At 47.9% G+C, this 288358-nt stretch overlaps 4 protein-coding genes across 7 annotated transcripts; 2 read left to right on the top strand and 2 right to left on the bottom strand.

Moving 5' to 3' along the window:
• Window positions 1-32821: 32821 nt before the first annotated feature.
• LOC144790936 (uncharacterized) lies at window positions 32822-33526 on the bottom strand. Its single transcript, XM_078665565.1, has one exon. The coding sequence runs from the start codon at window positions 33524-33526 to the stop codon at window positions 32822-32824; it is 705 nt and encodes a 234-aa protein (XP_078521691.1).
• Window positions 33527-53890: 20364 nt separating this feature from the next.
• LOC144791488 (uncharacterized) lies at window positions 53891-116044 on the top strand. The gene is made up of 3 exons (XM_078666183.1): window positions 53891-54039; window positions 110116-110409; window positions 115871-116044. The coding sequence occupies exons 1-3, from the start codon at window positions 53902-53904 to the stop codon at window positions 115973-115975; spliced, it is 537 nt and encodes a 178-aa protein (XP_078522309.1). The 5' UTR covers window positions 53891-53901; the 3' UTR covers window positions 115976-116044.
• A 19745-nt stretch (window positions 116045-135789) lies between these two features.
• Window positions 135790-235456, bottom strand: GTF2H3 (general transcription factor IIH subunit 3). 4 transcript variants are annotated; one of them, XM_078667617.1, is made up of 13 exons: window positions 235435-235456; window positions 210306-210385; window positions 187763-187869; window positions 175414-175580; window positions 172489-172554; window positions 169262-169291; window positions 156655-156683; window positions 156244-156318; window positions 150575-150628; window positions 146305-146373; window positions 141563-141698; window positions 141437-141473; window positions 135790-138561 (listed from the first exon to the last, which is right to left on the bottom strand). In XM_078667617.1, the coding sequence occupies exons 3-13, from the start codon at window positions 187837-187839 to the stop codon at window positions 138492-138494; spliced, it is 810 nt and encodes a 269-aa protein (XP_078523743.1). In that variant the 5' UTR covers window positions 187840-187869; window positions 210306-210385; window positions 235435-235456; the 3' UTR covers window positions 135790-138491. The 4 variants fall into 4 exon arrangements, with proteins under 4 accessions (XP_078523743.1, XP_078523744.1, XP_078523745.1 ...); XM_078667618.1 differs by having other exon boundaries at window positions 172489-172551; XM_078667619.1 differs by lacking the exon at window positions 235435-235456 and adding an exon at window positions 235226-235339.
• Window positions 235457-235916: 460 nt separating this feature from the next.
• EIF2B1 (eukaryotic translation initiation factor 2B subunit alpha) lies at window positions 235917-282979 on the top strand. The gene is made up of 9 exons (XM_078667616.1): window positions 235917-236410; window positions 254792-254893; window positions 257721-257857; window positions 257945-258061; window positions 274623-274735; window positions 280725-280793; window positions 281183-281258; window positions 282252-282377; window positions 282642-282979. Exons 1-9 carry the CDS (start codon window positions 236398-236400, stop codon window positions 282795-282797), a joined length of 909 nt encoding a protein of 302 aa, XP_078523742.1. The 5' UTR covers window positions 235917-236397; the 3' UTR covers window positions 282798-282979.
• The last annotated feature ends 5379 nt before the right edge of the window (window positions 282980-288358 follow it).

Below are 288358 nucleotides of genomic sequence, written 5' to 3'. Positions count from 1 at the left end.
CTGCACTACGCCTCTGCACTACGCACTACGCCTCTGCACTCTGCACTACGCACTACGCCTCTGCACTACGCACTATGCACTACGCCTCTGCACTACGCACTACGCCTCTGCACTACGCACTACGCCTCTGCACTACGCACTACGCCTCTGCACTCTGCACTACGCCTCTGCACTACGCCTCTGCACTCTGCACTACACCTCTGCACTCTGCACTACGCCTCTGCACTACGCACTACGCCTCTGCACTACGCCTCTGCACTCTGCACTACGCCTCTGCACTCTGCACTACGCCTCTGCACTACACCTCTGCACTCTGCACTACGCCTCTGTACTACGCACTACGCCTCTGCACTACGCACTACACACTACGCCTCTGCACTACGCACTACGCCTCTGCACTACGCACTAAGCCTCTGCACTATGCACTACGCCTCTGCACTACGCCTCTGCACTCTGCACTACGCCTCTGCACTCTGCACTACGCACTATGCCTCTGCACTACACCTCTGCACTACGCCTCTGCACTACGCACTATGCCTCTGCACTACGCACTACACACTACGCCTCTGCACTACGTCTCTGCACTACGCACTACGCCTCTGCACTACGCACTACACCTCTGCACTACGCACTACACCTCTGCACTATGCACTACGCCTCTGCACTCTGCACTACGCCTCTGCACTAAGAACTACGCCTCTGCACAACGCCTCTGCACTACGCACTACGCCTCTGCACTACGCACTCTGCACTACGCCTCTGCACTACGCCTCTGCACTACGCCTCTGCACTACGCCTCTGCACTACGCCTCTGCACTACGCACTATGCCTCTGCACTAAGCACTACGCCTCTGCACTCTGCACTACGCCTCTGCACTACGCACTACGCACTACGCCTCTGCACTACGCACTACACCTCTGCACTACGCACTACGCCTCTGCACTACGCACTACCCCTCTGCACTACGCCTCTGCACTCTGCACTACGCACTACGCCTCTGCACTACGCACTACGCCTCTGCACTCTGCACTACGCCTCTGCACTCTGCACTACGCCTCTGCACTACGCCTCTGCACTCTGCCTCTGCACTACGCACTACGCCTCTGCACTACGCACTACGCCTCTGCACTACGCCTCTGCACTACGCACTACGCCTCTGCACTACGCACTACGCCTCTGCACTACGCACTACGCCTCTGCACTACGCACTACGCCTCTGCACTACGCACTACCCCTCTGCACTACGCACTATGCCTCTGCACTCTGCACTACGCACTACGCCTCTGCACTACGCACTACGCCTCTGCACTCTGCACTACACCTCTGCACTCTGCGCACTACACCTCTGCACTCTGCACTACGCCTCTGCACTACGCACTACGCCTCTGCACTACGCCTCTGCACTCTGCACTACACACTACGCCTCTTCACTACGCACTACGCCTCTGCACTATGCCTCTGCACTACGCCTCTGCACTACGCCTCTGCACTACGCACTACGCCTCTGCACTACGCACTACGCACTACGCCTCTGCACTCTGCACTATGCCTCTGCACTCTGCACTACGCCTCTGCACTACGCTCTACACCTCTGCACTACGCACTACGCCTCTGCACTACGCACTACGCCTCTGCACTATGCACTACGCCTCTGCACTCTGCACTACGCCTCTGCACTACGCACTACGCCTCTGCACTATGCACTACGCCTCTGCACTCTGCACTATGCCTCTGCACTACGCCTCTGCACTACGCCTCTGCACTATGCACTACGCCTCTGCACTACGCACTACGCCTCTGCACTACACACTCTGCACTACGCCTCTGCACTACGCCTCTGCACTACGCCTCTGCACTACGCCTCTGCACTATGCCTCTGCACTCTGCACTACGCCTCTGCACTCTGCACTACGCACTACGCCTCTGCACTACGCACTACGCACTACGCCTCTGCACTACGCACTACGCCTCTGCACTACGCACTACGCACTACGCCTCTGCACTCTGCACTCTGCACTACGCCTCTGCACTACGCCTCTGCACTACGCACTACGCCTCTGCACTACGCACTACGCCTCTGCACTATGCATTACGCCTCTGCACTACGCACTACGCCTCTGCACTACGCCTCTGCACTCTGCACTACACCTCTGCACTCTGCACTACGCCTCTGCACTACGCACTACGCCTCTGCACTACGCCTCTGCACTCTGCACTACGCCTCTGCACTCTGCACTATGCACTACGCCTCTGCACTACACCTCTGCACTCTGCACTACACCTCTGCACTACGCCTCTGCACTACGCACTACACACTACGCCTCTGCACTACGCACTACGCCTCTGCACTACGCACTACGCCTCTGCACTACGCACTACGCCTCTGCACTACGCCTCTGCACTCTGCACTACGCCTCTGCACTACGCCTCTGCACTCTGCACTACGCACTACGCCTTTGCACTACACCTCTGCACTCTGCACTACGCCTCTGCACTACGCACTATGCCTCTGCACTACGCACTACGCCTCTGCACTACGCCTCTGCACTACGCACTACGCCTCTGCACTACGCACTACACCTCTGCACTACGCACTACACCTCTGCACTATGCACTATGCCTCTGCACTCTGCACTACGCCTCTGCACTACGCACTACGCCTCTGCACAACGCCTCTGCACTACGCACTACGCCTCTGCACTACGCACTCTGCACTACGCACTCTGCACTACGCCTCTGCACTACGCACTACGCCTCTGCACTATGCACTACGCCTCTGCACTCTGCACTACGCACTAAGCCTCTGCACTACGCACTACGCCTCTGCACTACGCACTACGCCTCTGCACTATGCACTACGCCTCTGCACTATGCACTATGCCTCTGCACTACGCCTCAGCACTACGCCTCTGCACTATGCACTACGCCTCTGCACTACGCACTACGCCTCTGCACTACGCACTCTGCACTACGCCTCTGCACTACGCCTCTGCACTACGCCTCTGCACTACGCCTCTGCACTACGCCTCTGCACTATGCCTCTGCACTCTGCACTACGCCTCTGCACTACGCACTACGCCTCTGCACTCTGCACTACGCACTACGCCTCTGCACTCTGCACTACGCACTACGCCTCTGCACTACGCACTACGCACTACGCCTCTGCACTACGCACTACGCCTCTGCACTACGCACTACGCCTCTGCACTACGCACTACGCCTCTGCACTCTGCACTACGCACTACGCCTCTGCACTACGCCTCTGCACTACGCCTCTGCACTACGCACTACGCCTCTGCACTACGCACTACGCCTCTGCACTACGCACTACGCCTCTGCACTACGCACTACGCCTCTGCACTACGCCTCTGCACTCTGCACTACACCTCTGCACTCTGCACTACGCCTCTGCACTACGCACTACGCCTCTGCACTACGCCTCTGCACTCTGCACTACGCCTCTGCACTCTGCACTACGCCTCTGCACTACACCTCTGCACTCTGCACTACGCCTCTGCACTACGCACTACGACTCTGCACTACGCACTACACACTACGCCTCTGCACTACGCACTACGCCTCTGCACTACGCACTAAGCCTCTGCACTATGCACTACGCCTCTGCACTACGCCTCTGCACTCTGCACTACGCCTCTGCACTCTGCACTACGCACTATGCCTCTGCACTACACCTCTGCACTCTGCACTACGCCTCTGCACTACGCACTATGCCTCTGCACTACGCACTACACACTACGCCTCTGCACTACGTCTCTGCACTACGCACTACGCCTCTGCACTACGCACTACACCTCTGCACTACGCACTACACCTCTGCACTATGCACTACGCCTCTGCACTCTGCACTACGCCTCTGCACTAAGCACTACGCCTCTGCACAACGCCTCTGCACTACGCACTACGCCTCTGCACTACGCACTCTGCACTACGCCTCTGCACTACGCCTCTGCACTACGCCTCTGCACTATGCCTCTGCACTACGCCTCTGCACTACGCCTCTGCACTACGCACTATGCCTCTGCACTAAGCACTACGCCTCTGCACTCTGCACTACGCCTCTGCACTATGCACTACGCACTACGCCTCTGCACTATGCACTACACCTCTGCACTACGCACTACGCCTCTGCACTACGCACTACCCCTCTGCACTACGCCTCTGCACTCTGCACTACGCACTACGCCTCTGCACTACGCACTACGCCTCTGCACTCTGCACTACGCCTCTGCACTCTGCACTACGCCTCTGCACTACGCCTCTGCACTCTGCCTCTGCACTACGCCTCTGCACTATGCACTACGCCTCTGCACTACGCACTACGCCTCTGCACTACGCACTACGCCTCTGCACTACGCACTACGCACTACGCCTCTGCACTACGCACTACGCCTCTGCACTACGCCTCTGCACTACGCACTACCCCTCTGCACTACGCACTACGCCTCTGCACTCTGCACTACGCACTACGCCTCTGCACTACGCACTACGCCTCTGCACTCTGCACTACGCCTCTGCACTCTGCACTACGCCTCTGCACTACGCCTCTGCACTACGCCTCTGCACTACGCACTACGCCTCTGCACTACGCACTACGCCTCTGCACTACGCACTACGCCCTACGCCTCTGCACTACGCACTACGCCTCTGCACTACGCACTACGCCTCTGCACTCTGCACTACGCCTCTGCACAACGCACTACGCCTCTGCACTACGCCTCTGCACTACGCACTACGCCTCTGCACTACGCACTACGCCTCTGCACTACGCCTCTGCACTACGCACTACGCCTCTGCACTATGCACTCTGCACTACGCACTACGCCTATGCACTACGCACTACGCCTCTGCACTACGCACTACGCCTCTGCACTACGCCTCTGCACTACGCACTACGCCTCTGCACTACACACTACGCCTCTGCACTACGCACTACGCCTCTGCACTACGCCTCTGCACTACGCACTACGCCTCTGCACTACGCCTCTGCACTACGCACTACGCCTCTGCACTACGCACTACGCACTACGCCTCTGCACTACGCACTACGCCTCTGCACTACGCACTACGCCTCTGCACTCTGCACTACGCACTACGCCTCTGCACTACGCCTCTGCACTACGCCTCTGCACTACGCACTACGCCTCTGCACTACGCACTACGCCTCTGCACTACGCACTACGCCTCTGCACTACGCACTACGCCCCTGCACTATGCCTCTGCACTCTGCACTACGCCTCTGCACTAAGCACTACGCCTCTGCACAACGCCTCTGCACTACGCACTACGCCTCTGCACTACGCACTCTGCACTATGCCTCTGCACTACGCCTCTGCACTATGCCTCTGCACTACGCCTCTGCACTACGCCTCTGCACTACGCCTCTGCACTACGCCTCTGCACTACGCCTCTGCACTAAGCACTACGCCTCTGCACTCTGCACCACGCCTCTGCACTACGCACTACACCTCTGCACTACGCACTACGCCTCTGCACTACCCCTCTGCACTACGCCTCTGCACTCTGCACTACGCACTACGCCTCTGCACTATGTACTACGCCTCTGCACTCTGCACTACGCCTCTGCACTCTGCACTACGCCTCTGCACTACGCCTCTGCACTCTGCCTCTGCACTACGCACTACGCCTCTGCACTACGCACTACGCCTCTGCACTACGCACTACGCCTCTGCACTACGCACTACGCCTCTGCACTACGCACTACGCACTACGCCTCTGCACTACGCACTACGCCTCTGCACTACGCCTCTGCACTACGCACTACCCCTCTGCACTACGCACTACGCCTCTGCACTACGCACTACGCCTCTGCACTACACACTACGCCTCTGCACTACGCACTACGCCTCTGCACTACGCCTCTGCACTACGCACTACGCCTCTGCACTACGCCTCTGCACTACGCACTACGCCTCTGCACTACGCACTACGCCTCTGCACTACGCACTACGCCTCTGCACTACGCCTCTGCACTACGCACTACGCCTCTGCACTACGCACTCTGCACTACGCACTACGCCTATGCACTACGCACTACGCCTCTGCACTACGCACTACGCCTCTGCACTACGCCTCTGCACTACGCACTACGCCTCTGCACTACGCCTCTGCACTACGCACTACGCCTCTGCACTACGCACTATGCCTCTGCACTACGCCTCTGCACTATGCACTACGCCTCTGCACTACGCACTACGCCTCTGCACTACGCACTACGCCTCTGCACTACGCCTCTGCACTACGCACTACGCCTCTGCACTACGCACTACGCCTCTGCACTACGCACTACGCCTCTGCACTACGCCTCTGCACTACGCACTTTGCACTACGCACTAGGCCTCTGCACTACGCACTACGCCTCTGCACTACGCACTCTGCACTACGCCTCTGCACTACGCCTCTGCACTACGCCTCTGCACTACGCCTCTGCACTATGCCTCTGCATTCTGCACTACGCCTCTGCACTACGCACTACGCCTCTGCACTCTGCACTACGCACTACGCCTCTGCACTACGCACTACGCACTACGCCTCTGCACTACGCACTACGCCTCTGCACTACGCACTACGCCTCTGCACTACGCACTACGCCTCTGCACTCTGCACTACGCACTACGCCTCTGCACTACGCCTCTGCACTATGCCTCTGCACTACGCACTACGCCTCTGCACTACGCACTACGCCTCTGCACTACGCACTACGCCTCTGCACTACGCACTACGCCTCTGCACTACGCCTCTGCACTCTGCACTACGCCTCTGCACTAAGCACTACGCCTCTGCACAACGCCTCTGCACTACGCACTACGCCTCTGCACTACGCACTCTGCACTATGCCTCTGCACTACGCCTCTGCACTACGCCTCTGCACTACGCCTCTGCACTACGCCTCTGCACTACGCCTCTGCACTACGCCTCTGCACTACGCCTCTGCACTACGCCTCTGCACTAAGCACTACGCCTCTGCACTCTGCACTACGCCTCTGCACTACACCTCTGCACTACGCACTACGCCTCTGCACTACCCCTCTGCACTACGCCTCTGCACTCTGCACTACGCACTACGCCTCTGCACTACGTACTACGCCTCTGCACTCTGCACTACGCCTCTGCACTCTGCACTACGCCTCTGCACTACGCCTCTGCACTCTGCCTCTGCACTACGCACTACGCCTCTGCACTACGCACTACGCCTCTGCACTACGCACTACGCCTCTGCACTACGCACTACGCCTCTGCACTACGCACTACGCACTACGCCTCTGCACTACGCACTTCGCCTCTGCACTACGCCTCTGCACTACGCACTACCCCTCTGCACTACGCACTACGCCTCTGCACTCTGCACTACGCACTACGCCTCTGCACTACGCACTACGCCTCTGCACTCTGCACTACGCACTACACCTCTGCACTCTGCACTACGCCTCTGCACTATGCACTACGCCTCTGCACTACGCCTCTGCACTCTGCACTACACAATATGCCTCTGCACTACGCCTCTGCACTATGCCTCTGCACTACGCCTCTGCACTACGCACTACGCCTCTGCACTACGCACTACGCACTACGCCTCTGCACTCTGCACTACACCTCTGCACTCTGCACTACGCCTCTGCACTACGCACTACGCCTCTGCACTACGCACTACGCCTCTGCACTACGCACTACACCTCTGCACTATGCACTATGCCTCTGCACTCTGCACTACGCCTCTGCACTACGCACTACGCCTCTGCACTACGCACTACACCTCTGCACTATGCACTACGCCTCTGCACTCTGCACTACGCCTCTGCACTACGCACTACGCCTCTGCACTACGCACTACGCCTCTGCACTATGCACTACGCCTCTGCACTCTGCACTACGCCTCTGCACTACGCCTCTGCACTACGCACTACGCCTCTGCACTACGCACTACGCCTCTGCACTACACACTCTGCACTACGCCTCTGCACTACGCCTCTGCACTACGCCTCTGCACTATGCCTCTGCACTATGCCTCTGCACTCTGCACTACGCCTCTGCACTCTGCACTACGCACTACGCCTCTGCACTACGCACTACGCACTACGCCTCTGCACTACGCCTCTGCACTACGCACTACGCACTACGCCTCTGCACTCTGCACTCTGCACTACGCCTCTGCACTACGCACTACGCCTCTGCACTACGCACTACGCCTCTGCACTACGCACTACGCCTCTGCACTACGCCTCTGCACTACGCACTACCCCTCTGCACTACGCACTACGCCTCTGCACTCTGCACTACGCACTACGCCTCTGCACTACGCACTATGCCTCTGCACTCTGCACTACGCCTCTGCACTCTGCACTACGCACTACACCTCTGCACTCTGCACTACGCCTCTGCACTATGCACTACGCCTCTGCACTACGCCTCTGCACTCTGCACTACACACTATGCCTCTGCACTACGCCTCTGCACTATGCCTCTGCACTACGCCTCTGCACTACGCCTCTGCACTACGCACTACGCCTCTGCACTACGCACTACGCACTATGCCTCTGCACTCTGCACTACACCTCTGCACTCTGCACTACGCCTCTGCACTACGCACTACGCCTCTGCACTACGCACTACGCCTCTGCACTACGCACTACGCCTCTGCACTATGCACTACGCCTCTGCACTCTGCACTACACCTCTGCACTACGCACTACGCCTCTGCACTACGCACTACGCCTCTGCACTATGCACTACGCCTCTGCACTCTGCACTACGCCTCTGCACTACGCCTCTGCACTACGCACTACGCCTCTGCACTACGCACTACGCCTCTGCACTACACACTCTGCACTACGCCTCTGCACTACGCCTCTGCACTACGCCTCTGCACTACGCCTCTGCACTATGCCTCTGCACTCTGCACTACGCCTCTGCACTCTGCACTACGCACTACGCCTCTGCACTACGCACTACGCACTACGCCTCTGCACTACGCCTCTGCACTACGCACTACGCACTACGCCTCTGCACTCTGCACTCTGCACTACGCCTCTGCACTACGCCTCTGCACTACGCCTCTGCACTACGCACTACGCCTCTGCACTACGCACTACGCCTCTGCACTACGCATTACGCCTCTGCACTACGCACTACGCCTCTGCACTACGCCTCTGCACTCTGCACTACACCTCTGCACTCTGCACTACGCCTCTGCACTACGCACTACGCCTCTGCACTACGCCTCTGCACTCTGCACTACGCCTCTGCACTCTGCACTATGCACTACGCCTCTGCACTACACCTCTGCACTCTGCACTACGCCTCTGCACTACGCCTCTGCACTACGCACTACACACTACGCCTCTGCACTACGCACTACGCCTCTGCACTACGCACTACGCCTCTGCACTACGCACTACGCCTCTGCACTACGCCTCTGCACTCTGCACTACGCCTCTGCACTACGCCTCTGCACTCTGCACTACGCACTACGCCTTTGCACTACACCTCTGCACTCTGCACTACGCCTCTGCACTACGCACTATGCCTCTGCACTACGCACTACACCTCTGCACTACGCCTCTGCACTACGCACTACGCCTCTGCACTACGCACTACACCTCTGCACTACGCACTACACCTCTGCACTATGCACTACGCCTCTGCACTCTGCACTACGCCTCTGCACTACGCACTACGCCTCTGCACAACGCCTCTGCACTACGTACTACGCCTCTGCACTACGCACTCTGCACTACGCACTCTGCACTATGCCTCTGCACTACGCACTACGCCTCAGCACTACGCACTACGCCTCTGCACTACGCACTATGCCTCTGCACTACGCACTACGCCTCTGCACTACGCACTACGCCTCTGCACTATGCACTACGCCTCTGCACTCTGCACTACGCCTCTGCACTACGCCTCAGCACTACGCCTCTGCACTATGCACTACGCCTCTGCACTACGCACTACGCCTCTGCACTACGCACTCTGCACTACGCCTCTGCACTACGCCTCTGCACTACGCCTCTGCACTACGCCTCTGTACTATGCCTCTGCACTCTGCACTACGCCTCTGCACTACGCACTACGCCTCTGCACTCTGCACTACGCACTACGCCTCTGCACTCTGCACTACGCACTACGCCTCTGCACTACGCACTACGCACTACGCCTCTGCACTACGCACTACGCCTCTGCACTACGCACTACGCCTCTGCACTACGCACTACGCCTCTGCACTCTGCACTACGCACTACGCCTCTGCACTACGCCTCTGCACTACGCCTCTGCACTACGCACTACGCCTCTGCACTACGCACTACGCCTCTGCACTACGCACTACGCCTCTGCACTACGCACTACGCCTCTGCACTACGCCTCTGCACTCTGCACTACACCTCTGCACTCTGCACTACGCCTCTGCACTACGCACTACGCCTCTGCACTACGCCTCTGCACTCTGCACTACGCCTCTGCACTCTGCACTACGCCTCTGCACTACACCTCTGCACTACGCACTACGCCTCTGCACTACGCACTACACACTACGCCTCTGCACTACGCACTATGCCTCTGCACTACGCACTAAGCCTCTGCACTATGCACTACGCCTCTGCACTACGCCTCTGCACTCTGCACTACGCCTCTGCACTCTGCACTACGCACTATGCCTCTGCACTACACCTCTGCACTCTGCACTACGCCTCTGCACTACGCACTATGCCTCTGCACTACGCACTACACACTACGCCTCTGCACTACGTCTCTGCACTACGCACTACGCCTCTGCACTACGCACTACACCTCTGCACTACGCACTACACCTCTGCACTATGCACTACGCCTCTGCACTCTGCACTACGCCTCTGCACTCTGCACTACGCCTCTGCACAACGCCTCTGCACTACGCACTACGCCTCTGCACTACGCACTCTGCACTACGCCTCTGCACTACGCCTCTGCACTACGCCTCTGCACTACGCCTCTGCACTACGCCTCTGCACTACGCACTATGCCTCTGCACTAAGCACTACGCCTCTGCACTCTGCACTACGCCTCTGCACTACGCACTACGCACTACGCCTCTGCACTATGCACTACACCTCTGCACTAAGCACTACGCCTCTGCACTACGCACTACCCCTCTGCACTACGCCTCTGCACTCTGCACTACGCACTACGCCTCTGCACTACGCACTACGCCTCTGCACTCTGCACTACGCCTCTGCACTCTGCACTACGCCTCTGCACTACGCCTCTGCACTCTGCCTCTGCACTACGCACTACGCCTCTGCACTACGCACTACGCCTCTGCACTACGCACTACGCCTCTGCACTACGCACTACGCCTCTGCACTACGCACTACGCACTATGCCTCTGCACTACGCACTACGCCTCTGCACTACGCCTCTGCACTATGCACTACCCCTCTGCACTACGCACTACGCCTCTGCACTACGCACTACGCACTACGCCTCTGCACTACGCACTACGCCTCTGCACTCTGCACTACGCCTCTGCACTCTGCACTACGCCTCTGCACTACGCCTCTGCACTACGCCTCTGCACTACGCACTACGCCTCTGCACTACGCACTACGCCTCTGCACTACGCACTACGCCTCTGCACTACGCACTACGCCTCTGCACTATGCACTACGCCTCTGCACTACGCACTACGCCGCTGCACTCTGCACTCTGCACTACGCCTCTGCACAACACACTACGCCTCTGCACTACGCCTCTGCACTACGCACTACGCCTCTGCACTACGCACTACGCCTCTGCACTACGCACTACGCCTCTGCACTACGCCTCTGCACTACGCACTACGCCTCTGCACTATGCACTCTGCACTACGCACTACGCCTATGCACTATGCACTACGCCTCTGCACTACGCACTACGCCTCTGCACTACGCCTCTGCACTACGCCTCTGCACTACACACTACGCCTCTGCACTATGCACTACGCCTCTGCACTACGCCTCTGCACTACGCACTACGCCTCTGCACTACGCCTCTGCACTACGCACTACGCCTCTGAACTACGCACTACGCCTCTGCACTACGCCTCTGCACTATGCCTCTGCACTACGCACTACGCCTCTGCACTACGCACTCTGCACTACGCACTACGCCTATGCACTACGCACTACGCCTCTGCACTACGCACTACACCTCTGCACTACGCCTCTGCACTACGCACTACGCCTCTGCACTACGCCTCTGCACTACGCACTACGCCTCTGCACTACGCCTCTGCACTCTGCACTAGGCCTCTGCACTACGCCTCTGCACTACGCACTACGCCTCTGCACTACGCACTACGCCTCTGCACTACACACTCTGCACTACGCCTCTGCACTACGCCTCTGCACTACGCCTCTGCACTATGCCTCTGCACTATGCCTCTGCACTCTGCACTACGCCTCTGCACTCTGCACTACGCACTACGCCTCTGCACTACGCACTACGCACTACGCCTCTGCACTACGCCTCTGCACTACGCACTACGCACTACGCCTCTGCACTCTGCACTCTGCACTACGCCTCTGCACTACGCACTACGCCTCTGCACTACGCACTACGCACTACGCCTCTGCACTACGCACTACGCCTCTGCACTACGCCTCTGCACTACGCACTACCCCTCTGCACTATGCACTACGCCTCTGCACTCTGCACTACGCACTACGCCTCTGCACTACGCACTATGCCTCTGCACTCTGCACTACGCCTCTGCACTCTGCACTACGCACTACACCTCTGCACTCTGCACTACGCCTCTGCACTATGCACTACGCCTCTGCACTACGCCTCTGCACTCTGCACTACACACTATGCCTCTGCACTACGCCTCTGCACTATGCCTCTGCACTACGCCTCTGCACTACGCCTCTGCACTACGCACTACGCCTCTGCACTACGCACTACGCACTATGCCTCTGCACTCTGCACTACACCTCTGCACTCTGCACTACGCCTCTGCACTACGCACTACGCCTCTGCACTACGCACTACGCCTCTGCACTACGCACTACGCCTCTGCACTATGCACTACGCCTCTGCACTCTGCACTACACCTCTGCACTACGCACTACGCCTCTGCACTACGCACTACGCCTCTGCACTATGCACTACGCCTCTGCACTCTGCACTACGCCTCTGCACTACGCCTCTGCACTACGCACTACGCCTCTGCACTACGCACTACGCCTCTGCACTACACACTCTGCACTACGCCTCTGCACTACGCCTCTGCACTACGCCTCTGCACTACGCCTCTGCACTATGCCTCTGCACTCTGCACTACGCCTCTGCACTCTGCACTACGCACTACGCCTCTGCACTACGCACTACGCACTACGCCTCTGCACTACGCCTCTGCACTACGCACTACGCACTACGCCTCTGCACTCTGCACTCTGCACTACGCCTCTGCACTACGCCTCTGCACTACGCCTCTGCACTACGCACTACGCCTCTGCACTACGCACTACGCCTCTGCACTACGCATTACGCCTCTGCACTACGCACTACGCCTCTGCACTACGCCTCTGCACTCTGCACTACACCTCTGCACTCTGCACTACGCCTCTGCACTACGCACTACGCCTCTGCACTACGCCTCTGCACTCTGCACTACGCCTCTGCACTCTGCACTATGCACTACGCCTCTGCACTACACCTCTGCACTCTGCACTACGCCTCTGCACTACGCCTCTGCACTACGCACTACACACTACGCCTCTGCACTACGCACTACGCCTCTGCACTACGCACTACGCCTCTGCACTACGCACTACGCCTCTGCACTACGCCTCTGCACTCTGCACTACGCCTCTGCACTACGCCTCTGCACTCTGCACTACGCACTACGCCTTTGCACTACACCTCTGCACTCTGCACTACGCCTCTGCACTACGCACTATGCCTCTGCACTACGCACTACACCTCTGCACTACGCCTCTGCACTACGCACTACGCCTCTGCACTACGCACTACACCTCTGCACTACGCACTACACCTCTGCACTATGCACTACGCCTCTGCACTCTGCACTACGCCTCTGCACTATGCACTACGCCTCTGCACAACGCCTCTGCACTACGTACTACGCCTCTGCACTACGCACTCTGCACTACGCACTCTGCACTATGCCTCTGCACTACGCACTACGCCTCAGCACTACGCACTACGCCTCTGCACTACGCACTATGCCTCTGCACTACGCACTACGCCTCTGCACTACGCACTACGCCTCTGCACTATGCACTACGCCTCTGCACTCTGCACTACGCCTCTGCACTACGCCTCAGCACTACGCCTCTGCACTATGCACTACGCCTCTGCACTACGCACTACGCCTCTGCACTACGCACTCTGCACTACGCCTCTGCACTACGCCTCTGCACTACGCCTCTGCACTACGCCTCTGTACTATGCCTCTGCACTCTGCACTACGCCTCTGCACTACGCACTACGCCTCTGCACTCTAGACTACGCACTACGCCTCTGCACTCTGCACTACGCACTACGCCTCTGCACTACGCACTACGCACTACGCCTCTGCACTACGCACTACGCCTCTGCACTACGCACTACGCCTCTGCACTACGCACTACGCCTCTGCACTCTGCACTACGCACTACGCCTCTGCACTACGCCTCTGCACTACGCCTCTGCACTACGCACTACGCCTCTGCACTACGCACTACGCCTCTGCACTACGCACTACGCCTCTGCACTACGCACTACGCCTCTGCACTACGCCTCTGCACTCTGCACTACACCTCTGCACTCTGCACTACGCCTCTGCACTACGCACTACGCCTCTGCACTACGCCTCTGCACTCTGCACTACGCCTCTGCACTCTGCACTACGCCTCTGCACTACACCTCTGCACTACGCACTACGCCTCTGCACTACGCACTACACACTACGCCTCTGCACTACGCACTATGCCTCTGCACTACGCACTAAGCCTCTGCACTATGCACTACGCCTCTGCACTACGCCTCTGCACTCTGCACTACGCCTCTGCACTCTGCACTACGCACTATGCCTCTGCACTACACCTCTGCACTCTGCACTACGCCTCTGCACTACGCACTATGCCTCTGCACTACGCACTACACACTACGCCTCTGCACTACGTCTCTGCACTACGCACTACGCCTCTGCACTACGCACTACACCTCTGCACTACGCACTACACCTCTGCACTATGCACTACGCCTCTGCACTCTGCACTACGCCTCTGCACTCTGCACTACGCCTCTGCACAACGCCTCTGCACTACGCACTACGCCTCTGCACTACGCACTCTGCACTACGCCTCTGCACTACGCCTCTGCACTACGCCTCTGCACTACGCCTCTGCACTACGCCTCTGCACTACGCACTATGCCTCTGCACTAAGCACTACGCCTCTGCACTCTGCACTACGCCTCTGCACTACGCACTACGCACTACGCCTCTGCACTATGCACTACACCTCTGCACTAAGCACTACGCCTCTGCACTACGCACTACCCCTCTGCACTACGCCTCTGCACTCTGCACTACGCACTACGCCTCTGCACTACGCACTACGCCTCTGCACTCTGCACTACGCCTCTGCACTCTGCACTACGCCTCTGCACTACGCCTCTGCACTCTGCCTCTGCACTACGCACTACGCCTCTGCACTACGCACTACGCCTCTGCACTACGCACTACGCCTCTGCACTACGCACTACGCCTCTGCACTACGCACTACGCACTATGCCTCTGCACTACGCACTACGCCTCTGCACTACGCCTCTGCACTATGCACTACCCCTCTGCACTACGCACTACGCCTCTGCACTACGCACTACGCACTACGCCTCTGCACTACGCACTACGCCTCTGCACTCTGCACTACGCCTCTGCACTACGCCTCTGCACTACGCCTCTGCACTACGCACTACGCCTCTGCACTACGCACTACGCCTCTGCACTACGCACTACGCCTCTGCACTACGCACTACGCCTCTGCACTATGCACTACGCCTCTGCACTACGCACTACGCCGCTGCACTCTGCACTCTGCACTACGCCTCTGCACAACACACTACGCCTCTGCACTACGCCTCTGCACTACGCACTACGCCTCTGCACTACGCACTACGCCTCTGCACTACGCACTACGCCTCTGCACTACGCCTCTGCACTACGCACTACGCCTCTGCACTATGCACTCTGCACTACGCACTACGCCTATGCACTATGCCTCTGCACTACGCACTACGCCTCTGCACTACGCCTCTGCACTACGCCTCTGCACTACACACTACGCCTCTGCACTATGCACTACGCCTCTGCACTACGCCTCTGCACTACGCACTACGCCTCTGCACTACGCCTCTGCACTACGCACTACGCCTCTGAACTACGCACTACGCCTCTGCACTACGCCTCTGCACTATGCCTCTGCACTACGCACTACGCCTCTGCACTACGCACTCTGCACTACGCACTACGCCTATGCACTACGCACTACGCCTCTGCACTACGCACTACACCTCTGCACTACGCCTCTGCACTACGCACTACGCCTCTGCACTACGCCTCTGCACTACGCACTACGCCTCTGCACTACGCCTCTGCACTACGCACTATGCCTCTGCACTACGCCTCTGCACTACGCACTACGCCTCTGCACTACGCACTACGCCTCTGCACTACGCACTACGCCTCTGCACTACGCCTCTGCACTACGCACTACGCCTCTGCACTACGCACTACGCCTCTGCACTACGCACTACGCCTCTGCACTACGCCTCTGCACTACACACTACGCACTCTGCACTACGCACTAGGCCTCTGCACTACGCACTACGCCTCTGCACTACGCACTCTGCACTACGCCTCTGCACTACGCCTCTGCACTACGCCTCTGCACTACGCCTCTGCACTATGCCTCTGCACTCTGCACTACGCCTCTGCACTACGCACTACGCCTCTGCACTCTGCACTACGCACTACGCCTCTGCACTACGCACTACGCACTACGCCTCTGCACTACGCACTACGCCTCTGCACTACGCACTACGCCTCTGCACTACGCACTACGCCTCTGCACTCTGCACTCTGCACTACGCCTCTGCACTACGCCTCTGCACTACGCCTCTGCACTACGCACTACGCCTCTGCACTACGCACTACGCCTCTGCACTACGCCTCTGCACTACCCACTACGCCTCTGCACTACGCCTCTGCACTCTGCACTACACCTCTGCACTCTGCACTACGCCTCTGCACTACGCACTACGCCTCTGCACTACGCCTCTGCACTCTGCACTACGCCTCTGCACTCTGCACTACGTCTCTGCACTACACCTCTGCACTCTGCACTACGCCTCTGCACTATGCACTACGCCTCTGCACTACGCACTACACACTACGCCTCTGCACTACGCACTACGCCTCTGCACTACGCACTAAGCCTCTGCACTATGCACTACGCCTCTGCACTACGCCTCTGCACTCTGCACTACGCCTCTGCACTCTGCACTACGCACTATGCCTCTGCACTACACCTCTGCACTCTGCACTACGCCTCTGCACTACGCACTATGCCTCTGCACTACGCACTACACACTACGCCTCTGCACTACGTCTCTGCACTACGCACTACGCCTCTGCACTACGCACTACACCTCTGCACTACGCACCACACCTCTGCACTATGCACTACGCCTCTGCACTCTGCACTACGCCTCTGCACTCTGCACTACGCCTCTGCACTAAGCACTACGCCTCTGCACAATGCCTCTGCACTACGCACTACGCCTCTGCACTACGCACTCTGCACTACGCCTCTGCACTACGCCTCTGCACTACGCCTCTGCACTACGCCTCTGCACTATGCCTCTGCACTACGCCTCTGCACTACGCCTCTGCACTACGCACTATGCCTCTGCACTAAGCACTACGCCTCTGCACTCTGCACTACGCCTCTGCACTACGCACTACGCCTCTGCACTACGCACTACGCCTCTGCACTACGCACTACGCCTCTGCACTACGCACTACTCCTCTGCACTACGCCTCTGCACTCTGCACTCCGCACTACGCCACTGCACTATGCACTACGCCTCTGCACTATGCACTACGCCTCTGCACTCTGCACTACGCCTCTGCACTACGCCTCTGCACTACGCACTACGCCTCTGCACTACGCACTACGCCTCTGCACTACACACTCTGCACTACGCCTCTGCACTACGCCTCTGCACTACGCCTCTGCACTACGCCTCTGCACTATGCCTCTGCACTCTGCACTACGCCTCTGCACTCTGCACTACGCACTACGCCTCTGCACTACGCACTACGCACTACGCCTCTGCACTACGCCTCTGCACTACGCACTACGCACTACGCCTCTGCACTCTGCACTCTGCACTACGCCTCTGCACTACGCCTCTGCACTATGCCTCTGCACTACGCACTACGCCTCTGCACTACGCACTACGCCTCTGCACTACGCATTACGCCTCTGCACTACGCACTACGCCTCTGCACTACGCCTCTGCACTCTGCACTACACCTCTGCACTCTGCACTACGCCTCTGCACTACGCACTACGCCTCTGCACTATGCCTCTGCACTCTGCACTACGCCTCTGCACTCTGCACTATGCACTACGCCTCTGCACTACACCTCTGCACTCTGCACTACGCCTCTGCACTACGCCTCTGCACTACGCACTACACACTACGCCTCTGCACTACGCACTACGCCTCTGCACTACGCACTACGCCTCTGCACTACGCACTACGCCTCTGCACTACGCCTCTGCACTCTGCACTACGCCTCTGCACTACGCCTCTGCACTCTGCACTACGCACTACGCCTTTGCACTACACCTCTGCACTCTGCACTACGCCTCTGCACTACGCACTATGCCTCTGCACTACGCACTACACCTCTGCACTACGCCTCTGCACTACGCACTACGCCTCTGCACTACGCACTACACCTCTGCACTACGCACTACACCTCTGCACTATGCACTACGCCTATGCACTCTGCACTACGCCTCTGCACTACGCACTACGCCTCTGCACAACGCCTCTGCACTACGCACTACGCCTCTGCACTACGCACTCTGCACTACGCACTCTGCACTATGCCTCTGCACTACGCACTACGCACTACGCCTCTGCACTACGCACTATGCCTCTGCACTACGCACTACGCCTCTGCACTACGCACTACGCCTCTGCACTATGCACTACGCCTCTGCACTCTGCACTACGCCTCTGCACTACGCCTCAGCACTACGCCTCTGCACTATGCACTACGCCTCTGCACTACGCACTACGCCTCTGCACTACGCACTCTGCACTACGCCTCTGCACTACGCCTCTGCACTACGCCTCTGCACTACGCCTCTGTACTATGCCTCTGCACTCTGCACTACGCCTCTGCACTACGCACTACGCCTCTGCACTCTGCACTACGCACTACGCCTCTGCACTCTGCACTACGCACTACGCCTCTGCACTACGCACTACGCACTACGCCTCTGCACTACGCACTACGCCTCTGCACTACGCACTACGCCTCTGCACTACGCACTACGCCTCTGCACTCTGCACTACGCACTACGCCTCTGCACTACGCCTCTGCACTACGCCTCTGCACTACGCACTACGCCTCTGCACTACGCACTACGCCTCTGCACTACGCACTACGCCTCTGCACTACGCACTACGCCTCTGCACTACGCCTCTGCACTCTGCACTACACCTCTGCACTCTGCACTACGCCTCTGCACTACGCACTACGCCTCTGCACTACGCCTCTGCACTCTGCACTACGCCTCTGCACTCTGCACTACGCCTCTGCACTACACCTCTGCACTCTGCACTACGCCTCTGCACTACGCACTACGCCTCTGCACTACGCACTACACACTACGCCTCTGCACTACGCACTTTGCCTCTGCACTACGCACTAAGCCTCTGCACTATGCACTACGCCTCTGCACTACGCCTCTGCACTCTGCACTACGCCTCTGCACTCTGCACTACGCACTATGCCTCTGCACTACACCTCTGCACTCTGCACTACGCCTCTGCACTACGCACTATGCCTCTGCACTACGCACTACACACTACGCCTCTGCACTACGTCTCTGCACTACGCACTACGCCTCTGCACTACGCACTACACCTCTGCACTACGCACTACACCTCTGCACTATGCACTACGCCTCTGCACTCTGCACTACGCCTCTGCACTCTGCACTACGCCTCTGCACAACGCCTCTGCACTACGCACTACGCCTCTGCACTACGCACTCTGCACTACGCCTCTGCACTACGCCTCTGCACTACGCCTCTGCACTACGCCTCTGCACTACGCCTCTGCACTACGCCTCTGCACTACGCACTATGCCTCTGCACTAAGCACTACGCCTCTGCACTCTGCACTACGCCTCTGCACTACGCACTACGCACTACGCCTCTGCACTATGCACTACACCTCTGCACTACGCACTACGCCTCTGCACTACGCACTACCCCTCTGCACTACGCCTCTGCACTCTGCACTACGCACTACGCCTCTGCACTACGCACTACGCCTCTGCACTCTGCACTACGCCTCTGCACTCTGCACTACGCCTCTGCACTACGCCTCTGCACTCTGCCTCTGCACTACGCACTACGCCTCTGCACTACGCACTACGCCTCTGCACTACGCACTACGCCTCTGCACTACGCACTACGCCTCTGCACTACGCACTACGCACTATGCCTCTGCACTACGCACTACGCCTCTGCACTACGCCTCTGCACTATGCACTACCCCTCTGCACTACGCACTACGCCTCTGCACTGCGCACTACGCACTACGCCTCTGCACTACGCACTACGCCTCTGCACTCTGCACTACGCCTCTGCACTCTGCACTACGCCTCTGCACTACGCCTCTGCACTACTTCTCTGCACTACGCACTACGCCTCTGCACTACGCACTACGCCTCTGCACTACGCACTACGCCTCTGCACTACGCACTACGCCTCTGCACTATGCACTACGCCTCTGCACTACGCACTACGCCGCTGCACTCTGCACTCTGCACTACGCCTCTGCACAACACACTACGCCTCTGCACTACGCCTCTGCACTACGCACTACGCCTCTGCACTACGCACTACGCCTCTGCACTACGCCTCTGCACTATGCACTCTGCACTACGCACTACGCCTATGCACTACGCACTACGCCTCTGCACTACGCACTACGCCTCTGCACTACGCCTCTGCACTACGCACTACGCCTCTGCACTACACACTACGCCTCTGCACTATGCACTACGCCTCTGCACTACGCCTCTGCACTACGCACTACGCCTCTGCACTACGCCTCTGCACTACGCACTACGCCTCTGCACTACGCACTACGCCTCTGCACTACGCCTCTGCACTACGCCTCTGCACTACGCACTACGCCTCTGCACTACGCACTCTGCACTACGCACTACGCCTATGCACTACGCACTACGCCTCTGCACTACGCACTACACCTCTGCACTATGCCTCTGCACTACGCACTACGCCTCTGCACTACGCCTCTGCACTACGCACTACGCCTCTGCACTACGCACTATGCCTCTGCACTACGCCTCTGCACTACGCACTACGCCTCTGCACTACGCACTACGCCTCTGCACTACGCACTACGCCTCTGCACTACGCCTCTGCACTACGCACTACGCCTCTGCACTACGCACTACGCCTCTGCACTACGCACTACGCCTCTGCACTACGCCTCTGCACTACACACTACGCACTCTGCACTACGCACTAGGCCTCTGCACTACGCACTACGCCTCTGCACTACGCACTCTGCACTACGCCTCTGCACTACGCCTCTGCACTACGCCTCTGCACTACGCCTCTGCACTATGCCTCTGCACTCTGCACTACGCCTCTGCTCTACGCACTACGCCTCTGCACTCTGCACTACGCACTACGCCTCTGCACTACGCACTACGCACTACGCCTCTGCACTACGCACTACGCCTCTGCACTACGCACTACGCCTCTGCACTCTGCACTCTGCACTACGCCTCTGCACTACGCCTCTGCACTACGCACTACGCCTCTGCACTACGCACTACGCCTCTGCACTACGCCTCTGCACTACGCACTACGCCTCTGCACTACGCCTCTGCACTCTGCACTACACCTCTGCACTCTGCACTACGCCTCTGCACTACGCACTACGCCTCTGCACTACGCCTCTGCACTCTGCACTACGCCTCTGCACTCTGCACTACGTCTCTGCACTACACCTCTGCACTCTGCACTACGCCTCTGCACTATGCACTACGCCTCTGCACTACGCACTACACACTACGCCTCTGCACTACGCACTACGCCTCTGCACTACGCACTAAGCCTCTGCACTATGCACTACGCCTCTGCACTACGCCTCTGCACTCTGCACTACGCCTCTGCACTCTGCACTACGCACTATGCCTCTGCACTACACCTCTGCACTCTGCACTACGCCTCTGCACTACGCACTATGCCTCTGCACTACGCACTACACACTACGCCTCTGCACTACGTCTCTGCACTACGCACTACGCCTCTGCACTACGCACTACACCTCTGCACTACGCACTACACCTCTGCACTATGCACTACGCCTCTGCACTCTGCACTACGCCTCTGCACTCTGCACTACGCCTCTGCACTAAGCACTACGCCTCTGCACAATGCCTCTGCACTACGCACTACGCCTCTGCACTACGCACTCTGCACTACGCCTCTGCACTACGCCTCTGCACTACGCCTCTGCACTACGCCTCTGCACTACGCCTCTGCACTACGCCTCTGCACTACGCCTCTGCACTACGCACTATGCCTCTGCACTAAGCACTACGCCTCTGCACTCTGCACTACGCCTCTGCACTACGCACTACGCCTCTGCACTACGCACTACGCCTCTGCACTATGCACTACGCCTCTGCACTACGCACTACCCCTCTGCACTACGCCTCTGCACTCTGCACTACGCACTACGCCTCTGCACTATGCACTACGCCTCTGCACTCTGCACTACGCCTCTGCACTCTGCACTACGCCTCTGCACTACGCCTCTGCCTCTGCACTACGCACTACGCCTCTGCACTACGCACTACGCCTCTGCACTACGCACTACGCCTCTGCACTACGCACTACGCACTACGCCTCTGCACTACGCACTACGCCTCTGCACTACGCACTACCCCTCTGCACTACGCACTACCCCTCTGCACTCTGCACTACGCACTACGCCTCTGCACTACGCACTACGCCTCTGCACTCTGCACTACGCCTCTGCACTCTGCACTACGCCTCTGCACTACGCCTCTGCACTACGCACTACGCCTCTGCACTATGCACTACGCCTCTGCACTATGCACTACGCCTCTGCACTACGCACTACGCCTCTGCACTACGCACTATGCCTCTGCACTACGCACTACGCCTCTGCACTCTGCACTCTGCACTACGCCTCTGCACAACGCACTACGCCTCTGCACTACGCCTCTGCACTACGCACTACGCCTCTGCACTACGCACTACGCCTCTGCACTACGCACTACGCCTCTGCACTACGCCTCTGCACTACGCACTACGCCTCTGCACTATGCACTCTGCACTACGCACTACGCCTATGCACTACGCACTACGCCTCTGCACTACGCCTCTGCACTATGCCTCTGCACTACACACTACGCCTCTGCACTCCACACTACGCCTCTGCACTACGCACTACGCCTCTGCACTACGCCTCTGCACTACGCACTACGCCTCTGCACTACGCCTCTGCACTACGCACTACGCCTCTGCACTACGCACTACGCCTCTGCACTATGCACTACGCCTCTGCACTACGCCTCTGCACTACGCACTACGCCTCTGCACTACGCACTCTGCACTACGCACTACGCCTATGCACTACGCACTACGCCTCTGCACTACGCACTACGCCTCTGCACTACGCACTACGCCTCTGCACTACGCCTCTGCACTACGCCTCTGCACTACGCACTACGCCTCTGCACTACGCCTCTGCACTACGCACTATGCCTCTGCACTACGCCTCTGCACTACGCACTACGCCTCTGCACTACGCACTACGCCTCTGCACTATGCACTACGCCTCTGCACTACGCCTCTGCACTACGCACTCTGCACTACGCACTAGGCCTATGCACTACGCACTACGCCTCTGCACTACGCCTCTGCACTACGCCTCTGCACTACGCACTACACCTCTGCACTACACACTACGCCTCTGCACTACGCACTACGCCTCTGCACTACGCACTACGCCTCTGCACTACGCACTCTGCACTACGCACTACGCCTATGCACTACGCCTCTGCTCTACGCACTACGCCTCTGCACTACGCACTACGCCTCTGCACTATGCACTACGCACTACACCTCTGCACTACGCACTACGCCTCTGCACTACGCCTCTGCACTACGCACCAGATCTGATGCATGTGATTCTCTACAAAAAACACAGCAGTGCACACGCTCCCACCACCATCTGCCTTCAATTACCGGCACCTCGGACAGCTGGTAATTGAGGATTTATGTATTCTTCTGCCGAACACTTTATGCAGCGCTCGCACCATCTGCATTGCATTACACGGCCACTCTGACAGCTCCTAATTAAGATTAATCACTCTGCCGTGCTCGTTCTCGCACAGAATATGCCACATCGGGCACGAGTAAATTACTTACAGCCTATCAGGTCAACACTACTAAATACACATCACAGCGAAGACGAATCACTAGGCAGATTCCATAAAAAAACTAAGGAATGTGGCAGCCTGGACCCCTTTCTGCATTGAACACATTAGGGATCGCAAGCTCCGCCTCCACGAAGTGGAGGCTTAGGCCCGAGCCCTAAAAAAGGACAAAATGCTGTGGTTTTTATTTTCAAAAAAAGTTATTTTTTCATTATATATTGTTAGAGTGAGTAAAATATAAACCAACCATACACACATCCAGCCAGGCAAACCTGAAGGCAGCTATTCTTTAAAAAAAATGGTTTTATTAAGCATTTTCATGATTAGCATCAGCACAAGTATTATCATCCGCTATCTTTCCAACAATGTTGACATTTCAATATATAGACGAATACTGTACAAAAGCAAATCTTTATGAAAAAAGCAGAAAATATTTGATCAACTTTTACAACTGGTCAAAGAGAGTGCATGGGTGGGGCAGGTTTACCTAGTACCATACTCTAGTATAGCATTTATGGGGGTGGATACATACATCCCTGTAAGAGGTTGCAAGGGGCTAGTGTCAGTGGTCAGCCGCCGCAGATCTGTGCCCTGGTGTGTCCCCATGCATGCTCCCTGAAGGCAACTATTCTTATTTTTTATTGCTGAGTCATGGATCAAATCTTTTAAAATACATTTTGTTGCCACCATCTGACCCAAATCCTTTAAAATACATGTTGTTCCCACCACCCGACCAGTTTGACGAGAAGAGTAAGACAACAATCCTCAGGGAAATAATACTGTCCTTTTAATGGAAAATGCAAACACTGGGCTTACTTCTAACAAGTGTCTGCCTACAGATTCAGTTGCTCCTGCTGTCTTCCATAGGACCCGGATCCCCCCAGGTACCAGGAAACCCACAGTTAAATCATCCACAGAGATTTGCGTGGGTGTAAAACGGCCATGTTTAATATCAACATTTCATAAACATGACAAGGAAATTCACATGCATAATTAAAATTCACAACACACTTGAGTAGTGGGCCCCCCCTCAGTGCTGGCCTAGAGAGTACGCAAGGCGGACTCCCGTCCATTCTGTAAGTCAATGTCACTGTTCGCAGGTCTCTTTACCGCAACTCGCCCCCTTAAACCACTGATCTAAGGGACGGGTGGGTGGGAGTTTAAAGTTAACTAGGGGAGGGGGGGATTCGCCTCCAGCGAGCTCAGCTGGTCCGGTGTAGAAGAGGACAAAGAGACCGGGGCCACTGCTCCTTAGTCTGTGGGCTAGCCGACTGCCCACAGACTAAGGAGCTGGGGTGGGGGCCGGGGGCGCGGGCCCTATGGGCGCACTCATTGAGAATCGTGCTTGGCATAGGACCCGAATCCCCCAGCATAGTCCCCGCCTCCCCCCAAGGTACCAGGAAACCCACAGTTAAATCATCCACAGAGATTTGCGTGGGTGTAAAACGGCCATGTTTAATATCAACATTTCATAAACATGACAAGGAAATTCACATGCATAATTAAAATTCACAACACACTTTTAATATTGACCTTCAAGATCTTATCCTGCTAGATTCTTATCCCCCAGCACTAAGGGGCCTTCTGGCTCGCATCTCCCATGCTTAGCTTCCCACGTAAGGTGCAACCCACCTGCGCCCTTGAGTGGTGGGCCCCAACCTCTGATCCTTGTCTGCCATCTCCGGGCCCCCCCGCCCCACCACCAGGCTGCCCAGGAACCCAGGAGGCTCGTAACCTGTCGCCCTAGCCTCCCCAGCCGGTGGCCACCTTTTCCCAGCGGAGAGCTTACCTTCTCCCCCCTCAGTGCTGGCCCAGGGAGTACGGAAGGCGGACTCCCGTCCATTCTGTAAGTCAATGTCACTGTTCGCAGGTCTCTTTACCGCCACAAGAGTGACCCGGGCCCTCAGGTTTGTCACCCTCCCCACCTGCGTTCTGCACAAAAGACCATAGTCCCTTGATCCATGTATCCGTGCCCAAGTCCGACAAATGCACTCCATCGTGATGATACATCGCATCCCCTGAGATCATTTTATGCGGAATGTGACACAAACGGCCCTTCACTGAGCACAACTTGGCCAATTCCCCGTTGAGCCACCTCACTGACAAGTTCAAGGATCTAGCCCGCACTCCGGGGCCCCACATCCTGCGTGGTATCATGCATGACCAGGCAATTCTGGCCAAAGGAAAGACTCGCCCTAAGCAAGCAAACTCCGTCAGCAGTGCTTCCTTGACCGCCAGGCGTTCCCGGTCCACCATGTCATTCCCTCCCAAGTGGATGATGATCCAATCCGGGGACCTCTGCCCCTCCTGATCTCTCGTCTCCTCCACGAGCCGTCGTAGGTGCCGAATTCGCATGCCCCCGCCACAGGAATTCCGTCCCACTTAAGCCTGCCGGCTTCTCCACTCGCCGCTGCCATAACCGCACCGTAGCACGACGCACGAACAAGTGCCCCAGTACCCACACTACCTTTGCGGGCATACTATTGAACAGGAGAGAAATGGAAAAGTCAAATACAATCATTAACAGATTATCAGCATTCAGTCACAACAGTTCGGGCCGTATGTATCTCTTGAAACAGTCGGACGACCAGCGCCCAACCCCTTTCACGGCGTTGATTGGCAAGCCCGCCCCTGCTGCTAAGGTCGCGGCCCCAATCCTAAATCAGTGTGATGAGTACCCAGAAGCCCCTAATCCCAGCCCCGCCAGAGCCAACCCAAACACAGCCTTAAATTGGTATTCAGAAAGACAGTCCCCCTGCTCATGTATGAACAAGGCCTGACGCAGGGCCAAGTATGCTCGCATTCGGGCTACTGGGCAGGCCGTAACGCCAGACGCTGGACTTAGCCTTATGGTGGCCCCTTTGCCCCCCTGGTCAGTTTTGGATCTCCTCAGAGTCACTTCCAAGCCCCCCGGGAATAATCTGGTATCCCTTAATTGTATGCCACCCCCCTGATCGGACCTGGATGCCCCTACAATTTCACACAGTCGGAAGGCTCCATAGAAGGCCAATGTAAACACTGCCTCAAACAGTGTGCAATCCAAGGGTGAACTGCAAATCGTGGGAAGGGATTCCAGGATGTTAGACAGGGTTGTAATATCTAGGGGCCTCCGGTAATCACGGCTGGGCCCCTCCAATTTGGCCCACCCCGCCAAAGCCTTCCTCACCACAAAGGAGGCCCCTGGGTCGCGGTCCCCTGCCAGTTTTGCAAAGAAACCTATTGCTGTCACGTGGGCCCTAGCATAAGACACACCCCTGCCCTGATCCCTTAGTTCTTGCAGAAACCCATAAATCGCTTCAGGTGAAAACCTAGGTATACCAGCCTCCTGCACGAATAACCTGTAAGAATTGAACTGCTGTTGGTACGATCTCCTAGTGCGATTGCTCAGAGAGGCACCTACCAGCCCCGCTAGTGCGGGGCACCATTCGTCCACAGTGATGTAGGGAACCTTGTCATCTGCTCCTCCGCCTGTGGGTGGTATCTCCGGAAGTCCTGCAACTTGGAACGAGACAGAGCATCAGCAGCGTGATTGTCAACCCCTGGTATATGCGCAGCCTTGAACGTTAGATTCAGCCTCAAGCACCCCAGCAACAAGGGCTTCAACAATCTCAGAACATGTCTGCAAGTAGCCCCCTGCCTGTTGATGGCCTCCACCACTGCCGTGTTGTCAGACTAAAACACCACTGACCTATTCCTGAAGCGGTCCGCCCACACTGATACTGCCACTACAATTGGGAAGAGTTCCAAGAAGGCTATGTTCCTAGTCAAGCCGACCTCATTCCACTCAGTTGGCCATTCTGCCCCGCACCAGGCTGGACCCAAAATGGCGCCAAAGCCGATGCTGCCGGCCGAGTCTGAGCTAGAAACTTGGGGAGCAGGCCACACCACTTTCCCATTGAAATCACTCAGGAAATTGCGCCAAACCTTGAGGTCCTCCCTAACCTCAGCCCTAAGGCGCACGCGATGGTGCTTCTGTGTCAGCCCGACCATTGCCCTGGCTATTGACCTTGAAAATGGGCGCCCCCATGGGGATGATCCTAAGACAAAGTTGAGCTGTCCCACCAATACCTGTAACTGGTGCAGAGTAACCTTAGGTCCTGCCAGAGCTGCGTCAATAGCCTGGGAGAAAGCCTGAACCTTGTCGCGTGGCAGTCTACACTCCCCTGCCACTGTGTCGATCTCAATTCCTAACAAGCATTTACAATGCAATGGTTTTGCCTTTGTTAAAGTTAGAGCTATTGGCATAGCTCGACATTATTTTTATTTATGTTTTTTTTAACATAAATAAATGGCATTGTCAGGCCCTTGTCAATACATTGAGTTGCTCCCCCATCATTTAAAGCTGCCCTAGTAAGGGTGCTTGTTCTGGCGGAGCCCCAAACTCTGAATCCAAAGTGTAATGCGAGGGGGCACGCAGTTCGTTGCTTGTTAATCACTACTAACATGAAGACGGATCTGTCTGCATGTTACCTGTTCTTTGCAGCAGGCATCTTAACCCTCAGTGCTGCATACCACGAATAGAAACTTCCAGAGTCAAAGTCTTTATTAGACAAGCCTCTGCTCTAGACAGGCGTAATGTTAATCACTGTTCCCTGAACATTGTTCCCCACAAATTTCTGGATATGGAAGTGGCAGCAGGGCCTTTTGTTCCCATATATAGTGGCAGAACAGGCACCCCCATGACAGATCAGTACCCGGTGCGGTCGGTCCCCCCCAGAGCCGGCCCTGAGCTGAGCAGCAGCATGCGTGAAGCCAGGGCGTGTTCGGTCTCAACTGATAGGAATGTCACTTTCATTATTTACTAGGCCTCAAGATTCCGTAGCGCTTTACATGAGCCCCGGTTGTGTTACATGCTGGGGGCCTTCTACGTTAGGCACTGGGGATAGTGATTTGACCATATTTTTTCTTTAGGGTGTCGGTGGCATCTGTGCATTTTTTCCCTTTGTCTGCGCTCTATAGTGGGAAACGGGTACTAACAACTGCCTCCTCATCTGCTTCCGAATCGCACATCTTTCACGCTATAGCGGTTTTTAAAATTCTGCCTTCTGTCCTCGTGCCCCTCCTATTCCCGCTTAAGCTATAGGCACTCCCAAACTGTCATTCAAGGCACAAACATTCACAAAGTATCATCATAGAAGTAATACAATAGAAACCAACGAACGGAAATGCGTTAATTTCCGTCTCTGAGCATGCTCTATTTAGGTCAGATGAAAGGCTTATTTATATCAGGCAGCGCACTAAAACCACCTTTTTTCCACAGGGCACTTTAATCTTTTGTAGGCAGGGAGAGATTGCGATGCACTCAGAATCACCGGATGTTGCGCCGACTCTGCCCCTGGAGCCGAGAGTCAAGCATTGGCCTTGCGTTTCTAAAGCTCGGAGCGCTGCACGCAAGGCTATAACTTCTACCCCTTGGTCACCTTTCATCACGTGTAGAAACAATCTATTTCTACCTTTCATCACGTGCACTCCCTGACGACCAAAACCAAGCTAGTTGATTCTTTGCATGCTCTGTTGTCGTTTATGGCTTTGCAAGGTGCCGTTTCAGTGAATGCCTAAGCACAAATTCTTCCGCCTTAGCCACCTGCACTGCAGTGGGGTTCTTAGGCATGCGAGGCTGTGAATAGTTTATTCAGAGGGAACAACTGTGGTGCAGTGCAACACTTGCTGCTTGCACAACTACGGGAAAGAGGCCAAGAGAGAAACCAACCTCATCTGGCCTTTGCGAGGGACGAAAGGGACAATGAAGGATATTTGCATGCAATGACATGAGTGGGGCAGTTGGAATCTGCGCACAAGACCGCTGTGTGACACAGTTACCATTAACTTCGCTTTTCTTGTTCCCGACAGGAATTTAATGGCCTCAATGAGAAGGGGAAAAATTAAAGAATTTTCTTTGTTAAATGTTTAACTGCCTGGCTTGGTCCCTCTTTTGATGTTTACTTGAATGCCAGGTCAGCTGCCTAGAGGAAGATGTTGTCACACAGATTTGATAACGCCGAGGCACTCGTTTACAATTCAAACACTTCTTGAAAATTTGCCTCACATAACCACCTTATGCGCTCACTAAAGTAAGTCTGTGAGATATCTCGCAACTAGAACAGGAAATCTGAGTCACCGTAAGAGAAATAAGCGACACTTAAATGAAAGAGCACGAGCTTCCGAGAAATTAAATCTCCGTGTTTTATACACCAGTGTCGCGAATTAACAGAACATATTTACAAGCATTATTCTATTTCATGCTTTCCTAGTCCGTTATCTGTTGCATTCAGTAGCGTCAGAGTGACACGATCCCGGAAAATAAGACATTCTTAAAACACCAGGGATATTCTGTCCTGCACCAGGGAAGCAATTAAATTAAAACTTCAAGCTGGCTATCAATATTTGCAAACGCTGGAGCCCTGCCAAGAACATAAAGGCAGATCATTGGAGGCTGGGGGGAGGAGTGCCGTGGCGGGCCCGGTGAACTCGGCTGCTTACAGACACGCTTAGGATCAAATCTCATCACAGATCTTCCTGGCCACAATAATTCCGAATTGCCTCGAACCTACTTGTGTACAGAGGCCTTTCAGGGGTCCTCTTAGAATACCAATGGCGGCAGCGACATTTAAGTAGCCTCTAGCTATTAGGAATAGCTGTAACTATTTCCGCACCATAACCTCACTCTCCCACACAGTTCTAGGAGAAAGTGGCATGCCACGCCGCCCCATCTCGCTCTTGGAGACCGTACCTTATCGCTGCGTTCGGCGCCGGCTGCCGGTGGCCTTCTCCTTCACATGCTGGCTGGGGAGCTGGGGGTCATGCCTGCCTCTCTCAACCTCGGCCTCCGTCCGACATGTTCCGACTTTCCCTGCCCCGGCAGGGGCCGGCTTTCCTCTGCTGGGCACTCTTCGATGGCGGCAAGACGGTAGATGGGGTAATTAAAACGGCATTCTTACACGGTTTTAGGGCAAAACCTCTTCCTCGGCCGGCGGTCGGCCGCCAAATGGCATAAACAAACCTCGACGAGCCCAAAAAAAAGCCCCGCCCACCGCCGCATGACGTGGCCAAAAGGGAAAAATTCTCGGGAACGCCCCCGAATCTGGTCCGGCCTTGACGGACAGATCCGGCTCCCAATGGCTAGCCTCCATTTATGGAGCTAGCCAATGGGAGCAGGGGGCGAGTAGGGGGCGAGTCCCTGTTCCCCACTGTAAGACATAAGATTTTGCTAGCGCATGCGTACTTCGTACGCATTGCCAAGCAAAACCTAAAAAGGACATGCATTTATCTGGGCCTACCGTCTTGCCTGGTGCCAGGGGCACGTTAAACTCCTGAAACATTGCCACTAGATCTCCTAAAGCCTGTGCGCAAGCCTCTGAAGCGGCCGGACCCATTACCATGAAATCATCTAAATAGTGCACCACCTCTTTGTAACCAGTCCATTGCAGCATGGAACTGAAAGTCTCAAAGTACTTGCAAGAAACCACACACCCCATCGGCATACACATGTCGTAGTAGAATTGGTGATTCAGCTGAAAGCCCAACAGATGGTAATCCTCAGGGTGTACTGGTAAAAGGCGAAAGGCTGATTCAATATCTGTCTTAGCCATAATAGCCCTGGGTCCTAAGTCCCTTAACTTCTGTAGAGCGGCATCAAAGGAGGAGTAAGTTACTGAACACAAAGAAGGATCAATGGCATCGTTCACTGACTTCCCCTGGGTGCCGAGAGGTTATGGATCATCCTGAACTGTCCTGGTTCTTTCTTAGGTACAACCCCCAGAGGAGAACATACATATCCTTCCAATGGGGGGGCCGGGAAAGGGCCAGCAACATGGCCCAGGACCCGCTCCTTCTCTACTTTGTGTGCCAGAACTGTGGGGGTGCATGCGTGCTGTGAGGAGATTATTAAATTGATTGACTGGAGAGACGCCCTGAGCTGGGATGCGAAACCCCGCAGAAAAACCTTGATAGAGTACCTTGGCCGCTGCCCTGTCCGGATACTGATTGAGCCAAAAAATCAGTTTCCCAATGTCCACTGGCGTGGGCAGCTTATGGCTGCGGGGGCTTGTTCTCTCTGCCTCCTGCCCCCCCGCTCTTTGGATTTCTTATTGCATTTGAACTCGGGATGAGAGGAGTGGCCACAGAATGAACAGGCATGCCTAAATCTGCACTGCCCCGTGGGCCAGGTGCACACCTTCTTATTAAATGCCCAGCACGTTCCTTTCTTCTCCCCTGGCCCCCCTTGTGATGTCTGAAAGGACTGCTTAGTGTGATGCTCCCTGCTGTTAACATTCTCCAACCACACATTAATTTCAACTTGGTCCCACCCTATATTTGGGTTCTCAACTTTAGCCCAACGGAAGTCCCTATCATAATCCAACCATGCGGTTCCCCCATGTGTAGCATGTGCCTTCAAAATCTTATTTGTGTAAACCACTAATGATATCGCCAACTCAGGCTTCTTTTCCAACATCACCGTTGTAAATACATGAAAACCAAATAGCCAATTTGTTATGGATTCCTCTACCCCTGACGTTCTATCCCTGAAGGAACCCTCTTTCCCTTCCTTCTCTTTGTATTCCACATCCCTCCTCTTGGGTCTGATTAGCGCAAAGATGTCCACATATTCTACCTTCCAGATTTTTTCTTTCATCTCTATGGGGACATGTGTAGCTAACATTCCTGGCTGAGATAACACGTTACCATGGACTCCCACTACCATAGCCACTACTTCTGCGCCCTTGGTTGCTGCCTCACATGTCTTACCTCCCGTAGGTGCTGCCGTTACTGCTGGCGCGGGGGGATTCAGTCCTGCCGCCAGACTGGAGGCGCCTCGGGTTTCCACTAAGAGGGCTATCTGTCTTTGAATCTCGCTTAGCGCGCCCTGCTCTGCTGACCTCGGGGGAGCCCAAGGGGCCGCTGCTACGCTACTGGGCTTAGGGCTTACTGTTGGAGCCGCCAGCTGTCCCACAAGGGTGGCCACTGACGCCAAAATGATAGCTGTAGGATCCTGTGTACCCCCTGCCTGAACCTCGGGTTGTTGCTGGGGCGGGGGGGGGCCCATTATTGGTACCACCCCCGTAAGTGCAGTCACGGGCACCCCCCCTGTATTCATACTGCCCAACGGAATAACTGGCACCCCTTGTTCCATCGGGTTATGGGCTGGCGCTAACGCCCTCAGGGCTTCCCTGATCTCCGCTAGGACTGACCCTACTGGATCGACCGGTGCATGTCCACCCCTATTCGCCGGTGTGAGGTGGGTGTCCCTCACCTGCTCTGCCATTGGGAGGGCCCCTGTCCCTTGTGTCCCCGACTGTTGTGTTGTGAAGGGGGCGGAGGGGCAGCTAAGTCCTGGGCCGGAGGGAGAACGGGACCTACTGATCTCGCGTCCCTTTCTCCTGACCCCTGCGTAGCCTGGCCTCTGGCTTTCTTCAGGTTGCCCCCCCCCCCTCTCGCCTTGCTCTGCACCCTAGGCTTCTTCACTAACGGGGGAAGGCTGCTTTGGGTGGCAATCCATTCCTGCGTGGAAGGTCCCCCATGCCCCCCCGGCGCTGGTTCATCCTGGACTGGTGTCTCCTCATCGCTACTCTCTCCATGGTCATTGCCCAGCTTAGCTAGCACCAATTTAAGAAGCTTGGCAATTTCAGGATCCTTATCCTTCCGTTTGTGGCTAACCTTCCTAGCTGGCATGCTCGGACTGCCTTCACCACTCCCCAAGCAATGTACGTAGTGCCCCACCTATCGCGCTAAACAGCTGCCTGCTCGTGCTTCACTTTCCGTGATCCCGCACTGTAATGCCCCCCACGTGATGCCTCCGACGCGCCAAAAGGAGGAAATAAATGCCCTATCTGAGGAACGGACTCAGGCCCTCCCGATTATGAGACTGGCGCGCTGCCTACTGCTCTACGAAGGCTGCCCAGACTCCTAAACTCTCATGCTGGTATGTGCTCCCCCCACCCGGTCCTCCCTCAGCCTGCCCACGTCAACCGGGAAGGAGATCTGTAAGCCCAGGGGCCCCGCCAGCAGCCACAGACCACCAGAGCAGCTCAGGCACATTCGCCCGTACCAAAACACCCCTCCCGCTATTCGCGGCGGCCCACAGGCCCCCCAAGCACACCCGACCCCTTACCTGGCGAGATGGACGGCCTTTGACCCGACGCCGCGCTTCTCCTCGTCGCCCCCTCCACGGACTCAGATGCGCTGGCTCGACACGCGAAGAACCGCCGACCTCCGCCTCCAACTCCAGGCGATGGTACTGGGGATTTAACGTTAAGTTTAAAGTTAACTAGGGGGGGGATGCGCCTCCAGCGATCTCAGCCAGTCCGGTGTAGAAGAGGACAAAGAAACCGGGGCCACTGCAACCGTTACCTAAATAGGCCCCGGTCTCCGCCCTCTCCCACACCGGAAGTGCGTCACTCCTACCCCGGAAGTACTTGGGCGGCCGGTCGCCTATTGGGCTAGCCGACTGCCCACAGACTAAGGAGCGGGGGCGGGGGCCGGGGGGCGGGGCCCTATGGGCGCACTCATTGAGAATCGTGCTTGCCATTTGCTGAAAACGTCTCCTATATAACAGCGACAGATCCTTACTGCAGTTAGTAGGTGATGGGACAATGAATGGGTACGAGGAGCAGAGGCGCAACTACAGCCAAATTTGGGGGGCTAATAAAAACTTGGGGGATGGGGGCTGATTCTTCCAGAAATAGGCAGAGTGGAGATGCAGGGGCTCTAAGAAGGGGTGAAAAAAACAAAGCCTTGTTAACAAGTAAATGGTCTTTTTAAGACCTGTGAAGTACTTGGGTGTGAGCTCGAAAAGCTGTCTTATTCCGGGCTGACACACACGACGGGGGAGCTGAAGCCCTTTGAGCCCTATGGGCGTTGTGCGTCTCACGAGGAGGTCATGGACTACTTTTTAAAAAAATGTAAAAAAACTGTAGTTAAAAAAATGTTTCTTTTTTATACAACTCTGCTTGTTCCCAAAGGCTGGTAATCCTAGTGCAGCAAACCTTTTGCTGGTGCCATTTCTTTTAAAATACTCATACGTACAGCACTTTTTCCCCTCATTTTCCCCTCTTCCACCCCTCAAACAAATAGCTATATTGTGACAGTTTTCTCTGATCTATCTAGTGGAATCCACAAAGCCTATGTACTTTTAGAATCTCAGGATGTTGGGAAAAAAGACAAATTTGGCGTGAATACCTTTTGTAGCAAAAGAAAGTTTTGAAGGATTAACTCTCCCAAGCAAAGCGAAACAAGGTAAAGAGCTGATTCTGTTTTTTCATTACATTAGATGCTGTTTTAAAATTAAATGTTATCTCAGTAACTTGTCATTTTGAACAAGTTAAAGTACATCTGTTTTGTAGAAACATTTTGTGATGAGTTAATACAACCACCAGGCCTGTAGTTCTTTCCTCAAGTACTCAGTTAAGTCAAAAATACAGGAAGCATTCTTAATATGTTGTGGTCAGTGCTGTTCAACCTCTTCGAAGGCTGTCGAAAGACTGGACAGTTGGGGCCTGATTGAGAAAGGGCCTTCGCAGTGCTTAATTTGTAATATAATAAGTGCCATGGCCATGACCAGGAGTCCACTGCAGCTTGCACCACCCATCGCCCCTCTCAACGCTGCCAAAACAACTACTAACCATCTCTCTCTCCTGCAAGTGCAGCAAATCAGATTATTCCAGGACCCCAAAGCTAAAGGAATGTCTGGGGAGGCAGGTAGCAATAATTTTAAATGTATATTGTATTCATAAACAACTCTCGTTGTGCTCATCTCTAAATTAGATGAGCAGCTCCACCATGTGGCAGACTGTCCTGAGTGGCCTGTTGACAATTAAATGCAGGTGCTGAGTACCAGAAACCAATTAAGCACAGGAAACCACCGGCTCAAATTAAGCACTAGGGCACTCGTGGGGGAGGCCCTGCAATCCCTGGAGTCTCTGCACTCTGGGCAGAATCTCCACAATGAATAAACTGCGGAGATTGCACTCCCAGTGCAGAGACTGCCCCAGGCCTCCATGGGAGTGCATACGCCCTTTGTGAATAAGGCCCTTTGTCTTTGAAATAGACAACAAACTGGCATTTCCTCTCAGTTTCCATCAACGCCCTGCCACACCTCAGGTCAAACAAAGGGTTGGTACTGGCATGTAACACCAGTGACCTGTTTTTTTAATTTTTTTACAGTTTTATATATATAGGGCAAACTCGACCTGCAGGTTTGGCGCGCTTTACATGAGCACCAGTTGCATTACAGATGGACACATACATTTTTTGTTAGGCACAGGAAGATTAAGTGAGTTGCCCAGAATCACAGGATGTTGAGCAGACGCCGAGACTCTAATCTGCTTCCCCAGCTCCAGAGTCGGCAGCTCTGGCCGATGGGAAAACATCAACAATGCACGGATTGTTGCTCACGTGTCCGCCCAGTACAGAAAATCCCTCCAGACTAAAGTGTCAGCCATGGGCGTCTGCAGGGGGGTGGGGTGGGGGTGGGGGGGTGGGGAAGGGAGGCACTCCCCTCCCCCCCCCCCCCCCCCTTGGATCACCAGTGCGTCCAGTGACAAGGCAATATGACACCGCATCCCTTTGAGGTGCTGCAGACTGGGCAGGGCTTGTGGCAGTGATTAGCTTTCCCTGCATCTCTTTCTATTAGCTTAATCACTGAATCTGCATGATACCAGCGTTAGGCAGACACTTGAACTGGTGTGAGGTGTTAAGTGAGCCCTGCATGAATGAAACACAGAGCATTCTGCAGGGCTCACAACAAAAAACAAGCATTGGCATAGCCAATAGGTCTCACTTTTGGGACCTTACAAGTGTTTAGTTTTGCAGCACAATATCTTAGGTGCAACAACATCAACTGTTGCATGGCTAAACACTTATAAGGTCCCAAAGGTGAGACCTATTGGCTATGACAATGCTAGGATGCAAGGCAGAGGGGAGAAGGGTGCAAGGCAGAGGGGAAAAGGGTGCAAGGCAGAGGGGAAAAGGGTGCAAGGCAGAGGGGAGAATGGTGCAAGGTAGGAAAGGGTGCAAGGCGGAGGTGCAGAAGAGCACAAGGCGGAGGGGGAGAAGGGTGCAAGGGGGAGGGGGAGGGGGAGAAGGAGAATGGTGCAAGGGGGAGGCAGAGAAGAGTGCAAGTCAGAGGGTGAGAATGGTGCAAGGCAGAGGGGAGAAGGATGCACGGCGGAGGGGAGAAGGGGGCAATGTAGAGAAGGGTGCAAGTCGGAGGGCGAGAAGGGTGCAAGGCAGAGAGGAGAAGGGTTCAAGGCAGAGAGGGGAAGGGTGCAAGGCAGAGGGGAAAATGGTGCAAGGCAGAGGGTAGAAGGGTGCAAGGGAGAAAAGGGTGCAAGGCCGAGGGAGAAGGGTACAAGGGGGAGGGGGCGAAGGGTACAAGGGGAAGGGGTAGAAGGGTGCAAGGGGGAGGGCGAGAAGGGTGCAAGGCACAGGGGAGAAGGGTGCAAGGCAGAGGGGAGAAGGGTGCAAGGGGGAGGGCGAGAAGGGTGCAAGGCGGAGGGGGAGAAGGTGCAAGGGGGAGGGTGAGAAGGGTGCAAGGTAGAGAGGAGAACGGTGCAAGGCAGAGAAGGGTACAATGCAAAGGGGGATATGGGTTCAAGGTGGAAAAGGATGCAAGGTGGAAGGGGAGAAGGGTGCAAGGAGGAGGGAGAGAAGGGTGCAAGGCGGAGGGGGAGAAGGTGCAAGGGGGAGGGCGAGAAGGGTGCAAGGCGGAGGGGGAGAAGGTGCAAGGGGAAGGGTGAGAAGGGTGCAAGGTAGAGAGGAGAACGGTGCAAGGAAGAGAAGGGTGCAATGCAAAAGGGGATATGGGTTCAAGGTGGAAAAGGATGCAAGGTGGAAGGGGAGAAGGGTGCAAGGAGGAGGGGGAGAAGGGTGCAAGGCGGAGGGGGAGAAGAGTGCAAGGCGGAGGTTGAGAAGGGTGCAAGGTGGTGGGGGAGAAGGGTGCAAGGTGGAAGAGGAGAAGGGTGCAAGGTGGAAGAGGAGAAGGGTGCAAGGCGGAGGGGGAGAAGGTGCAAGGGGGAGGGTGAGAAGGGTGCAAGGTAGAGAGGAGAACGGTGCAAGGCAGAGAAGGGTACAATGCAAAGGGGGATATGGGTTCAAGGTGGAAAAGGATGCAAGGTGGAAGGGGAGAAGGGTGCAAGGAGGAGGGAGAGAAGGGTGCAAGGCGGAGGGGGAGAAGGTGCAAGGGGGAGGGCGAGAAGGGTGCAAGGCGGAGGGGGAGAAGGTGCAAGGGGAAGGGTGAGAAGGGTGCAAGGTAGAGAGGAGAACGGTGCAAGGAAGAGAAGGGTGCAATGCAAAAGGGGATATGGGTTCAAGGTGGAAAAGGATGCAAGGTGGAAGGGGAGAAGGGTGCAAGGAGGAGGGGGAGAAGGGTGCAAGGCGGAGGGGGAGAAGAGTGCAAGGCGGAGGTTGAGAAGGGTGCAAGGTGGTGGGGGAGAAGGGTGCAAGGTGGAAGAGGAGAAGGGTGCAAGGTGGAAGAGGAGAAGGGTGCAAGGCGGAGGGGGAGAAGGTGCAAGGGGGAGGGTGAGAAGGGTGCAAGGTAGAGAGGAGAACGGTGCAAGGCAGAGAAGGGTACAATGCAAAGGGGGATATGGGTTCAAGGTGGAAAAGGATGCAAGGTGGAAGGGGAGAAGGGTGCAAGGAGGAGGGAGAGAAGGGTGCAAGGCGGAGGGGGAGAAGGTGCAAGGGGGAGGGCGAGAAGGGTGCAAGGCGGAGGGGGAGAAGGTGCAAGGGGAAGGGTGAGAAGGGTGCAAGGTAGAGAGGAGAACGGTGCAAGGAAGAGAAGGGTGCAATGCAAAAGGGGATATGGGTTCAAGGTGGAAAAGGATGCAAGGTGGAAGGGGAGAAGGGTGCAAGGAGGAGGGGGAGAAGGGTGCAAGGCGGAGGGGGAGAAGAGTGCAAGGCGGAGGTTGAGAAGGGTGCAAGGTGGTGGGGGAGAAGGGTGCAAGGTGGAAGAGGAGAAGGGTGCAAGGTGGAAGAGGAGAAGGGTGCAAGGCAGAGCATGAGGATCATCTGGCAGCACCAGGCCTGTCAGCAGTTTTTACCGACCCCTATACAAACAACTATTGCTTAGGCCGGATGTGTATTAAAAGAAAATCACTTTTTAACAAATAAGTATGGCGCATTCCTACAGAGCTGAATCTGTCCATGTTACCAAGGAGAAGGAGAAATTGTGGCGTATTCGCGCTCCTTTTCAGTCTGAAAATACAAATCGCGAACGACTCCTGTGTGTGGCATACGTCATCTTTTCACCTTCAGGTCGAACCGTCGCCTCCGATTAATTCTTTGAGAGGCGGACAGTTTGAGGTGACAGGATTACTACGGCTCCCACCTGTTTCGTTCAACAATCAAGGCGCCTCTGGTGCTGTTAGTGACACAGAGCAAGTCGCCCATAACCGACCTCGGTTTCACGTTAGTTCAGTAAATAAACCCACTCCTCCCCCCACCCAATCTCTGGTAAGTTTTTAAATTAATCTCCACCAAAGATTCACACTCGCTTGTCATCACAGACTGGTGCACGCGCCTTGCTCATGCCTTGAATTTCCCTTCATGCAGAAAAGGGGGAAAAAAAGCACGACGAGCTGAAGGGGGAGGAGGCTGGAGGGAGGGAGTGGCCCAGGCTGACACAGAGAGAAAGCGAGCCCAGGGAGGACGTGAACCACTGGCTGGAGGTGGAGTGAGTGACCCCCAGCAGGCTCCTCAGTTGCTAGAGCATTCTCTACTGGAAATTAAAGCTAGGCAGGCCGGCGAAAGGGGTGGAATGAAAGGTATGTGGGAGGTTTGGAAGTGAAGGTGAGCTTCCGAGGCCAATGGTGAGGGAGAGGAGAAAACCAGATATAGGAAGTGGTGAAGGAAAGGGCAGGTATGGAAGAAAATTGACAAGAGGGAATCCGATGCAGAGTCCCAGCTCCAGAAACTTAAATGGAGTTAACTTTTGGGAAAGGAATGGATCGTTGTTCCACTTTACGTCTGAGATTATTCAGACATGTGGCTTGATAGAGGAACAACGAGGCAAGTACATCAGTGCTGTAAAGAGCTATAAGCGAGGAACACTTCCTTCCATATAGCTGGGAAGTTTTGAGCACAAAAAAGTCAGCAGTTTCATGGGGACCGAGTATGAGAGAACAGTAGGCAAGACCTAAAAAGCTGACGAGAAGGACGGGGGAGAAAGGAGTGGGTGGTGAGGGGTAGTGCAAGCAGAGGTAACGAGAAGGGCGGGGGAGAAGGGCGGGAGTAGTGCAAGCAGAGGAGCCTGAATAAAGCTGACGAGGAGGGAGGGGGAGAAGGGAGGGGGGTGAGAGCAGGGGAGCCATTAGAACAAGGCTTAATGAGATAAGAAAGGCAGATGGCGGCTGCGTGCGTTCACGCGCACATGCATGCAAGCTTTAGGCCAGGAAAAGCTTGTGGGTAGCACTTTGAAAAGCCCCTTACTAAAAGTCGAGCAGCAGCGCATGCGCTGCTCTAGGATCGACCTAAACAGAGTGACCTCACATACCAATGGGCTCTGCTCACTTGCAAAGAAGGGAAAGGGGTTGAAGAGCAGAAAACGGAGAGAGGTGGTAATTATTATTATTTTTTTACAATTCTGTTTTGTTTTTTTATTGTACAAACAAGCATGTGCATACAAAAGTAACATGAACAGAGTCAAACATAAATAGTAACTGCAGTCGACTATAATCGCTTACTGTGTTTTATTTTCATGTAATTTACATGAAACAAAGGAATATTGAACAATTGGGTCTGTAAAAGAATAGTAGAGATGACAACATTGAGTTGGTAGGAGGGAATTAGGGGTGACCCCACATCCATCCTTACCACCCTCAGGTGAGTGCAAAGAACCGTCTAAGATACACTCTAGCTATTTAACCCATCAAACCACACACCATTCCTTGTTTTGCACATCTGAAAAGGTAGCACTACTCTCCGGCATCATGTTTGATTACACCTGAAATCTTAATTCCTGTGTTCCTGGGTACATCTAAGGGGGTCTGGTGTTCTTTTTAGGTTTTAATAGAAGTATTGAGGGAGAGGCACATCTAAAAGGGGTTAGACAAAAAAAGAAATTAAGAGCTGGGGGAGATGACAGAGTACAGCAGAGAGCTAAACATAAGGGGCAAAACAGCTATATAGAACAAGACGCTTAAGGAAAGGGAGAGGGGGAAGGAGTGATGTGTATATAATGGCATTATCAATGAAAAAAGGGAAGAATGTTGGTTAGGCAAAAGTAATAATAGCATGCAAAAAAAAGAAATGTAACCAGCTTGGGGAGAGTGAGAGGGTGGAAGAGGAGAAAATGTTGTAACTCAAAATGATGGGGTCCCTCTTAGCAGAATGTGATAATGGGCCCCAGAGTCTCCCACATCTCACAGATATTCATTGGCCCTGGGCTCAATGGGAGCCCCATGATGGGTTGGGGGCCCTCTGAAGTGTTGTGGGCCCATCTGTGCTGAAGCGGCCGGTATTGCGTCCTGGCACAAGAGGTGAAGCAAGGTAAGAGGCCAGGGAATAGAGTGGTGAATAGCAGCGCATATAGGAGGAAGCAGAAGCTACAGGGGCAGAAACAGCAAATGAATATAAGAGGTGAGAGAGAGATAAAACATGAAGAGTTGAGCATGGAGGGGAGAGGTGGACATGACGGGGCAGAATCAGCTAATAGAGTTAATGCTGGAGAGAAAGATGAAAGGTGAAAGGCAGTGCTTGGATAGGAGAGGTAGAACCATTAGGATAACTTGAGTGTCATGGAGAGCGAATGCTGAGAGTTAAATGTAACAGGCAACACAACCAAGATCGGGTAGGAGGCTGGGAGAGAGAGGCAGGGTAGAGGTAGATTTCAGACAATCATCCACTGTACCATCATTGAAAGGTTTGCTGATGTCCATCTCTCTAGAACTACATCAACCTGATTTAGAATGTTTGTGTTTTTTTTCCAGCCATTTTTAGTTTTTCCCTCTGTTTCATTGTAGTTGCCAGGTTGTCTGCTGTGGCACCTCACAAGGTTTTTCTCTTCCCCAAATGGGTTTCTTGGTTTATTTCAGCTCTTTGTCTCATTAGATTTTTTTTAAATGTATTTAATACTTGTGCTCAATCATGTCGAAGGATGGTGATGAAGTTAAAAATATGCCCCTCCCCCACCCACCGACACCCCCACCCCCTGGAAAACATTTCTCCGGAGGAACATGGTGTCAGCACCGTCTACATATGAGACAGGGGCAAGAACGTAGTGTGGCTCAAAACGGAAACATTTGTGTAATGTTACCGTTTCCAATGAAACCGCTGACCCAGATTTATTAATTAACAGATATTTATTCAATTTGAATGCTTTCCTAAAGAGCGCCGAGCCGGCGCTGCTCTCCGTCAGCTGCCGCGACTCCTAATGAGATGCGCGCGCATTCACCCCCAAAATGGCCGCCGCACGTCACGTGGCTACGTGACGTGCATAGACTAGTGCGCGCCACTACATATCTCCCTTTTTTCCAAACAGTTCAAGAGTCACTTACAGTTCACTGTTCATTTCAAAATCACGAAACCTTGATGGTCTCACCACAGCCCTTCCGCTCCTGGTCACCTTGGTCAAGGTCTCCCGGGTCCCTTGATTCTGCACCTCGTCACTTCTTTCCTCTCTCTGCGCAGCCGCGTTCTCCTCCGTACTTCTCCTTTCCTCTATTATTTCATCTCTGGCACTTCCTTCTCCTTGTTGCTCGCCAGTGCTTTGTTCCCGCTCTACATTCGGTTCTTCTCTGTCGTCCCATTCAGCTCCGGTTTGTTCCCATTGTAGGACTTTGTTACACCTGGCCATGCGATCTTGGGACCACACGTTGCCGTCACTCAGCAAGGCCGCCCGGTCGTACACCTCCTTGACTTGCATGGGCCTGCTGTATTTACTGTCTCCTTTTTTCTGTAACGTTGCCAACTTTACTCTTACCCACTCGTTCTTTTCCAAGCTTGTCCCTTTTACATTCTTCCGTTTGTTGTAGTGGTTTGTATATATGGACTGGGCTTTTTCTAGGTTGGCACGCACCACCGCAGGGGACCATTCGCTGGTGATAACCTTCTCCTTCCAAATCCGATTGTCATGTGTGAAAGGTTCTCGTCCTCTTAGAATCTGGAAAGGGCTGTATCCCGTCCCAGTTGGAGTGATCCTGTAGGCCCATACCATGTTCTCTATGGCCTTCTCCCAATCTTTGTTGCAGGAAATCGCCGCTTGTACGGCACCCATCACGACTCGGTTAAACCGTTCCACCAAGCCGTTCCCAGCAGGATGGTAGATCGCTGTGTGTTTGATGGCTATGCCGTTTCTCTGCATGAATTTGTTCCATTTTTCTGACGTGAATTGGGGGCCATTATCGCTCAAGATAGACTTAGGGATGCCCTCTCGCACAAAAGTGTCCGACAGAAATTTTAGAATGTTCTCAGTGTCCATGGTCTCATCCACCTTCAACTCCGGCCATTTGGAGTATCGATCCATGAGGACACATACATACTTCTGAGTGCCCTGGTCATCGAGGATGGGTCCCAATATGTCTATCGACAATTCTTCCCACGGGTTCTGCGGGGCTTCGAACTTTCCTAGTGCAGGACGCAGGGGCTTGAGCGTTTTGTCCGCTCCTTGGCACTGCGGACATTCTCTGACGTGTCTCTCCGCCCTTATGTCCATTCCTGGCCACCAGTAGTTTTGTTTGGCCCTTAACTTCAATTTCCCAATGCCTAGATGGCCTTCATGCAACAAGTCCAGTAACTTAGTTATGAGATTTCTCGGAGGGATCACTTTGTCCCCTCTGTATGTGAATACTCCTTTGTCACCTACCGACAATTCTTCCCTTACTTCATAGTAGGGCTTGATATTTTCACTCACATGTCTTTTGTCAGGCCACCCCTTTACAATGTACTTCTTTACTTCCGCCATGACGCTGTCCTCCTCGTATTCCTCGGTCCACTCCTGGTAGCTGATGATTTTCTCCTGATCCTCCACCAGGGCCACCAATTCCTTTTGGTCTGTGGGGTCTTCTTCTCCAGGCTCCATTGCCGCTGCCCTGCTCAGATAGTCTGCCACTCGATTGCGATTCCCTGGAATGTACTCCACATCATATCTGAATTCGAGTAGTTTCAGAGACATCTTAGATATTCTGGGAGTGGCGTTAGCATGTCCACTCGATGTTAGCACCTTTACCAACGGCTTATGATCCGTTCTGAGCAGGAATCGGGTCCCCCATAAAAACTGCCGAAATCTCGCTGTGGCCCACACCACAGCCAGCATCTCCTTCTTGATCACGCTGTACTTGCTTTCGGTGGCTGTCAGTGCCCTGGACGCAAAACTGATCGTCTCCATCTGTCCTTGTCCGCTCTCTTGCATGAGCACTGCTCCCAGGCCCTTGTCGCTGGCATCGGTTGTGAGCACGGTAGAGCCCTGTGGGTCGTATCCTTTTAATGGCACTGCTGCCGTGACATCCTTTTTGATTGTTTCGAACTCACTTTGTGCCTCTGGTGTCCATTCAAAACAGGTGCTTTCCCTGGTCAACATCCTCATATAGTGTGTTTTGGAAGCAAAGTGTACCACAAACTTACTGTAATACTCCGCCATACCCAAAAATGACCTCACTTCTTCCTTATTGGTGGGTGGCGGAGCTTCAGCGATAGCCTTTATGTTTTCTGCTTTTGGTGTGATGCCCTGCACTCCGATTTCATGACCTAGGTAGGTCACCGACTCCAGGCCCAAACGGCATTTTGTCCATTCTGCTGTGAGGCCTTTACTTTCCAGAGTTTTCAGCACTTTTCCGAGCTTCAGATCGTGGTCCATTCTATCTCGCCCCATTACCAGAATGTCATCCTGGAAATACTGAATGCCTGTTATGTTCCTGAACAGCTGGTGCATTAACCTCTGGAACACTGCGGCTGCCGAGGCCAGTCCGAACGGCATGCGGCAGAACTGGTAGCATCCGAATGGGGTGATGAAAGACGTAAGTTTCCTGCTGTCCGTGTGTAATACTATTTGGTGGTACGCGGAGGTCAAATCGATGGTGGAGTACCATTTGACCCCCCTGGTCTTCGCCAACATTTTGTCGATCCTTGGGAGGGGAAATTTCTCTACGACAATGTTCTTATTTAACTCTCTCAGGTCAACGCAGAGCCTGACCTTCCCATTCGGCTTCATGACTACCACCAATGGTGCGAGCCATTCTGCGCAGGTGATGGGTTCAATTATCCCCTTACTCTCCAATTCTTGAAGCTCCTTTTGGACTGCCTCTCTTACCGCTATGGGTACATTTCTCACTTTGTGGGCCACTGGAATGGCGTCCTCCTTGAGCACGATCTTGTGTTGGAATCTTTCAAGTTTTCCCACCGTGCCTCCAAATACTTTTGGGTAGTCTTCTCTCCATTTGGTAAGATTGGGCCATGTTTCTGATTCCGTGAGCAAAATCTGTTCTTTACCTCCCGGGTCTAGCTTGATTCCCAGGTCACCCTGGTCCAGCCACCCCAAGACGGACGGTCCTCTCTCCGAGATGTACAGCTTGCATAACGCTGACCTGCCTCTGAACTCAAACTTCAAGAGTCTATATCCCACCATTGGGATGCGATCGCCGTTATATGTGACTGGACGGATGCCCAATTTCTCCAGCTCTGGTCCTATCTTTGGTCTGAATGTTTCCTCCCACACTGCTCTTTGTATTATCGTGTAGGGGGAGCCTGTATCCGCCACTACACTGATGGTTACTCCACCCATCTTCATTTCCAACACGGGCTTGTTTGTTCTTTTCGCGTCTATACACATTATCTGGTCGTATATGCATAAGACGGTGATAACTTCTTCCTCCGCTGTCTCTTCCTGGTTATCTTCTTCCTGGTCAACGTATTTCACCACGCTCTTGGACATTTTCTTCCTGCACACTTTCTCGTAATGGCCGATGATGCCGCAGTGCAAACACTTGGCCCTGAACGCGGGACACCTTCTGTCGTGTGCCTCATGGGACCAGCTTCCGCACCTGTAGCACGTTTTCCTGTTGCCATTTCCTTCCTGTTTCCTTTGCAATCCCGTGTTGCCCTGCCATTTGTTGGATCCTTTTGGCGGCAAGCCTCTGTACCTCTGATCCTTGCGAGGTTCTTCTTCCTATATCCTGTTCACCATGGCTGCGGTTGGCGGTTCTTTCTTGGTTGCGTCAGCGCACCTCCGTGCGAGTTCTGCCCTCTTGACGATGACCATTACATCTTTGAGTGTGGTGTCTCCACTTGCCCATAACTTGTCCTGGACGTTCGTGCTGGAGGTGTGCATCACTATTTGGTCTTTGATAAACTCTTCCTCCCACAGACCATACCTGCACGTGGCCGCTAGCTTCTTCAGGGCCGCTACGTATTCCTCAATCGACTCTCCGACCCGTTGTTTCCTCTGCTGGAAGTTGAATCTGTCGACTGACACACATACCGTGGGCCGATAATGCTCGTTCAGGTCGTCGATCGCATGGGCGTATACATCATCGTCTGAATCTCCTCTCTGTTTGGGCACCAGGCTTTTGTATATTCTGAGTCCTTCTGGCCCCAGATTGAGTAATAGTATGCGTTTTTTCCTGTTGGGTTTGAAGGTCTCTTCATTTTCGTCCTCTAGGACCTCTATGAAATTGTTTATGTATTCACGCCAGTCCTCCCACTTCATCAGTGGTTCCCCTGGCTTCGGTAGGAACTGGACTGGTGCTATGGCGTATCCCGCCGGTGCACTCATTTTCTCTTCCTTGACCGTCGTCGCTCTGTCCCCTTTTCCTGTGGGGCTCCCTGGGGTGCTATCCGTTTCTTCTTTCTTGGGTTGTGCTTGGGGACTCTCCGTGTCAGTCCCCTCTCCCTCCTTTAAGGTAGCCAGTGCGGATCTCCTTGTGGATAGCGTGGACTGGGTGCGACGCGCTGTCTGGTAGTCCTAGGAACACTATGCCCTCTTCCTGTCGTGTGTGTGGTAATGGCTCTGCCGCGCTCTTTAGGTTACAGTACCTCATGTGGTGCACGCAGTCTGGATGTTCCGGTGTGCACTGCTCTGGGTCACTCAGCTGTGCTGGGCCACTTCTGCCTGGCCGTGGATTGGTGGCTTGGGGTTCTGTTGGCTCCCTGTGCCTGCGTGGATGGGGTTCTGCTGTGTCCCCCTCTGCCACGTGGTGGGTGTGCTGCCAGCCGATTTTCTTTTTTTTTTCGATGTGTTGGTCGAATCCCACCCTCGTCGCCACTGTAATGTTACCGTTTCCAATGAAACCGCTGACCCAGATTTATTAATTAACAGATATTTATTCAATTTGAATGCTTTCCTAAAGAGCGCCGAGCCGGCGCTGCTCTCCGTCAGCTGCCGCGACTCCTAATGAGATGCGCGCGCATTCACCCCCAAAATGGCCGCCGCACGTCACGTGGCTACGTGACGTGCATAGACTAGTGCGCGCCACTACAATTTGCAATATGTATACTGATTTAAAATCTATCCATCTAGCTAGTGAACACCAGTAGCATTCGAAACGAAAGAGGCGGGTCTCTTGAACTCCCTCTAATGTATTAGGTTTTCATACTGGCTGGTTGGAGTCAGGCAGGCGGGGTCTTATGACTTGCACATTTTTCCGCGAGAACAGCAAGTGGCCCCGCTGTAAAGTCTAATTATATTACCCTGTCTGATAAGTCCGTGGTCCATGGAAAGCGAGGTACGCTCCTTCGAGGCTAGGCCACACTGTGTTTTGGGGGGAGATGTCTAATGTTTTACCGGGACGGTGAACGTGAACCCCAACTTGTGTATTAACTTGTTTTCTTCACTTATGTTTCAAATTGTATTTGCATGACCGACTGTGTGAAAGCACATTCCGACCTTGACTGCTATAGTTTAATTGCATCATATTAGGTACATGTGCCTGACGTAGTTTGTGAAAAATGTTAATAAAAAAGTTTAAAACTATATATAATTCTGTTGCTGGGCTTTCCTTTTGTAAATCATTGTCACCAAATGCGTTGGTCTAATTAGTTGATGTAAAACTACCAAAGACGGAAACTCCCAGAATGCACTGTTTTAATTAATGGACGTCCAGGCCTGTAGACATTGCTGCCATGGAGTGCCAGTACATTCTATTTAATGCCCTGGGCTTTTCTGTTACATACCAATGTCGTCTAGTGTGTTTGTTCGATTGGCTCAATGAAGGCAAACTAAGACTACATCTCCCAGAATACACCAGTTTGTCATGAAAAAGTGGTTAAGGAAAAATTGCATCCTGATGACATCGAGCCAGGGTGAATCCTATGCAGCACTGTTGTAGAGTTGCACTTCCGGCTAAAAGAATGGCCACTTGCATAAAAAGTTGTCTTCCTCCATGGCTGCTTGTGTTTTTACACATTATTCTAAGTGATATTGAACATTTAAAAATCCAAACATCATTATAGCTATTTAAGAACATAATAAACGATGGCACAGACCAGTGGCCTCAGAGAGAATATACACAGAGAGGGGTCTGTGCTATTCATATTTTCAAGGATGATCAGCCAGTGGCCCTTTTAGCAGGGCGCCTGGAATTAAAATAGCAGGTTTGGCTACACAAGTGTTAATAGAGACACGCTCAGGCATATCCTTATCAAGGGGTTTCACGATGAAATGAAGGTGCAAGCACGTTCCAATCGAAGAGTAAATAGGTGTGTTAGAAACTTTTGTGGGGCCTGGGTCAAAAACTTCATGCAGGTCCCCCACTAGTTGTACGTAGAAAAAAAATGTGTCCATAAGAAATAGGTTTCTTTTAACAGGCTGGTCCAGCATCTGGCGCCACCTAGTGGTGCGGTCCGGTTAGTTGCCTCATTGTAAAGTATCCAGTCTTTAGTGACATGAGTTCAAGCATTTAAGGACTGGTCCAAAGCAAAGAAAATCTCTGCATTTTCCTTGTAAGGGCCCTGCAGATAGTAGTATTTATTTTCAGACCGTTTACTTAGAATAAAGGCACGGTTAAAGTTTCAGTGGATATGCACATTGTCAAAGAGTGACTGCCATTTGGGGCCAAAGGACTGTACAAGAGGTGTGTGCACTTTGTACAGAGGCGTGGCGAGCAGCTCTGTAAATACATATTTTCTGCTCCACAGGACAGTGTGGCTGCCGCTTGCCACATTTAGCCAATCTTGTGATTTTTAGCTAACAAGCTCTGTGAGCCAAGACGTGTAAACCTCTTCCATGAACATCTATTCACCCCGCCAACATTTGCAGGAATTCACAATACAGCCTGATTCATCAAAGACCCGTTTTGCGAGTCTTTAATAGCGATTCATAAGGAATCGCTGTTAAGGACTTACAAAACGGGATTCATGTAGGAATTGCAAAAAATATTCAGCCTGATTCATCAAAGACCCGTTTTGCGAGTCTTTAATAGCGATTCATAAGGAATCGCTATTAAGGACTTGCAAAACGGGATTCATGTAGGAATTGCAAAAAATATTGCGATTCCTACATGTTCTTTATTTGCGATTAGCAAATTGCTAATCGCAAATAAGGAATAACTCCCCATGCATTCCTATGGTATGGGCCCATAGGAATGAATAGGGAGTTATTCCTTATTTGCGATTAGCAATTAGCTAATCGCAAATAAGGATGCGATTTCAAGGGCGCAGGGGTGTCCAAAGTACACCCTGTAGCACCCCTGAAATGTAATCTACATTGGTGTTGCGCACACACATGTCCTTGTGTGTGTAACATGCAACTTAGAAAAATGCATTTAAATGCATTTTTCTAAGTTTTTGCTATTTACCACGAGGTCTGACCTCTCGGTAAATAGCGGCCCAAAATTGCAATTTCGCAATTTTAAAATGGTTCATGAATTGCATTTAAGGAATCTCAAATAGAGATTCCTTAAATGCAAATCTTCGCAAATGTGCGAATTCTTTAATAACGAATTTTGCATTTGGGATGATGAATCCCAAATGCAAAAATTGCACTTGCAAAAGGCAAGATTCTGAGAATCTTGCCCTTTGCAAGTGCAATTTAGCTTGATGAATCAGGCTGTTAGCCCCTCTGATGATAACACCTCAATCCCATTAATGGAATATCCCACAAAGTACGTGGAGTAAATGCATGTAAGGGTTTCCTTTAGAGTGAAGAATAATGCCAAATAAACAACGTTAACCAATAATCACTATATTAACCACTAACCTTGGGTTTCTCGAGTACCAAGCTACATAGGATTTTACTACAGCCATTGGGCAAAAAGAAACTATTTGTGTCTGCACTGTGAAAAAAATGCAAAAAAATAGTACTCCTTCTGGATGTACTGTAACAAATGAAGAAAATGACACTCCTTCTGGACGTAGTGCAATAATACACTGAATAACATGGCGGCAGCCAATGCACAAAAGGACTGGTGTGTGTCTGAATCGCAACTAATGCTCTAAAGAGCACTACTTATAATACTGCAACTCATACACAATTGTGATTCTTGTGCCTGTGTTGCAAACAAATGCAGGGAATTACACTGTGAACTGCAGCCAATGCACCAAACAGTATACCTTGTATCTATAATGAAACCAATTAACACAATGTGACTAAATATGTTTGTACTGCAACAAATGCATCAAAAAGACATAGGGCGTATTTATGAGAGGCTTGCATCACGTTAGCCACACGCAAGCCTCTAAGTAAGATTCATGAAGCCACGTTGTGTGGCTTTATATGGTTAAAAAAATATGGAGCAAGGCAACGCAGCACAAATCACAGTGTTGCCTTACTATGCACAAGGGAGGCATTCCACGGGCGTTGCAGTGGGTGTTCCCACACAGCTCCTATGTTTTTTGACGCATTCCCAGATTTACAAGGACTTGTAAACCTGGGAAAGTACCAAAATCTCACTCCTTCCCAGGTGAGGCGTAAGGATGAGAAATAGCTTTATTGCTCTTCATTTTTCTCTCTTTCTATGTGTGCTGCATTCTGCATACATAGACATAGAAAGAGGAAAATGGCTCTCAGAATTATTTTTATGCCAGAAGGTGCCCCTTGCTGCACAAAAACAATCCTGCATGCAACCGAGGCATCCTTGCACCGTGCAAGGGAGCCTGTGTTGGTGCTAGGCTGCCAAAAGGGCTCCAGCACAAGGGGAAAGGACAGGAATGCCTCGTATTGGATAAATATGGCGCGTTGCAGACATTTCCCAGTGACGCAGGGCACCTTGACTCGCTGCGCTGCCGTGCACCACTAATTTCATAAATATGCCCCATAGTGCGGGTCTATAGTGCATCTAATGCATTGCATCACTCTTTGTGCGGATTTCTGCAATGAATGCACAAATGGACAATACTTAGGCCTCTACCTTTATTAATGCACAAAATGTACACTACTTCATACTCTACTGCAACTAATTCACAAAACGATTCTAATTATGTATGTACTGCAAATAAGGGCAGGGCGATAAAAGAAATTGAAGCGAATGCACAGTATGACATGAGTTGTTTTGGTCATGCAGGTAGTGCAGAAAACGACACTACTTTTAGAAGTACTGCAGCCAATGCACAAAAGGACCCTACTCGTGCCTACACAGCAACTAATCCACACAATGACTCATCTTGTAACCCATTACACTAAATGCACAAAAACACACAAATGCACATGAGGGCACTTTTTATAAAAGTACCACAAGCAACTGATGCACAAAATGGTACTGCTTGTGTTTCTGCTGCAACATGTGTTCAGAATGACACTACTCGTGAAACTATAGTTTTTTCCAAAGTATGAGGGCAACAATATAATATTTTTCTTTTCAGCTGGCCAATTGATTTAGTGGCTATAATCACTCTTGTTCCTCGCATACCAAGCATGTTAATAAATCTTCAGGCGTCATATCTTATCTTAAGATCTTTTATTCAATCCAAAACATCCCTTTACTTTGGCAGACCAAGCCAACACGTTTCATCCCTTAAAGGGACTTCATCAGGGCAAATGTCTGAGGTTTCTTTCCGCCATGGCCAATGTTTAAATTCTGATAGCTTTAATTCATTGATATCACGTCTTACTTGACAGGCCGCGGGTTCCCGTATTGAGGATTGCGTTCTGGGAGCAAAGGGAACTCTAGGAGTTGGCACACACTTTGAAATAGAGTGGGACGTTGGCCTGTGCACTCCAATGACCACTACTACTGCATTTGTGAAAACCTTCTTGGGGAACTACTGCAACGAATGCACTAAACGATTCGCTGTGCAGCTAGTGCACGAAATGACATGTTTAAACTGCAGCTAATGCACGAAACAGCATTCGGTATGTGTACTTCAACAAACGCACAAAAGAGCACTTCTTCTGACTGTACTGCAACTAATGCAAAACATAACACAATCTGTTCAGTACTGCTGTTTGTGCACACAAAGAAAATTCTTGTGGATGTCCAGTGACAAATACACAAAGCAGCAATGCGTGTGTCTGTGCGGCCAGCAATGCACTCTGAATTGGCTGGTGCAGGGATATTGCTGCTCTAGCAACTCTAAGTGTCAACCTACAAAAACATTATTCTCACGCCTTCTAATCATTCTTGGAGCACCCTTCCAGACAGCATCATATCGTGTCCATAGAAACCAGGTGACGTTGTTATCTGTAGCCGTTTGGCGTTGGGGATGAAGCCGTGTGTAAGGCCTGATTAATGTTTACTCGGGCTAATGGAAAGACACTTGCCAAGTTTGCGAAGTTCGCTCACTTCCGGGCGAACATCCCACTCTGCACGTGCGACTACACACCATGTCACGAGCGCAGCCCCTTCTCAATCTCCCGCTTTCCAGAGCACTTAGGAACTATTGTGGAAGTTGTGTGCAATCAGACCATTGTCCTAGACAATTGCTCCTTTGATAGCGTGACCCCCCAAGGACTGGGTAAATGTTTAGCTCGACTGTGAAAGCCCAGCAGACTTCCCAGGGAGGTGCTGGGCCCTCCAGCTGGCTCAAACCAACCGCGGGGGAGTCTCGCGCACATCTCGCCGTGAGAAGATACCTCATCTGTTCAAAAGTCACAGCCTGGTCAACCAAGCAGAAGGGGCAGGCCCTGTGGTGTTTGTTCGTGGGTGGGATGATCTGGAGGCACTGGTCTCCGCTCCACTTGGGGTGCTGGTGGTAGTGGGAAACAATCTCTCCTCCAAGATGGACGCCAATACTGGAGTCGCGCTGTCCTTCCTCTACAAGAGTGACCCCTTCTACACCCTCTGCATGTCGGATCTGATGACCGCATCCCAGTCGGTCACCAACCAATTTCTGAAAGAGCAAAGGCATCTAACAGCGGTGAGCCCTTTAATTCCTTGTCGAATATAAATGTATGGGCTATTTAATGTCTCCGTGGGGGTGCTTTAAAGATAATATATTTCCAGTTCTAAAAAAATGAAGTAAAAAAATATAATAATTGCAAATGATATTTATATAGCGCCTCCTACCCCGTCGAGGCATTAAAACGCTTTGCTGCCAGTATCACTTTACTCCAGAACCCTTGATTAGAATTTAACTGTTAATAGGTTAGTAATACTTTTTTTTTCCTTTTTGGACATTAGTTGTGTTAGGTTTGAGCTCTTGATTTCCTGTGTCTTTAGTAGAGTTCAGACTAATATATACATGTTGTCCCGGGAACCTGATTTTTTAAAATATTCATGACGTTAAAAACAAACAATTGTTACACACAATAACGTGGAATGCCATCATAACAATTTTGGATTTTAGCATGCTGAAAAGCTGGGCACTGGGGAACCCTCAAGAGCTTGTACTGGAGTCATGCTTGCCATAGTCAAATGTGTATTAACATAAAATGCGTAAAATTGTCTTAATCTTTTTGTATTCCCCAAGGCTCTCTTGTATTTTGAGTGGAATTTGAAAGAGAATTTTACACATATGGAATATCCTTTTCCAAAACGACGTTAAATTGGAAAAACGGCACATTCACATTGATTTCGGCTCAGAGCACGTGCTAATCCTGTATTCTTTAGGCCCAGATCAGGTACCTGTACGCACTACATGCACAGATAGTCCATACGCCTCAGAACAGGCACTGTGCCCATAATGCTCTTTACAGATCAGGCATATTGCCTGTATGAATTTGCTCTAGGTACTATGACTGTGGCCACTACAGGCAGAGTGGGTTGTGGACCTGTTGCTATTACACCCAAGTCAGGCATTCATCAGCCCCAGAACAAGTAAGTCGCCCATGAACAGGCACTGTGTGTAGTCAGTAATCCTAGAGCAGGCATTGGGTGCCTAGTCAGAAAACCTAGAGTAGGTACTGTGTGTGTAGTCAGTAATCCTAGAGCAGGTACTGTGTGTGTAGTCAATAATCCTAGAGCAGGTACTATGTGTGTAATCAGTAATCCTAGAGCAGGCACTGAGTATAGTCAGTAGTATTAGAGCAGGCACTGTGTGTGTAGTCAGCAATCCTAGAGAGGGCACTGTGTGCCTAATCAGTAATCTTAGAGCAGGTACTGTGTGTGTAGACAGCAACCCTCGAGCAGGCACTGTGTGTGTAGACAGCAACCCTAGAGCAGGCACTGTGTGTGTAGACAGCAAACCTAGAGCAGGCACTGTGTGTGTAGTCAGCAATCCTAAAGCAGGACGTGTGCCTAGTCAGTACTCCATGAGCAGACTCCATGTGTGTAGTCAGTAATCCTAAAGCAGGAACTGTGTGTGTAGTCAGGAATTCTAGAGCAGGCACTATGTGTGTAGTCAGTCATCCTAGAGCAGGCACTGTGTGTGTATAATCAGAATTCCAAGAGCACATTCCATGTGTGTAATCAGTAATCCTAGAGCAGGTTCTGTGCGTGTAGTTAGTACTCCAAGAGCACACTCCATGTGTGTAGTCAGTAATCCTAGAGCACGTTCTGTGCGAGTAGTTAGTACTCCAAGAGCACACTCGATGTGTGTAGTCATTAGCCACAGACTAGTCAGCATGTCTGCAGTCATTAGCCACACAGCAGTTACTTTGTCTACAGTGACTGGACCCATATGAGGCACTGTGCCTGTTGTTATTCGATTTCAACAGGTTTTGTGCCTGTCATAATTGACCTTGGAGTGTGTAGCACATCTGCAGCCATTAACTGCAAAGTAGGCATGTTTCTGTAGTCATTAAACCGAGAGCAGCTGCTGTGCCTGCAGCCTCTAACCAAAGAGCTCACACAATTCCTACAGCCATTAGGCCCAGCACAGGTCTGGTGTCTGCGGTCGTAAGTCTTAGAGCTGCCGTACCGCCGCTGGCCATTATTTTAATATATGAGATACGGTGTCCATGGTGGTTAGCTCCAGAGCAGGCATCATGCTTAGAGTTAGTCTGAGAGCAGGTTCTGGGTCGACATTCAGCCCACCAGTAGGCTGTGCCAGGGCCGGATAGGCATTGTATGCCACTGGGAATTTCCCCGGTGGCCTTGGGTCCTTTTTGCCGTCCCTGGTACATCAGCCATTTCTCCCAGCTCACCAATGTTAATTGCTGCGGATACGGGGGAGACTTCAAGAGAGAGAGAAAGAGGGAGAGCAGAGGTGGACAGGAAGCGATCAGAGATAGAGGAGGGAAGAAGGCGAGAGTGAGAATGGATGGACGTCTGAAGGGTTGGATCTGGTTTGAGTATTTTTGTCAGGGTTGCTTTTGGTTCCCCAACTTGGGGACACACTGTTGCCTCTTGCCCTCCATCTGAGGCAGTTTCTTGCACCCCTCGCCCTTTCTCTTACTTCTTGTCATCTGTAGCAGTTTATTGTGCCCCCTCAACAACTATGTTCCCTCTTTCCCCCATCTGAAGTAATTTGTTGTGCGTTCTATCTCTTTGTTTTTCTCTCTTTCTCTCTGTGAACAAGCCCGGTGGCAGAGGGCTAGCGCGAGGCTGCGAGCGCATTCTTTTAATTGCTCACCTCATTTCCTGATCTACTGCTGAAGGCAAGCAGTCCCCTGTCCCTCATCCCGCTGATTACGAGCGGCTGCCTTTGCATTTTAACCCACCTCCCAACCCGTCCTGTTGACCCCGCCCACCCCCTCGCATCCGCCTACTTAGGCGTTCTTTCTCTTTCGCCTCAGCGTTGTGAACAAGCCCGGTGGCAGAGGGCTAGCGCGAGGCTGCGAGCGCATTCTTTTAATTGCTCACCTCATTTCCTGATCTACTGCTGAAGGCAAGCAGTCCCCTGTCCCTCATCCCGCTGATTACGAGCGGCTGCCTTTGCATTTTAACCCACCTCCCAACCCGTCCTGTTGACCCCGCCCACCCCCTCGCATCCGCCTACTTAGGCGTTCTTTCTCTTTCGCCTCAGCGTTGTGAACAAGCCCGGTGGCAGAGGGCTAGCGCGAGGCTGCGAGCGCATTCTTTTAATTGCTCACCTCATTTCCTGATCTACTGCTGAAGACAAGCAGTCCCCTGTCCCTCATCCCGCTGATTACGAGCGGCTGCCTTTGCATTTTAACCCACCTCCCAACCCGTCCTGTTGACCCCGCCCACCCCCTCGCATCCGCCTACTTAGGCGTTCTTTCTCTTTCGCCTCAGCGTTGTGAACAAGCCCGGTGGCAGAGGGCTAGCGCGAGGCTGCGAGCGCATTCTTTTAATTGCTCACCTCATTTCCTGATCTACTGCTGAAGGCAAGCAGTCCCCTGTCCCTCATCCCGCTGATTACGAGCGGCTGCCTTTGCATTTTAACCCACCTCCCAACCCGTCCTGTTGACCCCGCCCACCCCCTCGCATCCGCCTACTTAGGCGTTCTTTCTCTTTCGCCTCAGCGTTGTGAACAAGCCCGGTGGCAGAGGGCTAGCGCGAGGCTGCGAGCGCATTCTTTTAATTGCTCACCTCATTTCCTGATCTACTGCTGAAGGCAAGCAGTCCCCTGTCCCTCATCCCGCTGATTACGAGCGGCTGCCTTTGCATTTTAACCCACCTCCCAACCCGTCCTGTTGACCCCGCCCACCCCCTCGCATCCGCCTACTTAGGCGTTCTTTCTCTTTCGCCTCAGCGTTGTGAACAAGCCCGGTGGCAGAGGGCTAGCGCGAGGCTGCGAGCGCATTCTTTTAATTGCTCACCTCATTTCCTGATCTACTGCTGAAGGCAAGCAGTCCCCTGTCCCTCATCCCGCTGATTACGAGCGGCTGCCTTTGCATTTTAACCCACCTCCCAACCCGTCCTGTTGACCCCGCCCACCCCCTCGCATCCGCCTACTTAGGCGTTCTTTCTCTTTCGCCTCAGCGTTGTGAACAAGCCCGGTGGCAGAGGGCTAGCGCGAGGCTGCGAGCGCATTCTTTTAATTGCTCACCTCATTTCCTGATCTACTGCTGAAGGCAAGCAGTCCCCTGTCCCTCATCCCGCTGATTACGAGCGGCTGCCTTTGCATTTTAACCCACCTCCCAACCCGTCCTGTTGACCCCGCCCACCCCCTCGCATCCGCCTACTTAGGCGTTCTTTCTCTTTCGCCTCAGCGTTGTGAACAAGCCCGGTGGCAGAGGGCTAGCGCGAGGCTGCGAGCGCATTCTTTTAATTGCTCACCTCATTTCCTGATCTACTGCTGAAGGCAAGCAGTCCCCTGTCCCTCATCCCGCTGATTACGAGCGGCTGCCTTTGCATTTTAACCCACCTCCCAACCCGTCCTGTTGACCCCGCCCACCCCCTCGCATCCGCCTACTTAGGCGTTCTTTCTCTTTCGCCTCAGCGTTGTGAACAAGCCCGGTGGCAGAGGGCTAGCGCGAGGCTGCGAGCGCATTCTTTTAATTGCTCACCTCATTTCCTGATCTACTGCTGAAGGCAAGCAGTCCCCTGTCCCTCATCCCGCTGATTACGAGCGGCTGCCTTTGCATTTTAACCCACCTCCCAACCCGTCCTGTTGACCCCGCCCACCCCCTCGCATCCGCCTACTTAACGCCCACATGCATCAGCGCAGCGGACGAGCACAGCGGACGAGCGCAGCGGGCGCGCCGGCTTCGTGCCGGAGTCGCGCCAGAGTTAAGCCCGTCTGCGCCCGTCCGCGACGGGCCGGGACCAGGGGCCACACCCCTTGCCCCTCTGTTGTCATATACGCCTGCACAACTCCTTGCCTGTCACACTGAGGTGCCTCTTCCTCATACTCTCATGCAGCATCTTGTTGCATTAGATATTTATGCCCCTTATTCAGACCGTGTTATGCTGCCACATTCAATCACTCCCTTGCCTACGTCGGACATCGACTCCTTCCCTATTGGTCCCTCATCTCCCCCTCACACTGCCTCTGCCTATCTCCTCAATACTCGTTCGGCAGGCAAACACCAACTTGACCTGTTTAACCTTCTTACCACAGACTCTCCAGATTTCCTGTTCCTTACGGAAACATGGTTTTCGGAGGCTTCCCTTCCCGACATCCTTGCCATCCTTCCCCATTCTTATTATGTCCTCCGGGCCGATCGCCCTGCAGACAAAATCGGGGGGGGGGGTGTTGCCATGATTGTCCGTTCCACTATGCAATTTCAGCTTCTTCCCCAAGCAACCATCGCTGGAGTGGACTTTCTAGTCGCCCGCTCCTCCAATCTGCCTGCACCTCTCACTGTTGTCCTTGTCTATCGTCCTCCTTTGAACATGCCCGTATTTGTGGCCTCCCTGCAGGAACTCCTCGCCACGCTGGTGGTGAATAACTCCTCTGTTCTCCTACTGGGGGATTTTAACTACTGGCCTGGCGACCCCAGGGAGGACCCAGCATCTAAGGACTTCACGGCTACTCTCCTCTGCCTCAACCTGAAGTCCCATGTCTTGGTCCCCACCCACAACCTTGGACACATCTTGGACCAAGTTTGGTCATCCCAGGACATAGTTTCCTCTCCCAGCGTCCTCCCATGCACATGGTCTGATCACTCTCTTATCTCCTTTTCTATTAACACCGGTCCCCCTCACAAGTCCTTTCGTCCCAAGAATGTCTACACCCGTAGTTGGAATCATGTTGACCTGGCCTCTCTCTCTCACTCCCTTGCTTCTTCTTCCCCAGACCTCACCGACACCTCCCTTGACTCTCAGGCTGCTGCAGTTGGTAATTGGCTTTCCTCCGCATGCGATCTAGTAGCCCCCCTTAAGTTAGTTAAGTCTATTCGCCCTCATGAGGCTCACCGTTGGTTTAGCCCGGAGCTCAAGACTCTCAAATTGGAGCTTAGACGCTCAGAGCGCCTTTGGCGTCGTGACTACTGCCCTGACCACAAGGCCAAATACAAACTACTTCTCAGGGAGTACAAGAAGGCCATTCTGATCACCAAGACCAAATTCTTTTCCGAACAAGTGGCGCTCTCGGCTAACAAATCCAAAGAAATCTTCTCTTTGGTCAAGAACTTGGCCACCTCCGATCGTGTTTGCCCTCACTTTACTCCCTCTCAGGCCCTTTGCTCTTCCCTTAACAACTTCTTTATTGAGAAGATTGTTAATATTAAATCTAATATCCTGGTCACTCCTTTTACTCCTCTTTGCTCTGCCCCCTCTGCGCTTAAATCTTCCTTTTCTTCTTTTCCGCCCCTCACTTTGGACGCTTTTCTAGCCCTGCTCACTAAAATCAAGTCTGGCTCCCCCACTGACTGTGCCCCTGCCCGCATTCTCAAAACCCTTTTCTCCTTTTGCCCTGATACCCCTCTCTCTCTTCTTAATGCTTCTCTTTCCACCGGATTGGTCCCTTCTTCATTTAAATCTGCTATTGTTTCTCCTATTCTTAAAAAACCTGGCCTTGATTTTTCTCTTCCCTCTAATTTCCGACCTATTTCTCTTCTTCCCTATCTTGCTAAAATTCTTGAATCTTATGTTACTTCTTGTCTTTCTGCTTATGTTGAACGGAACCAGCTTTTGGCATCCCACCAAGCTGGCTTCCGCTCAGGTCATTCGACCGAAACCGTGGTGTTAGCCGTCCTTGACGAGCTCAAAGCCAAGGCCGACGTCAATTCTCCCCAAGCGTTGATCCTCCTCGATTTGTCCGCTGCGTTTGACACGGTCGACCATAATATCCTTTTGGACCGTGTCAGCGCAGCGGGCATACGAGGCACTGTCCTTTCCTGGATCACCTCTTATCTGACAGGTCGTTCTCAAGCTGTTCACCTTCCCGGCTTTTCTGCTCCCCCCCTCCCGGTGTCCTGTGGGGTCCCCCAAGGTTCCTCCCTTTCTCCTCTTCTCTTCAATCTTTACATTCACCCTCTTATCTCTTCCCTCCTTGAGCTGGGGGTCTCTGTGTATAACTACGCTGACGACCTCCAGCTCGTCTTTGACCTCTCCTCCTCTCCTCACGCTTTATCCTTTTTTCACTCCACTATGACTTTTATCTCTGGGTGGATGAGCGCCAACCACCTCAAGCTCAATCCAGATAAGACTGAGCTTGTTCTGATTGGCGGCTCATCCAGCCCCTGGTCTTCTGCTTTCTGGCCTCCCATTCTTGGCCCTTCCCCCACCCCCGTTCCCTCCGTTAAAACTCTGGGCATCAAGGTCAGACAGGACCTGTCCATGCATGGCCAGGTCAGTGCCGTGGTGTCCTCCTGTTTTCTTTCCCTCCGGATGATCCGGAAAATCTCTCGTTTCCTTTCTTTTGACTCCCTTAAAATTATTATTTCTGCTCTCATTACCTCCCGCCTTGATTATGGCAATAGCTTGTTCGCCGGCATTCCTGCTTATGAAACCCGCCGCCTACAAGCTATCCAGAACCAGGCTGCCCGTCTTATCTTTCACTTGCCTAAATCCCATCATATCACTCCCGTCCTTAAATCCCTTCACTGGTTGCCCATCTTGCAGAGATCCCTGTTCAAACTGGGGTGCCTTGTTTTTCGGGCCCTTGATCACTCTGGACCGGCTTTCATCAATTCTCTGATTTCCTTTCACACCCCTGCCCGCACTCTCCGTTCATCATCTTCTGCCCTTCTCACTGTTCCCCGTTTCCGCAAATCCCGCACTGGTGGAACCCGCTTCTCTGTTCTTGCCCCCCGGTTCTGGAACTCCCTCCCTCTTTCTATGCGTTCGATTCCTATTTTTTCTCATTTTCGTAAAGCGCTCAAAACTTTCCTTTTTGTCCAGGCCTACCCCCGCTAAACCTCCTGGCCCGTTCTGCCCGGTTCTTTAGAGCTCCCAGCGCCAGGAAGCCGTTTGGCCATCGCGCGCTTTACAAATACTTTCATTCATTCATTCCTCTTTCCCTCCATCTGTGGGAGTCGGTTGTGTCCCCTCACACTCTGTTCCCTCTTTCCCTCCATCTTCAGCAATTTCTCGTCCCCATACCTTTCTGTTCCCTATTATACTCCGTCTTCAGCAGTTTCTTGTCCCCCTCATCTTCTCTGTTCCTTCTTTCCCTTCATCTGCAGTAGTCTGTTGTGTCCTCTCACACACTCTGCTCCTCTTTGACCTCCATCTTCAGCAGTTTCTTGTCCCCAGAGTGCTATGTTCAACTCAGGGCGAACTCACCACAGACTCAGGTTGAGTTGAAAGTGGGTTTAATAGTATAATGGAACAACACCAAACCGGTCCTCTCCACTCCTCAGCCACCACCAGTTGCTCACTACCTAACATTTCACCCCAGAACTAAGCGACCACATAACACTCCACTCGCAAGGAGTGGGCAGCTGAAGTAGGGAACACAACACATCCCTTTCTTTATCAACAATAGAGAATAAAACATAAGAACAATACATATACAAGACTATCCAACATGATCAGTATTAATGCAAATTCACAAGCTTGACTCCTAAACTTCCTGGTGGTACAAATCTCTCCCCTCTATATAACAACCCTTCACTACCAACAATTCATCACACACTATCCAGAAATATTCTACTTGGGTTCCAAAAGCTTTTTCTCTGGCATCCCTTCACAATATATTTGTTTAAAGAATCCATGGCACCATACGCTCCAAGTACCCATTGAATGCATGAGTACAATAAAGTTTACAGCGAGAGCCTGAGTCACACAAAGGGATGCATTTAGATGTGTACACTATGGAATGCATAATTGTGTTTTACTTATGAACATCCTTTGTCTATATATGGGCATGCCAGTGCATTTGGTTCTCATATAATGTACAAGTCACAACAGTGGCAACTGGCAGGGAGCGGGGGGGGAAACAAAATATTTAAAACAAGCATTTGCAATGCAATAGGTCTCGTATTTGCGAGATTTTGAGAGCTACTGGCATTCTAAATGACAATGCCTTCAATTTATGTGCTTTGACAACCTGCAAGCGGTGCATAAAACACGCCCTTTCTACCTGTAGTCCTTGTTGACTTAACCCCTTCCCCTTCTTTCTGTGCTGTACCTGCTCTGTGTGTGAGGGAAGCTTGCACTGCTGCCGCCTGTGCTGTACCTACTCTGTGTGTGAGGGAAGCTTGCACTGCTGCTGTCCCTGCTCTGTGTGTGAGGAAGCTTGCACTGCTGCCGCCTGTTCTGTACCTGTTCCGTGTGTGAGGGAAGCTTGCACTGCTGCCGCCTGTGCTGTACCTGCTCTGTGTGTGAGGGAAGCTTGCACTGCTGCTGCTGGTGCTGTACCTGTTCTGTGTGTGAGGGAAGTTTGCACTGCTACTGCCTGTGCTGTACCTTTTCTGTGTGTGAGGGAAGCTTGCACTGCTGCTGCCTGTGCTGTACCTGCTCCGTGTGTGAGGGAAGCTTGCACTGCTGCTGCCTGTGCTGTACCTGCTCCATGTGTAAGGGAAGCTTGCACTGCTGCTGTCTGTGCTGTACCTGCTCCGTGTGTGAGGGAAGCTTGCACTGCTGCTGTCGGTGCTGTACCTGTTCCATGTGTGAGGGAAGCTTGCACTGCTGCTGCCTGTGCTGTACCTGCCCTCTGTGTGAGGGAAGCTTGCACTGCTGCTGCCTGTGCTGTACCTGCTCCGTGTGTGAGGAAAGCTTGCTCTGCTTCTCCCTGTGCTCTACCTGCTCCGTGTGTGAGGGAAGCTTGCACTGCTGCTGCCTGTGCTCTACCTGTTCCGTGTGTGAGGGAAGCTTGCACTGCTCCTCCCTGTGCTGTACCTGCTCCGTGTGTGAGGGAAGCTTGCACTGCTGCTGCCTGTGCTGTACCTGCTCTGTGTGTGAGGGAAGCTTGCACTGCTGCTGCCTGTGCTGTACCTGCTCTGTGTGTGAGGGAAGCTTGCACTGCTGCTGCCTGTGCTGTACCTGCTCCGTGTGTGAGGGAAGCTTGCACTGCTGCTGCCTGTGCTGTACCTGCTCCGTGTGTGAGGGAAGCTTGCACTGCTGCTGTCGGTGCTGTACCTGCTCTGTGTGTGAGGGAAGCTTGCACTGCTGCTGCCTGTGCTGTACCTGCTCCGTGTGTGAGGGAAGCTTGCACTGCTGCTGTCGGTGCTGTACCTGTTCCATGTGTAAGGGAAGCTTGCACTGCTGTTGTCTGTGCTGTACCTGCTCCGTGTTTGAGGGAAGCTTGCATTGCTGTTGCCTGTGCTGTACCTGCTCCGTGTGTGATGGAAGCTTGCACTGTTGCTGCCTGTGCTGTACCTGCTCTGTGTGTAAGGGAAGCTTGCACTGTTGCTGCCTGTGCTGTACCTGCTCCGTGTGTGAGGGAAGCTTGCACTGCTGCTGCCTGTGCTGTACCTGCTCCGTGTGTGAGGGAAGCTTGCACTGCTGCTGTCGGTGCTGTACCTGTTCCATGTGTAAGGGAAGCTTGCACTGCTGCCGCCTGTGCTGTACCTGATCTGTGTGTGAGGGAAGCTTGCACTGTTGCTGCCTGTGCTGTACCTGCTCCGTGTGTGAGGGAAGCTTGCACTGTTGCTGCCTGTGCTGTACCTGCTCCGTGTGTGAGGGAAGCTTGCACTGCTGCTGTCGGTGCTGTACCTGCTCTGTGTGTAAGGGAAGCTTGCACTGCTGCCGCCTGTGCTGTACCTGCTCTGTGTGTGAGGGAAGCTTGCACTGTTGCTGCCTGTGCTGTACCTGCTCTGTGTGTGAGGGAAGCTTGCACTGTTGCTGCCTGTGCTGTACCTGCTCCGTGTGTGAGGGAAGCTTGCACTGTTGCTGCCTGTGCTGTACCTGCTCTGTGTGTGAGGGAAGCTTGCACTGTTGCTGCCTGTGCTGTACCTGCTCTGTGTGTGAGGGAAGCTTGCACTGTTGCTGCCTGTGCTGTACCTGCTCCGTGTGTGAGGGAAGATTGCACTGTAGCTGCCTGTGCTGTACCTGCTCTGTGTGTGAGGGAAGCTTGCACTGCTCCTCCCTGTGGGGACACAAGAGGTGCGGGGAGGGAGTGCTTGTGTGGGGGGGGGGGTCCGGTGAGTTGATTGAAGGAATGATGAATTTGCGACACCATGCAAATGACGTTAGCTATTCCGGCTCCTCTGACTGTCATTGTGTGTCCTGCTGATGTAGTGATTGTGCTGACGGCAGAATGTTTGCGTTGGTTAAGGCTGGGTATAGCTGAACGCTATGTTCTGGGTCAGTTTTGAATGAATTTATCGATGTTCCTTCTTTTATGAATTACGTGGTAGCACGAGCTGTTTAAAAATTCGAGGGTGACAGTGACTGCTTAGGAACGTGCATATCAACAGATTAATAAAGTTTATTTAAATAAAGAAGCACATTGAACATTTTAAGACGAATGCAAACGTCTGGGATGCAGTCTCACAGTCAGAGGCGAAGGTAGGAGGCAGCGGGAAAAAGAAGTCCAGGTCTGTCTGAGAACAGGATATATTACACGGGCCTGACCACGGGCAATGAATTAGAACAAAAGTCAGTTTTCTACCAGGGGTGCCCAGGAAGAGAGGGATAGAAAAGGAGATGAGGGATTCAGGGAAGAGGGGAAAAGCGAACGAGGAAGTAAAATGGAGCAAGGAAGAGGAGAGCAAAAAAAGAGAAGAGAGATCAAGGGACGCATAATGTTGACTAACAGAGCGACAGCGAAAATGAGAATCATAAAGGGGGCGTCAATTTAAAGCAATTAAGCCAAGAAGACTAACTTTGAGCAAGAAAGACGAACAGAAAAAGGCGCGAGAGACAGAAAGGTAACTGTTTAGTGAGAAAAGCATTAAAAGAGAACTCCTGTGGCCACGTTTGATTAGAGGATAACTCGTAATTTAATTAAAAGTGCCGTGCAATTAATAAATAGGGTATGTTCTCAGCCCTAATGTCCAATCATAGTATTCTGTAAATCTTTACAGGTTTTACATGTTGCTACCGATTGCCAATTAAAGATCAGAGTGCTCTGGGGATGGATGAAAGCATGTGTGATTCACTGTGCTTCCGTTGTATCGCAGCTGGTAGCCCATGTAGGCAAATCATTTAGCTGCATTCACAAATGCTTTTATGCTGGACCTGTTGGCTTTACCAAGACTGGTAAAAAATAGCAAATACGTTTGTTTTATGTATAGACAGCATAAAGGAGGTAACGAACTGAATGAAACAAACAGTGTGATGACAATGTACTTTTCTGGCCTGGGGGAAGCTGGCTGGGGAGGGGGAGGAGAAATGCAAGGAAGTTAGGGGAGGAGAAGCCGAGAAGCCGCAGAGCACACGCTGGGCGAAGCCCTTTGATGTGCTGTGCGGCCGCGATGCGCGCTCTGTGCTGGGGGAGGGCCATTAGGAACAGGAACAGATGGCCATGAAAGTGTATGGGCCAAATGCGCGTGCCTGTACGTGCACTCGAAGAAAACGCCACGGAAAAAAGTGGTGGTTTGACTATCCGATGGAGCACATGAATTCTCCCCCATTTCCCATTGCTTCGCAATGGAAAAGGACGAGACCTAAAAAACACTTACCTCCTTGTGCCGCGGCCCCCTCAGACTCACTGCTCACCTCCTTTGTTTTGCTGAAGAGTCGGAAGCACACAGGCTCCCCTGAGCTAATCACAACATTGCAATGCAGCGTTGTGATTGGTCTGAGCACCATGGTTCGGCGCTCAGACTGGGACAAGGAGCCTGTGCATGTTCCCCACCCAGGCTGCATTACAGCCTGGGTGGGTAACATGTAAAGTGTGCATGATTGTTTGGCCGGCCCGAGACAGTCGGCCAAGCAGTTGTGCGCACTTAGTGTGCACAGTCCACTGCTCCTCCTTGAGCCATTAGCCCCGCAGCAATGAAAAGTAAAATGATAATAACCTTGTAATTATCATTTTATTCTTCACTTTTACACTGCTCTGAGAGCAGTGGGGCCACGCTCCTCTGCCTTAGTTCAGGAACCGTCCCTGCTTCACTATGCTGTCTATCCTAAATGATATTCACATACATTGTTGACATTGGCCTATTTTCTTTTTTTTTTTTTTTACTTCTTTTGATTGGCATTTAAGGGTTATTACATACACATAGTACATTTGTAGGATTATGGCAAACAATGTATACTATCGTTACCAGCATAAATCAATAAACAGGAGTGAAAGACATGTGAGCTAGATAGGTTATTCAAATCGAATTTTAAGTCAGCAGGTCTACACAGCTGTGGGAGGATGTACATGAGATATTCATAACCTATCGTTAAATGCGCAAAGCATGGTGCAGAATGAAATTGTAAGTGCATTGACAGATTGTATGTGAACAGGGACGACCTGGTTATGTGTGTGGAATCAGACATTGGTCCGCGTGTGATATGTGCACGGGCCTATTGATGTCATGGTGATGTGGGTGGAGTTGAGCGGTCCGAGTTGCCAGTGCGCATTCAAATATCTTTGGGTTTAGTTGCAACTGGCATCAGGTCCCATTACATGGACAGTTGTTCGTGGCATTAGGTAATGTCATGTATCCAAGTGTCAAATGTGGGAGCGTTCTGTTTCCCCCAGTGTATGGCAACTCTGTGTTTACTTAGTAGGAGCAACTTGGCTAGGAGACAGCCAGTTGCAATCGGGCCATCTTTAGTATATCCCAACAGGCCTAACAAGGATGTAGGTTCCAGCGTTATTTCCAGCATTTCTTGGATTGCATTGAAAATGTCCCCCAAATCTGTGCTACAGGAGGGCAGTTCCATGCCAAATGTAGGAATGAGGCTTGTGGGGAGTGGCATCTCCAGCAGTTGGTACCTGGTCTAAGACCCATCCGGCAGAGCTGCGGGGAGTTTCTGTAGAATCAATGAAGGAATTTAAAGTGAATAAGCCTTAGTTTGTAATTAGGAGATAGAAGTTCCAGTTGGCTGCAGCAAAATCACCATTGCTCATCTGTTATAGGCGGGTGTAGCTCTGAGTGCCATCCCTCGAGTGCCTTCGACTAAGCCACCTGGGTGGTGCGTTGCATAGTGTTTTAGAGGCGTGTGATAAGTCTGCGTGGGGGTGGGTCGGTCAGCATATGTTCAAGGGCCGGAAGGGTGGGAGGAGGGTTCAGAAATGTGCTGTGCATCTGGCGGAATGCTGCACAGATCAGATAGTAAAGTACCAGGTTGGGAAAGCTGGCGAAGCTTCCCCTACAGGCAGTGGCGAGGCTAGGAATGTGTACCCAGGGTATAAGTCTGCAAAAGTGTTGAGGTCCAGTTGCCGTGCTTTAGTTGTGTTGGCATTGTCTAGTAATGGAGGTAATTATGGATTATTGGCCAGGGGAATTGATGGGGCATATGGTATCCTGGTACCAGCTCTTTTATGCAACCCTTCCATGCCCACCGCAATGTTTCAACTGTGTTAGTGTCATTCCTGGGGGGCTTGTGTGCATGGTATACTACCACCTCAAGGGGGTAGGATCGGCTCTATCTTTTTCAACTGCAATGTGAGTTTAGAAAGGGGTCGGATATAGCCAGTGATGGAGGAACTGAGCCTGTGTACAGTAGGCGTATAAAGGAATATCTGGCACGCCCATCCCGCCTTGCTGGAGTGGGAGCGTGAGAAGCTCCCAGGAGATGCAGGCTTGTTTGCCAGCCCAGACGAGAGACACCATTAGTGAGCGCAGTTTTCTGAACAGAGCCTGGCTGAGCGAAAGGGGGAGATTACGAAAAGGTATAGTAATTTAGGGAGAGAGATCCCTTTTGCCACTGCTATCCCGCCCGCATGTGATAGTGGGAGTTTAGACTAGGTAGCCACCTTCCTTTCGAGCCAAGCTACAGTGCGTCCGTAGTTCATATTCCAAAGTTCTTGTATGTCGCCACTTACCCAAATCCCCAGGTATTTGACTGGGCCCACGTTAAGGGATATTCCAGCACAAAGGGGTGTGTGTGGTTGGTTAGGGAAAATAGCGTTGATTTGAACTAGTTGATCTGGATGCTAGATAAACCCCTAAATTTGGTTATTTCGCGTATTACGGGGTTTAAGTTCTCTCTTGGGTCATGTATATAGAGTGTGATGTCATCGGCATATAATGAAATAATCAGCCCTCTAGAAGTGAATCTCAGTCCTCTGGCCACGTGATGTTGTCTAAGACATGCCGTCAGCGGCTCCATCGCAATAGTGAAGAGGAGGGGTAATAGGGGGCACCCCTGTCGTATGCCACGGGTAATGTGGAAGGGAGTCTAAGGCAAGCTATTTACACGTAGCTGGGCTGTGGGTTCGGAGTACAAGAGTGAGATTTGTTGTATATATAGTGGGCTAAACCCCAGTCTAGACAGAATGGTGAAGAGGTATGACCATTTTAAAGAGTCAAATGCCTTTGTTGCATCTAAGAGGGCTGCTAGAGCAGGCACATGGGGGGTCAAGAGGTGTAAAACAGTAAATCATTTGCACAGGTTGTGTGCTGTTGATCGACCAGTTAAGGTATGAAGCCTAATTGGTCAGGTCTAGCGATGAGGGTTAGGAGTGGCTGCAGTCAGTTCACGAGTTGTTTTGCGTACATTTTGTTGTCTATATTTAAGAGCAATAGTGGGCAGTATGAATGCCGGAGGTTCTGGGTCTTTCCGGGTTAGTGCTAGTATTACTGCTTCACTCATAGTTGGGGAGAGGACCCCGGTCTTCGTTGAATCCTGATCGACTGCAAAAGGTATGGCGCTAAATTTGGTGCATAGCATTTATAGAAGGAGGCTGTGAGTCCATCCAGCCCTGGGGCCTTGTTGCTCAGTAGGCTGTTTATGACCTGAAGAATATCTTCCATGGTGAAGGGTTCATTGAGGTATGCCAATGCACCCTGCCTAGCCACAGGTAACTCGATAATTTAAATAAGTGGTTAGTTTCTCGGGTATGTTTGGGAAGGTGGAGGTATATAGTGTGGAATAGAAATTTGTTAGGTGTTTAATATCTCCTGTGGGCCCCTCACCAGATTAGAGTCCTTATCTAATAGATCTGTAATATAGGATGCATTACGCGGTGGCCTGAGGATGGCAGCTACAGTTTTGGCAGGGCAACGCCTCCCACGTATCTTCTAGTGATGGCATATTTCCATAGGAAGTGTGATTCTCGCCGAGCTATGTCCTCGAATTCACAGATTTTCTCCCTGAGGGGTGCCAAGTGTGCCTGTTCATTGGTGCTGTAATATTGTAATTCAGTGTCTCAGATAGAGGTTTCCTGCTCCCTCAGAGAGTGTCTAATGGCCTTCAGTACACCGGCCTGTCTAGCAATACATGACTCACTTATTACCACCTTGAAGGCTTCCCAGAGAGTAGAGGGGGAGGGTACTGATCCTTCATTTAATGGGAAGTACTCTACTATGTCCCTGCGGATTTCCTCCTTGAAGGCTGCATTTAAAGGGGCATGAGGTGGGAGTCGCCGGATAAATTCCAGAAGAGGAGACGTTGGGATCATCAGACGGATTGAACTGGGGGCATAGTTGGACAACGTATGCGGTAAATGTCTAATGTCATGTCGCTATGTCTTTAGATACCAGCCAGAAGTCAAGCCTGGACCAAGCGTTATGTTGAGCCGAAAAACAGTTGCTCTCCCTCTCATCCAAATGCCACTGTTGCCAAATGTCTACATATGTGTTTTCTTGTACAATTGAACTCAGGGTCGACCCCGCCTTGTGAGCCCCGAGTGTCCAGGATTTCGTCAAGTATAGCATTAAAATCTCCGCTTTAAATGATGGTGTCATAACCAAGTGGTGCGATCTTAACCCAAAGGGTGCTAGAAAACTCTGGCTCGTCCGTGTATGGGCCATATATCGCTATCATCGTTATCTTGGTAGTCCTCAGTGGGCCTCCCAGCACAACAAATCTCCCATTGGGATCTATCTGTGAGTGGGATGTGGGATGTGGTCCAGCCTAGCCCTCGGCGGATTAATATGGCAACGCACCTGGTGTAGTTAGAGTATGCCGAGAGATAGACGTCGCATCAGCGTTTATGGTGTAGTTTAGTGGATGAAGTACTGTTAAGGTGCATCTCTTGGAGGAAGCAAACGTCAATGTTGTGTCAAAGTAAATATGCCTGAATGAGACGTGCTTTCTTGTGGTTGTTTAGGCCACGTATGTTCCAAGTAAGGAAAGTGTACGTCGTCATTTAATTCAGTGGTGTGTAATATGTGTGAATGTGGCCTGGCTTGGCCGCTTGGTCGTCTGTTGCACACTAATGTCGTGGTTGGAGTATAATTGGGTTATGAATTGTATGTGCAGTGAGCCCAATGAAGTTTCTATGTACATGTATATCCCAGCAGGTGTCATAGCTCAGTGTTCCCTATCTGCCCTCCACAAAAGAACTGACCCAACAATCCCAGCTCATCCCCCCTCCCACACCAACCTCTAATTAGGTTGTGTACTTGAACCCACCCTCCCTCTCGCAATCATAACAAACCCCAAAAATAGAAGGAGTGGAATGGGAGCTCTCCCAGGTGGCTTGAGAGCGCCAGTGAACTTCCCAGCCTAGTGGCGGTGTGGCCGAGATGTCAGAGATATCAAAGGAGTAAAGGCTACCATCAGTCAAACAATTAAACCAGAAGGAGGCAGCCTGATGTTCATATACAGAGTCTGTTCTCGGCTGTGCCGTTGCGGATCCATATCACCGCAGCAGGTGTTCCATTAATCTCAGATCCTAGTTCCGCGGATTGTTCATATTGAAAAGCCAGTCATTGTCACTGAGTCCAGCTCCTGCAGGGCCATGCTTAGAGGATTCAGGAATGTGTTTCTTACCGCCGATGTGCTTGGCAAACTTTAGAGTCAATTTGACATCAGTGAAGAAGTGTGTGGGTGGCTGTTGTATGTAACTTTTAGCTTAGCTGGGTACAGAAGGGTTTATGGTGCTCCATCTCACTGCAACTAGCCATAAAGTAGGATGCATACGGTAACTATGCCTTGTTTCTATTTAGTTTCAGACTGCTCACTATATGTCCTGAAGATGATCTTAAATCCCTAAAAGATCGAAACGCCGTTGACACTTTCACTATATATACTCATGTGGAGTTCCAATTGTGTTGTCAATGTGATGTTATGTTTTTAGTTCACTATCAGTTTGTCACATCACGCACTCTTCACTTTATGTGAGCACCTGACTATTATCCTAAGTACACAAAATCAAACGTGTGTGTAAAATAAAGTTTACTTTACACTACATATGCTTCCCTAGTTCTGTGTCCCCATTATGATTAATTGTCTAGCCTAAATCAAGCCCCATTGTCCCCATACGGGCTCTCTACTTTCAGTACCCGACTCTTGAGGCCAACCCTGAACCACTGTCCTCTTAAAACATATGCTAACCCCAGGTTCACGTTTTGGTGTACCCTTGTTTTTCTATACTAATGTCCTATTCACAACACAGAGGTAACTTGTGATAGTCTCACGATAATGCGCCAAATGACTGCGTGAAAACCAACGTGTGCCCAGAAAAAATGTGAAACACTAACGTGAAATAAGTTGCGATGCCCCAAATCACGATACAAAAATCAGCGATAACCAGCGACAGGCCTGCAATTTCCATGCGTCATGCGGAAAATGCACTATAAACGCAACAAAAAAACACACCCAAACCAAAAGAAACTGCATAGCACCATGGATGCACCCAGACCGAGTGCAGAGGACAACTCGAACCCCACAAGCCCCACTGAGGATCAGCCAGGAACCCCGTGGCCGTGGAAGGGCAAGGAGAAGAGGAAGACAGGGTTCAGTCCGCAGGAAAAACGGATCATAGTTATGAAGGTGATAGAACACTACCAACAACTGTTCGTCACCTCCACGGTGTCATTGGCAACCCAAACGGAAATATGGCAGTCCATCGTGAACAACGTGAATGCAGTCGGAGTGTCGAGGAGGTCAATGGAGGAGGTCAATAGGAGCTCGCATGAAGTGAATAGCCAAACAAAGCAGATACTCGCCCGAACCGGAAGGCAGCAACTGCGACTGGAGGTCGGAGTCCTGCGCCACAGGAAGAGCTGGATGAGCTGAAGGAAACGGTGGCCACATTCATCAGTGTGGAGATGATGGCAGGAGTTGGGGGTCCGGACACAGCTCGATATGACCTGACCCAACAGCACCAGGAACTGGGGGGACGGGGGGAGATGGGCACAATGGCACACATGCACAATTATGTGTAGCAGACTGCACACCCACAATGATTGTGGAAAATGTCCCTGATACCCTTGGCACATTGCAGCACACATAGGAACACCAAGTAGGCCCCCGTCCACTATGTGCACAAAGGGGGCCCCCTCCCTACCACCAATCTCATAACCTACCCATGTACATGTGCTGAATCTAGCAAAGCAGGGGCTCTGTGAGCCACACTGACAATGCAAGTGACACTGCAGGACCAATAGCAAGGCTGCAGTCAAAATACATGACATGGTGCACGACACAACACCGAGGTGGCCCAGTGTGGATCACATCCTAAAAGGAGCAGGTCACACACAGACCCATCCACGTGCACATACAACCTCTGACATCAACAACACATCTGCAGACAAACATTGCACAAGAGTACAAAAACCGTCAAAGAGCACAAATGACCCAAGTCGCCAACATCTCAGCACAGTAAAAGCACACAGGTCAAAGGCACACTGCCTCAAAGGGATACGGGGCTGCTAAATCAGAGCTGCAGGGGCGACTCTCCCACAATACAGCACACACACATAGCAATCACAGCACATCAACATTGACGACGATGTGGTACAAAGTCCAACACTTTCACTACAGAACAGAGGGCAGAACTGGTGCCCCTTTTGCATAGAAACTGGCCAATCACATCTGGGATAGCAGGAATATGTGATATGATAATGTTCGAGTACAACCTCACATCTATCATGTATTTATTTTATTTTATTTATAAAGTTTTTTGTAGGCCGAACAAGATCCCGAGGGATAACAGAGCACTTTACAATATGATGGGAGGAAGGACAAAAGCAATATCTATAACAATATCATAAGAGGAAGGGAGGGAAAGAAAATACAGTGCAAAACTAGGATGGTAATACAATAAAACAAGTGTAGGCGGGTAGCAAGGGTGAAACACAGTGTATAACAAGGAGCCAGCTCTTCTAAAACAGGCACAATGTACATTGACATGCAGTCTGTATGTAAACATGTACAATGGGTCAACATACATGGAACGCACTGTTAACCTGCACCTCCCCTATACATTGCAGAGGGACAATCAACACCTCCTGAAGAGCAGATTAGACATCTCCTATGTGATGATGAAGAGGACCCCTGACCATCAGCTCCGACACCCTCCAACGGCTCGTGGACAGCCACCGCACCCCACCTCCAGGAGCAGGGCAGCCAAGCTGCATCAAGGTGACCCCACCCCCTGCATAGCCCACACACCAGGAGGCATCCACCACCAAGGCAGGCTCCCAGGACCCACACGAACAACACATGGCATTCCAACACCGTGTGTCAGACTGCCAGAGGGGGCTGGCTGAACAGGTGAGGGTGGGTTTCAACCTCATGGCAGCCAAACGTGATGCCATACATGGGTGTATGAGCCCCATCAGGGACCACTCTACAGTTCCTAATGGACCCCCACTGTCCTCTCCATGCTCTACAACCAGCCGCGGCCAGCCGTGGGAGTACCTGCAGGACGGTGACGTGGAGAAGGAGAGGGGCAGGGTGGGGGGTAGTAATGTATGGATTACGGAGCTTCCCAGGTAAGTAAACATTTAAATAAATAAAACAAATTTCATTGAGTGCACTGCATCCCTAAATGCGATGCAGTGTGCGCAACGAAATTCGTTTTATTTATTTAAATATTTACTTACCTGTAAAACTCCGTAATCCATACATCACTACCCCCCAACCTGCCCATCCCCCTCCCCCGCCCTGCAGGTACTCCCACTGCCGGCCGTGGCTGTCTACAACACTCCTTGGCTGACCTCACTGGAGCCATTACTTTGATACAAGAACTGTCTAGTCAGACAGGCTCCAGAACATTCTTCCCGTACTTAGTCAGATCTTATAAAAACTGCATGGCTTGCTACACTTTCCTGCACAACCTATGCAAAGGGTGAGCTGCCAGAATATGGAAACCGCAATATCAGTGGGACCAAATGTCGAGGATAAAGAATCGAAAAAACAATATTGACAGGTAAGTAAGTCTAGATTTTTTATATGAATCTACGCAGCACATATATCTTCAAGGTACGTAAGCGTGGAGTTAGGAATAGTAAATCAACACTTCCCTTGGAGCACCCACTTTTCTATAATGTGTCCCTAAATATCCTGTTATCCAGGGTGATGTTGGTGACGTCAATATTAAGTAGTACAACAATGCAAAGACCATTTGGAAGTTTCGAAGGTGGAGAACCGGGTTGGAGTCTTGGCAGGGACGCTCATCATTCTGTAACGCAACTGGTGCTCATGTAAAGCGCTCTGATGCCTTCGAGTCGAGTTTGCGCTATATAAATAAAAAAAAACAAAAAACTTTGGTGTAGGTGCCCAAATAAGTGCCAGTGCCAAACCGTTTGAACACTGACTATTGAGTAGTTGGTAACCAAATTTGCATTGCATGTCCCCAGTGCTCTTCTGACACTGCCATGGGGCAATGACACGAGCAATCCTTGCACAGCTTGCAAAAAATGGATTCAGTGCATCTTTGTGTTTTTCTTGCCCTGAATAGTTATTTTCAATACAGCGTATGTACAATTTATGTAGTGACAAAAAAAACGTTGTCAATCATAAGAGTTTTCTAAACACATTGATTTGCGGCCTGCCCAGCGCCAGCAATCAACCTGCAATCCTACAGAGCATGAGTACACTTTTATTTTGTTTGGCTTTACTCTTATTGTAATCTATCATCTCATACATGCAGCTTCCTGCTGAGAGGTGCTAGTTTTTAGTGACCTGACACTGTTGCCATAACCCGAATCCCAATTTCAAACCTCATCCCATGTAATCAAGGTTTCAACCTTTTTAAACATACGATAATAAAAAATAAATTAAAAAAATTGAATTCGTTTCAATGTTGTGAGCATTAGCTGTCTGCCAGAGTTATTTGTCGTTACTTTTGCAAAAGGCGGGTGGGGGTTCTCTCTTACCACATGCAGTTGGTGCATCATTCCACCTAGAGTAGTTATCTTGCAATGCATGAGGCATATGGGCAGGGGGTTGCTATATTTCAAAACTACACAAGTTTGTCATATTCAATTCACGATGCGATCACTTCAATCAGCATTACCACCCTAGCACTGCCAATGCTACCGATACTGCCACACTACCAGCCCGTCAGGACCATGCTACCACCTAAGTACTACAGCACTGTTCTCCCTTACCCTGCCCCCACTGTAATATACAACCATTCCACTGCACTGCCATCTTTCATCACTATGAAAATACCTGATTGCAGCACACTACCACTCAGCACCCTGACACTGATACACATCAATACGTACTACCCTCCCCAGGCTTACACAGCTAACTGAAATACCTCACCACCACCCACCACCTACCACCATTACACCACTACATCCCAGTAAGTACACCTCACAACTTCGAGTATCTTCAAAGCACCACGCTCCCACCATAGTTGTGCACCACAACTGCGCACAACCACTTTAACAAACGTGATGTTAGTTCCTCCCTCACCTCTGTACATCAGGACAAAACCCCGCTCGACACTGCCAACACTCCACACAAGCATACAATCTACTTCATCATGCAGCCTCCACCCTTCACCTGAAAACCACATCACTGCAGCATGTGTGCATCCATCATTACTACAATAGATCACTGCACTGTGACCTCGCCACTATACCACTACCAACAGAACCACAGTACAACCCATCATCACCATACTGCCAAACCCCGTCACTACCCTCTCACCACTACACTACCACTCTCACCAAAGGCACAATCATCTAACATCACCAAATTATCAACTCCTTCCAACCCACCACATTCACCACCACCACACTACTACTCTTTACCACTGGATAAACCAAAAGTATCTCTACCACTGCTCTACCTCACCCAGAACCACATTGCAAGCCCCATATTACACTACAACCTCAAACTATAGACGAATTAAGCTAAGGTACAAATATGATGAAAACAAACTACCCCATAAATATTACAATACCAAAACAAAACAGAAACAACATAACATCCATCACAACACAACCGTCAAAACTGCACACAAATTAGACAACACAGTAAAATAACAAAAGTAATACACTGACATAGACACAAAAACCAAACATCACACAAGAAAATTAGCAATACAAAAAAGCAACCAAAACGCAACCCCATTATGACAACAAAACACACAGTAATAATAGACAACAACACAAAACAATGCTAATACAACAACAATGGTTCCAACCTATGGGAGGTATTGAAGTGAGGTTGAGGATTTTATAAACGGCAAGTTCTCCATCCGAGTGATGGTTCCAGTGGAGGCATTCAAACACGGTTCAGGAGCTTATAAACATAGGGCCGGTGTATGCCCCATGTAAGGCATTCAAATATGGCTCAGGATTTTATAAACAGGCCTGCCTGTCTTTCCGAGTGGGGACTCCAATGGGAGGTAGTGACGTAATGTTCAGGAGATTAACTGGATTCAAATGTTGAAAGTGAGGAGCCTCGGGTGTTTCTCTGAGGTCTAGGACCCAACCGCTTGGGAAGTGTTGGACATTAATTACATTATAGGTAGGCAGACGAGTGAGGTAAGGAGGGCGCTGTCAAGAGCCAGGATCCATACTTTCAAGATCCTGCAGCATGGGTCTCCTGTATCTTGGCGCTAGCCTGTATTACTTATCACAAAGCACTTCAACGCCTCTTCAGGGGTAGTAGGCACTATATACAAGCAATTACAATACAATGCAATAACTGTCAAACGGCAAGACTAGCCTGCGGGTTAGCTGGGTGTAGGCCAGCAAGAATTCTTGCATCAACCTACTTTACAAATATCGAGATTAATCAACACAAGCATTGGCAGAGCCAATAGGTCTTGCCAATGTTGTTTTAGCCATGTTACACACCAGCATGGACACTGTTCAGCATGGCTAAGAATTAGTGGCATAAAGGAGAGTGGCATGGAGTGGCGTGGAGTGGCATAGAGTGTAGTGGAGTGGCGTAGAGTAGAGTAGGGTGGATTCTTGTGGAGTGGCATGGAAAGAATTGTCATGGAGTGGTATTGAGTGGAGTGGCGTAAAGTGTTGTGGAGTGTCATGGAGGGAGTAGAGCAGAGGTCTTCAAACCTTTTGATGCCGAGACCCCCTTGTCAAACCTTTTTAGGAGTAAGGACCCCCTTCTGACGAAAGTTTCTAGAACCTGGTCCTCCTCATTATCGACAACCATAAACGACCCCAATTCCCACACAAAATCATTTTTACAGTGGGGAAATAATATTAGGTCAGAGGTGTAGCTAAAAACAAAGGGCCTCATTTATGAGGAATTGGCATTGGGCAGCACCGCCAGTCTTCTTACTGCGCCAATGTGAAAATGCAGGAATGCGCCACATTTATGAAATACGGTTCATTCCGGACCTTTCCTCTTGCGTTGGCGCACAAATTGCTGCCTAGCACCAATATAGGCAGGATTGTTTTTGTGCAGGAAGGGCACTTTCCTGCACAAATACAATCCTGAGAAATGTTTTCCTCTTTCTCTTTCTATGTGAGCTGCAGAATGCAGCACACGTGGAAAGAGGAATAAATGAGGAGACATGTTTTCACTGGGAATATATACATTTTTGGTGCTGCCCCAGGTTTAACTGATTTTGTAAATATGGAGCAGCATCAAAATCCATGGGTGCTGCGTGGGAACACCCATGCAGCGCACATGGAATACCTCCTTGATGCAGAATTAGGCAAGCCAGCAACTTGCCCTGCTTTGTCTTACTGAATATCAATGAGGCCATGCAAAGTGACTTTGCTCCGCCTCATAGATATATTTTAGACACTTGCGCCGCCAGAGCGTCAATAAAACTGGTGCTCTGGCAGCGCAAGACTCTCAAAATATTCTCTATGTTTTTTAGGTCTTTCACCATCAGGTACCTACATATACAATAAAGGGCATCGTAAATAAAAAATAAACTTAAAAAGTCGTTACTCAGTGGGAAATGCACTGTAGTACATTATGAAACCTCTATTAGTTAATGCACTGTAGAGGTCTGTGTGCAACCAGAGAGACACAGAAATAAATCTTGGGTGGTGCAGTGGAGAATAGTTAATCTTTAGTGCTATGAGGTCACAACCTGTGACAGAAAGCACTGAGTAGGTAAATCATTATTTTATACTTGCATTGCACACAGTGAAATATAGACTGATACAAAATGCGTAAATACTTATACAATAAAATGGTTCTTCCAAAATGTAGATTTGAGGAATACCAGGGCTTTTGTAATGCAATTTCTTTTTTAAATAACTGTCACTTCAACACCTCCTTAGTGGTACTAAAGGCGGTGTAAGTACAGGTATGATTAAAAGCAAACACTTCACAGCCCAGTTGTTAACTCTTTGCACTACCTCACAAAAAAACAATTTGTCATCCCAAAGCTTGGAGTGATTCATGGGGTCCCAAGCACACTTCACGCTTGCAGATAAACTAATGGGGCACATTTGTATTTCGTTTAGGCTACCAGGCACCCTGGCACTAAACCTTTACACAGCACAGGCGACTCAGATAAAGCATTTAACAAGCAACATTTGCTGTCCCAGCAGGGCTGTCTTTTTTACAAAACGAAATAAAATGTTTTAGAATCCAGGCAAAGTGAGGCTGGGGAATGAGCAACCCCCTTCCCAGGACTCCACCCCCCCCACCCCCTCCCCCCTCCCCGTCCCCCCGGGGGTTGCACCCAGTGCTTTAAATGGGCCGGTACTGTACCGGCACTTTTATATTTTGAGAGTGGGAGAGTACTGGTACTTCTCAAGAGAAATGCTGTACCTGCACTTCAATTTTTCAATTTCAAGCACTGGTCGCGTCCCACAGATTGAAGACGTCTGCCCTAAGGCGACAAGACAAGACGTCCCAGATTTCCCTGGACAGTCCAGGTTTCCCAACACTTCTGCTAATTTTTAATATATGCCCCGGTTTTTGGGTCCAAGGACAAGTCTTACTTCACAGCCACATTTTTAGGTATTCTCTCCTTTCAGGAGCCTCTGAAGTATGACATATTGTATTTGTTTCTACCAGTTATCACAGGAGGAGGTCGCTGCCTGCTCTCAGCAAAGACACAGAGTGGGGATTAGGGGTTGGGGGTGTAGTAGGGGTTTGCGCAAGGTGGAGGTCCAGCCTTTAATAACCCTACATAAGATTAGCCCTGTAAGTTTGTGTGTGTATATACGAGCAGGGCCGTACTGGGAACCGTAACTAACTGCTCGCTCGCTGGCCCCTTGGGGATGCGGGCGAGCTGTTTACTTGGACCGATTTCGGCCGATTTTGTTACAGGGAGCCAATATTGCCAGCTCCCCGTAACAAAAATGGCCCTGCAGGGGCCCAAAACCAGCCCCCACCCTCGCGGCCCACCAGGGAAACGCCCGGTGGCCAGTCCGGCCAGTCCGGCCCTGTATACGACATTGACAGGTCTAATGCACCCACACAACATACACACACGTACTTTTTTTTAATGATAGAATTTTTTGTTTTTGTTTTAAAGGACATGCAAAAGGCGGTACAGGCCAGATATAGAAATAAGACTGATGGCTTTAGTCCTACTTTTTTGTCCCACCTGTCTCGGTTTTCCCTTCTCAAATTCAGGTCACCTCCCCCTCCTCGAATATGCAGGTTTGAGTCCAACAAGGTATCAGACTATGAGGGGCGGGGGCAGTAGCCCCCATGCACCACAAACCTTCAACTAACTCCTCTAGACACTACCCATGCCACTCCTAGCCCCTCCCCCTTCGTCCATGCTAACAAATAAATTGTGTAATATGTGACTTGCTAGTTGTACAAGTCATTGCACCTCCTTTTAGTTACTTGTGAATTGGAGCTGACAGATTTGCAACCCACATGTTTTTCGAGAGAGAAAGTCTGTAGTTTTATCTGCCCTGACGGCAGCACCTGCACATGTCCCACCACAAGCCCACTGGGGGAGGTACAAGAATGTAATGCCTCACACCTGGATTTTTTAAGTGCCTGAGGTTTTACAGGTATTCCTCGTGATTTCGGTTTAGTTGTAGGTGAAGTTACCACAAACACTTTGTCGTCCGCTTGTAAACTGACTTTAAAACACACAAATTTGCAGCACGTCCGCTGACCCTTCACGCTCCTAGCCCCGCAACCAGCAAGGTGCCATCAAGCCCCCAGTATCTTAGTTTAATTTACTCTTTTAAGGGATCATCAATGCTTACGTTACCAATTAAATGTCTTCCATTTTGTCTGTCCCCATTTATCCTTTACTCTTGGTCTGTCCTGGATCCGTTTTGCCTTCTGTTACGAGGGAAAGGCATGTCTGTTTTATTTTTCTCATGTTATGTTAAAAATCAATTTGTAGAGCGCTCGTACGCCCGTAGGCTTCATGGCGCTATAGGAAAAGTGAAGAATCCGTCCAACATAACACTGAGCTAACAATGGCTAATGGTAGGCTTGAGAGAACAGCCAAGTTTTTAATCCCTTACGAAAGGTGAGTAAATCCTTACTCTGCCTAGTCGATAAGGGGATGGAGTTCCAAAATGAGGCTGCTAGATGGCGAAAGCAGCAGCCTCCCTGTCGCTTCCTTTTAAAGCGAGACACCTCCAGTAGGGATTTTTGCGCAGAGCGCAGGCTTCTGGTGGGTATATATTTAGAAATCAGACGACGAATAAAGGCAGGGCCTTTATCTTGTGTGGCCTTGAAGGTGATACAACCTGCTTTAAAGGCTATGCGCTGGGAAATCGGAAGCCAATGTAGCTTTTCTAGTCCTGGTTTAATAGAAGACCATTTTGGCTGTTGTAGGATGAGTCTCGCCGCCTGATTCTGGACGAGTTGAAGTCTTTTCAACAGGCCCACTGGAAGTCCCAAATAGACGCTATTGGAATAGTCCAGACGGGACATGACCAAAGCTATAATAACCTGGATTAAGGCAGACTGGGTGAGGAGGTGAGAATTTTTTTTTATTTTCCTCATTTGGAAAAAGCTTGCTGAGACCACGGCGCCCACCTGGGTTTTTAAAGACAAGTCCGAGTGGAGCGTGATACCTAGGCTCTTTACTGCAGTGAACCTTACAGGGGGGATGCCCAGGTCTGCTGGCCAGAAGTTAACGCTCCAGCTGGATAAACTGTTCCCAGGCAAGAGTAGTTCTGTTTTGCCCGGGTTAAGTTTTAGATGGTTTTCGTTCATCCAGCATTGGATGTGTTTCATGGTGTTCTGAAATTCGGACACAGCATCAGGGATGTTTAGATGAAATATTAGCTGTAAGTCGTCCGCGTAATTGAACACCGTGACTTTAAACTTCTTAAGGGAGTAAAGAAGAGGGCGGAGATAAAGATTAAATAATAAGGGGGATAATGACGACCCCTGCGGAACTCCACAGGTGGGCGTATGCCTAGTGCCTGTAAAGCTGCCCAGTTGAATTGCCTGAGTCCGGCCCTCGATAAAGGATGTAATCCAGCCCAACGCTGGTCCTCTCAGGCCGGCCTGTTCGACACGGTTGAGCAAGATGTCATAGTCAACCGTGTCGAACGCAGCCGAGAGGTCAAGCAACACCAGGGCTTGGTGTGTATCGACATCCGCGTTGGCTCTAAGGTTGTCCTGAACCGCCAGGATCACCGCCTCTGTTGAGTGACCCGGGCAGAACCCCGCTTGATTAGGCTCCAAGTAGTTGGTGGTCTCGATGAAATTAGAGACACTCTTAGAGACATGAGCCTCCAGCACCTTTGAGAGGTAGGGCAGCAGGGAGATAGGTCTGTAGTTTGTAAGATCCAAAGGATCCTTCCCTTGTTTTTTTACCAAAGGTATAAGAAGAGCTTTTTAAAAATCTGTGGGGACTCTGCCTTGTCTAAGGGATTCATTGAGAATAGGCAGGAATGCCTGTGGAAGGGATAGGCCTACTTCTCTAAAGATAGAAGGAGGACAGATATCCTTGGGTGACCCTGATTTGATCCTTTGAAGAAGTTCCGACAATTGTTTGGGATCAATCGGGGGGATGTGGTCTAAGATCTCTGGATTCATATATGTGTCCTCAGTGATGTTACTGGCAGGGTATGGTGGTATACTTTGTTTGATTGTAATGATTTTGTTAATAAAATAATTATTTAAATCATCACATAAAGCTTGAGATTGTGTGATAGGTAGTGACGTACGCTCATCGTTACAGAGGTCGTTCACTATTCTAAAGATGTCTTTAGTTTGATTCTGAGATTTCAGAATTATGCCTGAAAAATAATCAGTCTTCCTCTTAAGGATGGTTTTTTGGTAGAGACGACGGCTCAGGCAGTAGACCTCTTTATCTTGTGGAAGATAATTTCTGCGCCAGATTCTCTCTTTTTGCCTGACCTCTAGTTTGAGTTGTTTGAGGTCCGCAGAGAACCATTTGTGAGCCTCTTTGTCGCGTGAGCGGGAGAAGTTTACAACAGGGGAATGAATATTGGCAGCACTTTGGATCCACAAGAATAGCGCCTCATAGATATCATCTACGTCTCCCATGTCGTCAGATGGTGGCAAAGTAGAAACCAAAGTGTCAAGAAAAGCAGAAAGATCTATCGCCCCCCATTTGCGAGTTTCCCCTCCAAGCTGAGAAGGAGTCTGATATGGTCTCCTTACTTGAAGGGAAAAATAAACAAAGTGGTGATCAGACCATATACAGGGCTGAATCAGGATAGAAGATAAAGGGAGATTATGCGACCATAATTGGTCAAGATGGTGGCCTTTCTCATGAGTGGAAGACTGTATGAATTGGGTCATATTGATGTCGGTGAGTAAATCAAACAATTCTCTAGCTTGGATATCAGTATCCAGGCTGTCAAACCACAGATTAAAGTCTCCAATAAGAATGGTATGAGGGTATTTCATAGTAATTGACGCTATTTGTTCGGCGAGTCCTGAGGGAAAGGCAGGCATAGATTGTGGGGGACGGTAGAGTAAAACCAGGGCTATGGCGCCTTTCTCAGTATCAGTTTTTATGACTAGATTTTCAGTGCCAGGTAGCAGCAAGGACGGGCGGCTGATAAAGTTATGTTTTTTATTAATGATGGCCGCCACTCCCCCTCCAGCTTTACCTGGGGCGCGATTTACTGCCAATATATAGTAGTCTGATGGGAGTGAGGCCAGTATGTCAGGCTGCGAGTTTTCAGTGAGCCAGGTCTCAGTGAGTAGCAATAGGTCAGGTTTCCGCGTAGTAAGTAGCAGAAATATGTCCAATTGATGCTTCACCAAAGATCTAGTGTTAAGGTAAATACAATCCAATTTGAGCAGAGGTAGATTGGAGCTAATAGGGGGTTTAGTGGATATCATACTGCGTTTATAATTCGGTCCAGGTGGTAAGATGACCTGAGAAATACCTAGATCGCACAGGCGTTTGAGCGTGCAGCAGGGAAGTGAGGGGCAGAGGGACGCTGGAGGTCTAAGGCATAGGAATTCCTGGGTAGTGTATGTGTGGGTAGGAGTGCGGGCAGAGTGACATGGCCCTGGTCCCGTGCGGTCACGGACGGGCACAGACGGGCTTACCTTAGGCGCACCTTCGGCGCGCCACCGTCGCGCCCACTGCGCCCGTCCGCTGCGCTCCCGGAGGCACATTGCCTCTTATGTTCTCCCTCGGGAAGCACTAGAACGCTGACTGCGTCCAGGCTCCCGGGAGACTCCCACCCAAGATGGCGCCTCGCACTCCCCTCTCCAGACCCTGATGGCCGGGGAGAGTGGGCCACGAGAGGCAACAAGAAGCGAACCTGCACAACCAAAACGTTAGTCACACATGCAGATTCAATGTTTAAAGATCTGTCTCTGAGGTCATTTTTTCAAGCATGCATGGTGTCCCTATTAGTGCATTTGGGTGTTTTAGGAAATTGTCACTAACACGTTGTCTTGGCAGTGTCTTGCGTATTATCCAAAGGATAGTAGGAGGGGGAGGGCAATAGAAGTTTATAAAAAAGCAGGGTGTTCACCGATGACCGGGTCAGGGACAAATAGTGCTTCATTAATGCATTCTTGTGGCACTGATGACTGAAGCTAGGTATGCTCGAGGTGACACCAAGAGAACAACATAGGCTTCTCCAGCCTCATGCTCACGGAAGTGCTAGAATAATGACAATTTATGTTGACATGTATGCAAGGAATGCTTGCCCACAGAGTAAGTATGCAGCTTGAGGGACTCATTTTGCCACCTTTGCAAAGGTGTATGGAAAAATGAATGTTGCAATGTTTTACTCTCCACCACTTCCATGTGAACGGCTGGACTTTTTATGACACTTTTAAGACACCCACATCGTGATGTAATACTAACACAATTGTTCTTCATAGGGGACACTGCACAAAGAATAGTATTTTTACTGCACAGTTCCATTTTGCACAGCAAAATTTCACAAAGGGTAAACTTGCAGGAAAATTCTGTATATCTTTTCCAGCTTAGAAATTATCCATCGACATGAACATTTTATTTGTTATCCAGTGAAAAATATATTGTTGTTATGAAATAAACTTTACCTGGGGCGAAGGGCCAGGCACCCTTCACACTTGCAGATAAACTAATGGGGCACATTTGCATTTCTTTTAGGTGCCCTGGCACGAAACATTTACACAGCTCAGGAGACTCGACTAAAAAAAAAAAAAAACTTTAACGAGCGTCATTTGCTGTCCCAGGAGGGTTGTATTTTTGACAAAACACAAGCAAATGTTTTCGAATCCAGGCAAAGTGAGGCTGGGGAATGCGCGACCCCCTTCCCAGGACTCCAGGACCCCCCTGGGGGTCGCGCCCCACAGATTGAAGATGTCTGGAGTAGAGTGTTGTAGAGCGGAAGGACCCAGAATACAGCAGAGTGATAGAATTGAGTGACGCAAAGTGGAGTAGAGTGTCATAGAGCAGAGTGGCATAGTGTCGTAGAGGAATGTGTAACGGAATTCCACATTCGTTTTACACGCATGCCTTCATCACGCTGATATTACAGCGAACGTGTTGCTATGAAGTGTTCCTTTAGCATTCAAGTCGTAACAACGACTTGAGTTGGAGGGTGCTGGACTTTAGAATAGTATAATTTGCTATTCCAACTCCAGTCTGCGCAACAGTAGGGAAGATGTAGGACTTAAAATCCAACATCACTCCACCAATGTGCGTCCCTAAAGCAAGTCATTGTAACAACTTGTGTGCTAAACATATGCATGGTAAGGATGCGTTCATTCTGTTGCCGGCGATGTAAAGAAACAGCGTGATTCTGCCTTCATTTGAAGGGACGTTTCCCATCGTACAGTGGATTAAAGTAACATGGAGTGGTGTAGAGGTAGTTCGTTAGATTAGAGTAGAGTGTCGTTGAGTGGAGTAGAATGTCGTAGAGTGGAGTGGCATATAGTTGTGTTGAGTGGAATGGGAGAGTGGAGTAGAGTATTGCAGAGTAGAGTGCAGTAGTGTAGAGTGGAGTAGTGTAATAGAGTGGCATACAGTGTTGTAGAGTGGAGTGGCATAGAGTGGTCAAGTAGTGGAGTGGAGTTTAGTGGCATGGAGGAAGTTGCATAGAGAGCCATAGAGCGTTGTAAATTGTCATAAAGTGGTATATAGCGGAGTAGAGCGTGGTAGAGCTGCGTAGAGTGGCGTAAAGTGACATAAAGTGTCACAGAATGGCAGAGTGGAGTAAAGTGTCAGAGTAGAGTGGCATAGAGTACAGTGGAGTGGTGTAGCGTAGAGTACAGTGGCCTAGAGTAAAGTGTCATAGAGTGGAGTGTAGTTTAATGGAATAGAGTGTCAGAGTGGAGTATTGTGTAGTGTAGTGTCACAGAATGGAGTAGAGTGGCTCAGAGTGTAGTCACATGCAGTGTTGCAGAGTAGAGTATAAAGGAATAGAGTAAAGTGGTGTAGAATGCATTGGCATAGAGTCCAATGACGTAGAGTTCAATGATGTAGAGTAGAGTGGCGTAGACTGCAGTGGCGTAGAGTAGTGTGGTGTAGACTGGAGTGGCGCATGGTAGATTGCAGTGGCATAGAGTGCAGTGGCACAGTATGGAGTGGAGTGGTGCAGAGTGGAGTAGAGTGAAGTGGCGTGGAGTGGACAGGTTAGAGTGGAGGGGTGCAGTGTGCAGTGGCATAGAGTAGAGTTGTATAGAGTGCTGTGCTGCAGAGTAGATTAGAGTTGCGTAGAGTGGATTGGCGCAAAGTGCAGTGGTGTAGAATGTAGTGGCGAAGAGTGCATTGGTGTGGAGTGCAGTAGAGTGGCGTACAGTAGAGTGATGCAGAGTAGAGTGCAGTGGCATAGAGTGCAGTGGTGCAAAGTAGAATGGTGCAGAGTTTAGTGACAGAGAATGCAGTGTTGTAGAGTAGAGTGTTGTTAAGTGCAGCGGTGTAGAGAAAAGTGGCATAGAGTGTATTGGGTGAGGGTGAATTAAAATAGACTGCAGTGGTGTAGAGTGCCGGGGCGTAGTGTGGAGTGGGATGGTGCAGAGTGGAGTAGAGTGCAGTGGCGTACTGAAGATTGTTTCAGGGTAGAGTGAAGTGGTGTTGAGTGGAGTGGTGCAGGGTATAGTGGAGTGGTGCAGAGTACATTGATATAGAGTGCAGTGGATTAGAGTGCAGTGGCTTAGAGTGCAGATCTGCAGAGTAGAGTAGAGTGGTGAAGAGTGGCTTAACATAAAGTGGAGTGGTGTAGTGGCGAAGAGTGCATTGGTGTAGAGTGCAGTGGCTTAGAGAGCAATAGCATAGAGTACAGTAGTGCAGATAGAGTGATGTAAAGTGCAATGACACAGAGTGCAATGGTGTATAGTGGCATACAGTGCAGTGGGTCAGAGTGCAGTGGCGTAGAGTATTGCAGAGTTGAGTATAGTGGCATCGAGTGCAGCGGTGCAGAGTATATTGGCGTAGAGTGCATTGGTTTTGAGTAAAGTGTTATAGAGTCCAGTGGTTTAGAGTGGAGTGGTGCAGCATAAATTGCAGTGGCGCATTGTGCAATGGCTCACAGTGTAGTAGGATGGAGTGCAGTGGCATAGAGTAGATTTATTCGTAGTAGAATGAAGTGGAGTAGCCTAGAGTAGAGTGCAGTGGCATAGAGTACTGTGGTTAAGGGTAGAGCGCAATGGTGTAGAGTAGAGTGTGGTGGTGCAGAGTGCAGGGGCATAGAGTGCAGTGGTGCAGTGTGGATTGAAGTGGTGTAGAGTGCAGTGGCATATAGTGCAGTTGCACACCGTGCAGTGGTATAGAGTGCAGTCACATAGAGAAGATTGTTTCAGAATAGAATGAAGTGGATTAGAGTGGAGTGGTGCAGGGTAGAGTGCATTGGTTTAGAGTAGAGTGGTGCAGGGTAGAGTGCAATGATGTAGAGTAGAGTGGCATAGGGTACAGTGCCATAGAGTGCAGTGGTGTAGAGTGCAGTGATGTAGAGTGGAATGATGAAGAGTAGAGTGTAATAACGAAGAGAGCATTGACAGAGTGCAGTAGAGTGGTGCAGAGTAGAGTGCAATGGCATCGAGTGCAGTAGTGCAAAGTAGAGAGGCATAGATTTAAGTGACAGATTGCTGTATTGCAGAGTAGAGTGTCAGAGAGTGGTGCAAAGTGGAGTGACATAGAGTGCAGTGGTATAAAGTAGAGTGGTGCAGAGTAGAGAGGCATAGAGAGCAGTGGTGCACAGTAGAATAGAGTGGCGTAGATTGCAGTGAGGTAGAGTGCAGTGGTGTAGAGTAAACAGGCATAGAGTGCAGTGGAGTAGAGTGTTGTGGAGTATAGCAGTCTAGAGTGCAGTGATGTAGAGTGCATTGTTTTTTAGTAAAGAAAAGCGATGTAGAGTGCATTGGCGTAGAGAGCAGTAATTTAGAGTAGAGAGGAGTAGAGTAGAGTGGCGCCGTGTAGATTGCAATGGCATAGAGTGGAGTGGTGCAGGGTGGAATAGGGTGGCTTGGAGTGCAGTTTCATTGAGTAGATTATTTCAGAGTGAAGTGGTGTAGAATGGAGTGGTGCAGGGGACGCCCGTGAAGCCCTTGCCTCACCAGGACTCTCTTGCCTTTTGCCAACAGTCCCGGGGGGGACTGCAACAACCAGTTATACTGTTCCAATAGCCCCGGGGGGGGGAGGGCTGCTTCTAAATACCGCGTCCTGTCTGCTTTGCTGCTGTTTGCATAGAGGGGACTACAACACCCATAGTCCCTCGTGCCACGCCCATCACCGCGTCACTGCAGCAGAGCCAGGAGGCGCATAAAACCACTCATGGGCCCCCCAGCGCGGGACGCCCGTGAAGCACTTGCCTCACCAGGACTATCTTGCCTTTTGCCAACAGTCCCGGGGGGACTACAACAACCGTTTATACTGTTCCAATATCCCCGGGGGGGCTGCTTCTAAATACCACGTCCTGTCTGCTTTGCTGCTGTTTGCGTAGAGGGGATTACAACACCCATAGTCCCTCTTGCCACGCCCACCACCGTGTCACTGCAGCAGCGCCAGGAGGCGCCATAAAACCACTCGTGGACCCCCGCGGCGCGGGACGCCCGTGAAGCCCTTGCCTCCCAGGACTCTCTTGCCTTTTGCCAACAGTCCCGGGGGGACTACAACAACCGTTTATACTGTTCCAATAGCCCCAGTGGGGCTGCTTCTAAATTCCGCATCCGGTCTGCTTTGTTGCTGTTTGCTTAGAGGGGACTACAACACCCATAGTCCCTCGTGCCACGCCCATAACCGCGTCACTGCAGCAGCGCCAGGAGGCGCCATAAAACCGTCGTGGGCCCGCGCGGGGCGGGACGACCCGTAGCCAGGAGGAGGCAGGGCTGGGCCACCATCTTTTCATTGACATTCCTGTGTCTCCTAAGACTTGGTTAGTGACTTTAAATTCAATACCTTAAGGCGCATTTTGTTACATGACCATTACTTGTATATTTTAACAACTGTAGTAACCATTTGTCATGAGCAAGTGCAGTGGTAAGGGGGCAGGGGGCCCTGGGGTGGTGGGAACCCTTGATGCTTTTCTCTTAAGAGCAGAATCGGTACTCAACCACGAGATAGAACTGACTCAAAGGCGACTTTCGCTAGACCTCTGTCGTTCCTCCACCGGAGTCTCTTTAACTGGCCCGTTGTAGGTATCAGAAACAGAAGCCACAGTAGACAAATTAGATGGCCATGCAGAATTGATGCAGCATCCGGGATCTTTATTATCGGCTGCCTCAACAGATGATGCATCTTATAAAGTAGGGGCTCCAAACCCTACTTGTTCTTCCCCCTCCAAAATCCTGACTCGCCAGCAACGTTTAACCTATGACAGAGAAGGGGAGTGTACGGCCACCGTTATAGCTAAAAAAAGGAAAGAGGGTGGTTTGTCAGCTACTTCACACCAGGCCAGCAATGTGCCGAAAACAAGAGGAAGTACCAGGGGCAAGAAAGGCTGTGTGCTGGAGGCTGTTACCATAAGTACACCTAGTTTAATGGGCACTAGCTCACAGGCATCTTGCGACCTGGAAAACCGAATTGTAGCTAAACTTGAGGAGAAATTATTGGTATTGTTGAAACCCATTTCCTCTATACTCTCTGCTATTGATTCCAGATTGTGCATAATTGAGAATCAGCTTCTTTCTCTTGTACATAATCCAACAAGCGGAGGTACCAGTGTGCCCACTGCCTTGATTGGGGAATCAGCGGTGGTGTCAAACCAGACATCAAATACGGCTGATGTAGGCTGCACTGCTATTTCCCAAGCTCCCCCAGTTAATACAGGTAGTAAGCATGTTCCACAAGTTAAGAAAAGGTTAAGGAATAATTTAAGTGGGGATATAAATAATGGGTCGGGCCAGATTGCCCATCCTTGTCAAAGTAGACCAGAGAGGCTAAATCTACCCCCTGAGGCTACGCCATATACTGTTATTCTGTCAAATGTACCTCCCTAAGGAATAAGGCTCTTCATCACTTACACAACAAGACAGGGCTAGGCAGCCGTTTATTTAAAGAATTTAAAATGACTCGTAGGATTTCCTGGATAGGGAACTCTGTTAAAACTAGTAGAGGTGACTGTGTGATATTGAATTTTGGGTCTCCGCAGATTGTCAAACTGATCTTGGAGAGGGCTGGAACTAGGCACCTAAGTGAGGATGGTATCAGCATTCTTCCCTTAGATTTTATTTTACCGAAACATGCCACCAATGTCAAGAGGAAGGCCTGAACGCATGGACAAAATACAAGCCCAGGGACCTTACGAGTTTATTTTACCCACCCATAATGGATTTGAGGCATTTACAATCCTGAAAGAAATAGATTGACTGGGCCTTCCAGCACCACCCAAGACTATCACACATAGGAAGCTGGTTTATACTAAGGAAACCCTAGCTCTAGGTACTTCTACTGGAGACAGGGTAGCACTTTGTCATACCTTTCCCGGGGGCGAGAAGAACAGCGTCGGGAAAACACAACATCGCGAAAGCCGGGGACTACACTTCCGGGTTCGCGACACCGGAAGGAACTACAATTCCCAGGAGGCACGGCGCGGCTCATGCGCACTACAGCAAACAGTATTTAAACGATGGCGGCGCCCGCGGACACCGTCGCTTATTGCTGCTGTTCCACGGAAGTATCTCCACAAGGTAAGAGACTACGATCTCCTGCGCTTGTCTCTCAGTTCTAACCAGGGGCAGCGCCAAGCCGTTGTTTGACAGCCGCCTAGTTTGGAGTTCGGCGCACTCTCATGCGCACGGCGAACTCGTGAAGTATAGACCTCCCTGGGCTGAGGAAAACTAACTCGGCGTCTAGTTGGTGCTCGGACACCATACATTCAGGGGAAGCGGTCCGGACTATACCTGCTCCACTGCCTAACTATCCCTTGGGGAGACAGTGACGTAACTGCTCGCCCAGGTGTTGTGGACATAGGGTTACACGAGCATCAGAATTGTGTCCTGTACACTTTGGTGGGGTTAACCAAAGTACTGTACCCCACGTTGGGGAGTGCCGGGACCGGCATTCTTGCGGGGGACGGTTTGGGGCAAGGTGCAAGAAGGTCGAGTGGCATTGTCGGCCATTACATAGCACGGTGCCCTCCGTTGGCGAGTGTCTGGACTGACATTCATGCGGAGGACGGTCTAAAGGAGAATCGAGCACCTAGGGTGAAGTTAACCCTAACAAGACTTCTGGCGTGTACCTTTCACTACGTAGGAGTTTGTTTTGTATGCTCATAAAAAACCGTCATACTAAACCAGTTGAGTCAGTCTGCTTTCTTCTGGCGCAGGCACGCCTCAGGTTAAGGACAGGTTCGAACCCAATCCCGAGGGCAATCAGGGATTACACAATAAGCGACCCTGCAAATCATAATCAGCCTCCCGGTTGGGATATCGAACATGACGGACATGGACGATGTGTTAGCTGCCCTTCAGGCAGTCCAGAATGAATTAACGGCCTCAAGGTTGGAGACTGCGGACATAAGGGCCAGAATGGAACACCTGCAAAGGAACCCGTTTAACGCGGGTACACCAGTGGTTGCTCAGCCAGCGGCAGTGGTCGTGGAGCTACCGGTGTCTATACCGCTTGCGACACCGGAACGTTACAGCGGTGATCCAAGCACAGTGCAAGTGTTCCTTACACAAATAGCCCTGCACTTCTCCTGTAAGCCAAGGTCTTTCCCCACGAACCAGGCGAGAGTCGCCTTTCTGATTTCTTATCTGGCCGGAAACGCAGCCCAGTGGGCGGTACCTCTAGTGAGCAGAGATGACCCTCTTATACACGATTGGGACACATTCCAAGAAGAATTCATAAAAGTGTTCGACAGAAGAGCCGACTCGTATACAGCTGATAGAGAGCTGCTTGAATTACGCCAAGGCAATAGCGGGCTGGTACAGTACATGAACTCCTTTCGAAGACTGGTGTCGGAAACTAAGTGGCCAGACGAGAAGCGGGCTGCTCTGTTCCATCAAGGTTTAAGCGAGGAGCTGAAGGATGTGATAGCACAAATTGACCCCCAACCAGCCACGTGTGAAGCTCTCATAAGTCTGGTTCTTCTACTCGATCACAGATTAGGTGAACGCCGTGGGGACCATAAGAAAAAGGATAAAACCCTGCCTGTCCAAGGGCCTTCAGGGGCCACAGAAACACCCCCTCCAGTACGATCCGAGCCCATGGATGTAGGGGCCATAAGGGCCAGCTTAACAGCCACAGAAAGGGAATCACGACGCAAGCAGGGCCTGTGCTTGTACTGCGGCAAGAAAGGCCACTTTGTGAGAGAGTGTCCGGTCAAACCAAAGACCAGTCGCTTCAAGGGCCCAAGAATAACAGCCGCACCTATCGACAACCCTGCGGAAAACTGAAGAGCTCCGGGAATAGAGAAGGGGATTCCGGGAGTCGTTGTTTAATCCCTTCCATACAGGTGAAAACATTGCCCAGACCGAGACACTTGTTCGTTACCATTCACCTGCACGTTAGAGGAGAGTGGTCACCGGTGGAAGCCATGGTAGACTCGGGTGCCACGGGTCTCTTTATGGACGCAGATAAGGCAAGAGACCTATCTCTCGTACTTGCAATAAAGACTGTGGCAGAGGACGTCTTTGCGGTGGATGGAAGGAGGCTGGCCTCAGGGCCCATTAGGCAACACACAGGGGGCATCCAAACACGATATGGGAAGGAACATCAGGAGATCATCGACTTCAACATCATAAAAGCCCCTCAATACGGAGTGATATTAGGGTTGCCATGGCTCCAGAAACACAACCCTTTGATCAACTGGAACGCCCATACTGTAAGCATGACGTCTGGTTACTGTGCCCGCAAGTGCGGGGTGTCCGTTTCAACTAAGGAGGTAGAGCATGCGATACCACATACCGTGGCCACAGCAGCGGAAAAAAGTGTGGAGTTACCCGAGGTCTACCAGGCGTTCGCCGACGTGTTTAACAGCACACAAGCCGAAGAGCTCCCACCGCATCGGATATATGATTGCCAGATAGACTTGGTCCCGGGGGCAAGCGTTCCAAGTGGGAGACTCTACGCGCTATCCGAACCAGAGAACGTACACTTACGTGCATACATTACCGACATGTTACGCCTGGGTTTCATCCGCCCATCGAAATCACCGTCCGCTTCTCCCCTGTTCTTCTTCCCCAAAGCCAACGGGGAACTCCGCGCTTGTGTGGACTTCAGGGCCCTCAATGCCATCACTGTAAAGAACCGTTATCCCTTGCCTCTTATCAACGTTCTATTGGAACAAGTGAAGACGGCCAAGATCTACACCAAGCTCGACTTGAAAGGAGCATACCACTTAGTGCGCATGAGAACAGGGGACGAGTGGAAAACGGCATTTAAAACACGGTTTGGTCTGTACGAATACATGGTAATGCCGTATGGCCTGTGTAACGCCCCTGCGGCCTTTCAGTTTTTGCTGAATGATGTCCTCCGGGACATGCTGGATGTTTCCGTCGTAGTATATATCGACGATATATTGGTGTACTCCGACAACGAAATGGATCACGTACAGCATGTGTCCAAGGTTCTGCAAGTCCTGCGAGAACACCTGTTGTTCTGTAAACTCAGCAAGTGCGACTTCCATGTCACAACGGTGGAGTTCCTGGGCGTGATGCTGAGTCCCGAGGGCCAGACAATGGCAGATCGGAAAGTAAAGGCCGTTAACGAGTGGCCTAGGCCAAGGAACATCAAGGAAGTACAGAGCTTCATAGGCTTTGCCAATTTCTATAGGCGTTTTATCGATGGCTTTTCCGGACTAGTGGCCCCTATCACCCAGTTGTTAAGGAAAGCGCAAGTCTTTCTGTGGACCCCTGACGCGGAGACAGCCTTTTTGGCCTTGAAGACAGCCTTTGGAACAGCACCGGTGTTGGCTCACCCAAACACGGACGTGCCGTTCATCGTGGAGGCAGATGCGTCAGACGTGGCCCTGGGAGCCATATTGTCACAAAGGCAACAGAATACAGGTGTGCTACACCCTGTAGCTTTCATGTCTAGGAAATTGAACGAGGCCGAGCGCAACTACCACATAGCCGAGAAGGAACTGTTGGCTATCAAGGATGCCTTCTCAGAATGGAGACATCTGCTGATGGGGGCTAAACATGTCGTGACCGTCTTTACGGATCATAGAAACCTACAATTCATGACAGCGGCCAGGCAACTATCTCCCAGGCAGATGAGGTGGATGCTCTTCTTCTCGGGGTTCAATTTCACCATCACCTACAGACCAGGAGTCGAGAATCGTAAAGCTGATGCTCTCTCCCGCCAGGACTCAGCGTCTTCACCCCTCCCTGCACCAGAGGCCTCCATTATCCAACCCAACAAAGTAATCGGGGCGATCCAACCCGTTAACTTCCTGAAAGGGGTGCTGAGGGGAGCCCGCACACACGAGTGGAAGACGTGGCTACATCACCACCCGGAGTGGCAGATACAAGATGGGATACCTATGAAAGGGAGTCGCATACTGCTACCGAACCTACAACTGAGGATACAAGCCTTCAAATGGTGCCACGACTCCCCCAGCGCTGGGCATCTAGGGTCTGAGAAAACGGGAGAATACCTCCTGAGGAATTTCTGGTGGCCCAGTCTTCGTCGAGACGTGGATGCATGGGTGGCATCCTGTGAGGTATGCGCGTCCATGAAAGCCGATCACCGAAAGCCCCAGGGGCTGCTGCAACCACTACCAACGCCCTCGAGGCCGTGGGAATGCATTTCCCTGGATTTCGTGGTAGGACTCCCAGTGGATCAAGGGATGACTGCGGTACTGGTGGTGGTGGATTACCTCACCAAAATGGGACACTTCATAGCATGTAAAAGGGTACCAACGGCCGGGAAACTGGCGTATGTGCTGCTGAAGGAGGTGGTGCGTATTCATGGGTTGCCCAGAGTGATTGTGTCGGACAGGGGGTCACAGTTCACGGCACGGTTCTGGAAAACCTGGTGCTCCTCCTTGCATGTCAAGTCGGCTCTGTCCACCAGCTACCATCCACAGACGGACGGCCAAACAGAGAGGCTCAACCAAACTCTCAAGCAATACCTCAGGTGTTACATAGAGCAGGGGAAAGAGGAATGGGTGGAACATCTGTGGCTTGCCGAAATAGCGTACAACAACGCCACGCACAGCTCCACGAAAGTATCGCCGTTCTACGGCAACTATGGTCATCATCCCAGGTTTCTCCCGTTGGCACACCCAACAGGGGACAGGAGTTTGCCTGAGGCAACACGGAGAGCAGCCCACATGAAAGAAGTGGTGGGGCGTACGCAGGAGTGTTTGGCCAAGGCCAAGGACAGGTACAAGACCCAGGCGGACAAACATCGGAGGACTGGTCCCTTGTATAAGGTGGGAGATTATGTGTGGGTATCTTCCCGCAACATGCACTTCAGGAAACATAGCCTGTTTCACCCTAAGTACATTGGTCCGTTCCGAATCGAGAAGTGCATCAGTCCGTTAAACATGAGGCTGTCCTTGCCATCCACAATGAGGATACATCCGGTCTTCCACATATCCCTTCTGAAGCCCTCGGCGTCCACGCGGCCACCTGCTCCCATGGTGGTTCGGTTAGAGGCCGACCAGGACTACGAAGTGGAGGGGATCCGTGATTCAAAGTGGAAAAGAGGCAAACTGTGGTACCTGGTGGCATGGAAGGGGTACGGTCCAGAGGAACAGACGTGGGAGCCCGTGGCAGGCATCTCGGCCACCAGGTTGATAGCGGAGTTTCACAAAAAGTACCCTAAGAAGCCGGGCCCTGCGGTGGGAGCCGTGTGAGGAGGGATGTGCTGTCATACCTTTCCCGGGGGCGAGAAGAACAGCGTCGGGAAAACACAACATCGCGAAAGCCGGGGACTACACTTCCGGGTTCGCGACACCAGAAGGAACTACAATTCCCAGGAGGCACGGCGCGGCTCATGCGCACTACAGCAAACAGTATTTAAACGATGGCGGCGCCCGCGGACACCGTCGCTTATTGCTGCTGTTCCACGGAAGTATCTCCACAAGGTAAGAGACTACGATCTCCTGCGCTTGTCTCTCAGTTCTAACCAGGGGCAGCGCCAAGCCATTGTTTGACAGCCGCCTAGTTTGGAGTTCGGCGCACTCTCATGCGCACGGCGAACTCGTGAAGTATAGACCTCCCTGGGCTGAGGAAAACTAACTCGGCGTCTAGTTGGTGCTCGGACACCATACATTCAGGGGAAGCGGTCCGGACTATACCTGCTCCACTGCCTAACTATTCCTTGGGGAGACAGTGACGTAACTGCTCGCCCAGGTGTTGTGGACATAGGGTTACACGAGCATCAGAATTGAGTCCTGTACACTTTGGTGGGGTTAACCAAAGTACTGTACCCCACGTTGGGGAGTGCCGGGACCGGCATTCTTGCGGGGGACGGTTTGGGGCAAGGTGCAAGAAGGTCGAGTGGCATTGTCGGCCATTACATAGCACGGTGCCCTCCGTTGGCGAGTGTCTGGACTGACATTCATGCGGAGGACGGTCTAAAGGAGAATCGAGCACCTAGGGTGAAGTTAACCCTAACAAGACTTCTGGCGTGTACCTTTCACTACGTAGGAGTTTGTTTTGTATGCTAATAAAAAACCGTCATACTAAACCAGTTGAGTCAGTCTGCTTTCTTCTGGCGCAGGCACGCCTCAGGTTAAGGACAGGTTCGAACCCAATCCCGAGGGCAATCAGGGATTACACACTTACTGAAATCTATGAGGGCACAAAGATACATAGCTGGAATATTGCGTGCTTAAAAAATAAGGTAGATGATGTCAGCTGGAGAAACTTTTTAAGTGAATCGGATAGATTTGTCTGCAGGAAACATGGGATACTGGTATGTTAACAGCCATTTTTAAAGCGCACGTACACCCGAGGGCTTCATTGTGCTGACTAAGAGCATGACCCAGATGGAAAAGGGAAGCCTAGGCCGATGGAAAGAGCCAGGTCTTAAGCTGTTTCCTAAACACATATAGGCTATACTAATAACTTGTTCTGTTTGGATAGTTATACAACTTATTTTACACCAGCGATAGCCTCAGCTATGGGGAGGGCAAAGGGTGGGTTATTGACCCTGATTTCCCCGAATATCGCAGGTATTCATACCAAATTGGACACAGGCTCACCCTATTGTCTAGCAGTGCAAATCGCTTCCACATATGCTGGTACTATCCTTATTGTAAACTTTTATAACTCTTTTGATAGAGTATTTCCTAATGAACATTTGGTCAGTCTGTATCATTTTCTTGATTTGTATAAAGAGAAAAATACAAATTCTTACTCGGTTATTGTTTTAGGCGGTTTTAATGTACACAGTTGTTATGAGGATTGTCATGTCTGGGATAGTCTAGGCCAAGCAGATCAAGGGTAAACCCATTTTGAACATTCAGCGCAGGGAGTATATTTGGAGGAGTTGATGGCAGAAAATGGCCTAATATATCCTAATACATCTAAAGGGGTTACTGCTGTACCCACCTTCAAAGGTAATGGTACACGTTCAATCATTGATTATATTTTCATCAGTGCAATGTTGAGCACCAGGGTCAGTGGCTATACTGCAATTTGGTCTAGGTTTAGTGACCATAATCCAGTGGTTTTGACCTTGGTGGAGGATCTCAAGGAACCTGAGAAATGCAATAGGAAGGTGGGTAAATTGGATATACGGCCTACAGATCAAGCCCGCAGAATTAAATGGTACCGGGTGGTGCCACAGGATTTTCAAGCCAATCTACTAACCAAGGCTGGTTGTGATATGCGTATGTGCATGAAAGAAAATGCAGGGGATAAGGATGTCCTTGTGGCTTATACTAAAATATGTGCCCAGATTGCCTCAAATCTTAAACAGCCGTGTAGGGTGCAGGATAAATCTGGGGAGGGATGGTTTGATCATAATTGTTCGTTAGCCCATCGGAAGCTGCTGGTGGCTCTGAAGCAAAATCCGTTGGACAAGTCCATCGTAGCAGCTTTAAGGAAAACCTACAAAGTGGTCTTAGCAAATAGGAAAAAGGAGATCAGAAGTGAGGCTTGGAATGAGCTATTATCTATTAACGTTATCACAAATAGCTCTAAATATTGGGAAGTGGTTAATAAACCTTTTTTCCAAGACTCCTTTAATAACCGCCTTGACTGTGGTATCCAGGAGCAGGCCTGGTGTACTCACTTTAAGTCAGTGTATGAAGGTGAGGACCCACGATGTGATGTCAACACTACCTTTAAGAGTGAGGCATATATCTTATCTTTTACAGAGTTAGAAGTAGCAGAGGCTATTAACCAGATGACGTGCAACAAGGCTCCAGGACAGGACGGCGTTCCAGCTGATCTTTTTACATCTGATGTTAAGACGTGGTCCAAAATTCTGTACAATGTTTTTTATAAGGCCTATAAATCGGGATTGCCTAGCACTTGGTCTGAATTAGTAATAGTACCTATCTTCAAAAAGGGAAATAGTGGGGACCCTAGTTGTTACCGACCCATCTCCCTTATTGATTCTGCTGTCAAGGTGCCTGGAAGGGTGGTACTAAGTAAGCTCACGGGTTGGTTGGCTGAAACAAAAACCCTTTCAGGTCTGCAATTTGGATTTAGGAAAGGCAGGGGCACAACCGATCAATGCCTCAACTTACACCTTTTAATTGGGAAGTACACAGTTGCCAAAAAGGGCACACTCTATTTAGCTTTTATGGACCTTTCCTCAGCCTTTGACCGAGTGAATAGGTCCAAATTATGGGTGATGCTTCTCCAACTAGGCGTGGATAAAAATATTGTGTACCTCCTTGCTGATCTGCATAGGGATCTATCTGCCACCGTGAGAAATGACTATATGGGCAATTGCACAGGGAAGATACGCCTTGCCAACGGTGTTAGGCAGGGGTGCATTTTGGCCCCTCTGATTTTTACCCTTTATATCAACAACTTGGCCCCTGTTTTATCTGAAGTGTGCAAAGACATTCCACGGGCAGGGAAACGCCTAATTGCGGCACTGCTGTACGCGGATGATGCCGCCCTCCTAGCACGAACCGCGTCGGGTTGCAACTCCTTTTAAATTCATTTGCTGCTTTTATGAAATCTTTAGATCTTAGTGTTAATTTTTCTAAATCACATGTCATGATAATTGGCTGCAAAGCAAAAGGGGTAAAAACCCTGCATTGTCCTGGGAATGTGTTGTCTAGGGTTTCCACCTTTCAATATCTAGGAATTATATTTGACGATCAAGGCACTTGGTCACCTCAAATACAAGCAAAAAGAAATGTTCGACTTCAGCTGTCCTGGGATTTGCCAGACCAATGCAAGCCCTTTTAAAAATATACGGAGCAAAATGCATTTCCCTCGCAATGTATGGGGCGGATCTTGGGGGTGTTAGGAATGTGAAGGCAATCCAAGTGGTTGAGGATACGTTTTTAAGAAATATTTTATCTGTCCCACAGTCCACATCCGGTTATATCGTCCATCAGGAGTGTGGAGTTGGGTTTGTGGAGGATTTAATAGCCATTGCACCGCTCTTAAAATGGATCTTAACTAGGGCTCCCCAGTTTTATGGTATTTAATTTTTTGCCATTTCCGTCTGTATTTATCGATATTTATTTTTTGGGCATTATTTCTGTATTTATCCACATTTATTTTAGCTACAAGTGAAAGACGACGCTACAGCTAGTATTTTTCCACATTTATTTTTCCTTCACCTATACATTTCTTTCTTTGTTTCTATCTTTCTCTCTTTGTTTATTTCAATCTGTCTTACTTCCTTCCTAAATTTGTGTTCCTCCCACCAATTTATCCCTCTCTCTTCTTCCCTCCCTCCCTCTCTTCTTTACTAAATTCCTTCTTTCCCTCCTCTCTTCCTGACTTCTTTTCCTGCTCCCATTGTTCCTGCTTTTGCAACAACTGCCTGAGAGGCATGGGATAACTATCACTCCTCACCTACCTGTGGCTGGAATTGTTTATTTATAATAAAGACAAATGTCATCCCGTGTAGCACAGTACTTATTGATTTTTAGTGGGAAATTCCTTCCAAGATTGCCGGACGAGCCTGCACATTCTTCTTGAAGCATGTGTTCACGTCAGTCAGTTGTAACTCAGCCAACGTTGAGAGATATTGGCTTTGCCAATGCTTGTCAATAGTCCTGTACTGTTAAGCTACCAAGTAGAAGAAGCACAATAGCCGCTTGATTACTTTCCCTTGCGTTGTTCATTACTTTCCCAGAGACCACCTTTACATTGAGTAATTCTCTGAGGCATTGTGTCAGCTGTTTTTGTCCTCGTTTTTTCTTAGTCAGTCTTTATGGGGGATATTTATTGTGGGCCTTTCTAAATTTGGACCATAAATATGGGAGTGCATGGCATGGTATAATCTCATGCCAAACTAAAAACTTAATTTAAACATTCAGATAGTGCAGTTCTTTAAAGAATATATTCCAGCAGCGCCGTGGTCCTTGGGTTATTTTTATTTATTTATTTATAAAGTTTCATATAGTGCGAACTTGATCCCGAAGGATATCAGAGCGCTTTACAATTTGAGGAAAAGGTAACAAATCAGAACAATGTGTAGAATGTCCATTCCCTATGCAGACTGTCCATTATGTTTTTATTTTATTTTATTTTATTTATTTATTTATTTATAAAGTTAGAAGGATATCAGAGAGCTTTACAATTTGAGGCAAAGGTAACAAATCAGAACATTAGTCTAACATGGACTGTCCATTCCCAGTGCAGACTATCCATTCCCAGTGCAGACTAGCCATTCCCAGTGCAGACTGTCCATTCCCAGTGCAGCCTGTCCATTTCCTGTGCAGCCTGGCCATTATGTCGTAGAGAAGCATGGACTTTCCATTTCTAGGGCAGCTTGTCCTTTCCCTGTGTAGAATGTCCATTCCCAGTGCAGCCTTAATTTCCACGACGGCCCCCAGCGCCTTGAGACCCGTAAGGGTGAGTAATTCACGCTTTACAAATACGGATTTACATGCGAGCAATACCTGCATGAATGTGGTCCTGAAGTTCGAGATGCAGAAGAGGCGGGAAATATAAACAGCCTAAAAATAATGCCAGTCTCCTACTGACCCAGTAGGGGAGGGACAAGGTGTCTTATGTGAAGGTGAGTTGACAATGGCGGGGTGGGCTTCATTAGCCCCTTGATGCAAGGGGCACAATCTGTCCTACTTCCAGTAATCCAGGAAGAATGCCGGAGACCATCAAAATGGGGTCACCTGGGAACCTGTCTCTTTAGGAGTTATGTCCCGAACCTGCCTATACAGCTGATAGAAACTGGTGAGAGACTCAAATGTGGGATACTCTGCTTGGTACAGCATCTTCTCAAAGGTACACAGGAGGCCTCAAATTGACCATCCTGCTAACAGCAAAGACAACCGATCGATATCCCAGCACTGTCCACAGGCGGTAAAAGGACCTTGGGCCAAGAGATAGGTTTCAGGAAGTCCCTAAAAGTCAAAGGACTTTAAGCTTCGATAACTCCAAAACAAGTGCCCGAGTGCCAGATGAGGGGGGAGAGTCTGCAGGGGTTTAAAGGACTTGGACATGGGCAGGTTCCATGGCTTTGTATTAAAGGACTCTATTAAGGTTCTAGCTTTGCACATTGCATTATTAGGAAGATTAAGTCTAGTGGCTAAGCTGATGTCTCTTTGACCCTAACTATGCACTAGACCACATTTTGTAAATCTGAGGAAATTACTCCATATTCCTGGTCTGACCTCCCTACCCAACCCAGTTTAACCTCACAATTGACATCTATTTAGAAATGACTGCGTACTATGGAAACTATATGTCCGTCATTTCAGACGGCAGACAGCCTGATTTAAAGCTCTGAATGTAAGATGAAAACCACTGCTTCGCATTTCAGCATTATTAAGCATTACAACATTCAGAAGTTGATAACAAGGGCACCGTTGAATTTGGTATACATTACACATTTCAGTTTGTGTAATGCACTAATCATCCATATTATCATTAGTTCCACAGAAGTTGTACGGACAGCGGGAGGGGGAGAGGGTGGGGGGTGCTGGAGCCTAGCTCAAGATGGCGGTAACTATAACAAAAAGGGGAGAGGAGAGAGACAATGGGGTGGATTCAGTCTCTCCAGGCATAATTTAGTAAACAAAAATAATTCACACCTGGAGTGTCTAGAGTAATCCCCACATTGGTGGAGAGCACTCAGTGTTCTTTTGATACCCCTCACACACCAAAAGGACCCTTGGTGTCATGCTTCATTATTGGGGTCCTCGCACACCTCTACGGGGTGTGGCGTGCTACTAACCGCGATACGCGGGAGCACTTAAAGATGACTATGTGTGGTGTGTGAAGGGGTTGTGTCAATCAGTGAGTGGTGGGTTTGAAGTGAAAATGGTGAGAAAAATTAAAAAGGGCCTGGCACGTGAAGGTTAATTAATTTTAATATGCTTCCGTGCTGGCACTGTTAAAAGATATGTGTCGAGGTGTATGTGTGTATTAGGGTACAACATCTCATTTAGTGCGTCTAGAAAAAAAGTAGAACTTTATTTTTTTCTGTGAGCACATGCTTCAAATTTGGAAACGTTTTATTATCCCAATTTTAAAAGACAAAGGGCCAGATGTAGGTAGCCAAATACCGGTCGGTAACGGCCGATTTCCGCCGTTACCGACCGGTATTTGGCTTTTGAGATGTAGGTGGGTCTGAATTTACAGAATTGGTATATTTACCGATTCGGTAAATTTACCACTTCGGTATTTTACTGGAGCGGTAAATATACCGATTCTGTAAATCCATATGTAGCTGACACTCCTAAGAGTGCCACAGGCCCTTAAGAGTCAGTATTTTACCACCCAATCCTTTTGGGTGGTAAAATACCGAATTCAGGTGTGCATGCACATCTGTGCATGCACACCTGTGCAATATGACACACAGACATGCCCTTAGGGCATGTATGTGTGCCACATGTCACACATGCCTGTACTTGGGGTGCTAGAGGGTGTCAAAGTGACACCCCCTGCACCCTTGCAGGATTCGGTATTTACCGATTCTGTAAATACCGAATCGGTATTTCACATTGATTCCTATGGGCTTCAAGGCCCGTAGGAATCAATGTGAAATACCGATTCGGTATTAACAGAATCGGTAAATACCGACTCTTACAGAATCGGTAATTTTTTACCTACATCTGCCTTCTTGCAATTTACCGACTCTTAAATACCGATTCGGTATGAGTCGGAATTTAAGAGTCGGTAAATCGGAATTACCTACATCTGACCCAAAGGCTTTTTGCAAGTTAAACCAGCCCTCCTCTATCTGCAGCTGCTATCGAATGTGTGGGAGATATTTAACATTCCTAATTTTCTCACTGCGGCGGTCAGACTAAAGAGGAAAAATAAGACGTGTATAGCTCATTCCATGAATTAGGCTGAATTAATTGAATCTAAGAACGCTCTAATCTAGAAATGTGGATTTTTAAAATTATCTTAAAATGAATTGATTATCTGTATTGTATGTATTTTAAGTCTGGATAGTTTTATTGTAATTTTATGACTCTTTTTAAGTCTGATTGTATGAAGTGTTTGGTATGCTTTTATGGTTTTAATATGAACCGAATAAAGTATTTTTTGACTGACTGATTGGCGCTGGGTGGAATGCAGTGGCATAGAGAAGAGTGGCGTAGTGTCCTGTGGCATAGAATGCAGTGATGCAGAATAGATGAGACTGGCTTAGAGTGGATTGGCCTAGAGTGCAGTGGGGTAGGGTGAAGTGAACCAGACTAGACTGGCATAGAGTGTACTGGCATGCAGTGCAGTAGAGTGCCGTAGAGTAGAGTGGTGCAGAGTAGAGGGCAGTGGCATATAGTGCAGTGGAGTAGAGTGTCGTAGAGTTCAGTGGCGGTGTTGCAGAGGAGAGTGATACAGAGTGCATTGGTGTAGAGATCAGTGGCACAGAGTACAATGGTGCAGATTAGAATAGAGTGGCATAGAGTGCAGTGACGAAGAGTGTATTGATGTAGGGTGCAGTGGTATAGAGTAGAGTGGAAGAGAGTACAGTGGCAGAGTGTTGCAGAGTATAGTGGCATAGAGAGTAGTGGTGCAAAGTAGATTGGCGTAGTGTGCAGTGGCGTATAGTGCATTGTTTTTTAGTAAAGTGGTGTAGCGTGCATTGGCATAGAGTGCAGTGATTAGTGGGGTAGAGTGCAGTGGTGCACAGTGGTGCAGAGTAGAGTGGCATGGAGTGGTACACAGTTGATTGCAGTGACATTAATTAGAGTGGTGTACACTGGAGTGGCACTGAGTGAAGTAGAGTAGTGTAGAGTGTGGTGGCATAGAGTGCATAGTTTTTTAGTAAAGTGGTGTAGAGTGCATTGGCATTGAATGCATTGGCATAGAGTGCAGCGATTAAAGCAGAGTGGGGCGGAGTGCAGTGGTGTAGAGTGGTTCAGAATAGAGTAGAGTGGCATAGAGTGGCGTGGTACACCGTTCAATGCAGTGACGTAAGGAAGAGTGGCTTGTAGTGGAGTGGCGCAGAGTGGGGTAGAGTTGAGTGGTGTAGAGTGGAGTGGCTAAGAGTGCTAAGAGTGCATTGGTGTAGAGTGCAGTGGCATAGAGAACAATAGCATAGATTATAGTGGTGCAGAGTAGAACAGAGTGGCGTAAAGTGCAATGCCACAGAGTGCAATTGTGTTGAGTGGTGTACAGTGCAGTGGCATAGAGTACAGTATTGCAGAGTTGAGTATAGTTGCATAGAGTGCGGTGGTGCAGAGTATATTGGCGTAGATTGCATTGGTTTTGAGTAAAGTGGCATAGAGTGCAGTGGCATAGAGTGCAGTGGCGCAGAGTGTAGTAGCATAGAGTACAGTGGGGTAGAGTAGATTGTTTCAGAGTAGAACAAAGTGACTTGGAGTGGAGTGGTGCATTGTAGAGTACAGTGGCATAGAGTATAGTTGTGCAGGGTAGAGAGCAATGGTGTAGAGTAGAATGGCGTAGAGTGTGGTGGTGTAGAGTTCAGAGGCATAGAGTGCAGTGGTGCCGAATAGAGTGGCATAGAGTTCAATGGCTGAGAGTGCAGTGTCACAGAGTAGTGTCGTAGAGTGCAGTCGTGTAGAGTAGAGTAGCGTAGAGTGTATCAGGTTAGTGTGCATCAGAGTAGAGCGTAGTGGCGTAGAGTGCAGTAGCATAGTGTAGGGTGGAGTGGTGGAGAGTGGAGAGTAGAATAGATTGTTTCAGAGTAGAGTGAAGTGGTTTACAGTGGAGTGATACATTGCTGATATCAGTAGTATAGATTACAGTGGTGTAAAGTAGAATGGAGTAGATGGAGTTGAGCAGACTGGAGTAGAGTGGCGTGGAGTGCACTGTCGTAGAGTAGATTGTTTCAGAGTAGAGTTGAGTGGCATAGAGTTCAGTGGTGTGGAGTGCAGTATTGCAGAGTAGATTAGAGTGTGGTGTAGAGTGGATTGGCGCAAAGTGCAGTGGTGTAGAATGGAGTGGAGTGGAGTGGAGAAGCATGGAGTGGAGTGCAGTTGTGCAGAGTGGAGAGGAGTGACCTAGAATGGAGTGGTGGAGTGCAGTGGCAGTGAGAGCAGTGGTGTAGAGTAGAGTGGCATAAACTGCATTGGCATAGAGTAGAGTGGTGTGGTGTAGAGAGGTGTAGTCGACTTTCAGAGAAAGCCAGCAAATAGAAAGCAAGCAAATGTGAGTTAAACACCACAAAGCCAATGGTAAGGAATGGATGGAATGCATTCCCATGGAAGCTTTCAGAAAGTCCTCACGATGTCATTAGCAAACCTGTGCTACCTGGTAGGGTTCGATCTAAAAAGAAGCAAGCGAGGAACTATAATTAGAAAACAGAATATCTCGCTAGAAACATGAAAAGGGGATATTGCAAGATGACTGTGCGGAGGGAAGTAAATAAAACAGATTTTGCTTAATTTGCTGCTTTCAAAATGCTGATAGGCATTTCTGGTGTGTGAAACTTGAGAATAAGCCAGGAGGAGAATGTCCTCGTTGGAGCATGCCCAGAACTGTTTGTTTTAAAAGTGGGAACACATCTCCCTTTCTTGGCAGGGGGTAAGATACACAGCGGCCTGTTCTGCACTGTGACACCCGGACTGAGCAGGCCCTGGCTGAGGCCTGATTTATCACACTCTGGAGATTATTTACAGCGCGGCTGCACTTGTCACACCTCTGTAACCACTGGTCATCGCTTTAAACCAATAGAAACCATCACTGATCAGTTCCACCATTACATATTAGATACAAGGGGGCATATTTACAAGTCCCTATCGCCATGGGAACGTCGCTTTTTAGACATTCCTGTGGCGATAGGAGCTTCGCCTTACTTACACAGCAACGTTAAGCCACTTAACGTGGCTTAACGCTGCCCCTTTCACGCTATGATTAGTGTGAAAGGGGAGGGCAATGGGTGTTGCTGTGGGCATTCCACCGCAACACCTATTGATTCTGATGCTGCCTCCTATTTACAAGGGAGATGTAAATAGGAGGCAGCACCAGAATTAACCTCATCGCTGCGGCGGCTATTCTGCCGCAGCGCTAAGGGGGCGGGGGGCCGCGCGGCGCGCCAATGTTGGTGACGGAACCACTCTGTCACCAGCCGCGGTTGAGCTGTGCTCATGACGGAGTGGTTCCGTCATGGCCCTGCCCGCTTAATAGAATGCGCCGCGCAGGCGCGAATCAGCGCTGCGCAGGCGCGTCGGGCGGACCATGACGGAACCGCTCCGTCATCAGCACGGAAAGGGTTAAGTCCAGGACAAACCTGGCGCAATGAGGAGAAATGTTTCATTTTTCCTCTTTTTTGCTGCTTCATGTGTGCTGTGTTGGCAGCTCACATGAAAACAGCAAAAGGCCAAGGATTGTTTATGTACAGGAAGACCCCAATTCCTGCACATAAACACTATTTTTTTTTTAAATGCCGTTTTGCAACTTCTATGTGTGCTGCATTAAGCACACATAGAATTAATGATGGAATTTATGCTGGGATTGACCTCATAGATTATGGATTTAAGCAGTGCAGGGGGGCAAGGGGCGAAAGGAGACCCTGATTTAAGGGCAGATATTCCCTGAAGGGAATCTTCTAAGCTAATATAGCTAAAGCTTTCCCATCTGGGTTGATGCAGGTTCAAATCCATTTCATCCCCAAGCTCTTCTTTCTCAAATTGGGGGAAGTCTTTAGTGAGGATGTCTATGTCTTTTAACCAACAAGCCAAAGAAGTAGCAGGGGTCTGTTTTAATATCATTAGAGGTCTCAGAAAATTCTTTGACCTTCTTCCTCTAAGTGCCAGACGTACGGTTGCTGTAGCATTAATAACATCCAGACTGGATTATTGCAACAGTCTGTATGCAGGGCTAAATAAAGCAGCCCTGCACAGACTTCAAATGGTCCAGCATGCAGCTGCTTGGTTCGTCCTTAGACTGCCCAGAAAGTCATCGGCCTCTGCAGCCTTGGATGCCTTACACTGGCTCCCAGTACATAAGCGTATCCTGTTTAAGGTTCTTACCATCACATACAGAGCTTTCCACCATCAACGCCCACTGTATTTGCGTAAGTACTTTAGACCATACCATCCGTCACGGGTACTCAGGTCCTCCACTGCAAATTTGCTCCATGTTCCCAGGTTTAGGATGATGACCAGAGGAGGAAAATCCATAGCAGTCATTGGCGCCAAGGCATGGAACAAACTACCTCCATCCCTGCATCAATCGGCAACAGAGCAAATCTTCAGAAAACTATTAAAACATGGATATATTCCTTATCAGATTCTGGATCCTTAGCGTTAATCTGATCCCCCCCACAGACTGCTAGTTATGCCATGGATATTCCGCTGCGTACTGTAACAAGGTCTCGAAGCGCCAAGATACTCCTTGGAGTGGTAGCGCGCTATACAAGTGCCTTTTCACATCACATCACAAGGGTGCCTGCGTTGGCGCTAGGCTGCTAATTGTAGCGGCAGCGCAGGGGGAAACGCAGGGCTGCACCATATTCTTGTAAATATGGTGCAGCCCCGAGTTACTGGCGGAGTGAGGCATTAAGCCAGGAAGGCTAACGCATCACTCGACCACTTCCCCTGTAAATATGCCCCAACGATCCCTTGCCGCTATGATGGCAGACACAACCTATACATAGGTTATGAAAGAAAAACAAAAAGTTAAAGACGGAATCCTTGAAATAATGTCAGCCGCTGGTAAGAAATCTGAGCTGCATTCCAATCCAGCATTTTTGTTTGCTCACGGTGCCACTAGAGACATGGTCATATGCAAAGGAGCTGTGGCCCCACCCCAATGGGGGCAGATTATCTTAAACTCCTTGTCCATGTCTGCAAGGGACCACAAGCAACCCACAACGCCGCAGCGCTTCTGGGGTCTTTTGACCATGGAACAGTTGATTTAGAACAAAGAACTTTAATCGCAATCTGCAAGAATCTTGTCAGGCATAAACAAAAGAAAAGAACAGAGATTTCAAGGCAGCAACCCAGATATATAGAGATTGGGCTTTCCTGTAAAGAGACTCTCGTAGGGATTAAGTTTGAAGAAGTTTATGAGGTGTGCAATAGATGTTAATAATATAAAATGGAATGGCAAGAAATGCAGTGATTTTTCAGATAATTGTTTTTGAATGGGGTTTAAACACATATACCTTGTCAAATTCAATATCAGATATCTAGGCTGCATTCAATGATCTAGTGGCGCAGGAAAGTAAAAATATAAATATACCACTAAATGCTAAAAGCCCTAGAATTGTCCAGAGAGTACCTAACAATTTTATGTCCTGAGGAATGTCAATCCTTTTACTTCAGTGGCCGAAACATGTTGACATATTGCATGGTCATTAAGTATTCATTAAATTATCTCTCTTCTCAAATATACCTTTTCACCTATCCTGTCCTCTTGATTCTTGAAGTAAGATAAAACACACACTTGAACAATCTTTGTTATTTCGACTGGTTAGATGTAATTAGGTCAAAATATGGCTAATATATCGTAGCAGTTTGTGAGCACAGTGTAAAAATAAAAATCCATTAGATCACTGTGATTGCCACACATATAAAACTTTATGGGCTGCTGACCTTGTGCTTAGGAAAATATCCACAAAACCAGCAAAGCCCACTTAGGTAAGTACTTTTAGTTTTGTAATAATTCTTAGTTTCTTTTTCCCATAAGCAGTATTTAAAGAATTTATCACGCTACTGCAACTGCATCGTGTAAAAACATTACTACCATTTCTAATATTTTAAAAAGCTTGTCAACTTGTATAAATGTGATTTTCTATAATTTTTTTCAGACTTTAAAAAAGTTGGAACATCAACAGCTGAGTCGAATGAGGCAGCTGAATGAAGAGAAAAAACAGTTTGCTCTTCTGATGAAAAGAAAGTTAGCGCCGAGGAATGTAAGGCTGTCTTCCTGTCCTGGAGACAAATCCCTCAGAAGAGCCTACTCGGCGACCAGCTTCTCAGGTCTTACGTCTACTACAAGTAGTATGAGGAGCTACGACACAGGACCTCTATCAAAGTCCATTCCACTGGCGCAGTCAGCATCCACTACGAGACCCTCTGCTTCCAAAGCTAATCATGGAAAGGTAAGCAGGACTACGATAGTGGACGCTGAGCTTCATAGCGAATTTGGACTCGCAATGTCTTTCTTTTTCTAATGTGCCACAGACTTCAGACACACTGGGCCATATATATATGAGCCCAGTTGCGTCGCACTTGCACCGCGCAACATAAGGCATGCCTAACACAACTGAAAAATGAGATTTATGAAACCACGCAAGGCCACTTTGTGTGGCCCGGAGTGGCTTCATAAATCTGGAGTAACACAACGCAGCATAAATTGCTGCGTTGCGTTACTCTGCCTTGGAAAGGCATTCCATGGGAGTTGCATGGGTGATGGATTTTGTCGCAGTCCCAGATTTACCAGAACTGGTAAACCTAGGAATGCGCCAACATGCTACAACTTCCCAAGGGGGCGTAACAAGGAGAAATATCTTTATTTCTCCTCCTTACTTTCTCTTTGTATGTGTGCTGCAGAATGGAAGAAATATTCCTCAGGGAATTGTTTTTGTGCAGGAAGGTGCACCTTCCTGCATAAAAGCAATCTTGCATGCAACAGAGGCAACCTTGCATCACGGTGCAAGGGTGCCTGCGTTGGCGCTAGGCAGCCCTTTGTGTGCCAGCGCAGGGGAAAGGACAGGAATGCGCCATATTGGGGTAAATATAGCACTTCCCTGCCCTTTCCCTATGACGCAGCGCAGTAAGGAGGCTTGCTGCACTGCGTCACTTTGCCATAAATATGGCCCACTGTTGGTGTGACTGGCTAGCTCATTTCGGCGTGCCACCACTTCTGAAATGTATGTGTGGATTCCAGGTCACAGGTAACTAATGCACCTGCACCAACTCAGATATGTATCCTGCCCAGTTTTATAGAATTACAGTCACTGACTTAAGTGTTATTACATATTCATAATCATTCAAGAGGCAGTTTAGTTTGTGTGATATGCTATATTAGTAATCAGTATGAAAAATGAGTACTAACCAGAATAATTCCATGGAGCTCTCGCCAATGCTCAAAGTTTGAGAAAGCAAGGATAATTTTGGATTGTTGTCTTAAAGAGGCACTCATTTACATGGGAGAAAGAGGAATTTTATTGAACAGGAGCAGCTGTGTTTGAATTTTTGAGTGAAGAGTAGGTCTTCCATCTCACACACTGATACAGAGTCCCACACAATATCATCTCCCTGGTGAAGAGCTGATGCCATATGGTGTAACAAAAGATGAGCTGGAAACCCCTGCACATAGTAGACTCCATCATTGTGGAAGAAGTGTGGTGCAACAGTCAGGGTGCCCGACTCCGGATCACGGGGTTCACGGTTCGATCGCCGACAGCAGGTTAGCCCAGCACCATGTGACTCCGGGCAATAGCCCGCTTAATCTTCGCGATGGCCCCCAGCACCGGGACACCTCTCCGGAGGTAGCTGTGCGCTTTACAAATGCTGGTACTTCATTTCCTCTTGTATGTGGAGGCTGTGCACAGCTGATGCTCATTACAGAGTGTGAAACCTCCCCAGGACATCAGCAGCAGCCTTAGAAGTTTCTTTTTAGAGTGGGCTTGAAGGCGGGTAGAGGTGCCTCAGACTGTGCTTGGCACTGAGCACTTTCCCTGAAGCCCTACCCCTCCTCTCACATAGAGAAAAGTCTTTATAAGTTGACAGGTCTTTAGAAGTGCCTCTACCCCCCCCCCCCTCCAACCTCACCCCAATCTTTCAGCTTTGACCCAGGGATAAAGTTTCCACCAGAGCATCTCGCCCCCTTCATAGTGGCACAAACACTGATGGCGCACCAGAGGGCTTCAGTGGGTGACCTCAGCCTCAATCAGTCCCTACAATATGAAGGTGGAAACTTGGCATCCCGGGCTGCCATTCAGCCCTGAGTATAAACAAAATGCTAACAAGAGTAACCAGACCAGGGATGTTTATATTTGTTCAACTCAAATATTTAAGCCTCAGTGAGGCTTTACAAGTATATTATCTGGAGTTTCACCTCCGTGATTTGCTCTCATTCAAGAGTCATTCGTCTCTGCCTCACTCGGTGTGCTGCTCTGTGCTTTTAGAGACACTTTATTCCATAGTGTACTACAGAAAGGTCTTACAACGTAGCACAGGAATTTGATAATAATAGTACTCTGTCATGTATGACATGACTGAATGCTTCAGAGCCATGGGTCGCCATCTAATAAGGTTCTTTTTTTTCCTTTGAACTCTATTTTGATTTGTAAACAACCATACCGAGGATAATGGCATGTGATTTACAGGCTTGGCACAGACCGAACATGCACAGACAGTACAGGTGATTGAGAAACAAGGCATATAGTCAGGGGTTCAAGAAGCCAGTCAATGAGCATAACAGTACAGATGGCATGAACATTCTCCTGTACAATACCAGCAGGATTCCTCACACCTTCCCAAGTGGTTAAATACACTGCCCCCCACCTAGTAGAGTGGAGCGGCATTCACAGGCAGTTATTCCCATGTAATAAGTTTATTACATGGTAGGCATGTAAAGTATACATTGGGCTCAATTTGTGTCCACCAATCTGGCATCAATGGAGTAGAAGCTGAGACATTCTGTGGTTATCGAGGACACTTCCAATGACCCAAGCTGATTAGCATCATTTAAGAGATGAAAGATCTGCAGATGATCCTTGTGGGTGATGCACAGGGATATGATCATTGTGAATTAAATATCTCAGGTTTTGGTTCACTAGTTTCCACAACGCTCTATTGCTTTCTACAGAGGAATAATTCCTATGGCTCATGTCAGCGGTACCCAAGGGCTGGCCAGAGAGGTGCCGTTTGAAGGACTGTCATTATTGACGGCCAGTGGAATCTTGAGCAGCAGAGCATGGAACCACAGACAGCTTTAGTGAATGGCTGTCTTATTATAATCAGGGGCTTTGGAATTATACGACAGGGGAGGAACAAGTTATGCAGCAGGTTTAACTAAATTAGGTGGCACAAAAGGCAAATTGTGCAGTGCAATGTGGCACATTCTGTTGCAGTTTTACTCCATTATTAGATCATTTTAACAATGTTAACACTGTCTGGGCAGAGGTTGTACCACTTTAACAATTAATTCCAGCAAACAGCAAAAGAAAGGTGACCCATAACTTTCCAATAAAAGCCCTACGACTGGGTGGTCACACAGGTGGCAGCTTTTTTGTAACATTTGAACCATTTGATCTAAAAACATTTTTTTTAATTTAAATCTGAAAACTATGCAGAATTTAAGAATATTGGTCATGCTTAAAACGGTCATACACAAGGCCACTGGAATTATGTGGCAGGGGATCAATCAATCAGGATTTGTAGAGCGGGGCTACATCACCCATGGGGATCTAGAGGTGCTGGGAGATCCTGCTGCCTGTTCTCCTATTGATTGAACATCCAGGTCTTGATGTCCTTTCTAAACTGCCGGAGCGATGGTAAGGCTCTGAGGTGCAGGGGAGGTTGTTCCAGGCCTTAGCACTTGGTGGGAGTAGGAGCAGCCCCCGCTGTTCCTCTGGCGGAATCGTTGGGTGACTGTTAGGGAGAGGGATTTGTAGTGCAGTTCCCTGGTAGGTTGGTGGAAATGTATTTGATTGTTAAGGTACGCCGGTCCTTCGTTGTGTAGTGCCTTGTACGCATGAGTGAGCAGCTAGAAGTGGCATCTTTTCGCTACTAGTAGCCAGTGGAGTTTTCTGAGGTGAGGGGAGGTCGAGGATCAGTTTGGCTGCTGTGTTCAGGATAGTCATGAGTTGGGCCGTGATTCCTACATAGAGGGAGCTGCCGTAGTCTAGTCTGCTGGTGACGAGACCTTGCGTAATTGTTCGCCTGGTGTTGGATGGGAGCCATCTGAAGACCTTCCTGAGCATTCGGAGGGTGAGGAAGTAAGCAGAGCTGAGGAGCCAGCAGTAACATGCTTCTTCATGGATAGCAGGCTGTCGACAATGATGGCGAGGATACAGGCATGTTCAGTGGGTTTGGGGATTGGGGATTAGGCTCCCACCATTCATGGCTCCGGAGGGTATCCTTGCCTTTCCCGTAGATGAGTACTTCTTTCTTGTCAGTGTTGAGTTTGAGGCAGTTGTTCATCCAGGCGACCACATCTTTCATGCATTCGTGGCTCTTGATGATGTTGGCCAGGGGTTTAATGTATACATTGAAGAGGGTTGAGCTGAGAGATGAGCCTTGAGGTACACCGCAGTTGATGTTCTTAGGGAGCGAGGAGTAAGGGGGAGGATAACCTTCAGCGTTCCTCCTGTGAGGTAGGATGCAATCCACTTGAGGGCTGCTCCTTAGATTCCTATTTTGGTGAAGTCTGTTGATCAGTGTGTGTGGTGGGATACGCGGTCGACAGCTGCTGAAAGGTCGAGGAGGAGGGTGAGGGTTGCTGCTTCTCTGTGGTCTAGCAGCATTCTAATGTTGTCTGTGACTAGGGCTGGCTCAGTGCTGTGGTTTGCTCTGAAGCTGGATTGGGAGGGGCCCAGAAGGTTGTGCCTCACCAGATGTCTGGTGAGCTGGATGTTGATGGCTTTCTCCATTACATTGGTTGGGAAAGGGAGAAGGGAGATAGGTTGGTAGTTCTTCGGTTCTCCTGGGTCTGTGGTGATAGAGGAGTTGAGTACCCTGATGAGTTCTTTGATGATGGGTTGATTGCCGAGGTTGAATATATGGTGTGGGGAGGGGTCTGCCGGGGGGTCCGGAGTGCATAAATCTCATGATGGACATAGTTTTGTTCTCTGTGAGGAGGTTCCATGAGGTGAGCTGGTGTTGGAGTGTGTTGGTTGGAGTGATGCGGTTGATGGTGTCCTCTGCAGGGTGTTGGGGTATGATGTCTTGGTAGATGGTATTGATTTTGTTGTGGAAAAAGTGAGAGTGTGTTGTAAAGAGCTTGCAAAGGTGTGATGTTGTTTTCGGGTGCCGAGGGGTTGGTGATCTCCTTCACTTTGTTGAAAAGTCCTTGCTGTTGTTGGAGCTGTTGCTGGAGCACCAACGTATGCAGCAGGCATGACTAAATTATGTGCCAAGAAAAGCCAAAATATGAGACTTAATGTGGCTTGTTTTTTAATACTATTACTTCATTTTATTTTAAATTTTTATACATGGTAATACTGTCTGGGCAAAGGTTTCACCTAATTAATACCAGTTTAACAACCAAATACAGGAAAACACTACTGAAAGATTATCATTTAACCTTTGGAACCCACGCCGCCATGTTGTTAAGTAAGTTTTGATCCACTTGGGCTGAAAACTATATTTTTTGTTGTTAAAATCTTCACATTATGCAGCAGATGATGGATGATGTGGCAAATCCATAATTATGTAAAAAAAAAGGCAGCAGATGCGAAATTGCATATTGTCAATCATCCTGGTCATAGATCAAGCTGAGTAAAATGTATATTACATATTCCCTTCTGTACAGAAGTGTGAGTGACGTCTGCAGCTGTGAAAATACACTAAATAGCACTACTATTGAACTAACAAAACTTCATTTTGTTTTAGGTGCCTCGCCCTTGTTTCACCGCCACAGCAGCCAAGAAGAAATGCGAGTGTGGCCAAACCACCAAGCTGCTATCAAGGAGCGTCAGCTGCTTTCCTGCATTATAGTCCAAAGAGCCCCTTCTCTAATTATCTCTCCTCCTTGTTCACCTGCTTGGGGTCTGTGACTGGTCTGGCGCAGAGAGACGTCTGCCTGATGCGTTTCCAAGCTTCAACGAAGCATTTCCGGGTTACTGTGCCTAAAACACGCTGTGTTACCGGAGTCCATTTTACAAATGATTCTGTCACAGAATCGAAATGATGAAATATTTTATACAGACCATAACACTGGATGGAAATGTTATCTGGCATGCTGTGAGACAAAGGACTGGTCATTTGCTGAGAGATGAAAGTTAAATTCACCGTTGGATTCGACCCCCGAAAAACCCTTCTTTCTATGTGGGCTCAGCTCTTTTTTAATGACAACCTGTCGTATTTAAATTTACAATATAAATAGTTGAATTTGTATGACACTGTTATTGTTGAAACCCATTTTTGTTATTAAAAGAATTGTTTATTTTCACGTCAACCAGCTTTAGTTTTGTATCAAATTCTAAGCAAATCGCTGTTGTCATCGTGCAATAAGAACAAACCACACACCATTATTTCACTTGGCAGAAAAGGTCACTTTATTAAGCCAGGCAACAGAAAGTAAAATTTCCCTAGAATAAACATTGTTGAAATAAATACCACATTGTCATTACGCTTTGAAACTTTTGATAGACAACCAAATATTCCCCACAAGACTTTTCATCAAAAATACCTCATGAACTGCACAATCCCAATCAACCTTTCCAACCTCCCTCCCCCACCCCAGAGGGAAGGATAAGCCTGCTCCAGACTATCCCAACCCCCAAGAAAAAAACACCACCCAAGAAAACCAAAGATTTTTCCTAGCCCCCACCCATGAAAATGTTAGCAGTAAAACAGAGTTAATGTGTATTAACCGAACACCACAGATTTTCACACCAAAAATCCGCCAACAAATCCCTCAACTCCATTAAATAGTATGCGTGGCCAATTTGCGATAAGTGTACCCCATCTTCCCAAAATAGATGATATTCCGCACCTGTGATATTATCATGAGACAAAAACTTTATCCCCATTGCAACACATAAAAAAAATCTTAATTTCCCGGTTGATTTTCCTGCAAGCCCTCTCCAACGCCGTGTGGTTGCGAGCTCCCCTCCAATGTAAATAAACTCAGTTCAAACCAAAGTTATACTTACCCAATTATTTTTGATCACCACCAAGTCAAATTTCATTTTCTTCAAAAGGGATAAACCAGACAACGGTACAAGATCATTTCCCCCCAAATGAATAATTAATACATCTGGGAAACCTCTTGCAGAAGACAGCTCAGAAAGCATGGGAAATAACCCCTCCCACCTCATACCACCTTTCCCTTCCCGCAAAACGTCATGTCCCTTGCTAGGCAAACCAAGTGATCGGCCATAAATTTGCTGTTGGACGAAGCTGGCTGACCATTTAATGAAAGAATGGCCCACTATCCATGTCCGCCTCTTTGATGATATTGAAGCTTTACCACCTAGGTGGGAAAAACAAAATTATGCCGTATTTAAGGAAAACAGTCGCATTATTTCCTCACATAACGTGTGCAGCAATCATATTTCCATCTACCAATCCTTTTTATGTCATCCCAGCCCCACCCCAATCTAAACGCTTCAGTAGCTGCCCCTATACGAAAAGAGTGTGTCCCAAAAAGTGAGTTTTTTTTTCTCAACAATAACAAAGCTTAACGTAAAACTGCCAATAAATGTGCACTAGAAATTTAATTCCCATCACTATGCGTGAATATGTCTCTATGTTGCAAAACCGCTGAAATGACGAAAGCCTCCCATTCTCCCAAAGGACAACAGTCTTAAATTCCACTACCATTTAAATGGACCCATGTGCCTTTACCCAGCTGATCGGTTTTAGACTTCCTCAAAAGGATCTTAAGCTTCCCTCCTTGCACCTGAACATCTTCTGCCTGAATACCCATCTGATCCCGCAAACCCAACAGCTCAGAAACTCTAAAAGCGCCAAAAAACAAACAAATCATGCAAAGTCTAAAGCGGGAAACTTCCCACATGTCATAGCAACAAGCTGGTTACTGTATTAAAAGTTGTTGCAAAAGGGGAAAAGTAATTGGCTCGCGTAAATGTGAAAAAACAGACCGCTCCCTCCCCAGACCCTTCAACATTCGTCGTAACAAAACATCCCCCACCAACTCCTATCCCCACCACAACTGACTATAAAAAGAAATGCCAGCCAATTTTCCTGATATTGTTGTATGAGACAGGCCCAAATTAATCAAATGCAAAACAAACTGATAAATAACATATTTGTTACCCACTGTATAACGATCCAAACTGTGTAACTTAACATAACTTAAAAATTCTGTCCAGGCATGACGATAACTGCGTCTGGTAGAAGGGCTATAGATTTTTCAACTAGATCAACGATTCTCATTCCCCCAGCGCATCCTTTGCCTTTTGCTTGTTAATTAGCTCAACAACGGCTATATTATCAGTATGGAAAAGAACACTCCTGTCCTTAAACTCATCCCCCCATACTAACAAAGCCACAATGAGAGGAATCAATTAAAGGAAAGCTATGCTTCGACCTTGCTTGAGCCAATGAGGAGGCCATTTCCCCGCACACCAACGCCCATCCCAAAAAATGCCAAAACCGTGTGCCCCAGAAGCATCTGAAAAAATCTGAAACTGCCAAATGGGGTCATCCTCCACAAAAAATAGAGAGACTTCATTGCAATCCTCCAAAAATTGCAATAAAATTAATAAATCCTCCTTAATAGCTTTAGTGAGTCTAATCCTGTGATGAGGAAGGAATCCTCAAACGTCTACAAAAATTCCTGCCAGCACGTACCACTCGGCAACCAAAATTTAAGTAGCTCAACAAGCGCTGAACCTGCCTGAGTTGAATTTTTTCCCTGTCAATAATTTCCAACAAAAAGGATCTAATTTCGCTCACCTTAGCCGCTTGCAACCGAGCCATCATGAGTTCTGTGTCAATTTCTAAGCCTAAAAATGTAAGTTTGGTACATGGACCCTCAGTTTTTTCTGGAGCCAGAGGAACGCCAAACTCCTCAGCCAAGTCCTGAAAGATGTTTAGAAATCTGTGGCACTGATCTGACTGTGCCTTACTAATAAATAGAAAATCGTCCAAATAATGACAAACTTGTCTGTGACCACTTTTTTTCGGAAAAACACCACTGAAGAAAAGTACCGAACATTTCGAACAGTGCACATGACACCGAACAACCCATTGAAAGGACTCTGACAATGTAAAAAGAGTCATTGAAAAACATGCCTAGCAGCTCGAAATCCGACGGATGAATAGGCAGTAAGCGAAAAGCTGACTGGAAATCGCATTTTGCAAGTTCAGCACCATATCCAGCCATGCGTATCATCCTTAATGCATCATCCACAGACGTATATGATACATTAGAATCTGAAGGGGAAATGAAGTCATTAATAGATTGGCCTTCTGGCCACAATAAAAGATGAATCAGCCTAAATTCACCTGCCAATTATTTGGGAACCAAGCCCAGCGGGGATATCATCAACGTCTTCAACGGACAGTGTTTAAACGGACCTGCTATCCTACCCGCTTGTATCTCAACATCCAGCTTTTTCTGAACCACTTGAGGCAATTCCTTAGCCGATTTTAAATTGTCAGACCATCTATTGTAACGTGGACCCTGGTAACCTATCTTGAAACCTTTCTTAAAACCCCAATAAAGTTTTGAACCAGATTCCGGATCAGGGTACCCTTCCAACCACTGTGTCATGACCGATAGCTTAATTGGGGTATGAGCCCTTTGGAGTAAACTGTGGAAATGCTCCCCAACCTCTTGCCGATTTTCCTTGATCCCCAAACCTCTGATTGGCAAAGCACTGGATGATGGCATGTTTCACACCACACTGAGAACATTTGTGTTTGAACCTGCAAAATTGCATGATGCATGAACCTCGATTAAAGTTCCAGCAGGATCCCGTAAGTTGTCCTCTATCCAACCCACCCGCCCCAAATTGGGCGGGGCGAGGCAGAAAGGGCCGGTAAGTAATTGGAAGCCCGCTTGCAGTATGAGTCGTCGCGGGCGGTTGAGTCGAGGACATCCACTGTAGCCACAGTTCCTGATCAACCTCCCCGCAAGGTTTGTCATGAAAAATACTAACTCTAGCCCTGAACTCTTCATCATAGCTGAGCCATGCGAAACCACCAAATTGTAATTGAGCTTTGCGAATAATATCAATGTATTTAAACATGGCCACAGCCCTGTCTTGATGTCTTTCACAGTAGACGCTTGCATAGATTAAAAATGCAGCCATCCAATTTTCGATATTTTTAGGAACTCTGGGACGTCTAAAGAGTTCCCATTCCTCCTCTTTGGACCCCTCCTTTGCTTGAATGTCCCTATGAAGGAGTTTGAAAAAGTCAACAAACTCGTGGTCCCGAATTCTCTTCTTTGTTTTCTCGGTCGGATATATCCCCAGACGCATAGCCAAACCCATGTAAGGGAGTTTTTTATGTATGGGATTAGTGACACCTGAATCCTGCCCCGAAGAAGATTTTGTCCCATCCAAAACCTGCTTATCAGTACTTGTGACCTTATTTGATTCCAATGCACCTGTACCTAACCGCACCTGTTCCGTTGTTTTCGCCACCACCTCCCCATCCCCCAAACCCATAACTTCATTCACCGATGCATCACCAACACCCACTGCACATACACTGTGCTTGTCCGTCACAGGTTGTGGCCACGAAGACCACCACTGAGCCCTACTTGATGTCAATTGAGCAGCACGCTTCTGGAACTCCTTTGGATCATCTCGACATTGATGACCGTGAAGCCGTTTTTGCTCCGCTGTATTGTCCGCTCCTGACTTCTGTAAAACAATACAAAGTTTGACCCCGACCCCATCCTTGACAAAGCTTGTTCTTGACCCCTAAATCTTGAAACCATATGGAAATTATAAACCAGAAACCCTTCATTTGAATTTTCAGCCACCATCCCACGAACAACATGTACCTCAGGTATAATCAAATCTGTATTGCTACCACTCTGCATTTCCTAGTCTCCCGCCCATCATAAAAAATCCCAATTGGTCACAGGCCGCCGCTCAGAGCGCCCGGCTGCCACAGCCAAATCTGCATATGATCCGCTCTGTGTATTAACCCCCTTACTAAAAGCCGCAACCTGCTTCGAGTTTGCAGACTTAGAAACACCAGTCGCCATCTGAGGAACCATGGATAATGAAGACTTCCAGCCGCTCGTGCCAGAAGACGTTCCCGACTTACGAAATTTCCGCACCTGTGTAGAAGTGTCATCTGCAGATGATGGAGTGGCATGATCCACCCAAACCCATTGCCCACGATGCGGCCCTAATGCAGAGTCAACAGAAATCTGTGAGAAAGAAGGAGGAGATTCCGGAAAAATAGCTTCAAAGCCTGCATTATGACCAGAAGGGTCGAAAGGTGAAGAATGATATATGCTGTGAGACATTAAATCAACATCATCCATAAACTCTTGCATATCATCACCCACTGTCTCTGTTAAGTCCAAAGGGGAAGTGGTCAAATTGTCATGAAAATATAAGCGGTCTTCATTCCCAGGCGGGCCTCTAGGAACCGGAGACAAAATTACCTCAGAAACAGCTCCTTCCACTACAGGACTCAGCACCTGAGCACTGTTATTGTTCGATATACTGTTAATACCAGATGACAGAATTTGTACCCCATCACTTTCTTCACCACTGTCACTGGAATAGTCCACCAAAACCGCAGAGCGTCCCTCAAAAGAAACAGGAGGCGCTATATCAATGGAAGACACTCCTTCATTAAACTGTGCATACTGTGTGAGCACCTTGTCACTGAGATGTGCTCTCTTAGCTGCCAAAGGAGAAGCCAGTAAAATAAAAACTTCTTCAATCCCATTAATATGACCCCCGCCCTCTACCACCGGACGCCCGAGACTGAGGCAGTAAGGCTCCTGGAGGCGGCACCACCCCTCCCCTGCACTCTCCCCCTAGCACGACCCATATGAGTTGCTGCTACCGTCCCCAACTGACTTAATTTCCTGTCAGGGAGTGACGAACAGCGTGAAGCTTGAAGCCTGCCACCCCCATTCCTAAGTGCAGCACATACTCTGCTCTGGGGCTGTATGGGCACCGGCTCAGCACGACCTTCTGCCACTTGAAGATGACTCCTTGAAGGTAAGCAGGCTGCCACAGCATTTGAAAAAACCTTGCGCTGCGACGCGCTTCGGGCTTCTCCCGGCCGCCACCAGAACAGCTGATACACTGGGGACTAACAGATCGTCGAGGCCCGCCTCATAAATGACGCTGAGTGCCTCCTTCACAGCCTCTTTCTCTACCATCCTCCCACACTACAGCTTGACAAACTTTTGTGAAGAGAGAAAAACCCAAGAAAGGCAGCAGACAATAAAAACTACCTCCTCCCTAATCACCTCAGCCTACCTGAAGAGAGAAAAACCCATGAAAGGCAGCAATCAATAAAAAAGACCGCCTCCCTAATCACCTCAGCCAAACTGAAGAGAGAAAAACCCAAGAAAGGCAGCAATCAATAAACAAGCATTTGCAATGCAATAGGTCTTGCATTAGGAAAGTTTGAGCTATTGGTATTGTAAATGACAAATTTTCTATTTATGTGTTGGTTTTGAAAATAGCTAAAATAATAGCTTTGTCATTTACAATGCCAATAGTTTTAACTTTTGCAAATGTGACACCTATAGCATTTGTAATGCAATATGTCTTGTATTTACGTGACTTAGATGTATTGATATTACAAATAACAATGGCTTTTATTTTTTTTATAATTAATACTTAAATAAAAGTTATTGTAATTTATAGTGGCAATAGCTCAAACTTTTGTAAATAACTTTTGTGAAGATTATGTTCAGTGTATTTTATTGTGACGAAAATCCAAGAATAGAAGTGAAATATTAACATCTTTTTGTGACATTTGTAATAAAGCTTGAAACATTGAGAAAACATATTTGAACCAGTTGTTGTTGAATGGTTGCACAGATTGATGCTGTGGTGGCGCTGAGTGATATTGTGGTGGCGACAAGTGATGTGGCGTTCAGTGATGATGTGGTTGCGCATCGTGATGTTGTGGTGCCCCTGAGTGATGCTGTGGTGGTGCTGAGTGATGCTGTGGTGGTGCTGAGTGATGCTGTTGTGGTGCTGAGTGATGCTGTGGTGCCCCTGAGTGATGATGTGGTGCCCCTCAGTGATGCTGTGGTACCGCTGAGTGATGATGTGGTGGTGGTGCGATAGAGGGAGTGCGATAGATAAAGGGAGGGCGTGGGATAGATAGAGCGGGAGGACGAGAGATAGGAGTGAGGGGTGTAGAGAGAGAGGGGTGTAGAGAGAGAGAGGGGGGGGTAGGTTTTCAGATCTCGCGTTATCTCAGCGAGACCTAAAAACCACTGAGGAGGATGGTGAGCCACTAAAGATAAGTCACGGAGAGCTGTCCTATCTCAAAGCAAGAACATGCACGCTGAGGCTCAACAAAAACCATCGTCCGGCGGAGACTACACAACTAACATGGGTCATCTGGTGATGGGAGGACGCAAGTCCCTGAATGATTTAAAAAGTGCAGACCAGCTGAGAAACAAAACAGTAAATTGACGCATGAAGGCTTTTGTTAAGATTAAAGCAGTAATGAGGGAATGAGTGTGGTTCGCTGGCATGTGGATGATGTCATATCAGAAAACATACTGTGTTTGGCCACTGGGTGAGCTAGCCTTACTGATGCACGAAATTACATCCCGTGGGACTGTGTGGGTGCCAGCTTCTGTGCTCTCCCAGGCAGGCAGCACTGCTGCCAAGTTTTCAGTTTGCTGATGTGCGATACCTGCAGGTTTTTGCGTGCTTATGTGTGACATTTCTGTGCGTCGCATGTGACCCTTTGAGTGACACTCTTGCAGGCTGAACAAAGCACCGATGTGAGAAAGTACCCTCTCTTTGTACCATAGCGGTCTAGAAATAGAATTACAACAAATAGAACATCCACGATATGTTAAGGCAACATTAATAACCCTTTACCCTGAGAGCCAGGTGGTCTTTGCTAACAAGTGAAGACTAGCTGGGTGTTCCAGATAGACAAGACACTGCCAGCCCACGACTTCTAAAACTCCCTCACACAGTGATACACACTGATGGAGACTGGCATTGTGTTGTATGATGGAGAATTGTATAGTGATGTTCCCATTCTCAGAAAGAACAAATATTGAGAAATGTTTCATTTATTTAGGTAGTTCTATCTGGCGAACACTTCCAGCTGCAAATAAATGAAAAATACCACTGCCGTCAAACGTCTTTTCTCGGCATAGCTGATGCCTTTGAAGGACTGCCTGTGTTGACGTGGGACACCTCACCTGCACTGCACAGAAGTGAAGCTCCAACACCGACGGCCTGGTAGGCTGTGCAGCACCATATGGGAGGGCTCGGTGGGCGCTGTGTGCGGAATAACTACAGACTGCCCCGTGGTGTGAGCTACCGTCAGCCAGAACTAGGTTTTAAGCAATCAGAATAGCAAACAGCCGTTTTTGAGACTCAGAGGTTTACTTTTTAATCTTGCATAACGTGGTAATGGCAAAAAAACACAGGCAAGCTGATGAGGTCACACTTACAGTACAAGGTGAATCCCTATTTGAAGTAAAGGGCACACAGCCTTATTTAGAATATATTGGAATGGCTCCTCTGTCAGCAATCGGAATGCTTTGTGGACACATGTACTAACAGTTTCGTGGACAGACTGTAATAGAACAGTAAATTATTGCGTTTTAAAACATCTAAAACATACGTGTTTTAATGTAGTCATAGTTTGTGAACATTCTGCTTAAAGTAGTTTACTGCCACATTTAATCAATCCGGAGCGCTGACCGAGGGTGACTGGGGCGGGCTACCAGTAGTGCTGTGCTAACCACAAGGAAGGCAGATTATTAAAGGACATACGACCCGGAAGTGGATCGCATGTTTCAGAGTATGGCATCAGAGACTGGTCTACCTTCCTCTCTCCCTCCGATTTCCCACAACAGATCCCACTCACTTCCCGTTCCTCGCCCCGTCTCTTCCACCCGCGCTGTCCCACCTCTCTTCCCCCGCGGTCCGGCCCGCACTCCGGCCCGCACTCACTCACCCTTGCCTCCGCCGAGTCCCAGGTGCGCAGTCAGCGGTCTCCGGTGAAGCTCTGGGTGTTTGTGGCGCTCCTCACACCGCAGCTCCCAGCCCACGGGCTTGGCTCCTGAAATCCCCCGCACACCTCCCAGCTCCGGCGATGAGACACACTCGCTGAACAAGAATCCAGCGATCGCTATACTAAACTGAAACTTACGGCGCTTGGCAGAGTCGGATTCCGACACGCGCGACCCAATCCCAAGGCGCGCGGCGGAATCCGACTCTGCCATAGACAATGCTGCGCGCGTGGCCAGCTCTCGTCTCCCCTCGTTGTTGGCTGAGCCGACAGCTATAGTTCTCTCAGCGAGAGCGCGCTTTCGCCCGCTTTTTGCAGCAAGACCTAAAAAGACCACCTCCCTAATCAACTCCGCCTAACTGAAGAGAGAAAAATCCAAGAAAGGCAGCAATCAATAAACAAGTTTAAGCTATTGGCATTGTAATTGTCCATGCTTTTTATTTAAAATGTAAAAACCAATACATAAATAAAAAGCATTGTCATTTACAATGGCAACAGCTCAAACTTGCATAAATGTGAGGTCTATTGCATTGGAAATGCTTGTTTCGAGTTGGGTGAGCTGCGTGTCTCATTAAGCGTGGCAGCCATTATTAAGCATGTAAATGAAAGAATTAAAAAACAACGACCCCTTCTGCTTTCTTAACATATTTCCGACATTGGGCAATGGGAACCACTTTTGTGGCTACGGCCTGCCTCCTTGACATCTATCCATCCGGCAAAAATATCACTCGTGTGCTGAAAGACGCTGTTCAGATCTTCTGCGAGAGTGCGCAGGCATTTTCGTGTACTTTTGTGCAGCAAAAAAAAAAGTCAGTATAAACTGACTTTTTTGTGGGTAATTACACGAAATGAATTTAAAAAATAGGGGAAATCCTAAGGTGTCAATACCATCACGTTTTCAACATCTGATTATCACAACTGCACGCCATGAGTTTTAATCCCGACTGGGTTGAGTCAGCCTTTCATCCTTCTGTGCTCGGTGAGCCTTTCATGGTGGCAAACAACCACCATAGGATAAACTGGAAGAGGCACAATATTGGGACTGCCGGGAATGGATAGGGGGGCGTCAAGAAATACAGGAGATCACATTATTCCCAAAATAGAGGGTATCGGGGTGAGACAAGCAGCGCATGGAGTCGGACATGTGGGTCCATTGCTCCGGCGCTGGGTCGTATTTTCCCTGCTCCGGGACGGCTATTGATGACAGGTCATCATCGCGGAAAGCTGCCAGCGACTGTAGGCCCTGTGGAGTAGTGGGAGCCCGTATTTAAAGACCAAAGAGGCGACCGCGTTGCAAGATGAAGGGGCCCATCGGATTGTAGAGGTCCAGCTGTGGTGATTGCCCCCAGAACTGCCAAATTTGGGCGGCGGTGCATTTTCCTTCGGTTCAGTTCAGCGGCGTGAAGTATGAGAACACCGGGGGAACACGGCACCTGTACGAGGCGGAGACAGCGCACTCGCTCACCGAGCCCGTCCTGCGGCCGCCCCCGGCGCAGCCAGCCTCCCCTCCATAGGATGCGTAGGAGCAGCCCTTACCTCCTTCCAGGCAGCAGCGACTTGCAAAAGGAATCTACTTAAGATGAGTGGTCTATTCGCGCCCTGGACAAGCTCCGCTTCTGGACACCAGAAGAGTAGAAGTGCGCGAAATTCTTGTAATTTACCTAACCTCAAATAATTTTGCTTTTGCATAGTTGTGCAAATAGAAAACTGCCATTTCGCCAGTATTTTAGCATGAAATGTTCATGCAAAATGCGTGGAGGTAAAAAAAAGGTTGTGCAAAAAAAAACCGCAACAGCTGTCGTTTGCGCTGTGGTTACTGTGCATTTTCGGTACATTTTTGTACCGCAAACGGCGCACAATACATGTGGTGTAATGGCACAATTTCATGTAATGGCACACTTTCATGTAACGAAAGTCAATGGAAAAAATGTACGTTAATTAAGCTGCTGTGCGCCACTTTCAGGATGCTTGTTTCCGGTCCAGGGAAGACATGGCTTGGCAGTTCGGGTTGGACTGTTCCCATGAGGCACAGGGTCAGACTGATTTGCATATGGCCATGTCTAAACTGGGGTGGCTGAGTGGGCTAAAGAATGGTGATGGATTAAACCCAGATCAGTTGACTGGGGGTGAGTGTTTGATTTGCTCAAACGCTCCGTCCATCATCCCCTTTTGTTTCGCTTTGTTCACCCTAAGTGTGGCAGGGTATGCTCAGACGTGAGTCCCTTACTCACTTGGCCACTGGATTCAAGATAGCCTGGCTGATGAGGATTATGAATCCGAAACCGGTTCCAGGATGCTGGTTTCCGATCCAGGGAAGACATGGCTTGGCAGTTCGGGCTGGACTGTTCCCATGAGGCACAGGGTCAGACTGATTTGCATATGGCCATGTCTAAACTGGGGTGGCTGAGTGGGCTAAAGAATGGTGATGGATTAAACCCAGATCAGTTGACTGGGGGTGAGTGTTTGATTTGCTCAAACGCTCCGTCCATCATCCCCTTTTGTATCGCTTTGTTCGCCCTAAGTGTGGCAGGGTATGCTCAGACCTGAGTCCCTTACTCACTTGGCCACTGGATTCAAGATAGCCTGGCTGATGAGGATTATGAATCCGAAACCGGTCCCAGGATGCTTGTTTCCGGTCCAGGGAAGACATGGCTTGGCAGTTCGGGCTGGACTGTTCCCATGAGGCACAGGGTCAGACTGATTTGCATATGGCCATGTCTAAACTGGGGTGGCTGAGTGGGCCAAAGAATGATGATGGATTAAACCCAGATCAGTTGACTGGGGGTGAGTGTTTGATTTGCTCAAACGCTCCGTCCATCATCCCCTTTTGTATCGCTTTGTTCGCCCTAAGTGTGGCAGGGTATGCTCAGACGTGAGTCCCTTACTCACTTGGCCACTGGATTCAAGATAGCCTGGCTGAAGAGGATTATGAATCCGAAACCGGTCCCAGGATGATTGTTTCCGGTCCAGGGAAGACATGGCTTGGCAGTTCGGGCTGGACTGTTCCCATGAGGCACAGGGTCAGACTGATTTGCATATGGCCATGTCTAAACTGGGGTGGCTGAGTGGGCTAAAGAACGGTGATGGATTAAACCCAGCCCTAAGTGTGGCAGGGTATGCTCAGACGTGAGTCCCTTACTCACTTGGCCACTGGATTCAAGATAGCCTGGCCGATGAGGATTATGAATCCGAAAACCGGTCCCAGGATGCTTGTTTCCGGTCCATCATCCCCTTTTGTATCGCTGTGCGCCACTTTCAGGCGCTTACTTCCAGTGCCAGTGAATGGTGGGGGTAAAACATAACGAATAACTGTAGTGTGGTGTCCAGAACAAAGCGCTGTATGTGGGAGAAGGCTGCGTGGCAGAGGTCTGTGCGCTAGAGGGGTCTGTATCTCAGAGAGCGTCTGTGCACGCCACGCATGGCTGTGGGTCAGAAGGGTCGGTGTCTCGGTGGCTGAGGTGCCTTTGTGGCAGAGACGGGTGTGGGCCAGAGATGACTGGACTCAGTAGCGAAAACGAAACTTACCAGCCGCGCGGCTGTAGTAGCGAAAATGAAACTTACCAGCCGCGCGGCTGTAGTAGCAAAAACGAAACTTACCAGCCGCGCAGTTGTCTACAGACAAGCTCACGCGCGCGACCCAATACGAAGGCGCGCGTCAGAATCCGACTGTGCCATAGACAATGCTGCGAGCGTGGCCAGCTCTTGTCTCCACTCGTTGTCGGCTGAGCCGACGACTATAGTTCTTTGGCGAGAACGCTCTTTCGTGCGCTTCTAGCCGAGACTTAAAAAGACCGTCTCCCTAATCACTTCAGCCTAACTGTCCCCCGCCAACCGTCCCGCTGAGAATCTTCATCACAAGCCCCGCCCACTGCTCGCCTGACACCCTCACGCGCTGTGTGGCTTGTTCCACCGCGCGACAAACCCCAGGGAGACACCGGCTCTTGCCGCGATCTCCCTGGGTCCCCATAAATCCCTGCCTATACCTACATAATTAAAGGTTTCAGGAGAAATAAAATCAAATTTGAAAAAGGGAAAAATAAAAAACTTCTTGGGGTCTAACTAGGTGATATAAGGACTAGTTAAACATGAGCCACTTCAGGGTTGGTGGAAAGGCAGAGCATGACGTGATGAGGTACACATTTCGGGCCCGATGTAGGTCACCAAATACCGGTCGGTAACGGCCGAATTCAATTCGGCCGTTACCGACCGGTATTTGGTGATTGAGATGTAGGGGGCTATATTTTACAGATTCGGTAAATTTACCGATTAGGTAAATTTACAGAATCTGTAAAATACCGAATCGGTTATTTTTCCGATTCGGAAAATTCCTGATGTAGGTAGCACTGTTTCCAGTGCTACAGGCCTTTCAGATTCGGTATTTTACCACCCAATCCAATTGGGTGGTTAAATACCGAATCCAGGTGTGCATGCACATGTGTGCATGCACACCTATGCCATGTGACAGACAGACATGCCCTTAGGGCATGTCTGTGTGCCACATGGAACACATGCCTGTATTTGGGGTGCTAGAGGGTGTCAAAGTGACACCCCCTGCACCCTTGCTAAAATCGGTATTTACAGATTCTGTAAATACCGATTCGGTAATGCCCATTGATTCCTATGGGCTTCAATGCCCATAGGAATCAATGGGCATTACCGAATCGGTATTTACAGAATCGGTAAATACTGAATCTTAACGATTCGGTATTTACCGAGTCTGTATTACCTACATCCCCACCCTCTATTTTACCACTTTTTAAATACCGATTTGGTATCATTCGGTATTTAAGAAGTGGTAAAATAAAATTACCTACATCGGGCCCTTCATCTTTAAAAAACTACTTTTCATTGACTTTATACAGAGTAGTGAAATATATCAACCAATACAAATTCTTAACACATTCACATATTCGTCTTAGAGATTGTGTATATTTTTCATACAATGGAATTCAAGGTTCATTCCAGAAATCAGAGCCGGTTTCCTTTACAATTTTGTATTGCATTTAATCGCTAACAGATCATTAACTTCAATTTGATGCTTTCCTATGTGGTCGCTCTTTACAGCACAGAATCATTTATAATCCTTGTGTGTTGTGTGGAGCCTCTATTTGTCCTGTTTTCCTTCCAGTGCCACTTATGTTCATTGTGCTTCTTTGATCTATAGTTCAGTCACATCTCGAAATCAACTTCACTTTGTCGGCACACTTGGGTACAGCCAGTGAATGACCAAGACTGTTCCCAGTGCAGGAAATCTATTTTTCAGCTCTCCCTTTTTTGTGGTTTTAGACCCAGTTAGCAATGTTTCTGTGTCAATTTATGAAGTCCCCTGTAATGGTCTGTAGTTACATCACAACCTCAGTCTAGTAGGTCTGTACATGAGTGCAGCTGCATACCAGGCAACCAGAATCTGCTCTGGACTCACTGTGTCGTGGGCATCATGAACCTTGCTCCAGGTATATCTTACTCAGGTAAATTGGGCTCAGGTAGGTCATGTTAAACTCAGTTAACTTGAATTGTGCAATACTAGATAAACCTTTAACACAACCACTTGTCTGATCCCATTCTTTTTCTGATAATGGTCCCTCACAGTCTCTAATCCATCTTTCCCTGGCCTCCTCTGCATCACCACCATTATTCTGCTGGACCGCCCAATGAAGAATAGCCAACAATTATCTTTCGTGCACCAATAGTAATATCATCGCCCAAGCTTGGATAGCCTAAGAGCATCTGCAGTCGTTTTCCAGATTTCTGTCTATCTACGATAATCGTGCATAATTTATGAATTGTCTTGAGTTAATACTAAAATTCCAAAATATACTTCCACTACACCACCTGTTACAAATGTATTAGTTGCATGGAGAACACCAAAGACTTCGCATCCTCCCTGTCTCCTGATTTATTATACACATTTCTTGTACAATCTGTATCACAGGGCATATACGCCACAGTGGCATCTACACTGCAAATGGCGGTCACTTTACTATAAGTTCCACAGTCTTAGCCCACTCTTGGGCAACCTGGTTGCACACTGAGCTTGTATTGTTCTTCAGCGTCAGGTGTAATGTGAATGGCTGGGTATCAGAACCCTGTAACTTCCCTATATTTAAAAAAGGTATTATGTTTACAATATATATGAGCTGCATTATTCACATTGGCATTACTTGGTGTATACAATCTAATTCATATTGTTCAACCACCCTTATTGTCCATCTCTATTTAAACAAATTCTTGCATTGGTGTTGTGCAATCTCATCCAAATGTAATCTAGATTTTGGGTCTGCTGTTTGTGGCTAACAGCATTGTGGCACTATTTGGGTGCCATCTCAGTTAGTGATCACAGGCGGCATCATTTGAGTGTTGCTCTGTTGCCTCATTTACTTGTCTCTTGACCGCCCAATCGGAGTCCTGATTAGGCATTTTTTTTACATGAACAGCGTCAGGTCTGTGCATTGTTATTGTCTTTGCTTGTTAAGAGCATGAGGATTTTTTCCCATACCCTTGCTAGGTGGGACTTCCTTAGCCCTCTTTTAGTCTCCACATCTAGGGTCATTCTTTCTAATTCGGCCGAATTTATTCTCTTGTGACCTCCGTTTTGTGATGTATGACCCCACTGCCTTCCAGCTCATCCCAAAGTACTATAATTCCTCGTGATCTGCCATTTGGCCATTACCAATGTTAAGTCTATAAATGTGATAGTGGCATTTTTCTTCATAGCTCATGGAAATAGGCCCAATAAACATGATTCTGGTTGTAGTGCCACCTATCTATCTGTGGATGTATTAATCAGTTGCGCCGCCTCTTCCCCTTATTTTTTTTTTTTTTTTTAATGAGTGCACCTCCAGATCATGAATCTGTATCCCCACATTTGGTACACCATACCAGTGCGCCTAGGTATATTTTGATAAACCTATGAGGGTGATAAATGTCCTTTGCAATATCTTAAACTATAATAGTTTCAACTGTGCATTTCTGGAACCTCCTCGAATTTGGGTAGCTGCCCTCCCCACTCTTATTCTAAGGATCTACCCGCTACACAGTGATCTCTCAGTCTGCCTAGTGGGCACCTGGCTTGTGTCAGGAGTGCCTAGTATAAAAAGCAATACTGCTCGGGTCCCTTTCTCTAGTGTGCATATTTCACGTAGCAGTTTGTGTATTGTTGGTTCAGCGTCGCCTTCCTTCTTTGTATTGCATTTAATTATTGCCTTCAGGGACCCATACGTCCAAAAAGCCTTTCTGGGATCCCATTCCTATCCATCAACACTTGATAGTTTTAGAGGGTTCGCCTACCACATTCATCTGCCATCATTTCCATCCCTTTTTCCTCTCAGTCTTTTATCTTGCTTCGTTGTTCTCCCTATCAAGGCAGGCTAATCCCCTTAGCAGAATCTCAAGTGCACATTCTTTAGTGGTCTATGTCCTTTGTAAGGAGGTTGCCCAGCAGTATTTCTGAACTCCCAATTCCTGAGATGCAGTTGTCCCCAGTCTACTTATGCCCCATAGTATTAAGCTGCTATATCCTCTATTGTGATTGTATCGGTATATTTGCCGTCGCTGTGATTCCTCTTGCTGTTCACTGTAGGACTTATGAATTGCGTTCTAGATGGTCAGAGAGACAGACACCCTCCAAAAGGCACCTGAAAACAGAGTATGGTGAACTCCTTTAAGGCAATTATGGGCACCCTTGGTCTGGTAGATGTGTGGCGAATACAAAGTCTGACTGACAAGCAACACTTCAGTTAGTTGTCCATGACACTTCTAGTATGGTGAATTATGAACGGATTAGGAGAGAGCATTATTGCAAATACAAAGAAGCAGTGTACATAGCCAGATTCCTATTAGATCACTGTCCATTGATTTTGGAATATGCTGAGGGGTATGGCTGAACCAGAATATTTACCTGTAAATTCAGAGGAGAAGCACTGACAGAGTGTATGTGAGATGGCTGAAGAATAGTATTGTACAATACTTTCACATTAATTGAGATTTAATATTAGCAAGCGTAAATAATGGTAAATGTTTAAGGTGATTCTCAGAGGGCAGTGTCTGAGTAAAATATATGGTACAAATCTACAATTAGCACATACATTATTGGAGCTGGAATTCATAATATAACTAGAAGGGAAATTGGCACTACAACCTGAAACAATGGCAGATATAGTGTCCCTGAAAAGAAACCATGGTGATATATGTGATGGACTGGATAGGTTTAGCACCACCACAATAAGCCAATGATACATCGAAAGGGTGATAAAATGGGCACATTATTGGCTAGTTGCTGCATGGTTTTACAAACATTCTCAAAGGGAAAGAGCCTTGGGGACCCCTTCCCATTTGCAAATGGGTTACCACCTACTTGAAGTAGGAGGTAAAATGCGAATATTTTGCAACTGCATTTCGGTCCCAAAACATTCATACATACCACTGCGATTCAGTATTAGGCAGGGACGCCCTAAACTTACCCCTTCCTAATACTGAATCACAAACCTAATTTGCGATTCAGTAATAGGTTACCTAATCGCAATTAGGGCTTTGTACATTAAAAAATGCTTTTCTGCAATTCTGGGAAAAGGGCCATTTGCGACCTCAAAAAAGCTTTGTACATCTGGCCCTTAGTAACTCAACGGAGGCGAAATCCCACTATAAAACAATTTTGAAAGATTACCACAAAATAAATCATATCACCAAGACATGCTTCTATACTAACGAAACAGAAGCATCGTTCAATTCTGCAAGAGACATCTTCCTCATTGCCAAGAATTTCATAAAACCACAGGCATGTAATATCTCAATCTCCACTTCGCAGGAGCTTTGCTCGAATCTGTCATTATTTTTTTATAATAAAGTTCACCCTTTTTTGCTCTATAGAGCAACCTCTACATTATTGCAGCGCAAACCGAGTAATACCCACTTAGCCAACTTTATGTTCCTCTCTACTGAGGAAACACATTTAAACATGTCTCCATCAAATTGGGCTCACCCAGTAATCCCTGCCCGCCACACATCTTTGCCTTGGGTTCTAAAAGCCTTCTACCATTAATCACGGAGCTATGTAATCTGTCTACATCCTCGCCACGGTGCCTGACCAATAGAAACAACCCCATAGCGCGTGCGTGTATATATTTGGAAATCTGCATATTGATGTTTATTAATTCTTAGACGGGAATAGAAGCAGAGAATTTTCGACCCATTTCTCTGCTTCTATCCCAGTCTAAAAATTTAAAAACATCAATAAGCAGATTTCCACTTACTTTGAAACCAGCAACACTCTTGATCCCTCTCATTCAGGCTGCAGGCCTTAGCAGAGCACTCAAATGACCACAGTGGCAGCCACAGAGAATATCAGCTCTAAATTGGATCAAGGACTTTCATCAGCGCTCATACTGTTAGAACTCCTGTCTGCTTTTGATACGGTCTCCTGCACCATCCTAAAGCACAGTCTTTTCCATATCGGCATCTGCTACAATGCGCTGGAATGGCTTTTCTAGTTTCTTTGGTCACATCTCAAGGGTGCATCAACCCCCATTCCTATCATAGTCCACCACAAACAATTGCAAGGTACCTCAAGGCCATCAGCCTCCCCTATAAAACATCTATCTTTGTCCTTTGGCTTCCATGGTTTGAACATTTGGATTGGAGATAACATTGTACGCAGAGGACACACAAATTACTGTTATCAATCTCCAAAAATCAAACGCTAACCAATTCCCTCCTTTGAGCTTGCGTGCGTGCAGTTGCCTCATGGATGCGGTCTATCTGCCTTAAGTTGAATGGTGATAAAACGGAGGTCCTGTTCTTTGGGCATCACATTATTCTGTGGTAATCAGGCTGGTGGCCACCAGAGCTAGGCACTACCGTCCAGTACACTCAGCAAAGAATCATGGTTTCCTGATGGACATGCAATTCACCTTCACGAATCAGGTAAACAAGGTGGCCGGTACATACTTCACCATACTACGTATGTTAAGAAATTCCCCCCATTGCTACCTGATTCAGTAAGACATACCGAAGTACACACACTTCTGTAACTACTTGATTATGGCAGTGCCTTATATCTGAGTTTACCAGAGTACCTTCTCCAAAATGCTGCAGAATGTTTAATCCTTAAAGTGCCCTCTACAACTTCGGGGTCTAGACACTCAAACCTTAGATTGTCTACGCATAAGAAACAGGGAGCCTTTTTTAAGCCCTTTGCTTGGACCAAAGAGCAATATACAGCTCGGGCCCTTCCACCTGAAAAACATCTTCATTTTCTACCTGCCTGCAAGTCTTCCGGGATCCTCCTCTCAAAGATCGCGTCAGATTCTCCTCATCCACAGGGTACATATGGGAGGACGTCCCTTAACCTACCTTACAGCGACTCTTTGGAACAAGCTTCTATCTAACCTCAAGCACCTCATTAATCATCTTAAGCTCTGCAGGTAATTACAAATGTGGATGTTCTAGTTTGTCCTTCTAGCAGTTGGACCCCTTCCTTAATCGAGCCGGGACACCCCTTTTGGGTTATCATGTGCCTTAAAAATATATAAATAAAGAAAATCTAAAAAACTCATACATGAAGACAACTGGAAATACACATTGAACACGGAATGTTCGTTTCTAGGAGAAATGACAAAACACAAGGGAGAAATCCGAACCAGATTGAAAAGCGCCAATACTGTGATTTTATTTCCAACTGTTACAAAAGTTCACAATTTTCATTAACTAGTAATGAGGTCAGTAAGGAGGTTTGCATTGCAAATAAAGATAACCCTTTGTCAAAAATAGACAAATACAGTAAATTTAACAGTGTTGGAAAGAAGCCACCAAATTGCATTTTCTTAACTAAAAATAATTTTACAGACTAAAAAGAGAAAACTACACCACTACTTACAGACATCAATAAAGCAACATGCATATAAAAAAATCACCAAGTCAAATATAGCCGTCACTTATATCAGGACAACTGTCAACCTAAAGTTAGCAAAGAATGGTGTTGATTTTTTATCAAAAATAATAAAAAACAATGAATAGTTTGCTAACATGGTAGGAGCATTGCTTTTTGTTCAATTACTCTTGGTCGTAACCTTAGAGGCCCATGTTTGGCCATTCTGTGGGAAGTCATTTTATAGTCTTTAATTTTTAGTCTTGAATCTGTCAGGATAACACTCAACTTATCCTGCTTGAAGAAAGGGCCTTAGAGGCGCGGGCAGTTTGTAAACAGAGATAGTCATGAGACAGCTAAGGCATTGCCTTTTGTGAAGTGAGCTGATGTTCTGTTTAAATTAAACTCTACTTTAACATCCCATGTACTGTCTCAAATGTATGGAATAGACCTGAGAGAAGATGGGTAAGACGAAATCTCCATTAAAATGTTTCAGAAATGTAGTTTCTAAAAATGTATTGTCAGCCGGTTAAAGGGAAGATCACTCCAACCAATGCAGCTTTTGTGCACTATATTGAACTAGCACCACCTGTAAATTTGTAAGCAACTGTTCTGCTAATGTATTAAAATTGTAGGAACTGGTGACCATCAAACATATTCTATTTGAATTACTATAGATCGACCTCTAAAATATATATATAGCAAAAATCAATTCAAATGCACAGTTACAAATAGTGTTAAGCGTTGCATCCCGTATCATGAATTTACGGTAGGAAATCAACTGCTCTTAGTGGATACGGTTTCTTGTGCTGCTCGCCGGCCAGAACAGTAGTAAGCATAAAGTCTTTTTTTTAAAGAGAACTGTTCAGAACTCAGGGAATGTAGTAAGTAGGTTTATTGCGGGAACATCCGAGTGTGCACTATTCCTCGATATTGAATTGTTGCCCCAATGCAAGTCATTGTGTCTGGCTGTATTGCTTTAAAGTTTATTTAAATGTATCTCTTTAAATGCACACCAGATCGTACTTCCCTTCCTTTTCTTTTCTTCTAGGTTATTACACCACCGTACAGTGTGGACAGCCACAGTTCAAAACGAAATAACTGCATTATGCTCCAAGAAATACTTTTATATAATGAATTTCTTCTAAATTATGTTCTAGACTTATTGCTCAGTAATATGCATTTTTGGGTTAGAGGCTGTAGATAACAGCCCCATCTGATTAGAAATGTACGCAGGAGAAGGATAGGACTTTCTTATAGAGATGTTAATGGCACCATTATATTCTATTCTGTAATGCTGTCTTTTTATCTACATTTTCATTTGAGATGCTGGCCAAAGTAGAGCTCACTTTCTGAACAAATAAACCGCAACAAAATATGTCAATTTACAAAGATTACTTCAATTTCGAACATAGCTCTAGAATGTACATGCAGCAATGGGTTGGATTCAGCTGTAGAAAATTAAGAATATCCATATGACTTCCTGTAACACAAAACAGGGAGCGAGTTTGGTAATAAGCTTAAGCTTGTAATGTTACAGAACATTTACCACCCAACTACTTGCAACGGTATTATCAGCTAAATACTAAGTCAACATTTAAAAAAAATCCACATTTTTACAAAAAAAAAGTCAGTGACTTTACCATACTTATAAAATACAAATAGTGCTTTTTACATGCTATTTTACATGTGTTCAATTAACAGTATATATAAATACAAGAAGATCCAGACTCTTTGTACACTAAAAATAGATTAATCTGGCAAAATATTACTGGTCAACAGCACAATAGAAAGTGGATTTACCAATATGTGCATTTCCTGTATTCAATATTGCACCATTGAAAACATGGCTTTAAACAAAACTGTAACTAAGGTTTAATGTTAACATATAGATGATACGAACTAGACTCTTCAAGAAGACTCTAGGGGAGCTTGAATACACACAAAATGACTACACCGAGTTGTGTAGGGTCTTTATGGCTTGTTTCCTATAAGAAAATGATGGTGTTTTCGTCTGATGGAAAAACAATATGAAATTGCAGGCAAAGTGATCGTCTATTTCACTGCAAAACACATCAGTTTGGGTGTTACGCACTATAAAATGCACAAAACAGATATTTCTCTGATTTTCGAAGCCATTTCTGCTGAAGAATTACCTTCTGCTTTACAGAATTGTAGACTAGACCCTATACGGTCTTATACAAAGATCAGGCGGGACATGTGATTCTGTTTACTAAATGGATTTTCGGTTTCATGTTTTGTTCACTTACTTTATCTTCCCCCACACCTTCTTCCAAATGTCAAAGTAACAAAGGAATTTACACAAGCCCGTTTTTTTTAAAATACTGCATCACTATTGGGGACCTTGTTCACATTATTGGGTGCAGCTTTTAGACAAGAGATAAATACGCTGTAGGTACTGCCCTTTTCCTTGTGAACAATCCATAAATACAGTAAGATGATTAGGCTGGTCTTCTATAGTGTTGGTTTTAATTTCTTCTTTTTTGCCTTCATGACAGGAGGTAATGAAATCTTGAAAGCAGTCCTGAAAGTGAGAGCAAGAACATATATGAAATCACCCTCTACACCACCATCCAGCATTAAACAAATTGCAAATAGATACATCCTATTAAATCACAATAATGGGAACAGCCACACAGAGGCACGAGGACCTATGTTGTTTGAGTTTACACTGACAATAACATCGGAGAACAGCCAATCGCATCTAGTCTGACTATATTTTCTGAGAATTCACATATCACACACACCTTTTGAACTCAAGTTTCCCACCCTCTCTTCAGTATTGAGGATCAACACTTCGTCCTACAGTCCTATTATAATTGTTGACATACTTCTTACTGACAGTGACAAAGACCCCACTACACACAATAATATATTTTGGTACAAAATATTAATGTAGTAGTCAGAGATACCAAAATAGGAAAGCTGTGCATTCTTTGCCGTAATTCACTTTTTCTGACAAATCTTCAAATTTTATTATATGGGGCATAGTTTTAAAGCAATCTCGCCTGGTCTTCACAGGGAAATGAACAAGACAGTATGGTCCGATTGCATAGAATTCTAGCAAGTGCAGCAGCCAGGTGTGGTCCTGAGCTGGCGCAAAGACACAGGTTAGAAGGTGAATGGAGGTACATTAGAATATACTTGTCTGAGGTTTTATCCCAGGAGAAATGATAATTGCAGCTAGAAACCTTTTATCTTTGCAAGGTCAGCTTTAGGCAACCTAAGACAGACAGAAGATTCAACTGTTAATTAGATTGTACTACATCCTGTATTGCAGTGCACATCAATTGAAACTATACAACTTCCAGGCTGAATCTGAATGTGTTAGTAATAAACAACTACCATTTAAGATCCTAAAAATGACAGGAGATTTCACAATCTCTGGCCATCAATTATACAAATCGGGTCACATTTCTTACCTAGCCTCAATTATTTACCAGTTCATTTTTATCTTACAGCATCCCTTATCATAATGTCTAAATTCATGCAAAGTTTACAATGAGTTTTCCTCTCATTTGGTGTATTTTTGTGTTTATATTCTGCTTTTAGGTCTTGCATTGTTTTGCATGGTTGTAAATGTATTTCATATAAGTTAGTTGCAGTTTATTTATAATTACTTTTGGTCATTTTTGTATGTTGTTTTATTATGCTTTTTTAATGGGTTATCATTTGTCGTAGACTTTAGGGCTGTAATGTATTTATTTGTTAGCTGTTTGATGCTTTATTTCACTGATAAAGGACAAGTGGAGTATGCATTAGTATTGAAACCTCTGAAATGCCGTATTTTTTAAGTTTGACTAATTTTACGGGTTTAAATAATGTTGACTGAATACATGACTTTATTTTTTAAGTATTGTTTTTTCAAATGATTCGTTTTTGTCGGATTAAAATAATGGACAGTGCCAGAGGAAGTCCTTATGGGGTAATAGAGAACATCACAACCAAATAGCACACTTTTGTATGAACATATTTAAAATGTATATTATACATTACAGACAAGGCAATGTAGATTGTTGTTATAGTTAAGTTACATTTCCTGTAAGAAATAGTTTTTTTGATTGGAAAATAATTGTGGTGACAAATCTATATAAAATTCAGAAATTGCTTCATGCTCCAAGCTTATTTTTCATGAGGGCATTTGAGAGTGAGGGAGAGTTATGGTTCCAATGCTCACTACAAGTTGTGTATTCCAGTGGAGTTTAGGTTTTGAATCATAACAATAACATCGCTTGAAGTGTTCTTTAATGGGAACGTCGACAGGTTTTTATAGTAAACAATATAGTCTCTTCAGAGTAAAGGCCCTTCACCTTCCTTTGGCTAAAAGTTTTCAGTGGTTCATATATTCTCTCATCTAGGTATACATATTACTCTGTGGACCTGGCATTTAAGTAGCATTAATAGTTAATTTCTGATTATTACTCTAAGTCAACTTGGATCACCAGTATAGTTATGACATCTGAGCAAAGTAAATGCTCAGCATTAAAGCGCTGAAGGAAAACAAGTAGGACAAGCTGCACAAGCACTCTAGGGGCTGTTCAACAGTGCACATCAGTCTCCACAAAGATAGTTATTGATGAAGTCTCCTTGGTAGTAGGTTCCCCATTGTGATACTAATACAAGAACAGAAGCATGCTTATGCACAAACACACCAAAGTTTGCAACTTGATTATGAACAGACAATATGAATTTGAATGTCATGAGTACCGCTCAAAATGAAATGCCAAGGGAATGGTTCGTTTTTCTCCAACCTCCCATATACCTGGCCAAAGGATGTATGGCAACCCCTCCAAAACTTTCAACTTTCCATGGCTGCCAATTGCCAACCTACAAATGCGAATGTGACACATCCCATCTTCGCCATGCTCTGTCAATACCTCCCTACGGGACGCTCCAGAACACGCTACCCATGATTGCCCTACCCCACAGCTTTGAGGAAACTCCTTCCTTCCCCCTTCCCTGGTTCCCTCGTCCCCCCCCGTTCCCCTAGACCAAGTCAATGTCTTCTCCATTTTTTTTATTTATGATGTGGCGGTTTGTATTATACAACTCACTGCATTCACTATGGAGAAAATTGTGGTTTTGTTATTGCTTTGCCTTTTTTCACAATTGGATTGGGTATAACACTTATGCACCGCATTCTGCTACTGTATGGAAGGATATTTCATGTCGCATTTTGTTATGATCCTCTCCTTTCTAGATAACCTGCCTGGTTGCTATATATGCTTTTTTCCCATTCTTGGTTATGCAGTTAAGTTTTTTCATCTTAAATACCTGTGTGGATTTCCCACTATGGCTACTAACTAAACATGGTGTAACACTATGGGGCTTGCTGTGTATATCTTCTAAAAACCAATAAATACATTAAAAAAAAAAACAAATAAAATGCCAGTACTTACTCGCACGTGGTACAAATAGGACTGAAGTTACAGAATACTAAGGGATGAGAAAACATACATTTTAGATTAAACAACTGGAAATAACACTAACTAGTAACTTAAAATAATGTCTACTGGCAAACTTACTGGACAGGCACACAGAACAAACGTATCCGATTTCAATGAGGTTGCGATGACAAAAACAGGCAGCTCGATAGTCCACATGCACTGGTGGTGGCAGTATTAACTGGGCCCTTTGTTCTGGATCAGGAAGGAAAACCCACTGAAAGGGAAGCATGTTCACAAAGCAGAGTTAGTGATGCAAGGGCTTTTAAAACAAGGAAATAAAATGGTGGCTGCATATAAGCAATACTCAACTAATTTATGGTCTGAAGTACAAAAGGCAGGTCACAAAGCAGGTGGTGCATTTTTGCACACCAACCGATATGCAAACTGCAATTCGGTTCTGTGATGCCACTGGTATACTAATCGTTTCCTTCTCAAAACGGACATTCATTGGAGGTCGCACAATCTCCTACCTCATTAATATAAACGCTGGAGGCACTTTGTGTCTTTCTGAAAATGGAGGAATGGACATCACCATCCTGGTATGTGCAGTCAATGTATGTAGGCCTGTTGGAGGCTGAAACCCCTTTCATGCCCCCTCTAGTTTGCAATTCAGAATGAGCCTCAAAAGACACTTCGTGAGTTAGAAGACTTTCCGACTCGCCAAATACATTTGGTTTATTGTTACTTGTACTTCTGCAGTCATAAAGCTATTCTAATTTTGTAAATCACTGGCTTTGAGTCCTCATAAGCATTCCACTGAGCCCTTAGTCCCCAAAATCTGACATGTGCTCTCCTTTTCCCAAAAATAAATGTAAGCAGCAAAAAGGCAAGTCTTTGTTTTCCTCTGCCACTCTCAGTGCATTTATTTCTTCAGATCAGATGGCACCTGCTGCGCTACACAACTCGAGTGGAGGACTGACATTGTCTGATTCTTAAGTGTCAGTTGTGACTATAATACATCTATTTATATGAATTTGTACCCTCTAGAGAGCAAAAAACAAAAAAAACTTTCCCCAGTGGCGGTTTCTTTGTGAGGGTGAGTTGTTCTCCCGCCCGCCCCACCGGTGCACATACGTGTAGCCTACCCTGCTTTTGCCACTCCTGTTCCCTCCTTGTTAACAAATGGAGTCCACCTGTAACCAAGCTTTCTTTACAGGCCAATGGCCTTTACTCAGTATCATGCTCGCAACGTGGAAAGAAACTCAAGACACAAAACCTCAAGGCACACACCTTCTCAATCAAAAAGGGCCATCCGGTTCCTTCAGCCTAGTAACTCAACTCCTTCCCCATTAGAATATACAATCCTGTATTGCTCCTCTACCTGGACTAGTCGTCATCCCTTCTGTTATATACAGCTCTCCATTTGGCACCCCACCATCCATTAGGGTTGTGCTATATTAATACATACTTGTATGTCCTGATGGGTAGAATTTTACCTTTAAAAGATGGTGTAGGACTGCTTTAGTCTATTGCCATTAGCTAACATTGGATGCACTCTCTGTTTTAAGTGATGCACGTGAAGCTAGGTAGTTCCTAGTTCCTTCACTTAGGGCAGGTGCTGTTTTTCAACCTCTATGGCACTTACAGCAACCAGGACCAGGGACTGTGCTTACCTAATGCTGGTAGCAAAAACGGATCTCATGCAATGGAAGTATTGTTTTAAAGAACAGAGTCACAGATGGAGTCAGTGTATTTTTAATTCTATAGGAATTCCTCTTTATCTGTATTCTCGACCACATGTAACATTGATTATATTCGTATTAAGGTTCAAATTTTTTTTCTGACCTCTTGAAAATGTATTTTCGCTCAAAAAAAATCAAAGGGATTCTGAATGCTTAGGGCTTATGGCCAGATAAATGACTATGCAAGTCACAAAAAGCAGCAGCAATGCGACCCGTCTTTTTGCGACCCCTACTGAATTTTGTGAACCGACTTAAATAAATATTTATCAGGTAGATTGCAACTTGTGACTCGCTCAGAATGGACAAACTGACAAGGATAGTAGTTAGTGGGCCTCCAGGTTGGTGACTGACTTTAAATAAAGAATATATATGTATTTTTTCAAAAGCAGACAGTATTTCTTAGCACCTTCGGCGCTCATGACAAGCTCAGCTCGTCATGAGACACAGTGGCGCTGTGCTCATGATGAGCTGAGCTTGTCATAACGGCCGCGGAACGCCCACGTGGGGATAATTCCCCTCCTCTGCGGGGCGTTTCATTAAGTGAGCGGAGTTGTGAGTCATGAGCACAGCTCCACTGTGCTGCATGACGAGCTGAGCTCGTCACGAGCACCGCGTGCGGCCCCTCTCCCCCCCCCCCCCCCGCGCCATGGGGGAATTAGCCCTGCAACGAAGAAGAAACGAGGCTGCTTTTAAAAAATATTTTTTTAAGATTCACTGAGCATTGGCAGTGGTTCCTGGAACAGTGCCTACACCTCATAAAACTTTTTTAAAAATTCACAAAAGTGAAAGGGTCCAAAATAAGTCCGTTCGTCTTTGGGAGTCAGTCACCAATTCAACTTGGGAGTCGGAAACTTTTATGAATTGTGACCAGAATTAAGGTCACAAACCACTGACCCACTGGATAACAAATCAGTATCCAACATTCTCCATCTAAATACGGAATCAGCGTCCAGTTGCAATCCTATTTTCGGAGGCAAAAACACTTTACCAACTTCTAAAGTTGGATTGGTACATATGGGAAAACCTGTTTGCAGCGAAAACTAGGATTCTGAGTGTTTGCAACCGTAAAAGGTTTCGTACATCTGGCCCTTATTCTGATATCAGCAGTATTCTAGTGGAGGCAGACAATAATTACACGTTTTCTACATAACATGAATGTGGTTTGCTTTTGTAAAGTGGGGACATCACTGTACCCTAGAGCTGGGCTCTAATTGGGCCGGGTCCTGCCAGTAATCAGCATGGCAGTTCTAAAGAGCAGGTGCAAAGATGGGTCCCCATCTTCTCTCCATTTTTGCCCTCATCCACCTCAGGATGAAAAAAATACATCTTAACTCTGCAGCAGTACCACCGTTGAGTGCCTTTGAAATAACTTCAAAGAGACTCGTTATAATACTTTCACAGTCTCATCATTTCAGCCCAGCGCTGACTTTGGAGCGCGGGGACCGTGGTTCGATCCCCGGCACCGGCGGCAGCTCAGCATCATGTAACTCTGGGTAATAGCTCACTCAATATCCCCGACAGCCCGCGCCTTGAAACCCTGGAGGGGTGATAGGTTCACACTTTACAAATACGAATTAGTATTATTTGTTCTAGAACTAGGATGGGAGAAAGGGTTGCTACATCTCTGGACAAGGGAGGGAGGTAATAGAGGGGCTGGCTGCCGTCCAACTGAGAACCGTACAAGGACAACCCACTCATTTCACTTGGTCATCAAGGTCTATTGACTCTCACTCAGTACTAAGCTGTGTTCCTTAACCAAAGATGGTGGAGAACGTGTGCTGCATGATCCCTTATGTATCGTCTATTTCCTACTTTGTGAGCATTCCCTACTTTACCAGTGCAACACTGACACCTAGCGGTACAATATAGAGTATGGCACTTTTAAAGATCATGAAAGCAAGCCCCACATTTCTCTGACTGAGAGGTTACAGTGGAAGCAGTTGTAAGAAGAGGATTTAATGGATAAATACAAGAACATAAGTTCCCACTAGCAAAGAAACACAGGCATAAGGACACCAAAACAGCCGACATAAAGAACTCCTTATAAAGAAGATGTTGGCATTCCCTTTTCTAGCTGTGGCGTTCATGAGATGTGCCAGTCTTCATTAAGTGAGAATCAATTAAAAAACATGAACCTCATATTTTCTGCTTGCAGGATTGATATGGTGCCCCCTGCATGGCATGGGCACCCATTCTATACCTTGCCCTAAATCTACAAAGATGCTCCACAATCATTCTCTGGGGCAGCTGCGTCCCTATAGACCTGCCCCACAGTAGACCTTCCAAAGGAAGTAGAAAAACATAAGTTAAAAGTATCTGACTAGCTGCTGCCTCCAATCTTCTCACATGCCTTCTTGTGTTTCGCTCTCTATCCCTAGGACCATCTGTGGTTCATCACCCAACTCTACCTTGATTTTTTTACCGAATTTCGTTCTCTTACCGAACCTACATCTCGGTGCCCCTCCCTCATCTGGTATTATTCTTCTCTCATCCGTTCTGGTTCCACTCTTCTACTTTATTGTACCTTCTCGCCCTTCTACTTCCTTTTGCCTCCTCGTTATAGGTTTTTTCCTTTCTGCTTCATAATGTCCAATTGTAGCCCTCTATGCTCCTATAAATTATCTCACTGCCTGTTATGATTGGCTCCTGTACTAATCCATAATGGTTTCAAGATGTTGCTTTTTTCTCACACTGTTCTTTCTGGTTTACATGATATCGTCATGTGATAGTTCTCGATCGGAGATGTTGGGCATCTTCATGCTGTTTTGCTTTACAGAAGGCTACTATCTTTTTTGGTAGAGAAGAGCTTCATAACCAGGCCAAAATAAACTATCCATGGGGAGCTCAATGCTTACATAAAATATTCTACTTGCTCTGAAATATCTCCCTTCCTCGTATGGAAACAGTGGCCGTCTACATATCATAACAAGGAACAGCATTCAGGTGGAATTTGGAGATGTTATAGATGAACTCTAGAGAAATTAAGCATGACACATTTAAATCTGAGCTAGACTAATCAAATGTCTAAACATTGACTTGTTTCAAATACACCATGGGTTTTCATGTGTATTTAGTTACAAATACAAGATAAGGTTGCTTATCTTTTTCAAACAAAAAAATATATATGCACAGGCTTACCAGCAAATACTGCAGCAGGGATGTCTTCTGAGGAACCTTCAGGTAGATCCCGCCAGTGATGTCGCAAGCCTGCACACATTGCAACAATATTTTGAATTAATGCCGTGCAAAAACTATTAATTTGTGTTCTGAACAAATTTCACACTCCACTTCCTGCTTGCAGAATCACAGTACAAAACATTAGTACCAATCGGTGCTACAAAATTCACATTACACAAACAAGAGTGGAAATTAAGATAGGTAAAAGTAAAGTTGCTGACAATTTGTTCTAAGTATTTTGTAGGTGGAACCCGGCTGCTATGGTGCCATAGCAATGGATGGAGGCAGGCTCCTGCAGGAGTCAGGATGCAGGCAGAGGTTTCTAGATGCTAGAGGACAATTTGTAGCACCCTATTCTGTGTGTCGGATAATGTAATCAAGCGGAAAAGCCAGATTTACAAACTATAGTTATCATCTCTTAATACAGTTGCCATGTTATTTAGACCATGTCGCCCTAGACTTGTCGAAGAAGACAAAGGGTGGCAGTGACAAATGAAAGTGTCTTAACAGGGCCCCTTACAACCAAGCTAACTTAGACAAACTACTGACCACCAGGCACTCCCTCTGAACATCGAGCTTAACCAGCAGACCAGTCCTGAAGTCTGAAGTAGGTCTAGGGATGTAAGTCTCACTACTCTGATCACATTTGTTTGCTCTGCTTTTTTAACAAACACAAGGAGATGACTGGGGGTGAGTGTCTGAAAAGTTTCAGAGCTCCGTCCATCTTCTCCTTGTGTTTGCTTTTTTGCCCTAAGTTGGCAGGGTATGCCCAGATTGCTCACTTGGCCACTGAATTCAAGCGAGCCTGGCTGATGAGGGTTGTTAGCCCGGAACTGGTCCCAGGATGCTTGTTTCCGGTCCAGGGAAGACATGGCTTGGCAGTTCGGGCTGGACTGTTCCCATGTGGCATGGGGTCAAGACTGATGTTCATATGGCTGTGTCTGAACTGGGGTTGGCGAAGTGAGCTAAAGAACGATGATGGATTCAATCCAGATCTGTGACTGGGGGTGAGTATCTGAAAAGTTTCCGCGCTCCGTCCATTATCTCCTTGTGTTTGCTCTGCATTTTTACCATCATTCTTATGATTTGGAAGGTAAGTTTGTATTAATTTACAGACCACATGCAAAGGTCATTACTCCAATAACTAAATGCAGACAGACCCTATGTTAGACTGGAGAGGCTTCTTTTTCTGTAACTTTTCCTGATAGATTTTAAGTGACGTGTCTGGTTGAAGAAGTCTGCTCTGGAATTGGACCTTCGCTGAAGGTAAAATCGATAGTACTAGGTCAGAGACCTGCAACTGCATTAGCAACTAAGCCGACAGAATGGTTTGCCTCCAAAGGAGAGCCAGCATACGACGGTATAAAACTACTGGGCAACAAGACACCAGGTACCTGAATCGGTCTTAAAAATGTTCTACACTGATTGGTAATGGTTGGAAAAGAGCTTACTGTGAATGTGGGATGCATCTCTCCTACTATGCACAGATACTTTTCCACTGCACGTCAAAGTCCCCAGGATAATTTGTCCATTGCTTTACTTATAGACTAGTTGGGGAGATATCTGGATTACAAATCAAATAAGAGTAAATGACAAAACTCCAATCTCAATGACCACGCCCCTCTTACATTTACATACGGACCTTTATGACAGAAGGCAATATTTACCCGTCGTAATGTTAAGTGCTTAGTAGACCTTTTCTCGGCCAACACAGAAAAAATGAACTCCCCATATTTTTTGTAACTTATTTAGAATGATAAAGGCGCCACAAATTTTGCATACCTTTACCAATGGCTCAGGCTGAATTTTCCAAAGAGCAAAAAGCCAATATTTTGGAAATGGTCTGGACAGGTGAATCTTTTACAATAAACCCAGTACGCTAACTAGACCCTCAGGTGCCGCCACCAGTGTACGTGGTGGAACTTCAGTGTTACTTTGTTGTTTTGAACTTGCAGAATGTGGTGTACTAGCTTGACACTGCCAACCAGAAGTCTCATGTGCTTATAGGAAGGCAGTAGTTAGGTTCTGAGGGTTTGGTATACCAGGCTCACCAGCAAAAGTGTTAGACTGGACCCTGGCTGAATGAACGCTATAGAATCTGGACAGAATGCTGAAAACACCCTGGGTTCAGATACACTAAAGCTGAGCATTTGGAGATCTATAGCTAAGTCAAAGACTATTCATGCAAGAATATGTATTCTGCATAAATAAAAAGGATGGCTACTTGAAGATTTATTTATGAATGCCAAATTTAAAACACTGGAAAAAAGTCAATACTACATTATGCCAACTATGTATGGCACAGATAGAAACAGGTCCCCAAGGTGTTAGACAGGGGCTGTATGTGATTTCATAGAAACCCATTTATGAAATACCATTACTGAGAAACCTTGTCACCGAAACTGTTTAATGGAAATTTGCATGATAAATGGCATTTACCATTTCATAGAAACCAATTCATGGAATGTCTTTTTTTCGAAATTGGATTTTCCATGCTAATATCTTAAGGTGTAAATGCAATGGATGCAGGTCTTACTTTCAAACCCATTTTTGTCTGAGGTATTTATCTCACTCCTTTATTTTAGGGTATATTATTTCAAATTAACATCTTTTATATTGTCAATTACTCTAGATGCTTTTAATTCACTGATCACGCACCAGCACACAAAACCATCCATCCCTACCCCCAATTACCTCACTATGGCTAAGCTTCAAATATCCCAAACCTTTAAACTCCGCCCCTCCCTGAACCCTAAAAGCTACTCACCTCCCCTAAATCCTACCCATCCCTAAAGCCTTTAAACGCCACACCACCTCTAAACTCCACCTATACCTGAAAATAACCCTTGCCACCCCCTAAACAACATCTGTCCCAGACGTCTAAAAAATTGCTCTGCACTCCTAAACTCTATCCATCTCTGAACCTAAAACAATCTTTCTATATCTAAACTCCACCCATTACTGAACTCTAAATATCCCTCACCACCCGAACCCTCCACCCATTCCTTAATCCTAAATGCCACCCATACCGGACCGCTAAAACTACTCACCACCCCTAACCTCCATCCATCACTGAATCTTAAATATTCTCACCAAAACTCAATTCTGCCCATCCATGAACCCTAAAAACACCTCAGCACCCCTACACTCCAAGTCAAGTCAAGTCAAGTCAAGAGATTTATATAGCGCGCTACATACCCATAGGGTCTCAAGGCGCTTGAGGAGGGATGGGGACTTACTTTTCGGATATCCAAGTTTTAAGTTGCTTTCTGAATGCTAGGTGGTTCTGAGTAAGGCGGAGGTGAGTGGGGAGAGAGTTCCAAGTTTTAGCTGCCAGGTAGGAGAAGGATCTACCTCCCATGGTGGTTTTGTTGATGCGAGGTACAGTGGCAAGGGCTTGGTTGGAGGATCGTAGCTGACGGGAGGGGGTGTAGAAGGACAGTCGTGAGTTGAGGCATACGGGTCCAAGTTCGTAAAGTGCTTTGTGTGCGTGGGTTAGGAGGCGGAAAGTAATCCTCTTATTTACGGGGAGCCAGTGGAGGTTTTTCAGGTGACCAGAGATGTGTTCTTTACGCGGGATGTCTAGTATGAGCCTGGCTGAAGCGTTCTGGATGCGTTGGAGTTTTTTCTGGAAAAAAAACACCCATTCCTGATCCCTAAAACCCCACCACCACCTGTAAACTTCATCTATCCCTGAACCCTAAAAAACCCTTTCTACTTCTGGCCTCCATCGATCCCTGACCCTTAAAAACTCATCACCCCTAAACATCACCTATCAATTAACCCAAAAACCTCCCTCACTGCCCCTAAACCCCACCCAACTTTAATGTAACTTTGAATTTTTTTTTTAAATTATATTTTCTTTAAAATGCTCCCTTTAATTCTCGATTTCTATGTAATTCCTTAAAATTATCATCTCTTAAAATTGGTTTTCTATGACTTGGTGTCCGCAAATGCGGTTTCTCAGTTTTCGTTTTTTTGCATTAATTCATGTAGGTTAATAGACAGACTCTACACTTCCCAATACATATTTACCACAGGGAGATAACTTTTCTGTTGTTACCTAGTAATCACTGCTTTGTCTGATCTGCGCAATGAACATCCAGGTTTCTACACTTCGTTCTTAAGTGATTGATGTTTTTATGTACCACAAGCAAGGTCTGTAAAGATTTTATTAAAACAGTGTTTTATGCCACAAGCCAATGGGTAGTTCCATAAAGCAAACATGCACCTGCTGAAGGAGTCCCGAATCTGTATCTAATACGCAGGCGTCAATCAAAACATTCTGAAATAGAACAGACAGAGGAGGAATATCATTAAAATTGCAACAACGAGGAGACAGCATTTGCAAAGACCAGTATTCACATGCATTAAAAGTTAAATTCCGTTGTGCTAGTTAAACAGAAATAATGTTGTATGTATGTATCAACGAAGAAGCGCAGAAGCCTAAATATGGGCAACCACAATATTGAGAACAGAAGTATATAATGATGTTTTGTCCTCAATACTTTAGCAGAACAATATTAAGAACGCAATATTCTGGTAGACTCTGCCTGAAACTTTACCTCAGTGTGTTATTTAATTTATGGGAATTTCTTGGCAGCGCACGGTCACTTCAGGGGAGTCTCCTTCCGCTGGAATATAGCACAGGTAAGGAGATCAGTCAATTAATGACTTCACGATTGCTGAAAAGTGAGTCTTTAATGGCTTCCTTAAAGGCTAGTAGATGCTTAACGCTGCAAAGGGAGGTTACTGCAATGTAGGGCTTCCGGTACCCTGAAGGCAAGTCCGGCCCATCTGACCAGTTTTGTAGACAAGATCACAAATAAGGCTTTGTCACCACCCCAGAGTGTTCTAGGGGAAGAATTTGTTTAAATGTATCCTTCAGAAATCAGGGGCACTACCATAATACATTATGAGCTTTAGGCAATATGATTGTATTGAGAGCCAGAGGAGTTGTTGTCGATGAAAAGACACCAAATCAATATTTCTTTTTACATCGAAGATTACTTTTATCGGGGAATATATATTTTTTTTGTAATCTACCAGTGGAATTTTTGGGAAGGTCAATGTATACAGAATTACTGTAGTTTAATCAATCGTATAAAGGCATTGGCCAACGTTACTTAATATGAGAAAGGTAAAAAGGTCATGATTCTTCTAAGCAGACTAATCTGAACTAACAGATGTTTGTAACTTTGGTTATTTGATGATCCATATTTAGTTTGGGGTCAAGTATAATTTCTAGATCGCAGACAGAGATAGCTTGTTGAGGACATAGGACGCCTAAAGAGGGCAGCTAAAGTGAGTTCACTTGTTAATTGTGTTGAAGATGGGGAGAATTTCTGATTTTGTGGGGTTTAGTTTTAAGAAACTGCTTTTGAGATGCCTCCTGGTTCTCGGTTTATACTAACTTATAAGGCAAGGCTATAGTTGCCCTCGCCTCACAGAAAACATACGCTTTCTCTCCAAGAGTGAATCTCTATTTTGCCAAAAAGAGGCAATCCACATTAAACCCCTAAGCCTGAAACAACTGTATTTCAGAATATTGAGATTAAAAGTATGGTCCTGCCAAAATATATACTATCACAACATTGAGAAAATAAGTACATGATGATATTTTGCCCACAATACTCTGTGGGACAACATTCAAAACTCAATATTCTGTTAGAGGACCACCGCCCGAAAACTTTCCTCGATGGTTCTGAATCTTGTCTTGAATGAAATCTGGTAAGAGGATTGAGGAATAACTGTGGGCACTCATGGCAGAGATTCGTATTCTTCCATAGTTAACAAACAATTCTCACACAGGATCACTGCCGATCTCAAATACAACATAATTGTTGGGCCCAAAACACATTTCTCCATTAAAACATAAAAAGATGAAGGAAAAGGGAAGCTATGAAGGTTGCAGCTTAAAACAATGTTCACCTCTTTCAGAAATCCTCAAGGTAACCAATTGATCACTTTTATACTGCCAAAATGCTCCTCATAAAACTACTAAACTAGATATTTTAAAAGCATGAATTGCTTTTCAGCATCCCTTCTCATTGAATTATGCTTTTCTGGTTGCTACCTGTAGATACAGAAAAGCATATTAACCCCTTCCACGCTCATGACGAGCTCAGCTCGTCATGAGGTACGCCTGTCGTACGCTCATGAAGAGCTGAACTCGTCATGTAACGCGGTAATTGCGAATCTTCAGCGCAGCGCGGTAAAACGCTTAGCGCGGAAGGCGTTAAGATGAGAAGGCACACAGAGAAACATTTTAGTTAAAACAAAAGAGAGATAAAATGAGGCAAAGCATGGAGAGCTCTGCGTATCCCATGGCCATTCGAGGTGAACATTCCCCTCTTTATGTCTTGAACCAGGGAAGTAAGATGGTACTTCATGAATGCGAGTTGTAGGCTGAAAATACTTTTGTGCGGGCTAAATATAGGGGCAAGACACTCTTTCATAATATAATGGAGTAATGAGGGTTTGGGGCAGCCAGCATAAATAATGTAACAATCGAATATCCAAAGCAATTGCCTGCTATGATGCGAAAGGAATGAAGGAATGTCTGAGGGCGGAGTGGAGAGCTAAAGAAGCAAAACCAAGTGCCTGGGGTTAGGTGATTCTACCCATACTCAAAGTTATTGTGGATCCACGTTTTGGAAATTAATTAGGTTCCTTATCCCAAGCAGCAGCCTCTAAAATGCACTGAACAAGTATTCTACTTGCTTACAATTATTTTGGTGAAGCTGTGCCATGAATCAGACTAGGCAACAAGGGACATTTTTCTACGACAAAGATTCCCATTCAAGTAGTGAAACCAGAGGAGATCGGAAACGCGAAGTACTCAAAACAAAAGACAGTTTCAGGTTGAGTCCTTTTCAACATATGAACTCAAGGCTTTATAAAATACACTTCGGAGAACTGATAGAAGGTTACTGCTATGGACGAAATGTTGATAAGCAAAAACAGAGAAGGAAATGCAGGGTGCCCTAGAAAAGTAGATATAGTGAATCTAAGTAGGAACAAATTGGGACTAAAAAATGGTCTCTGGTGTGACCCTTATTGTTCAAATTGACTTTACATTAATTAAACTGAAAAAATGCTCAAGCAATTAATGCTTAAGAGTTCTTGGCACTTCCAAAAAAGTGAGGATTCGTGGAAGCAAACCAATTGTCCCGGATCACAATACTGGTGATGTTGACTGAAACAGAAATTCCCAAGATAAGCAGTGCTTTCAGACTTCTCACAAGAGGACCCAAGGATCAGATGTTGAGTAAGGACACAAGGATACCACAACTGAGAAAGTCAAAGGAAAGATAACATTGAAAAGGGCGTTAGCTTTCTTCCAGCGTGTCTCTTGTGTAGGATTTCTGTAGAGATCTATTTCACTTGCTTACAACCACACCAATCTTCCCAAATTATTGACCGATTCGGACCTGAAAGTATCCACCAACAACTTCCCCCAGATTTGGATAGTTCCTGAGAGAGGGAAGGTAGATGTTTATTTGTGTTACAAAATCCAGCAGGAAAGATAAGGCACTGTGCAGGGCAGTTCATCAATGTTTTTTTTTTATATATTTCTTTTTATTGGAACAAGGCATCAAAAACAATACAAAGGCATAACAGTGGGGAGACACCGTCCCATATTGTATATCATCACGTCAGGAGAAAACAGAAAGGGGGGGGGGGGGAGAGAAAGCGGAAAATACAATACACCAATAAAAACAATCAAGGAGAGGTAGGAACGTCAATGGGAGAAGCAATGGGAGGCACACATATGTCTCCCCTATGTCGATTCCACAGCCCCCACACAGATGTCCACTTACGTGGGCGGCCCCACGCCACAAACCGTTTTTTCACGGAACATACACCAATCCATATTCTCTTTCCACTCTTCGATGGTCAGTGACCTTTTGACCCCCACCTCGGTGTAATATTCCTTTTCGCTGTCATATTACCTAGAGGCGATCTGCGCCACATTAGGATCAGTGGACTCCCAAATATTAAGGAGGCACCTCCTTGCCTCTGGTAACACAGCCACCCCCAACACCTCCTGCTTGACATCGTGAACCCCCTCCAATATTCAACCACAAAGCAACACTCCCGTATAATATGGAGGAACGTACCCACAAGACGACACCCTCGTCTGCACAGACCCGTGTCCGACAGCCCCATCCGAACCAGGCAGGGTCCTGTGACATAGACCCTATGCAATATTTTCAACTGAACAAGTCGAAGTCGTGCGTGGATTGTGACCACCTTTGGCGAGGACACAGCCGCTTGCCAGTTCTCATTATCTAATTCAACACCATCTTGTGACCATTTATCACGTAATGAAACCAGGAGATCCGCCCTATGATTGATCAATTTCTTATAAATAAGGGAAATAGTTTTTTCGGCCAGATGTCCATCTAAAATCCTATATTCAAGAGGTGACGCCTCGGGCAGGTCCGCTACCTCCGGCAGGGCCGCCGTCAACGCATGTCTGACCTGCGCATAGCAAAAGTACTCAGTACTACTCAAATTGAATTCAGGTTTCAATTCCGGAAACGTTTTGAGCCTACCCTTAGCCCAGACATCGCCGATAGTCGAGAGCCCAATCAAGTCCCACCTGTCAAAACCTTTCGTGTTCCAGAGTTTGCCTAACATGGCAGACTCAAACAGGGGGGTGGCCTGCGTCAAACGACCTTATATTCCCAAAGAGCTAGTCGCGTCATGCCAGATCTGCATCGCATGCTTAGTCGGCCCCGTCAACACGTTTCTGGCCATCCTGGCATACAATGCTCTGTTATAATTGCCTCCAGGAAGAAGCCATCTATACATTGCATATCCAGGACCAGAAGGGGGCCCATGCGTGCCTAAGTTAATTGCTGCCAATTGAGAGGCCCAATAGTAGCGTTGTATATCAGGGAGCGCAATCCCGCCGTCATACCACGGAAGTGTCAATTTGGCCAACGCAATCCGGGGTCTACCGTCCCACAACAGACTGCTCTGTAACCCCTCAACCTCCCAAAAATAGCTAGCGGGTACTACATCTAAAGTGTTTTGTAAAACGTATAGAAAACGAGGCAGAGACATCATTTTAAAAAGGGTTGCACGTCCCAACAAAGAAAGAGGGAGCTTCTTCCAACCCGCGACATCGCTTCTAAGTCTAACCAAGGGGGGGAGGAGATTTCTTTCATAACGAACTATAGGATCCAAGGAAACAAATATCCCTAAATATTTGAAGCCACCCCTAGCTTTTTGAATCTGACAATTTCGTGGAGGAAGCGGAGTATCCCCACTGAGAACGAACAAAAGTGATTTGCCCCAATTTATAGATAGTCCCGAATTCCGGCCAAAGGAGGTCAACACATCGCACACCTCATCCAGGGATTTCCTAGGTGAGGTCAAATAAAGTAAAATATCGTCTGCATACAGAGAAATCCTATCCTCCCACTGCGGAGACCATCGGATCCAGGCCGCAAGCGGCTCCAGAGCCAATGAAAACAGAAGGGGAGAGAGTTCATCAATGTTTTAAGTTCTTATATGCAACGTGATGTAGAACATGGCTTGGCTGTGTAAGGCATCATCAACCCATACTTACCTAGGTTATAAACTGAAACACAAGCAAAATATCACATTTTGTTTTCTCTATACCACTTCTAACAATCTCTCATACACCAACCACAACCCCTACCCCTCAAGTGCCCTCCAACATCCCCACCTATGTGTACAACAATATGTGACTAATAAAATGAAAGAAAGTTTGTAGAAATATTCTTTTGTTAACATGAATGGTCTAATGAGTTACGTGAGAATAGATTTTTTGTAGATAAATATTGGCCTCCCACTTGTATCTATGCATACAACATCAATCCCATCATTTAAAATAAAGGAAAAAATAACCTTGCTTAAGCTTACCTGTTTCTGTGCTGCAAAGATCACGTTCATAAAGTTCATGTACTGTAAAGCACTGTCTTCTGCAGCTTTAATGACCTACAAGGAAGCAGTGCCAGCATCAGTTACCAGTGTTTGCGAAATATATATTATGGAAAAGAGAGGGTGGGGGAGGAAGGGGGGAGGGCGGGGACATGCAGGATTAAATTTAAAGAAGACTGTCTTCAACTGTTGATGGTAACTGCATTTCACATATACATCCAATGGCATTATTTGTATTACTCTGACATGCTGTCTCTTTTACAATATTTGAAAAGTAAATCATATATCATGATTAGAATGCCACTCCAAAATTCAAAAATATGAAATAAATATTATTTTATAATCCAACAACCCTTTTTATTCAAAATATGGAGCTCATAAACAAAGACTTACCAAAATGCGGGAGTTCATTTCCTGGCCAGCTGCATGTTAAAAAGTGAAAAAAAATGTTTAGCTTTAAGCAAAGAGGAGTATTCGGGACAACTGATGACACATACACAAGCTATAATGAAGCAGAATCACAAACAATGTTCGGCCCCGCACCACAATTATCTTTGAAGATTCAAGAGAGTGAATCTATAAAAGACTCCGAGATCATAAGATTCTGTGTAAAACTACAATACAATTTACAGAAAATGTCAACCATCACACAATGAGGAGGAAAGTATCTGGCGAGGTCTGCAAGACACAATTAAAAACAACATTTTGCATGATTTGTATTTACTACATCACAATATTGACTGATGTGCAGTAGCAGTACTGCCATGGAAGAAAGTGGAAACACCGTCCAATCCTAAAAAAAGAACTTTATGAAAATAACTTTGACGCGTTTTATAAACAAAAATTAAAGTTCCATAAGCAGAGAACCGTTTACACTATTGCAATCACACCTGCACTGCTAGTTGAATACAGTTAGTACATTTTCCATAATTTAATTTAAAATGGGCATTGGCAAAGCCAACAGGTCAGCCTATGAAGATCTATTGGGTTTACCAATATGTTTAGCCATGTTGTACACCAGCGTCACTGCTGTTCATCATGGCTAAAAGTTAGAGTTAGAGGAGAGTGGTGTAGAGTAGAGTGGAGTGGCGTACAGTGGAGTGTCGTGGAGTGCTGTAGAGGGTCATGGAGGGAGTAGAGTGAATAGGCGTACAGTGGATTAGAGTGTTGTGTAGAGTAAAGTGGAGTGGAGTGGTTAGAGGCAGTTGAGTAGGGTGTTGTACAGTAAAGTGGAGTAGAATGGAGTAGATTGGCGTAAAGTGGCGTGGCATCGAGTCGGGTGGCGTGGGATGATAGAGTGGAGGGGCACGTCATAAGGTGGCAGAGTGCTGTAGAGTGGAGTGGCGTGTCACAGAGTGCCGTAAGAGTGGAAGGGCGTAGAGTGGAGTGGAGGAGAGTGTAGAGGCGTAGAATGCTGTACAGTGTTGTAGCGTTGAGTGGCATAGAGTGTTGTTGAGAGGAGCTGCGGAGAGTGCCGTAAAGTGGAGTGGGACAGAGTGTCGTGGAGAGGTGCAGCATGTGGTGGAGTGAAATGACGGAGAGTGGAGTAGAGTAAAGTGGAGTGCTGTAGAGTGGCTTAAACTGTCTTAGAGTGGAGTGGCATAAGGGGGAATACAGTGGATTGGCTTGGACTGGTGTAAAGTGTCAGAGTAGAGTGGCCTGTAGTTGTGTGGAGTGGCATAAAGTGGAGTAGCATAGAGTGAAGGGACGCAGAGTGGAGGGAAGAAAAGGGTAGTGGAGCGGCGTAGAGTGCAGTGGTACAGAGTGGCGTGTCAGAGTATCTAAAGAGTGGAAGGGCGTAGAGTGTAGTGTGGTAGAGTGTCGCAGAATGCAGTGGCATGTCGAAGAATGGAGTGGGGTTTTGAAGAAGGAAGTGGCGGTTCATAGAAAGGAGTGGCGAGTCGTAGAGTGGAGTGGCGAGTCGTAGAGTGGAGTGGAGAGGAGTGGAGTGGAGAGTCGTAGAGTGGAGTGGAGAGTCGTAGAGTGGAGTGGAGAGGAGTGGAGTGGTGATTCGTAGAGTGGCGTGGCGAGTCGTAGAGTGGCGTGGCGAGTCGTAGAGTGGCGTGGCGAGTCGTAGGGTGGCGTGGAGAGTCGTAGGGTGGCGTGGAGAGTCGTAGGGTGGCGTGGAGAGTCGTAGGGTGGCGTGGAGAGTCGTAGAGTGGCGTGGCGAGTCGTGGAGTGGCGTGGAGTGGCAAGTCGTAGAGTGCAGTGGCGAGTCGTAGAGTGCAGTGGCGAGTCGTAGAGTGGAGTGGCGAGTCGTAGAGTGGAGTGGCGAGTCGTAGAGTGGAGTGGCGAGTCGTAGAGTGAAGTGGCGAGTCGTAGAGTGCAGTGGCGAGTCGTAGAGTGCAGTGGCGAGTCGTAGAGTGGAGTGGCGAGTCGTAGAGTGGAGTGGCGAGTCGTAGAGTGGAGTGGCGAGGAGTGGAGTGGAGAGTCATACAATGGAGTTGCGAGTCGTACAGTGGAGTTGCGAGTCGTACAGTGGAGTTGCGAGTTGTACAGTGGAGTGGCATACAGTGGAGTAGTGTGGTTGAGAAAAGTATTGCACAATGGCATAGAGGGAGTTGGGTAGAGTAGAGTAGAGTACACGGACGCAGAGTGGATTGGCATATAGTGTTGTAGAGTACAGTGGCATAAATTGTCGTAGAGTACCATAGAGTGGAGTGGACTGGAGTGGTGTAGAGTGGAGGGGTAAGTCGTAGAGTGGAGGGGCATGCCGTAGAGTGGGGGGCATGCCGTAGAGTGGGGGGGGCATGCTGTAGAGTGGGGGGGCATGCCGTAGAGTTGGGGGGGTACAAAAGGGGGTGGTGAAGGACGGAGCATCTGAATCAATCAAACACTCACACCCAGTCAAAAGATCTGGGTTTAATCCATCACCGTTCTTTAGCCCACTCTGCCACCCCAGTTCAGACATGGCTATATGCAAATCAGTCTGACCCTGTGCCTCATGGGAACAGTCCAGCCCGAACTGCCAAGCCATGTCTTCCCTGGACCGGAAACAAGCTTCCGAGGACCGGTTTCTGGCATTCCAGCCGTCTTCAGCCCGGCTTGCTTGAATCCAGTGGCAAAGTGAGCAAGGGACTCACGTCTGAGCATACCCTGCCACACTCATGGCGGCCAAAAGCGGTACAAAAGGGGGTGGTGATGGACGGAGCATCTGAATCAATCAAACACTCACACCCAGTCAAAAGATCTGGGTTTAATCCATCACCGTTCTTTAGCCCACTCTGCCACCCCAGTTCAGACATGGCTATATGCAAATCAGTCTGACCCTGTGCCTCATGGGAACAGTCCAGCCCGAACTGCCAAGCCATGTCTTCCCTGGACCGGAAACAAGCTTCCGAGGACCGGTTTCTGGCATTCCAGCCGTCTTCAGCCCGGCTTGCTTGAATCCAGTGGCAAAGTGAGCAAGGGACTCACGTCTGAGCATACCCTGCCACACTCATGGCGGCCAAAAGCGGTACAAAAGGGGGTGGTGATGGACAGAGCATCTGAATCAATCAAACACTCACACCCAGTCAAAAGATCTGGGTTTAATCCATCACCGTTCTTTAGCCCACTCTGCCACCCCAGTTCAGACATGGCTATATGCAAATCAGTCTGACCCTGTGCCTCATGGGAACAGTCCAGCCCGAACTGCCAAGCCATGTCTTCCCTGGACCGGAAACAAGCTTCAGAGGACCGGTTTCTGGCATTCCAGCCGTCTTCAGCCCGGCTTGCTTGAATCCAGTGGCAAAGTGAGCAAGGGACTCATGTCTGAGCATACCCTGCCACACTCATGACGGCCAAAAGCGGTACAAAAGGGGGTGGTGATGGACGGAGCATCTGAATCAATCAAACACTCACACCCAGTCAAAAGATCTGGGTTTAATCCATCACCGTTCTTTAGACCACTCTGCCACCCCAGTTCAGACATGGCTATATGCAAATCAGTCTGACCCTGTGCCTCATGGGAACAGTCCAGCCCGAACTGCCAAGCCATGTCTTCCCTGGACCGGAAACAAGCTTCCGAGGACCGGTTTCTGGCATTCCAGCCGTCTTCAGCCCGGTTTGCTTGAATCCAGTGGCAAAGTGAGCAAGGGACTCATGTCTGAGCATACCCTGCCACAATCATGGCGTTCAGAAGCGGTACAAAAGGGGGTAGTTCGGACTGGACTGTTCCCATGAGGCACAGGGTCAGAGCTGCTTTGCATATAGCCAGTGTCAACCCAGGGTGGTGTGGAGTGCAAAAAAATGATGGATTTAGGCCCATATCCTTGTACTGGGGTGATTGTATGACATTGTTCTACATTCTGTCCATCAACTGTGTTTTTTGCAATTTTCACCCCAAATTGGCTGGGTATGCTCAGACGTGAGTCCCAGGCTCTCCACACCACTGGAGTCAAGCTATCCAGGCTGAATGAAGGCTGATAGCCAGAAACCGGTCCTTGGATGCTTCATTCTGGTCTGGGAAAGACATGGCTTGCTAGTTCGGACTGGACTGTTCCCATGAGGCACAGGGTCAGAGCTGATTTGCATATAGCCAGTGTCTAACCCAGGGTGGTGTGGGGTGCAATAAAATGATGGATTTAGGCCCAGATCCTTGTACTGGGGTGATTGTATGACATTGTTCTACATTCTGTCCATCAACTGTGTTTTTTGCAATTTTCACCCAGAGTTGGCTGGGTATGCTCAGACATGAGTCCCAGGCTCTCCACACCACTGGAGTCAAGCTATCCAGGCTGAATGAAGGCTGATAGCCAGAAACCGGTCCTTGGATGCTTCATTCCGGTCTGGGAAAGACTTTGCTTGGTAGTTCGGACTGGACTGTTCCCATGAGGCACAGGGTCAGAGCGGATTTGCATATAGCCAGTGTCTAACCCAGGGTGGTGTGGAGTGCAAAAAAAAATGATGGATTTAGGCCCAGATCCTTGTACTGGGGTGATTGTATGACATTGTTCTACATTCTGTCCATCAACTGTGTTTTTTGCAATTTTCACCCCGAGTTGGCTGGGTATGCTGAGACGTGAGTCCCAGGCTCTCCACACCACTGGAGTCAAGCTATCCAGGCTGATAGCCAGAAACCGGTCCTTGGATGCTTGATTCCGGTCTGGGAAAGACATGGCTTGGTAGTTCGGACTGGACTGTTCCCATGAGGCACAGGGTCAGAGCTGATTTGCATATAGCCAGTGTCTAACCCAGGGCGGTCTGGAGTGCAAAAAAATGATGGATTTAGGCCCAGATCCTTGTACTGGGGTGATTGTATGACATTGTTCTACATTCTGTCCATCAACTGTGTTTTTTGCAATTTTCACCCCGAGTTGGCTGGGTATGCTCAGACGTGAGTCCCAGGCTCTCCACACCACTGGAGTCAAGCTATCCAGGCTGAATGAAGGCTGATAGCCTGAAACCGGTCCTTGGATGCTTGATTCCGGTCTGGGAAAGACATGGCTTGGTAGTTCGGACTGGACTGTTCCCATGAGGCACAGGGTCAGAGCTGATTTGCATATAGCCAGTGTCAAACCCAGGGTGGTGTGGAGTGCAAAAAAATGATGGATTTAGGCCCAGATCCTTGTACTGGGGTGATTGTATGACATTGTTCTACATTCTGTCCATCAACTGTGTTTTTTGCAATTTTCACCCCGTAGAGTGGGGGGGGGGCATGCCGTAGAGTGGGGGGGGGGCATGCCGTAGAGTGGGGGGGGCATGCCATAGAGTTGGGGGGGCATGCCGTAGAGTGGGGGGGAGCATGCCGTAGAGTGGAGGGGCATGCCGTAGAGTGAAGGCGAATGTCAAAGAGTGGAGGGGCATGTTAAAGAGTGGAGGGGCATGTCAAAGAGTGGAGGGGCATGTCAAAGAGTGGAGGGGGTGTCGTAGAGTGGCAGAGAGGGAGTGGCACAGAGTGGCGTTATGTAGACTGGAGTGGCGTGTCATAGAGTGGAGTAGTGTAGAATGGAATGATGTGTCAGAGTGGAGTGGGGTAGATTTCAGTGTCGTAGAGTTAAGTGGCATAGAGTGGAGTGACGTATTGAAGAGTGAAATGGAATTGAATGGAATGACTTGGAGTGGAGTGCAGTGTTTTAGAGTGGAATGGCCTGTCGGAGAATGGAGTGGCAAGTTTTAGATACTCAAAGTACGGCCCAGGGGCTGCATGTGGCCCTTATGACTTTTACACGTGGCCCCCTGGTCAACAGCAGCACTGGGCTGCTGTTTCTCAACTCATCATTAATGTTGACTAATATGTTAAATGGAGGGGGAGACATGATTTGCAGCTTAACTGGTGTTAAAGGAAGTAATATAGGTGTCGTCCACCACATAAATTTAGGAACACTTTCATTTTAAAGACATGTTGCAACTGTAAAAATCTGACAAACTCTTCAAAATTCAAAAAGTGTATTTCTGAAAAAATAACTTCGAGATCTCATCTGGTGTGTTCTGGATTGTATATAACAACCGTGGGAGCGTCATCATCTTAAATAGCGCCACACTGCCCATTAGTGTGAGAGGAAGAGAGCGCCAGCTTTTGGTGCTATAGAGAATCTTGCAGATCTCGGCATCTATATAAATAAAAATGTATCTGTTCGTTTGTTCAAAATCTTAAATCTCCAAAAGATCTTCACCGATTGCTTTGAAATGTTGACACAACGTTGGATTCGAATACGCGCGTGTTTTTATATACACAACGTTGGATTCGAATACGCACATGTCGAATACGCGCGTGTTAGTAATCGAAAGCCCGTACAGACACATAAAAATGTAAATGTTCGTTTGTTTAAAATCATAAATCTCCGAAAGTTCTTCACCGATTGCTTTGCAATTTTGACACAACGTTGGATTCGATTAAGCACGTGTTTTTATATACACAACGTTGGATTTGAATACGCGCGTGGCCAATACGTGGGTGTTTCTGACACATTGAGACAATAGTCTACATATATTACGCGCGTGGCCAATACGCACGTGTTTTTAATCGAAAGTCTGAACAGACCCTATCGATTTGTTGGTGCGCAACAACTACAAGGGACGCATAGAGACAATAGTCTACATATATTAGGATGGACAGTTGGTGTCAGGATGGCAGAGCAGGAAGTGGGTGGAGGGAGGGGGGAGGAGTTGGTTCAGTTTGCAACATAATTTAAAAGAACACGATGCAACCAAAAATAATAAATAACAAAGCTCAGGGCCAATCTTTCGAATTGTGCAGTTTAGATCTAGACACAGATTGCTTCTCACATGGCCAATTATATGTTGCGTGTTCTAGCGTCGGCAAACCACACAATCTCTATATCTGCACAGACAATGGAACAACAAAAACATATTGTATACCCACAAACATTGTGAAATTAACCATATTAAAAACGTGCACTTACTCTTTTCTTTCTTTTCTATTTAACCAGACTGAGCCACAGCAACGCGGTGCCGGGTACAGCTAGTTTCTAATAAAACTCACGTGGGTCCCTAGTTATGTGTATCACTAGGAATTTAAAGCAGGACATTTCTACAGGTACTTTACACCCGAGGTGACAGCTGGTGCGCCCCCCACCATTGGAAACAGCAACGACTTGTCCCAGTTGATGCAGTATCCAGAATGATCTCCGTTGATCGGAAGATCTGCAGTATTCTTTCCACTGATTGCCTGGGTCTTTCGACATATAATAGTACATCATCAGCATAGACGGAGATGCGTTCCTCCCATTCATCCCAGATAGGGATGCCCCAGATCAAGGGGTCCTGCCGTACCCATGCAACCAGTGGCTCTAGAGCCAGGGCAAACAGAAGCGGGGATAGTGTGCAGCCTCGTCATGTCCCCTTCTGCAGCTCGAATTCTCGAGTCGTCACAGAATTGACTCGCACCCTCGCTAAGGTTTGTGATAGAGAAGCCTCATCAAGCTTACATATTTAGGTCCGTGACAGAAGCAGCCCAAGACTGTGAATAGATACTTCCATTTCACATTGTCAAAGGCCATTCTGAAATCCAACGATAACAGGGCAAATAGATTTGTGATTTGTTCTAATGTTATATGGAGGACCCCAAACAGCCATCACAGGTAAAGCCACGCGCTCCTATGGGGCATAAATCCTGCCTGGTCTGGATGAATGAGGGAGGTGATGACTTTACAGAGCCGAATTGAGACGGCCTTGGGCAGTACTTTGGCCTCGTAGTTTAATGGAGATAGGGGTCGATATGATCCGCAATTGGTAGGGGGCTTGCCTTCTTTAGGTATTACTATGATCATTGCCATTCTTTGATCATGAGGGAGTGCCCCTCCCTCCCTTGCTTCAATAATCATGTTATGGAGGTGCTCTGCTGCGTGGTCGAGCATACATTTGAATAGTTCTACCGGTAGGCCGTTAGGTCCCACCGCTTTTTAATTTCCTCCACCAAGAAGTCCCCCCCCAGCATCGCACAGTCTTCTGTGGATAGCCTTGGCAAGTGAATGTCTAGGAGTAACTCTGTGCGTTCCTTCTCCGACTTTCGGTCCGAGGCGGAGTAGAGGGACTCGTAGTACGAGGCAAATGCCTCAGCTAGCTCACTGCCTGTAACATGGCTTCAGCCTTTCTCATTTACTATACTCGGTACCCAATTGTGTTCAGTTCTCTTTTTATCCAACCAGGCTAGGAGTTTGACTGCCTTGTCACCCACCTCATAGAGTCTGTGTGTTGTGTTTCCCTCGCCTGCACCCTGGCCTCATCTTCTTCTAGGTCTCTCAGCTTCCTCTGCCAAAGCCCCAGTTGGTGTCCCAGCTCTGTGTCTCCCACCCCTTTCACCACCACCTGAGCTTCCAATTTGGAAATGGTATCCTCTAGGGCAGTGGTTCCCAAACTTTTGACTCCTGAGGACCCCCATTGAGTCACCACTGGAAGCCAGGGACCCCCAAGCAATTTGTATGAGTTAAATTTCAAACATTAAAACAGTAATTCGAAAAAAAATACACACGTGTGCACACAAAACAAATACTCAAAGTACTAAGGGTTTTGGGGCCAGGTGTACGACCATTTCATTTAGCGCCTCGCAATTGGCGACACATTGGGAGTGGCAAATTGCGAGTCGCTAAATTAAATGTACAACAGTGTATTTAACACTGTTTGGGATTCCCAATGGGGTCGCAAATTGCGAGGTTCATTAATATTAATGAGCCTCTCGCAATTTACGAGCCCATTGGGAATGCCAGCCCTCCCAGCGATGGTGGCCTGCTGGGCTCTGCAGGCCACCATGTCCTGGACTGCTTTTAAATAAAGCAGTTTTTTTGAAAAAAAATGCATTTAAAAAAAAAAAGAAAATGAAACGTTTTCGTTTCATTTTCTAAGGGCAGGCAGAGGTCCCTGGGACCACTGCCTGCCCTTAAAAAATAATTTTGCATGCATTTGCAAAGGGGAAGGGGTCCCCTAGGGACCCCTTCCCATTTGCGAATGCATTACCATCTACTTGAAGTAGGTGGTAATTGTGACTGTTTTGCGACCGCAAAACATTTGTACATGGTTTTGAGACTCGCTATTTGGAAGGGAATGCCCCTTCCAAATAGCAAGTTGCAAAACCTATTTAGAGAGTCGCAAACAAATTGCGACTCGCGAAATAGGCTATGTACATGGCTCAATAGGTTTTTGCATGCACAAACGGGATCGCGAACCAGTTTGCGCATATATAAACAGATCGTACATCTGGCCCTTAGTATTTTATATTGAAGTAATAGCCCCTCTGTCACATGTATTTAAATTTGTTTTATAACATCTCTCATACAATTGTAGGATGTCAGAGCACTTTACATCACACACATAGAGACATTGAATCATACATGTAAATCAGTGTGTATATAAAATGTTTAAAGAGTGCTTGGTCTAGAAAAGCACAAACTCAGGATTCAGAACATAACACAGTGGCTAGCATTGACTTTAACATTAAAAATGTATTTCCACCCAAATATATCATTTTAGCAGCATCAGGTTAATGAATAACTGGGACAAAATGTAAGTTACTAACTGGTACCATGCAGTTTGCAAGCAGGTCTTTGATGACAGTTTATAGGTCCCTCTGCTAGATTACGATTGTCACTTAGGAAGTGCACAGTAACAAAAGAAACTCTGTGACAAAAGCAGTAACCACAAACCTAGGCACATACAATACTGCTTTTTAAGATACATGTTACACGTTCTTTGCAGTAGGCACATTAACCCTCTGTGCTACATTAGTTATATCAAAGCTGCCACTGAACAAAACTCCCCTGCTCTCCAGCAGGTACATTAATCACTGGCATTCTCTTGACACTTTTATTGTTGCTGGAAAGCTGCTAATTATACAAGAAAAGTTTCTGTGCTTTTAAAACTGTTGCCTACGGACCCCCTGGGTATGTGTCACGGACCCCTGGGGGTCCGCGGACCACAGTTTGGGAAACACTGCTCTAGGGCAAGGCACTGTAACCTTTTTTCCTTCTGCGCCGCACCTATTAATGCCAGGGTTTGACCTCTGATTACCGCCTTACAGACTTCCCAGAGTATTACCGTCGATGCCACTGAGCCCTTGTTTTCTTAAAAAAATTGTCCGGTGTCCTTCCTGACGGCTAGTTTAATTTTTGGATCCTTAAGACGCCAGGGGTCAATTTTCGGGGCAGCGTATGGTTTCTGCGAGGGCCCTCCAGACCTACCTCTACTGGGGAATGGTCCAACATCCCTCTTGCTATGTGTGTTGCTTTGTGGAACTCCCCTAGACTGTGTGTCTGAGTTAGTATTATAGTCTAGACTGGATAGACTTTTACGTGATGTGGCACTGTGCGTGAATTGTATAGTATATGGGTGTTGGTGTCTCCATAGGTCCCAAGGCCCATGGTATGAAGGAATTCCCTCAACGGTTCGGTTCGTCTTCTACTGCCGATCCTCCCAAGACATCTAAGTCGAGCGACAGAATATCGTACATGTCCCCCCCAATTACCCACCGGCCTTCCGGTAGTTTCACCAATAGTGGGCCCACCGTGTCCAGTGCAGCAGATTTCTGCCCCGGGGTAGGGGCATAGAGGGAGCACAGATTCAGACTCCTACCCTCCCATGACCCACTTACAGCTGTAAACCTCCCTAACAGGTCGGTCCAGGATCTGTCCTGAATGAAGGGAAGGGATTTTTGCCTAATATGCCGTTACCCTTGGACCCTGACGTGTCGCCAGAGTGTTATAGTAGGATGTAGCCATATCTATTCAAAGCTTTGCATTGGTTCCCCATTAAGTGGGACTATTGTAACAGGACAATATCAGGGGAGTGCTGCCTAAGGCATCGCAACACTGTGGCCCGTTATATTCCGGTGTTGAGGCCACTGACATTCCATGACCATATCTTTATTGATTTGTGGACATCCTCCAAGTTCCCCTTTGTTTTTTTGGTTCATCACCCACACCCTCTCCCTCCCCTGCTCCCCCCCCCATGCTTGGATGACATTTGTGTTCCACAATCCACTCCTGAGAGTCTAACTGGTAAACGCAAACATTAGAATACCAAAACAGTAACCCCCAGCTTAGAACCCCCACGCCCTCCCTGCTACCCTGCTAAATAGGCAAAACATACCCCAACCGGTCTACTTGCAGAGTGCCTGTTGCCCCTTGATTAACTCTTTCAGCCACTGAGGGGGGTGTTCATCATTTGGGTGAAGAAGCTTCGGAGACATGTTTTACTGACAACTGTCCCCCCACCTCATTCATTTACGTATAATTTCCCAATATTATTACCATCCACTACTCTACAGTCCTGTTTAGCTGGATCATCCGGCTCTTTAAACTGTTTCCTGGTTGTCTGTTGTCAGTTCTGTTTTTGCCAGTTCACCTGAACTACGTTCCCCTTCTTACGCTCTGGGTGCTCTCGTCCGGAGCTTGTGCCCTTCCCACACCTCATCCGGGGAGCTGACGTGCCATGATTTGCCTTCTGCCATTATCCTGAGTTTTGCAAGGAACAGCATCATGTATTTAAGGGTGCGGTCTCAAAGTTCCTTTCCACTGATTCAAAGCTTCTTCTTTGCCTTTGTACGAGCAGGGTGAAGTCAGGAAAGAAGCAAATCTGTGCATTATGGTACTGTATGTCACCTTTCACTCTGGCTGTTTGTAATATAACATTGCGATCTCAGTAATTGAGAATTCTCGCAATAATCGTCCTCAGCAGAGCCCCAGGTCTGGGGAGAGGGATCGGCGCCCTGTGGGCCCTCTCAACAGAGAAAAAAAATTGGATAGTCTCTTGGGTTTCAGTGTGTTTAGTATTAGATCCTCCATAACTAGGTCTACACTAGGGCCTTCCACCCCCTCGGGAACCCCCACCACTCTGATATTGTTTCTCCTTGCTCTCCCTTCTTGGTCCTCCAATTTGGCTACCAAAGTCGCGCTTCAGTGGGTTAGGGTTTGAACCAGAGATTCTAGCCGTTTTGTAGTGGCCTGGGGTTGTGAGTCATGGATTGCACGAGGAGCAGTGTCAAGACTGATGTGCATATGGCTGGGTCCAAACTGGGGTGGCATAGTGAGCAAAAGAACGATGAATTAAACCCAGATCTGCGCGTGGTTGAAAGGTTTCAACAGTTCATCAATCATCTTGTTGTGTTTGCTAGAGAAAGAAAAGTAAATACCAAGCTTCATCGGAAGAACAAGCCTGAAATTTGACGTCTGGCTTTGAATGCACAGCAAATGTGACAAGATAAGAACAAGCGTTAAACGGCTGTTTACAGAAAGTGAACACTCATGGAAGAATACAGTATATTGGCTAATCTCCATGGGAGGGACACACTCAGCTGGAGAGCCTGAAACAAATAAAGTCAGCAAATAGAAAGTAAGCAAATGTGAGTTATAAAACACTAAGCCAATGGTAAGCAATGAGCGAAATGCAATCTCAGGGAAGCTTTCAGAATGACCCACAATGTTGTTAGCAAACCAGACAGCTGCACTGTCTAGTAGGCTTTGACCTAAAAATGGAATCCTCCTGCTAAACTTTACACAATCAGGAAAAAGTAATATGAAAGGTGTGCACTGTTCATACTGACATAGTAGCGTAACACTGAAGCTACCTTTTAACTCCTTGTTCATCCTGTGAATATCTGCATCATGTGTTCAGGATTTATTTTAAATAATTCAATATCCTTTCAAGCACTCTAACAGCCATATTCAGACAAAGCAATTTTGTACATGGGAGCACCTTCTGAAAACACCACTGGATGTGGTCATCAAAAAGGAGGTTCTGTTTGTGCTGCAGACTACTCTAATGCAGCATTTCACTAATGGGACTTTCCTGCTAGGTGTGTCTGCCATAATAATCCTGCTAGAATTTTGATGGCCAAAAGTGCCGTCCTCTTCTACCTCAACACATTAAACAACTCCTAAATAAACATCACTCAAGGTTTGTGCATGCAAATGAGTTACTAATGCAATGTTGGATAAGCACATCTTGAGACATCAACTACTTCTTCACAGCCAACAGTCTCAGACAGGAACTAGAATTTCGATCACATTACAAATGTATGGATATACTCTCCTGTCAGGACAGGGTCATGGAAGGAAGGATGAAAACCTATGTATTCCATAGAAGAGACAAAGCTCAATATGTGGTGTGTTTGGCAACGTGTAAAAAAACAAGGGCCCGCAAAGCCTGGTGTTTCAGGCTTATATCTCCATGGCTTTTGCCTAATGTGCCTTGGTAGGGTAGCGAGAGAGGAGTCCAATGCAGAGTAGACGCTCTGAAGGACAAATGCATGACACGTCAAATAACATGAACTGCGGACAAAGCAAGTGCCGCGCACATCCCAGACAGCTGAGGTATGCGGGAACTGGGTATGTTTCCTCAGAACAACAGATAATAGTGCAGGATTCTGTTAAGATCATGTTTAGAATGCTAGGAATTTTCTTTACGTTTTTTTTTGCTATTCACCTTTGCTTATGCTCTATTAATCATTGCAGTAATTGCTTGACATTTTATACCACAGGGTAGTATATAATGAAGTACCATAAAGGGACCACTTCTTTAAACAAAAGGACGGCCTGACTAAAACAACTCTACTATGGTCTCTAACAGGCCTGATGACGTTTTTTTGATCGGGGTGGGCTGTCTGTTTTTTCCAGGCCCACATCCTATCTGTAGTCTTTTGTAGTCTTTCATATTGAGATCATATTTTATACAGCATTGTATTATGTCTAAGCACATCATCATGTTTCAATTCTTTCATTTCTGTAATGTACATGCTGGAGTAAAATATCTTCCAACTTTAATTTCGGTCTCATTGCAGAAACAAGACACAGCTCATTCATGTTTCTCCCATGAACTCAAGAATGTGTGTCTGCAGAGACTGCCATTAGAAGAAGAGCCTCTCCTTTGTGAAGATGTACAAGTCTCCATCTTCACTTCTCAATCTCTCTGAAAGCACCCAAAAGAACAGTTACTGCTTAATGAACAGCATCTCATGATGCTATATCTCCCAGCACACGTGTCATTTACCCCACGCAGATGGTACAGGAGTGCACACAAGCGAAATGTCCTTCTTCCTGCCTCACAGTGAAAGTTAGGATAAAAGTTCTTGTAGCTACATGCGCTGTCTGGTCCTTTTTAATTAACTTGATGTATAAAAGACACGCCTTCAAGCTCCGAGCCAGCCGACCGGAAAAGCGGCTTGTGTTATATGCGGATTGGCATTAAATATCCCCTCTAGATTTCAGTCTTTGCAGCTGTGGCATCTTGCATTTTGGGGCACACTGAAACTTGATCATTTCTGTATTTTACTACTCCAACAGCAGTCAAAGAGGCCATTTTCATTGCTTGCACCAGGGCCCATGGCATCCTGGCAATGTTACTGATCCACAGCTCATTTACTCAGAAGAAGGGAGTTAGAGGCATGGTCTCAGGAACTGGAGATTCTTGACCCCATCCTTTCTCCGGACAGGAGAATGGACCATCATTTCTCTTGATAAGTATTTGATAAAGACACTTCCTGAAGAAGGTAGAGGATTTGCTTGTAACCCTAGAGAAAGAGCAATCAGCATTCAAGCTGGAGTTGGGATTGCAGTGTCAACGGTGAAAGTACTGGGCACACAGTGAAACTGAGGTTTTAGTACATTTCTAGCACTTTGACACTACCTCCCCAGATCTGAAGGCCATGGCAAATCTAACAGAAAAGGTCAAATAAATTATTGACACTGGTTGTGCCAGCTGTTCAGAGGTTAGCTGCATGGCTTGAGAAAGACTGCCTAGAAGAAAAACAAAACAATGCTACATACGCCAATGAGTAGATTGTGAATTTAGTAATACAGAGTTGATATCGTGCCAACCGTGACATGGCACGTCCTTGCCTAGTGGGAGCAAGAAAGAGTGCACCGCAAGTGTGCAGGTTACTGCTAGGAAATTGCTAACAAAGTAAATGGATGCTGCTAAGCCTTCTGTGTGGTGTGTCAGGGAACAGACTGTAGACCTCAGCTGTATACTGCTAGGACGGGCCAGCAGTGACACTATGTTCCTTGTTTGTGTGAGATAGCAAAGCCAATGTCCTTTGTGCGGCACCTACCACAGAAGAGGATGCAGAATCCATGTGTCTACAAAGGAAAAGACAACAAAGCCTCTGTGCGACTGCAAGAGGCAGTATGGTTTGTGTGATTTGAAATATGTTTTACAGGCTGGGTGGAGCCGAATCTGAACACAGCAATTGAAGATCTTTTTTTACTCTAGAGAAATTCACTTTTTAACTTTTCATTAATTGGTCTCTAACCGTACTCGGTTGTTGGTAGGAAAGAAGCCCTTTCTAAAGTCACAAGAACATGATGTCCCATATGAATGAACTCACCCAAGACTCCGGGGTGCCATTAACTAAGGGATGCCAGATGTCTACTGGAAATATCACACATTGCATTACTGTCTAGGGTAAGGTGCGGTTGGTGCATTCTCCTAGGACGCTAAATAATCTAGTACAGCCCTGGTCCCAAAGCCTCATATACCAGAAAGCCCGGTTTTTCAAATTCTGGTATACCATTCTTATAATATAGACCAACACAACCACCAGTCTTTTTTTAAGGTGAAAAGTCCACATTGATGATGAAAACAAATCTATAATGTGCATTTGTACAATGTCTACGCAGTGCCCACAACGGTATATATTGATGTTCATCCCCCTTAAACAGATCTCTGTCATTTGCAATTGGCACTAAGAAGACTGGATGATCACAACAGCGCTCACAAATCGGGTACTTCAAGGCTACATGAAAATCATTCATTCACTCACTCATCGACCTCTTTCATTCGTCTTCAAAAGGATACAGCAGAGAGCTTTCGCCAGTGATCCGGCCAGCAAGGTTTCGGTGTGATGCGCTTTCATCTGACCTGCTGGAACATTGTAAGTAACTCACAGAGCCTACCAAGTTTGCAAAATTTGATTTGTTTCAATACTTTATACTGTGCAAAGTATAAAAATATTCATGCAAGCAAGAGTTCACATTTTCATCACATATTAACCAGCCCTGGACCTATATAAATACACCAAAAGATGCAGCCCAATTCTGTATATCTAGTAAGCAAGCCCAGAGCTATGACCACACGTAGCTTGTCTTCAATGGTGTAATGAATAAAGGTGCTACATCTGTACTTCTACAGAAGTTGACCTTACACACAATTTGGAAAGAATTTTTGAAAACGGGAAGTTTGTTTTCCAATTTACCCTACTTAACAACAATTCTTGTAAAAGCTACTCTCAATCCTAGGTAAGTCAAAAAAAGGGCAAAACAAATGCACTATTATGTTTTGTATGGATGGAGACAGAGCCGTTAGAAAACAACTTATTAGCAGTTTATTAGCACACGCTTCAATACATGAGAACTGCAGTATCAATCTGATGATAACTGCTGACCAATGAACCTTAACAGTCTGCTCAGAGAACTTACTCAACGAGATGCATTGGTCGTGGATTGCCTGAATAACATTTTCAAATACATTTTCAGGATACTCACGATACATTTACATACAATGAAACTCGCCTAGTTGTTATCGTATGTCATTATCCTGAAAATCTAGCATGGGTCCGGCCTTCCTGGACCATCGTTGGATATCTTTTATCAATGTCTATGACATAATAGTATGGGACTACTTTGCTTCCTTTTGCAAAAGGAGAAAATCCGTTTTTTGTGAAGGAGCAGAGTTAGAGGTTACATAAAGACACCGCTAAGAGTTGTTCCTCTGTCCCAAGCTCTAGCTCCCTTGGCGCTTGTTTTGAGCAGAGCATACTCCCAACACTCCTGTATCTACGTAGACAGAGCCTGGAGTTCAACATGTTTGCCATGACTACTCAGAATGCAACCTGCACAGGGCATTCAGAAGGGGGGGGGGGTGTTATCAGAATGCAGTTTGAGTCATTGAATGTTGACTGGAAGACATAAGCTGGTACATGAACTGGGTTTTTAGAGGACTTTTGAGGACCACTGTAATGCTAAAAACTGGACTTGGTCAGGGCTGTTTGACCAAGCAGGTGCTCTTCAGGAGAGGGCGTTCCTGGACATATTGGGGACCGTGCGGTCAGTTCCCACTCTTCTCTCACCGCCCTGTTGGATTTTATGGCTACTGGCTGAGCCATCATTTGCCAGGAAACCATTGCCTCCCTGACTGTCTAGGTGCTGTTACCTAGGAAGGGCTGCTGGAGCAAACTAGGAATAATGATTGCTGGCTGCATCACCAACAAGCCAGGGCAGCCTTCTGCCAGATCTTGCTTACACACCCTGATGTCCAAGGTCAACAGAGATTTGTGGTTTAGATCCATCACCAGAAACAAAGATGCAGTAAGACGACTTTTAGAGACTGGAGCAAGAAGTGAGCAGAATGAAGTTCTTGCCTGGGATGATTTCCAATCCAACAAAACCCGATATTAGTTTAAACCAGACAAGAATTGCAGTCTAGTCCCCAAACTATCCTCCATTCAGCTCATTAGCTCCTTGGGTGAGGCAGTGCCGGCTTCCTGTACAAGAGTCTGAATCGGAGACCCATAGTACAGAAAAGTACTCCTCCTTGCAGTAGGAGTAGAGATTCATTGCTCAATGTGCCTACATGTCGCTGTGTGCCTCAAAGCCTCCATCCACCACGTGTGCAATTCTCCTTTGATCGTACACTTTCTCTTTTCGCTGGAAGATTATCTCCAATCTGCTGATGTACGTACAAGAAACCCCTTGTGACATTTTCAATTGGATAACATTGACAGATATAATATTGGTCCTGTTGTTACCTACTGCTTGTAGCTGCCAGCACAACCTAAACTGTCCGGAGTCATAACTTAGGAATGGTTATAGCTAGAGACATTTAATATTCTTATTTCTGCCTTACTTGCACTATATATTAATTGGGTTATGTACTAACAAAGGTATTTCTGTTACTAACTATTGACCCTGTTAATAACTGTTTTATAGCATGTTTGATTGCAACCTCAAGTCGTCTCCTGCAAACCCCAAGTCCTTGAACTGTACTACACCCCTACCATAGGCGAACCAAAGCATTTATGGAGCCTCTGAGCAAACTCTGCAATCTTTCTACTCTGTCTTCAGGCCATTAGGCAGCAAATGCAGGACCAGCTTCAGATTTGCTCGGTGCTCCCGAGTCGCTACCAGGATCTGAGGAGTAGTCTGGCAGCACAACAAGATGACTGTCCAACAGCAGTCCCAGAAAGCAAAGATTGTGAAAGGATGGTGCAGGCACCTGGCCAAGGAATAAATAGCATAGTTGTGCTTCTCTATGTGCTATACTAGCCACTGGTATAGTAGAGTTGCACAAATATTGGTACATAGTATGAAATTCAAAATATTAAATATTAAGAAAAGAGTATTTTTACGTTTGTATGTATACATTATTTAAAGGAAAGCATATTAGGAGCATGAACTGCCTCCCACAAGAAAGAAGTGAATAAAACTGAAGATAGAGTAATGCTTTTGATTATAAAATTAAGCTATGCCTCCTCAAAGACAAAGCCAATCAGCCTGGTCCACATCACAAGTTGAAAAGGACGCTAACAAACAGTCATGCCGCTCCTCCCCCCTTTCAGGATTAATCGGGGTATATCTGTCACCCATGTAAAATCTGATATCCTGTCTGGAGTATCAAAGCCTTGAAATGACATGTCTAAATACATTTAATAGGCAGATCCTACTGGTTAATGAGCCCTACACCAAATATAGCTTTTAGATCTGTTAAATGACCTCAGATTCTTACTTTTTGTCATTAGATCTTTCACATCTTCCATGACGATCTCATTTGCAATGCTCAATAATTCATATTTTCCATCTTTGCTCCCCGAACAATTAGACTCAAGGAAGTCATTTGCAGAATCTCCTAGAAGATCCCCACTCTTCCAGTGTTTCCCAGGATAGAGAAAGCGGCTGTAAAAAGAAATAACAAAAACAATAAAAGTGCAGCTTTTCACATGAATTACATAGAACATCAAGATTCTTGATCCTTATGTTTTCTGAGTCATTTCCATCTTACAGGACCCGTTTTAAAGTACATTTATATTAGTCCTTGATTTTCACACAGAATCAAACGCCTAATGGTACAACATATTGTGCCTTTCAAGAACCTGTTTGGGATGGGTGGTGATTTCTACTTTTCCATTTTGAGTTTATTTATTTTAATTGAATCCAATAATACATTTTCGTTGTATTTATTGTGATTCTTGAATACAAGTCACACCACTTTGCAGAGGAAGCGGCAAACGTGGGGCTCACCATGACAAATGGTTCCTGTAACACGTCTTTAACAATGACTAGTGGCCACAGACTATCTACAACTACTGGGCCGGAAGACTTTTGTATAATTTCTGAATGTTGACTTAGAGTCTTAGACAGGATAGAGTGGAGTTCTAAAAGGCAAGTCTTATATGCAAACGCATCATGTGATAACAGGCTCAGGGAGGTCAACCTCCCTGAACCAACACGACTGGCATTGGCAAGCCAGCTTGTAAGGTAGTCCAGTGCTCTTCAATGCCCAGCTTTGTGGATTAGGCAGACCTTCTTTCTTTATTTTGGGTCTGGGCAGAACATCTATGTTTCACAACAATTTCAACGTTGATTAGGGTAATAAAAATAGTAAACACTTTCTAGCACTAAACAAACTGATCTCATAACATCCAGCAACTGGTAACTTTACCCACTCACTGAAGGTAACACACACAAACTCATATTTAATTACTCCAATTGAGTCTGATTCCCCCCCCCATCAACATAGACTAGTCTGATCACGAGCCCATTTCTCCTTATCATTAATTTCAATCAACATGTAGCAAAGCCACTCAAAGCCAGAAGATTCACTCCTTCACTGAAAATGTTCATTTCATCTGCCCTACAAGAGCATGGCGCTCCCAAAAATCAAGCATCTTGATCCTTACAAAAACATCTTAAATGTGACTTGTAACTATGAGAACATCATTACAGCTCTTGTAGACAAACTTGTGCCTCAGCAGTTAAACAATTATCACAGACTGCCTTGGTTCTCCAAATCCTCAACCTAAGCTAGGAGGCGGTTCAGGCCGTGGATCTTGAATGGAGAAAGCCAATACTGCCCTAATTATTATCCATACTCAGAAAACTAATAAAAGAATACAAATAAGTCAACCTCTGTACTAAATCTACTTATACCCAAGATCAAATAACATCCTCTGCCAATACCACCTTGCTCACTGTTCCAGTATATGAAAAAGTCTGAGCCCCTCACCCCGAACATTATGATGCCTAAATAGTAAACATGTGAAGAATTCTTCAAATATGTCACAAAGAAAATTCAATTAATAAGAAATAACTCTGAAACAAGTATTGACCATTTTTAGGTCTCGGCTAGCCGCGCGAAGCGCGTCTCCGCCGAGCCCCTATTGTCGGCATGTGTGCTTCCCAGGAGACAGTCCTGGCCGCGCGCATCGCCTTGGAGGCGATTTGAAAGTGACACGCGCACGCGAACGAGCGCTGCGGCCAGGCGCTGTCTCCTGTGAAGCACACACGTGCGAGGCATTGAACCAGTGCTCTGCTAACCTCACATCTTCCTTCAGCGGTCACAGCCTTCTACTACCACCACTTACAGCGTCCTTCCCACCACCTCACCTTGCAGTGTCCCTCCGCTTCTCAGGAACCTGCAGCCGCCTTGGCGAAGGTGCGGAGCCACGGACACCATCAACTACCGTAGCCCGGCTCTGCATAGCCTGAGGGTAAGGGAGGCCGCCATCTTCCCTGACCTCGGCCACCACCGGCGCGGGAAGTGGGGCAGCTGCAGTGCACTTCCACCGGCTTGCCGAGGAAAGCGGTGGGAGGCAGGGGCCGAGCTTGCGGGAGGAGAAACGAGAGCGCGCTCGAGGGCGTGACTGACAGAAGCATGAGGAGGCAGGACTTCTCACGAAAAACAGAATTGAGCTCTAGTTGACACCCCCGGGGTACCAAAGAGTTGTCGGCGTCGCGCGCGTGAGCGGGGTACCAAAGAGTTGTCGGCGTCGCGCGCGTGAGCTTGTCTGCAAACAATCGCTGGTAAGTTTCGTTTTTTTGCTTTTGCTACCGGATTTGTCCTGTCTCTTGTTTTTAGTTGCTTTTGTCAATGTTGCATTGCTGTATTGCTCACGTGGATCACTGTCTTGCTGTTGGGAGGAGATGGTTAAATGAAAGCTTTATTCGTGTCCGTGTTATTCGTGTCCGTGTTATCAGTTCTGTAGCCGGCCGCCTGCACCCCTTCCCCGCCCCCTGACACACACCTGTGTGCAGGACAGGGTGATAAAGTAGGGTCTGGTCTGCTGCCCACAATACAGAGGAGCTGAGCAGTAGGTGTGCGCGTCCGGTTTGTGGCACCCCCTCCCAGCCCCATGGCTGTTTAGAGTAAATCCGGTCTGGTGGCCGGAGCAGTGACAGCTCCGCATTCCTACCTTTGTCTGCACATTCCGCCGTCTTGTCACAGCGGGAGAGCTCGTGCAGCGGGGGTGACAGTCGGCGTTTCACCAGGGGACCCTGGGGTAGAGTCTGGGGTCCTCAGCCGTCCACTGTGCAGGTCAAGGCACAGCCAGGGAGCGTGGGTCCATCTGTTGTAACTTCAAGCCATGTGTTGCCTCACGTTTTCTCACCGTCCCACTGAATAAGCATAACCCGCGACCCTCAGCACGCCTTTGTGTATTCGTAAACTACTCGTTTGTCTGTGGCCTACTAATTTGCTGCTCACCAAATGTTTGATATTATTCATCGATGCTCATTTTGTCGACTTCGTGAGGATGGAAGGCCCTGGTCAACCACTCCGATCTGAACTGACGGCAACAGGAGAGAAAGGACGAACACTGGTCCTGGGCCTGCATTGAATGCTTTAGTCCACTCACCCATGATATTCGGCAACGGAATACGCATCTTTTTTTACACTCTTAGGCCGATTGTCCACTCCCGACTCTCTAGCGGTAACTCCCTTTATTCAATCACTACTGCATGTGTGACTGTAAACAATAACTCTGGAACAGCAGCAGAAAGCTAGTGACCCAGAAATCACCCCTCAGTTAGAATATTTGGAGACCCGAACTTTCAGAACTAGGTTCTGCATATACTCAATAAAGATGCGTCTGAAGCTCTCCCTGACAGTCTGTGCCATTTACACTCTGTTCCTCTACCATGCATTCTTTGTATTTTTCTGTAGCATTATCTGGGCGGTGTGAGCAGTCAGGATTTTGGTTGGTGGCTCGTTTTTCATTAACAATGGAAACATTGTAATTATGGTTCAGCGGTGGTAAGTCATTAGAGCGGCTATTAGTTGATTTAGTTGATGGCGTTGTTTCAATATTGTGAGATCGCTGGCTTTTAGGTGTACTTTTTTAAAGATGGGGCAGTGTTTTCAATTAGGTAAGGTGCCATATGTTCTGATAGTAAAACGCTGCCGGTTCTTATGATATTCAAGCCTTCTGAAGGTTCCGGCAATATTTTATACATTCCGTGGACTGAGGGCAATGGCCTGTTAAGCGCTTTACGCACTCTATTAACTAAGAAGGTGGTGAGAAATGCAGTAACCCAAACAACCTTCATGAGCGCCATCCATGCTGCTCATAGATCTTCCTATCTAATCCTAACTATGTTAACAGTGGCTTGTCTTATTTACTCAGAGGGCTAGCATGGGCACCAAATGCATTTGAAATGCAAAATATCTCGCATTTGAGAGAGTTTAAGCTATTTCCATTGTAAATGACAGTGCCTTTTTATCCATCTATTTCCAAAACAACACATAAATAAAAGGCATTGTCATTTACAATGCCAATAGCTCCAACTCTGGTAAATACGAGACCTATTGCATTGCAAATGCTTGTTTTAACATGTTGCACAGCAGCAGATAGCTAGAGGAGGGTGAGGGGAACAACGGACAGGGGGCGGAGAGGCAGTGGGGAAACAACAGGCAGGAGCGGGACAGGGAGAAGCAACACAAGGAAGTAGTAATTACAGGAGGAGGGCAAGGGTGAGGCAGAGTAACTGCAAACACACAAACTCTGTAAAACTGCATGTACAAGTAAAAACAAAATATATTTAACCCACAGGAGTCTGCAGCTAGTGGAAGGACACTGAACGCGGACAGGAAGCTGTACTTGGTCCATGCTCCACGGCAGGGAAACACACGAATCCCCAGGAGGAAGAAGAAGATGGGGAGGAGGCACAGACCAATAAGATGCAAAGAAACAAGAGTGAGGGGGAAGCAAAGTAATGGTAAGTAATGGGCTGGCACTAAGCCAGTTTTAAGGTTTTGTTTTGTTTACAAGAGATTTCAAAAGCACTGTGCAGGTAAAACCGAAAAGATGTGCATACGCTCCTACTCCTAGAAAATATTCTCACAGTTCCACCCACCACAACTCAGGAATTAGCAACTTTCATAAAAGACCTAAGAACCACAAATATTTTTGTCGACTCTATACCAACCAAAATATGTAAAGCCCATTTTCATATCATTCAAGATACAGGTTGCAAATTTATCAATGCCTTCCCAGATCAAAGGTCTAGTCCCAACTGCAATGAAGACCAGTCAAATCACATCTACAATCAAAAAGCTCAAACTCAATCGTGAGCATCAAATTTTTGACCGGTGATACAAAAAAAGCATTGGCCAACATCCTAAACACCACAATATCTAAATAACACCTCCTAGACAATTATCAATCAAGAACTGGGACGGGCTTGAGCATCGAAAGAGCAACTGTAAAGGTGCTGAACAATTCAGTTCATGTTCTGGACAGAGGCTATTCATGCTTACTAGTGCTATGCGACCTGTCAACACACTTCAACATAGTTGATCTTGGTAGACTACTTCAGACACTTGCCACTGCATACGCTTTCTCTCATGAGAAGATCCTAAGATGGTTTAAATCCTTCCTGACCAGCAGGTCCCAATTAGTGAAAACTGGATATCACACTTCTATCACCATCAAAGCGATCGGTGGTGCTCCTCTGAGTTTAAATATACTACTGACATATTCAGTCTCTACAAGGAGCCATTAAGCTGGATCCTAAATAAACCCAGATGTCTTTCTCCAATAAGCAGACAACACCCAACCATACTCAAAAACACATCAACCATCATATCTCCACTCTAAGATCCTGCATGTTCCAACCACTACTATGAATGCAAAGAACTTCAGTTCACCAAACCCCTATAAAATGGATTTTTTTCTTGTCTCAAAATGCCACAAGTGTAAATTCAATCCCAGACTCTTGGACTTTCAAAAATGTGAGGGTTTTTCAATGATACCAACTCCATCTGCCGAATACTTATTTGTCACTTTGGGCTCAACTCTCACAATAATTCAGCACATCAACAACGTGGCTAAACCTGCCCACACTTTAAACAAATCTATCACCTCGTCTCCCCAAATATCTTAAATCACAAACCATACCATAGTTGTCTCAAATCAAGACTTTAAAAATGCCAGTATCACTAGAGCCCACCAAACTCCCATTGTCCCACTGAAAGCTAAATTCAGCTGCAAGGCGAGTTCCCTCTGAACACAGATTAGACTACATTCTTTCCGATACCTCACAACCTCAAATGGCTAACCACCCTCTCAGTAAGAGCTACTTTTAAAATTGGCTTCCTTGAGCAAAGAACCATATAAGACAATAACCTTAACTATCTTCCTGATCTACTCAACATCTCTGGTGGGTGAAGTGATCCCAGATGTCATTTAACATTTCTCCTTTAACCTAACTAATTCATTCAGTGGCTGGCGCTGGAACTAGGGGCGTGGGAGTTGATGTTGCACCCCCAGAAAACATCTCCCCATGTCTTTAGTGAGGTATGGTTTACTGGCCGCCCGCACTCATCGGTGACCTGACCTGACCTGGTCGGTCCGGTCGCTCCTCCTGCCGCGTGGCCACCCCTAGTGTGCCCGTACTCCTCCCGCTGCCGCCGCCGCTGCTGGGTCAAGACTGCCCCTGTCTTGGTTTGGCCCCTGTCCCCGACTGTCCCTGTGCCTGCCTGTTGTAAGTTGTTTTACGTTGCTGCCGTTTTTTCGTTTTGTAAATTGTACTGTTTTGCTGCCGTTCTCGTTTTCTCGTGTTGCCCTTAAGTTTGTCCCTTGTCCCTCGTTGTTCCCGGCCCCACCCCCGCTCCCTTCTGCATCCCCGCACGCTCCCCCCCCACTCGCCACCCCGCTCCCGCCTCCCAGCTGCTCCTCCCTCCCACTACAGTACATTAGGAGAGGCTCACGGGGCTAGGAGCTGTGACCTGACCTGACCTGGTCAGTCCAGTCGCTCCTCCTGCCGCGTGGCCACCCCGAGTGTGCCCGTTCTCCTCCTGCTGCCGCCGCCGCTGCTGGGTCAAGACTGCCCCTGTCTTGGTTTGGCCCCTGCCCCTGTGCCTGCCTGTTGTAAGTTGTTTTACGTTGCTGCCGTTTTTTCGTTTTGTAAATTGTACTGTTTTGCTGCCGTTCTCGTTTTCTCGTGTTGCCCTTAAGTTTGTCCCTTGTCCCTCGTTGTTCCCGGCCCCACCCCCGCTCCCTCCAGCATCCCCGCACGCTCCCCCCCACTCGCCACCCCGCTCCCGCCTCCCAGCTGCTCCTCCCTCGCCCCTCCCCCCCACTCTCCATTTATGGCAGAGTGCATGCGCACGCGCGAGCGCGCCGAAGGCGCGCCAAAGGTAAGCCCGTCTGCGCCTGGACCGCGCCCAGTGCCAGGACCCCTGGCCCCCACCGATGCAAGACGACCCGACAGACCTACGACGCCCTGCCCTCAACGCACTCAATGTCGGCCGGAAACCCACCTGCTGCCGGGCCGCCCCGAAATGCATTCACGGACCCTTCACCTGCAGAACCTGCAAGTTCACCTGCCTCCGAACCTGCACCGCACCCGCCAAGCCAAGCTCCAGCAACAACCTCAAGTGCATCCTGCTCAACACCCGCTCCGTCCACAGACACGCCGTGGAACTCTGGAACCTCCTCGACACAACATCACCAGACATCGCCTTCCTCACGGAAACCTGGATGAACGCCACATCAGCCCCCGACATCGCCATCGCCATCCCGGACGGGTACAAGATCATCAGGAGGGACCGCGTCAACCAGACCGGAGGAGGCATCGCCATCGTCCACAAGAACACCATCCGCATCACGACCGACTCCAACGACACCCTCGCCACCGCCGAGCACCTCCACTTTCACACCAGATTCACACCGACCCAAAGACGACCCTCAGAGGCACCCTTATCTACAGACCCCCGGGACCACGCACACAATTCAGCGAAGACATCACGGACTTCATCAGCCCACACGCCCTCCCCTCCGCCGACTACATCCTCCTAGAGGACCTCAACTTCCACCTGGAGAACAACAAGGATCGCAACACCGTCGCCCTGCTGGACAACCTCGCCAACCTCGGACTCAAGCAACTGGTCAACATCCCCACCCACTACGCCGGCCACACGCTTGATCCCCGTCTTCTCATCCAGCAAGCACATCACCTTCAGCCACTCCACCGGACTCCACTGGACCGACCACAGCTGCGTCCACTTCAGCTTCAGAAAACCCACAACCCACCACCACCCACAACAGGTTCCTCAGAGGAGCTGGAGCAAGATCACCGCCGACCAGCTCACCACCTCCCTCTGCCAGAACCCACCTGCCAGCACAACGGACCCCAACGAAGCAGCCCGCAACTTCACGCAGTGGCTGACCGCCTGCGCCGACGACCTCGCACCACTAAAGAACCCTCCCAGCAGACCCAGAAGCAAGAAGGTCCCCTGGTTCACCGACGAACTCAAGGACTCCAAGAAGACCAGCCGCACCCTCGAGAAAGCCTGGCGCCTCGACCAGACCACTGACAACATGACCGCCCTCAAACACGCCACCCGCAAGCACCACCAGCTCATCCGCACCACCAAGAAGAAATCACTGAAGGAGCAACTGGACAACAACGCCCACGACAGCAAGGAACTCTTCAGCATCGTCAAGGAGTTCTCCAACCCCAACACCGGCAACAACGACATCACTCCTTCACAAGATCTCTGCGACTCCCTCGCCTCGTTCTTCCACCGCAAGATTGCCGACATCCGCAACAGTTTCGGCACACCATCCACGCACCCAACCGTCGAACCAACGCACCCCACCGCCACCCTTCGCACCTGGACCACGGTGACCACCGAAGACACAGCCCGCACGATGAACACCATCCACTCCGGATCTCCAACCGACCCCTGCCCCCACCACGTCTTCAACAAGGCCGACTCCACCATCGCACCCCAACTCCGGGACGTCATCAACACCTCCTTCAACACCGCCACCTTCCCGGAGAGCTGGAAGCATGCCGAGCTCAGCGCCCTACTGAAGAAACTAACAGCGGACCCCACCGACCTCAAGAACTTCCGCCCCATCTCGCTCCTCCCTTTTCCTGCCAAAGTCATCGAGAAGATCGTCAACAGACAGCTTGCCGCCTTCCGCGAGACGAACGGATCCCTCGACCCCTCGCAGTCCGGGTTCAGAGCCAACCACAGCACCGAGGCCGCCCTCTTCGCAGCCACCGACGACATCCGAGCCCTGCTCGACAACGGGGAAACAGCGGCACTCATCCTCCTGGACCTCTCTGCAGCGTTCGACACTGTCTGCCACCGCACCCTAGTCCAACGCCTCAGCAACACCGGCATCCAAGACAAGGCACTGGAGTGGATCATCTCGTTCCTCGCCAGAAGAACACAGAGTCCGCCTCCCCCCCTTTCGCTCCGAGGCCACCGAAGTCATCTGTGGCGTCCCTCAAGGATCTTCACTCAGCCCCACCCTCTTCAACGTCTACATGAGACCTCTTGCTGCCATCGCACGCCAACACAACCTCAACATCATCTCCTACGCCGACGACACCCAGCTGATCCTCTCCCTCACCAGAGACCCCGACACCGCCAGAACCAGCCTACACGAAGGGATGAAAGACGTCGCCGAGTGGATGAAGAACAGCCACCTGAAACTGAACTCAGACAAGACGGAAGTCCTCATCCTGGGACCATCACCCTCCGCCTGGGACGACTCCTGGTGGCCCCCAGCCCTGGGCACCGCCCCCAAGCCAACAGACCACGCACGCAACCTGGGCTTCGTCCTGGACTCCTCCCTCTCGATGACCAGACAAGTCAACGCCGTATCCTCATCATGCTTCCACACCCTCCGCATGCTTCGCAAAATCTTCCGATGGATCCCGACCGAAACCAGGAAGACGGTCACCCAGGCCCTCGTCACCAGCCGACTGGACTACGGAAACACCCTCTACGCCGGAACCACAGCCAAGCTACAGAAAAGACTCCAACGCATCCAGAACGCCTCCGCCCGACTCATCCTGGACATCCCCGACGCAGCCACATCTCCGGCAACCTGAGGGACCTGCACTGGCTCCCCGTCAACAAGAGGATCACGTTCAGGCTCCTCACCCACGCACACAAGTCTCTCCACAGCCTGGGCCCCAAGTACCTCAACGACCGCCTGACCTTCTACACGCCCACCCGCCAGCTACGGTCTACCAGCCTCGTCCTCGCCGCCGTACCACGCACCCGAAGAGCCACCGCCGGAGGCAGATCCTTCTCCTACCTGGCGGCCTAGACATGGAACTCCCTCCCCATCCACCTTCGGCTGACCCAGGACCACCTCGCCTTCAGGAGACAACTCAAGACCTGGCTGTTCGAGCAGTAGCGGACCCCTTCCCCCAAGCGCCTTGAGACCCTTCCGGGTGAGTAGTGCGCTATACAAATATTATGATTGATTGAAAATATCAACTGCATTGAAACAATTGTTTGGTACAGCCACTTCAGCCTTGAACTCTTTACCTCCCAACCTTAAAACAGTGAATCCATTCTCTTCCATAAGCAGCTCAAGGATCATCATCTTCTCAGACAATACCTAGATTAAGTGCTATAAATCAGTCTCTGAAACGCATGCATAATTGCTGTAGAGTTCAAAGTTCTCTACTCCTCTTCCTATCTAAATATAAATCTTGACATGTTAAGATTGTTGGAATGAAATGAGCCCTCACAAGGGCTGGTTCAGGTGCGCTACATAAAAATCGATAACATTTCCTAGTCATAGCAAGGCAAAGGTGACAGTCAATTTATTAAGTAGCGGACTTGAATAGTAAAAAAACAATTCACAAGAGTTTCAACTTATCGAATCAAACGAAATTGTGGTGCTATGTTGACGGCAAGCATTGTCTAGGCCCGGGCAGAAGATCGGTTTTAGGCCTGTTGATGCAGATCATGCGGCACTGCAACCATGCTTGGCTGTGGGACATGCAGGCTCTAATCTACTGACAGTCTATCTGTGTGCCACGTTGTTCCAGGTAAAGCAGTGAAGTTGTGAAATACAATATAGATGTGTAAGCTGTCTACCTGTGAAAGTTGATGATCTGGATAAAGTGGCTGTGTACATATTGAAATGGGTTGGGGGCAAGGCACATCTTTTGTGTACTCTGCAGGGATTCGCTTGCGGTCATGTTAAAAAAAACAGGGTTTGATAGGTTAGCATGCATCTGTTTTGTTGTCTCATGAAATCGCCACAGTGAGAGAAGTCCTGTTACATTATATCCAGGTGAAGAAGAAAGACAATGTGAAGGTAATGAATTTAAAAACCCTGAATACAAAACCTCACACAGGCATGGCCAGATTTCAAATTTAAGAAACAGACAGATTGCAACCTAGGCACTGGGCCTTATTACCACCAAACAAGGGAGCAGATACTAGAGACCTGACACTATTAAAAACATTTTTGATAATGCATCTAGGTCCAAGAGGCAAGGCCGCGGGTATCCATAAAAGTCTTGGGAAGAATAAATGCAAGCATGGATGGAGATACCAAACACACTCTCTACAGACCGAGACCACAGAAAGAATGGAAAGTGTTATGGGGAGACATTCCAAGACACTTGAAAATGTTAACACCTACAGAAAAGACCTACAAACCACTCTTCCAATGGTACATGACTAATGAGAAACGTCATCGCATACACCCAGAGGTCCCACGCCTTTCCATGCTGGAGATGCAAGATAGAAACGAGAATGCTCAAAACTAACCTTGTACTTCAAAGAAACTCTTAGTCAAATCAAGGATGTACTGGGATTCGAGATCCTAGAAGATCCAGGATTAGGCTTTGTGTGATACTGGGGAAGAGACCAAGACAATTCATTTACCGCATACACCAACTTTCTTGCAAATGTAGGGCAGTAAATGTCCTAACTTCAATACACTGGACAAAGAGTGAACCTCCATACATTTCACAGTGGTTCCAGAAACTGTGACAATTTTGGGCTATGGAAAAATTAATACACAATCTCAGACAAGAAAAGACATACAGGAGAAAATGGGCATTACTACTATAATACTTACAAAGAACTGAAAATGTGCACTTGGTCCCAATACAATTAAGATCTTTGCAAATTATCTGAAGATCAGCACTGTTAAGATGTGGATTATGTTGGGAAAATTATTCTAAAGTAAAACCTTATAATGAAGGAGTGGTAGCTTGTTAAGGATGAATTTGCTTGCTCCCCGAGGAACCTTTTTAGCCACAGAGTACAGGAATATATCTGGGTTCTAACATGCAAAACAGTTTGATGTGGGTAGGGTGGGAGACAATGAGTACAAAATAAATGTAGGAGGTAAGTAAAGAAGTAATTTGTGCTTTACATATCCTTTAAAAAGTAATACAAAAGACAAAGATTAAAAGGCATGCTTATGCGTTAGTAGAAATACAAAGATAACGAGCAAACACAAGTTAGCGGAACACCAATTTCACCGGTTATTCTACTGCGATAAAAAGAACCATTACAAAACCACACAGAGGCACTGGTGTAATAAATAGATTATTCCTGGTCTGAATATCACACAAGGACACATGTATTGTGGACCTCTAAACTGCTATTCATTTGGAAGCATTAAAGGATGTGTAGAGGGACCAGAGAAACATCACAAAATGTTCAAGAAAGCGCCTATTTACAAGACTTAGTGTTCCTCACAAAGTGGTCTGTCCATTCTTTAGGGTCCTTCTCAATTCATGTCTATGGACTGCATTTCGAAAAATAGTAAAATACCAGACTATAGTTTCGTTTTAGATCATACCTTTCATTTGTGTGGCTGGCGATTATAGCAAGTTTGCTGCTGCGGCTCATAAATAGATGAGAATTTCCCATCACCATCACAGCATCGATGCAGTTTGATAAAGTAAACTGTAGAAACATGGAACAGGATGAATTTGGTCAGTGAAAAGAAAGATAAAATCATCTGCATTGCGATAAAATAATGAAGAGGCTATCTTGGTACCCTTTCAAGGTATTCCACACAAATAATCTCAAATTAAATCTATAAACTTATAAAATTCAGGTGAAAATAAATGAGGTCAAATAAAACATGTTAATAGGGACATAGAAAGTAGCAAATGTATATTCACACACAAGTAGTAAATAGTATTTTTATTTAACGCAGCAGAACAGGGGGAACATATCCTGAAATGCAATGCTCTCCAATTTTAGTTAGTTAGATGTTGCTTCTTTCAAAGTCGGTTCTCCGCTGTAGACTTTCATCTTATGCAGACAGTTTTGTTGATTTTAATTTGCTCTAGCTCATGTGTCCCTGAGACATTAACAATCAGTTTCTAGAAACCTTACTTCTAAAACACATATTGAGTTGCCATTAAATGTCACACCAGATATGAGCAATCAATGTCCACAGACAGGTAATCTAGGGTTTTGACCCACATTCCCAATCCAGCCTAACTTTTACATACTGTTAGCAGCCAAATGTAAATCTCTTGTCTGGTCATGCAACAGCGAAGCATCACCCTTGCCTACAGCATTCTTCCTTTCATTATGATTAGTGGGGCTTGGGCTGGACGCAGGATTGTGGGGAGAGAGGACATGAAAGGAATTTGAGGAGTGGGAGAATCAGCCACAGGGCGTGCGATTCCATGTAACGAAAACACAGATTTCAGTCCTAGCCTGTTAACAACTCACATACATTCAGGAAGTTGTGAATCAGTTCAGTTGAATTAATGGGCTGAAACTGTTTTGTTTTCGTAGTAGGCACAGTAATCCACCGAACTGGCTTACACTTCTATTTTCTATGTAAAAACATAGGGCCTGATTACGATGTAGGACGGAAAGCATTCCGACCGACTCAGTGTCGTAATGGTTTCCGACCAAATCGGATTGAGGGAGTTCGACCGTCTGATTACCATGTTTCCGAACACCGATCAGTCGGACTCCCATTGACTTCAATGGGAGCCTGTGTTCCGACTGACAGCACAGGCTCCCATTGAAACAAGCATTTACAATGCAATGGTCTCGGCATCATTAAAGGTAGAGCTATTGGCATTGCTCATGACAATTTTTTTTCCTTTAAATCATAAATAAATGGCATTGTCATTTACATTGTCAATACACACCACTCTGCACTCAACTGCACTCACCTGCACTGCACTCAACTGCACTCACCAGCACTGCACTGCACTCACCTGCACTCACCTGCACTGCACTCAACTGCACTCACCTGCACTGCACTGCACTCACCTGCACTGCACTGCACTCACCTGCACTGCACTGCACTCACCTGCACTGCACTCACCTGCACTGCACTGCACTCACCTGCACTCACCTGCACTGCACTCACCTGCACTGCACTGCATTCACCTGCACTGCACTCACCTGCACTGCACTGCACTCACCTGCACTGCACGCACTGCACTCGCCTGCACTGCACTCGCCTGCACTGCACTCGCCTGCACTGCACTGCACTCACCTGCACTGCACTGCACTCGCCTGCACTGCACTCACCTGCACTGCACTCACCTGCAATCCACTCACCTGCACTGCACTCACCTGCACTGCACTGCACTCACCTGCACTGCACTCACCTGCACTGCACTCACCTGCACTGCACTGCACTCACCTGCACTGCACTCACCTGCACTGCACTCACTTGCACTGCACTGCACTCACCTGCACTGCACTCACCTGCACTGCACTGCACTCACCTGCACTGCACTCACCTGCACTGCACTGCACCTGCACTGCACTCACCTGCACTGCACTGCACTCACCTGCACTGCACTCATCTGCACTCCACTCACCTGCACTGCACTGCACTCACCTGCACTGTACTGCACTCACCTGCACTGCACTGCACTCACCTGCACTGCACTCACCTGCACTGCACTGCACTCACCTGCACTGCACGCACTGCACTCGCCTGCACTGCACTCGCCTGCACTGCACTGCACTCACCTGCACTGCACTGCACTCGCCTGCACTGCACTCACCTGCACTGCACTGCACTCGCCTGCAATGCACTCACCTGCACTGCACTCGCCTGCACTGCACTCACCTGCACTGCACTGCACTCGCCTGCAATGCACTCACCTGCACTGCACTGCACTCACCTGCACTGCACTCACCTGCACTGCACTGCACTCACCTGCACTGCACTCACCTGCACTGCACTGCACTCACCTGCACTGCACTCACCTGCACTGCACTGCACTCACCTGCACTGCACGCACTGCACTCACCTGCACTGCACGCACTGCACTCACCTGCACTGCACTCACCTGCACTCTACTGCACTGCACTCACCTGCACTGCACTCACCTGCACTGCACTGCACTCACCTGCACTGCACTCACCTGCACTGCACTCACCTGCACTGCACTGCACTCACCTGCATTGCACTGCACACACCTGCACTGCACTCACCTGCACTGCACTCACCTGCACTGCACTCACCTGCACTGCACTACACTCACCTGCACTGCACTCACCTGCACTGCACTACACTCACCTGCACTGCACTACACTCACCTGCACTGCACTGCACTGCACTCACCTGCACTGCACTCACCTGCATTGCACTGCACTCACCTGCACTGCACTCACCTGCACTGCACTCACCTGCACTGCACTCACCTGCACTGCACTCACCTGCACTGCACTCACCTGCACTGCACTGCACTCACCTGCACTGCACTGCACTCACCTGCACTGCACTCACCTGCATTGCACTGCACTCACCTGCACTGCACACACCTGCACTGCACTCACCTGCACTGCACTCACCTGCACTGCACTGCACTCACCTGCACTGCACTCACCTGCACTGCACTGCACTCACCTGCACTGCACTCACCTGCACTGCACTGCACTCACCTGCACTGCACTCACCTGCACTGCACTCACCTGCACTGCACTCACCTGCACTGCACTCACCTGCACTGCACTCACCTGCACTGCACTCACCTGCACTGCACTCCACTGCACTCCACTCACCTGCACTGCACTCACCTGCACTGCACTGCACTCGCATGCACTCCACTGCACTGCACTCGCCTGCACTCACCTGCACTGCTCTGACCTGCACTGCACTCACCTGCACTGCACTGCACTCCACTCACCTGCACTGCACTGCACTCCACTCACCTGCACTGCACTCACCTGCACTGCACTGCACTCAGCTGCACTGCACTGCACTCTGCACTCACTACTCTGCACTCACTACTCTGCACTCACTACTCTGCACTCACTACTCTGCACTCACTACTCTGCACTCTGCACTCACTACTCTGCACTCACTACTCTGCACTCTCCACTCACTACTCTGCACTCTCCACTCACTACTCTGCACTCACTACTCACTACTCTGCACTCACTACTCACTACTCTGCACTCACTACTCACTACTCTGCTCTCACTACTCACTACTCTGCTCTCACTACTCACTACTCTGCACTCACTACTCACTACTCTGCACTCACTACTCACTACTCTGCACTTACTACTCACTACTCTGCACTCACTACTCTGCACTCACTACTCTGCACTCACTACTCTGCACTCACTACTCTGCACTCACTACTCTGCACTCACTACTCTGCACTCACTACTCTGCACTCACTACTCACTACTCTGCACTCACTACTCTGCACTCACTACTCTGCACTCACTACTCTGCACTCACTACTCACTACTCTGCACTCACTACTCACTACTCACTACTCTGCACTCACTACTCTGCACTTACTACTCACTACTCTGCACTCACTACTCTGCACTCACTACTCTGCACTTACTACTCACTACTCTGAACTCACTACTCTGCACTCACTACTCTGCACTCACTACTCTGCACTTACTACTCACTATTCTGCACTCACTACTCACTACTCTGCACTCACTACTCTGCACTCACTACTCTGCACTCACTACTCTGCACTCACTACTCACTACTCTGCACTCACTACTCTGCACTCACTACTCACTACTCTGCACTCACTACTCTGCACTCACTACTCACTACTCTGCACTCACTACTCACTACTCTGCACTCACTACTCACTACTCTGCACTCACTACTCACTACTCTGCACTCACTACTCACTACTCTGCACTCACTACTCTGCGCACTCACTACTCTGCGCACTCACTACTCTGCGCACTCACTACTCTGCACTCACTACTCTGCACTCACTACTCTGCACTCACTACTCTGCACTCACTACTCACTAATCTGCACTCACTACTCACTACTCTGCACTCACTACTCACTACTCTGCACTCACTACTCACTACTCTGCACTCACTACTCTGCACTCACTACTCTGCACTCACTACTCACTACTCTGCACTCACTACTCACTACTCTGCACTCACTACTCTGCACTCACTACTCTGCACTTACTACTCACTACTCTGAACTCACTACTCTGCACTCACTACTCTGCACTCACTACTCTGCACTTACTACTCACTATTCTGCACTCACTACTCACTACTCTGCACTCACTACTCTGCACTCACTACTCTGCACTCACTACTCTGCACTCACTACTCTGCACTCACTACTCACTACTCTGCACTCACTACTCTGCACTCACTACTCACTACTCTGCACTCACTACTCTGCACTCACTACTCACTACTCTGCACTCACTACTCACTACTCACTACTCTGCACTCACTACTCACTACTCTGCACTCACTACTCACTACTCTGCACTCACTACTCACTACTCTGCACTCACTACTCTGCGCACTCACTACTCTGCGCACTCACTACTCTGCACTCACTACTCTGCACTCACTACTCTGCACTCACTACTCTGCACTCACTACTCTGCACTCACTACTCACTACTCTGCACTCACTACTCACTACTCTGCACTCACTACTCACTACTCTGCACTCACTACTCACTACTCTGCACTCACTACTCTGCACTCACTACTCTGCACTCACTACTCACTACTCTGCACTCACTACTCTGCACTCACTACTCACTACTCTGCACTCACTACTCACTACTCTGCACTCACTACTCACTACTCTGCACTCACTACTCACTACTCTGCACTCACTACTCACTACTCTGCACTCTGCACTCACTACTCTGCACTCTGCACTCACTACTCTGCACTCACTACTCACTACTCTGCACTCCCTACTCTGCATTCTGCACTCACTACTCTGCACTCACTACTCACTACTCTGCACTCACTACTCTGCACTCACTACTCTGCACTCACTACTCTGCACTCACTACTCTGCACTCACTACTCTGCACTCACTACTCTGCACTCACTACTCTGCACTCACTACTCTGCACTCACTACTCTGCACTCTGCACTCACTACTCTGCACTCACTACTCTGCACTCACTACTCTGCACTCACTACTCACTACTCTGCACTCACTACTCTGCACTCACTACTCTGCACTCACTACTCTGCACTCACTACTCTGCACTCACTACTCTGCACTCACTACTCACTACTCTGCACTCTGCACTCACTACTCTGCACTCACTACTCACTACTCTGCACTCTGCACTCACTACTCTGCACTCACTACTCACTACTCTGCACTCTGCACTCACTACTCTGCACTCACTACTCTGCACTCACTACTCTGCACTCACTACTCACTACTCTGCACTCTGCACTCACTACTCTGCACTCACTACTCACTACTCTGCACTCTGCACTCACTACTCTGCACTCACTACTCTGCACTCACTACTCTGCGCTCACTACTCACTACTCTGCACTCCCTACTCTGCATTCTGCACTCACTACTCTGCACTCACTACTCTGCACTCACTACTCACTACTCTGCACTCACTACTCACTACTCTGCACTCACTACTCACTACTCTGCACTCACTACTCTGCACTCACTACTCTGCACTCACTACTCACTACTCTGCACTCTGCACTCACTACTCTGCACTCACTACTCACTACTCTGCACTCACTACTCACTACTCTGCACTCACTACTCACTACTCTGCACTCTGCACTCACTACTCTGCACTCACTACTCTGCATTCACTACTCACTACTCTGCACTCCCTACTCTGCATTCTGCACTCACTACTCTGCACTCACTACTCTGCACTCACTACTCTGCACTCACTACTCTGCACTCACTACTCTGCACTCACTACTCTGCACTCACTACTCTGCACTCACTACTCTGCACTCACTACTCACTACTCTGCACTCTGCACTCACTACTCTGCACTCACTACTCTGCACTCACTACTCACTACTCTGCACTCACTACTCTGCACTCACTACTCTGCACTCACTACTCTGCACTCACTACTCTGCACTCACTACTCTGCACTCACTACTCACTACTCTGCACTCTGCACTCACTACTCTGCACTCACTACTCACTACTCTGCACTCACTACTCACTACTCACTACTCTGCACTCACTACTCTGCACTTACTACTCACTACTCTGCACTCACTACTCTGCACTCACTACTCTGCACTTACTACTCACTACTCTGAACTCACTACTCTGCACTCACTACTCTGCACTCACTACTCTGCACTTACTACTCACTATTCTGCACTCACTACTCACTACTCTGCACTCACTACTCTGCACTCACTACTCTGCACTCACTACTCTGCACTCACTACTCACTACTCTGCACTCACTACTCTGCACTCACTACTCACTACTCTGCACTCACTACTCTGCACTCACTACTCACTACTCTGCACTCACTACTCACTACTCTGCACTCACTACTCACTACTCTGCACTCACTACTCACTACTCTGCACTCACTACTCACTACTCTGCACTCACTACTCTGCGCACTCACTACTCTGCGCACTCACTACTCTGCGCACTCACTACTCTGCACTCACTACTCTGCACTCACTACTCTGCACTCACTACTCTGCACTCACTACTCACTAATCTGCACTCACTACTCACTACTCTGCACTCACTACTCACTACTCTGCACTCACTACTCACTACTCTGCACTCACTACTCTGCACTCACTACTCTGCACTCACTACTCACTACTCTGCACTCACTACTCACTACTCTGCACTCACTACTCTGCACTCACTACTCTGCACTTACTACTCACTACTCTGAACTCACTACTCTGCACTCACTACTCTGCACTCACTACTCTGCACTTACTACTCACTATTCTGCACTCACTACTCACTACTCTGCACTCACTACTCTGCACTCACTACTCTGCACTCACTACTCTGCACTCACTACTCTGCACTCACTACTCACTACTCTGCACTCACTACTCTGCACTCACTACTCACTACTCTGCACTCACTACTCTGCACTCACTACTCACTACTCTGCACTCACTACTCACTACTCACTACTCTGCACTCACTACTCACTACTCTGCACTCACTACTCACTACTCTGCACTCACTACTCACTACTCTGCACTCACTACTCTGCGCACTCACTACTCTGCGCACTCACTACTCTGCACTCACTACTCTGCACTCACTACTCTGCACTCACTACTCTGCACTCACTACTCTGCACTCACTACTCACTACTCTGCACTCACTACTCACTACTCTGCACTCACTACTCACTACTCTGCACTCACTACTCACTACTCTGCACTCACTACTCTGCACTCACTACTCTGCACTCACTACTCACTACTCTGCACTCACTACTCTGCACTCACTACTCACTACTCTGCACTCACTACTCACTACTCTGCACTCACTACTCACTACTCTGCACTCACTACTCACTACTCTGCACTCACTACTCACTACTCTGCACTCTGCACTCACTACTCTGCACTCTGCACTCACTACTCTGCACTCACTACTCACTACTCTGCACTCCCTACTCTGCATTCTGCACTCACTACTCTGCACTCACTACTCACTACTCTGCACTCACTACTCTGCACTCACTACTCTGCACTCACTACTCTGCACTCACTACTCTGCACTCACTACTCTGCACTCACTACTCTGCACTCACTACTCTGCACTCACTACTCTGCACTCACTACTCTGCACTCTGCACTCACTACTCTGCACTCACTACTCTGCACTCACTACTCTGCACTCACTACTCACTACTCTGCACTCACTACTCTGCACTCACTACTCTGCACTCACTACTCTGCACTCACTACTCTGCACTCACTACTCTGCACTCACTACTCTGCACTCACTACTCACTACTCTGCACTCTGCACTCACTACTCTGCACTCACTACTCACTACTCTGCACTCTGCACTCACTACTCTGCACTCACTACTCACTACTCTGCACTCTGCACTCACTACTCTGCACTCACTACTCTGCACTCACTACTCTGCACTCACTACTCACTACTCTGCACTCTGCACTCACTACTCTGCACTCACTACTCACTACTCTGCACTCTGCACTCACTACTCTGCACTCACTACTCTGCACTCACTACTCTGCACTCACTACTCACTACTCTGCACTCCCTACTCTGCATTCTGCACTCACTACTCTGCACTCACTACTCTGCACTCACTACTCACTACTCTGCACTCACTACTCACTACTCTGCACTCACTACTCACTACTCTGCACTCACTACTCTGCACTCACTACTCTGCACTCACTACTCACTACTCTGCACTCTGCACTCACTACTCTGCACTCACTACTCACTACTCTGCACTCACTACTCACTACTCTGCACTCACTACTCACTACTCTGCACTCTGCACTCACTACTCTGCACTCACTACTCTGCATTCACTACTCACTACTCTGCACTCCCTACTCTGCATTCTGCACTCACTACTCTGCACTCACTACTCTGCACTCACTACTCTGCACTCACTACTCTGCACTCACTACTCTGCACTCACTACTCTGCACTCACTACTCTGCACTCACTACTCTGCACTCACTACTCACTACTCTGCACTCTGCACTCACTACTCTGCACTCACTACTCTGCACTCACTACTCACTACTCTGCACTCACTACTCTGCACTCACTACTCTGCACTCACTACTCTGCACTCACTACTCTGCACTCACTACTCTGCACTCACTACTCACTACTCTGCACTCTGCACTCACTACTCTGCACTCACTACTCACTACTCTGCACTCACTACTCACTACTCTGCACTCTGCACTCACTACTCTGCACTCACTACTCACTACTCTGCACTCACTACTCACTACTCACTACTCTGCACTCACTACTCTGCACTCACTACTCACTACTCTGCACTCACTACTCTGCACTCACTACTCACTACTCTGCACTCACTACTCACTACTCTGCACTCACTACTCACTACTCTGCACTCACTACTCACTACTCTGCACTCTGCACTCACTACTCTGCACTCACTACTCTGCACTCACTACTCTGCACTCACTACTCACTACTCTGCACTCCCTACTCTGCATTCTGCACTCACTACTCTGCACTCACTACTCTGCACTCACTACTCACTACTCTGCACTCACTACTCACTACTCTGCACTCACTACTCTGCACTCACTACTCTGCACTCACTACTCTGCACTCACTACTCTGCACTCACTACTCTGCACTCACTACTCACTACTCTGCACTCACTACTCTGCACTCACTACTCACTACTCACCACTCACTACTCACTACTCACTACTCTGCACTCACTACTCTGCACTCACTACTCACTACTCACTACTCTGCACTCACTACTCTGCACTCACTACTCTGCACTCACTACTCTGCACTCACTACTCTGCGCACTCACTACTCTGCGCACTCACTACTCTGCGCACTCACTACTCTGCGCACTCACTACTCTGCGCACTCACTACTCTGCACTCACTACTCACTACTCTGCACTCTGCACTCACTACTCTGCACTCACTACTCACTACTCTGCACTCACTACTCACTACTCTGCACTCTGCACTCACTACTCTGCACTCACTACTCACTACTCTGCACTCACTACTCACTACTCACTACTCTGCACTCACTACTCTGCACTCACTACTCACTACTCTGCACTCACTACTCTGCACTCACTACTCACTACTCTGCACTCACTACTCACTACTCTGCACTCACTACTCACTACTCTGCACTCACTACTCACTACTCTGCACTCTGCACTCACTACTCTGCACTCACTACTCTGCACTCACTACTCTGCACTCACTACTCACTACTCTGCACTCCCTACTCTGCATTCTGCACTCACTACTCTGCACTCACTACTCTGCACTCACTACTCACTACTCTGCACTCACTACTCACTACTCTGCACTCACTACTCTGCACTCACTACTCTGCACTCACTACTCTGCACTCACTACTCTGCACTCACTACTCTGCACTCACTACTCACTACTCTGCACTCACTACTCTGCACTCACTACTCACTACTCACCACTCACTACTCACTACTCACTACTCACTACTCTGCACTCACTACTCTGCACTCACTACTCACTACTCACTACTCTGCACTCACTACTCTGCACTCACTACTCTGCACTCACTACTCTGCACTCACTACTCTGCGCACTCACTACTCTGCGCACTCACTACTCTGCGCACTCACTACTCTGCGCACTCACTACTCTGCGCACTCACTACTCTGTGCACTCACTACTCTGCACTCACTACTCTGCACTCACTACTCACTACTCTGCACTCACTACTCACTACTCTGCACTCCCTACTCTGCATTCTGCACTCACTACTCTGCACTCACTACTCTGCACTCACTACTCTGCACTCACTACTCACTACTCTGCACTCACTACTCACTACTCTGCACTCACTACTCACTACTCTGCACTCACTACTCTGCACTCACTACTCACTACTCTGCACTCACTACTCACTACTCTGCACTCACTACTCACTACTCTGCACTCACTACTCACTACTCTGCACTCACTACTCTGCACTCACTACTCTGCACTCACTACTCTGCACTCACTACTCTGCACTCACTACTCTGCACTCACTACTCTGCACTCACTACTCTGCGCACTCACTACTCTGCGCACTCACTACTCTGCGCACTCACTACTCTGCGCACTCACTACTCTGCGCACTCACTACTCTGCGCACTCACTACTCTGCGCACTCACTACTCTGCACTCACTACTCTGCACTCACTACTCTGCACTCACTACTCTGCACTCACTACTCTGCACTCACTACTCTGCACTCACTACTCTGCACTCACTACTCTGCACACACTACTCTGCACACACTCACTCTGCACACTCACTCTGCACTCACTACTCTGCACTCTGCACACTCACTCTGCACTGTGCACACCACTGATATCATGGACTCTTCCACCACACTTTCTAAAACTCTATAGTCCGAAGCATAATAGGCACAGAACCAAAAGAAGGGTAGACATTGCTTAAAATAATCTTCTTGTATTTATGAGAAGCAAAAGCGAGACTGTGAAATGTGCTGAATATCAGTTTGTTATGAATCAACAGAGTGGAGTTAGAGAACCAAGAAATAGTAATTTGGAATCCGGGTTAAAAGGAGTAGTAATCACAAGCTGAGCATCAACGGGCGCGAAACAGCGTGGTGGGCGCGCAGGAGACGCAGCGTGAGCGTGCACATCAGCTGAAGATCGCCGGAGAAGATTCCGAGTCTGCCTGCTGCCCTGACTGACCCGCTGCGGAGGGAAAGAGCCCGGTGAGTGGGGGTAGAGGGGGGGCGGCAGAGAGGGAGTGGGCAGAGAGGGAGGGTGTGTGTGTGCGTGTGTGTGTGTGCGTGCGTGTGTCTGTCTGTGTCTGTGTGTGTCTGGTGTGTGCCTGCCTGCCTGCCTTTGTGTGTGCGCGTCCACAGACCCTGGTCGGCTCGTCCACCTCTCTGTAGTCCCTTGCTAGCTTACTAGGCGACAATAGTTCTCGTTGCCGAGACCTAAAAAGGGGGGGTTGCGGAACACCTTGCACCCTGTGGCGGGCACCCCATGGTGCCTGCCACATTGTGTATGGTTGGAAAGAGGGGTCCCATAGGTACCCCCACGGGCCCCAACTGGAGGCCTCCGGTTGAAGGGGGGCCTGCTACGGGCCCGCAAAGTCCGATTCCGACAGCCGATCCGTGTCAGACAAACCGATTCCGAACAGCTGTCCGAATCGGACATCATAAATCGCTCGAGCTGTACGAGTCTCGGAGTCTACGAATGCCGGTCGGAACCGATTCGGAATGACCTAATGGTTTCCTTTCCAACAGAGAACATAGTAAAACGCAGGTTCTGAATCAGATTCGGACAAACCGAATGCTGTTCGGAGCCTTTCTGACCGACATCGTAACCCGCCCCCCTAGTCACAGAATGTTGGAAAGTATGCTGGAATGTGATATGCTGGACTGGTGATCAGCTACTGGCTGTAGTGTGGCTGCTGGACTTCCTTTTGAAATGTATTGACAAAAGACCAAGATTAACTGCTTTTCCGTATATGAAGATAACATGTCTGTCAAGAGTAATCTTTTTTTTAAAACTTTTATTTAGTAGTACTTTTAAGTCTCACCTAAGCTGCACACGAGCAGTCTGTTGCCCACCCATTGCTTACCATAAGTTAGCTTCATTGTTTCATTATTGCTTCTTATTCGTCAGCTTCCATAGACTTTCCTTACTCTTTTTGTGCTTGTCCCTCCCCTGGAGCATGGAAGCATCATGTATGTCCTTCCACTGCTCATTTTAAGACGTTACTTTTTTCTTTTTGTTTAAGCACTCTATGAGTGTGTGTGGGTTTTCCAGCCATCTCACTTGTGTAATTCTATCTCCTTGATGTTCCGCTTTCTCACTTTTCCTCTGTTGCTGTTCTACTTGTCTTCCCGCCCACCTTCCCTTGCAGTTCTTGCTTTCCCACCACTTCCTTGTCCATTTGCTCTCCCCAGCCCCTCTGAAGTCCATGTGTTTCCCCAGTCCTGCCAGCCCACCCTCCATGGTCAGCTTACTGCCCCATACCCCCCTGCCCACCCTCCACTGTCTGCATGTTTCCTTAGCCCCTCCTGCCCACCCTACATTGTATTGAACCTCCCGTTCACCCTCCATTGTGAGTGTGCTACCCCCAGCCTTTCCACCTACCCTCCATTGCCCATGTACTGCCTCATACCCTCCTGTCCACCTTTTGTTGTTAGCTTGCTGACCCAACCCCTATTGTCAGGCTGTTACCCAAGCTATTCCTACCAACCCTCCGACAGCCTGCTTCCCCGCCCCTCCCACTCACCCTCCATTATCTGTGTGCCTCCAGATTCTCTTGTGTCCTCTCCCACTACTCTTGTCCTTTTCTCTCGCACTCCCTCTGCATTGCCTCGTCCACCAAATCACTTTCCTGTTGGCATTTTTTTTAAATAAAAAAAAACCTACTAGCGCTGGCTATGTCATACTGTGCATTTAAAACAAAAACAAATATTTTAACCATGCTATACAGCAGCCACGCCGCTCAACAGCATGTTTTATAATCATTGTCAAAGCCAATCGCTCTCACAGGCTAGACCTATAGGCTTTTCCATTGCTTATTTTTACATGTTATCAGCTCATGCCAGTAAACATATACTATTCTGTGCATCATAGAGATGATACACAATGTACATAACCCAGCAGAAGCAGCTAGTGCACACAGGCATTGTGCATTTTGTTGTGATATATTGCAATCATTTACCTTGTAGAGTCAAGATGCATTTGCAAGAGGCCACTCTCACCCAATACAAGTCTACTGTAGCGCGTCCCAACTATTCTCATTTATCTTGTTTCCCAGGTCATTGGTCTTGCACCTATTCGCCTCATTTGATCTACTATCATATCCACTCCTATGTATCTCCGGATTGGAGGCTCCTTGCATCTCTATGCCCCTGATTGGTTCCCGAGGGTTATCTCATCTACTTTTCATTCCCCAATGGTGATATACATGATGTCACTGCCTACACTAACAAATATCTGCCCAATAGGACCCACATAACTTCAGGTCTTGAGGTTCATGTGATCATTGAAACATTATGTGCCACTATTCTCATTACAATACACCAACTCCATTAGCTGTAGGTGCAGGATCCTTTACCCACCATACTGCTACCACTTATTTGGCCAACAGGAGAGCTACTGTGCAAAATCAGCTAGATTAGTAAGACTCTTACTTTGCCTAGTAGTGCTGCCAATGAACAAGTTACTTACCTTCGGTAACAATATATCTGTAAGAAACATTAGTTCGTTATAGATTCCTTACCTTAGAATTACCAGTGTCAGACTGGATCCGGAAAAATGTTCGCAGCATTACCTCTGTGAGTTGGAAGGTGGTGTCAGTCGGCTCCGCATTCGTCGTTGGCGTCGTGTCGCCGGGCTGATGTCGCGGCAGCTACTTTGACGCTGCCCTCGTGCGCTGACGTCAGTTCTGTACACAACTTTCCACACCAGAAACGCAGAGCCATGCAAGACACTGACCACTGAAGCACAAAACTCGGGCCCTGAAAGGATAACCTTAACCCTTGAAATCAGTTTGCAGAATGGGGAGAGATGAGTGGGGCGGTAAGGAATCTATAACTAACTAATGTTTCTTACAGATATATTGTTACCGAAGTTAAGTAACTTGTTCATCTGAAAGAAATATGTTGGTTATAGATTCCTTACCTTAGAATAGATACCCCTGCAATACCAAACCCAGAGGTGGGTCTGCAAACCAAGATCACACCAGGAAGTCCTGGAGAACAGAATGGCCAAAGAAGCCATCTCTCCGGACTTGACAGTCCACGCAGTAGTGCTTGGTGAATGTGTGCAGCGATGCCCACGTAGCTGCCTGACAAATATCATTCAGAGGAACGCCTCGTCCCAGAGCAGTAGTTGCTGTCGTTGCCCTGGTTGAATGGGCGCGCAGCCCCACTGGAGGCTCCTGCTTTGCCGGAGAATAGCAGGCTTTGATACACCAAGCGGAGATAGTCCGCTTGTGTACGGCCTGCTCTTTCTTGGCACTCATGTACCCAACAAAGAGCGGGTCATCCACCCGGAACTTTTCTGTGGGATACGTATAAAAGGAAAGCACACGTTATGGGTGCAGACGGTGGAGCCGCTCTTCCTCCTTCGAAGGATGCGGAGGCAGAAAGAAGGTGGGCACAGTGATGGTCTGCCCGATGTGGAAGGCAGAGACAACCTTGGGCAGGAAGGGTGGACAGGTCCTAAGGACAACTTTGTCCGGATGTACAGACAGAAAAGGAGGCTTTGAAGAAAGCGCCTGGAGCTCACTCACTGGTCTGGCAGACGTGAGAGCCACCAGGAAAGCAGTTTTGAGTGTTAAGAGCCTCAAAGGACAGTTGTGAAGCGGCTCAAAGGGAGCCCGCATTAAATAAGTTAGAACCAGGTTCAAGTCCACTGAGGCATAATGAAAGGAATAGGATGAAAGAGATGAGTTATGCTTGCAAGAAGCGATTTACAACCGGCGACTTAAAAAGAAAAGGCTAATCTGTAAGCCGAAGAAAAGCAGAGATGGCTGAGAGATAGCCCTTGATAACGCCCAGAGCAGAGCCCTGTCGGGCCAAAGAAAGAAGGAACATGAGAACCTCAGAAAGAGGGGCAGAAAGGGGATTCACAGTCTTTGCTGTGCACCATGCCACCAATTTGTTCCACCGACAGGCGTATACCAGTTTAGTGGAGGGACGCCTGGCTGCCAAGATTACATTGCAGACTTCGGGAGGCAAGTCGAATGAAGTCAATTGCTGCCGCTCAATCTCCACGCAAGGAGGTCGAGGCTGGACAGGTACAGGTGGAGGACCGTCCCCTGCTGCTGCGACAGAAGATCCTCCCGAAGAGGCAGATGGGTCGGAGGATCGATGGCCATGTTGAGCAGCTCTGGATACCAGACACTTCGTGCCCAATCTGGAGCCACCAGGATGTCTTGGGCCCGGTCGCGCCTGATCTTCTTCAGCACTCTGGATAAAAGTGGTATAGACGGAAAGGCGTACAACAGACTGCAACTCCACTCGCAACGAAAAGCGTCGCCGAGCGAATGCCGCCTTGGAAATTCCAACGTGCAGAATTGCTGACATTGCGCATTCTCTTTGGTGGCGAATAGATCGAATCAAGGCACTCCCCAATGTTGAAAGAGACCCTGCACCACCTCTGAGTGAAGACGCCATTCGTGATCCATCAGGCACCTGCGGCTGAGTTTGTCAGCCCTGGAATTCAGGGAACCCACTATGTAATGAACCACCAGGAATATGCCCTGTTGTTCCAGCCATGTCCAGAGGCGGAGGGCCTCCTGACATAGGGTCCACAAAACCACCCTGACCTGTTTGTTGCAGTACCACATGGCGCCTCTCCCATGTGGCCGCCCCATCCCAGAAGTAATGCGTCCGTCACCATGGCGCATTCTGGTTGGGGAAGGGAGAGGGATCTGCCATTGACCCAATCCTGGTTTGTGAGCCATCACTGCAGTTGTCGCGCAGTGCCCTCCGAGATCTGAGCGCAATTGGACAGATTCCCCTGACGCTGCGCCCACTGGAACTTCAGGTCCCGCTGTGGAGTCCACATATGCCACCTGGCATGATCTACCAGCAGGATGCAGGAGGCTATGAGGCTCAGCAGCCTAAGGGTCATTCTGACCGAAACCCAGGATAAGGGCTGAAGGATCAAAATCATAGCCCGAATATCCCAGACTCGCTGATCGGGAGGATAGACCCGAAACCGTGTTGTGTCCAGAACCGCACCGATGAAGAGGAGCTTCTGAGAGGGACTCAGGTGTGACTTCGGTACACTGATGGAGAACCGCAGCGAATGCAGGAGGTCGGCCGTAGTCTGGAGGTGAGAGATGCCTGCCTGGGGCAAGCCCGCCTTCAACAACCAGTCGTCGAGATGGGGGAAGACTCAAATCCCTGATCTGCACAGATGAGCTGCAACCACCGCCATAACTTTCGTGAATAACCGAGGGGCGCTGGTAAGGCCAAAGGGGAGCACAGTGAACTGAAAATGCTTGTGGCCTACCGTGAACCTCAGGTACGCCGGTGGGCCGGCAGAACGGGGATGTGAAAATAGGCGTCCTGCAAGTCCAGCGCTACCATCCAGTCTTGCGGGTCGAGGGCAGACCTGAGCAAGCGTCAACATCTTGAACTTCTCCTTCCGGAGGAAAAGGTTGACGTTCCTGAGATCCAAGATAGGACGCAGGCCCTTGTCCTTCTTGGGAACCAGAAAGGGGTGGGAATAACAACCACAACCTACTTCTGGGACAGTAACACGCTTGATGGCTCCCTTGGCCAAGAGAGCCGTAATTTCCTGCTGAGGAAGGGCCAGGTGATCCTCCGACATGCAGTGGTATTGCGTTGGCATGGCTGGAGGTGTAGCCTCGAAGAGGAGGGAGTAGCCCCTTCGAACTATCTGCAAAACCCACCTGTCCGACGGGATGGTGCGCCAGTGGGGGAGGTGATGGCAAATCCTGCCGCCCACTGGCGTTTGATGGGCCTGAAATGTCAAACTAGGAAGGTTTGGAGGCTGCTGCAGAGGGGGGGTGTTGGTGGACTGGCCCACCCGCTGGCCCCTGGAACCACAAAGGGTTGTTCCCACGTCCCCAGCCACCAGAATGTTGGATAACTTGCTGCGGTTTGTGGCTCTGGGTGGGACGTAGCAGGACACCTCTTCTGTAGCCACGAAAGGAGCGAAAAGCGGACTGCGCGGGGTGACTGAGTCCTTGAAACGCTCTAAAGCGTTGTCCACTTAGTTGCAGAAAAGGCGATGGCCATCAAAGGGCATGTCCATGAGGGTATTCTGGACATCCCCAGAAAAGCAAGTGGATCTCATTCAGGCGCAGCGTTGAAGAGCTGCTGATGTAGAAATCGTTCTACTCAGAAAGTTGGCAGTAACTAGCCCACAACGGATGGTAAACTTGGCCGCATGCCTCCCGGCAGCAATAGCCTGGGAGAGCACTGTCCGGGCCTCCTTCGGAGACTAAGGCAGCACCTGCGCAACCAAGTCCCACACAGAGTGGGAATAAAGGCCCAATAGGGCATGCAGTGTTTACCGACCGCAGTCCCAAGCTGGCGGAAGAGAAAATCTTCTTTTCAAGATGATCCAGCTTCTTGGATTCCTTTCCGGTGGAGCGGTAGGGAATGTGCTTTTGGAAGTAGAGGCTTGGACCACCAAGCTCTCAGGGGTGGGGCTTTGGGAAAGGAAAGTGGGGTCGCCCGGAGCCAGGCAGTGGCGTCAGAAATCATCATATCCACATGAGCCCCTGTGTTGGGCCTGGACCAGGTGCCCAAAAGTACATCTGTAAGGGCATCATTAAACGGAAGCGGAGGCTCCGAAAAGCTCGCCGCCGGCTGAAGCACTTCTGTCAGGAGGTTAGTCCTGACTGCCATGGTTGGGAGTTTGAGGTTGAGAGCCTCGGCTGCCCTATGCAACACCACTGCGTACGAAGTTCCCCTCTCCGTAGCACGGTAGGAGGAGACAACATGCCAAGGTCAGGGGAGGTGTCCAGACCACTGGCATTCCCCAGTTCCTCTCTCCAGTCCGGTGTACTGTCCAACTGGTCAGTCAGAGTGTCACCTGACCCCTCCCAGTCCTCCTCCTCATCCTCATCCTCGGGGTGCCAATCAGGTTGAAAAGGGACCGCAGGAGTGATCTGGGGCACAAACATTCCTCTTGGCGCCAGGTCCGGCATCGGGCGACGCCGGTCTGGCTCCGGGTCCACGACCGGAGGGCCAACCGGCGACGAATGCCGTAAGCGGAGTCGACTCTTTGGGCTCTGCACGCGGAGCCGGGGGAGGGGCACCACCGGCATCCGTTGTCGGGTCGGCCGACCAACTCGGAGAAGGCGAAGAGCAATGATGCTTCTTCGACTTCTTCTTATGCTTCGACTTACACGGCCCAGAGTGCGAAGACTTCAATGACTTGGACGAATGGTGGTGGCTCTGCGACCGGTCCCTCGCGACCGGGACCTCGAATGGCGTGGAGCCAACTGGCGACGCTCAAGTAGCTTTCGGCACCGCTCCCGCAAAGCCTTCGGTGTCATCAACCGGCAGTCGGAGCACGACTTGGGGTCGTGGTCGCCCATATGCAAAAGAGGCACACGCGGTGCGAATCCGTCACCGACATCAGTCGGTTACAGGAACTGCATGCTTCGAAGCCGGGCATCCCTCAGGCACCAGGATTCGATGGATGCAAAAAAGACGTTGACAAAAAGTCAGTCAAAAAGTGACTGGAGGTACCGCTCTTCCGGGATCTGCGCTGGCAGGCGGGGAAAAAGAAAGAACGGACGTCAGAGCGTGAGTGCGGCGTCTAAGTAGCTGCTGCGACGTCATCCCGGCGACAGGATGCCAACGACAAACGCAGGGCCGACCGACACCACCTTCTGACATGCAGAGGTACTGCTGATAAAAATCTTTCCGGATCAAGTCTGACGCCTGGGGGTAATTCTAAGGTAAGGAATCTATAACGAACGTGTTTCTTTCAGATAAGTGTTTCAGTGATGTCCAACATTATAAAAACGTCTTACCAGTACTTTAAGAGTGCAAGGCACATTCAGAAACAGAGCATAAAATCTGTTGTGCAATTGTGACGCCTTGTACATCTAAGGTGCATACCTAATCCGAATGAGTAATGTTGCACAGTGTACCTTCCAAGGGAATTAAAAATGTAGGAGTTGGTTTTCGAATTTTACTGGTATGCACTTTAGTATGTTCACACCAGAATGCCCACGAATATTCTCTTTGTTGGCAGTACAGATCTTTTTTCCTATAATGTTTGCACAACGTCCACCTTTAGGTGCATTAGATTCATATCTTATTTTACTGTCAGAGTAAAGGAAATGGATCTAGGTAAGCCCTACCTTTTTGGCATTAGGTTCGCAGTATGTGGTATACTCATGCTGCGTGCCAATGACAGGCCCTATGAGTCCAAGGGCAGTAACTTCGTGTTTGGTGCTAAGTGGTGGCATTTCCAGTTAGTGTATGACACTGTAACAATGCATACCTTTAGTCTGAGTAAGAGGCGTATTAGCAACCAAAAAAAAAAAAAAAAAGGGGGGGAGGGCGCTCACTGCCTTTTATGCAAGAACACACTACGCACAGATGCATTGTGGTAAATACAGTGCATAAAAACACTCACTTCAGTTGAAAGTCTTTACAGTGCTGTTGCCGCGTCTTCCTCCATTCTCCCCCCCCCCCCTTTTTTAGGTCGAGCCTAGCGCAGCGAGCATGCACTGCTCTATGGGAGGCTTCTTGTGAGCACTCCAAACTTCCACGAAACTTCTCCGTGTGGGTGTTACTCCGCCCACATATTTGATTGGCTTTTGCATATAGCTTGCAATAATGAAAGCATATTATAATTCAGTAGCAGCTCACTAACATTATTGCTTATAATCTCGGAGACCTACTGCAATTTATGATATGTAAGGTCCTGTTTTGATTTAAAAGAGACTGTTTTTATGGCTGTCAAAGGGGGTTGATAAACAAACACTTCTCTGCCATATGTCTGCAATAGACTCCAATAAATCACCCACACTGAAAAGAAATTAAAGGGAAACCAATTTTTAAAAAGTCGGTTAAGAATTATTTAGGGTCATCAGAGCAAAAGCAAAGCTTGCTCCATCAGGCTGGTACCCTGGGCCCACTTTGCCCATGCCTTAAAACGCCTCTGCTTGCAACGACATTATAATTTTTGTTGGTTTTCCTATTATTATTTAGATGCTGAGCTGCGGTGTTGGGGACCTGGATGTTTAGCCCCAGCTCCTAGTAACTGATCTGAAAATGTGTGATTCTGAGAAGATCATTTACTTTCCCTGTGCTAAAAATTGAAAATATGTGGAATGTGATACAATTATAAACAATGTAATTGAAATGTGAAAATGCACACTTAATACACATGACCTACTACCGTCTCTGAACACTCATGATACACAACACTCTGTTACCCAACATCTAGGGTTCTGCTGTATTGCTATCCATACGTGCATAGTTATTTTTATCATTGTTGTTGTTTTATTGTTGCCGCTACTATATTATAACACTTTATTATAACTTTTCAACATGCTGCATTGCAGCTACAATGCTCTACAACATAGCTTTAATACATTGCCACAGCCAATATCTCTGGCTAAACCGTTAAGGTCCCAAACGCGCAACCTATTGCTATGCCAATGCTTGTTTAAATTGATGACTCTCTTCAGTGGGACAGTTGAAGCAAAACAGGAGCAGAATGTCATCAGCATATGACACAGTCCAGGCCAAAAGGGTTGACGAGATGAATCGAAGGCTGTATAGCAATACCAAATGGAATCAGAGATAATGAGGAGCACTGAGGAACTCCACATTTCACCTCGGTCACTTTCGACCTGAAAGGTATCACTGATAACGAATGGAAGAGAACCAACCAAATGCAGTGCCTGAACGGCATATATCCGTCAAGCTGTAATGATGATAACATGATCCCTTGTTTCAAATATCGCCAAGGGGTCCAGAAGGATCAGACCTGCCAGGTGTCCTCCGTCCACGTTCAATCTTAGCATTTTATAATCTGTTTTGTCACATTGATCCTCTCTAGATTTGAAGGCTTCCCACTTCTCCAAACAGCTGAATATCATCGTAAGTTTCCTACTTCTGTTATGGGGGGAAGTGAGAATGATAACACGCAATGGAATAGTTTGTCAGAGGGCTCGCTCACTGTTCACCAAATGGCAGTCTTGTTGCACTCGCTACTGTGTTTCCCATAACTTCCTGATCGGAGGCAACCATGTCTGAGAGCCTAGGGAGTCTGCCCCTCCCACAGTCCATTGGGGCCGTGGCAGATCATGTGCCACTGTCCACGAGGCTTCCAGCTCCACTGCTCATTGCCAGAGGAGTTCTGGGCCTTCTGCTTCTTTTTGGTATTCCATAATTCACAAGAGTCGTTTCAGCTGCCTGTGGCAGAGGCAACCAGTGGGTCTCGATCACTGGCACAGGTAACACCTCAGGTTCACCACTGGCCCTTGTTGCCACTGGGCCTTTGAGGTGTTGGTCAGCTAGGCCACCCCATCTACCTCAGCTTCTCACGTGGTTTCTTCCTCTCGTCAGGTCCCATTGCAAAGTTTGAGTCTTAAAGTGTAACGATCCAACTGGATTCCGGTCTGTCCGAGTTACTGCATGCATGGTCAAGATATTTCACTGGAATCACATGTCAGAGTTCAGAGCCTCCGCTTCAAGCGGCCATCTTGGATGGCAGTTTGCCATGCCCCCCCAAAAAGACAGTAAAAAATTATCTTTCAGTATATAACTTTACAATGTTATGATTTTAAGGCACTGGCAGTCTAAAATGACAGTGGGCAGCAAAAGAAACTACATTTCTACACAATGTTTGTAGGATTTACTTACCTCAGACTGTGCAAGACCTTGCTGACCCCACCAAATGGGATTGACATCAACGACGATGACTAATAGATTTATTTCTTCCTCTGAAAATAATGACACAATAATTATTAGATATAAAAAAAACGTAATTCACTCTCATCCCCTAACGTAACCCTTCAGTAATCAAATTAAAGTGTGCAATTGTGACAGTCATTAATTTGTAGGCTTGTTTTTGCACATTTTAATTCTTGGTCCTAATACCACGTAGCAACGGTCTTCTCAAATGAAGCTCCTGCGTCTGGCTTGGAATTTATGTGAGTTCCTGTGCTTGTGCTGCCTAATTCCTTATGTTGACAACCTGTATTCAAGTGTTTGCATGATTTGGCATCATATATACCAACTGTAAATATGAAGACAGAGACACAGAAAATGAAATAGCAAAATAAAAAATATAGCAGAAACATATTTTAAACGAAAGTAAGGTGGGAGAGAAGAGGAGGGTCTGAAATCAAAGATTGTGTGCTCGATACTGCTTTCCGTGAACCATGGGTCCAAGAAGACATTCTTATATGCTTTAGTGTGAAGAAGTTGCTGAAATATGTGTAAGTAAGATATTATAGGAAAGCTGAGATGGTGATATGGGAGAGGAGATTAAAACTAAAGTACAGTGAATTCAGAGGCGGTGAGTGGACGTCAACCATGAGGGAATGTGGTAAATGATTGGTTTGTGTTTTAGCAACATATACTCAGGGCGGTTTCACTCTTCATAAATATAGATCTAGGGTGTCGGAGTTGTTTCCCATCATATACTATGTTAAAATTTTGAAGTAGAAGGTTGACACTTTACCTGACAAAGCAGGTTCAAATAAAATATTGATAGAAAACAGCAAACAGTTAGTACAAGTCTACATGCAAGAATGTATAATGGGTGATATTTAAAAACAAATTATCAGAATCAAGTTCAACAAGTTACAGAAAGAAAGATATGTGGAATCTGCACCCCCATCTTTCTTTCATTGCTGAAAGACTGTCACAGATGGAGACATATTCTGGCAGCAGTTCTCCAGGTAAGACATTTATCAGCCAACTGCATTCCACTTGCTGTAGTCAGGGCCATTTTCAAGTAAAGTGAAGAAAAAATGAAACGGGCTTACCCACTTCTGTTTCTGTCTGTGATCAGGTAGTCGAGTTTGTGAAAGGTCATACAGATGATGCACCAACATTAGGAGACATGAAGACCTGTTGTCTGCAGAGGATGTATTAGCTTCCTGTATGTCTATTGGGGAAGGAAAACTATAGCAAGCTTCTTAATACAAAAAAAAGAACTAATTAATTCTAGGTGTGATTACAAATTAATTATAAAAAATTGTGCAAATCACCCACTACAAATGTAGAAAAATATTTTCATTTTATTCATTTTGTGCTTTTTTAAGATAGTTCATAAATTCATTGATCATTCATATATTGCTTTTTTATATCTATATCTGATGTAAAAAGCACTATATGAATGATCAATGAATTATCTTAAAAAGCACAAAATGAATAAAATGGAAATATTTTTCTACATTTGTAGTGGGTGATTTGCACAATTCTTTATAATTGATTTGTAATCAAACCAAGAATTCGTTTTTTTTTTTTTTTTTTTTTTTATTATTAAGAAGCTTGCTATAGTTTTCCTTCCTCAATAGTTATTTTTCCCTACGCATGGCAAGTATATTTGTTCTGTAGGGGTCCCCTTATCTTCCTAAAGAAAAAATTAGTTTCCTGTATGCCAAGAAGTTTACAGGTTTTACTTAATAAATTGGTACATAGTCCTCACCATACAGGAGGAACGCGGCAGACTTCCGTGCCTTGATGTAGAAGCGAGAGCTGTGGTGGCTCGAAAATGACGGAGAAAACTTTGGGCTGCTGTTTAGTCCAGTGAGTAGGACCTGGTCGAAGGAGGATGAAGGGAGGAGCGGCAGGAGCTGCAGGATCTGCGGGAGCTTCGTATCTGCTTCGTACCGGCCTGCTTCTCGGCTCAGTGCTGCTGCCAGTCCACTTCTCTAGCCTCTCCTCAACGACCCTGAGCTCCGGGAGAGTGGGTGGGGGCCTGAGCTGACCGGACAGAGCTCTGCCACACTCCAGAGTGTGGCTACCTTCAGCCGGTGACCACTGAGAGCGTGCCCCATGTAGACGCAGAGGTGGCACGGTTAGTCCCGGGTGCGGCTGCGTCCACCTGCAGGGCCTCACTCGCCTTGGTCCACAAAATTGCCGCCACAGGACTTGCCGTCTCTTTCCACCAGTTCTAGCCCTGGCTGCCTCCCCAGCCTTGACCCCCTTACCAGCGCCAATAACCCTTGCCTGGGCCTGCTGCAGGAGGGGAGCAGAGGACATCCCCCCTTCGCTTGGGCCCTCCAGCTCGCCCGGCGTTCTACCCAAGGGGGCCAAGGCAAGTCCAGGCCAGCAGCTCCAGGACACCAGATTCGGGACCTAGGATCCAGGACTTGCTTTAAGAGCTGCAAGCTCACAGGAGACTGAGGTAGGTGAGCATAGCGTATCAGAGCTCAACCAAGAATCCAGCGAGAGCTATGCAGAAAGGGGACTTGGGGGGCTACGACCAAGCACTCCACCTGTCTTTGCCTCCCTCCCCCCCACCTGCCCCCCGCCACCGTTATTACGCCAGAGCCAGGATCATCCAGCCATTGTGCAAACCACGTAGCCAGTCTCTACAACTCAGATGGCCCAGTCCAGGCAGCCTCAAAGAGCCGGAGACTGGCCTTATCAGCCTCCTGGAGGAAACAGCAGCGTTCTATTACGCTCCAGTAGCATGGCCAAAAGAGATATCTGGCCAGAAGCACAGCCAGAAAGAGGCAAACAGACTAGGTCTGTGAGAGCCTCTAGGTGCCATTTAAGCACAGCTACTAATTCAACCTGCAACGGAAACGGATAGCCTTCGGAGTAAGAGCTCACCGAAGGAGGGACCGCTCGTCACGCTCCCGCTCCATCCCCCCTGGGGGAGAATCCAAAGCTACTTCCAAAAGATCTCACAAACAATGTACCCCAGCCCCAACCTAGCGAAAAGCACAACAGAAACAACAACAAGACACTCTCTATCCCTACCCAAGATATTTTCACTGAGCCCAGAGCTGCTCAAGCTCACGAGGGGTAAACTAAGAAGATCAAACTCCCAACTCACACTTGGTTGCGCAAAATGACCTTATCCCAATAACAGTGCAAAATTACACAGGTCACTCATTACAGGGAACTGTTGCTCAACCAACCCCTCCAACCACCTCGGAGACATGATCTCTACAAATGGAGCAAATCCGACGGAGCACACCAGATCCCGAACAGGGGCCTCTATCAGAGGCATTTTTAACATCTCTAGAAGCCCAAATAGATGCTCAAGATGGAAGCATCCTTGGCCCAAGCGCCTCTAATCGTGCGAGCAACAACCACAAATTATTACCGCAGCACCAATCGCATGAAGGAGGCTGTGGACAAGCTAACCGAGCAAGTTCAGCAATTAATGGACAAACAAACAGAGCTCATTACCAGAAATGTTGTGTGCCCTACTAGACAACGTAAAGAAGAGTTGCTCAGGAAGATATCGCAGCTGCGGCAATTCATTCGGTAATCCCTTGCGCAATGAAAACATGACTGCAATTGCCAACGCGTGAGCTCTAGACAGCAAGCCGCTAACTTTCACACCTCAGTGGAACCCGCTCTCCCCCGAAGAGCAAAAGAGAAACTGAGAAAACTCTCGAAAAAACGGCGCCAACAAAAAAAGGCATCCAGTGGTAACAGGCTTAGGTTCCAGAACGAATTAGGCAACAAATTAAACGCTAATAATTCAGTAGCAAAAGACACAGGGACTTGCAACCAGAAAAAGCAACCACTTCCCAAACCAGAAGATATACAGGGCGCCCAAATACCGCCAAATACAAATAAACTCTAAACACTGCACCTTATGCGAACTGCCGCCGATTAGCCCACTAACAACGGACACGCCATGGCACATGGGAGAAAAGCCACTTGCTCACCAGTCCAGCACAGGAAACTTGATAACTAACCAGTATGAATATTACCATCCCAGCTTGTGCCTGAGTACCGCCCAAACCACGGCTCCCGGCCTCTCCTCAAGCGTGGTAAAGACCAGCCTCATCACCCGAAGTACAAACCAACTCCAACCTGTCACCCACTTCCGCAGGCACATCGACTATCCATACTGAACCTCCTCGGGGAACCCTAAGTAACACCACGGCTGGCCACATGAGGAATTAAGCACAGGCGCAGGATAACTTGATAAGGGGGAGCATGAACAACCTGGATTTCACAAGACCCTTCTTACAGGGCCCAGTCCCCGAGAACGAACAAACATCTAGCCCACCACAACCCAGCAAATTTCCAGCAGAGAATAAGGACACACAGGGGTACAGTCGTAGCCCCAGAATTATATACATGGATGGTTCGGCAACAACCAAACGTCCAGGGCCACAGTACTCAGGGACTTCAAGCAAGCATGTCCGTCCGAAAATGAAAGCCCAGTACTCTGAAGCACCAACACATCACTGCCCTAAACGTGCTGGGCGCAAGGGGGCAGAAAACCCCAAGGCCGGCTTTATCATCTCCCATTACACTTCTAGCGGATATCTTGAACAGAGGGAACCTTCTAAGATTATTCCAACAAATACCATCTCTGAACCATCTTACCTCAGCAGATCCTCAATCGGTAAAATTCGTCCATATCCCTTGGACAAGGGCAACCAAATCCACAATTAACAACTGGGACTCAATAGCAATTAGAGACGCCATTCTCAAAGAGGCCCCTACTTTTGAGGGATGGGGCATCGAGTTAGAGCCTGCTCGGCCACGGAAATATCCTCACGTTCTAATGGAGGTCCACAGAACCCCCCTAGAGGAAGCATGCTGAAGGGAGCTTGGGGTGCGACTAATGACTGGCTAGTATGGTCTTAACTGGCATCTAGCCCCCTAATAGTCAACCGTGGCACCAAGAACCCTAAAGAGCTGCCTCAGACATATTTGAAAAATTTTGCTCCCCGTGGAACACTCAGCTAAGGAGAGCCCTGCCCGCCACAGAAATAAATAAACCAGCATTCGCTCTGCCTTTCATCTCATATACTATCTGGAACAAGCATTTGCAATGCAATAGGTCTCGCAGCATTAAAGTTTGAGTTACTGGCATTGTAAATGACAATGCTTTGCATTAATTTTTTTTAATTTGCAATTGGTATATAAACATTGTTTGTAAGTAGTTAGCTGTTGCTTATGCTAAGCTAAGTTGGCAGTAATATAGAGTGCTAGTCTTGCTTGTTATAAGCATGCTGATTTAAAGCGCTCTGATACCTGCGGGTAAAGTTTGCGCTATATAAAAGTGAAAACGAATAAATAAATAAAAAACAGCCTACCTGTACCACGTCCGTTCTTGTGACAGAAGCATGCACAAAGAGAGAAGGGATAGAGGTGTGCACACACAAGGAAGCAGGGACGTGACACATGAAACAATGGAAGCGCAGAGGTAAGCATAAACGCGGGGCACGGGGAGGCAGAGGGATGCACACAAGAGAGGCTGAGAGGTGCAAGCTGGGATGGGGAGGCACATGGATGCGCACAGCACGAAAGAGACAGGGAGTGTACAGGTGCACAGAGGAATGAATAGAAAGTCGCAGAGGTGCACAGAGCGGGAGGCAGAGAGGAGTGCACACAAGCGAGGCTAAGAGGTGCAGCAAGAGGGGCAGATTCTTGCACATAGAGGTGAGGACACAGGGGTGTAAGGGTGCAAACGTCAACAATAGATGAGGAAAATTACACGGAGCCAGTTGGTTCCTGCAGCTACCATGTTGTATGATTTTAGTACCAGTGTCATTGTCCGCTTTTGTAGTGGGACGAACCGGTTTCTCTAGGTAAACGTAGAAAAATTAGATGCTATATACTGAACTAAACTGAACTGACCACAGCTGCGTTCATTTTATCTACAAAAAGACCATAACCCACAACCATCCTCAACCTACTCTACAAAGAAACTGGAACAAAATCACCATCGACCAGATCTCCTCATCGCTTCTTCAAAACCCCCCTACCCACTCTTCGAACGCCAACCAAGCAGCCATCAACCTCACTCAATGGCTAACCAACAGCGCTGACAACCTAGCACCCTTGAAAAAACGTCAAATCAAACTAGGCAGCAAAAACGCCCCCTGGTTCAACGAGGATCTCAAGAAATCCAAGAAACTCTGTCGCTCCCTTGTGAAGGCCTGGAAAAAAGACCCAAACACCAGCACCAGGGACGCCTTCAAAAACGCCAACCGCATACACCACCAAATGATCCGAACTGCCAAGAAAGCCGGATTCAAAGACCGACTAGACAACAACGCCCACAACAACAAGGAATTATTCAACATCGTCAAAGAGTTTACCAACCCCACTGCCAACTCTAACGACATCACTCCTTCTCAAACCCTTTGCAACTTCCTAGCTTCGTTCTTCCACGACAAAATCGCAGACATCCACAACAGCTTCCACAACCACCCCGGAAACCAACCCACCCAACCTTCTGCCGCTCCTTCACCCCCCTTGAACATCCTTAATGACTGGAACCCAATCTCCACTGAAGAGACCATCCGCCTGATGAACTCCATCCACTCAGGATCCCCCACAGACCCATGCCCTCACCACATCTTCAACAAAGCAGACACCATCATAGCACCACACCTCCAAGACGTCATCAACTGCTCCCTCAACTCCGCCACCTTCCCGGAAAGCTGGAAACACGCCGAACTCAGCGCCCTTCTGAAAAAACCTACAGCAGACCCCACCGAACTCAAAAACTACCGCCCCATCTCGCTCCTTCCATTCCCGGCCAAAGTCATCGAGAAAGCTGTCAACAACCAGCTCGCCGCCTTCCTCGAAACAAACAAATACCTTGACTCCTCACAGTCCGGCTTCCGAGCCAAACACAGCACTGAGACCACACTCATCGCAGCAACAGACGACATTCGAACTCTACTGGACAATGGAGACACAGTCGCCCTCATCCTCCTCGACCTCTCAGCAGCCTTCGACACAGTCTGCCATAGCACCTTATTACAACGCCTCAGAAACATTGGAATCCAAGGAAAAGCACTGGAATGGATCACCTCGTTCCTTGCCGGAAGAATTCAGAGAGTCCGCCTCCCACCATTCAAGTCAGAGGCCACTGAAGTCATTTGCGGCGTGCCACAAGGATCTTCACTCAGCCCCACCCTCTTCAACGTATACATGAGCCCCCTCGCGGCCATCGCACGCCAACACAACCTCAACATCATCTCCTACGCTGATGACACTCAACTGATCCTCTCACTCACCAAAGACCCTAACACCGCCAAAACAAACCTACATGAAGGAATGAAAGATGTAGCCGAGTGGATGAAGCACAGCCGTCTGAAACTGAACTCAGACAAAACAGAAGTCCTTATCTTAGGTACCTCCCCCTCCGCCTGGGACGACTCTTGGTGGCCAGAGGCCCTTGGAAAAGCACCCATCCCGACGGACCACGCACGGAACCTGGGCGTCATCCTGGACTCCTCACTATCGATGACCAGACAAGTCAACGCCGTCTCATCATCCTGCTTCAACATTCTCCGCATGCTCAAAAAAACATTTCGCTGGATCCCCACCGAAACTAGAAAAACGGTCACCCACGCACTGGTTACAAGCCGCCTGGACTACGGAAACACCCTATACGCCGGCACCACCGCAAAACTTCAGAAAAAACTCCAACGCATCCAGAACGCATCAGCCAGACTCATACTAGACATCCCGTGTAAAGACCACATTTCTGGCCACCTGAAAAACCTCCACTGGCTCCCCGTCAATAAGAGGATAACATTCCGCCTCCTAACCCACGCACACAAAGCACTGTACGAACTTGGAGCCGAATGCCTCAACACACGACTTTCCTTATACACCCCCCCCCCGCCAGCTACGTTCTTCCAACCAAGCCCTTGCTGTTGTACCTCGCATCAACAAAACCACCATGGGAGGAAGATCCTTCTCCTACCTGGCGGCTAAAACCTGGAACTCACTTCCCATTCACCTCACTCAGAACCACCTAGACTTCAGAAAGCAACTTAAAACATGGATATTCGACAAGTAATTCCCCACCCCTCCTCAAGCGCCTTGAGACCCGCTGGGTATGTAGCGCGCTATATAAATTAATTGAATTGAATTGAAAACTAGAAGTGTAGCTTATTTGGTTTATTAAATCCTACTTAAACTCTAAAGTGAATAATCATGCTTAACAACAATTTATATACAATTCAAGTCACAAAATTATCTTCATAGTGATCATACGTTAATTAAGCTTTATATACATAAACTTACATTGTATCAGCGTTGAACACGAGAATACAATGCTAGTGTAATTAAAAAAAAAAAAAAACTAATCGTGCCGTGCACACATTTTAAATGATGCACAGAAATTCAAATAAATAAAACGTTTTTAAAAAGTTACTATTATGTATGAAATTGAACACTGAAAAAAAAACGAGGTCCTTACTAATAATCATATTGGCTTTGCCAAGCCTTTTTAGCCATGCTGTACCGCTTCGAGTATGCTGTGCAGCATTCGCTATTTAAAAAGAAAAAAAGCATGACACAGCCGCTGTGTCATTTTGTAGGTAGGCACATGTCTTCAGCATGAATGCGCATGCCTACGAAATGACCTAGGCGTTTATTTCTTGTTATTTACCTATCCGAGATGGATCGGTAAATAAAAAAAAAAAGATTAAATAATGCTATGCCTTGCAGCCAAACGTTTACCTTAGAGTTTAGACCAACATCCTGAAGCAATGGGGAATAGAGGTGAGTGATGGTGGAGGGGAATAACTGGGGGTAGGGCGGCGGGTTGTTAGGGGGGCGGAGTTCACATAGAACTAATACGAGGGAGGGTGTGGAGATTAACGTGAAAGCAACATGGGGAGGGTGGGTGTAGGCCGTGGAGCGAAGCACAAGGAGAAGCACTACAGGAAGGGGGCCAAGCGACAGAGAGCAACATGGGAGATATTTACATTAGGAAGGGGAAAAAAAATTACGCGCAGCGTGCTATTTACAACAATTAATAATAATAATAACGTAATTTTATAAAGCGCGTCCCGGCGCTGGAGGCAAAAAAGCAGAACAAAGGCAGCGGCACCGTCTAGGCAGGAAACAAGAGGGTTTTGATGGCCTTACGGAAGGGGAACAGACCATCCAAATGGCGGACATGGGCAGGGAGGGAATTCCACAACCTAGCCGCCAAAAGGCAGAAAGACTTCCCCCCGGCTCTGGCCAGCTTCACACGGGGAACCACAGCCAACAACTGCTCCGAGGAGCGAAGTTGGCGGTTGGGAACATAAGGAGTCATTAAATTGGATAGAATCTCTGGAGAAGAAAATTTTAAAATCTTAAAAGTAAGACAGAGTGCTTTAAATTCCATCCTTTTTTGAACAGGCAACCAATGAAGTTGCCTGATGGCACCTGACACAGAACAGAATCTAGGGAGCTTGAGCAGGACCCGTGCCGCTGCGTTTTGGACTCTCTGCAGGCGGAGAACGTCCGCCTTGTTGGCCCCTAACAAGAGAGAATTCGCATAATCTATACGTGAGAGAATAGTAGCCTGAACTATCAGTTGGCGAGTGGCAGAGTCAAAGAATCCCAAAATGGGCCTAAGGCCACGTAGGAGACCAAAACAAATGCCAGCCGCCTTTTTAGTGTCATCCTGAAACCCAACAGTAGAATCAAGCCAGATCCCCAGGTTTTTTACAACTGGCTTGGGGGTTGGCGCGTTGCCCATGGAAGTAGGCCACCACTGTGAGCTCCAAAGGTCCTTGTTTTTGCCAACCAGCAATACTTCCGATTTGCTAGCATTTAATTGAAGACAATTTGAGGTCATCCACTCCGAAATTGCCTCGAGTCCAGTACGAAACTGCACCGGACCACAGACTCCGCCATCCGAGAGGGCAACCACCAATTGCGTGTCGTCGGCATATGACACTAAGGTCAAGCCGGCTTCACGCACCACTCTTGCCAGAGGCTGGACATAGATGTTAAACAAGCAGGGGCTCAAGGCAGAGCCCTGAGGGACCCCCTGCTTGCTAATATGGACATGCGAAAGAAAAGCGGGCGAAGTAACCTGGAACGTCCTGTCAGCAAGAAAGGAGCGAAACCAATCCAAAGCAAGGCCCACTACCCCTGCCTCCTCCAGCCTGCGTAGTAAGATCTGATGAGAGACAGTATCAAACGCGGCGCTGAGATCAAGCAAAATCAGCGCCGCTGTTTGACCCTTGTCTAGAATCGACCGCAGATGTTCACAAACTACCAAAAGCGCGGTCTCGGTACTATGGCCCGGGCAAAAGCCCGTCAGAGGGGTCCAAGGTGCTATTACTTTCCAGGAGGCACGCAGGAGTGTTATTAATGTGAGCCTCCGCTACTTTGGCGGCCCAAGGAAGGAGAGAAATCGGTCTAAAATTAACAGGGTTGGTGGGGGTCAAGAGAAGGTTTTTCAACAGGGGGACCACCCTGGCTGATTTCCAAGCAAGCGGAACAACCGCCGAAGAAAAAGAGGAGTTGATCATTTGACAAAGTGGAGTAAGAAGAACCGGAAGGCAGTCCCCGACAAGATCCGGCCGCATTGGATCCAAAGGGGAGCCAGACTTGACCCTACTACTTAGGGAAAGCATCTCCTCCTGGGTGATAGTAGGAATGACCGATAGTGTGTTAGTAGGCCGGAGAGCGGGGATAGCAAATTGCTCAACAGAACAGCCAGGGAAGGTTTTGCAGATGTTTTCCACTTTCCGGACAAAATATTCAGCCAGAGCTTCACATTGCTCGCTAGAGGTGAGCGCGTGGGCGGGGGGGATTTTTCCTACTTTTAAAATCATACAAAATTTTAAAATAATAATAATAATAATAAACTTCTTTATTCGGCTTATTCACAAAGGAAAAACCATAAAAGATACAGTTGATAATACACATTACATTTTTGCATGAATAAGAAAGAAAAAACACACAGTTTCAGTAAAATTCATACAAAGAACTAATAAAATAAAAGAGGATTAATTATAAAAAATTTCATCAGAAATCAACTCAGAAAATCGTTAATGAGGGCAGTTATAAGTTTTTCCTGTGCTTCATGATGCATTTTAGAAAGTTGCTCACAAAATAACAGACATTTTCAGTTTCCAACATTTGGAGTCTAAGAAAAGCGGGCCTGCATTGTCTCAGTCCCCAGCTCCTCAGTATTGGTAGTAACCAGATTTTTCTATGCGGTTGATGAAATTTGCAAAGCATAATCACATGTAGATTGGATTGTATTGATACGTCATCACACGGACAAGGTGGGAGAGTAGTTTCCCAACAGTTTTTCAATGGAAACGTAACCAATCTAAAACAAGCATTTACAATGCAATGGTTTCGCCTTTGGAAAAGTTAGAGCTATTGGCATTGTAAATGACAAAATTTGTATTTATGTGTTGGTTTTGAAAACATAAATAAATGGCATTGTCATTTACATTGCCATTAGCTTAATCTCGGCAGTCACTCTGCACTCCCTAGCTCTCCCTAGTCACTCTGCACTCCCTAGTCACTCTGCACTCCCTAGTCACTCTGCACACTCCCTACTCTGCACACTCCCTACTCTGCACACTCCCTACTCTGCACACTCCCTACTCTGCACACTCCCTACTCTGCACACTCCCTACTCTGCACACTCCCTACTCTGCACACTTCCTACTCTCCAGCCTTCCTACTCTCCAGCTATCTGTAAGTAGCTCTCCTGTGTGTTGCCCAGCCTACTCAATTTGAAGCTTTTGGTTGGGTGAATATGTGGAAACCAAAATAAAAACGTGTATTTGAGACAAAAATGTGTGTATTTTCAGAACTCATAAGCTGACAGCTGGAGTAAATGGTTGGCGTTCCAAAATATATTTAAAGCAGATGTTGGAGTGATAAATCGTGGGGCGATTGGGAGACATATTACTGACAGTTTTACGTTGATGATCAGGCATTGCAGCTATGCCGGTTATGTATTAGCTATGTAAAAGCGTTCCAAATTGACAATTTTTTTTTTTTTTACAGTACTGCTGGCAACCCTCTTGATGCATGGAATGGATCACTGTTGGTAAGCCTGCATAACGTGGCCCCTAAAGTAATCATATATGATGGGGTCACTGTGACAAAGTTGTTAATAGCTCACGATGATTTTCATTTAATAAAAGTAGGTCTTGCTACAGAATAGGTTGGAGGCCCCTGGAGCAAGAGTTTTCTCTTTTTTGGAGCAAGATGTTCTCGCTCTGTAGAGGCTGAGAGGTGCAATGTATACATCTTGGCATGCAATAACAGCAGCAGAGTGTAGGTAGGCCCCGCCGGGGCGAAGATTCAAAGAAGGTGACGCCCTTTAAGTGACGGCGAGTTGATTGGCGAGTATAAGGTTAGGGTGAGGCCTGCACATAAGGACGGAATGAGTTCAGATGAACGGGCCATATAGGCAGCGGCGGAATTGGTTGACCAGGGTCTAAAACATCACAGCGGCGCAGGGGTCAACATTACTAGTACCGTGAGTTGAGGTTCAAGTCCCTGTAATAGACGGAGGTTAATAAGAAGACAAGGCCACCTCCAGTTCAGACTGTAAGCGACCTGCCCCACCCTTCCGAGGGGCATCACTGGTTCAACCAGAGACCGACAGCCAAAATGGAACCTTGCTTTAAAAAAAAAATCAAAAAATGGTATACGAATACGTACTTTTTAAACTAAGATACCTGCAGTCACTTTGGTAAGCTTTTTACCGAAAATAAAACCGTTGGGCGACACTTCCCCTTTACTGTGTCAAGTGCCCTGTCACCACCGAGGGAAGTCTGCTCACCAGGAAAGCCTCAACAAGTCGCTAGAATTCCGGATTTGCATAAAATGTAGAGACGCTGCCCAGGAATAACTAGCTGCACTCAACTTTGAAAGGGCCTGTATGCAGACGATCATATTCCTAAAATAAACACGAGCAGACAGTTGACTGCACGCATTGAACTAGGAAATCCTGGCCGTCTCATGGGGGGGGGGGGGGTTACATTTATCGCATTTGATCAACTAGTAAAACGGGTTACACAGGAGTGGGCGTGCTCCAACTGGTGAAATGGCTCAGGGGGTTCGTCTAACTGCTGCATATCCATCAAGGGGCTAGCAGTAGAGATAATTACGAGGCCTTCACTTTACGGGTTCCAAACATAGTAAAACAGCACTTACCACTAACTAAGATGAATGTGTGTACTGCGGAGATGTGCCTCCACCACTAACCCGGGCACACCCAGGCCGCACCACGTGTCTCGAAACCGACCTCCTGCAACCCTTAAAGGGCTGGCAAGGCTCGGCGTCCGTTCTCCCCTACGTCAGGGCAAAGTGGAAGCCACCAGTGGAAAGGTCGAGGCCAGTACCCTCACCCCCCACTCGCCCGGCCCACCTCCCAATGTCTGCGGCGGTACAGCGGCCTACGAGGAGAGTGGACCTCCCAATGTCTGCGGCGGTACAGCGGCCTACGAGGAGAGTGGTCCAAGATCTGGGTCATCTCTGGGCCCCAGCGGACCCCACAGACAACCCCTAGCTCTGTAACGAAATAGAGAATACAAGAGTCACCACGGTGAATACTGCGTGCGTTCTCTTACCGGGTTAAGGATCGGGTGTAGGCTCCCGCGCACCCCGCTCTCTGGGGGTGAGGCCCGCTCTGTTGTTATGCTTCCGGAATGTGCTGAGTTGTGAGCGGCGGGTTAATTTCCTGGAATTACTCACTCCCTCAGAGAGATTCCTTCCATTCGAGGACACAGGGGGCGGGGGAGGGTGCGGGAGGGGGCGGGAGAGGACACAAACGGCGGGAGGGGGCGGGAGATCCATTCGAGGACACAGGGGGCGGGGGAGGGTGCGGGAGGGGGCGGGAGAGGACACAAACGGCGGGAGGGGGCGGGAGATCCATTCGAGGACACAGGGGGCGGGGGAGGGTGCGGGAGGGGGCGGGAGAGGACACAAACGGCGGGAGGGGAGCGGGAGAGGACACGGACGGCGGGAGGGGGCGGGAGAGGACACGGACGGCATTCACTTTCAGTGAAAGGGGAGGGAACGGAAAAAACGTAACTCCGCCCTGGGAAAAAATCTCCGGAACGCCCCCGAATCTGGTCCAGCCTTGATGGACAGATCCGGCACTCAATGGCTAGCCTCCATTTATGGAGCTAACCAATGAGAGCCGTGGGACGTTCCAGGAGTCCTTATTGACGACATAGGATTTCACCTGCGCTGAAGAGCTGCGCAGAGCGCAGCCTTCGGCAGGCGAAACCCAAAAAGTGTTTAGCCTGAATCTAGTTATTAACATTCTTTCGTATGTTGATAATTGAAGTGACAGATACGGATGGATGCCATGGGCTATTTGTACCATATTTGCATGGACTACCGCAGTTTTTAATGATTCAGATGCCAATCTTAGAGACTCCAAGTGTCTTAGTGCTAATTGTTTGAGGTCTCTCTTCGAGATATCCATTATAGATTCTGGTTCAAGGAAGTAGTTCTCAAACCCTAGATCTTTGAAGAAATCTCTTATATAGGAAAGCCATTTTACTTTAGAGGATTTGTCGAGGGCCATCGAGTCAGCAATGATGGATTGGGTCAGCGCGTTTTTATCAGATGTCCAAATGCGCCGCCAAAGCATCAGTGGTTCAGTTTTAATTAAATCCTCTATATACGGTATTCTTAATTCCAGGTGCATGGCATAGGTAGAGGTACCTTTCTGGGTGGCTAGGAGAAATCTAAGGAAAACGTTTTCAGCCTTCTGGATGGAGCTAGTATCAGTGTATCCCCAGACTCCCGCACCATATAGGGCGATAGCCTGGCATTTGGCATTATAAATTTTCAATAGCTCCACTGGGGGCCTTTTTCCTAATCTCTGAGAGAAGCTCGTCAGAGCGGCTATTGATCTCTTAAGGAGATGACCCCTTGTATCTACTGCTGGCTTCCATGTCAGTTGATCATCTATCATGATGCCCAGGTAGGGGTATTGGGGAGTGACCTCAAGCTTTTGGTTATCGAGGTAAATGGCCTTCGTTCTTTTTTTCCCCCTGCCTGCTGTCATGACAAAAGTTTTCTTCACATTCACCCGCAAATCCAGGTTGCCCATGAAGGTCGTATACCTATTCAATGAGAGCTGAAGCTCGCGTGGTGTGCGCGCCAGAATGACGGCGTCATCCGCGTAGAGCAGGGCTGGAATCAGGCGCTGATTTATGCGTGGGAGATCCTGAGCCCCCCTCAACATCTCCCCCTCCAGGCCATTAGTATAGAGTGAGAAGAGGAAGGGGGCCAGGACACATCCCTGCCTGACTCCACGCCCTACGCTAAACGGGGCTGTCAACTCGCCATTCAGGCCAAATAGCACTCTGGCCGTTGCACCGGAATAGAGTTCCCTCAAAAAATCCAAAAGAGATGGTTCTACTCCCAGTTGGCGTAGGACCGTCCACAGTTTTGCGTGCGATACGCAGTCAAACGCTGCGGAAAGGTCGACAAAGACCATATAGATCTTCGTTGCCTTGGCCTGTGTGTATTTTCCCATTATTAAAGTGAGATTGAGGGCCTGTTCTAATGTTCCGAAACCCTCACGGAAGCCAAACTGGATATCAGAAATAATGCCTCGATCCTCACTCCACTGCTGGAGGCGCTCTAGGATAACTCTCCCCACTACTTTCCCGAGCGAGTCCAGCAGTGAGATGGGACGATAACACTTCACATCTTGGCGGTCCCCTTTTTTAAAGATGGGGACCATTATTGACTTGGTCCAGGAACTTAAAACTCCCTCATTCGTCGCCGCCATGCACACTCTTGTTATAATGGGGGCCCAGAGATCTAGGTTATTTTTTAAAAAGTCCACTGGGACCCCGTCAGGGCCTGGAGCTTTACCCGGTTTGCTTTTCTGCAATGCTTCCAAAAGATCAGAAATATCAAACAGAAGCGGGATGGGGTACTGTGCTTTTGGGGGCAGTAAGTCTGTGGGTGAACTACTTTTAAAGACCTTACAAAAAGTTTGCAACCCATGTGTGCTCATCTATGGCAACTTCTATTCTGGGGGTGCCAGTGTCAGAAAGATATGGGGTTCTGACTGTACGCCAGAAGAGCTCACTATTTTTTGATACAGCACTGTTGTGAAGATCGTCCCAGAGTTTCTGCTTTAATTGTGCAATTCTCAATTTTCTTTCACCTATGTATTGACGCCTTAGGAGTTGGATTTGGGCTGCATCCCTCGGTTTGTTATGGAGCGCCGATTTTAGTTTGGTTAGAGCGGTTGTGCAGTTATGGGTAAACCACCCTTTCTTTTCAGGGTGATTTGTTATGGGTTTTGACGAGAGTAAATCCTTGATGAACTCCAAAATGTGTTTGAAGTTTGTTAGGACTTCCTCATAACTTGAGGAGAGATCCAGACATTTTAAAATGTTTGGGTATGCCTGGATTATCAGTTTTTTTGTAATAACGGTAGGATTAATTTTCCCCCATTTGATTGTGTAACCGTTCTGTTTACCAATCTCTATTTTATTCTGTGCGAGCATATTTGCTATAGCCGAGTTTTGGGGTTTGGGCTCAGGTAAATAAAGATTAATCCTTAGGGCTGAGTGGTCGCTGAGAGAATTGCCAATGATCCGAAAATCCTTAGCTATGCCTACCAGGCCGGGAGATAAAAAAATATAATCTACTGTTGTATGGTAGCCTCTACCCACATAGGTTGGATTAAGTGAATTAGAGTCTGCATTACGATGGTTAACAATTTGCAGATCCAAGTCTGAGAGGACGGCATTTAGAGCGTTTCCCGCTTTATTGTGTGTGAAGTGTATTAATGGGGCCTCGAATTCATCCACCATCCCACAGCAGAGTGGATTGGTCGTTAAACATGGATGGAGATTGAAATCTCCTCCCCATATTAAATGGGTTACCCCCTGACTAATTCTCCATTGATATGATTGTTATAATCTCTCATGTGCGTTACTAAGGAGATTTATGAATTGGTCATCGTCAAGGTTATTATAAAGATTGGTTAAGAAGATGGTCTCCTTGTTGGCAAAGGAGAGAGAGAGGATTTGATAGTTAGAATCCTGAAAAACTCTCGCCACTTTTAGGTGGGGTAGAGTGTTCACTATGTAGGTTACTAACCCACCTTTGGGTCTTCCCATTATACTACTTACTGCTGGAACAAAGTAGGTTTTATAACCTTGTAGGTGCAGCTCTTCTATTGACCAAGTCTCCTGGAGACAGATTATTTGATAGGGTTTTAGAAAGGTTTGTGCGGTCCCGTCCTCAATTTTGGAGCGCAGACCTGCTATATTCCAATAGAGTATAGAAATCGGGGGTCTCACAGCTTGTAATTGTTCTGCTGTGGATACAACTTCGGCATCCATAGGTGCCGAAGAGATATTTAGGTTCCTGGGGGGGGAAGAGTACAAGCGAGTTGGTAGGTACACTTTCGTTTGATGGTCAATCGACCATTTCAAGTCCACTATATCTATTAAACAACGGGATCTTATGCCATGGGTCCCACCGGGACTGGTCTCTAATCACCGGCCTTTGTGAGTATGGTCTCCTATCTGCCCAGCCTCCCCCCTGATAACGTGGTCCTACTGTGTGCCAGGAATAATCTGGGTCATAGAGTCTGGGGGGGCCAAAATATCTGGGATTCGGTAAATCGTCCTGTCGGGAGACTGGAACAGCCCAAGGAGGCTCTTTTTCCTGGGGAGGTCCATTTATTTGCCTAAAAGGATAGAAAAAGAAAGTGACTTAATTTTAATGCCTCCGTTTGAAGCGATGTCTTCCCAGGAGCAGATATAATCTGCTATACGTGGGTCCTCAAAAGTGATCACTATGCAGTCCCCTGGGATCGTTTTTCTAGTGTTACCCAAACATGGAACCCTGGAAACAGATCTAATCCTTCCATGCCAGGTTGAAGGGATCGGTCGATTGGTCTGCAGCCAATGCTGTGCCTTGTTTGTTAAAGACCAGCCAGGTTCCGAGTTATGATCTATTAGCTCAGGAACACCGGCCATGACCACTACGTACGGTGAAGCCTCAGGTGGAAAGTCTGCTGGAGCTCTTGTCTGCCCTAAATTTTTGGCAGCGTTTCTCCTGGCCCGGACGGACGAGGGATTTGAAGCTGAAGTCTGAGGGACCGAGGTAGATGATTTATTTATAGTTTTATTGGCAGTTTTATTAGTGGTTTTGTTAGATGCCTCAATATTTGGGGCGGATGTAATTAGTGGTCCTGGCGAAGCCTGTAAGGTAGTATTTGTTGAAATACTAAGTATAGTCGGTGTAGTAGTTGAATGTGGTGTATTCGCTGAATTTGGTGTATTGTTGATGGTGGGTACACTGGGGATTGTTATCTGAAGTGTCTTCTTTTGGGGATTTGGCAAATTCGGGTTTACGTTTGTTGTCTTTATGGGGTGTGGTTTTTTAGTGTTATTTCCCCCTATTTTTTGTGGCCCTGGAAGATGGTTGGGTTGTTGAGTTTTTGCGATTTTTAAGATCTGTAACTCCAACTGCGCTAGTCGTTGTTCTAGGGGTTGCAAGGATTGTTTAAATATATTAGCTATCTTATTTAGTAACAGCTGGGAATCCTCCATATCATGTGGACCCTTATGGGTTTGTGTGATGGTTGGTGAATCCAAAATTACCGGGATAGGTGTTTCGTTCTCTGAGTGATGAACTAACACTGGGACTCCTATTGGTTCTGCTCTATCTGATCGATCTTGTGGGGCGCTAGGTATATGGGTCGAGTTGTTAGGTGTTGGGTGATTAGGGAGAACCCTTTTCTTGCTTATCGCCCCCTCCCTCCTTCCCCTTGCTATTATTTTTTCTATGGAGGAGTTTTGTGGTGAGGTTTGCGGGGCTAGGTCCGGTGTTTTTTCTAGGTCAAAGCTAAGCTGTGAGTCTGCGAGCTGGGACACTGATAGATCAATTGTGTTAGGCAAACTGCGTCTCTCTCGACTTGGATTTACCACAGCATTTGGGACTCCTACGGCTGGCGATCTGGCGTCCGCCAATAGCCCCAAAGAGGATCTTTTGGCGAATGCCAGGTCCAAGGAGACCCTTTCTTCTATTAATGATATGCTTTGGTCTATGAACGTATTCGCCTTCGTGATGAAGTCGTCCATAGGACCAAGCATTTTGCCTACGCTACCCGGAGCTTTGGTTTTGTTTCCCCTAGTGACGACCATTGTAACTAAACAATGATACTGTTAGTAACAGAAATGAGGGGGGTAAATCCGGGTGAGAAGGAAAGAAAAGTAGTCCAGTCCAGTCTCTTATGTCCTCGAACGGCCTCAAACGGCCCGCTCTTTGCCCGGTCTTCGCCCCGGGCTTCGACCCGCACGCGTCCCGCGTCGCGGTAGAGTTTGTGTTGCTTATATAGGTGGGGATTTAGAGGGCGTGGCCGCCAGGGGAAGAGGCACCAGCTGCAAGGTGTGGTGGTTGCTGGGCCTCGCAGTCCCCCGGTAGGCTCCTCAGGCAGAATCCCTTGTCGAGCTCCTCAACCTGGGCAGGATCACGCTGGGAGCGAATGAGCTAACCGCCGACCGCGGTAGCGCTCCCACCAGCCGACACTGCCTCAGGGAGTGCACCGGTAACGAGCGTTCTGGAGCAGATCCTCTGGTGAGCAAAATCCAAGTTATGTTATGTTATGTTAATTGAATTTTTTTGAGCGCACAGCTGCCCCAGCGAAGGGGCGTCCCGGCGCTATATCTGAAGAAGGTAACATAACCAACAACACGGAAGGGATAAAGGATGATTAATAAGATAAAGGAAAAAGATAAGTCTTAACAGCTTTCCTGAATGAAAAAAGGTCTTCTAAAGAACGTATGTAGAGGGGGAGTGCGTTTCACAATTTGGAGGCCAAAACCGCAAACGATCGGCCACCCAGTCTACATTTTTGGAACCGGGGAACGAGTGCCAAATTTTGGCCGGCAGAACGAAGGCTGCGCAAAGGGGTGTATGGAGTCAAAAGGTGCTGGAGAATGGTGGGAGTGTCAGTTTTAAGAATCTTAAACGCAAAACAGAGGGTTTTAAACTCTATGCGTCTAGTTACAGGCAGCCAATGCAGTTTGAATATAGTGCTACGGGCTGAGCAAAAGCGCGGCAAGCCCACTAGGGCCCTAGCTGCCGCATTCTGAACCCGTTGGAGTCGTAGGATGTAATGAGAGGCACCCGCGGAGCGGGTGTCGCGAAAGGTGATAAGCGGTGGAGATTAGAGGGCGTGGCCGCCGGGGGAAGAGGCACCAGCTGCAAGGTGTGGTGGTTGCTGGGCCTCGCAGTCCCCCGGTAGGCTCCTCAGGCAGAATCCCTTGTCGAGCTCCTCAACCTGGGCAGGATCACGCTGGGAGCGAATGAGCTAACCGCCGACCGCGGTAGCGCTCCCACCAGCCGACACTGCCTCAGGGAGTGCACCGGTAACGAGCGTTCTGGAGCAGATCCTCTGGTGAGCAAAATCCAAGTAATGAGCGGCACACATTTAATAGGGTTATTACTGGCCTTGATTTCATCGGTAAGATAAGACAGCCCGAGCAGAATTAATTGCTTTATGATAGGCCTTAATCCCATCCTTAAAGCACAAAGCCAGAATTTTCTCTGCAAACTTCCTAAATAAATAATATTATCATTGCCTATTCATGTTTATGGTACTTACAACAACCAACGTCCCTTCAACGGATCTCTAGGAAATGCGTTTTTAGAACATTCACTGGCACTTCATAACACGATTTCCGCCCAATCCTTACAAAATCGACTCAGAAGTGTCACTTTTGTGGTGCACAGCACTAGGCCGCGCCAGAGCCATCTGTCATCAATATAAACATGCGTGCGTACCCATGCGTCCTCCTTACGTGTATTCACTGTCAGGGAAAGTGCAGACTGCCTGGGAGCGTGTGTGCACGGGCCAGTGGGACCCCCAACCCCGGACCGCCGGCTCTTTCTGCTTTCCAATACTGACTCAGTCACTGCCACATCACGGACTACAGCGAGGAGAGACGAGGATACAAACCGAGCTGACACCGGCCCAGCAGACAGACGAGCTGCATGCAAGGCGTCAGTCAACTGCAGTACGTCCCCTGAAGCTGAGACGGGGCTGGGGGAGCGCAGCCTGGAGACAGACACACCGGCATGCCACAAAAATTTTTCTTTAAAAAGCGCAACCGGGGAAGTGAAACCTACTGAACTTTAGAGGAGTAAATTAGATCGCATCGCGCTGGATTAAGCCACGAACACACAAGCAGGATGCAACAATAAACAAGGGCGAATGCGAAAGCGCCCATACCACATTGTCCCAGAGTGACGAGAAGCCAACGTGAATGCGCTAATTAAAAATACATGGCGGCTGGGGTGAGAGCGGAAGGAATAACCGCGGCGAAAAATACAACGGAGTGTGAACGCTGCCTGTTTATGAGCGCCGCGTGCCCCTCTGCAGACTCCCCCTGCATTCCACGAGGCGCGCGTCGCGATCCGGCTTTGTCTGCCATGCAAAAGCGCACGCGCCCAACGTTATCCTACGGGGAAACGCTGCGCGCGGCCAGGTCTTGTCTCCACTTCCCTCTCGTTGTCAGCTGAGCCGACAGCTATAGCTCTCTAGCCAGAACGCGTTTCTAGCCGAGACCAAAAAAGCACATCAATAAACAAGTTCATTTAGCCTTGTTCCAGCAAGACCAGGCAATACTAAAAACACTACCCTTCCTGGCCACGCTAAATGCCTCATATTTGGTAATCAAACCCCAGCCATACCTCTCTACTTTGCTGAACCAAAACTCCAGAAGAGATATCATGTACATGCAACTGCTGGCATTGCCAATCGTGGAATTTAGCCAGTCCTGAGCAAATCAACATAGAGGAGGAGCATGTTGACGGAGCGACAACAAATGAGAATCATGGGTAAACCTTCTGTGCTTAGGGAATTATACCCAAGCAAAAAAGCAAGCACCTGTCCTGAGGCTTTGGCAATATGTTTCAGACAATAGGATGCCCACATCCTGGCGAGCTGTGAAAGATTTACACAATCTATCAGAGACGCTCTCCAGCCCAACTCTGGTCCCCAACCTCGCTCATGTATAGTCAAAAACAAGATCCTGGATTACTTTAAACATAGGACCCTGAAAGAATGCAGACTCTGTCTTAGAGGAAAAAACGGAGTCGGGAGACCTTCAACGGTTTCATCCAAACAACAGTTTGATTTAAACTGGCATAAAGTCGTAAAGCATGAGAACTTTCTTTACAAGAGATCTAGACCAATGATAAGAACTAGGGCCAATGATAAGAACCAGCAGCGCCCGAGGAGAACTGAAAGGAAGGAAGACCAGGACAATCGATAAGCCAGATGGGTGACATTCTCTATCTGGGCTGATTGCAGAGTTACAGCCAAAGTCGGAAAGTACAAGCACTTTACATGAGAACTGGGACTAACGTTAGAATATGAGGTGTTCAAGGAGAAGGGAAAGGAAGGAAGATATGGAAAACCGATGAGCCACACGTGTAATACCCTCCACCGGGGCCGGACGAAGACCAACGGAGCAACGTAAACACAAAAATAAGCCACATTATGGCACATAACACTTGCTTGTACTATATCAGACCTTTTAAGCGTTACAAACAATGGCTTCTTTTTAAATGTTATTTTATTGTAATGCAATGGTTTTAATTAACTTATGCAAATAAATAAACTTCAAACTTTATGCAGGAGACGATTCCCAAGAAGTAATGGAAAAGCAGGCACACTACACATATGATCACAACTCCTAATGCGAAACTTTTGGAGTGGTGCACCGCTCGATATTAAAAATAATGGTAGTCAAATGAGTCAATAAGTCATAAGGTATTTTGTTATAGTAGTCTTGAACAATACTTTATTTTCACAAAATGCCACAACTCCTCATCAGTTTGTTAAGTTGTGATTATCCTGCATATAACCAAGATATAATAACAGAGAATACAAATTATGTAGGTCTTGGTACAGTGGTAAATCAAAGAATGGATGGTGAGGACAATAGAACATTGTTTACTTCATGTACATTGAAAAGTGCAGAAAACATTAAAGTACAATTAAAAGAGAATCCTTAACTTATGCATGGGCAGCTGATAGCTGAAAACCACTTAGGTGGGATATCATTGTTTTTTGCAAACTAACCACAAACCCTTGATTTATTTCTAACATAGGAGAGGTTATTCGCAAAGCAACTTTATGATTACCGTATTTAATTTGTACCTTTCAGAAGTGTACATTTTTTGGTTATGTTACTATCAGGAGGACGTAGAGTTCAAGCTAATTTTCCTTCCTGTTAATGTGATCATATGACTGATTCTTTGTTAGACTTTTCTTTTTTTTCCGGCTTTGATGGATGTAATAAAAACAATTTATTGACTTTAATGAGGGTGTTGCTATCGAGGAATTAAAAAAAAAAGTTACTTGTTTTGCAGGTATTTAATAAATTCCGTTTGAGAGGCTGACCCATGAGCATCATTTGAAAGGATAGTTGCAAAGTTTAACACAGGTTACTTCTAAATTTAATTTGAAACAGCTGTATTGTTAAGATTGTCTGAGTTGGTCTGCAAAGATAGATTAATTGATGTTACACATTAATATATCACAGCCTCAAGTAAGGGTTTTCACTCTGACTGGCGGTGGTCGGTAAAAGAGAATAATACTGGAAGCCTTTGTTGATCAATAATGTTTGTTGTCAGACAACCATTGGAAGGTGTGTAACGCACCTTTGCAGGGTGTGGAACTTCCACAGAAACTCTGGAAGAAAATTCCACCCAAAGCACACAACACATCTTTGTATGTGAATGCTACATCACAATCCACTTGATTACTCTCCTCTTCCCTGGCCTCACATCCCACAGAAATACGTGAGAATCCATCTGCTATAACACTCTCCCTGCCTGGAACAAATTCAATTTCAAAGAGGTACATCTGCAGCTTAGAAGCCAACCTTGCTAACCGTGGAAATACATTTCTTCCACTACCCCTGGCCTAAGTATGTTAACTACAGGTTTATGGTAGGTACATATTTTAAACTTCCTGACCCAAATGTACAACCTTAACACCTAAGCCGCTACACAGCACAAGATGCTGCTAAGAAATCCTTTTCAATTATGGAATAATTCCTTTACGCCTGGTTTTATGTACATGATCATATGCCACAATCCACTTGTCCTTTCCCTTCTTCTGAGAAAACAAACCTTGCGAAAGCTGTAATCAGCCACATCCACAGTAATAATACAGTCAACATTCATTTCAAATGGTTTCAAGCAAGGAGCTTGCAAAATGTATTTCTTAATACATGCAAATCAATACGCTTGCTACTGTCCCCACTCAAATTTAACATGTCTTTGAAGCAATTTCCACAGTTTCGACACTTTCATGTAATAATGTTATATAAATCTTGAAAATGACTTCTGTAAAGGCCCAAATAGGCCATCACTTGCTCCCTACAAGTTGGTTCAGGAGTATTCATACTGCCTCACTTTAGGACGTATACCATCTTTAGAAATGTCATGACCCATGAACTCTACCCGATCTTAACCAAACTTACACTTCCCACTCTACGTTCAAACCCTATCTACCCTTTTGGCAGAGCATCTTGCAGTGAAAATTGTATCTGTTTTTTCCTAGAAATATATATTTGTACAAAATGTGGGTATGCATCCTAGCTTAGCAACTGATAATTCCACGTTCTGCATATTTTAAGGTAAGTTCGGGTGCTGGCATTATGCAGAAAAGTGGCTTTCTGCTTCCAACAGTATCAGCAAGTACTAAATTCTGAAATATGATTGGAATACTCAAAGCGAGATATTCATAAATGCACAATAAAAGAGTATTTTGACCTATAGTCTTGTGCCAATTCCAGATACACGAGGTAAACAAAACAAAAATATGATCTTACCTGCAGCCATCTCCACTCCGTTTGACACTTCCCACGGAGCTCACTTGCATTTTGTCCCCTACCGATGACGTCGCAAAACGCTTTAGGTGTATGAACAGACTTCTTTTCTTTCATGGATAAAGGAGCCAGACTAAATAGTTGCTCTTTAATGAGCAGTATTAAAATATTTCTTTTACTGACAATGATTCGGAATTTAGAATCAAGAATACCTTTTGATCTCACATAAGTATTTAGCTGCATCTTGCTGGTAATGTTCCGTTGTCGTGTAAGTCTCTGGTATAATATTATAAAAGAAAGTACAGGACTCACATCGCAGGTTTACTCCCATCTTGGACTAGTACGTTTGATATGGTAGTTTGTAAGTCAGTTAGGACCTAACGGGAGAAAGCACAACACTGTGATATTGTATGACTTTTCCAAGATATTTTAGATAGTCAATATGACCTATTAGGAGCCTACACTTCAATATGCAAATTAATGGATGGTACGTAGTAAAGTTGCAAAACACAGTACAATCTTGGAGCAGCTGTGTATTAAAACACTACAGCCTTAATAAACACAATTTACGTAAGGCATGTTTCTCCCTGATATAATTTTTTCCAAGGTGATTGCATCATTCAAGATGGCGCCCCCATTTAATTACACGAAGTCTATGATTTGCGTGGTTAGTCCCTTTTCTATGTCACTTTCTGTTTCCATGCTGCTGTTTTCACCGTGTCACTCGTGTATATTGCTTTCTGAGAGTTTTTAGACAGTTTTAGGTCCCTACGAGCTGTCTGATAGTAAAAGAGAAAGTGCAAACCAGTAGTTGAGCTAGCCACTGAATGTCAGCTGCTCATATTTGCAACGAACCGATGGCCAGGCATCTCTGTTTCAAGCCATTCCACGCCTTGACCGGTTTCTTCAGTTTCTGATCTAGAACAGTTTTATTGTTACACACCTGCCAAGCATCAGCAGGAAAAAACGTATCCATATTCCCAAATGAATCGCCTTACTTTAGAGGAGAGAGTGGACACCCGGCACGAGCATCAATAGAATTAGTGCTCTCAGCAGCTGACTTACTCTAAACCGAGCCATTGCTCATCTGACCTGGGTAACAGCAGGAGAAACATCTGCATACGTGCAGCTGGACTTTCCATACTGGGAACACTTGAACGCACGGCCCTACTAACATGAACAACGAAGGTAAATCTAATTCGTAAAATCGTAAACTAATTTCACACACTGTCTATTCTTATTTGGTAGTTTGTTTAAGGATGATTGGCCAGTGAAAGCCATGAGCTGCTTATTGCCATTCTGTAGTCCAAATGTTCATTTGAGGGACTTTACACACCTTTTTTTCTCTCCAAAACGTACTCTATTCAATTTCTATTTAGCGCTTATAGTCCCTTTTAAATGAATGGGTTATAAAAGCGTTTTAAAGTTCTTTCTTATTTTTGCTGTTTGAAGTATGTTCTGAAAAAGGAGGAACAATACAGGCTTTCAGTGATTTTTTCAAATTTTTGTACCAGCTGGGATATTGAAATACCTTATATGCCGGTGGAAATCCGGCCAGGTAGCAACCCTAGATGCAATATGTGCTTATTCACAAAAATTGGAAAATAAACGGTGTAATAATCACTATCGTGAAACATTGTATTTGACCGTATGAAATGTTAACTTATGGAATAGGCTGCATTCTATTTATTTAAAAAAAGGTTTTATAAAGCGCGAACCAGATCCTTGCGGATATTAGGGCAATTTACATTGAGCAATGCTAATTCTACAACCAAATAAGTGCAGGTAAATCAATTATACATAAAATCCTTGGGGATACCAGAGCGCTTTACATTAAGCAATACTAAACCTAAAAAAAAAAAAATGCAGGTAAATCGCTTTTACTTCCTTTTTAAAAGATGCGGTAGAGGGATTCAGTCTGTTTTCTGGGGCAAGAGTATTCCATATCCTGGGCGCCATCCCCGAGAAGGATCGTTTGTATGTTTTTTTCTTGTTGAACCTTTAAGATTTCAGTAGTAGATTTTCCACACTCCTTGAGGATTTTACGCCCCCAGAGATAGACAGTTTCTGTGCGAGGTAGCTGAGTGCATTTTGATGTAAGGCCTTATGCGTCATGCACGCTATTTTTAGATGAATTCTGGCTTCAAGAGACAGCCAATTCTAAGTATGTACTTGCAGCCTGCGTCAGCATGTTTAGGCTAGAGTGGATAAGTTATTGGCGACTTCTGAGGTCAGTAGTCTCCCAAACCTCCTTTTGTTTTTTGTGTTATACCCTTGAATGTATGGATTTGTATAGCACAAACCCCGTTTAAAGTAACACGATATTGTACCAATAGGGGATGGTATACAATTAAGCAAATTCAACTTTCTACAGTGGTTGGGTGTTATGCCTCAGGGCCGGGTGCAACCAATCTGTTTATTTACGGACAGTATAGTCTTTAAGGTGATGAGTATTGACTTCGTTTTAGAATTGGAGGGGAAAAAAAAGGTCAGATTTATGTTAGAATGACTTCGGAGCGAAGAAAGCTTTACTATCTAGATTTTGGTTTCTTGTACTTTCTTATCTCAGCCTGGACATATTGTGGCAGCTGGTGCTTCATTGTTCAGTAGGCATTTTTATCATGCATGGCATACGTTTCCAACCTTGAAGTGTAGCATAGTACCTTAAAGGTGAAATGGAAGGGTAGAGGGAGCTAGTCAATTTATTTGGGCTTAGGTCCTGTAATATTTTCGTGATTCCTTGATAAGTTATGCCACTATGTGAAGGATGCTATTAAGAAATCGCAAATTGCGATTACTTAAATGGAATGTATGTAGCACCCAAATTGTGCGAATATGGCATAAGGAATCGCAAATTACCACCAACTACAGGTTGGTGGTAATTTGCGATTTCTTTTAAAAATGCACATTTTTACATTTTTCAAAGTGACATGTGGCGCACACACATGCCGTTAGGGCATGTGTGTGCACCACATTTGCAACCATGCTCATTTCAGGGGTGCAACAGGGTGTCCTTTTGACACCCTGGCTCACTTGAAATTGCATTCTCAATTTGCGATTCTCTAATTGGGAATCGCAAATTGAGAATGTCTTCCCAATTTTGCGATCGTAAACGGCGAAATTCGCCGAATTTCGGCGTTTGCGATCGCAATTTGGCCTAGTGCTATGTATGAAAGCACAACTGTCTCGCAAATTAAGGAATCGCAAAATATGCGATTCCTTATTTTGCGAATGCATTTAAGGAATCGCAAATTAAGATTACTTAAATGGAATGTATGTAGCACCCAAGTTGTGCGAATATGGCATACGGAATCGCAAATTACCACCAACTTCAGGTTGGTGGTAATTTGCGATTTCTTTTAAAAATGTAAATTTTTACATTTTTCAAAGTGACATGTGGCGCACACACTTGCCCTTAGGGCATGTGTGTGCACCACATTTGCAACCATGCTCATTTCAGGGGTGCAACAGGGTGTCCTTTTGACACCCTGGCTCACTTGAAATTGCATTCTCAATTTGCGATTCTCTAATTGGGAATCGCAAATTGAGAATGTCTTCCCATTCATTCCTATGGGCCCCATATAAACCCATATCCGGAATGTATGCTGCAGTAATGGATTGCTTGATTCCGGAGTTTCACAGGGCTCGCCGGGTGATGTGGGACAGGATATAAAAGATGTACAATGGCAATTCTGCTGCCAGCAAACTAAAGCGCTATCCACTAATGGCTTGTATAGCTTGATTCATTATAATTAATTACAGAGAATGTACCTTTCCCCAGTGGACCTGTCATGCTATTATCTCGAAGTTGACACTAAATGCAAGCAGTGTGGTATTGTGAGAGCAGATTTTTTTCATCCAGCCTGGACATGCCCAGCGGTGGCCACCTTTTGGTCTTGACTCACAATGGCACTACTCGACATAACAGGGCAGGCCTGCCGACTTACTCCAATTATAATGTTGTTGAGTTATGCCAGAGATTCCAAAACCATTTTGAAAGTTCACTGCCACAGGGCTGCTTTTGGGGAAACGTAGAGAGGCCATGAGATGGGGAAGTTGACTTGCCCCAAAATTTAAGGAGAGGCTACAGGACATGTCCCAGTGTGAGGAATGGTTGCCACCATCCACGAGATTTCTGGGCGCCCTTGAGAACTTAACTGTTAGAATACGAGTTCTGCCGCATAGGTGTGTCCCAATTACAGCAGTGCTGTACCTGCCTAGATTTATTGTATCAATCAATCAATCATAGGCATTTATAGAGCGCTCTACTTACCCGGAGGGTCTCAAGGCGCTAGGGGGGGGGGGGGTGCTGCTACTGCCCGAACAGCCAGGTCTTGAGCTTCTTCCTGAAGGCGAGGTGGTCTTGGGTCAGGCGCAGGTGGGTCGGGAGGGAGTTCCAGGTCTTGGCGGCCAGGTAGGAGAAGGACCTTCCTCCTGTTGTCGTTCTTCGGATGCGGGGGACGGCGGCGAGGGCGTGACTGGCTGATCGGAGGTGTCGTTTGGGAGCGTAGAAGTTGATGCGGTTGTTGAGGTAGCTCGGGCCTTGATCGTGAAGAGCTTTGTGTGCGTGGGTAAGGAGACGGAAGGTGATTCTCTTGTTGACCGGGAGCCAGTGCAGGTCTCTTAGGTGTCCGGAGATGTGGCTGTGTCGTGGGATGTCGAGGATGAGTCTGGCTGAGGCGTTCTGGATCCGTTGGAGTCTCTTCTGGAGCTTGGCGGTGGTTCCGGCGTAGAGGGCGTTGCCGTAGTCCAGTCGGCTGGTGACGAGTGCCTGGGTGACAGTCTTCCTGGTCTCGGTGGGGATCCACCGGAAGATCTTCCGTAGCATGCGCAGGGTGTTGAAGCATGACGAGGAGACGGCGTTGACTTGCTTGGTCATGGAGAGGGAGGAGTCCAGGATGAAGCCCAGGTTGCGTGCGTGGTCTGTCGGTTTGGGTGCGGTGCCCAGGGCGGGGGGCCACCAGGAGTCGTCCCAGGCGGAGGGCGAGGATCCCAGGATGAGGACTTCCGTCTTGTCCGAGTTCAGCTTCAGGCGGCTGGTCGACATCCACTCGGCTACCTCTTTCATTCCTTCGTGAAGGTTGGCTCTGGCGGCGGCGGGGTTGTTGGTCAGGGAGAGGATCAGCTGGGTATCGTCGGCGTAGGAGATGATGTTGAGGTTGTGTTGGCGTGCGATGGCCGCGAGGGGGCTCATGTAGACGTTGAAGAGGGTTGGGCTCAGCGAGGATCCTTGAGGGACGCCGCAGATGACTTCGGTGGCCTCTGACTTGTACGGTGGTAGACGGACTCTCTGTGTTCTTCCGTCGAGGAAGGAGATGATCCATTCCAGCGCCTTCTCCTGGATTCCGACGTTGCTGAGGCGATGCACTAGGGTGCGGTGGCAGACGGTGTCGAAGGCCGCGGAGAGGTCTAGTAGGATGAGGGCCGCTGTTTCTCCGTTGTCCATCAGGGTTCGGATGTCATCGGTGGCAGCGATGAGGGCGGTCTCGGTGCTGTGGTTGGCTCGGAAGCCAGACTGTGAGGGGTCGAGGGATCCGTTCGTCTCGAGGAAGGCGGCCAGCTGCTTGTTGACGGTCTTCTCGATGACTTTGGCTGGGAACGGGAGCAGCGAGATGGGGCGGTAATTCTTGAGCTCGGTGGGGTCCGCTGTTGGTTTCTTGAGTAGAGCGCTGAGTTCGTCATGCTTCCAGCTCTCAGGGAAGGTAGCGGTGGTGAAGGAGGTGTTGATGATGTCACGCAGGTGGGGTGCGATGACGGCGTCGGCCTTGTTGAAGACGTGGTGAGGGCAGGGGTCGGTCGGAGATCCGGAGTGGATGGAGTTCATCATGCGGACGGTTTCTTCGGTGCAGATCGGAGTCCAGGCGCGGAGGGTGGTGGTGGGGGGCGGTGGTTCGGTCGAGTTGGACGTGGCGTTCGTCGGTTGGGTGTTGAAGCTGTTGTGTATGTCCGCGATCTTGTTGTGGAAGTAGGAGGCGAGGGAGTTGCAGAGTTCTTGCGATGGGGTGATGTCGTTGTTTCCGGCTTTGGGGTTGGAGAGCTCTTTCACGATGTTGAAGAGTTCCTTGCTGTTGTGTGCGTTGTTATCCAGCCGGTCCTTGAATGCGGTTTTCTTGGTGTCGCGGATCAGTTGGTGATGCTTCCGGGTGGCAAGCTTGAGGGTGGTCATGTTGTCCGGTGTTGGCTCCCTTCTCCAGGCTTTCTCGAGGGCTCGGCAGTTCTTCTTGGAGCTCTTGAGTTCGTCGGTGAACCACGGGGCCTTCTTGCTGCCGGGTCTGCTGGGCGGGGTCCTCAGTGGGGCGAGTTCGTCCGCGCAGTTGCTGATCCACTTCGTGAGGTTGTTGGCGGCCTGGCTGGGGTTCGCTGAGCTGGCGGGAGGGTGCTGGCTCAGGGAAGCGACGAGCTGGTCGGCTGTGATCTTGCTCCAGCTTCTGCGGGCGACCTGTTGCTGGTGGTGGTGGGTCGTCGTTCTTCTGAAGGTGAAGTGGACGCAGCTGTGGTCCGTCCAGTGGAGTCCTGTGGCGTGGCTGAAGGCGATGTCTTTGCTGGATGAGAAGACGGCGTCGATTGTGTGTCCGGCGAGGTGGGTGGGGGTGGTCACTAGTTGCTTGAGTCCGAGGTTGTCGAGCAGGGTGGTGGTGTTGCGGTCGTTGTTGTTCTCCAGGTGGAAGTTGAGGTCCCCCAGGAGGATGTAGTCAGCGGAGGGGAGGGCATGCGGGCTGACGAAGTCGGCGATGTCCTCGCTGAATTGGGTGCGTGGTCCCGGGGGTCGGTAGATCAGGGTGCCTCTGAGGATGGTCTTCGGGTCGGTGTGGATCTGGAAGTGTAGGTGTTCGGCGGTAGTCAGGATGTCGTCGGTGAAGGTCGTGATGCGGATGGTGTCCCTGTGGATGATGGCGATGCCTCCTCCTGTCTGGTTGGCGGTGCGGTCCCTCCGGGTGATCTTGTAGCCCTCTGGGATGGCGATGGCGATGTCAGGCGCTGAGGAGGCGTTCATCCAGGTCTCCGTGAGGAAGGCAACGTCAGGAGCAGTGGTGTCGATGAGGTTCCAGAGTTCGATGGCGTGTCTGTGGACTGAGCGGGTGTTGAGCAGGATGCACTTGAGGTGGTTGCTGCTGGTGTTCGTCTTGACGGGTGCTGGTGCGAGGCAGGTCCGGATGCAGATGAACTTGCAGGCGGTACAGCAGAAGGGTCCGTGGGTGCGTCTCGGGGTGGCTCGGTAGCATCCTGGGAATCGGCCGGTGTTGAGTGCGTTGAGGGTGGCGGCGTCGTACGTCCGGCGGGTGGGCTGGGAACTGCGGGGGATAGGGGTCCTGGCACTGGGCGCGGGCCAGGCGCGGACGGGCGCAGGCGGGCTTACCTTCGGCGCTCATTCGGTGCTCCCGCTGCGCGCGTCCGCTGCGCGGTCGCTGAGGGGGCGTCATAAGAAGGGATCCGTGAGGGCGGGTCAACTGTGAGGCGGGGAGCGCGTTGTCCTATCAGCAGGCGGGGGGCGGGGTCGCGGCAAAAACCGGCGCGAAAATCGAGTCGGGCGGCCTTGCGGCGGCTGGGGCGCCGGGCTGGAGTGGCGTCAGCAGGCAGCAGTCAGGCAGCAGGTAGGAGGCAGGCAGCAGGCGGGGAGCGTGGGGGCAACCAGGCCGAGGGCACAGTGGTCGCTCTGTTTGTTGTCATACTCGAAATGCGGTGTCATATAATTGTTCTGCAAGGTGCTGTGATCTCAATGTATGTTTGCAACCAATGTTGAATCTTTGCATGTTGGAAATGCTTCTAAACAATTTTGTATACTATGGTTTGGTATTTTCAGATTCTTTTGCCCAGCCATCATGTCATATTTTGTCATACTGCCACACTAACGGTACTGATTATGTTTTCTGAAATGTATAAATAAAAAATCCTTCCTTCTTGCAAAGGATCAATCCTGCCACCTATCTATACAAAATAAAATTATCAAATTCCATCAAATAAATAAATGCAATCCGCTTCACATTCATGTTGTCTATTTTCGTGTTAATTATTTTATGCATTAAAACTTTTGTCATGTATGAAATAAGGGGTGTTTAGGACTTGTTACTCTACTGGTGGCAGCCTGTGCTGTGTCTCTTGTGGTAGCCGCATGTGGTTAGTTCAATTGTATTGTTGAAATCACAACTCCAGAAGCCATGGCTCAGATAATCTGTAGCCCTGACCTTGGACTCGTGCAGATGGAGCATGTTAGCTTTGGTCATTTAGTGGCCATGTTTTAAGTACTTAGTTTTTTGCCTAGACTACTAACTTGTCCTGTAGCCCCAGCCTCGACAGCGGCCATATCTATGTTTCATGACATCCTGAAACATCAAAAGGCAACCTCTATTCACCATTCTACACACTACCACTCTTGTATCCTGGCAAGACCTTCATTGAGGACAGGCGCCTTGATATATAATTAAAATATTAGTGACAATATTGTTAATCCACTGATACTGTTGTAAAGCTATTTCTACTTCATGTGTTCTCATTTTAATCGCTGTATTTCCTCTGTAACGGTCCATATCTTAAAGCTGCATGCAAAACCTTTCCTTTGTAAACGGCACTGGCTGTATGTAACTATTTTTATGTAAAGTGCTCCTATATCTGTTTCAGTCTGCATAGCACTATATGAAACTACACAATTAAAATGTGGCACATTAGCTTCAATGATGACTTTCTTGCATGTTGTATAACGAGTTTTCATATCGCTGAGGTCCACCTGAAGCTGTTACATAAGCATACTGTATATGTAAGGTCCGCATTCATTCCTTTGGTGCATTGGTACTCACAACAGATATTTATTGTTGCCCAGTTTACTAGTGCTCATTTTATTAATCCCAGGAGAGTGAAAAGTGGAGTGATTTAGTGGGGTTTAAACTCTTGACTATGAGTTCAGTAGTCCACTTAGCCGCCAGACCTTGACTGTACATGATATCTTTTCTGGTCTCCAAATAGCTTGCTTTCTGTCCAAGTTGCTAAGGGATTGGGTTTTAAGTGCAGGTCTGTAGTGGTGCAGACATGTTAATTTTCGGATTAAAAGTTGATTCAAGGGTTATCAGTTCTTCCTGGAGGGCATCAGTGGAAGCTCTGGCTATCGTCAGTGGGTGGGTCACTTGTGCAGGAGGCCAAAGGAGATGGTCGAAAAGTTTGTCCCATCCAAGGGCAGAGGCGTTTGTGTGTGTGTGTGTTTGTACTTCGTTACAACATCTACAGGGAGACTGAAGACGCCAAGCAAGATGTTACAGTAGCTGGCAGATGATGATGAGATTAGAAAATTCAGGGGAATATGGTCAAGCTAGTTTCTGGAGGCCTGTAGATAGGTGGTAGGTACAGTCCAGGCTTCACAAAGCAGGAAATGGTGTGTGAAACATTGAAAGATTTTGTTTGAGGGATGTGGTTGAAGCCTGCCGACCAATGAAGATTTGTGGATGATAACAATGCCACCCCATCCTTACAGTTCATGAGCTAGATTCAGTAATCTTAAGAAACCAGTATGAGAAAGCAGGATGTCCATGAGGGGGGAAGGGGGGGGGGGGGGGGGGGAGGGGGGGGGGAGGGGGGGGGGAGGGGGGGCAGGAGGCATTCCAGTCTTAGTGAGGTACAAAGCATGGAGAAGGTAGCTCGTGAGCTGCCAGTAGCTTACAGGATGTAGCTTGCACAAAGTAATTGCCTGTCATCCGGGTTCAGAATATGCAGTAGCCTTCCTATTAAAGTGACTCCAGGCTCTGTGAAGCTGGTGAAGTTCGGGATCATTGATTTTGCATCCGTTCTCAGTGAGATGGGCTGAATTTCTCTCTGTCCTGCTCTACATATTCTCCTCTCTCTTCTTTTCCTTTTTGCTTTTCTCCTATCCTTTCTCTCACTTTCTTCTCCCATCTTCCTTTTAACCTTTTGCATTTCTTCCCTTCTCACCTTTCTTACTGCTCTTTCTTTTTTAGGTCTCGCTGGCGTTGCAGCGCGAAGCGCTGCCGCCAACGAGACTTATAGCCGCCTTGCTCTCTCCCAAGGGAGACAGAGCTGTGCACGAGCCGATCCAGACCTGGGCACGAGCCGACTCAGGTCTGTGAACGCCAACGTGCACACTCACGGCGTCACGCTCCTGCCCTCCGGCGTCTCTTCCGAGCCGACTCAGGTCTGTGAACGCCAATGTGCACGCTCACGGCGTCACGCTCCTGCCCTCCGGCGTCTCTTCCCAGGCGCGCTCCAGGCCGACTTGCGGTGTGCGTGCTCCAGAGTTTCTGTGTCCGGAGGTAGACGGCATGTGGTAAGTGAGGGCCGGGGGGGATTTGTTTGCTTTATTATTGCCTTCCGTACATTGCAGTTTGATTTCATTTGGCCGTCCTGGTGCTTTTTTATTCTGGTAACTGAGCCTGCTCCACAGTAGGTGATTCTGGAGTTGCTGAGGTGCTCATGCTGAAAATCTTTTCACAATCGTGAGTTTTATTTCTTAGAACCGTCTTCTCCCGGGGTCACCTGAAGAGCAGGGTATCTCGTGGTGTTAGATGCGCTGGATTTGTAAATCAATTCCTTGTATCCAATTAGAAAGCGTGGATGGTAAATTGGGCTCCATTTTGAGGGGGCCTTGCTGCGCGGCGGTTGAGGTATGATGAATGGTCCCCGGAGGGTACTTAGCGAGCTGTGAGCCTTTACAGTCAAACTAGCTCTTATTAGGAAACCGTGTCATCACGCCCTGCCCAGGGAGGTGTAGAACATCTTTGCACTTTGTCTCTACCAGTCATGTTTTCCTTTTCTTTTTTTTTCTTTCTTATAGATTCGACAGCCGCAGAGTCCTGTTGTGACTCATCATCTCATGCTGCTGCCAATATTACTGCAGTTCTGGCCACGGCCACATTCATAACAAGTCAATAGCGCCTTATTCTTTCTTTCTTTTTTTTCTTTCTTTTTTTTTGAACCAAGAAAGGAAAACATGGAATGAAGTGGGAGGGCGCTTCAGTTTGTTTGTACATTGGAAGTGATGTCTTAAGTAGAATGTGCTCAGTGTGTGTGCCACAGGGTCTGCATGGCTACGTGCTATTCTATAATGGCAGAAACAAAAGAGGACACACTCATTAACCTTTCTTTCCTATATGACTTGTTAACAAGTGTGCACTCATTTTGTGTTAAACAGATTAGGCTGGTAAAACTGTAGTTATTCATACGCTTTTCTGTCCAAGAGCATAAATAAGAGTCTGAGCTGTTCTGCCAATAATTGTGTTTCCAGCTGTCTTCCTCCAGCAATTTCTAGGCTGAATCTCTTCTGTAGTTATGGTGAGCAGGATAGGGGACTAATAGATCCAAGATGCAGGCCTTACTCGCAGGATGTGCTCGCTCTCTGCCAGGAGATGGTCGGGAAGGCCTGGCTAGCTAACAAAGACAGTCCTTCAGTTACTGGGTGTTGTTCCAGCCTTGCATCCCCTTTGGCAGAAGCACTGAGACTGCCGCAGTGTGGCCAGCCAGCAACATTAGGAAATAAGGGCCTATTTTATTTACACAGGCTGCTGAATCATGGGCATTCCTCTCTGCGTGGAGAAAAGTCAGGCAGCTCTGCTTTCCACTGAATGTCTCAGGAGTGCTTGACGCTTTCATCTCCGAGTGTTCACACACTTGTTTTAATGTGCTTTCTGGAAATGGTGAGCCTCGGCAAGTAGGTTGCTATACAAAGAAAACATCTGCATTAACTATTCACACATATTTGCATCTTTAAATAAGCTTTTTAGGCCTTGAGCATCTGATCCAAAGCATACGTTTTTCAGGCCTGTGAGATAGAGCTACACCAACAACATTAGCTGGCGTGAAGTGAATGGTTCCAAATGTTTGGCTTATATGTATATGTGAACACACTGCTGCATGTGTTGACACAAAGTTATGTTTACAGTAAGGCTGGCCCCCTCCAGCCAATATTAGTGACATCTAGTCGGGTTTTCAGAATGGCCAGCGGACATGCACGTGATCTGAACAGAAATTCATTCTATGTAAATTAGTCTCATGCATATTCAATGTGGGTTTCCTGAAAACCTGATGGATTTTGCTATGCAGTGGGGTGCTGAGCCAAACTACTAATAACAGTAATTAAAACGTTTTATGACGTAAGAACACATACACGTTTGTATAACTGTGGAGACCTCCATTGTAATGTAAATAAGCTGCATAGTTTGAAGGCCAAAGGCTCATTTTTTTGTCTCGCGTGGCATAGGCTGTGCACATGCGCAGTCTCGCTCGCGAGATTTAATGACTCTGAGTAACCCGGGCATTCAGCAGCGGGCTTCTAAAAAAGTATTGTATATTTTTAATCAAATTAAGCACTGTGTGTGAAGGGCGTTTATGGGGGCATGTACAACTTTGAACTTGTGGAGTGTGGAGTAGTGTGGCTCACTGGTTAGAGGCGGCAGGCCCGAGAGCAGAAGTCGGCCCGGGACCAGGGTTCAATTCCCGACGCGGCAGGGTCGTGGACCTTGGTCAGCGGACTCGATAATTCTTGCTTCGGTGCTTACTCTAATCAGAGGTTCCACTCGGCAACTCTGGGCATTAGCTTGCCTAATCTCCACAACGGCCCCACCAATTCCGGGGATGCCTGGCTCCACCTTGGGGACTCCCAGCAAGGGACCATCCCACAGGGAAAGCCAGGACGGGTTCCCCAGAGTTATACAGCGCCGGGACGCCCCGTTGCTGGGGCAGCTGTGCGCTTTACAAGTATACTACATTTACATTTAACTTGAGTTGCCAGTGTTGTGTCATCACATTCTGCTGTCCTGTAGTGAAACCTGTAGAAAAAAAAAATTGACAGGGTTTTTGGAGAACTTGTTTCTAATGCATCGTTTATCGATATTATCGACGTGCAATTGCAGCTAAAGAATACTTTTTTGGCCCAGTTATGATGTCCTGGGGTATTCATTCCGAGATCACCGATTGTTTCCCTTAAAATGTACCACTTTCAGATGGCCGCTGCATTCGCCCAGTACTGCCAGCTTACCCCAGGCTCCCACAGTTCCTTTTCAACCGGGGGCACACGCATATCACAACAAATGGGGCATGGGTTTGGTGGGCCGGCGCGCTCTGATGTCGCAGTGGGCCCGGTTTCTTGCGAGCTAGGGGGAGCCGGGGCCCGGAGCGAGGAACACTCCTACTTTTACTGACAAGGCAATGCGCCGCCGCTGCCTAGAGATAACAAGTGCTCTAACACCAGCTCACCATGGTGGACAGCAGCCTTCACACCACCACCAGCTGGGTGCAAACCAGGGTTAGTGCTCCCTGCTGTTGACAAAAGGGGTTGTGTGATTGCGCGTTACACTGGACCAGCTAGATATCCCCATTGCTGGAGTCTGGAGGATCCACAAGAAAGGAGATTGGTTCAGAATGTGTCATGGGTCGGAAGTTATTGTGTACTTGCTAGACTGGATTTTTGTTAAGGCGCAGGCCCTCTGTGTATGCGCTGCCTGTATGTGAATGGATAGTTTATAATGATCGTTCTGGGTCTACTGTAGAATGGGCCACGTCTTCTTGGGTCTGACTGCAGGGGTGGGCCTGCCTACACTCCTGGCACAGCTGTCAGCCCTGGGGAGCTGAAACAGGGAGGTGGTCGGTTGCAGCAGATGTTTGGTGTCCTGTTGCTGCGTCCTGTGACTTCAGGGGGGAGGTGGCGCTGCAGGCTTCGTTAGAGGAGCATTTGCTACGTAGGTGGGGTGCCACGGCAAGGGAATATAGCATTTGCATGTGGAAGTGATCGAATGGTGCAGGTCGGTGTACCCTTACTGTCATATGCATATGGTGTGATGGTAGTGGGTGGTGCAATGTTTTCGAAGGTGAACTGGCATGGTAAGGCTGACAGCCAGTGTTGCAAGAATACTGAGCTCCGATCGGGGCGAATGCATTGAAGGAGGCTTCACCTGCCACAGTTTTAAGCGAGCCCTGCGAGCTGAACCTCCTGGACAGCTGCTCTTGACCCTAAATGTTGCACAACCTTAGTCCGGTATCCGGGGCGCAGGTCCCCAGCGGTGCACGGGGGCGGGTGATTCTGAAGGTGGCCGCTCCTACTTGCTTGTCTCTGTGGGTGCAGGTAGCAAGGGTTGCGGTGCCAGATGGGGCGCGGGTGTGTGTGAGGGGGAGGAGGTAAAATGGCTGCCCGATCAGATTGTTTTTGTTTCGGCGACCAGGGCTGCCCTGCGGAGCCAATTACATGTAGAGATGATTTGCGTCATTGCTACCGGGGTCTCTCTAGGGTCCGGGCTGTGATCGCTCATCAATGGCGACATTGTTTTGGCTCTAAAGTCAGGGAGTATGTAAAACAAAACACATGAAACGCAGTAGTGCCCACCCTCCAGATATGAGATGGAATCCCACAACCCACACCTGCAGTGTGAGAGACAGCAGTGTGTATGAGAGACAGCAGTGTGAGGGACAGCATTGTGTGTAAGAAAAACTGCATTGTATGCGAGAAACAGCAGTGTGTGTGAGAGAGACAGCAGTGTGAGAGACAGCATATGTGTGTTCTAGGGAGAGAGCAGTGTGAGAGAGACAGCAGTGTGAGAGATACAGCAGTGTGAAAGATACAGCAGTGTGAGAGCGACAGCAGTGTGAGAGACATTTTAATTATGTTTTGGTTTTTGAAACATAAATAAAACGCATTGATATTTGCAATGTCAATAGCTCAAACTCGCGAAAATACGCGACCTATTGCATTGCAAATGCAATAGGTCCTGCATTTGCAAGAGATTAAGCTATTGGCATTGTAAATGACAATGACATTTATTTATCTGTTTGCAAAACCAATACATAAATAAAGATGTTCTCATTTACAATGCCAATAGCTCTAACTTTTGCAAAGGCGAGACCATTGCATTGTAAATGCCTGTTCTCCTTCTCTCCACTTTCTGGTCTATACTTTCCTGTCTATACTTTCCTTGATTCATTCTTTCCTTTCCATCTCTCACTTTCCTCTGGTCCCTTTCTTCCTATCCTTTTATCCCTTCCTTCGCTCTTAATTTCTATCTCTCTTCTTTCTCACATAATTATCTCCTGGTTTTCTCATTTTCTTCTCACTTTCTATTTCTTAATTTCTGCACCTCTAACCTCCATTGCCTTTTCTCCTTTCCTTCTTTTCTTCTCATCACCATTTTCTTTCATTCTTGCCTTTCTTCTCTCCTCCCCATCTTTATTCTTTCCCTATCATTCTTTCCTCTACCTTTTTTATTTTCTTCTTTGTTTCTCACCATTTTCTCTTTCCTTTTCTTTTGTCATTCCTTTCTTTTCACTTATTTTTCCATCTTTTTCTCTCTATTCGTTATCTCCCTTTTCACTTCTTCATTGTTTATTTTTTTCCTTTTGTCATTACTTCTCCCATTTTCTATGTGACGCCTTATACTCCTTCCTTTGCTTCTTTTTTTGTTCCATTCCCTTAAGATAGCTTAGCATTTTAAAGCAATCATTTCATGCATTAATGTGTTTTTAATAGTTGTCTGACATGTATACCCGTAAACATCGGGGTGGCTGCAGAGATATGTTTGCTGATTTAGAGCTGTACCTCCCAAAATGTATCATGCTACCGTTCCTAGTTAGGGTATATGTATATGCTGAAGAAAAAACACTTTCTGATTTGTTCGTGTAGGTCAACCAATGACATTCATGGCAGTTAACCATTTATAGTGGATGCACTAGCTCTCAAAGTGAGATAAGTGTCATCCCACATACTGCATGACTGAGAGGCCAACACTCCCAGTTAGGCACTTGCAACTCAGCTTTGATTCGTAAACAAGAGCATAGGAACGAAACTGGTTCTTGTGGACCGAACACATAAGCCTGTCTTGATACTGTCCTTGTGCCGCTAATGCTATGTGCCAACTGCAGCCGAACAGGGTTGTCTAGGGGCAGCAATTCGGTTGCTTGGTGTGAGAAGTTGGCCTGATGTGCAGTGCTCACTATTCTAGTGATCACTATATATCAGTCCAAACAACCCTTATTGATGATTGGTTGTAAGTCAACCTTATAGACCAGCTATCCTAGTAGCATGGATACGAGCAGTCTAAGGCTAAGACTCTAGAGGGCGTGTTAAGCCAGCTGTTTTACCATCACATTACCCCTTGAACACCCAGTGAAAGGACACCTCACAAGTGTTATGAAAATAAACAGTGTATTTAATAGAATCACAACAGCCCTGTACTCTTTATGAGGACAGGGTGCTAGGCACACAACAAAACTCTTACGAAAATACTTAAGTTAGCACAGTATATACAAATGCCCGAGGGGCACGAAAAACCATATACTCTAAAAGTGGAATGCAAAATTACTAGCAGGTAAGTACAGTACTAATAGGCTTTGGAATCGCTAGGACTTGACTATAGAATCGTTAGATTACTTCTAGGAGGCCCAGGGGACTCGGGTGCAGAGTGTGCACTCTCACGCGGGATGCGGGACAAAGTCTATGATAGCTAGTAAAGTTAAAGTTAGTGTTTACGGGCGAACCCGACCTGGTAGGAAGAAAACGACAGTGGATCCTGACCCTTGGATAGTGAGGCTATGCTGGGGCACCGAAATGCCGAAGTTACCTAGCCCAGGGGCTGCAGCTGCATAGGTCTCAAAAGACGTCGGGAATCCTCGTAGACGAACCAGGAGCCTGGAAGAAAGATGCTGGCAGGCGACCAGTGAAGAGAGTTTGAGTTGATCCAAGCCTGGATCTGGAAGATGGATGACACCTGAAAGCAGAGGGGACCAAGTTCGTGACTACTAGCCAGTAGTCAGTGGGCACCAGGAGGGCACCGGATGGTAGTCACCTCGACTAGGTGAGTGGGCGACGCTGTGCTCTGCAGATCTCACGGACCAGGAGGCGTTGTCGGCGACCAGGATGGAGAGGCGAGCTGTCCCACGATGGATGAAGCTGTCGGCGTCGAAGTACCCAGGATTGGGCAACAAAGCCTTGGCTAATTCAAGCCCACGCGGTGGACTCAAAATGGCGTCTTGAGTGGACCAGGAGGGTCCGGGGTGCTCCTCTTCTGGAAGGGAGCAAGAGCCAGTCTGGAGCAACCAGACCAGCAGCAGTGAAGTCGTCGGGCGTCGTTCAGAAGGCCACAAGCCAGCGGGCTAGTAGCCAAACAACGCGGTGAGCAGCAAAAAGCAGAAGGGCCCCACGCCGATCGTGGAGATGCTGGGGGGCTGCTCTTCGGTGCTGGAGCTGCTTAGGGTTGGGGCTTCTCGGACCCCAAAGCACTCCCAGGAGATTACTCGGCGGGCTTGCTGTGAAGAAGTCGTGCAGTCTTGGCAATAGTCGGTCCCTTGAGGTCTCGTCGCACTCACGGTTCTCAGCTTGGCTGTAGAGGTGAGTAGAGGTCGGAGGTGCCAGGGAAGCCGGGTCTTGTCGAGCTGGGCAGTCGGATTCCGGAGGAAGGACTTGCAGCAGACCGCAGTGTTCTTAAGGTGGTGCCTGCGGATGCAGGGTGACTACTCCTTAGCCACAAGGGAGAATCTTGAAGAAGAAATCTTGATGTCCTTTCGTAGAAAGTCGTGTCTTGATTCCAAAGATGATCTAATTTGGAAGGGGGCCTGCTCCTACCTTTATCTGGGAAAAGGGGGCTGGCACGCGACTAAGTCCTGCCCTATGGGTGGGACCAGGAGGGGGGTGGTTACACCCCTCTCCTTTGGCGGGCTTTCCCCAGGCCAGGGGCTGGAGTGCCCCTGGAACTGGTTTCAGCCGGCCTATGCACAGTGAGCACCGGGGTGCCACTTGCAGTCACCTTCCTCTGTAGCCCTGCCTACCTGGAATACACAAAACCCTGTCTGGGACGGTGCTGGCACCGCCCCTGGCAGGAAACCCTTTGTCCTTGCCTCCTGCTCTGGGAGGACTCCCAGCAGCAGGAGGGCAGACTTGTGTCTCGGTGGCAGCATCCATTTTGTGGAGCTGAGGCTATGTCTGACTTTAACCGGGGTTACAGGTTACATACATGTCGTGTCCCTCTAGAAGGGTGGAATGCTAACCCCGTCGCCAGAATTGGCGAGGGGTTAGTATTCCAATTCGTATGACACCTTACTCGACATGTTTTGATAAAGCGATACCAGAGTTGGCATATAACCGCGAGGATTATAATGCACTTAAGAGTATATGGTATGCGATATCATGGAAACGGCTAAGGGATGGATCCTGAAAGCCGCAGACAGGCTCAGCTCATGCCAGAGCACCATCTCACACGATTCCAAGCACTCTACCTTCAGGATTGTTAAGGCCTGCCATAGGAGTGACTGATAGGAGATCTGTGTGTCCATTTTTAGGGTTAGATATAGGTATACTATATCTAAAGCAAAGGGTGATTACACCACCTTGCCCCAGCTGTCGTGCAGCCAGTTGTGTCAGTTTAGTTAGTCAGCCCAGGGGTGGCACAATACATGCTTCAGCCCCTGGGAGACTTCTGGGTGCACCTCAGCCCTGGGAACAGGGACTTAGAGAGGGCCCAGTGCCAATTCAGTACCTGAGTACAATTTGGATAGAGAGAACAGCTAGGCTGTGGGTCTGATTAGCAGGCCCACAGCCAGGGAAAGTCGTAAACCAGTGCAGCAAAAAGCAAAAATCTGGGTGATCATAGGATTGCAGACCCTACTCTCCTACACTTGGTTTTATTTTTGTACCCTTCTTTTATCCACATGTTAGGCTGTTTTTCGGGTGGTCTCATCAGAAGTAGCTCTCACTTTAAGAAAAGTCAGAGACCGCCCCCCTCCCAATTGGAGATTATGTGGGCGCTCAGACCCGAGCACTAGAGCAATAAAGAGATGAAAAAATATTTACATCTGCTTTGTATTAGAGCACTAATAGTGCAAGGCCCATCCAAGTTGACATTGTCCATGCAAAAGAGTGTGCTCATAAAGGTATCATCTGTACTTTAGGATGGCATTCAAGAAGACCTCGGTAGAATCTCCACATAGACCAGAGCACCAGCTGTCCCTGTTGTGCCAGAATGGTGGATTCCCATAACCCTGCGATTGGGCCTGAAATCATGGCCACATTTAGTCCAATCTTTGTTGCATTTTTGTTTTCAGAATGATATTGGGACCGTTTTTTAGAATAAAAAATAAAACCTAGTGAGGAATGTTATGGGGTAGAAGTATTTTTATTGGGATATTTTAAAAATGGAAGACCTGTTTGCCCTGCCCAACCAATGACCAGATGGAATCTGTGGCCTTACAGTGCACATGCGAAGCGTCATCTGCTGGATTTGTAGACTACTTTTGTATTTTATATCAAAAGGACTGGATTCAAGTTGTTTTTTACCCGCTGACACATCATTTGTCTTTAGCAAGTCCTGTCATCTCAGTGTGAATTATAAATTGGTACAAATCACGTTTGTGTCTGCCCAGATGAATTCCTATACAGATATGGTTGTTGTCCTCTTTCAATAATAAAACAAACCTGCTTTAACTATTTTCGCATTCTGCGTCAATCATACCTTTCCCATCCCTATTTTATTTAGTATTTTGTGCTTTTGTGTTATAAACAGCCTTTTAATTTTGTCTGACCATATTTGGATAACTGCACTTGCAAATGGAATACAATGAAAAGATTTAACATTATCTCTTTCTGTTTTTTTATAGAAATAATTGAGTATTTTAAAACTCAGATGGCCGATGGCACAGGTGTGGCCTGTGCTGTGGCCGCCATCCGTTCATTGCTGGAGTTCTTGAAGAGAGACGAAGGTAAATAGAACTTGTGTCAAAGGAAATCCACTGATGCCAAGTCCGCCAAGCAACACTAGACTGTTTGTGACGCCATCCGTCAGTCCTAGGTTTTTAGGTCGAGCATTCAAGACCTTTTGTAAATACTTTAGTATATACTTATATGTGTATGTACTTTGTGGGCTCTGGTGAACAGCCCTAGGACATGTCTCCTTCCACTTAGGAATTTTTTTTCTGATCAACTGCCTCTATTTAATCATCTTGATAGAAAACGACAATTAGAGGTCAGTAAAATACCAGAATTGCTTTCTGCTTGTTCAACTGTCTCTATTTAACTGTCTTGGTAGAGAACGACCAGTAGAGGTCAGTAGAATACCAGAATTGATTTCGTCTGAGGGACTTTTAAAAAAAAAGAAATTCTGGCTACTGCCTCTATTTAACTTTCTTGATGGAAAACGACCAGCAGAGGTCAGTAAATACCAGAATCACTTTAGCATTCTCTAGATTCCAAATCATAGAAGTGGTCCTCCACGAGCACCCGTAGCCAATGGTATTTTTTTCAAATCTTGTATTTTCAGGGATATGACCACCGAAGTCCCTGATTTTATGTTAAAAACAGAGCTTTGGACTATACCATTTCCCGCTTATAGGCAAAATCTCTCTCCATGTGTTCCCATATCTGGCATGTCACACAGTTAGGTGCTTACTTTCCCTCCATGTTCAAGAACAGTAGATGTTTCAGCACCCAGGCTAATGTGCTGCATAGCTAAATACATATAAGGTCCCAAAGGCGAGACCGATTGCATTGCAAATGCTTGTTAGACTTTGCTCTGGGGTTTGGTGTGTGGGTCTTATTATAGATCTCTCAAGTTCCTCCATTCCAGGTTTTCACTTTGTATTTTGTATTGGTAACATCTCCCTTTAGTTGCAGTGGGATAAAGCAGGATTATGAGTACCTGAATAAAAAAATAAAAAATACATTTTTGACTGAGTTTGCTACTGATGCATGAACTTGGAAAACTTTCATTTTAATACAATGGAGAAAGCAAAGCTTCATATCTTAGAATGCTAAATATTGCTGACCTAAATCAAGGACTGTCAACATTTGGTATATGTGGGCAAGAGCCACTTGCCCGAAGTATCTTAAAAAAATATATAAATATATATATATAGTCTAATTTTGGTTGCTTACAAAACTGATGCAATAACTACCGAAATAAGCAGTTTTATGGCACTCTTACCAACGGCCCAAAAGTCCTTTATTTTTTATGCCATGTTCTAACACGGGACAGAAGAATCAAACTGATTAAGCATAGATCTCTGTGTATGTATTAAAAATGTATGCTCCTAAATTTTCCTAATATTACATCATGGATTTTACGGGTGGTATACGGGCTTAGTTCTTTGCAAGCTCATTACCTATTGAAGAGGAAAGCATTGTACACGATGTGTCCTCAGTGACAATTTGCAGGATATCCCCAAGACCTGTTTTTTGCAGAAGATTGTGACAGAACTTGGAGTCTTTTCAACGAGTGGTCATTTTTGGCACAGCAAGTGGTACAGGCAGTAATGAACACAAGATTGTGGTGCAATCGCACCTGAAACACGCAAACAGCATAAGCAGCTCAATAACAAATTCAGTTTATTGGGAATTTGGGACCAGATGTACGGAGCTTTTTAGCGTGCGCAAACGGGTCTTAGACCTGTTTGCGCATGCTAAAAAGCATGGGCCCATGTACAAACAGTATTTTGCGACTCGCAAATAAATTGTGACTCTCAAAACTGTTTTGCGACTCGCTATTAGGAAGGGGCATTCCCTTCCTAATAGCGACCGCAAAGCTATGTACCAATGTTTTGCAGCTGCAACTGCGGTCGCAAACACTCGCAAATTACCATCTACTTCAAATAGGTGGTAATGCATTCGCAAATGGGAAGGGGTCCCCAGCAGACCCCTTCCCCTTTGCAAATGCATGTAATATTATTGTTTTAAGGCAGGCAGTGGTCACAAGGACCTCTGACTGCCCTTAAAAAATAATATGAAAACATTAAATTTTTTCTTTTTTAACTGCATCCCGTTTTCCTCTAAGGAAAACGGCCTGCATTAAAAAAAACTGCTTTATTTAAAAGCAGTCCAGACATGGTGGTCTGCTGAGCCCAGCAGGCCACCAAACCTGGGAGGGCCTGTCATTCCCAATGGGCTCACAAATTGCGAGAGGCTCATTAATATTCATGAGCCTCTCAATTTGCAACTCCTTTGGGAATCGCAAACAGTGTTAAACACACTGTTGTACATTCCAAATAGTGCCTCGCAAATTGCAAGTCGCTAATGCGACCCAATCTGCGACACGCTATTTTGCAGGTTGTACATCTGGCCCTTGATGTTTTAGTTAAACTTCATACTCTCTCAATAGTGAGCACACTTCACACGGCCACAGTCAATGGTTTTTGGATAGCTAAGGTAATGTTTTTATTGTTTTTATTTTATTTTATTTGTAATGGCCATTAGCATGGTTTTACTTTGACCCCACTTCACTGACAAAACTGCTGATTCACTCATTCACTTTGTATCGTCTATAGAGGCATGTTGTGTTTAGGCTTTTTGGTCATCCTTAATTAGCCAGAGTATGCTATTTTGATATGTGTAAGATTTATTTTGAGTCTGTTTCACTGGCAGGCTTGCTGCTGCACTTTGGCGTGCCCTATTATGTATGGGTTTTCTAATTCATCACTAGCCATAGTATTTTTTTTTTTATGGGCATAGGAATTGCAACCTGATTTAGCCACTGGTCAGCTTGCTTATGTGTTACACTGATTTACTTAAACTGTCTACTTTTTCACGATTTTACAGGCGAGACGATTAAAGGCTTGCGAGAGAACCTTACTGAGGCCATTCAAACTCTGACGGGAGTGGACTCCTCTGTAGCTGTTTCCTCAGGAGGAGAACTTTTCCTGAGGTTCATCAGTCTAACCTCTTTAGAAGACTCTGTACGTTTCCTATTACATTATTAATTTTTACTCATTCATTCCTGGCTTTCGTTGACAGAAAACACATTTTTTAACTTGTTTCTGCAGGATTACTCGAAGTGTAAAAAGATCATGATTGACCGAGGGGAGATTTTCCTCTCAAGGATATCGCTGTCTAGAACAAAGATCGCCCAGCTGTGTCACACATTTATAAAAGATGGAGCAGTAAGTGGATTTTGACAGAATTATCACATTTGTTTCTGTGCCTTCTCCAAAGTCTTTATTTTTATGTTAATATATTTATAGTTGTCTGTTGATCCTGTAGTCTGCTTGACATGCTGCTCATAGTAGTGTAAAGAACAGGTTGACAAGTATACATTGTAAGGGTGAGCTCATAACATTAATTTGTACATCATGTAACTTGCAGTTTCTCACCTCAAAGGTCATAATTTCTGTGGCATTAAGACCCCTTCCGGGAAGATAAGAGAGAATTGACTGAAGTTAATTGTTTTTCAAAAAAAGATTTTCAAAAACTGGGATAATGATTTCCAAAGTTGTGAGCGAGGGGAACCCCCAATGTCATCAAAGCTGTTAGAAAACCTCCTACGTGACCTGATAATAAAACCTACCAGTATGTAAATAGTTCCACCCTCAGAAGTGCAAAAGACACTACTATACAATGGGTCTCCGAAGGTTTAAATATAAATATTGTGTGGGAAAGGTCGGAGCTGCTCATATATTGGCCATCAAAACAGCAATTCAGACTGCCGCTGGCTATCATAAATGCTGGTGCAAAACTGCATAGTGCACCACCCCTGAAAAGTAACCACAGCAGACTATTGACCTCATGACGACAACTCCTTTTAAAGTTTAAATCCTCTACGACTAGACGATGTATTAATGCTATAACGTCACGCTCAGCTTCCTAGAGGGACATCGTCAATAACCCCTGTTTACTATACATAAATCAAAATACAGGAGGAGCGTGAAAATACACAATAAATTATTGTGACTCAAATTTCACATTTCCATTTCAACAATCAGTCCCAAAAGCAATCTTCCAGGCGAATTTTGTATAGTTTGTTTTCTTTATTCTGACCATATGCCAATGTCAGTTAGCTTCCAGAAAGAAAATAATTTTTACATAGTTAACAGCCAACGTGTTTCGTCCCCATCCGGGACAACATCAGGGCTTAATCAATATTCACTATTATTCAAATCCCCTAATAAAGAACTCTCATATCCACGATTTCCACGAAGATGACCCATGCAGTAGATCAGCTCGATCAAATATACACCACAATCTATTCCGACCTGCTACTAGTCAATTCCAAAATGCAACCCCAACGGTTTTCCTTAAAACCTCCAATTAATCCAATTCCTTCTATTGAACCAATTTCCAAACCATCAAAATATTAAGTTCAAACGTATTCCTCACACCTTTTCTCAGTTGAAGTCAATTTCAACGTGCAACCCCAACAGTATTCTTCAAAAGTCCAAACGCTCTAAATGATTATATTCATCCAATATCTGAAGATGCAAAACGTCCGAGTCCACGACGTGCTCCTTGCTCCCGGCCCGATAAATCCGGAATGCCGCATTGTTTGGACTTTTGAAGAATACTGGTCTGGGGAGAGGAACATGTGGAGTGACTTCAGTTGGATAAATCAGTTTGAGGTATTTCACCTTGGAGAAAACCACCCCAAACGTAGTGAGAAACAGGGAAAATAATTACTTAATCACCTCATGAGCTTGGGGCGTAGAAAATCTACTTGATTATTTGTAAATGATACTCTGCCTTAAATTGCTCACTTTCTGGTAAGTAGGTCAGTACCTCTAAATGATAGATTTTTCTCTGATTTTGAAAATTCTCTTGAGGACCAAGAGTGATCACTTTCTTCAACTGCTTAAGCTATGTAAAGGATTTGTAATCCGTACCCTCTTAAAAGTCGCTGGAGCTGCTGGGTTGCAAAATTAAAAAGCGTAAACTGGAATGGGTCTAAGCAATACCAATGAGCAAGTGACAGGATAAGCAGGGCACCCCTCGCAGTTATACCTGGGAAGTAGCTGATGTAGATGGAACTTCTACAAGTGTGACTTAATGGCCAGCACCTGTCAAGGATCTGCATAGCTGGCTTTGGGGTAACGCTGACAAACTGGGTGGATAAGATTCAATTTGCTGGGTAGATTCTGTGGGATCCCAGAACTATGCTTGGGATTATGGGTCCTTAGTAGGTAGGGACTGAGTTATCCTACCACCTTAGTACCCATGAGCCTGAGACCGACTAGCTATTGTGTCTCGCCTGCCCCCCTACTCACTCACAGAGGAACAAGTGATTAGACACCCAAGAACACGCCGCTCCCGACTCTCTCAGGAATCGCAGTTGCAAGATACACCCTTTTGCTCAGGCTCTTGTACTCGTCCACAATAAGATCTAACAGAGGCACGAAGCAGTTTAAAATGTTTATTTTAACTGACGTGCTCTAGTATGCAGTTTACGTGCCACAATCAGTATAAAAATGCCTAACACAAATACGGTCCGCATAGTAAGTAGTCCGAAAATCATAAAAGGGGCTGTCATGATAAATGATAGAGTAGCCACAACTCCCTCCCCTTGTATGGTAGCAAATTTATTATATATTAGAGGATCTCCAAGTGTTATCAGCAGATCCCGTACCTCAGTCTATAGATGGTAGTTCTACATCACAGGTGCTGTCATGCTCTTCTTCCTGGAAATAGCCCTCTCCAAGTTCCCTTACCTCTTTGTGTAGCCCCATATGACCAAAGTACGTGTTCCCAAGCAACAGCTGCATATGCATGTTTTGTCTAGGTGCTAGGGCCTGACCAGAAAAAATAATAAGGGGCATTGTTGTTCAACCTTGTTCACTATGTGCAGACTAAATCCCAGGAACGCGAAGGGTGCGAAAACAACAGTTTGTTCTATGTGAAACTTTCAGAGTAGCACAAGCAAACAATTACGTGTAGTAATATGTGCAAAGCAGGAGACTGACAGCAACGTGCTCATGCTAACATATGGAAGATGCAAAAACAACAGTTGATGGACAGAATGCAGAACAATGTCATACATTCACCCCAGTACAGAGTTCTGGGCCTAAATCCATCGTTTGTTTGCTCACCACACCACCCCAGTTCAGACATGGCCATATACAAATCAGCCTTCACCCTGTGCCTCATGGGAACAGTCCAGCCCGAACTGCCAAGCCATGTCTTCCCTGGACCGGAATCAAGCATCCTAGAACCCGTTTCTTGACTCCAGTGGCATGAAGAGCACGGGACTTATGTCTGAGCATACCTGTCCCACTCAGGGTGAAAAATGCAAAAACAACAGTTGATGGACAGAATGCAGAACAATATCATACATTCACCCCAGTTTAGAGATTTGGGCCTAAATCCATTGTTATTTTGCTCACCAAGCCACCCCGGTTCAGACATGGCCATATGCAAATCAGGCTTGACCTTTTCTGGCTATCAGCCGTCTTCAGCCAAGATAGCTTGATTCCAGTGGCTTAGTGAGCACGGGACTCACATCTGGGCATACCCTTCCCACTTAGGGTGAACAGCAAAACACACAAGATGATGGACGGAATGTTGCACAATGGCAAAACATTCACCCCAGTCACAGATCTGGGTTTAATCCATCGTTATTTTGCTCACCAAGCCACCCCAGTTCAGACATGGCCATATGCAAGCATGCTCGAATGTGACACAACCTACGAAGGTATTTTTAAAGATAAGCACGATATTAAATGTACACTTGGACTTACTCGAAGGAATAACTAACTTTCGCTTTACGGACCACAAGTCCCATCAATCACCAGAGTGACGATGCACTTAGCAGACGCCCACTGGGGGGCTTGTTAAATAAAAGAGCCGGAAATGAACAGTAAAGTTATTTCCAAGTGTCATTTTTGCAGCCTCTGAAGATGGGGTTCCAACCCTGAAACGCGTCAGGCAAACTAATATTAGTGGAGCAGGAAGGCATGCTTGTGAACAATGGCTGGATGGTCAGAGCAATGTCGAGTGCTTTGGCAAATGCTGAGGGCATTTTGGTGAATGATATATATGTGTGTGTGTATATATGTGTGTGTGTGTGTGTATATATATATATATATATATATATATATACATGTGTGTGTGTGTGTATATATATATGTGTATATGTGTGTGTGTGTGTGTGTGTGTGTATATATATATAATATATAAATGTGTGTGTATATATATATATCTTCAAACCGAACTCCTCACGGTCCTCACCATTCAGCCAGAGTCTCCACAGCACAGAGAGAGTCCGAAAGTATTTTTCAATTTAAAAGTGCTTTATTTTCAGTACACCATGGGGTCGATTCCGATCCGGTAAAAAGCGCTCCGAATTGCTGTTCGGAGCGTTTTTCCCGTACGAAACGTACCCTGCAACGTCCCCCGTACGTACGACTAAGTACGATTCGTACCAGGAGCTGGACTCTGTACGAATCGTACAGGGACCGTACAAATCAAATCCCCGTACGAATCTCCCTCGGAACCCGCTGTATGCAACATCTGTACGGTTCGCGGCTGCTTTTTCCAAACCGGCAAGTACGATTTGTGTTGGGTACGCACCGTACGACCCTTTTTCTACGGGAGCTGAAAACAGCCGTAAAAGCAGAGTTCGCCCCGAAACAGGTACGGAGCCCCCCCCCCCCCCCCCGGGTACGGTGCCTATCCCCCATGATGGCAGGGGTACGGTGCGTACCCCTGCGATCACGGGGTGTACGCACCGTAACCCGCGATCTTGTGGTGTACGCACCGTACCCCATGTACGCTGGGTGTACGGTGTGTACCCCATGTCCGCTGGGTGTACGGTGCGTACCCCCCCATGATCGCAGGGGTACGGTGCGTATCCCTGCGATCATGGAGGGGTTCGCACCGTATGGTGTGTATGTGAATGTGCGCTTTTCCGTACGAATCGCCCTTACCTGACGTGGACCGTACAAATCGCGTCCTGATACCCCGGTCCGGATCGTACTCGTCGAGTCGTACGGTGTGTGTACGAGTCGTACGGAAACGGCTCCGGATGCGAATTGTACGGACGAGAATTTTACCGGATCGGAATCTGCCCCTAAGAGTGCTAGCATATATGGACGCGTTTCGGCGATTGCCTTCAACTGGGCCATATATGTGTATGTGTGTATATGTATATATATAAGGCAGCACTTTGAACTACCAAGTCCAGCATACCTCGGGCCCACATGGGCGTGACTTTACATGCAAATAAATGTAGTGTTCCTTCAGTCCGTTTCCTGTGTATTTCCCACCAGTAAAAAGGGCTCATGGGAGCCCGAAACGCGTTTGGCTGCGGAAAGGGGGAGTCAGCCTAAGTATCTTGCTGCTGCCTGCGGCGCCGTGTGCGTGAACCCTGAAGTATGCGGCATCCTCACGTGTGTGTGTGTGTGTGTGTACATATACATACATACACTTGAGGATGAAGGATCACAAGAAAACAGCCAGCGCAAAAATCTGGATCCCAAAGGATACAATGAGTCACAAAGAAATAAAATATCCAAGAAAGAAGTGACTCAAACAGATAGATTCACCAAAGAACAAAAATATATTTCCACTACAACGTTTCAGCTTCCGCCTTCCTCAGGTAGTTTCAAGATGGTAAGCTCAGTGGCTGCACAGATGACACAGCTGAATTTTCAAAAAGCATCATGAGTGAAGATTCCATTTGGAATGTGGAATCAATGCAGTCCTGAGAGTTCTTGAGATATGCAGTAACCAGGTTGTATTGTCAGTAATGTTCAGTCCATCTGAATGCAATGATTTTAAACGGTACATCCAGAAGTTTTCCCTGGAGTCCAGTAGTTCTTCGTTGAGACATGTTCCACGGGGAAAATCTTCAAATCTGATAGTGAATGATCCACAAGGTTAAAATGATTGGCTAAAGGCTGGTCAATTTTCTTATTAATTATTGCTGATTTGTGGTTCCTGAATCGTGTGCGGAGGTCATTCACTGTTTGGCCTACATATTGTTTTTTACAGCTTTGCCGTTGGCACTGAATCACATAAATAATGCATGTTGAGCGACATGTAAGATGCTGCCTTATTTTGAAAGAGATAGCAGGAAACCAGATTGCTTTTCCACACGAGGAGCTGCATGTCAGCATCTCCCTGTGTGGAAAAGCAATACCACCTCCCGCAGAAAAAAGGGAGATTAAGAGGGGCCACACAGCCCCCCCTTATAAAAATCAAAAGGAAAAAAAAGCCAGCATCGTGCCAGAGGCCCCGCCCCTCCCTACAGCACTCTGCAAACGCGCCCCCTGGCGCGTTGTAAGATGGGGAACTAATTCCCCTTGATTACTGGGGGTCCCTGAGGGCCAACTAGCCCACCAGGAACCGCCAGTATGCGCCAGGGAGCTGGGTTGCAGAGAGGTGGTCCAGGCCACGCCCCTTTTTACACCTCTCTGCAAAGCAGCTCTGGAGGGCTGATTTGAGGTACCTGGTGGGCTAGTTGGACCCCAGGGACCCTCAGGATTCAAGGGGACTTAATCCCCCAACTTAAAACGTGCCGCGTCCACGTTTGCACAGTGGTGAAGGGAGGGGACGGGACCTGAGGTGATGTGTGCAAATACGCCCTGTAGCGTGTTTTAAGTTGGGGAATTAATTCCCTTTCAATCCTGAGGGCCCCTAGGGAAAACTAGCCCACCAGGTACCTCCAGTAAGTGCCAGAGGCCTACGTAGCAGAGAGGTGGTCCAGACCACGCCCCTTTTTACACCTCTCTGCAACGCAGCTCCGTGGCACTTACTGGAGGTACCTAGTGGGCTAGTTGGACCCCAAGGGCCCTCAGGATTCAAGGGGACTTAATCCCCCAACTTAAAACATGCCACGGGCGCGTTTGCACAGTGGGGAAGGGAGGGGGCGTTGTCTTTCTGCACCTCTGACTTAGAGGTAGTTTTAATTATGTACTATGGCCTTACAGAGGAGGTCATGCTAATCAAAGGGGTACCCCAACGCATAGTGTTCCCTAGTGTATGTAGGTGTTTTCACTGTTTTCTAAGTGTCTTTTAGCAAAGCACTGGCTCTAGGCCTGGTTAGTCAGTCAGTTAGCACCGGTAGCCGTCTGAAAAAGTTGAGGGCACAGGATGATTTTGCCTCTTTCTGCTCCTCTGTTTGTTCTTTCTGCACGTCTTGCTTCTTCCTGCACTTTACTTCGTCTTTGTGGACTTCTGTTGCTTCTTTCTGCATTTCTTTTGCTTCTTTCTGTGCGTTTTTTCTTCTTTCTTCACATGTCCTACCTCTGTAGGCATAGTTAGAAACTAGCAATTAAATAACTTGCGCGCCCGCAATGCACTGCTGATGACGTCACATATTACATCACTTATGACCTGGTCAGTGACATCACTGATGACATCACTGATGACATCATCCATGTGATAGTGGCAGACCTCCTGTCACCATAATATAACCTTTGATACACACACCGAAAAATAGAAATTAACATTTTCAAAACAATGGACATACCAATACTAGTTACAACAACCTATTCAGTAATTCCAAGATCTACACACACATCCACTAATTCACCAACATTCCTATACAGTCACTCATACATGTACTCACTCATCCTATGTGCTCATACACCCTGTTACACACCGAAACTCATCCACAGAGTTACTCACACACAGTCACACATGCAAAGTATCAAACATCCATTTACTTGCATTTACAGTTATACACACACCACCATACTTACTTCTACAGACTTACACATACTTACTCTCTTAAACTATCACTTATAGAAGCACATAATTATTTATACAGGAACTCTTCCAATCTCTCACTCTCACATACACCAATACCCACATATACTAGTTTAAAACATATGTAGTTACTCATAAAGACACTATTGAGACTGTCATTCACTCACTAAAAACACACTCATCTACCCATACAGTCCTCCACACATGCTGTCTTCAACACATACAAACAGTGAGTCACTCATTCATGCATCTATGCACTAAGTAATACCCCCCACCAAACCATACAGACACTCAGACACTCATACTGATACTCAAAAAAACAACTAATAACCCCTATAAACACTCATGTAGCTACTCGCCAACCCATGCAGCCACTTATACACAAAGTGAGAGACTGATACAGATATTTAGATATTTAAACATTACTCACTAACCCTTGTATTCACTAAGATACACTTAATGAGTCCGTTACACAATCAATTTTACACAAAAAAATCATCCATTTAGACACTTAAATACCCATTTATTCTTCCATCGACCTTGAGATATACATATATAAAACATATTTAATTTTCAGAAAAACACACATTCACTGGATGATGTCATCAGTGATGTCATTTGAGATGTCATCAGTGATGTCATGAGTGATGTCACTGACCATGTCATGAGTGATGTAGTATGTGACGTCATCAGCAGTGCATTGCGAGTGCGCAAGTTTTAGTTAGCTGAACTAACTATAACGGGGTAATTTCTATGGTTTTGTACAAGTGAAATGTCCAACTAACTATAACACCCCTGAAACCTATGTTTTTTTCAGTGAATATATATATATATATATATATGTGTAAATATTAGTTTTTCCAGTGATGTCCTGGCTGCTGAGCGACTGCATGTGTAGTAAAACCGTTCACTGTACCCTACTGCTAAGTTTGGGAGCCAAGCTGCCTTGATTTCCAGTCATCTTTGGACCAAGAATGGTGCCCTGTGTCTGGTGCCTCAAACTCCTCCCGCAAGTGGTTCTTTTGAGTCCTGTAGCTGTTTTCTAGTATTTATAAACCAGAGAAAACTGCACTTGCAACCCCTGCTGATACCCCGAGGCTCAGGGTCACTGTTGGGGCAAGGAAAGGCTGAACTGAGGCCGGGGGTACATACTAGTTGTGTATTGGTTGTCAGGGGTGGAAGACTCCGTTTTCCTTGTAGTAAACTACTCTCCGTTAACAGGTGTTTTACAAATGTTCCAAAATCACTCCTGTAAAGCAACTGAGTAACCCAATCTTCAACTTGAATCAAATTCAATCATGGCTCAATCACTGAACAAATTCCTTATGTTACTTATACAGCATCTGATACAGACCTATTTCTGCGGCCCTCACTGTTTTGACTGCTTTCTGAATATTTCACTTTTCTACCAACAAGGCCTATCCATTCTGCTGCTTGTTGCTCTCAGCCGACATTTCACATACTACCATAAGGACCGATTACAGTCCAGACTATCCACTTTGTAGACTACATTATCCTTAAAAAGTCAGAGGGGGGGGCGTGGCCTGGGCGTCAAGATGGCGGTCGCACTCTGAGAGTGCTCTGGACCCCCTCCGTCATCTGCCTGGCTCCTGCCTAACACAGCTGCCATCGACGCTACCTGCCCTAGTGCCGCAACTCACCGCTCTCCCGGCTGTGCACCGATTCCACTTTGGGGCTGTCCGGTGCTGTCTTTGCCCCTCCCGGGCCCTCTGGACCTGCGGCCTTTCGTCCACAAGATGGCGGCCCCCTGAGCGCTCCTGTCCGGACGCTGCCTCGTCCGTTTGGCGACCTGGGGCTGCCATCCCTCGCTGCTCCGACCCGTCCGGTGTAGAGGTAGGGGCTGCTGCGGGCTCCGGGGACCGGCGGCGGGGACAATTGCGAGGAGTGCCACGCTGTCCCCCGGGGGACCGACAGCCGTGAGGAGATCCTTGGCTGTTCCTGAAGCGGCGGTGGACCTGTCTGAGCCTTGGGGGCGCTGCTGCTGCCTGGAGGACGGGGGGGCAGCCGGGCCGGGCTGCCCTGACGATAGGGCTACCCCCAAGGAGTGCTGCTGCGCCCACCGGTGAGTGATGGCGGAGGCGACCGGCTCCCCTGTCGGCCTGGTGCTGGGGCTGTGTGTGGGCCCTGACCCCGCCCGTGAAGGGCCTGAACGAGTGAAGGGGTGGTCGGACCCCCTGGAGGTCTGTGTACCGGCGCAGAAGCTTCCCTGGTACTTGCTCCCCCTGTCCTGCCTAGCGGGGGGGGGAGGCACACTGAGACTTGGCCCCATCTCGGCGACTGGAGAATTCCGCGCGAACCGCCATCTTGTGCGCGCGGGCAGGAGGGCGTGCGGTGGCCGGACTGCGGTAGGCTTGTCACACGAGACGGCTGACCGCCCGACTCCTCCAGAACCACACCTGAGGCCTCCCTGCCTCCCTGCCCGTCGTGCGTCCGCCTCCGGGACTGGCCCCCGGCGGCGTACCGGCGAGTTGGATTCATCCTCCCTGGGGCGGAACACTTTTGCCGCCCCCCACCCGCGGGGCCCTGGTACGGGTGAACCGGAGGCCTGAAGAAGACCCGCTCGGCGTATCGGGTGGCTGGGACCGCCTATCCTGCGACTGTCCTCCTCATCCCGGGCAGAGTGACCCCCCGCACCCATGGGCAAGCCCCGTGCACTCCCGGCCCCTGGTCCCACATCTCAAACGACAATGGACCAGTTCGCTAAAGCGGACCGAGGACCGGGCGGGGGACCAGTGCCTGGCTCTGGCCCAGTCAGGGGTGACATAGCGACCATCCTACAAGCGATCTCCGCATCCCAAACATCCGTCGAGACCAAGATAGGGGAGGTACGCGTTGACGTGGCCCTCATCCGCCAGGACCTTCGCAAGGCCACGGAGCGCATTTCAGAGGCTGAGTCCCGGATCTCCACTGTGGAGGACGATGTCACCACCCTCAAGTCACACGTGGCCCGTCTCCAGTCGCAGACCTCTGAGCTTCATCGCCGAGCTGAGTACGCCGAAAACAGGGTGCGCCGGAACAATCTGCGCCTCCTGTGCTTCCCGGAGGGAGTGGAGAAGACCGACGTGGCACCTTTTTAGAGAACTGGGTCCGCTCCTGGATGCCCAAGGAAAAGCTCTCCCTCTGGTTTGCGGTGGAGCGCGCCCACCGTTCCTTGGCCCCCAAGCCACCACCGGGAGCCCCAGCCCGTACCTTTATCCTCCGCCTCCTTAACTTCCGCGACATGGATGCCATCGTGGGGGCGGCCAGGGAGTTGGGGCCGCTGCACCACCAAGACTCCAAGATATTGGTGTTCCCAGACTACTCGAGGGAAGTTCAGTCCCAGCGTCGCTCTTATGACAAAGTTAAGCAGAAACTTAGAGCACTGGGCCTTCGTTATGGACTCCTCTTTCCGACCCGGCTCAAAGTGATCTTCCAGGGCAAGGCCCTCTTCTTCGACTCCCTGCAAGCGGCGTGGACCTGGCTCATGTTGGAGAGGCCCCTCCGACCACAAACGCCCCGTTCCCCGACTCAGAGAGCCCCTGGGCGGGTGGACAACACCGCGCCGAAGCCCAGGCGCCGCAGGACTGGGTCCCGGAGGAGGGCCGCGCGCTAAGGGGGGGGTCTCACTCACCGGAGGCACGGAGCCGGCGCCCCGAACCCATGAACACAGTCATGTTCCCTCGCCGCTGGCCTCCTCTCTGATTGACCTGGGCGGCGCCACTGGACCTGCTGACACCTTATGACACGCCATCTCGGACTCGGACCTGTCCGGGAGTCCGAGGATACGTGGCTCAGAGGAAGATTCCGGATCATGACCAATGTCACCATTGAGGCGGAGTGCTCCGGCCCGGGGCTCACCGCTCACGGACACGTCTCTGGCTCTGTGATTAGGTTCCATCGAAGCTTACCGACCTGACCTGTTGGGGCTATCACATTACTGCAACTCTGGATTATGGAACCCCTTTTCTTTACCCCACGGATGCATGCTCTAATCTGTGTGTAATATTTCTTTTCTCCTGCAACACTTGTTTTCCATACTCTTTTGTTTGAACACTGTTGGTACTCATCCTATACTATGGAGGGGGGTCCTCCTTAACTATCTCTTGACTAGTGCTATTGCTCCCTGCTAACCGTTTTAGCTTAGCACCCTTCCCTTAGTGTTTTTTTTGTTGTATTGAAATTTGGGGCGACAGATGCTTCCTCTTTTGAAGTGTAGGGTGGGGGGAGTTGGGGGGTGCGGGTGGGTAGTGAGTCCGTTGACTCCCATTGGTTTGTTGTTTTCGGCCGCCTACGGGCTGCCTTCCGCCTTTGCTCTGTTCGGCCGCTCCTCGGCTGTTGTTGGTGCTACCTACAGGTGGCTGGTGTCAGCTCTCCTTCTTGACGTGACGCAGTGGGTGGGTCCACGCCTGACACCCAGCTCCTACAGTCCTGCACTTTGCTCTTCGGCCGCCTCTGGGCTGCCATGGGGGGCAGCTGCCGGCCATTGTCCCCCCCTCCCCGTCCTTCCCCTTGGTCCTCCGATGCTCCTGCTCCGCTGGCTGCCCATGCTCGCCCCCCCCCTAACCCAGCGCGGCGCTGCTGGCCCTCTCTCCCTGGGAGTGCTCCCCAGCGATCCTCCGTCCCCCCACATTTTTTCCTCCCCCGATGGCGTACACACTGACTAGACCCCTCCACATTCTCTCCTGGAACGTCAACGGTCTCCTCGACCGTATCAAACGCATGGCCATCCTCCGAGCGGCCCACCGCCACGCGGTAGATGTCCTTCTTCTCCAGGAGACCCATCTCTTGGGCACGCAATGCAATTTCCCGGCCCGCTATGGTTTCGCGATGGTTTGGCACTCTGGGTTTACACGTGGGTCTCGAGGGGTGGCAATCCTGCTTAGAAAAGGCCTTCCTTTTACCCTCACTGGGGCCGACACTGACGCACAGGGGCGTTACGTGGCGATCTCGGGCATGGAAGAGGGTTGCCCTCTACATATCCTGAGTCTCTACATCCCGCCCGCCATCCTGTCCCCGACACTTCCATGCCTCACGCAGGTCCTCTCTTCCTTCCCACGGGGCCTCACAGTGGTTGGAGGTGACTTTAACGCCGTTATGCAGCCTTAACGTGACACGACCGGGACCCCGTCCGCGGTCCGGATTGCCTCGGCTGCTGCTTTGTCGGGATGGGCCTCCACTCTGGGGCTCTGCGATACATGGCGGGTCTGGAATCCCCGCAAGGCGCAATTTACCCACACATCGCCCTCCCACCGCACCTACTCCAGTATCGACCTTCTCCTGCTGCCGGCCACTGACTGCCAGTTGGTCTCTGGAGTGGCTATTCTGCCCCGGGGACTGTCTGACCACTCCCCCGTCTCCCTCCGACTTGGTTCCTCCATGGGTGGGGGGCCCGCGGGTGGTATGGCGTCTCAACGCTTGGTTCCTATGGGACCCCATCCTGGTGGACTCGCTGGAGCAGTAACTAGGTCACTATTTCTCCACCAACGAAGGCTCAGTCTCGTCGCCTGGGACCCTGTGGGAAGCTGGCAAGGCCGTGATTCGTGGGGTGGCAAGGGGCGTGTACACGCCAAACGTGTGGACCAACTGGCCCGACTCGGGGAGCTGGAATCCCGAGCTGTGCGGTTAGAGGCAGAGCAATCCCTTGCTGGGCATGCGGACAACGCCCGACATTTGACACTGGTTCGGGAGGAAATTCGCCAGATTTCGCTGGATTCGGCCCAAATGCTGTGGCGTTCGTCGGTGGCGCGGGTGTACGGTTGGGGGGGACAAAAATGGCAAACTTCTTCACAACTTGGTATCGTATCCCAAAGTTCATCGCATTATCCCAGAGGTCCGTGCACGAGACGGTACTCTCCAGGTGACCTCCGCAACCATAGCCGAAACTTTTGCACACTTCTACGCGAACCTTTATGCTGCACGACCAGCAGAGGCGTCCCTGACTGCCCTGTTGGAGGGGACGTGTGCCCGGCTCCCCTCTCTTCCGCACGATTCTGCAGAGGCCCTGGACCGGCCCTTTACCCTGGACGAAGTGCTGGAGGCCATCCCCCTCCTACACCCTGGCAAGACGCCCGGCCCGACGGGTTCCCGCAAGAATACTATGCGGCCTTCTGGGATACCCTGGCCCCGACTGTTGGTCCTCTTCCACCACGTGGTTGAAACCGGCTTCTTCCCCCCTGAGTCCAATCTGGCCACGATTGTGGTCATCCCCAAGACCCAGCCACCCTCCATAAGCTGCGCGGACTACCGCCCAATCTCGCTTATTAATACTGAGATCAAGCTCTTTGCCACGAGACTGGCCCAGAGGCTTAAGCCTTTCCTGCATGATCTGGTTCATCCTGACCAGTGCGGGTTCATGCCGGCTAGGGGCACCGGTCATTGCATTCGTCGCCTCCACCTGGCCTTGGCCCACTGTGCCCACCTATCCCCATACCTGGCAGTTCTTCCGCAACTTTGAGAAGGCCTTCGACACGGTGAACTGGGATTATCTGCCAGATGTACTGGAGACGATGGGCTTTGGCCCCTTGTTTCGCCGTCTCATTAGGGTTCTCTATGCCAACCCTAGAACCCGAGTCCTTGTTAACGGGGAGCTCTCCGAGGCCTTCCCAATCCGTAGAGGTACGCGCCAGGGATGCCCCCTCTAGCCGCTCCTATTTGCGCTAGCAATGGAGCCCCTAGCGACGCTTATCCGGCAAGACCCCCTCGTCCAGGGGTGGGCATGGAACGCAAGTCACGTAGATAAAATAGCCCTCTACGTTGATGACGTGCTTCTATATCTAGCAGACCCAGCGAACTCGGGCCCCAGGTGCTTACAGACTCTCGCGGCCTTCAAGAGAGTCTCCGTACTCCGACTCAACGCGGCCAAATCCACACTAGCCCCGCTGCATTCCTCCAGGGAGTGCTATGACTGGCAGTCGACATCCCTCTCAGACACCACTCGGTTAAGTACCTGGGGATATGGGTGGCCCTCCTGCCAGAACTCCATGTGGGCGGGTAACATCTCGCCCCTGGTTGTCCGAATGAAGGCTGATCTTAAAAAGTGGCAAACCCTTCCCCTCAACCCCCTAGGGAGAAGCGCCCTTTTTAAAATGATGGTCCTCCCCCGCTTCCTCTACGTCCTCCACGTCCTCCAAAACACCTCTATCCCCCTCCCCGGCACTTGGTTCCGCGAACTTGATGGGTTCCTGTCCCGATTCCTCTTGCGTGGCGGACGCCCGTGTATATCCCTGACACACACCCGCATCCCTTCCTATGATGGGGGCTTAGGGGTGACCCACCTCTACCTCTACTACCTTGCCACTAAGCTAATCATCATCCACGACTGGTATGCGGGCGGCTGGTCCGACCCTGCATACCGTGTGGAGCTTGAGACTACGGACTTTCCACAGATCCAAGCGTTCCTATATGGTAGCCCGGTGCCACAGACCATAGCGCCAATCACTAGAACGGTCCTCTTGGCCTGGCGAGCTGCTCTGCGCCACATGGGGTGGGACCGCAAACTCACTCGCCAAACACCGCTCTGGCACGGCACCTGGCTCCGGGAGGTGTCGTCCCTGAATGGATTCCACCGCTGGGATCTGATTGGCATCTCGGTCCTCGGGGGACGTCTAGGTTGGAGATCATATCCGGGCCTTCGCAGACCTACAGCAGCGCCATGCTCTTCCCCACGCCCAACACTTTAGATATCTGCAGCTGCGCCACGCCATTCAGGTGCATCTCCCCTCGCCGGTCCCCCTCCCAGAGTTCAGCCCACTGGAAGCCCAGGTGATGATGGGAAACCTGGGGAGGGGAGGAGTGTCCTCCCCTCCCCAGCATCTATCGCTCCCTAGTGAACAATAGCCCTGCGTCCTTAGATACACTGCGCACTCGCTGGGAGGACTGAGTGGGCCCTCTGGAGGAGGCGGACTGGAGAAATGCCCTTATGGCGCCCAGAACCCTGACCACGTCTTCCAGGCTGTGCCTGGTGCAGATATACTACCTACACATGGCCTACCTCATCCCAGAGCAGCTCTTTTGTGCCCACCTGCGACCTTCCCCAGACTGCCCAAGATGTGGTTCAGCCCCCGCGGATTTTTACCACATGGTATGGCTTTGCCCGGAGGTAACTAGGTTCTGGAGAGGGGTGGAGCGGGAACTCACACTAGCTCTGGGATGGGAGATCCCCCATGAACCACTGTGGCTGTTGCTGGGGGTCTTTGATGGCCTAGATGGCTCCAGGATGGACAAACGCCTGTTGGGGACGGCGTAGCAGTGGCCAAAAGAGACACAGCGAGGTATTGGTCTCGTACTGCAGCGCCCACTGTGGGGGAATGGAGGAGGTGAGTTGATTGGTGCGGCACCCAGGAGGAGGCCCTGTTTGAAGCCCGAGGCGCTCCAGAAGTGTTCCATAAAATATAGGAGCAATAGTTCAACATGATCCCACCGTGATCCATGATGTACTGATTGTTTTATGCTCTGCTGTTAATGTGTCACGGGCTGAGCTGCTGGCCTGGACTTGACTGATCCGATCTATACGTCTTATTGACCCAGAACCGCTGTATGTACTGATTTATGAGCTGCAACCAATGAAATCTTTTTGTTTTCAAATATTCAATAAAGTTGATTATCAAAAAAAAAGTTAGAGTGGGGAAGCACTTGTTGGCTGTATTTACTGTTGTTAAAATATCTACAGTGATTCCCAGCGACTAAGTGTATAATACAATATCTGGAGCAACATCTTTCTGCTACATTTGTGGTACCTATGTATACTGTGTAAAATGAATACCTAATGCACTGTACATTGTTACTAGTAGACCAGCTGACTCAGGAATATCTATTAATATCATATAGAATAAATGTACTTTTTTTTTGCTTAAACAAGTAAGTCGGTCATATTACTTTCTGCGCTACACGGCCTGTGTTCCAGACATTCGTTGTTATATTGATGCCATCATAAGCCATACTTATCTTATATATTTAACAAAGTATTTGTATTTGGACCTAATGTGCATTTCATGGTGCATTGTGTTTGGTTTCTTTGTTTCCTAATAGAGGATTTTAACACATTCCTACTCCAGAGTGGTACTGCGTGTGTTGGAAGAAGCTGCTGGTGCCAAGAAACGCTTCAGTGTCTATGTTACGGAATCCCAGCCAGACTGTGCCGGGCAAGTGCTTTCTTCCGTTTTGTTCTCCTAATACACAGCAATGGTGTTACAGCTTAATGCTGTGCATAATACTGCATAAGTGCATACAAAGAAAACAAGGAGTTGTTCATATACAATGACACATCCCAACAGTACAAAATAAATGTTTTAGTAAGGTAGCAAGTAGTAACTTACATAACTGATATGTTTATTGATTATATAGCATGATTCTAGCTACAAAGCAATAGAGAGCTGTTCCTTAGATGTTTACAATACAGGACTCGTCCATGGCTAGTGAGTGCGCATTAAGTTACAGGTGGCAGAGGGGCGGGAGAGAGTGGTTGAGGAGGAACCTTAGCCTTTCTTATTGTTATTTGATAAATAACACTGGGGTTGGTTCGCTCCTTGCTCAACTGGGCCAAGGCAGAGGGTGTGACCCTGTAGAGGGAGGACCTGCTGGGGCTCTGCAAGTTTCCCCTAGCCATCGACTGGGGGACCATTGTAAGCGCATTGCAGAAGTTAGATACACAGGTTGAGAGAGCATGGAGGGAGTCGGAGGCCTAAGCAGCTCAGAAGTTACATGCAGCTGTCACCGCTATAATGCCCAAGGTAGGACGGTGTCCCTTAATCTCTACAAAGCCAGGCATACCATAGGATCCCCTGAACACTGCAAGCAGCTGCTCAACTGTTGTAACACCTTGTGGCATGAGGTCACGGGCAGTTACCCCTCCCTTTTGTAGAGTTATTTTGTTGTACCCTCTGTCCATTGTTCGGAGATGTACTACACCACGCACAGATCAGTGACGAATGGCTCAACTGTATGGCAGGGTACTGATGTCCTCTCTCAAGTGGCCTATCGGTGCTGACTATTTCAATCCCATATGTGGGTCATATTACTTATACGCCATCAGCTTGGAGTACGAAACCTATGATTTGCCATTGTATACCCTCCTGACATTTGATGTTGTTGATCTCATACTGTCCTGCATTGTTACAAGTTGTAAAAGACAATAAAAAGATTTAAACAATAACACTGGGGGTTGGTGACCTAACAGCCATGTGTGTACTGCCTGACTTTGGTCACAGTTGATACCCTCACATGCATTTTCTTTCGCTGATATTATCCAACATCATTGGGATGCTGCTAGGTAATGACTCTTTTAATTTTCCCGAAGTTACCCATCACGTTGAATAATTTCATTATTCAACTGGGGCATTTTCAAAATGTATCATGGCTTGAAAGTTTTACCTTCGCTTAGCACAATGTATATAAATCAACTCTGCTCCATCTCAATATAGAATTAAAGTTAATCACTGCTTCTTGAGCATAAAAATAGCACAGACGTAATTCCATTGACTTATAGCTGCAAAGAAAAAATTAACTCCCACACTTACCTATAACTAATCTTGATGCATTATCCTACTATTTTATGATTCTAGATCCTATCTTCTTTAACTTTGAGGATATGGAGGTTGAGACACCATGGCCTTTTCCCTGGTCTGATTACTATCTAGTCCAGTTTTCGGTGCCTACTCACAGAAAGAGGGAACTACAACCTACTAAGCTAATTACTACGAGGAACTGGAAGAATTTCAACTCCAATTCTTTCACACATTCCGTGACAGAGAAAAAGCCCATCTTAGACATAGATGTTAATCTAGCCAACAATCAATTGGAAACCTGGATCACAGAGGCATTAGATAAGACAGCACCGTGTAGCACCAGGACTCAGAAAAGACAAAATACAACAGCACTCTGGTTTAGTGAAGAGCTAAGGATAGCCAAAAAAGAATGCAAATGGCGCGAGAGAGTCTGGAGGAAGGAATATAGTAGTGAGGCGGAAGAAAATTATAAAAAAGAATTAAAACAATATCATTCCTTAATTAAGAAAGTCAGATGTAAGTTTTACACTGAAAGGATAGAAGATGGCAGAAATTCCCAGAAAGAAATGTTTGCGATACTAAAATTGTTAAGAACACAGGAAAACAGGAATGATACTGATGCCTTGGAGGAGAGCTGTAACTAGGTGGCAGAATTTTTCGCAGATAAAGTGACAAAAATCTACGACACCTTCCCGATTGAAGAGCGGAAAGGAACTACTATGACAGGGGATAGCCAGACTAACTTTGCTGGGGCAACGATGGATGAATTCGGGCAACGATGGATGAATTCCAGGTACAGGAACTTGAAGAAATTACCAACATAGCGAAAGGGATAACATCGGGATCCCCTTTGGACCCAGCCCAACTGAAAATTATAATGCATGGAGCTAATGCAATCATGCCATATATTTCTGAGCTTATTTCCTGCTCCTTTCAAAATGGTGTAGTCCCCACAAAATGAAAACAGGCCATTGTGAAAGCACTCAAAAAGAAGCCATCACTGGATTACACAGTGCTGGAAAATTTACAGCCCATTTCGCTGCTGTCATTTGTGGCGAAAGTTGCAGTAAAAGCAACTAATAACTCATAGACCACATAAATAAAAACGACCTACTGCATCCTTCCCAATCAGGCATTAGATTGGCCCACTCAACTGAGTCGGCTCTTCTCATAGCCACAGAAACATTGAGGAAATATGCAGACGAGGGTCAAACAGCCGCACTGATTTTACTAGACCTCAGTGCGGCGTTTGACACTATCTCCCATAAGCTTCTCATTCAAAGATTAGAGGAGTGTGGCATAAGGCATAGGGCATTGAGTTGGTTGACATAATTTCTCTCCACACAAAGCTTCCAAGTTGCTCAACAAACTCATCTATCTAAGAAGATTCCCTTGGCTCAAGGGGTCCCACAGGGCTCAATCTTGAGCCCTACCTTGTTTAACATTTATGCGGGGCCATTGGCTGATAGACCTACAGGATAGCTCTACACAGCACAGCATCAATGGTGGATGACAGCTATCTCCCCACAGAGTATATCTATTAGCGGCGGGACACACCGGTGGTGTGACCATGCGCTCTACAAATGAATAAAATAAAATAAATTAATATGATAAGCCCCCCAATTAAGAGATTTCAAACCACGGTGGTTTGAAATGAATTGAAGGTGAGGGGACAGTACAGAGACAAAACATAGCTAAATAAAATTGCATTCTGAAATCTTCCTGGTTTCTCACTCTTTCAATCGTGTGATACACACATCTCAAAACAATTTCAGTCCTTATCTCCCCTTTAGCGTTGCACTCCACGTGAAAAGACAACTTTTGACATTGTGTTTATCTCTCAGTTCTGCATGGAATAGCACAGGTCCCACAATACCCCTTTCTCAGAGTTACTTCTGATCACCTACAAGTTTCCTATTCTATCGCTGAACAGAGTATGTGGGGCTCTGTTGGAGAACAGGAGATGGTAATGATTCTTGATCAGAAATCTTCCTTTTTTTTACTGCAATCTTCAATGTCGTGTGTCTTTTTTCATTCCTGCTCCAACGCTCAGACAGGGGCTTGTTACTTGTTGGAGAATGCAGATTTCAGGCTGCCAGACTACTCAGCTCATTCTTGGTGGTTTGTTCTTGTCCCTCCAGCCTCTGAATTGCAGTAGCAGATAATGTAGTCACTTGCAACACCCACTTTACAAAGTACTTCAGCTTCTCTCCAATTGTTTCATGGCTGACTCCACCTGGATTATATTTGCTTGATGGTTATTTTTCATAGCATTAATGGACATGACCGGGAGTTCCCCCCCCAAGACCCATTATCCCACCCTGATGTGATTTTTGCAAGATGGCTATAGAGCTTCATTTGTCTAGGACTATCATACAATGAAGCAGATATGTTTCTTTTCCCACCATTACAGGAAGGCCTCGGTGCAGAGCCCTGTTCAGTATGTACTGGAAAGGCAGGACTTACTCACAATTTCTAAGTTGTCAAGGGGTTTGCAGGGACACTAATTAAAGTACTCCTCATATGGGGCCTAATACCCCGATGTCCTCAATGAAGGAAGTCTGCCAGTCTTTTCAAAACAGCAACAGGCTCTAACCATTCCTCAAGAGTCCTGCGCGCGATCTCTGATTTCTAATCCCATGGCATGCCCCCCACTCACCTGCACACCTCCACAGGCCTCCCATGTTGGGTACGTGTCAGGCATAAAATCTGTCTTGCAAAGCTTGGGCTTCCAGGGCCACCCAACAGGGAAACATAGTCAGGCCCGCTAGCAGTGCAGCTCGCCTCTCAGGTGTAGCCAACTACGTCTCCTCCGCTGTTCTGGCAGACTTTTTGTATTCGCTGTCCAGGCTCCAAAGTGACTTACAGCAGGACAGGCATGCTGAAAGACTGACGCGTCAGCGAAGCCTGCAATAAACACACCATTGTGGTATCCAGCTGATCCAGAACCCAGTCCCTAATATTTTTTCATCTGATTCTTACGCGTTGTGCTATAATTGCTGTCACTACAGGTAATGGACGATTTTAGGCGGCCGTGGAAGGTACAACCACCAGAGCAGTGCCAAAAAGCTTCTAGAAGCAACAAAAGAGTGGTCTTCTTACTGAAAAGGTGGGAGGCAGTTAATTTTGCCTATAAAAGCAAAAATGATCGCACCAGCTTCGCTTTAAGACACACCCTTATTCAAAGGCTAGAATATCACTTTGTCTGTTTGTACCATGGAAATTAAATAGAGATGAGCAAGCCTGTCTGTTTGTTTTACACTGGATTTGTTTAAAAAGGCTGAAAATGTTCTTTTGTAATCCCTGCGATTGTTCTTAGTGCAACAATAGTAGTTCTTTGGACTATTGTAATATCACTTGTCTGTGTCAGACAAAGATAACAATACAACATGCTGCATGGACAGGATTCTGCTACCGCACAAAGAGTTTCTTCGAGGTGGCTCATGGACAACGTTTTCTTGTATTCTTTAGAGGAAGATTAAGAGGGTTCTTGGCACGTTCTGTTTTTTTCCTCTGCTTTTTAAGGAAAATGATTCTAGTCTGTCAATTTGAAGTCTTTTGACCCATACGTTTGGCAAGCAAGGCATGACTTAGCTGTTTGAAAAACCGTATGATTAACCTCTGTTGCAATATTCCACATCCAAATTCTGGCTCTGGAAGTGCTTGTGGGGAAAACCATGCTGTGGTAAGTTATCCGGCTGAGATTTTTTATCATAAGAGGTGGGCACAGCTGCATGAAATAGGGCGCCTAGACACCTTCGGGTAGTAGTGCGTGATATAAATTAAATTTTCATTTCAAGTCTTCCTCCGTTGGATAATCAAATTGGATATAGCAAATATATGATCTAAAATAAAGCCAGATTAAACCAGATCTAATAAATAAACATTGGTTAAAAAGACATGTGGACTGTAAAGCCAAACCTTTTAAAGGGTCAGAATGTGGGGAATTTCTGCTGGTTATTTGTTGGGAGGGATGTCCCCTTAAACTCATAACCAAATACAAGAAAGCACAATTGTTTCTGCCCTTAAATACAACTATCCTACTCACCAGTCCAAGCGCAGACCTTAAAATTCATGTATATAGAGCGATTCTGCCAAATTAATTGCTTTTTTTATAGGGCTTGTGTGTTTCGTGAACTCACAGTAATGATTAACTTTATTTTGGAGAAAGTTCCAAATTGCTTCGTGGGTGACTCCATGTTTAATGGAATGGTGGCTGGTGTAACATGTAACAGATACCATAACGAGCGACACTTCCCTTCCCTACACATCAAATATACTGATAGAGGGGGTATTCATGCTGGGATAAGGACCCGCGTCAGTACTGTGAAGCGTAGGAGCAGCAATTCCACCTTTCAAGATGTCCACCTCCACAGACGATTACAGCGGAGTACTAAAGTTAATTTGACCCTCCTGGGGGAACCTCAGAACAGAAAGGGTTCTGTGAAGTGTGCTGCTTTCAAACTGACTTGGATACATACCGACTAGAAAAGAAGCAAACCCACCTGTGTGGAATAGCTCCCCCAAAGTTATAAAGTGTACATTTGTTTTACCCAGTAGCAATTGTATATGCTAAGGGTATGTGACTAGTTTTGTGTTCCTAATCCTTTTAAATGTATGCTTATAGGAAAAACATGGCAGAGGCCCTTCGAAAGCTGAACGTGCCAGTGACTGTCATTCTCGACGCTGCTGTTGGGTAAGACATTACTTCAGTTTATAGTAGCTAGTAGGCAACATGCATTAAACAGAACCTTATGTAAACATAAATTGTTTAATTTAAGGGCCAGCCTGGTGGCTTAGCTGTAATTTTGTCCAGACCAGGTGTGAACCACATTCAAAACTCTTTTCAGTGGGTTATTGGGAGGTGAGATCAGTTACTTTCTTTTTTAATCATATTTTTTTTATATGAATTCAGTAGTACACATGAAACATATATTGGAGTTCTGTTGTGGTAGTGTGGAAGTACATCATCCAGGATTTTGCCTTCTATGGTCTCTACCAGGTAGCTTTGTGATTCGAAAAACATAAGTACAGAGGTTTGTTTTGCTGACCTTATTGCTCAGTCATTTTAATTCCGATTAACAGTTACATCATGGAGAAGGTGGACCTGGTAATTGTTGGTGCTGAAGGCGTGGTTGAAAATGGAGGAATAATCAACAAGGTAACCCTCAACAATGTAACGTAATCAAGACTTGCTGCTCATCTAAAATCTTGTTGCTTTAGCTGAGTTATTAGTTTTTAAATCTTATAAGTTTGCTTTCAAGTGATCCACGGTAGGCAAGATGTTGCTTCGCCTTTACACTACGAGTTCTAAACTCAGACTAATGTAGGAAAATAACTCGGAAACCTGCTATGTATGGGAGGGATCTTTCACCCATTCTGTTATTTTCTTTCAAGTTTTATTTGCACGTGCATGGTGATAGCACTGCTGAAAGAACACATGATCCTTTACACCTAATAAAGAACTGTCTTCCACTTCTGTTCTTTTTAAGCAATCTGTTCGCTTGCATGCTCCATGTCCCCTCCTCAGTACTTTATTTTACAACATTTGAAGTTCCCCGAGAGGAGCAAACTACCTCAAATAAATTCTAGAAATCGCAGGATTGTCACAGATGTTGGCCTTTTGCATTACCAGTGACTTCTTCCATCCTTCAGAGTGTGGTCGCTGACCTATTGATTCCTTTCCAATGTTTAGTGGCTATTTCGTTTTCTCTAAGCTGTCAGCACTGTGTATTTAATTTTTTTTATATCGCCAAACTTGTCGCCATGCGAATGCTTTGCATTAAGTTGGAGGAGTGAAATCTAGAGGGATGAGGTTGCTGATGCTTATTTGATGCTTGCATAAATGCAATCGGATGTGGCCTTAAGGCAACTTGTTGATCACTTATAGAAAAAAACACTGCAAAGTTTCTTAAAGGTCTGTTCATCACCCAGTGTCAGAGAATTAAAATACAGGCATGCTAGTGCCTCCTATGACCATACAAATGTTTGTGCGTAGAAAATGTTTTTTTTACATTTTATGATTGAAATTATTTGGTAACTTAGACCATTGCTTAATGTCACTTAATGAACATGGACGGAAAGAACAGAGTTGGAAAATGATTGTCTGTCTTCAAACAATGTAATTGCTTAAAAGTCTTTTTTGTCCCCACAGATTGGAACAAATCAAATGGCAGTTTGTGCAAAAGCTCAAAATAAGCCATTTTATGTGGTGGCTGAAAGTTTTAAGTTTGTAAGACTTTTCCCATTGAATCAGCAAGATGTCCCTGATAAATTCAAGGTTAGTTAAAAAAACACACAACAATACATTTAAAAAACATAAATATTCCAATCATGTAGTGTATTACCTGCTTTCTGCAAATGTTCTAGAATGTTGTCGGATCCCGAATGAATTGAAAGCCCAATTTTGAAGTGATCTTACAGAGTGATATGAGCAATTGCTGTAGTGTGTTTTCTGACTTGGGAGTTTAGGGGGCAAATTTAAAGTTGTACTGTGCAAAATGACTGCATTGCTCTTACCCAGCTAATGTGTTTCTATCCACAGTACAAGGCAGACACACTGAAGACCATCCAGAACCTGGCAGAAGAGCACCCGTGGATAGACTACACCTCGCCCTCGCTCATCACTCTTCTGTTCACCGATCTGGGGGTGCTGACCCCCTCTGCCGTCAGCGACGAGCTGATCAAACTCTATCTATAACAAGGAGCCTCAGCCTGTAAGAACTGTGCAAACAAAGACGTTTAGCAGGAAGCTTGTGTGTGGACTATTCTCCTGGTCACTGCGATATGGTGAAAGGAGACCAATAGACAGAGTTTTTTTAATTGAATTAAAACTGAATAATGTAAATCCTTAAACAGTGGATTAAAAACAGCTGTTGGGCAGTAACTTTCTTTTATTTAAAAAATTCTAAATAGAAATGTGAAACTTTGAAATGCTTTTTTAATCTCAGGCATTTGTCAAGAATGTTGCCTGGCACAGTCTTCATATATCAGGTAATGTTTCTGTTTGTATAATGTATATGCTGGCCTACACCCTGGCGATCCTGTGGAAGATCTTCAAATTACTTCCTAGCAACACTAGAAAAACTGTCACTCATGCCCTAGTCTCCAGCAAGTAGGACAATAGGAACACCATCTACACCTGGATCACCACACAGCTCATTAGATTAGAAGACTAAAAACCATCCGGAACTCAGCAGCCAGACTTATCCTCAACCTCACATCACACCACACCTCAGGGACCCTCCCTGCCTCTCGATACACAAACAAACATGCTCAATTCGAACTCTTCACATGCACATTCAATACACTTTGCCATTCAGGCCCCACGTACCTGAACAGTTATATCTCCTTCCACCAACCACCCAGACCTCCTCTCCTCCAAACTCCTGCTCGCACACATCCCATGCATACACAGAACCAGATCAGGAGGACCAGCATTCCCTTCCATCGCTCCTAGAGAGTGTAACAGCCTCCCTCTCCACATCAGAAGAACCTGCTTCTTTCTTGAATTCTGCAAGAAGCTGAAGACTTGGCTATTCAATTGACCAACTTACCAGGGACACGCACACACACACACCCTTCACAGATGATAGTACGCTTTGCAAATACACACAACGTAACATAACATAGGTTTTTTTAAGCAGTGGGGAGGGACTGCAAGATGTAAGAGTGAGCATAGTCTTGTGCAGGTGATAGAAAATGGGCTCAAGCCTGAGGGATAGATTAGGAAGAGTACATTTGTGACATGGCAATATTTTGGGCAACCTCCATGTAAGTTTTGCTCTATGCAAATATTAATTAACAATAACAGTGGTAAAAACTCAAACAACCTAGGATTTAATTAACAAAGAGGGAAAATTCCTTCGAAAAAAGAGTTGACAAGTATTCAGGGCAGAAATGAGGTTTCTGCAAAGCAGTGACTAGTGTATGTATTTAGTGAAAATTCCCCACCTCATGCCCCGGGATTCCAAGGGCCAGGCACTCTGGTAGCTGGTAGCCTTTAGTCTTCATCTTGCCCGGTTTAGGTTCTTTGTCCAATTAGTGCTGCAGCCCTTAAGCCCTGAGGGGTTACAATTGCCACTCACGCCACATCCAGGCCCTCAATCATTTTGCCTCAGATTATCACAAAGCTTACTGACATTACCAACAGTATATTAACAATGTACTTTTGTACCTACTAATGTTGGAGTTTCTTTTACTAGGTTATCCATATGCTGATAAATATCCATTGGGAAGTCCTTGTGATAAATCAGGATTGTTGTGATGAAAATTGAGCTCCAGTTAGTTTTTTTGACATTGTAGTCCTTCATACACATGTTTCACAGAGGTGGGATTTGACAGGGTAGGACATGGTATGTTTGTCTTCATAGGCGGGCACAAAGTAGATCAGGCTTCTCCGACCAGAAGCTCTACTGTGTGCAGCCCATCCTCCTATATTAGAAGCTTTTTCGGAGTTGAATTATTATATTTATATCAAAATTGAAGTGTGTAATTGATATGAAACTGTAAGTATGAAAAATGGTTTAACATCAAAAATATATTTAAAACTGATATTTCTTTGATATATCATGCAGCGTTTGGGGATATTATTACCTTGGTGCCAGATGCACTGCATATATATGACTGATTACCTATTACTCATAAGTAGGCATTCCGGATTGACAAAGCCATTTTACATCACTTCTGGCATTCCATCCCGATGAACTTAGGTGGTCACTGCTGGTAATCTTGCACATGGGGGACACTAATATGATCTTGCCTAATATGGTCACAATTACAACTCTAATGATAATAGTAGCTTGACGTGATTTTCATTGAACATAAGTTGTCACTATTACAGAAAAGGTTGGAGACCCCTGAAGTAGATCAACCTGTATTGAGTTACTGGTATGGCTCCTATATGCCCGAATAGTGAAGGGGAGATGTGTGGTTGCCTGCAATGTCTCCTGTACTTCAACCCATACATACCTGGGGTTTGTTTCTGGCTTTTAACAATCTAATGACCACTCCCCCATCTACAAGTCAGCAGAGACTCTATTCTGGGTTCAAACAATTTTATGGGTTACAGATAGTGGACAGGCGGTTAGATCTCATTGTGACAAACCCATGGCTAATGTTCGGGTGGTGGGGGAAGGTAGGAACTCTGGGTCATTCACGTATACATTAGCTTGGAGAGGCAGACAAATAAAACTCTTGCAACCCCTTTGTCTGTGCGGGATTCAAGCCTATTGTCTTGCTACGCCATGAAGAACCGGGCCTAGAAGGGCCTGGTGGCACAGGGCACGCCGGAAATCTCCGAGTTCACCTGCCTTGTTGTACAGAGACACGGAATACTCTGTTAGCTTAGAAAACCACATTTATTAGCTGCAGCTATGCACAGTTGTCCCAGAAGTACACCAATAGTAGGTTCTCAGGAGACTGCCCCTCCCCTCCGTGGCTCACAGTCTTTTATAACCATATACACCCACAGAAAAATACTCCCCATGCACCAAATATTAGCCAATAGGAAAACATTAAAACAAGACACCATGTGACCAGAACGTCCCCCTTGAGTCATGTTCTTGCCCAAACCCATAAGTCAATCAGTAATGGCAGAACGTGTTTGTGTGCTTCAAAGGACAACTTGAGAAATAGGATAATGCAGGGAAAGAATACCGAAGGCCAACAGATAAGATAGGGCAGGGAAAGAATACTGAAGGCCAACAGATAGTTGGGACAAGGATTAGTCAGTCTAGACAAGGATTAGTTAGTTTGGCTAGTTCCTGGAATTGGCTTCACAACAAGGAAGGGGGGGGGTTATTTAACACGTAGCAGTACAAAGGGCAAAATCACTTGGGGGCCGATTATGATGGCGGACGGACCTGAGTCCGTCCGCCACCATAGAGTAGGAGGGACCGTCCGCAGGGGCTGCGGAGGTCCCTCCGTGCAGATTAGGATGTGACCGCCAGGGTGGCGGTCACATCCTCAATCTTTAACATTGCGGCGGGTGTAGCTTCAAGCTGCACCCGCCGCAATGTTAAAAAAAGCATGAGCAAAAAAGCAAAAAAAGCATGCACGGCATGCTGAAAATTGAGCTCCAGTTAGTTTTTTTGACATTTTAGTCCTTCATACACATGTTTCACAGAGGTGGGATTTGACAGGGTAGGACATGGTATGTTTTTCTTCATTGGCGGGCACAAAGTAGATCAGGCTTCTCTGACCAGTAGCTCTACTGTGTGCAGCCCATCCTCCTATATTAGAAGCTTTTTCGGAGTTGAATTATTATATTTATATCAAAATTGAAGTGTGTAATTGATATGAAACTGTGAGTATGAAAAATGCCGGGCAAAGCAGCAGGCACTGCGCGGTGCCCGCCGCTTTGTCCACGCAAATGCAGAGGGGTACCATAGGTACCCCCCATGTGCACCCTCACCCCCGTCACCAAGGGGGGCCCGCAAAGGGCCCCCGAAGGCAATCTCCGTATGCTTTTCCACGGCGGAAAAGCCGCCGTGGAAAAGCATATGTTTTCCGCTATCCTAATATGCCTGGCGGTGTCTGACAGACACCGCCAGCCATGTTAGGGCTTTTCCGCCGCGGTCGGAAGGCGACTGCGGCGGAAAAGCAGCGGACGGATTTTGAGACCCACCGCCATCCTAATTTGGCGGTGGGTCTTTTAGGCATCCACGGCGGATTTCCCCCATCCTCCGGGCCGGCGGTGGCTTCCGCCGGCCCGGAGGATGCGGGAAATCCGCCATCCTAATCAGCCCCTTGATTTGCCAAGCTGCCTGAGTGAGGGCAACACAAAATGGCGACGGAATACAAAATGGAGTCGAAACTGAATTACCTCAGCCAAGCTGACCATGTAACTGTGAGGCTTCTAAAGGAGGGTATAGGGAATGGTATTATTGGCTGGACAATGCAGAGACTCGGTCTACCCTGAGGGCAAACACTCTTTCAGTCACTTTAATCTAGCGAAGCAAGCGATTAGGGTGTCATGACACCTGTACTAGGATGTGGTCTAACAGTATTCATCCCGGATTAGGTATGAAACCACACAATGCCCAGATTCCCCCGAAGCATTTGCGGTCCTGTTGTGATTATCCTGCATGCCTTCCCACTTAATGTTCTATATCTGGCCTCCACCATACCATGTCCTTACCCGAGCATTCCATTCCTGCCCTTGATATGAACAGACACCACCCCAGGAATACGTCCACCTCTGGTGCAGAATGGATCTAGTGTCCAGATCATGGGGCCTCTATTGCAGACACGGGGCCGGGGGGACTGTGTACTTCTCAGGCAGGGCCGCAACGGGAGACTCCTGCAAGGTGCTAAGCATCCGTTTCCATGGGGGCTTCCTCTTTGTCAAACCTTCTGCTTCTGGCTATTTCACATACCATTGCAGTCCTCGCAGATTTCAGGTATACTTATCCATCTACCTGATAGGTCACACTCTAAGTGTGCTATTGGTAGTGCACAACAGTGCATTGAGTTCACTACACTGATGAACAATTACATACTAGGCGGTCCATCAATCCTTACCACTTTCTAAAATGCAGTACACCGAATAAAGAAAGTACAAGAGTAAGGAGGCAGAGTTAACTTAGTGTTAGGCTTAGCCTTGGATTTAGAGGTAGACTAGGAGTAGGGTTATGGTTATTGTAGGAGTTAAGTTTAAGATTGGGGTTAGGAGTGTGTTACTATAGAGATGGAGGCTGGTGTAGGCCAAGGGCAAGGTTTGATAGTTTTTAGGATAAATACGAATGAGGTGTGTGGGTATTAGAATTAGGTGGAGGGTTACTGTTAGTGGTCAGTGTTCTTGGTAGGTGTGGAGCTAGCCATAAGGTTGGGACTGGGTTACATTGACGATGTAGTGGAGGCTATGTAATGACATATGTAACATAAATGAAATCAATCAAGCCCCCATGTGTTTTAGGGGCAGCCTGGAGTTGGACAAACCCTGATTAAGCCATGAGTAACTATGCACCTAAGGGTGTCAGCAGGAACATGCGCGCAGATCCCTTATCCTCCACTTGTTATCATTTTCTCCAGTAATCTAGTCTCAGCATTCACCAGAGGACTCACTTTATTGGGAAGGAGCACAGCAATATTTCAGCTTATTTTCAAATTGTCTCCTCGTGATGTGAAATTGCGTGCTCAGACACATCATCACTTTTAATACCTCACGCTATCAAGTCCCTCTTCTAATCCCTGCACTATCCTACTGAATCCAAATAACTGACTAACCTATCTACCACTCAAATTACTTTCATATTTTAC

Source organism: Lissotriton helveticus, chromosome 11 (assembly GCF_964261635.1).
Source record: "Lissotriton helveticus chromosome 11, aLisHel1.1, whole genome shotgun sequence".
In the NCBI taxonomy this organism is placed as follows: Eukaryota; Metazoa; Chordata; class Amphibia; order Caudata; family Salamandridae; genus Lissotriton; species Lissotriton helveticus.
The sequence above is the reverse complement of the archived record's forward strand: the minus strand, read 5'-3'. Positions and strand labels throughout refer to the sequence as shown.

Bases quoted from the DNA above. Each gene is read 5' to 3' on its own strand.
- LOC144790936 (XM_078665565.1), bottom strand. From the start codon at position 33,526: ATGGTAGTGGGAGTCCATGGTAACGTGTTATCTCAGCCAGGAATGTTA.
- LOC144791488 (XM_078666183.1), top strand. From the start codon at position 53,902: ATGGACGCCAATACTGGAGTCGCGCTGTCCTTCCTCTACAAGAGTGAC. The intron at 54,040-110,115 runs GTGAGCCCTTTA...AATTTTTTTCAG, and splicing joins AGCAAAGGCATCTAACAGCG to ACTTTAAAAAAGTTGGAACA. The intron at 110,410-115,870 runs GTAAGCAGGACT...ATTTTGTTTTAG, and splicing joins CCAAAGCTAATCATGGAAAG to GTGCCTCGCCCTTGTTTCAC.
- GTF2H3 (XM_078667619.1), bottom strand. The intron at 146,374-150,574 runs GTGCATGTTTGC...CAATGTGTGCAG, and splicing joins ATTCGGGACTCCTTCAGCAG to GCTTGCGACATCACTGGCGG. The intron at 138,562-141,436 runs GTAAGTACTGGC...TCTCACTTTCAG, and splicing joins CCTATTTGTACCACGTGCGA to GACTGCTTTCAAGATTTCAT.
- EIF2B1 (XM_078667616.1), top strand. The intron at 257,858-257,944 runs GTACGTTTCCTA...TTGTTTCTGCAG, and splicing joins TAACCTCTTTAGAAGACTCT to GATTACTCGAAGTGTAAAAA. The intron at 280,794-281,182 runs GTAAGACATTAC...TCCGATTAACAG, and splicing joins ATTCTCGACGCTGCTGTTGG to TTACATCATGGAGAAGGTGG.